The following is a 264,360-nucleotide window of genomic DNA, read 5'->3' on the forward strand; positions in this document are numbered from 1 at the left end:
GTTGAAGTTTATGGAACATATAATAACCCCTTAAAACAGTTTTATCCAATTCTAAACATGTAAGGAGAATCAAATCAACGAAATTCTAAGGTTCTTGGAGATTTATTTTTGAAATTTAAATGTTCTTCGATTCTAGGCTTTGAATTTGACTTAATACTAGTTATGAATGTTGTAGAGCATGTTGTGGAGAAATCTATGGGATAGGTTTGAGAATTTTTTAGAGGTAGTCGGAGTTGCGGACGGTTGCTACTTCCGGCGGCATGTGGGATGGCTGTCGCCGTGCCGGAATAAATTTATATGGTTGTTTGGGTTTAGTTTTGGAGAGGGAAGTGTGGAAATATTTGTGGGACTTTTGGAAGAGTTATAATGTGGTTTATAGCTTCCTAAAATTGAAGTGTTGTGGAGACGAGTTCTTGATTGTTTTGCTTTGGGAAGCTCGATATCCTTGTCAAATAATAATTTGTAGGTGGTGGGGAGATTTTTGGTGAAGTTGGAGAAATTTTTATAGGTTAAGAAAGATTTTAGGCGAGTGACATGTTGTATACTTTTTTCCGTAATTTAAATTCCGAGCTTTAGAATTTTTCTAAAATATCTCTTGTACAAGGCGATATGATGCTTGATTTGAGCTATCAACTACAAACATAGACATATTGAGTGAGTTGAACTTTGTTCTTAAAGTAGTGCATGAAATTAATTATTGGACTTAAAATTTCTTGATTTAACTATTTCATTTGTGAGAGAATTTATTATGCTAAAAGTAAAGTTACTTATGTTTCAAAAGAAAATAACTTTCCCGATGCTTAATGAGTTACTTATTATTTGATCTACCTTACAAGAAGTTTTCTTAAACTTTCTCGTAATTAAATTAATGTTCCGGGATATTATGGTTCTATCCTCACATGTGTCTTAGCCTATGTAAGTTTCCTTATTAGAGTAGGTTATGCCTTAATGTGATACATATGAATCCTTGATTCTTTAGGATACTCCGTATGTAATGCCTATATATAGGCCCTATTATCCATCAATAAAGAGATACAAAACTATCCATTATGTTGTTATTGTTCTCGTTCGTTCCTCCTCAAACACGTTATCATGCACTTTGTTTTAAAGTGTCTGAGCGACGAGGCCACCACCAGAAAAATAAACCACTAGCCCTGAAATTTTTCCTCAACAACCACTTTTTATTGGCATCGTCGGAAATATTGATCAGATACCAACAAATAGTTGTCGGGAAAGAATAGGAAAAATCAGCAAATTGTCTTCTTCTCTGTGCACCGAGAAATTCGCTCTGGGCACCCACGCTTCTTCTTCTCTAATCGATCTGCTAGCCTTCACAGCCGTAACTCTGACTTGATTGCATGACGTTGCTATCATCCTACCAGTCCCAAGCCTCGCCCTGCTCCTTGTCGAATAAACGACTGCCTTTTTAAGCCTCCCCGACGCCACCAACGTCGTCCTCTATCGCATCACTACAGATGGTAACCCATCACCGAAGACCCTGTTTTGCTCAACCCGGCGCCGCCCAGCTTCGATGATGATAGTCCTGAGGTCATGATTAACCATTGTCAACCCCGGTTCAGCCTCCCTTGCACTCCGATATGTGTTCGATCCCCAGGAGACGTCGACCCGATTCTACATATCTCGACCCGTTTCTCATAAAGTTCCCCCTTCCCCGCTCTGCTCATGTTGAGTTAGCTTGGCATGAGTGCATGACCAGTTGTCTGCCATGCTCTGCCTATTTTGTCTTAGTTATTGTAGGTTTAGTGATAGGAGCACAAAGTGTGACGTTCTTAATGTGATTATGCCCTATTCTTACTCTTTGTTACCTCTTATTTAGTATGTTTTAGTTTCTTTTGTAAGAATAAGTGTCTAGGTAGAGCTTATATCAATTATGAGTGAATTGATGATGAAATCGTGCTAAGTGTTAATAATCCTTGTTGAGATATGATTCCTTGTTCGAGTAGGATTCATCCTTTCGTATTTCTTTGTTTCTAACATACTTATTCTTATTAGGAAATACAAATCCATGTTGGAGAAGGAAAGCAATCCTAGTTCCACAAGGAAAGAGAAATACACTTAAAAGCCCAATCCATTCAAGAATCAAAATGCTGTCAATATTCATAATCCAACTTCGACGGGCTCCCCTGGATAGCTCCGATCGAGTTAGAAGACCTACTTTATATGGAAATAAAGGTATTTGAGTCTAGTTTCTGTAGGATTTGGAATCAAATCAATATCTTATTCCTACAGAGAGATATGACTGAATCATTGATCGGAGGTCCAATGAACTCGGCGGAATTATCTCAGCCATTGATTTGCTTTTGATCCAAGGGCTATGAGGGAAACTTGGGACTTTGTTCCTCCTGCAAATAGAGCACAAATATGTATCAGAATGTCCATAAATCCCAGCACCAAAGAATGTCAAAGAAGGCATGCAGCAAATTAAATGAGAAGAGGCAAGAAAGTCAAAGAAGGCATGCAGCAAATTTAATGAGGAGAGGTAAGAAAAATCAAACATGGCTGCAACAATTAAGACTTTTGCTGCCTCCCTAATTCAAAGGAAGAAATTTGTGCAAAAGAAATCAGCAATAAAGGAGGAAGAAGATATGTAATTAATGCAAAAGATATGCAATCCTTATAGAAATCAGAATTCTGACAGTGCAGATCATCCATCTTTGACGGGCTCCCCTGGACAGCTCAAAATGATTGAGAAAATGTACCTTATATGGATGAAAAGCCACGGAAGTCTAGGTGAAATTGCCAGTTGGAATCATCTCAATATCGATTTTCTAGAGAAAGTTATGGCCACAACAAGGGACAAAGGTCAAATCTGCCGAATCTAGGAAACCTCAACCAATTTGGTTTCAACTTTGTGGACTTTGTGGCCATCCTCCCTTGGGTTTCTTCCTCTATATATAGCACCTCAATTCCACAGAAACATATCATCAACCTTGCTCACAAGATTAGCCAAAGCTCTGCCTTAAACACTACTCATCATCCTCAAAGCCATTCAAGGCGAAAACACCATCTTCCCTTCATTCCATTCGATCCAAAGCGCTACGCCTCGGATTGCCATTCAAGTTGAAGCCGTGCTGCCTTGTTTTGATACCGCTAAGGAGATTTACAAAGTGTAACTCGTTACTTCTTCACTTATGTTTTCGGTTTGGATTCTTTGTGTGATGTTGTGTTTATGTTTTTGGCTAGTTCCGAATTTGTGGAATACTCTCATGTAGTTTACGATTTTGCAAGATGTTATAAAGTAGTTCTGATTTTGTTGTCTATGATTTCTATGTAGATATCGTGAGTTTATAATTCAATGATTTAATGATTCTCTTTCTTGGGCGTTAACTATATGTGATTCAAGGCGCTAAGTTAGTTTTGCATATAGGATTCTTAAGTGTTTTTGATAACTTGTTAAAGTAAGTGACATGCTTGACTTGTTAGTAATCACTAGGAATTAACCATGATCCGTTTGTTATCTAAGATGCGCTAAGTAATTAGATAAGAGATGAATCAATGAAGTGGTAAGATTGAGAATGACATGTTACCTTGTAATTTCTAAGCGCTAAGATAGGATTACCAGGCCATGTTTCGAGTTAGGGATGCGCTAAGTAACCTAGTTCGGTATTAGGTTGTTGTTTGTTCACTCAATACTTATCCGCTAAGGCTCGGTGTTTGCATAGGATGAGATTATGATTTTGAAGCTACTTGTGACGATTTGTTTGGTGATGTTTATGTGTTGGTTGGTTGATCACATGTATATATTAGTTTAGGTTTTATTTCTGTTTTTATCTTTCAACCCGATTCTATATATCAAACTCTTTTTAACTCGTATGAATTCGTTGTTAAATGTTTGTGATTCTATGCCCTGGTTGGATCCCCGGTTTGTGAACGATACCCTCTTGCTTTATATTACTAACGATGCTTACAGGGTTAATATTGATCTCGAGTAATCGAGCCGATCATTTAGATCACCCAGCCTCTTATCAATCCTTTATTGGACGGGCCTCCCCCGGTGCCGCAGTACGTAGACCTGGGCGCAAAAAACCCTGAGATGGATCAGGACGACACAGAGATCCCAGTGGACCCACCCACACATGATCTCCAGGCACGTCTAGGTCATTGCACAGGGGATATGGGGAACAAGCCAGCCTGTTCACTCAGCTGGTGCAAGCCGAGCAACGCCCGTCAAGGGATAGACGGCTCAAGTTCACTATATATAATGGCGCTCTGACCGGTACACCCATTTGGAGAACTTCCGCTTTTCCATGGCTAGCGTGTGGTACACGGACGCCCAATCGGCCACGCATTCTAGGAAACGCTCACTGATGAGACTTGGGCTTCTTCCTCAGTCTCCCCTCGAACTCGATGGATAGCTTTGGTAAGCTTGCGGGCAAATTCCTCAACTGTTCCATCTTGCAGGTCGATGTCCACCATGACACCAGCTCCCTGTTTCAGATAAAGGAGAGGAACGATTAGGGGTGGACAAAAACTGAATTAAACAAGAAAAACTTATCGAACCGAACTGAAAATATGGTCCGGATAACCGAACCGAATAGATGTAGTTTAGAAAATTAAGAAAAACGAACTGAAACCAGTTTAAATAGTTTGAAAATGGTTTACGTGATGAAACCAACCGATTTAAAACCGAACCGACCGAATTTAATTTAATAATTTAAGGGGGTTTGATAATTAAGGGAATTTAAAGACCCAAAATGTTAATTTGGGCTCCTAGTTTGGGCTTCTGATAAATAAGGGTATGTGAAAAATCTCTACCCTTTAAAGTTTAAATTATTACAAACATGCCACTCAAAACCTAACCGGCTAAACTGTCTCTCTCTCTCAGACTCCATTTCTCTTTCCCTCTTTCTTTTTCACACTTTTCCTCTCTCTTTCTCTCTGCAACTGCGCCAACCTCACAAAATTTTTTTGTTGAAAATCGCTCAACCCCCTCTCTCTCTCTCTCTCTCTTCCAAACCGAGAGAAACACCGGCGCCCAGATCGGATTTGCCGACGAAGTTCATCTCTCTCTCTCTCTCCCCTCGTCCGCTGCCGTGCCTATCCTCCGCTCTCAAAGGTGAGATAAACTTGAATCTGAATGCTTAAACACACTACAATCTCTATTTGGGTAACTATTTATCTGGGTAACACAACCTTGAATCTCTATTCCGGACGGATTTTTCTGCTTCATTTGAATATGAACTTATCTTCCTCCTATGGATTTGAATCTCTATGTTTGATATCAGTTAGTTAGGCTTGGGAAAGCTGTTGTTACATGAAATTGTGATTATACTCGATTGATTACCCTATGCTTGCGTTGAATTCAATTTTTATGTGAGTATGTTGAATGGGCATGCTATAATGCTATAGTCTCCTTTTGGTGTGTTTTGAACATCTGAATTTATTTTTAGGTAACTAATTTTTCATATACCTAACTGTGTAAGTAACTATCCAAATAATTGAATTTATTGTTATATAGTATCGATTTGATTTCATAATTGTTCATGCACATTACTGTGTAAGGAAATGTGGAAGTGGATTTAGGGCCTTGCTTTGTGTAGTAGGAATCCAAGAATGGTGAAAAGCTCTGATAGCTCACGCCAAGAAACAACATCCGAATGATCAAAATCAGACGCCTTGAGGTCAGAATCAGATATAAACTATGAGCTACATATGGATTTTGTGACTAATGAAGGTGATTCAGAGTATAATCCTTCAGAAGAGGCAAACGACGATTCTGAGGATTTTGGTTCAAAGAAGACAAAGGTGAGAATGTTACTAGTTGTAGTTTTTAGTATGATTTTTCTCTGTGTACATATGAATGGAACCATTATTAGGTAACTATCTTAGTATTTGTACTTGTATCTTTGAGCTAACTATTTCGTGTTGGGTAACTCTCTAAGTAACTGTGTGATTACTATTTCATAACTGTTCACTTAGCCTTGTGTATGTCTGTGTACATATCAGGTTACATCAATCTCTCTTTTTCTTATATATGCAGAAAAACATGGCCCCAAAAGTAGGCAATAGAAAAAGAAAAGAAGTTAGTAGCGATGACGATGACGATGCCAATGATGATAGGGATCACAATGTAGTAGTGAAGAGGCAAAAAAAAGACACAAGAAAAGAAAAACAGAAGGGAGTAAATCAAGTAACAGTCATTGTACCTTCATTTTACACTTATAAACTGTTAGCATAAGTACTAGGCTTGGGTAATGTAATTGTTAGTGTACTTATCATCCAACTATGATTCACTTTAAACATTTACAGGCAACAAAGAAAGCAAGGGCAACAACAAAGAAGACTATTGCTCATCCAAAGCCAACTGATGGAATAACTTGATAGGTAACTATGAGTGTAAAATAATTGTGTTAGTGTATTTATCATCTAACTATAATCTGGTTTTGAGTTTTATAGGAAACAAAGAAAGCAAGGAAGGCTAGTAGCAGTAGAGCTGAGAAAGGAAAAGATAAAAAAGTTAGTGCTCAACCTTGTAACTGCTTGTAATAATGTAATGAGTAACTATATGAATGCAAAGTAACTGTGCATGTAACTTGATGTCAGTGTATCATGTAACTTGTTAAGAAACTATGTGATTGACCCTAAATAGTTCATTTTAGAAAATATGTAAAGTAACTATGTGAGTAACTGGATATGTAACTGTGTGAGTAACTGCATTTGCGTATCATGTAACTGTTTGAGTAACTGTATGAGTGTAAAGTAACTAGATTAGTAACTGTGTGAGTAACTGTGTTTGCATATCATGTGACTTATTAAGTAACTGTGTGACAGTAAAGCAACTAGATTAGTAACAGTGTCAATAATTGTGTCTGCGTATCATGTAACTGATTGAGTAACTGTTTGAGTATGATTTGTTTTTGTCATTTACAAGAACCAATTTACCAATTCAGAGCTCTCTCCCTTCCTTAAATGAATACGGCTCTTACCCGAAGGCGCAATGAAGCTGCTGGATGATACTCCATTTGGGAGGCTTTTTCGAGCAATAGATCATGGGTTTGTGAAGGGGAGCAGCAACTCAAATCTACAAGTCGAAATGCTGACAGAATGCTATGATGAAAAGAAGGAAGGTTTTGTATGTAGAGGAAAGACCTACCGTCTTACTGATGCAGACACAACAAATATATTAGGACTCAACCTAGATGGGTCCTATGTTGTCGCAAAAGTGAGTGAAGAATCTGACTTTACAAAGACTTTTTTTGATGAAAAAAAGGATGTGTGCAAGGGCTTGGTGCTTAAAACAATACCAGAGGAGTGTAAAAAAATCCGAAAACTGAAGAAGAGGTTGAGAGAAGGGACGAAAACGTAGCATGCCTCATGATCCTAGACATGTTGATTAAGTTCTTAAGGCCCAATGTCAAAGGAGACATTCCATGGGACTATGTAAGGGCTGTGGAGAACTTGGATGAGTTGAAGAACATATGTTGGGCAAGGGAAGTTACTCATTATTTGAAAGGACGTATGACACAACTCAAACGATCCACAGCTGAAATTAAAAACATTGGTGGTTGTATTCAACTCTTCTTGGTAAGCTCTCTTTATCTCAAGAACCATTACTGATTTTAAGAATTACGACCAATCTCTTTGAGTAAGTTGATGGGTAACTGAGTAAGTGTATCATGTAACTTGTTCCGTAATTGTTTGAGTGTACTTGATTTTCCATACCAGTACTGGTTTTGCATGAAGAGCGGTAAGGTGCCAACAATGCCTGGTATGGATGTTGAGAAGCTACTGATCAAGAGATGGGACTTAAAGAGCTCCGGAAAAAGCTGAAAAATTGCAACTTGAAAGATGTGGCGGTAAGTGTGCTCTCATATCCTTCACATTTGGTAACTGCATAAGTAACTGGTTGTGTAACTGTCTGTATGTAATATAATTGTGCATGTAGCTTGATGGTTAACTGTGTTGATAGCATGTAGCTAGTTGAGTAAATGTGTGATTGACTTTGAAAATAGTCATTTCAGATGATATATTTGCTTAACTAGGTGAATAATTGGATAGGTAACTATGTGAGTAACTGGATAGGTATATGTGTGCGCAATTGGATAAGTAACTATGTGAGTAACTGGATAGGTAACTATATGAGTTTAAAGTAACTGTGTATGTAACTGTGAAACTAACGGTATTGATATTTTGTAACTTGTTCAGTAACTATGTGATTTAATCTTTTCAGAAAATGTTTCTCGATGTGGCGGAAGATCGCTTGGATGAGGATGATAATGCGGAGAAGTCATAGACAGCAGATCCATTGGATAAGGATGATGAGATGGAGAAGTCAAAGACAATAGATTCGCATGAAGAGGAATTTGTGGCATGAAGAGGAATTTGTGAAGATTAAATATTCACATGCAGAAGAACTTAGAAAGATGAATGAAAACCACAACACAGAGAAGGAGGAGCTGCAAGCGAAGTTGCTGAAACTAGAGGGTGATTGGGAAATGGTGTATATCGCACAGAAGATAATTGTTGAAATAAAAAAAAACTCGAAAAAGAAAATGCGGATCTCAAAATCTATATCCGGAAGCTTGAGGAAAGGGATGGATTGTCAAACGAGCAAGACAAACAAGTTTAAAAAGATGAGAATCAAGGTGCAAAAGGATTAGAATAATCTTCTGCTTTTTTTTAATTGCATTTAAACATTTTGTTGGTATATGGAACAATTTATGTGACTTGTTACTTATAAAATATTTAAATCCCAGATTTTTAGTTGCATTTCGACTAGTATTATAGTTACATATTTCATTTTTACTATTGTAAATGTAACTGTGTATGTAACTACCATTTGCACAGGTGATTTTTGCACACAAAAGATTTGAGGTTTTCGAACAGGCATCGTCCCAAGACACCGACATCTTAGAAGAAATAAACATGATTGAAACAGAGGCAAGAATGAAGTGGCAACATGAGTCTGATCAAAAATCCGAAGGTAACTATAGTAACTATAAGAATAACTTGTAGTTACACATTTCATTTTTGCTATTGCAAATGTAACTGTGTATGTAACTACCATTTGTACATGTGATTTTGCTAACAAAAAAGCTAAGGTGATTGAACTGGGCTCGTCTCAAGATACAGACAATTTAGAAGAGGTAGAAAGCCAAAAACTTCATCTGTTGCCGTGCCATCCTCTTGCCTCTTCCACCACCGAATTCATCTTGCTCCATCCTTCAAAGTTTCTAATGTGTGATTCATCTATGGCTTGTAATTTTTATTTAGGTTTTCTGCAATTTTCGATTTTATTGTATGATTACTTGGATGATCTTTTCGGTTTCATATATGAAGAATATAAATTCAGACTTATTGGTTTTATGTTTTGATTGAATGAACTCTTAAATATGTATGTATGTATGCCGTGTGTAATAGCTTAGGGAAGTAGGATTTTCAAATTAATTTAGGTTTTATTTCAATTAATTCCATGAATTTGTACATCTAAATCAATGCTTGAGGAACCCAAGGCCATGGTTCTCCTAGGGTTGCGATTTCATTCACCAAAGTGTTCTTCAATTGAGTTATGCGCTTCGTGTTTCAATTATGGATACTTGTATAGAGTTGTGATAGTTTTAGGAATTTGCATGCTTAATCAAGATGAGTGACGCCATGCTTTCTTACATGTCTCTAATTCGACTTAATGTGCTTATGTGCTACTTTGTTGTTTAACTAGAACGCTTCGTTATGTTAAACTCTTTTTAGTATATGTTTAGGATTGCACGCTTCGTTGATTCTAAATAATTAAAAAGTCTTAACGATTAGATGAACCGCTTCGGGCTCTAATTAGAATTGGAATTGAAGTTGACTAAGATGAATCGAAAAATACTTGCTGCTTATTTGTTGTTCTATGCGTGTCATACATGTTTCTTGAGTAGAATTCATGTTTTGGTTATGTGATGAGTGATTGATCAATTGTATATAAGTAATTTAGGATTTATTTTGAGTAGTAGTTTTAGAATCCAAATCAAATCTCCCAATAACATGATGAGTTTTGAGGCCATTTTGATTCCCCAGAATGAACGATCCCTACTTATTCTATACTAACGATGATGTTTTTTAGGGTATTTTATAGACGTTCTAACCAACGATCTATCAGTAACTTGATAGGTAACTGTGTTAGTATATTTATCATCTAACTATGATTTGTTTTTTGACATTTCTAGGAAACAAAAAAAAAAGCAAATGCAATAACAAAGAAGGCTAGTAGCAGTAGATGCAGCAAAGGAAAAGACAACAAGATTAGTGCTAATCTTTGTAACTGCTTAAGTAACTTGATAGGTAACTGTGTGAGTGAAAGTTACTGTGTATGTAACTTGATGGGTAACTGTGATTGATCATGAATAGTTCATTTTAGAAAAATGTAAAATAACTACGTGAGTAATTAGATAGGTAATTGTGCGAGTCTAAAGTAACTAGATATGTAAATGTGTCTGTAGATCATGTAACTGGTTGAGTAATTGTTTGATTATGATTTGTTTTTGTCATTTCCAGGAACCAGTTTACTAATTTAGAAGCTCTCTTCCTTGCTTCAAAAAATATGGTTCTATACCCGAAGGCGCACTAAAGCGGCTGGATGAGACTCTATTTGGGAGGCTTTTTTAAGCGATAGAGTAAGTCAGAACGCTATAGAACGCTACGATGATGAGAAGGGACGTTTTGTGTATGGTGGAAGGATCTACTATTTGATGTTATAAGAACTAGTTTATGAACTCAATTGCAAATTGTAGAAGCATCATTAGCATGGGCATTTGTACCTCAGTCTACCATGATTGATGAATGCACATATAATGACCATCAATATCATATAACTATTAATATTGAGTAACTGTTTTGGTAACTGTATTGACTATTGAGTTTTAGTGTATCTAACTGTCATGATAATTGTATTGACATGAGTAACTATCTTAGTAACTATTTATGTAATGAATAACTATATTAGGGAACTTTATTGACATAAAGTACCTGTTTGTGTAACATTAACTGTGCTAGTAACTACTCATGACCTCATGTAACTATTTAAGTAACTAATTAGTCTTGTAACTATTCAAGTAACTACTAAAGTAACTTATTAGTTTTATAACTAATCAAGCACCGTGACAACCATGTCAATAGGTTATGTAACTGACTAAGTAACTGTTTATGTAACTAGCCATGTAACTACTCAAGTACTAAATATGTAACTACTCAACTATCTAGTCAGGTAACAACTCATGTAAATGAACCACGCACTCATGTAAATTCGCAATGTAACTACTCAATTATTTAGTAAGTACACATGTAACTGTTTTTGTAACTAATCAAGTAATTGAGCACTGATTTAACTTGACTATTCTGGTAACTACTTATGTAATTACTCAGGTAACTACTCATGTAACTGGTCATGCAACTATCTAAGTAACTATTGATGTAATTTAAGGTTACTATTCAAGTAACTGGTCATGTAACTACCAACTATCCAATTATGTTATCAGAACATGCTCCTATTATGGTCTAACGGCACACTGCAAATAATAGGTTACATGAGTAGTTACGTGGTAGTTACTTTAGTAGGTATACATGCTCAGTTTTCAAGATGCTCAAGTAGTCACTTGGCCTAATGACATGGTTGAGAAACATTTTTATCACAGCGCTTAAGTAGTAACATGACTAGTCATTATATCATGCAATTTATCAATTACATGATCATTAACTTTAACAATTACAAAACCAGTAATGTAAGCATTGCCCAGTTACTTGAGCAGTTACAAGAGAAGTTTTGAGTAGTCTAGTTATATTGGTAGTTATTTGATTCATTTGATAGTTACATGGTCAGTTACGTGAGAAATCACTACGAAATGGTTGCCTTGGGCATACTATGACATTTTCTCCACTATATTGTATCTCCCAACTTCGCACATACGCAAAATTACTATACTCACGGTTATCAAATAGTTACTCAATAGCTACATAGTACTAACATAGTTAGCTAGAAAGTTTCCTGTATAAAGTTTGCCTCTACATCCAAACTCTTTTATTATGAGAAGCCTGCAAATTTGACGAGCATGACAAAACTGGTTCATAAGGATTAGTTTTGGGTTATACCATACAATTATTAGTTACATATTGCAGTTACAAGACTAATTACATACTTAGTGGCTAGTTACTTAAATAGTTACATGAGAAGTTATTAGAGTACTCTAGTTACATTAGTAGTTACATTGTCAGTTACATGATTATTTAACACTGTTTATACTGCACCACAGTCACATTTCGAAATCAACATAAAGAACAAGTAGATGTTGATGGAACTTTCAAATTGACTATTCCATTAACTAATTGACATATTTACAAGTACAGTCACACCACCAAATAACTATAATGATTGGCATATAATACTGGTAACATAACATAATAGTTATAATGATAGTGAGATTGTTGATGTAATAGTTTCTGTAATTATATTGACATTAAGTAATTATCTTCGTAACAGTATTTGAAACTGTCAACACATGAAACAAAATGCTTTTCAACATTCATAACGTCATTGAGGACTTTTATCAAACACCTTCTATGCATTACTTCTGAACGCAAGATATAATAACAATGGAGCAAGGCAACAATCAAAGCATTATATATATAAAAATTCATAACTAAACAACCTTGGTTCAATCATGGCCGTGAATTGAAGGAATTTGATGGTTGATGTGTTGCCAAAGCCTCACCTCACCTCTAGTGTCACCGATTTTGAGGAGATAACCCTGGAATACTCTAGGTCGATGCCACATTTTCGATCTAGTTTCTAGAGATTTAGATTGCTGAGTTGTTGTCGTTCCCGAAAGCTCAAACCGTAGCCTCATCCTCCTCCTCCTCCTATTCCATAGCAAGCAAAGCCATTAGAGTCGGCGACTCCGACGAGGATGAGAGAGGAGAGAGATCGGAGGAGATCTCATTCCTCGGGGAGTTTGGCGACTCGGGTGGTGATTTAGTTTTGGCGTTCATCCTTCCTTGAGAGAGAGAGAGAGAGAGAGAGAGAGATGACTTAGGAGTGAAATTAGATAAAAATAGTATGAAGGGGTATAATGGTCTAAACAAATAATGAAAACAACCCCATTTTATCATTTCTTAAACAGGAAATATACTTTTTTTTATCATGTACATACTATAACAATGCCTCTTTTTGTCAAGTGATAAACAAAGGTATTTTTTTTATCATTTCTACCTTGAAATGACCATTTTCAATAATTTCTTCATAATTTGACAAATAATAAATAATGGCTATTAGTACAAAAAATAATAAAACATAACATATAAGGTTGTCTAGTGTAGTTGGTAGAGCGCATGGTTGTTATATTCTAGGTCAGGAGTTTAAATCCCAACATTGATATTTGATCTTTTATTGAAAATATCTATCAAAATGAGCATAAATATAATCTTCACATAGTTATTAATGAGAAGTTCGTGTGATGTAGTGATTTGTGGCATCATCTTTGGGTAGGAGTTCGAGTCCCACCACTTGAAAAATTATAAAAATTTACATATGAGGTGTGAAACCGAAACCGAACTGAATTTTGGTTAAACCGATTGTTTCAGTTCAGACTAATTTGATTCGGTGAATAATTTGAGTTTCTAGAAAACCGATCATAGTTGTTCGGTTTCAGTTTGGGCTAAAAACCGAACCGAACCGATACATGCCCAGCCCTTGGAACGATGAGAAACTCCAAGACTTTGTGTCCCGATGGCAGACCGCCACGGCACGGCGCCATGATCTAGATTTTATTCTTGTCGTGGTGGCATTCTGGCAAGAGCTTAGGCCGGGATATTTCCTCCACAAGAACAATGAGAATCCTCCCAAAACATATGAAGAGCTAATAAAGGCGGAGGCCTGTATTGCACTTAAGGAAACCCCAATGGAGCAGGCTCCTCCATACAGACCAATGCTTGGGACGGTGGTCGCCTTTCTGCGTGGGATAGGTTAGACCAACCCCAGGGGGCTAACAAGTAGGACAACCGAGATGGGGGTAAAGACGACAGACGCCAAGACCTCCAGGAAGACGAAGTCGGACCGACCCTTACCCCGCCCAGGGTTGTAATACCCTAGCGGGGTATAGACAATAGGGGGCCTCCCCATAATGAGGTCTTCACAAGCCTCACCATGTCCTACGCCGACATACGAGCGTCACAAAAATCTCTTGCCAAGGCCTCCCAGGTGAAGGTATGACACAGGGAAGCAGTTTTGTCCTCTCACATAGTTTATCTCACGTTTTCCATGTGTTTCTTCGGGCTCTTTGGTATTTTGTTTTCCCCAGGTTAGTGTAGCTGACGTCGGTATAGTACTCACGTCAACGCATATCCACTCAATCATCGGCATGCTTATATATCACTTAGTTGAATTATAGATATGCAGATAGGAGAGGTTTCTAATGCTATTAGCTATATTGATGTTGCATTGAAATATTGGAGATGAGATACTTGATATATATTGTATTCATTGATGGATGTTAGAGTGTGGTTTTAGTGGAGGACAGATGGTCCTACTTTAGAGAAGTAGGAGACTTGTGTTTTTTTAGAAGTGCATTATTTGATATACATGTTTTGGGGTAGTTTTAGGAGAGGTTATACTGAATTTTCGACTTAATCGTTTCTCTAATTTTGTCTACACTGGTCCATCTCGAATTTCAATGAGAAATCCAGAAGCAGGTCTGTCAGCTAATCACACCTATTCTAGATTCAGTTCCTTGAATTAGTGATTCTATCATTTTTCCTTCTGTACTGTTACATGTGTTTTAATTTCCTAGATTATTGAAAATCAAATGATCGAGTCTTTTAAAGAGAGTATAGAAACACAATCCTTATTTGTTGTTTTTGGGATTTGTAGTGCTACTACAACAAGAAGAAGGACGTTGTATCCTGGAATTGAAGCACCAATGAGGAGAAAATCTCGTCTTTAGAACATAAAACCAAGTTTTAGACTCGACTATAATTTTAAAGTTATCTAACTTTTATTAGTTTTAGTTTTATATTGTTTACATTTATACATTGTTGTTTGCATAAATGATTTCTTAATTCTTGATATCTATAGCAATTTAACCATATAGTATATCAACATATCAGACTTAATCTTCTTATTAGCAGGCCCGGTCATTCATTCCCTAAGGGTGGTGGCCGCACCAAGTGTTGGACTGGTTGTATTCACTGCAAAGTTTCCACTTAGTTTCTTAACAACATTGACCATTACCCCTTGCACTGCTAGCTTTCTCAACGTAGTGGTTTAAATCTCAGAGCTTCTTAAACAATCAATGCATGCATCTGCTATTGCAATGCTTAAACAGGTCTAATCATGCGTTGTGTAACTTGCAACACAGAAGAATAATGCAAATGATCAAATCCATGGACATTATATCTATTAACTCTTAGCTCAGTTAACCAAATCAATCATGTGAGTACTCTTTTTCAAAGGATTTTTTAAGACAAATCCAATCGTGAGTTGAAAAACAAACTTCAGATAACATAAAAAACGAAATTGGCCATTCCAATTACCACTAGAACTCACCACAAACTTTGCAAGCCCATAATTTTGCGTCCAGGTATCCGTTTGGGGTAATTTTTTTTTTGAAATGATGTAGCTCGTCGAGATCTATAGGGTGGCGGAAGGTTCCGAAGGAGCCTTGTCATTATTTTTCTCAGAAATGGCCGTTTTTCAACATCTAAATGATACTTTTCTGTTTCCACACCACAACATGCAAATTTTCACCGACATTATGTTACTCATTCGGAGGAGGAACTTAGTTTCGACTAGAAGGCGTTGCTACAGCTAGAAAGATCCCAGGGTTGAGTGAAATTACACAGCAACAATAAAGCCGGCGGGTGGTAAAAGATCTATAATTCCGTGCGTGTGGAACACCTTATGGAGCCGGGCGAACATGGTTAAAGTAGATTCATTGTGCATAACCTTGCGGGTGCGATCATACCAGCAATAATGCACCGGATCCCATCAGAACTCCGAAGTTAAGCTTGCTTGGGCGAGAGTAGTACTAGGATGGGTGACCTCCTGGGAAGGCCTCGTGTTGCACCCCTTTTTTTTTATTTTCTCTCCGATTTCCGATGTTAGACTTTAGTATTATTTTTCATATACTTTTTAGATATTTAGTCTACCGCATTCGTTTCGACTTGAAGGCGTTGCTACAGCCAGAGAGGTCCGGGGGTGGAGCGAAATCGGGCGGCAACAGTAAAACCCGTAGTGCGGGTTTCGCCTTGGTAGAGGGGCGATCGGGGCGTTGTTCGGCCAGTGGAATGGTTTTTGCGGTTAATATTGTTAAATCATCTCGCGTCCCGGCCTAGGCTCTTTTATGAGTGCGGCGGAAGCGGGGGAGATGCGGCGGAGAAGCCGGCGGGTGGTAAAAGATCTATAATTCCGTGCGTGTGGCACACCTTATGGAGCCGGGCGAACATGGTTAAAGTAGATTCATTGTGCATAACCTTGCGGGTGCGATCATACCAGCAATAATGCACCGGATCCCATCAGAACTCCGAAGTTAAGCTTGCTTGGGCGAGAGTAGTACTAGGATGGGTGACCTCCTGGGAAGGTCTCGTGTTGCACCCCTCTTTTTTTATTTTCTCTCCGATTTCCGATGTTAGACTTTAGTATTATTTTTCATATACTTTTTAGATATTTAGTCTACCGCATTCGTTTCGACTTGAAGGCGTTGCTACAGCCAGAGAGGTCCGGGGGTGGAGCGAAATCGGGGGGCAACAGTAAAACCCGTAGTGCGGGTTTCGCCTTGGTAGAGGGGCGATCGGGGCGTTGTTCGGCCAGTGGAATGGTTTTTGCGGTTAATATTGTTAAATCATCTCGCGTCCCGGCCTAGGCTCTTTTATGAGTGCGGCGGAAGCGGGGGAGATGCGGCGGAGAAGCCGGCGGGTGGTAAAAGATCTATAATTCCGTGCGTGTGGAACACCTTATGGAGCCGGGCGAACATGGTTAAAGTAGATTCATTGTGCATAACCTTGCGGGTGCGATCATACCAGCAATAATGCACCGGATCCCATCAGAACTCCGAAGTTAAGCTTGCTTGGGCGAGAGTAGTACTAGGATGGGTGACCTCCTGGGAAGGCCTCGTGTTGCACCCCTTTTTTTTTATTTTCTCTCCGATTTCCGATGTTAGACTTTAGTATTATTTTTCATATACTTTTTAGATATTTAGTCTACCGCATTCGTTTCGACTTGAAGGCGTTGCTACAGCCAGAGAGGTCCGGGGGTGGAGCGAAATCGGGCGGCAACAGTAAAACCCGTAGTGCGGGTTTCGCCTTGGTAGAGGGGCGATCGGGGCGTTGTTCGGCCAGTGGAATGGTTTTTGCGGTTAATATTGTTAAATCATCTCGCGTCCCGGCCTAGGCTCTTTTATGAGTGCGGCGGAAGCGGGGGAGATGCGGCGGAGAAGCCGGCGGGTGGTAAAAGATCTATAATTCCGTGCGTGTGGCACACCTTATGGAGCCGGGCGAACATGGTTAAAGTAGATTCATTGTGCATAACCTTGCGGGTGCGATCATACCAGCAATAATGCACCGGATCCCATCAGAACTCCGAAGTTAAGCTTGCTTGGGCGAGAGTAGTACTAGGATGGGTGACCTCCTGGGAAGGTCTCGTGTTGCACCCCTCTTTTTTTATTTTCTCTCCGATTTCCGATGTTAGACTTTAGTATTATTTTTCATATACTTTTTAGATATTTAGTCTACCGCATTCGTTTCGACTTGAAGGCGTTGCTACAGCCAGAGAGGTCCGGGGGTGGAGCGAAATCGGGGAGCAACAGTAAAACCCGTAGTGCGGGTTTCGCCTTGGTAGAGGGGCGATCGGGGCGTTGTTCGGCCAGTGGAATGGTTTTTGCGGTTAATATTGTTAAATCATCTCGCGTCCCGGCCTAGGCTCTTTTATGAGTGCGGCGGAAGCGGGGGAGATGCGGCGGAGAAGCCGGCGGGTGGTAAAAGATCTATAATTCCGTGCGTGTGGAACACCTTATGGAGCCGGGCGAACATGGTTAAAGTAGATTCATTGTGCATAACCTTGCGGGTGCGATCATACCAGCAATAATGCACCGGATCCCATCAGAACTCCGAAGTTAAGCTTGCTTGGGCGAGAGTAGTACTAGGATGGGTGACCTCCTGGGAAGGCCTCGTGTTGCACCCCTTTTTTTTTATTTTCTCTCCGATTTCCGATGTTAGACTTTAGTATTATTTTTCATATACTTTTTAGATATTTAGTCTACCGCATTCGTTTCGACTTGAAGGCGTTGCTACAGCCAGAGAGGTCCGGGGGTGGAGCGAAATCGGGCGGCAACAGTAAAACCCGTAGTGCGGGTTTCGCCTTGGTAGAGGGGCGATCGGGGCGTTGTTCGGCCAGTGGAATGGTTTTTGCGGTTAATATTGTTAAATCATCTCGCGTCCCGGCCTAGGCTCTTTTATGAGTGCGGCGGAAGCGGGGGAGATGCGGCGGAGAAGCCGGCGGGTGGTAAAAGATCTATAATTCCGTGCGTGTGGCACACCTTATGGAGCCGGGCGAACATGGTTAAAGTAGATTCATTGTGCATAACCTTGCGGGTGCGATCATACCAGCAATAATGCACCGGATCCCATCAGAACTCCGAAGTTAAGCTTGCTTGGGCGAAAGTAGTACTAGGATGGGTGACCTCCTGGGAAGGTCTCGTGTTGCACCCCTCTTTTTTTATTTTCTCTCCGATTTCCGATGTTAGACTTTAGTATTATTTTTCATATACTTTTTAGATATTTAGTCTACCGCATTCGTTTCGACTTGAAGGCGTTGCTACAGCCAGAGAGGTCCGGGGGTGGAGCGAAATCGGGGGGCAACAGTAAAACCCGTAGTGCGGGTTTCGCCTTGGTAGAGGGGCGATCGGGGCGTTGTTCGGCCAGTGGAATGGTTTTTGCGGTTAATATTGTTAAATCATCTCGCGTCCCGGCCTAGGCTCTTTTATGAGTGCGGCGGAAGCGGGGGAGATGCGGCGGAGAAGCCGGCGGGTGGTAAAAGATCTATAATTCCGTGCGTGTGGAACACCTTATGGAGCCGGGCGAACATGGTTAAAGTAGATTCATTGTGCATAACCTTGCGGGTGCGATCATACCAGCAATAATGCACCGGATCCCATCAGAACTCCGAAGTTAAGCTTGCTTGGGCGAGAGTAGTACTAGGATGGGTGACCTCCTGGGAAGGCCTCGTGTTGCACCCCTTTTTTTTTATTTTCTCTCCGATTTCCGATGTTAGACTTTAGTATTATTTTTCATATACTTTTTAGATATTTAGTCTACCGCATTCGTTTCGACTTGAAGGCGTTGCTACAGCCAGAGAGGTCCGGGGGTGGAGCGAAATCGGGCGGCAACAGTAAAACCCGTAGTGCGGGTTTCGCCTTGGTAGAGGGGCGATCGGGGCGTTGTTCGGCCAGTGGAATGGTTTTTGCGGTTAATATTGTTAAATCATCTCGCGTCCCGGCCTAGGCTCTTTTATGAGTGCGGCGGAAGCGGGGGAGATGCGGCGGAGAAGCCGGCGGGTGGTAAAAGATCTATAATTCCGTGCGTGTGGCACACCTTATGGAGCCGGGCGAACATGGTTAAAGTAGATTCATTGTGCATAACCTTGCGGGTGCGATCATACCAGCAATAATGCACCGGATCCCATCAGAACTCCGAAGTTAAGCTTGCTTGGGCGAGAGTAGTACTAGGATGGGTGACCTCCTGGGAAGGTCTCGTGTTGCACCCCTCTTTTTTTATTTTCTCTCCGATTTCCGATGTTAGACTTTAGTATTATTTTTCATATACTTTTTAGATATTTAGTCTACCGCATTCGTTTCGACTTGAAGGCGTTGCTACAGCCAGAGAGGTCCGGGGGTGGAGCGAAATCGGGGGGCAACAGTAAAACCCGTAGTGCGGGTTTCGCCTTGGTAGAGGGGCGATCGGGGCGTTGTTCGGCCAGTGGAATGGTTTTTGCGGTTAATATTGTTAAATCATCTCGCGTCCCGGCCTAGGCTCTTTTATGAGTGCGGCGGAAGCGGGGGAGATGCGGCGGAGAAGCCGGCGGGTGGTAAAAGATCTATAATTCCGTGCGTGTGGAACACCTTATGGAGCCGGGCGAACATGGTTAAAGTAGATTCATTGTGCATAACCTTGCGGGTGCGATCATACCAGCAATAATGCACCGGATCCCATCAGAACTCCGAAGTTAAGCTTGCTTGGGCGAGAGTAGTACTAGGATGGGTGACCTCCTGGGAAGGCCTCGTGTTGCACCCCTTTTTTTTTATTTTCTCTCCGATTTCCGATGTTAGACTTTAGTATTATTTTTCATATACTTTTTAGATATTTAGTCTACCGCATTCGTTTCGACTTGAAGGCGTTGCTACAGCCAGAGAGGTCCGGGGGTGGAGCGAAATCGGGCGGCAACAGTAAAACCCGTAGTGCGGGTTTCGCCTTGGTAGAGGGGCGATCGGGGCGTTGTTCGGCCAGTGGAATGGTTTTTGCGGTTAATATTGTTAAATCATCTCGCGTCCCGGCCTAGGCTCTTTTATGAGTGCGGCGGAAGCGGGGGAGATGCGGCGGAGAAGCCGGCGGGTGGTAAAAGATCTATAATTCCGTGCGTGTGGCACACCTTATGGAGCCGGGCGAACATGGTTAAAGTAGATTCATTGTGCATAACCTTGCGGGTGCGATCATACCAGCAATAATGCACCGGATCCCATCAGAACTCCGAAGTTAAGCTTGCTTGGGCGAGAGTAGTACTAGGATGGGTGACCTCCTGGGAAGGTCTCGTGTTGCACCCCTCTTTTTTTATTTTCTCTCCGATTTCCGATGTTAGACTTTAGTATTATTTTTCATATACTTTTTAGATATTTAGTCTACCGCATTCGTTTCGACTTGAAGGCGTTGCTACAGCCAGAGAGGTCCGGGGGTGGAGCGAAATCGGGGAGCAACAGTAAAACCCGTAGTGCGGGTTTCGCCTTGGTAGAGGGGCGATCGGGGCGTTGTTCGGCCAGTGGAATGGTTTTTGCGGTTAATATTGTTAAATCATCTCGCGTCCCGGCCTAGGCTCTTTTATGAGTGCGGCGGAAGCGGGGGAGATGCGGCGGAGAAGCCGGCGGGTGGTAAAAGATCTATAATTCCGTGCGTGTGGAACACCTTATGGAGCCGGGCGAACATGGTTAAAGTAGATTCATTGTGCATAACCTTGCGGGTGCGATCATACCAGCAATAATGCACCGGATCCCATCAGAACTCCGAAGTTAAGCTTGCTTGGGCGAGAGTAGTACTAGGATGGGTGACCTCCTGGGAAGGCCTCGTGTTGCACCCCTTTTTTTTTATTTTCTCTCCGATTTCCGATGTTAGACTTTAGTATTATTTTTCATATACTTTTTAGATATTTAGTCTACCGCATTCGTTTCGACTTGAAGGCGTTGCTACAGCCAGAGAGGTCCGGGGGTGGAGCGAAATCGGGCGGCAACAGTAAAACCCGTAGTGCGGGTTTCGCCTTGGTAGAGGGGCGATCGGGGCGTTGTTCGGCCAGTGGAATGGTTTTTGCGGTTAATATTGTTAAATCATCTCGCGTCCCGGCCTAGGCTCTTTTATGAGTGCGGCGGAAGCGGGGGAGATGCGGCGGAGAAGCCGGCGGGTGGTAAAAGATCTATAATTCCGTGCGTGTGGCACACCTTATGGAGCCGGGCGAACATGGTTAAAGTAGATTCATTGTGCATAACCTTGCGGGTGCGATCATACCAGCAATAATGCACCGGATCCCATCAGAACTCCGAAGTTAAGCTTGCTTGGGCGAGAGTAGTACTAGGATGGGTGACCTCCTGGGAAGGTCTCGTGTTGCACCCCTCTCTTTTTATTTTCTCTCCGATTTCCGATGTTAGACTTTAGTATTATTTTTCATATACTTTTTAGATATTTAGTCTACCGCATTCGTTTCGACTTGAAGGCGTTGCTACAGCCAGAGAGGTCCGGGGGTGGAGCGAAATCGGGGGGCAACAGTAAAACCCGTAGTGCGGGTTTCGCCTTGGTAGAGGGGCGATCGGGGCGTTGTTCGGCCAGTGGAATGGTTTTTGCGGTTAATATTGTTAAATCATCTCGCGTCCCGGCCTAGGCTCTTTTATGAGTGCGGCGGAAGCGGGGGAGATGCGGCGGAGAAGCCGGCGGGTGGTAAAAGATCTATAATTCCGTGCGTGTGGAACACCTTATGGAGCCGGGCGAACATGGTTAAAGTAGATTCATTGTGCATAACCTTGCGGGTGCGATCATACCAGCAATAATGCACCGGATCCCATCAGAACTCCGAAGTTAAGTTTGCTTGGGCGAGAGTAGTACTAGGATGGGTGACCTCCTGGGAAGGCCTCGTGTTGCACCCCTTTTTTTTTATTTTCTCTCCGATTTCCGATGTTAGACTTTAGTATTATTTTTCATATACTTTTTAGATATTTAGTCTACCGCATTCGTTTCGACTTGAAGGCGTTGCTACAGCCAGAGAGGTCCGGGGGTGGAGCGAAATCGGGCGGCAACAGTAAAACCCGTAGTGCGGGTTTCGCCTTGGTAGAGGGGCGATCGGGGCGTTGTTCGGCCAGTGGAATGGTTTTTGCGGTTAATATTGTTAAATCATCTCGCGTCCCGGCCTAGGCTCTTTTATGAGTGCGGCGGAAGCGGGGGAGATGCGGCGGAGAAGCCGGCGGGTGGTAAAAGATCTATAATTCCGTGCGTGTGGAACACCTTATGGAGCCGGGCGAACATGGTTAAAGTAGATTCATTGTGCATAACCTTGCGGGTGCGATCATACCAGCAATAATGCACCGGATCCCATCAGAACTCCGAAGTTAAGCTTGCTTGGGCGAGAGTAGTACTAGGATGGGTGACCTCCTGGGAAGGTCTCGTGTTGCACCCCTCTTTTTTTATTTTCTCTCCGATTTCCGATGTTAGACTTTAGTATTATTTTTCATATACTTTTTAGATATTTAGTCTACCGCATTCGTTTCGACTTGAAGGCGTTGCTACAGCCAGAGAGGTCCGGGGGTGGAGCGAAATCGGGCGGCAACAGTAAAACCCGTAGTGCGGGTTTCGCCTTGGTAGAGGGGCGATCGGGGCGTTGTTCGGCCAGTGGAATGGTTTTTGCGGTTAATATTGTTAAATCATCTCGCGTCCCGGCCTAGGCTCTTTTATGAGTGCGGCGGAAGCGGGGGAGATGCGGCGGAGAAGCCGGCGGGTGGTAAAAGATCTATAATTCCGTGCGTGTGGCACACCTTATGGAGCCGGGCGAACATGGTTAAAGTAGATTCATTGTGCATAACCTTGCGGGTGCGATCATACCAGCAATAATGCACCGGATCCCATCAGAACTCCGAAGTTAAGCTTGCTTGGGCGAGAGTAGTACTAGGATGGGTGACCTCCTGGGAAGGTCTCGTGTTGCACCCCTCTTTTTTTATTTTCTCTCCGATTTCCGATGTTAGACTTTAGTATTATTTTTCATATACTTTTTAGATATTTAGTCTACCGCATTCGTTTCGACTTGAAGGCGTTGCTACAGCCAGAGAGGTCCGGGGGTGGAGCGAAATCGGGCGGCAACAGTAAAACCCGTAGTGCGGGTTTCGCCTTGGTAGAGGGGCGATCGGGGCGTTGTTCGGCCAGTGGAATGGTTTTTGCGGTTAATATTGTTAAATCATCTCGCGTCCCGGCCTAGGCTCTTTTATGAGTGCGGCGGAAGCGGGGGAGATGCGGCGGAGAAGCCGGCGGGTGGTAAAAGATCTATAATTCCGTGCGTGTGGAACACCTTATGGAGCCGGGCGAACATGGTTAAAGTAGATTCATTGTGCATAACCTTGCGGGTGCGATCATACCAGCAATAATGCACCGGATCCCATCAGAACTCCGAAGTTAAGCTTGCTTGGGCGAGAGTAGTACTAGGATGGGTGACCTCCTGGGAAGGTCTCGTGTTGCACCCCTCTTTTTTTATTTTCTCTCCGATTTCCGATGTTAGACTTTAGTATTATTTTTCATATACTTTTTAGATATTTAGTCTACCGCATTCGTTTCGACTTGAAGGCGTTGCTACAGCCAGAGAGGTCCGGGGGTGGAGCGAAATCGGGCGGCAACAGTAAAACCCGTAGTGCGGGTTTCGCCTTGGTAGAGGGGCGATCGGGGCGTTGTTCGGCCAGTGGAATGGTTTTTGCGGTTAATATTGTTAAATCATCTCGCGTCCCGGCCTAGGCTCTTTTATGAGTGCGGCGGAAGCGGGGGAGATGCGGCGGAGAAGCCGGCGGGTGGTAAAAGATCTATAATTCCGTGCGTGTGGAACACCTTATGGAGCCGGGCGAACATGGTTAAAGTAGATTCATTGTGCATAACCTTGCGGGTGCGATCATACCAGCAATAATGCACCGGATCCCATCAGAACTCCGAAGTTAAGCTTGCTTGGGCGAGAGTAGTACTAGGATGGGTGACCTCCTGGGAAGGCCTCGTGTTGCACCCCTCTTTTTTTATTTTCTCTCCGATTTCCGATGTTAGACTTTATTATTATTTTTCATATACTTTTTAGATATTTAGTCTACCGCATTCGTTTCGACTTGAAGGCGTTGCTACAGCCAGAGAGGTCCGGGGGTGGAGCGAAATCGGGCGGCAACAGTAAAACCCGTAGTGCGGGTTTCGCCTTGGTAGAGGGGCGATCGGGGCGTTGTTCGGCCAGTGGAATGGTTTTTGCGGTTAATATTGTTAAATCATCTCGCGTCCCGGCCTAGGCTCTTTTATGAGTGCGGCGGAAGCGGGGGAGATGCGGCGGAGAAGCCGGCGGGTGGTAAAAGATCTATAATTCCGTGCGTGTGGCACACCTTATGGAGCCGGGCGAACATGGTTAAAGTAGATTCATTGTGCATAACCTTGCGGGTGCGATCATACCAGCAATAATGCACCGGATCCCATCAGAACTCCGAAGTTAAGCTTGCTTGGGCGAGAGTAGTACTAGGATGGGTGACCTCCTGGGAAGGTCTCGTTTTGCACCCCTCTTTTTTTATTTTCTCTCCGATTTCCGATGTTAGACTTTAGTATTATTTTTCATATACTTTTTAGATATTTAGTCTACCGCATTCGTTTCGACTTGAAGGCGTTGCTACAGCCAGAGAGGTCCGGGGGTGGAGCGAAATCGGGCGGCAACAGTAAAACCCGTAGTGCGGGTTTCGCCTTGGTAGAGGGGCGATCGGGGCGTTGTTCGGCCAGTGGAATGGTTTTTGCGGTTAATATTGTTAAATCATCTCGCGTCCCGGCCTAGGCTCTTATATGAGTGCGGCGGAAGCGGGGGAGATGCGGCGGAGAAGCCGGCGGGTGGTAAAAGATCTATAATTCCGTGCGTGTGGAACACCTTATGGAGCCGGGCGAACATGGTTAAAGTAGATTCATTGTGCATAACCTTGCGGGTGCGATCATACCAGCAATAATGCACCGGATCCCATCAGAACTCCGAAGTTAAGCTTGCTTGGGCGAGAGTAGTACTAGGATGGGTGACCTCCTGGGAAGGCCTCGTGTTGCACCCCTCTTTTTTTATTTTCTCTCCGATTTCCGATGTTAGACTTTAGTATTATTTTTCATATACTTTTTAGATATTTAATCTACCGCATTCGTTTCGACTTGAAGGCGTTGCTACAGCCAGAGAGGTCCGGGGGTGGAGCGAAATCGGGCGGCAACAGTAAAACCCGTAGTGCGGGTTTCGCCTTGGTAGAGGGGCGATCGGGGCGTTGTTCGGCCAGTGGAATGGTTTTTGCGGTTAATATTGTTAAATCATCTCGCGTCCCGGCCTAGGCTCTTTTATGAGTGCGGCGGAAGCGGGGGAGATGCGGCGGAGAAGCCGGCGGGTGGTAAAAGATCTATAATTCCGTGCGTGTGGAACACCTTATGGAGCCGGGCGAACATGGTTAAAGTAGATTCATTGTGCATAACCTTGCGGGTGCGATCATACCAGCAATAATGCACCGGATCCCATCAGAACTCCGAAGTTAAGCTTGCTTGGGCGAGAGTAGTACTAGGATGGGTGACCTCCTGGGAAGGCCTCGTGTTGCACCCCTCTTTTTTTATTTTCTCTCCGATTTTCGATGTTAGACTTTAGTTTTATTTTTCATATACTTTTTAGATATTTAGTCTACCGCATTCGTTTCGACTTGAAGGCGTTGCTACAGCCAGAGAGGTCCGGGGGTGGAGCGAAATCGGGCGGCAACAGTAAAACCCGTAGTGCGGGTTTCGCCTTGGTAGAGGGGCGATCGGGGCGTTGTTCGGCCAGTGGAATGGTTTTTGCGGTTAATATTGTTAAATCATCTCGCGTCCCGGCCTAGGCTCTTTTATGAGTGCGGCGGAAGCGGGGGAGATGCGGCGGAGAAGCCGGCGGGTGGTAAAAGATCTATAATTCCGTGCGTGTGGCACACCTTATGGAGCCGGGCGAACATGGTTAAAGTAGATTCATTGTGCATAACCTTGCGGGTGCGATCATACCAGCAATAATGCACCGGATCCCATCAGAACTCCGAAGTTAAGCTTGCTTGGGCGAGAGTAGTACTAGGATGGGTGACCTCCTGGGAAGGTCTCGTGTTGCACCCCTCTTTTTTTATTTTCTCTCCGATTTCCGATGTTAGACTTTAGTATTATTTTTCATATACTTTTTAGATATTTAGTCTACCGCATTCGTTTCGACTTGAAGGCGTTGCTACAGCCAGAGAGGTCCGGGGGTGGAGCGAAATCGGGCGGCAACAGTAAAACCCGTAGTGCGGGTTTCGCCTTGGTAGAGGGGCGATCGGGGCGTTGTTCGGCCAGTGGAATGGTTTTTGCAGTTAATATTGTTAAATCATCTCGCGTCCCGGCCTAGGCTCTTTTATGAGTGCGGCGGAAGCGGGGGAGATGCGGCGGAGAAGCCGGCGGGTGGTAAAAGATCTATAATTCCGTGCGTGTGGCACACCTTATGGAGCCGGGCGAACATGGTTAAAGTAGATTCATTGTGCATAACCTTGCGGGTGCGATCATACCAGCAATAATGCACCGGATCCCATCAGAACTCCGAAGTTAAGCTTGCTTGGGCGAGAGTAGTACTAGGATGGGTGACCTCCTGGGAAGGTCTCGTGTTGCACCCCTCTTTTTTTATTTTCTCTCCGATTTCCGATGTTAGACTTTAGTATTATTTTTCATATACTTTTTAGATATTTAGTCTACCGCATTCGTTTCGACTTGAAGGCGTTGCTACAGCCAGAGAGGTCCGGGGGTGGAGCGAAATCGGGCGGCAACAGTAAAACCCGTAGTGCGGGTTTCGCCTTGGTAGAGGGGCGATCGGGGCGTTGTTCGGCCAGTGGAATGGTTTTTGCGGTTAATATTGTTAAATCATCTCGCGTCCCGGCCTAGGCTCTTTTATGAGTGCGGCGGAAGCGGGGGAGATGCGGCGGAGAAGCCGGCGGGTGGTAAAAGATCTATAATTCCGTGCGTGTGGAACACCTTATGGAGCCGGGCGAACATGGTTAAAGTAGATTCATTGTGCATAACCTTGCGGGTGCGATCATACCAGCAATAATGCACCGGATCCCATCAGAACTCCGAAGTTAAGCTTGCTTGGGCGAGAGTAGTACTAGGATGGGTGACCTCCTGGGAAGGCCTCGTGTTGCACCCCTCTTTTTTTATTTTCTCTCCGATTTCCGATGTTAGACTTTAGTATTATTTTTCATATACTTTTTAGATATTTAGTCTACCGCATTCGTTTCGACTTGAAGGCGTTGCTACAGCCAGAGAGGTCCGGGGGTGGAGCGAAATCGGGCGGCAACAGTAAAACCCGTAGTGCGGGTTTCGCCTTGGTAGAGGGGCGATCGGGGCGTTGTTCGGCCAGTGGAATGGTTTTTGCGGTTAATATTGTTAAATCATCTCGCGTCCCGGCCTAGGCTCTTTTATGAGTGCGGCGGAAGCGGGGGAGATGCGGCGGAGAAGCCGGCGGGTGGTAAAAGATCTATAATTCCGTGCGTGTGGCACACCTTATGGAGCCGGGCGAACATGGTTAAAGTAGATTCATTGTGCATAACCTTGCGGGTGCGATCATACCAGCAATAATGCACCGGATCCCATCAGAACTCCGAAGTTAAGCTTGCTTGGGCGAGAGTAGTACTAGGATGGGTGACCTCCTGGGAAGGTCTCGTGTTGCACCCCTCTTTTTTTATTTTCTCTCCGATTTCCGATGTTAGACTTTAGTATTATTTTTCATATACTTTTTAGATATTTAGTCTACCGCATTCGTTTCGACTTGAAGGCGTTGCTACAGCCAGAGAGGTCCGGGGGTGGAGCGAAATCGGGCGGCAACAGTAAAACCCGTAGTGCGGGTTTCGCCTTGGTAGAGGGGCGATCGGGGCGTTGTTCGGCCAGTGGAATGGTTTTTGCGGTTAATATTGTTAAATCATCTCGCGTCCCGGCCTAGGCTCTTTTATGAGTGCGGCGGAAGCGGGGGAGATGCGGCGGAGAAGCCGGCGGGTGGTAAAAGATCTATAATTCCGTGCGTGTGGAACACCTTATGGAGCCGGGCGAACATGGTTAAAGTAGATTCATTGTGCATAACCTTGCGGGTGCGATCATACCAGCAATAATGCACCGGATCCCATCAGAACTCCGAAGTTAAGCTTGCTTGGGCGAGAGTAGTACTAGGATGGGTTTCCTCCTGGGAAGGTCTCGTGTTGCACCCCTCTTTTTTTATTTTCTCTCCGATTTCCGATGTTAGACTTTAGTATTATTTTTCATATACTTTTTAGATATTTAGTCTACCGCATTCGTTTCGACTTGAAGGCGTTGCTACAGCCAGAGAGGTCCGGGGGTGGAGCGAAATCGGGCGGCAACAGTAAAACCCGTAGTGCGGGTTTCGCCTTGGTAGAGGGGCGATCGGGGCGTTGTTCGGCCAGTGGAATGGTTTTTGCGGTTAATATTGTTAAATCATCTCGCGTCCCGGCCTAGGCTCTTTTATGAGTGCGGCGGAAGCGGGGGAGATGCGGCGGAGAAGCCGGCGGGTGGTAAAAGATCTATAATTCCGTGCGTGTGGCACACCTTATGGAGCCGGGCGAACATGGTTAAAGTAGATTCATTGTGCATAACCTTGCGGGTGCGATCATACCAGCAATAATGCACCGGATCCCATCAGAACTCCGAAGTTAAGCTTGCTTGGGCGAGAGTAGTACTAGGATGGGTGACCTCCTGGGAAGGTCTCGTGTTGCACCCCTCTTTTTTTATTTTCTCTCCGATTTCCGATGTTAGACTTTAGTATTATTTTTCATATACTTTTTAGATATTTAGTCTACCGCATTCGTTTCGACTTGAAGGCGTTGCTACAGCCAGAGAGGTCCGGGGGTGGAGCGAAATCGGGCGGCAACAGTAAAACCCGTAGTGCGGGTTTCGCCTTGGTAGAGGGGCGATCGGGGCGTTGTTCGGCCAGTGGAATGGTTTTTGCGGTTAATATTGTTAAATCATCTCGCGTCCCGGCCTAGGCTCTTTTATGAGTGCGGCGGAAGCGGGGGAGATGCGGCGGAGAAGCCGGCGGGTGGTAAAAGATCTATAATTCCGTGCGTGTGGAACACCTTATGGAGCCGGGCGAACATGGTTAAAGTAGATTCATTGTGCATAACCTTGCGGGTGCGATCATACCAGCAATAATGCACCGGATCCCATCAGAACTCCGAAGTTAAGCTTGCTTGGGCGAGAGTAGTACTAGGATGGGTGACCTCCTGGGAAGGTCTCGTGTTGCACCCCTCTTTTTTTATTTTCTCTCCGATTTCCGATGTTAGACTTTAGTATTATTTTTCATATACTTTTTAGATATTTAGTCTACCGCATTCGTTTCGACTTGAAGGCGTTGCTACAGCCAGAGAGGTCCGGGGGTGGAGCGAAATCGGGCGGCAACAGTAAAACCCGTAGTGCGGGTTTCGCCTTGGTAGAGGGGCGATCGGGGCGTTGTTCGGCCAGTGGAATGGTTTTTGCGGTTAATATTGTTAAATCATCTCGCGTCCCGGCCTAGGCTCTTTTATGAGTGCGGCGGAAGCGGGGGAGATGCGGCGGAGAAGCCGGCGGGTGGTAAAAGATCTATAATTCCGTGCGTGTGGCACACCTTATGGAGCCGGGCGAACATGGTTAAAGTAGATTCATTGTGCATAACCTTGCGGGTGCGATCATACCAGCAATAATGCACCGGATCCCATCAGAACTCCGAAGTTAAGCTTGCTTGGGCGAGAGTAGTACTAGGATGGGTGACCTCCTGGGAAGGTCTCGTTTTGCACCCCTCTTTTTTTATTTTCTCTCCGATTTCCGATGTTAGACTTTAGTATTATTTTTCATATACTTTTTAGATATTTAGTCTACCGCATTCGTTTCGACTTGAAGGCGTTGCTACAGCCAGAGAGGTCCGGGGGTGGAGCGAAATCGGGCGGCAACAGTAAAACCCGTAGTGCGGGTTTCGCCTTGGTAGAGGGGCGATCGGGGCGTTGTTCGGCCAGTGGAATGGTTTTTGCGGTTAATATTGTTAAATCATCTCGCGTCCCGGCCTAGGCTCTTTTATGAGTGCGGCGGAAGCGGGGGAGATGCGGCGGAGAAGCCGGCGGGTGGTAAAAGATCTATAATTCCGTGCGTGTGGCACACCTTATGGAGCCGGGCGAACATGGTTAAAGTAGATTCATTGTGCATAACCTTGCGGGTGCGATCATACCAGCAATAATGCACCGGATCCCATCAGAACTCCGAAGTTAAGCTTGCTTGGGCGAGAGTAGTACTAGGATGGGTGACCTCCTGGGAAGGTCTCGTTTTGCACCCCTCTTTTTTTATTTTCTCTCCGATTTCCGATGTTAGACTTTAGTATTATTTTTCATATACTTTTTAGATATTTAGTCTACCGCATTCGTTTCGACTTGAAGGCGTTGCTACAGCCAGAGAGGTCCGGGGGTGGAGCGAAATCGGGCGGCAACAGTAAAACCCGTAGTGCGGGTTTCGCCTTGGTAGAGGGGCGATCGGGGCGTTGTTCGGCCAGTGGAATGGTTTTTGCGGTTAATATTGTTAAATCATCTCGCGTCCCGGCCTAGGCTCTTTTATGAGTGCGGCGGAAGCGGGGGAGATGCGGCGGAGAAGCCGGCGGGTGGTAAAAGATCTATAATTCCGTGCGTGTGGAACACCTTATGGAGCCGGGCGAACATGGTTAAAGTAGATTCATTGTGCATAACCTTGCGGGTGCGATCATACCAGCAATAATGCACCGGATCCCATCAGAACTCCGAAGTTAAGCTTGCTTGGGCGAGAGTAGTACTAGGATGGGTGACCTCCTGGGAAGGCCTCGTGTTGCACCCCTCTTTTTTTATTTTCTCTCCGATTTCCGATGTTAGACTTTAGTATTATTTTTCATATACTTTTTAGATATTTAGTCTACCGCATTCGTTTCGACTTGAAGGCGTTGCTACAGCCAGAGAGGTCCGGGGGTGGAGCGAAATCGGGCGGCAACAGTAAAACCCGTAGTGCGGGTTTCGCCTTGGTAGAGGGGCGATCGGGGCGTTGTTCGGCCAGTGGAATGGTTTTTGCGGTTAATATTGTTAAATCATCTCGCGTCCCGGCCTAGGCTCTTTTATGAGTGCGGCGGAAGCGGGGGAGATGCGGCGGAGAAGCCGGCGGGTGGTAAAAGATCTATAATTCCGTGCGTGTGGAACACCTTATGGAGCCGGGCGAACATGGTTAAAGTACATTCATTGTGCATAACCTTGCGGGTGCGATCATACCAGCAATAATGCACCGGATCCCATCAGAACTCCGAAGTTAAGCTTGCTTGGGCGAGAGTAGTACTAGGATGGGTGACCTCCTGGGAAGGCCTCGTGTTGCACCCCTCTTTTTTTATTTTCTCTCCGATTTCCGATGTTAGACTTTAGTTTTATTTTTCATATACTTTTTAGATATTTAGTCTACCGCATTCGTTTCGACTTGAAGGCGTTGCTACAGCCAGAGAGGTCCGGGGGTGGAGCGAAATCGGGCGGCAACAGTAAAACCCGTAGTGCGGGTTTCGCCTTGGTAGAGGGGCGATCGGGGCGTTGTTCGGCCAGTGGAATGGTTTTTGCGGTTAATATTGTTAAATTATCTCGCGTCCCGGCCTAGGCTCTTTTATGAGTGCGGCGGAAGCGGGGGAGATGCGGCGGAGAAGCCGGCGGGTGGTAAAAGATCTATAATTCCGTGCGTGTGGCACACCTTATGGAGCCGGGCGAACATGGTTAAAGTAGATTCATTGTGCATAACCTTGCGGGTGCGATCATACCAGCAATAATGCACAGGATCCCATCAGAACTCCGAAGTTAAGCTTGCTTGGGCGAGAGTAGTACTAGGATGGGTGACCTCCTGGGAAGGTCTCGTGTTGCACCCCTCTTTTTTTATTTTCTCTCCGATTTCCGATGTTAGACTTTAGTATTATTTTTCATATACTTTTTAGATATTTAGTCTACCGCATTCGTTTCGACTTGAAGGCGTTGCTACAGCCAGAGAGGTCCGGGGGTGGAGCGAAATCGGGCGGCAACAGTAAAACCCGTAGTGCGGGTTTCGCCTTGGTAGAGGGGCGATCGGGGCGTTGTTCGGCCAGTGGAATGGTTTTTGCGGTTAATATTGTTAAATCATCTCGCGTCCCGGCCTAGGCTCTTTTATGAGTGCGGCGGAAGCGGGGGAGATGCGGCGGAGAAGCCGGCGGGTGGTAAAAGATCTATAATTCCGTGCGTGTGGAACACCTTATGGAGCCGGGCGAACATGGTTAAAGTAGATTCATTGTGCATAACCTTGCGGGTGCGATCATACCAGCAATAATGCACCGGATCCCATCAGAACTCCGAAGTTAAGCTTGCTTGGGCGAGAGTAGTACTAGGATGGGTGACCTCCTGGGAAGGTCTCGTGTTGCACCCCTCTTTTTTTATTTTCTCTCCGATTTCCGATGTTAGACTTTAGTATTATTTTTCATATACTTTTTAGATATTTAGTCTACCGCATTCGTTTCGACTTGAAGGCGTTGCTACAGCCAGAGAGGTCCGGGGGTGGAGCGAAATCGGGCGGCAACAGTAAAACCCGTAGTGCGGGTTTCGCCTTGGTAGAGGGGCGATCGGGGCGTTGTTCGGCCAGTGGAATGGTTTTTGCGGTTAATATTGTTAAATCATCTCGCGTCCCGGCCTAGGCTCTTTTATGAGTGCGGCGGAAGCGGGGGAGATGCGGCGGAGAAGCCGGCGGGTGGTAAAAGATCTATAATTCCGTGCGTGTGGAACACCTTATGGAGCCGGGCGAACATGGTTAAAGTAGATTCATTGTGCATAACCTTGCGGGTGCGATCATACCAGCAATAATGCACCGGATCCCATCAGAACTCCGAAGTTAAGCTTGCTTGGGCGAGAGTAGTACTAGGATGGGTGACCTCCTGGGAAGGCCTCGTGTTGCACCCCTCTTTTTTTATTTTCTCTCCGATTTCCGATGTTAGACTTTAGTATTATTTTTCATATACTTTTTAGATATTTAGTCTACCGCATTCGTTTCGACTTGAAGGCGTTGCTACAGCCAGAGAGGTCCGGGGGTGGAGCGAAATCGGGCGGCAACAGTAAAACCCGTAGTGCGGGTTTCGCCTTGGTAGAGGGGCGATCGGGGCGTTGTTCGGCCAGTGGAATGGTTTTTGCGGTTAATATTGTTAAATCATCTCGCGTCCCGGCCTAGGCTCTTTTATGAGTGCGGCGGAAGCGGGGGAGATGCGGCGGAGAAGCCGGCGGGTGGTAAAAGATCTATAATTCCGTGCGTGTGGCACACCTTATGGAGCCGGGCGAACATGGTTAAAGTAGATTCATTGTGCATAACCTTGCGGGTGCGATCATACCAGCAATAATGCACCGGATCCCATCAGAACTCCGAAGTTAAGCTTGCTTGGGCGAGAGTAGTACTAGGATGGGTGACCTCCTGGGAAGGTCTCGTGTTGCACCCCTCTTTTTTTATTTTCTCTCCGATTTCCGATGTTAGACTTTAGTATTATTTTTCATATACTTTTTAGATATTTAGTCTACCGCATTCGTTTCGACTTGAAGGCGTTGCTACAGCCAGAGAGGTCCGGGGGTGGAGCGAAATCGGGCGGCAACAGTAAAACCCGTAGTGCGGGTTTCGCCTTGGTAGAGGGGCGATCGGGGCGTTGTTCGGCCAGTGGAATGGTTTTTGCGGTTAATATTGTTAAATCATCTCGCGTCCCGGCCTAGGCTCTTTTATGAGTGCGGCGGAAGCGGGGGAGATGCGGCGGAGAAGCCGGCGGGTGGTAAAAGATCTATAATTCCGTGCGTGTGGAACACCTTATGGAGCCGGGCGAACATGGTTAAAGTAGATTCATTGTGCATAACCTTGCGGGTGCGATCATACCAGCAATAATGCACCGGATCCCATCAGAACTCCGAAGTTAAGCTTGCTTGGGCGAGAGTAGTACTAGGATGGGTGACCTCCTGGGAAGGCCTCGTGTTGCACCCCTTTTTTTTTATTTTCTCTCCGATTTCCGATGTTAGACTTTAGTATTATTTTTCATATACTTTTTAGATATTTAGTCTACCGCATTCGTTTCGACTTGAAGGCGTTGCTACAGCCAGAGAGGTCCGGGGGTGGAGCGAAATCGGGCGGCAACAGTAAAACCCGTAGTGCGGGTTTCGCCTTGGTAGAGGGGCGATCGGGGCGTTGTTCGGCCAGTGGAATGGTTTTTGCGGTTAATATTGTTAAATCATCTCGCGTCCCGGCCTAGGCTCTTTTATGAGTGCGGCGGAAGCGGGGGAGATGCGGCGGAGAAGCCGGCGGGTGGTAAAAGATCTATAATTCCGTGCGTGTGGCACACCTTATGGAGCCGGGCGAACATGGTTAAAGTAGATTCATTGTGCATAACCTTGCGGGTGCGATCATACCAGCAATAATGCACCGGATCCCATCAGAACTCCGAAGTTAAGCTTGCTTGGGCGAGAGTAGTACTAGGATGGGTGACCTCCTGGGAAGGTCTCGTGTTGCACCCCTCTTTTTTTATTTTCTCTCCGATTTCCGATGTTAGACTTTAGTATTATTTTTCATATACTTTTTAGATATTTAGTCTACCGCATTCGTTTCGACTTGAAGGCGTTGCTACAGCCAGAGAGGTCCGGGGGTGGAGCGAAATCGGGCGGCAACAGTAAAACCCGTAGTGCGGGTTTCGCCTTGGTAGAGGGGCGATCGGGGCGTTGTTCGGCCAGTGGAATGGTTTTTGCGGTTAATATTGTTAAATCATCTCGCGTCCCGGCCTAGGCTCTTTTATGAGTGCGGCGGGACGCGGGGGAGATGCGGCGGAGAAGCCGGCGGGTGGTAAAAGATCTATAATTCCGTGCGTGTGGAACACCTTATGGAGCCGGGCGAACATGGTTAAAGTAGATTCATTGTGCATAACCTTGCGGGTGCGATCATACCAGCAATAATGCACCGGATCCCATCAGAACTCCGAAGTTAAGCTTGCTTGGGCGAGAGTAGTACTAGGATGGGTGACCTCCTGGGAAGGTCTCGTGTTGCACCCCTCTTTTTTTATTTTCTCTCCGATTTCCGATGTTAGACTTTAGTATTATTTTTCATATACTTTTTAGATATTTAGTCTACCGCATTCGTTTCGACTTGAAGGCGTTGCTACAGCCAGAGAGGTCCGGGGGTGGAGCGAAATCGGGCGGCAACAGTAAAACCCGTAGTGCGGGTTTCGCCTTGGTAGAGGGGCGATCGGGGCGTTGTTCGGCCAGTGGAATGGTTTTTGCGGTTAATATTGTTAAATCATCTCGCGTCCCGGCCTAGGCTCTTTTATGAGTGCGGCGGAAGCGGGGGAGATGCGGCGGAGAAGCCGGCGGGTGGTAAAAGATCTATAATTCCGTGCGTGTGGAACACCTTATGGAGCCGGGCGAACATGGTTAAAGTAGATTCATTGTGCATAACCTTGCGGGTGCGATCATACCAGCAATAATGCACCGGATCCCATCAGAACTCCGAAGTTAAGCTTGCTTGGGCGAGAGTAGTACTAGGATGGGTGACCTCCTGGGAAGGCCTCGTGTTGCACCCCTCTTTTTTTATTTTCTCTCCGATTTCCGATGTTAGACTTTATTATTATTTTTCATATACTTTTTAGATATTTAGTCTACCGCATTCGTTTCGACTTGAAGGCGTTGCTACAGCCAGAGAGGTCCGGGGGTGGAGCGAAATCGGGCGGCAACAGTAAAACCCGTAGTGCGGGTTTCGCCTTGGTAGAGGGGCGATCGGGGCGTTGTTCGGCCAGTGGAATGGTTTTTGCGGTTAATATTGTTAAATCATCTCGCGTCCCGGCCTAGGCTCTTTTATGAGTGCGGCGGAAGCGGGGGAGATGCGGCGGAGAAGCCGGCGGGTGGTAAAAGATCTATAATTCCGTGCGTGTGGCACACCTTATGGAGCCGGGCGAACATGGTTAAAGTAGATTCATTGTGCATAACCTTGCGGGTGCGATCATACCAGCAATAATGCACCGGATCCCATCAGAACTCCGAAGTTAAGCTTGCTTGGGCGAGAGTAGTACTAGGATGGGTGACCTCCTGGGAAGGTCTCGTTTTGCACCCCTCTTTTTTTATTTTCTCTCCGATTTCCGATGTTAGACTTTAGTATTATTTTTCATATACTTTTTAGATATTTAGTCTACCGCATTCGTTTCGACTTGAAGGCGTTGCTACAGCCAGAGAGGTCCGGGGGTGGAGCGAAATCGGGCGGCAACAGTAAAACCCGTAGTGCGGGTTTCGCCTTGGTAGAGGGGCGATCGGGGCGTTGTTCGGCCAGTGGAATGGTTTTTGCGGTTAATATTGTTAAATCATCTCGCGTCCCGGCCTAGGCTCTTTTATGAGTGCGGCGGAAGCGGGGGAGATGCGGCGGAGAAGCCGGCGGGTGGTAAAAGATCTATAATTCCGTGCGTGTGGAACACCTTATGGAGCCGGGCGAACATGGTTAAAGTAGATTCATTGTGCATAACCTTGCGGGTGCGATCATACCAGCAATAATGCACCGGATCCCATCAGAACTCCGAAGTTAAGCTTGCTTGGGCGAGAGTAGTACTAGGATGGGTGACCTCCTGGGAAGGCCTCGTGTTGCACCCCTCTTTTTTTATTTTCTCTCCGATTTCCGATGTTAGACTTTAGTATTATTTTTCATATACTTTTTAGATATTTAGTCTACCGCATTCGTTTCGACTTGAAGGCGTTGCTACAGCCAGAGAGGTCCGGGGGTGGAGCGAAATCGGGCGGCAACAGTAAAACCCGTAGTGCGGGTTTCGCCTTGGTAGAGGGGCGATCGGGGCGTTGTTCGGCCAGTGGAATGGTTTTTGCGGTTAATATTGTTAAATCATCTCGCGTCCCGGCCTAGGCTCTTTTATGAGTGCGGCGGAAGCGGGGGAGATGCGGCGGAGAAGCCGGCGGGTGGTAAAAGATCTATAATTCCGTGCGTGTGGAACACCTTATGGAGCCGGGCGAACATGGTTAAAGTAGATTCATTGTGCATAACCTTGCGGGTGCGATCATACCAGCAATAATGCACCGGATCCCATCAGAACTCCGAAGTTAAGCTTGCTTGGGCGAGAGTAGTACTAGGATGGGTGACCTCCTGGGAAGGCCTCGTGTTGCACCCCTCTTTTTTTATTTTCTCTCCGATTTCCGATGTTAGACTTTAGTTTTATTTTTCATATACTTTTTAGATATTTAGTCTACCGCATTCGTTTCGACTTGAAGGCGTTGCTACAGCCAGAGAGGTCCGGGGGTGGAGCGAAATCGGGCGGCAACAGTAAAACCCGTAGTGCGGGTTTCGCCTTGGTAGAGGGGCGATCGGGGCGTTGTTCGGCCAGTGGAATGGTTTTTGCGGTTAATATTGTTAAATCATCTCGCGTCCCGGCCTAGGCTCTTTTATGAGTGCGGCGGAAGCGGGGGAGATGCGGCGGAGAAGCCGGCGGGTGGTAAAAGATCTATAATTCCGTGCGTGTGGCACACCTTATGGAGCCGGGCGAACATGGTTAAAGTAGATTCATTGTGCATAACCTTGCGGGTGCGATCATACCAGCAATAATGCACCGGATCCCATCAGAACTCCGAAGTTAAGCTTGCTTGGGCGAGAGTAGTACTAGGATGGGTGACCTCCTGGGAAGGTCTCGTGTTGCACCCCTCTTTTTTTATTTTCTCTCCGATTTCCGATGTTAGACTTTAGTATTATTTTTCATATACTTTTTAGATATTTAGTCTACCGCATTCGTTTCGACTTGAAGGCGTTGCTACAGCCAGAGAGGTCCGGGGGTGGAGCGAAATCGGGCGGCAACAGTAAAACCCGTAGTGCGGGTTTCGCCTTGGTAGAGGGGCGATCGGGGCGTTGTTCGGCCAGTGGAATGGTTTTTGCGGTTAATATTGTTAAATCATCTCGCGTCCCGGCCTAGGCTCTTTTATGAGTGCGGCGGAAGCGGGGGAGATGCGGCGGAGAAGCCGGCGGGTGGTAAAAGATCTATAATTCCGTGCGTGTGGAACACCTTATGGAGCCGGGCGAACATGGTTAAAGTAGATTCATTGTGCATAACCTTGCGGGTGCGATCATACCAGCAATAATGCACCGGATCCCATCAGAACTCCGAAGTTAAGCTTGCTTGGGCGAGAGTAGTACTAGGATGGGTGACCTCCTGGGAAGGTCTCGTGTTGCACCCCTCTTTTTTTATTTTCTCTCCGATTTCCGATGTTAGACTTTAGTATTATTTTTCATATACTTTTTAGATATTTAGTCTACCGCATTCGTTTCGACTTGAAGGCGTTGCTACAGCCAGAGAGGTCCGGGGGTGGAGCGAAATCGGGCGGCAACAGTAAAACCCGTAGTGCGGGTTTCGCCTTGGTAGAGGGGCGATCGGGGCGTTGTTCGGCCAGTGGAATGGTTTTTGCGGTTAATATTGTTAAATCATCTCGCGTCCCGGCCTAGGCTCTTTTATGAGTGCGGCGGAAGCGGGGGAGATGCGGCGGAGAAGCCGGCGGGTGGTAAAAGATCTATAATTCCGTGCGTGTGGAACACCTTATGGAGCCGGGCGAACATGGTTAAAGTAGATTCATTGTGCATAACCTTGCGGGTGCGATCATACCAGCAATAATGCACCGGATCCCATCAGAACTCCGAAGTTAAGCTTGCTTGGGCGAGAGTAGTACTAGGATGGGTGACCTCCTGGGAAGGCCTCGTGTTGCACCCCTCTTTTTTTATTTTCTCTCCGATTTCCGATGTTAGACTTTAGTATTATTTTTCATATACTTTTTAGATATTTAGTCTACCGCATTCGTTTCGACTTGAAGGCGTTGCTACAGCCAGAGAGGTCCGGGGGTGGAGCGAAATCGGGCGGCAACAGTAAAACCCGTAGTGCGGGTTTCGCCTTGGTAGAGGGGCGATCGGGGCGTTGTTCGGCCAGTGGAATGGTTTTTGCGGTTAATATTGTTAAATCATCTCGCGTCCCGGCCTAGGCTCTTTTATGAGTGCGGCGGAAGCGGGGGAGATGCGGCGGAGAAGCCGGCGGGTGGTAAAAGATCTATAATTCCGTGCGTGTGGCACACCTTATGGAGCCGGGCGAACATGGTTAAAGTAGATTCATTGTGCATAACCTTGCAGGTGCGATCATACCAGCAATAATGCACCGGATCCCATCAGAACTCCGAAGTTAAGCTTGCTTGGGCGAGAGTAGTACTAGGATGGGTGACCTCTTGGGAAGGTCTCGTGTTGCACCCCTCTTTTTTTATTTTCTCTCCGATTTCCGATGTTAGACTTTAGTATTATTTTTCATATACTTTTTAGATATTTAGTCTACCGCATTCGTTTCGACTTGAAGGCGTTGCTACAGCCAGAGAGGTCCGGGGGTGGAGCGAAATCGGGCGGCAACAGTAAAACCCGTAGTGCGGGTTTCGCCTTGGTAGAGGGGCGATCGGGGCGTTGTTCGGCCAGTGGAATGGTTTTTGCGGTTAATATTGTTAAATCATCTCGCGTCCCGGCCTAGGCTCTTTTATGAGTGCGGCGGAAGCGGGGGAGATGCGGCGGAGAAGCCGGCGGGTGGTAAAAGATCTATAATTCCGTGCGTGTGGAACACCTTATGGAGCCGGGCGAACATGGTTAAAGTAGATTCATTGTGCATAACCTTGCGGGTGCGATCATACCAGCAATAAAGCACCGGATCCCATCAGAACTCCGAAGTTAAGCTTGCTTGGGCGAGAGTAGTACTAGGATGGGTGACCTCCTGGGAAGGCCTCGTGTTGCACCCCTCTTTTTTTATTTTCTCTCCGATTTCCGATGTTAGACTTTAGTATTATTTTTCATATACTTTTTAGATATTTAGTCTACCGCATTCGTTTCGACTTGAAGGCGTTGCTACAGCCAGAGAGGTCCGGGGGTGGAGCGAAATCGGGCGGCAACAGTAAAACCCGTAGTGCGGGTTTCGCCTTGGTAGAGGGGCGATCGGGGCGTTGTTCGGCCAGTGGAATGGTTTTTGCGGTTAATATTGTTAAATCATCTCGCGTCCCGGCCTAGGCTCTTTTATGAGTGCGGCGGAAGCGGGGGAGATGCGGCGGAGAAGCCGGCGGGTGGTAAAAGATCTATAATTCCGTGCGTGTGGCACACCTTATGGAGCCGGGCGAACATGGTTAAAGTAGATTCATTGTGCATAACCTTGCGGGTGCGATCATACCAGCAATAATGCACCGGATCCCATCAGAACTCCGAAGTTAAGCTTGCTTGGGCGAGAGTAGTACTAGGATGGGTGACCTCCTGGGAAGGTCTCGTGTTGCACCCCTCTTTTTTTATTTTCTCTCCGATTTCCGATGTTAGACTTTAGTATTATTTTTCATATACTTTTTAGATATTTAGTCTACCGCATTCGTTTCGACTTGAAGGCATTGCTACAGCCAGAGAGGTCCGGGGGTGGAGCGAAATCGGGCGGCAACAGTAAAACCCGTAGTGCGGGTTTCGCCTTGGTAGAGGGGCGATCGGGGCGTTGTTCGGCCAGTGGAATGGTTTTTGCGGTTAATATTGTTAAATCATCTCGCGTCCCGGCCTAGGCTCTTTTATGAGTGCGGCGGAAGCGGGGGAGATGCGGCGGAAAAGCCGGCGGGTGGTAAAAGATCTATAATTCCGTGCGTGTGGAACACCTTATGGAGCCGGGCGAACATGGTTAAAGTAGATTCATTGTGCATAACCTTGCGGGTGCGATCATACCAGCAATAATGCACCGGATCCCATCAGAACTCCGAAGTTAAGCTTGCTAGGGCGAGAGTAGTACTAGGATGGGTGACCTCCTGGGAAGGTCTCGTGTTGCACCCCTCTTTTTTTATTTTCTCTCCGATTTCCGATGTTAGACTTTAGTATTATTTTTCATATACTTTTTAGATATTTAGTCTACCGCATTCGTTTCGACTTGAAGGCGTTGCTACAGCCAGAGAGGTCCGGGGGTGGAGCGAAATCGGGCGGCAACAGTAAAACCCGTAGTGCGGGTTTCGCCTTGGTAGAGGGGCGATCGGGGCGTTGTTCGGCCAGTGGAATGGTTTTTGCGGTTAATATTGTTAAATCATCTCGCGTCCCGGCCTAGGCTCTTTTATGAGTGCGGCGGAAGCGGGGGAGATGCGGCGGAGAAGCCGGCGGGTGGTAAAAGATCTATAATTCCGTGCGTGTGGAACACCTTATGGAGCCGGGCGAACATGGTTAAAGTAGATTCATTGTGCATAACCTTGCGGGTGCGATCATACCAGCAATAATGCACCGGATCCCATCAGAACTCCGAAGTTAAGCTTGCTTGGGCGAGAGTAGTACTAGGATGGGTGACCTCTTGGGAAGGCCTCGTGTTGCACCCCTCTTTTTTTATTTTCTCTCCGATTTCCGATGTTAGACTTTAGTATTATTTTTCATATACTTTTTAGATATTTAGTCTACCGCATTCGTTTCGACTTGAAGGCGTTGCTACAGCCAGAGAGGTCCGGGGGTGGAGCGAAATCGGGCGGCAACAGTAAAACCCGTAGTGCGGGTTTCGCCTTGGTAGAGGGGCGATCGGGGCGTTGTTCGGCCAGTGGAATGGTTTTTGCGGTTAATATTGTTAAATCATCTCGCGTCCCGGCCTAGGCTCTTTTATGAGTGCGGCGGAAGCGGGGGAGATGCGGCGGAGAAGCCGGCGGGTGGTAAAAGATCTATAATTCCGTGCGTGTGGCACACCTTATGGAGCCGGGCGAACATGGTTAAAGTAGATTCATTGTGCATAACCTTGCGGGTGCGATCATACCAGCAATAATGCACCGGATCCCATCAGAACTCCGAAGTTAAGCTTGCTTGGGCGAGAGTAGTACTAGGATGGGTGACCTCTTGGGAAGGTCTCGTGTTGCACCCCTCTTTTTTTATTTTCTCTCCGATTTCCGATGTTAGACTTTAGTATTATTTTTCATTTACTTTTTAGATATTTAGTCTACCGCATTCGTTTCGACTTCAAGGCGTTGCTACAGCCAGAGAGGTCCGGGGTTGGAGCGAAATCGGGCGGCAACAGTAAAACCCGTAGTGCGGGTTTCGCCTTGGTAGAGGGGCGATCGGGGCGTTGTTCGGCCAGTGGAATGGTTTTTGCGGTTAATATTGTTAAATCATCTCGCGTCCCGGCCTAGGCTCTTTTATGAGTGCGGCGGAAGCGGGGGAGATGCGGCGGAGAAGCCGGCGGGTGGTAAAAGATCTATAATTCCGTGCGTATGGAACACCTTATGGAGCCGGGCGAACATGGTTAAAGTAGATTCATTTTGCATAACCTTGCGGGTGCGATCATACCAGCAATAATGCACCGGATCCCATCAGAACTCCGAAGTTAAGCTTGCTTGGGCGAGAGTAGTACTAGGATGGGTGACCTCCTGGGAAGGCCTCGTGTTGCACCCCTCTTTTTTTATTTTCTCTCCGATTTCCGATGTTAGACTTTAGTATTATTTTTCATATACTTTTTAGATATTTAGTCTACCGCATTCGTTTCGACTTGAAGGCGTTGCTACAGCCAGAGAGGTCCGGGGGTGGAGCGAAATCGGGCGGCAACAGTAAAACCCGTAGTGCGGGTTTCGCCTTGGTAGAGGGGCGATCGGGGCGTTGTTCGGCCAGTGGAATGGTTTTTGCGGTTAATATTGTTAAATCATCTCGCGTCCCGGCCTAGGCTCTTTTATGAGTGCGGCGGAAGCGGGGGAGATGCGGCGGAGAAGCCGGCGGGTGGTAAAAGATCTATAATTCCGTGCGTGTGGAACACCTTATGGAGCCGGGCGAACATGGTTAAAGTAGATTCATTGTGCATAACCTTGCGGGTGCGATCATACCAGCAATAATGCACCGGATCCCATCAGAACTCCGAAGTTAAGCTTGCTTGGGCGAGAGTAGTACTAGGATGGGTGACCTCCTGGGAAGGCCTCGTGTTGCACCCCTCTTTTTTTATTTTCTCTCCGATTTCCGATGTTAGACTTTAGTATTATTTTTCATATACTTTTTAGATATTTAGTCTACCGCATTCGTTTCGACTTGAAGGCGTTGCTACAGCCAGAGAGGTCCGGGGGTGGAGCGAAATCGGGCGGCAACAGTAAAACCCGTAGTGCGGGTTTCGCCTTGGTAGAGGGGCGATCGGGGCGTTGTTCGGCCAGTGGAATGGTTTTTGCGGTTAATATTGTTAAATCATCTCGCGTCCCGGCCTAGGCTCTTTTATGAGTGCGGCGGAAGCGGGGGAGATGCGGCGGAGAAGCCGGCGGGTGGTAAAAGATCTATAATTCCGTGCGTGTGGCACACCTTATGGAGCCGGGCGAACATGGTTAAAGTAGATTCATTGTGCATAACCTTGCGGGTGCGATCATACCAGCAATAATGCACCGGATCCCATCAGAACTCCGAAGTTAAGCTTGCTTGGGCGAGAGTAGTACTAGGATGGGTGACCTCCTGGGAAGGCCTCGTGTTGCACCCCTCTTTTTTTATTTTCTCTCCGATTTCCGATGTTAGACTTTAGTATTATTTTTCATATACTTTTTAGATATTTAGTCTACCGCATTCGTTTCGACTTGAAGGCGTTGCTACAGCCAGAGAGGTCCGGGGGTGGAGCGAAATCGGGCGGCAACAGTAAAACCCGTAGTGCGGGTTTCGCCTTGGTAGAGGGGCGATCGGGGCGTTGTTCGGCCAGTGGAATGGTTTTTGCGGTTAATATTGTTAAATCATCTCGCGTCCCGGCCTAGGCTCTTTTATGAGTGCGGCGGAAGCGGGGGAGATGCGGCGGAGAAGCCGGCGGGTGGTAAAAGATCTATAATTCCGTGCGTGTGGAACACCTTATGGAGCCGGGCGAACATGGTTAAAGTAGATTCATTGTGCATAACCTTGCGGGTGCGATCATACCAGCAATAATGCACCGGATCCCATCAGAACTCCGAAGTTAAGCTTGCTTGGGCGAGAGTAGTACTAGGATGGGTGACCTCCTGGGAAGGCCTCGTGTTGCACCCCTCTTTTTTTATTTTCTCTCCGATTTCCGATGTTAGACTTTAGTATTATTTTTCATATACTTTTTAGATATTTAGTCTACCGCATTCGTTTCGACTTGAAGGCGTTGCTACAGCCAGAGAGGTCCGGGGGTGGAGCGAAATCGGGCGGCAACAGTAAAACCCGTAGTGCGGGTTTCGCCTTGGTAGAGGGGCGATCGGGGCGTTGTTCGGCCAGTGGAATGGTTTTTGCGGTTAATATTGTTAAATCATCTCGCGTCCCGGCCTAGGCTCTTTTATGAGTGCGGCGGAAGCGGGGGAGATGCGGCGGAGAAGCCGGCGGGTGGTAAAAGATCTATAATTCCGTGCGTGTGGCACACCTTATGGAGCCGGGCGAACATGGTTAAAGTAGATTCATTGTGCATAACCTTGCGGGTGCGATCATACCAGCAATAATGCACCGGATCCCATCAGAACTCCGAAGTTAAGCTTGCTTGGGCGAGAGTAGTACTAGGATGGGTGACCTCCTGGGAAGGCCTCGTGTTGCACCCCTCTTTTTTTATTTTCTCTCCGATTTCCGATGTTAGACTTTAGTATTATTTTTCATATACTTTTTAGATATTTAGTCTACCGCATTCGTTTCGACTTGAAGGCGTTGCTACAGCCAGAGAGGTCCGGGGGTGGAGCGAAATCGGGCGGCAACAGTAAAACCCGTAGTGCGGGTTTCGCCTTGGTAGAGGGGCGATCGGGGCGTTGTTCGGCCAGTGGAATGGTTTTTGCGGTTAATATTGTTAAATCATCTCGCGTCCCGGCCTAGGCTCTTTTATGAGTGCGGCGGAAGCGGGGGAGATGCGGCGGAGAAGCCGGCGGGTGGTAAAAGATCTATAATTCCGTGCGTGTGGAACACCTTATGGAGCCGGGCGAACATGGTTAAAGTAGATTCATTGTGCATAACCTTGCGGGTGCGATCATACCAGCAATAATGCACCGGATCCCATCAGAACTCCGAAGTTAAGCTTGCTTGGGCGAGAGTAGTACTAGGATGGGTGACCTCCTGGGAAGGCCTCGTGTTGCACCCCTCTTTTTTTATTTTCTCTCCGATTTCCGATGTTAGACTTTAGTATTATTTTTCATATACTTTTTAGATATTTAGTCTACCGCATTCGTTTCGACTTGAAGGCGTTGCTACAGCCAGAGAGGTCTGGGGGTGGAGCGAAATCGGGCGGCAACAGTAAAACCCGTAGTGCGGGTTTCGCCTTGGTAGAGGGGCGATCGGGGCGTTGTTCGGCCAGTGGAATGGTTTTTGCGGTTAATATTGTTAAATCATCTCGCGTCCCGGCCTAGGCTCTTTTATGAGTGCGGCGGAAGCGGGGGAGATGCGGCGGAGAAGCCGGCGGGTGGTAAAAGATCTATAATTCCGTGCGTGTGGCACACCTTATGGAGCCGGGCGAACATGGTTAAAGTAGATTCATTGTGCATAACCTTGCGGGTGCGATCATACCAGCAATAATGCACCGGATCCCATCAGAACTCCGAAGTTAAGCTTGCTTGGGCGAGAGTAGTACTAGGATGGGTGACCTCCTGGGAAGGCCTCGTGTTGCACCCCTCTTTTTTTATTTTCTCTCCGATTTCCGATGTTAGACTTTAGTATTATTTTTCATATACTTTTTAGATATTTAGTCTACCGCATTCGTTTCGACTTGAAGGCGTTGCTACAGCCAGAGAGGTCCGGGGGTGGAGCGAAATCGGGCGGCAACAGTAAAACCCGTAGTGCGGGTTTCGCCTTGGTAGAGGGGCGATCGGGGCGTTGTTCGGCCAGTGGAATGGTTTTTGCGGTTAATATTGTTAAATCATCTCGCGTCCCGGCCTAGGCTCTTTTATGAGTGCGGCGGAAGCGGGGGAGATGCGGCGGAGAAGCCGGCGGGTGGTAAAAGATCTATAATTCCGTGCGTGTGGCACACCTTATGGAGCCGGGCGAACATGGTTAAAGTAGATTCATTGTGCATAACCTTGCGGGTGCGATCATACCAGCAATAATGCACCGGATCCCATCAGAACTCCGAAGTTAAGCTTGCTTGGGCGAGAGTAGTACTAGGATGGGTGACCTCCTGGGAAGGTCTCGTGTTGCACCCCTCTTTTTTTATTTTCTCTCCGATTTCCGATGTTAGACTTTAGTATTATTTTTCATATACTTTTTAGATATTTAGTCTACCGCATTCGTTTCGACTTGAAGGCGTTGCTACAGCCAGAGAGGTCCGGGGGTGGAGCGAAATCGGGCGGCAACAGTAAAACCCGTAGTGCGGGTTTCGCCTTGGTAGAGGGGCGATCGGGGCGTTGTTCGGCCAGTGGAATGGTTTTTGCGGTTAATATTGTTAAATCATCTCGCGTCCCGGCCTAGGCTCTTTTATGAGTGCGGCGGAAGCGGGGGAGATGCGGCGGAGAAGCCGGCGGGTGGTAAAAGATCTATAATTCCGTGCGTGTGGAACACCTTATGGAGCCGGGCGAACATGGTTAAAGTAGATTCATTGTGCATAACCTTGCGGGTGCGATCATACCAGCAATAATGCACCGGATCCCATCAGAACTCCGAAGTTAAGCTTGCTTGGGCGAGAGTAGTACTAGGATGGGTGACCTCCTGGGAAGGCCTCGTGTTGCACCCCTCTTTTTTTATTTTCTCTCCGATTTCCGATGTTAGACTTTAGTATTATTTTTCATATACTTTTTAGATATTTAGTCTACCGCATTCGTTTCGACTTGAAGGCGTTGCTACAGCCAGAGAGGTCCGGGGGTGGAGCGAAATCGGGCAGCAACAGTAAAACCCGTAGTGCGGGTTTCGCCTTGGTAGAGGGGCGATCGGGGCGTTGTTCGGCCAGTGGAATGGTTTTTGCGGTTAATATTGTTAAATCATCTCGCGTCCCGGCCTAGGCTCTTTTATGAGTGCGGCGGAAGCGGGGGAGATGCGGCGGAGAAGCCGGCGGGTGGTAAAAGATCTATAATTCCGTGCGTGTGGAACACCTTATGGAGCCGGGCGAACATGGTTAAAGTAGGTTCATTGTGCATAACCTTGCGGGTGCGATCATACCAGCAATAATGCACCGGATCCCATCAGAACTCCGAAGTTAAGCTTGCTTGGGCGAGAGTAGTACTAGGATGGGTGACCTCCTGGGAAGGCCTCGTGTTGCACCCCTCTTTTTTTATTTTCTCTCCGATTTCCGATGTTAGACTTTAGTTTTATTTTTCATATACTTTTTAGATATTTAGTCTACCGCATTCGTTTCGACTTGAAGGCGTTGCTACAGCCAGAGAGGTCCGGGGGTGGAGCGAAATCGGGCGGCAACAGTAAAACCCGTAGTGCGGGTTTCGCCTTGGTAGAGGGGCGATCGGGGCGTTGTTCGGCCAGTGGAATGGTTTTTGCGGTTAATATTGTTAAATCATCTCGCGTCCCGGCCTAGGCTCTTTTATGAGTGCGGCGGAAGCGGGGGAGATGCGGCGGAGAAGCCGGCGGGTGGTAAAAGATCTATAATTCCGTGCGTGTGGCACACCTTATGGAGCCGGGCGAACATGGTTAAAGTAGATTCATTGTGCATAACCTTGCGGGTGCGATCATACCAGCAATAATGCACCGGATCCCATCAGAACTCCGAAGTTAAGCTTGCTTGGGCGAGAGTAGTACTAGGATGGGTGACCTCCTGGGAAGGTCTCGTGTTGCACCCCTCTTTTTTTATTTTCTCTCCGATTTCCGATGTTAGACTTTAGTATTATTTTTCATATACTTTTTAGATATTTAGTCTACCGCATTCGTTTCGACTTGAAGGCGTTGCTACAGCCAGAGAGGTCCGGGGGTGGAGCGAAATCGGGCGGCAACAGTAAAACCCGTAGTGCGGGTTTCGCCTTGGTAGAGCGGCGATCGGGGCGTTGTTCGGCCAGTGGAATGGTTTTTGCGGTTAATATTGTTAAATCATCTCGCGTCCCGGCCTAGGCTCTTTTATGAGTGCGGCGGAAGCGGGGGAGATGCGGCGGAGAAGCCGGCGGGTGGTAAAAGATCTATAATTCCGTGCGTGTGGAACACCTTATGGAGCCGGGCGAACATGGTTAAAGTAGATTCATTGTGCATAACCTTGCGGGTGCGATCATACCAGCAATAATGCACCGGATCCCATCAGAACTCCGAAGTTAAGCTTGCTTGGGCGAGAGTAGTACTAGGATGGGTGACCTCCTGGGAAGGTCTCGTGTTGCACCCCTCTTTTTTTATTTTCTCTCCGATTTCCGATGTTAGACTTTAGTATTATTTTTCATATACTTTTTAGATATTTAGTCTACCGCATTCGTTTCGACTTGAAGGCGTTGCTACAGCCAGAGAGGTCCGGGGGTGGAGCGAAATCGGGCGGCAACAGTAAAACCCGTAGTGCGGGTTTCGCCTTGGTAGAGGGGCGATCGGGGCGTTGTTCGGCCAGTGGAATGGTTTTTGCGGTTAATATTGTTAAATCATCTCGCGTCCCGGCCTAGGCTCTTTTATGAGTGCGGCGGAAGCGGGGGAGATGCGGCGGAGAAGCCGGCGGGTGGTAAAAGATCTATAATTCCGTGCGTGTGGAACACCTTATGGAGCCGGGCGAACATGGTTAAAGTAGATTCATTGTGCATAACCTTGCGGGTGCGATCATACCAGCAATAATGCACCGGATCCCATCAGAACTCCGAAGTTAAGCTTGCTTGGGCGAGAGTAGTACTAGGATGGGTGACCTCCTGGGAAGGCCTCGTGTTGCACCCCTCTTTTTTTATTTTCTCTCCGATTTCCGATGTTAGACTTTAGTATTATTTTTCATATACTTTTTAGATATTTAGTCTACCGCATTCGTTTCGACTTGAAGGCGTTGCTACAGCCAGAGAGGTCCGGGGGTGGAGCGAAATCGGGCGGCAACAGTAAAACCCGTAGTGCGGGTTTCGCCTTGGTAGAGGGGCGATCGGGGCGTTGTTCGGCCAGTGGAATGGTTTTTGCGGTTAATATTGTTAAATCATCTCGCGTCCCGGCCTAGGCTCTTTTATGAGTGCGGCGGAAGCGGGGGAGATGCGGCGGAGAAGCCGGCGGGTGGTAAAAGATCTATAATTCCGTGCGTGTGGCACACCTTATGGAGCCGGGCGAACATGGTTAAAGTAGATTCATTGTGCATAACCTTGCGGGTGCGATCATACCAGCAATAATGCACCGGATCCCATCAGAACTCCGAAGTTAAGCTTGCTTGGGCGAGAGTAGTACTAGGATGGGTGACCTCTTGGGAAGGTCTCGTGTTGCACCCCTCTTTTTTTATTTTCTCTCCGATTTCCGATGTTAGACTTTAGTATTATTTTTCATATACTTTTTAGATATTTAGTCTACCGCATTCGTTTCGACTTGAAGGCGTTGCTACAGCCAGAGAGGTCCGGGGGTGGAGCGAAATCGGGCGGCAACAGTAAAACCCGTAGTGCGGGTTTCGCCTTGGTAGAGGGGCGATCGGGGCGTTGTTCGGCCAGTGGAATGGTTTTTGCGGTTAATATTGTTAAATCATCTCGCGTCCCGGCCTAGGCTCTTTTATGAGTGCGGCGGAAGCGGGGGAGATGCGGCGGAGAAGCCGGCGGGTGGTAAAAGATCTATAATTCCGTGCGTGTGGAACACCTTATGGAGCCGGGCGAACATGGTTAAAGTAGATTCATTGTGCATAACCCTGCGGGTGCGATCATACCAGCAATAATGCACCGGATCCCATCAGAACTCCGAAGTTAAGCTTGCTTGGGCGAGAGTAGTACTAGGATGGGTGACCTCCTGGGAAGGCCTCGTGTTGCACCCCTCTTTTTTTATTTTCTCTCCGATTTCCGATGTTAGACTTTAGTATTATTTTTCATATACTTTTTAGATATTTAGTCTACCGCATTCGTTTCGACTTGAAGGCGTTGCTACAGCCAGAGAGGTCCGGGGGTGGAGCGAAATCGGGCGGCAACAGTAAAACCCGTAGTGCGGGTTTCGCCTTGGTAGAGGGGCGATCGGGGCGTTGTTCGGCCAGTGGAATGGTTTTTGCGGTTAATATTGTTAAATCATCTCGCGTCCCGGCCTAGGCTCTTTTATGAGTGCGGCGGAAGCGGGGGAGATGCGGCGGAGAAGCCGGCGGGTGGTAAAAGATCTATAATTCCGTGCGTGTGGCACACCTTATGGAGCCGGGCGAACATGGTTAAAGTAGATTCATTGTGCATAACCTTGCGGGTGCGATCATACCAGCAATAATGCACCGGATCCCATCAGAACTCCGAAGTTAAGCTTGCTTGGGCGAGAGTAGTACTAGGATGGGTTACCTCCTGGGAAGGTCTCGTGTTGCACCCCTCTTTTTTTATTTTCTCTCCGATTTCCGATGTTAGACTTTAGTATTATTTTTCATATACTTTTTAGATATTTAGTCTACCGCATTCGTTTCGACTTGAAGGCGTTGCTACAGCCAGAGAGGTCCGGGGGTGGAGCGAAATCGGGCGGCAACAGTAAAACCCGTAGTGCGGGTTTCGCCTTGGTAGAGGGGCGATCGGGGCGTTGTTCGGCCAGTGGAATGGTTTTTGCGGTTAATATTGTTAAATCATCTCGCGTCCCGGCCTAGGCTCTTTTATGAGTGCGGCGGAAGCGGGGGAGATGCGGCGGAGAAGCCGGCGGGTGGTAAAAGATCTATAATTCCGTGCGTGTGGAACACCTTATGGAGCCGGGCGAACATGGTTAAAGTAGATTCATTGTGCATAACCTTGCGGGTGCGATCATACCAGCAATAATGCACCGGATCCCATCAGAACTCCGAAGTTAAGCTTGCTTGGGCGAGAGTAGTACTAGGATGGGTGACCTCCTGGGAAGGTCTCGTGTTGCACCCCTCTTTTTTTATTTTCTCTCCGATTTCCGATGTTAGACTTTAGTATTATTTTTCATATACTTTTTAGATATTTAGTCTACCGCATTCGTTTCGACTTGAAGGCGTTGCTACAGCCAGAGAGGTCCGGGGGTGGAGCGAAATCGGGCGGCAACAGTAAAACCCGTAGTGCGGGTTTCGCCTTGGTAGAGGGGCGATCGGGGCGTTGTTCGGCCAGTGGAATGGTTTTTGCGGTTAATATTGTTAAATCATCTCGCGTCCCGGCCTAGGCTCTTTTATGAGTGCGGCGGAAGCGGGGGAGATGCGGCGGAGAAGCCGGCGGGTGGTAAAAGATCTATAATTCCGTGCGTGTGGAACACCTTATGGAGCCGGGCGAACATGGTTAAAGTAGATTCATTGTGCATAACCTTGCGGGTGCGATCATACCAGCAATAATGCACCGGATCCCATCAGAACTCCGAAGTTAAGCTTGCTTGGGCGAGAGTAGTACTAGGATGGGTGACCTCCTGGGAAGGCCTCGTGTTGCACCCCTCTTTTTTTATTTTCTCTCCGATTTCCGATGTTAGACTTTAGTATTATTTTTCATATACTTTTTAGATATTTAGTCTACCGCATTCGTTTCGACTTGAAGGCGTTGCTACAGCCAGAGAGGTCCGGGGGTGGAGCGAAATCGGGCGGCAACAGTAAAACCCGTAGTGCGGGTTTCGCCTTGGTAGAGGGGCGATCGGGGCGTTGTTCGGCCAGTGGAATGGTTTTTGCGGTTAATATTGTTAAATCATCTCGCGTCCCGGCCTAGGCTCTTTTATGAGTGCGGCGGAAGCGGGGGAGATGCGGCGGAGAAGCCGGCGGGTGGTAAAAGATCTATAATTCCGTGCGTGTGGCACACCTTATGGAGCCGGGCGAACATGGTTAAAGTAGATTCATTGTGCATAACCTTGCGGGTGCGATCATACCAGCAATAATGCACCGGATCCCATCAGAACTCCGAAGTTAAGCTTGCTTGGGCGAGAGTAGTACTAGGATGGGTGACCTCTTGGGAAGGTCTCGTGTTGCACCCCTCTTTTTTTATTTTCTCTCCGATTTCCGATGTTAGACTTTAGTATTATTTTTCATTTACTTTTTAGATATTTAGTCTACCGCATTCGTTTCGACTTGAAGGCGTTGCTACAGCCAGAGAGGTCCGGGGGTGGAGCGAAATCGGGCGGCAACAGTAAAACCCGTAGTGCGGGTTTCGCCTTGGTAGAGGGGCGATCGGGGCGTTGTTCGGCCAGTGGAATGGTTTTTGCGGTTAATATTGTTAAATCATCTCGCGTCCCGGCCTAGGCTCTTTTATGAGTGCGGCGGAAGCGGGGGAGATGCGGCGGAGAAGCCGGCGGGTGGTAAAAGATCTATAATTCCGTGCGTGTGGAACACCTTATGGAGCCGGGCGAACATGGTTAAAGTAGATTCATTGTGCATAACCTTGCGGGTGCGATCATACCAGCAATAATGCACCGGATCCCATCAGAACTCCGAAGTTAAGCTTGCTTGGGCGAGAGTAGTACTAGGATGGGTGACCTCCTGGGAAGGCCTCGTGTTGCACCCCTCTTTTTTTATTTTCTCTCCGATTTCCGATGTTAGACTTTAGTATTATTTTTCATATACTTTTTAGATATTTAGTCTACCGCATTCGTTTCGACTTGAAGGCGTTGCTACAGCCAGAGAGGTCCGGGGGTGGAGCGAAATCGGGCGGCAACAGTAAAACCCGTAGTGCGGGTTTCGCCTTGGTAGAGGGGCGATCGGGGCGTTGTTCGGCCAGTGGAATGGTTTTTGCGGTTAATATTGTTAAATCATCTCGCGTCCCGGCCTAGGCTCTTTTATGAGTGCGGCGGAAGCGGGGGAGATGCGGCGGAGAAGCCGGCGGGTGGTAAAAGATCTATAATTCCGTGCGTGTGGAACACCTTATGGAGCCGGGCGAACATGGTTAAAGTAGATTCATTGTGCATAACCTTGCGGGTGCGATCATACCAGCAATAATGCACCGGATCCCATCAGAACTCCGAAGTTAAGCTTGCTTGGGCGAGAGTAGTACTAGGATGGGTGACCTCCTGGGAAGGCCTCGTGTTGCACCCCTCTTTTTTTATTTTCTCTCCGATTTCCGATGTTAGACTTTAGTATTATTTTTCATATACTTTTTAGATATTTAGTCTACCGCATTCGTTTCGACTTGAAGGCGTTGCTACAGCCAGAGAGGTCCGGGGGTGGAGCGAAATCGGGCGGCAACAGTAAAACCCGTAGTGCGGGTTTCGCCTTGGTAGAGGGGCGATCGGGGCGTTGTTCGGCCAGTGGAATGGTTTTTGCGGTTAATATTGTTAAATCATCTCGCGTCCCGGCCTAGGCTCTTTTATGAGTGCGGCGGAAGCGGGGGAGATGCGGCGGAGAAGCCGGCGGGTGGTAAAAGATCTATAATTCCGTGCGTGTGGCACACCTTATGGAGCCGGGCGAACATGGTTAAAGTAGATTCATTGTGCATAACCTTGCGGGTGCGATCATACCAGCAATAATGCACCGGATCCCATCAGAACTCCGAAGTTAAGCTTGCTTGGGCGAGAGTAGTACTAGGATGGGTGACCTCCTGGGAAGGCCTCGTGTTGCACCCCTCTTTTTTTATTTTCTCTCCGATTTCCGATGTTAGACTTTAGTATTATTTTTCATATACTTTTTAGATATTTAGTCTACCGCATTCGTTTCGACTTGAAGGCGTTGCTACAGCCAGAGAGGTCCGGGGGTGGAGCGAAATCGGGCGGCAACAGTAAAACCCGTAGTGCGGGTTTCGCCTTGGTAGAGGGGCGATCGGGGCGTTGTTCGGCCAGTGGAATGGTTTTTGCGGTTAATATTGTTAAATCATCTCGCGTCCCGGCCTAGGCTCTTTTATGAGTGCGGCGGAAGCGGGGGAGATGCGGCGGAGAAGCCGGCGGGTGGTAAAAGATCTATAATTCCGTGCGTGTGGCACACCTTATGGAGCCGGGCGAACATGGTTAAAGTAGATTCATTGTGCATAACCTTGCGGGTGCGATCATACCAGCAATAATGCACCGGATCCCATCAGAACTCCGAAGTTAAGCTTGCTTGGGCGAGAGTAGTACTAGGATGGGTGACCTCCTGGGAAGGCCTCGTGTTGCACCCCTCTTTTTTTATTTTCTCTCCGATTTCCGATGTTAGACTTTAGTATTATTTTTCATATACTTTTTAGATATTTAGTCTACCGCATTCGTTTCGACTTGAAGGCGTTGCTACAGCCAGAGAGGTCCGGGGGTGGAGCGAAATCGGGGGGGCAACAGTAAAACCCGTAGTGCGGGTTTCGCCTTGGTAGAGGGGCGATCGGGGCGTTGTTCGGCCAGTGGAATGGTTTTTGCGGTTAATATTGTTAAATCATCTCGCGTCCCGGCCTAGGCTCTTTTATGAGTGCGGCGGAAGCGGGGGAGATGCGGCGGAGAAGCCGGCGGGTGGTAAAAGATCTATAATTCCGTGCGTGTGGAACACCTTATGGAGCCGGGCGAACATGGTTAAAGTAGATTCATTGTGCATAACCTTGCGGGTGCGATCATACCAGCAATAATGCACCGGATCCCATCAGAACTCCGAAGTTAAGCTTGCTTGGGCGAGAGTAGTACTAGGATGGGTGACCTCCTGGGAAGGCCTCGTGTTGCACCCCTCTTTTTTTATTTTCTCTCCGATTTCCGATGTTAGACTTTAGTATTATTTTTCATATACTTTTTAGATATTTAGTCTACCGCATTCGTTTCGACTTGAAGGCGTTGCTACAGCCAGAGAGGTCCGGGGGGTGGAGCGAAATCGGGCGGCAACAGTAAAACCCGTAGTGCGGGTTTCGCCTTGGTAGAGGGGCGATCGGGGCGTTGTTCGGCCAGTGGAATGGTTTTTGCGGTTAATATTGTTAAATCATCTCGCGTCCCGGCCTAGGCTCTTTTATGAGTGCGGCGGAAGCGGGGGAGATGCGGCGGAGAAGCCGGCGGGTGGTAAAAGATCTATAATTCCGTGCGTGTGGAACACCTTATGGAGCCGGGCGAACATGGTTAAAGTAGATTCATTGTGCATAACCTTGCGGGTGCGATCATACCAGCAATAATGCACCGGATCCCATCAGAACTCCGAAGTTAAGCTTGCTTGGGCGAGAGTAGTACTAGGATGGGTGACCTCCTGGGAAGGCCTCGTGTTGCACCCCTCTTTTTTTATTTTCTCTCCGATTTCCGATGTTAGACTTTAGTATTATTTTTCATATACTTTTTAGATATTTAGTCTACCGCATTCGTTTCGACTTGAAGGCGTTGCTACAGCCAGAGAGGTCCGGGGGTGGAGCGAAATCGGGCTTGGCAACAGTAAAACCCGTAGTGCGGGTTTCGCCTTGGTAGAGGGGCGATCGGGGCGTTGTTCGGCCAGTGGAATGGTTTTTGCGGTTAATATTGTTAAATCATCTCGCGTCCCGGCCTAGGCTCTTTTATGAGTGCGGCGGAAGCGGGGGGAGATGCGGCGGAGAAGCCGGCGGGTGGTAAAAGATCTATAATTCCGTGCGTGTGGAACACCTTATGGAGCCGGGCGAACATGGTTAAAGTAGATTCATTGTGCATAACCTTGCGGGTGCGATCATACCAGCAATAATGCACCGGATCCCATCAGAACTCCGAAGTTAAGCTTGCTTGGGCTAGAGTAGTACTAGGATGGGTGACCTCCTGGGAAGGCCTCGTGTTGCACCCCCTCTTTTTTTATTTTCTCTCCGATTTCCGATGTTAGACTTTAGTATTATTTTTCATATACTTTTTAGATATTTAGTCTACCGCATTCGTTTCGAGTTGAAGGCGTTGCTACAGCCAGAGAGGTCCGGGGGTGGAGCGAAATCGGGCGGCAACAGTAAAACCCGTAGTGCGGGTTTCGCCTTGGTAGAGGGGCGATCGGGGCGTTGTTCGGCCAGTGGAATGGTTTTTGCGGTTAATATTGTTAAATCATCTCGCGTCCCGGCCTAGGCTTTTTTATGAGTGCGGCGGAAGCGGGGGGAGATGCGGCGGAGAAGCCGGCGGGTGGTAAAAGATCTATAATTCCGTGCGTGTGGAACACCTTATGGAGCCGGGCGAACATGGTTAAAGTAGATTCATTGTGCATAACCTTGCGGGTGCGATCATACCAGCAATAATGCACCGGATCCCATCAGAACTCCGAAGTTAAGCTTGCTTGGGCGAGAGTAGTACTAGGATGGGTGACCTCCTGGGAAGGCCTCGTGTTGCACCCCTCTTTTTTTATTTTCTCTCCGATTTCCGATGTTAGACTTTAGTATTATTTTTCATATACTTTTTAGATATTTAGTCTACCGCATTCGTTTCGACTTGAAGGCGTTGCTACAGCCAGAGAGGTCCGGGGGTGGAGCGAAATCGGGCGGCAACAGTAAAACCCGTAGTGCGGGTTTCGCCTTGGTAGAGGGGCGATCGGGGCGTTGTTCGGCCAGTGGAATGGTTTTTGCGGTTAATATTGTTAAATCATCTCGCGTCCCGGCCTAGGCTCTTTTATGAGTGCGGCGGAAGCGGGGGAGATGCGGCGGAGAAGCCGGCGGGGTGGTAAAAGATCTATAATTCCGTGCGTGTGGAACACCTTATGGAGCCGGGCGAACATGGTTAAAGTAGATTCATTGTGCATAACCTTGCGGGTGCGATCATACCAGCAATAATGCACCGGATCCCATCAAAACTCCGAAGTTAAGCTTGCTTGGGCGAGAGTAGTACTAGGATGGGTGACCTCCTGGGAAGGCCTCGTGTTGCACCCCTCTTTTTTTATTTTCTCTCCGATTTCCGATGTTAGACTTTAGTATTATTTTTCATATACTTTTTAGATATTTAGTCTACCGCATTCGTTTCGACTTGAAGGCGTTGCTACAGCCAGAGAGGTCCGGGGGTGGAGCGAAATCGGGCGGCAACAGTAAAACCCGTAGTGCGGGTTTCGCCTTGGTAGAGGGGCGATCGGGGCGTTGTTCGGCCAGTGGAATGGTTTTTGCGGTTAATATTGTTAAATCATCTCGCGTCCCGGCCTAGGCTCTTTTATGAGTGCGGCGGAAGCGGGGGAGATGCGGCGGAGAAGCCGGCGGGTGGTAAAAGATCTATAATTCCGTGCGTGTGGAACACCTTATGGAGCCGGGCGAACATGGTTAAAGTAGATTCATTGTGCATAACCTTGCGGGTGCGATCATACCAGCAATAATGCACCGGATCCCATCAGAACTCCGAAGTTAAGCTTGCTTGGGCGAGAGTAGTACTAGGATGGGTGACCTCCTGGGAAGGCCTCGTGTTGCACCCCTCTTTTTTTATTTTCTCTCCGATTTCCGATGTTAGACTTTAGTATTATTTTTCATATACTTTTTAGATATTTAGTCTACCGCATTCGTTTCGACTTGAAGGCGTTGCTACAGCCAGAGAGGTCCGGGGGGTGGAGCGAAATCGGGCTGGCAACAGTAAAACCCGTAGTGCGGGTTTCGCCTTGGTAGAGGGGCGATCGGGGCGTTGTTCGGCCAGTGGAATGGTTTTTGCGGTTAATATTGTTAAATCATCTCGCGTCCCGGCCTAGGCTCTTTTATGAGTGCGGCGGAAGCGGGGGAGATGCGGCGGAGAAGCCGGCGGGTGGTAAAAGATCTATAATTCCGTGCGTGTGGAACACCTTATGGAGCCGGGCGAACATGGTTAAAGTAGATTCATTGTGCATAACCTTGCGGGTGCGATCATACCAGCAATAATGCACCGGATCCCATCAGAACTCCGAAGTTAAGCTTGCTTGGGCGAGAGTAGTACTAGGATGGGTGACCTCCTGGGAAGGCCTCGTGTTGCACCCCTCTTTTTTTATTTTCTCTCCGATTTCCGATGTTAGACTTTAGTATTATTTTTCATATACTTTTTAGATATTTAGTCTACCGCATTCGTTTCGACTTGAAGGCGTTGCTACAGCCAGAGAGGTCCGGGGGTGGAGCGAAATCGGGCGGCAACAGTAAAACCCGTAGTGCGGGTTTCGCCTTGGTAGAGGGGCGATCGGGGCGTTGTTCGGCCAGTGGAATGGTTTTTGCGGTTAATATTGTTAAATCATCTCGCGTCCCGGCCTAGGCTCTTTTATGAGTGCGGCGGAAGCGGGGGAGATGCGGCGGAGAAGCCGGCGGGTGGTAAAAGATCTATAATTCCGTGCGTGTGGCACACCTTATGGAGCCGGGCGAACATGGTTAAAGTAGATTCATTGTGCATAACCTTGCGGGTGCGATCATACCAGCAATAATGCACCGGATCCCATCAGAACTCCGAAGTTAAGCTTGCTTGGGCGAGAGTAGTACTAGGATGGGTGACCTCCTGGGAAGGCCTCGTGTTGCACCCCTCTTTTTTTATTTTCTCTCCGATTTCCGATGTTAGACTTTAGTATTATTTTTCATATACTTTTTAGATATTTAGTCTACCGCATTCGTTTCGACTTGAAGGCGTTGCTACAGCCAGAGAGGTCCGGGGGTGGAGCGAAATCGGGCGGCAACAGTAAAACCCGTAGTGCGGGTTTCGCCTTGGTAGAGGGGCGATCGGGGCGTTGTTCGGCCAGTGGAATGGTTTTTGCGGTTAATATTGTTAAATCATCTCGCGTCCCGGCCTAGGCTCTTTTATGAGTGCGGCGGAAGCGGGGGAGATGCGGCGGAGAAGCCGGCGGGTGGTAAAAGATCTATAATTCCGTGCGTGTGGCACACCTTATGGAGCCGGGCGAACATGGTTAAAGTAGATTCATTGTGCATAACCTTGCGGGTGCGATCATACCAGCAATAATGCACCGGATCCCATCAGAACTCCGAAGTTAAGCTTGCTTGGGCGAGAGTAGTACTAGGATGGGTGACCTCCTGGGAAGGCCTCGTGTTGCACCCCTCTTTTTTTATTTTCTCTCCGATTTCCGATGTTAGACTTTAGTATTATTTTTCATATACTTTTTAGATATTTAGTCTACCGCATTCGTTTCGACTTGAAGGCGTTGCTACAGCCAGAGAGGTCCGGGGGTGGAGCGAAATCGGGCGGCAACAGTAAAACCCGTAGTGCGGGTTTCGCCTTGGTAGAGGGGCGATCGGGGCGTTGTTCGGCCAGTGGAATGGTTTTTGCGGTTAATATTGTTAAATCATCTCGCGTCCCGGCCTAGGCTCTTTTATGAGTGCGGCGGAAGCGGGGGAGATGCGGCGGAGAAGCCGGCGGGTGGTAAAAGATCTATAATTCCGTGCGTGTGGCACACCTTATGGAGCCGGGCGAACATGGTTAAAGTAGATTCATTGTGCATAACCTTGCGGGTGTGATCATACCAGCAATAATGCACCGGATCCCATCAGAACTCCGAAGTTAAGCTTGCTTGGGCGAGAGTAGTACTAGGATGGGTGACCTCCTGGGAAGGCCTCGTGTTGCACCCCTCTTTTTTTATTTTCTCTCCGATTTCCGATGTTAGACTTTAGTATTATTTTTCATATACTTTTTAGATATTTAGTCTACCGCATTCGTTTCGACTTGAAGGCGTTGCTACAGCCAGAGAGGTCCGGGGGTGGAGCGAAATCGGGCGGCAACAGTAAAACCCGTAGTGCGGGTTTCGCCTTGGTAGAGGGGCGATCGGGGCGTTGTTCGGCCAGTGGAATGGTTTTTGCGGTTAATATTGTTAAATCATCTCGCGTCCCGGCCTAGGCTCTTTTATGAGTGCGGCGGAAGCGGGGGAGATGCGGCGGAGAAGCCGGCGGGTGGTAAAAGATCTATAATTCCGTGCGTGTGGCACACCTTATGGAGCCGGGCGAACATGGTTAAAGTAGATTCATTGTGCATAACCTTGCGGGTGTGATCATACCAGCAATAATGCACCGGATCCCATCAGAACTCCGAAGTTAAGCTTGCTTGGGCGAGAGTAGTACTAGGATGGGTGACCTCCTGGGAAGGCCTCGTGTTGCACCCCTCTTTTTTTATTTTCTCTCCGATTTCCGATGTTAGACTTTAGTATTATTTTTCATATACTTTTTAGATATTTAGTCTACCGCATTCGTTTCGACTTGAAGGCGTTGCTACAGCCAGAGAGGTCCGGGGGTGGAGCGAAATCGGGCGGCAACAGTAAAACCCGTAGTGCGGGTTTCGCCTTGGTAGAGGGGCGATCGGGGCGTTGTTCGGCCAGTGGAATGGTTTTTGCGGTTAATATTGTTAAATCATCTCGCGTCCCGGCCTAGGCTCTTTTATGAGTGCGGCGGAAGCGGGGGAGATGCGGCGGAGAAGCCGGCGGGTGGTAAAAGATCTATAATTCCGTGCGTGTGGAACACCTTATGGAGCCGGGCGAACATGGTTAAAGTAGATTCATTGTGCATAACCTTGCGGGTGCGATCATACCAGCAATAATGCACCGGATCCCATCAGAACTCCGAAGTTAAGCTTGCTTGGGCGAGAGTAGTACTAGGATGGGTGACCTCCTGGGAAGGCCTCGTGTTGCACCCCTCTTTTTTTATTTTCTCTCCGATTTCCGATGTTAGACTTTAGTATTATTTTTCATATACTTTTTAGATATTTAGTCTACCGCATTCGTTTCGACTTGAAGGCGTTGCTACAGCCAGAGAGGTCCGGGGGTGGAGCGAAATCGGGCGGCAACAGTAAAACCCGTAGTGCGGGTTTCGCCTTGGTAGAGGGGCGATCGGGGCGTTGTTCGGCCAGTGGACTGGTTTTTGCGGTTAATATTGTTAAATCATCTCGCGTCCCGGCCTAGGCTCTTTTATGAGTGCGGCGGAAGCGGGGGAGATGCGGCGGAGAAGCCGGCGGGTGGTAAAAGATCTATAATTCCGTGCGTGTGGAACACCTTATGGAGCCGGGCGAACATGGTTAAAGTAGATTCATTGTGCATAACCTTGCGGGTGCGATCATACCAGCAATAATGCACCGGATCCCATCAGAACTCCGAAGTTAAGCTTGCTTGGGCGAGAGTAGTTCTAGGATGGGTGACCTCCTGGGAAGGCCTCGTGTTGCACCCCTCTTTTTTTATTTTCTCTCCGATTTCCGGTGTTAGACTTTAGTATTATTTTTCATATACTTTTTAGATATTTAGTCTACCGCATTCGTTTCGACTTGAAGGCGTTGCTACAGCCAGAGAGGTCCGGGGGTGGAGCGAAATCGGGGGGGCAACAGTAAAACCCGTAGTGCGGGTTTCGCCTTGGTAGAGGGGCGATCGGGGCGTTGTTCGGCCAGTGGAATGGTTTTTGCGGTTAATATTGTTAAATCATCTCGCGTCCCGGCCTAGGCTCTTTTATGAGTGCGGCGGAAGCGGGGGAGATGCGGCGGAGAAGCCGGCGGGTGGTAAAAGATCTATAATTCCGTGCGTGTGGAACACCTTATGGAGCCGGGCGAACATGGTTAAAGTAGATTCATTGTGCATAACCTTGCGGGTGCGATCATACCAGCAATAATGCACCGGATCCCATCAAAACTCCGAAGTTAAGCTTGCTTGGGCGAGAGTAGTACTAGGATGGGTGACCTCCTGGGAAGGCCTCGTGTTGCACCCCTCTTTTTTTATTTTCTCTCCGATTTCCGATGTTAGACTTTAGTATTATTTTTCATATACTTTTTAGATATTTAGTCTACCGCATTCGTTTCGACTTGAAGGCGTTGCTACAGCCAGAGAGGTCCGGGGGTGGAGCGAAATCGGGCGGCAACAGTAAAACCCGTAGTGCGGGTTTCGCCTTGGTAGAGGGGCGATCGGGGCGTTGTTCGGCCAGTGGAATGGTTTTTGCGGTTAATATTGTTAAATCATCTCGCGTCCCGGCCTAGGCTCTTTTATGAGTGCGGCGGAAGCGGGGGAGATGCGGCGGAGAAGCCGGCGGGTGGTAAAAGATCTATAATTCCGTGCGTGTGGAACAACTTATGGAGCCGGGCGAACATGGTTAAAGTAGATTCATTGTGCATAACCCTGCGGGTGCGATCATACCAGCAATAATGCACCGGATCCCATCAGAACTCCGAAGTTAAGCTTGCTTGGGCGAGAGTAGTACTAGGATGGGTGACCTCCTGGGAAGGCCTCGTGTTGCACCCCTCTTTTTTTATTTTCTCTCCGATTTCCGATGTTAGACTTTAGTATTATTTTTCATATACTTTTTAGATATTTAGTCTACCGCATTCGTTTCGACTTGAAGGCGTTGCTACAGCCAGAGAGGTCCGGGGGTGGAGCGAAATCGGGCGGCAACAGTAAAACCCGTAGTGCGGGTTTCGCCTTGGTAGAGGGGCGATCGGGGCGTTGTTCGGCCAGTGGAATGGTTTTTGCGGTTAATATTGTTAAATCATCTCGCGTCCCGGCCTAGGCTCTTTTATGAGTGCGGCGGAAGCGGGGGAGATGCGGCGGAGAAGCCGGCGGGTGGTAAAAGATCTATAATTCCGTGCGTGTGGAACACCTTATGGAGCCGGGCGAACATGGTTAAAGTAGATTCATTGTGCATAACCCTGCGGGTGCGATCATACCAGCAATAATGCACCGGATCCCATCAGAACTCCGAAGTTAAGCTTGCTTGGGCGAGAGTAGTACTAGGATGGGTGACCTCCTGGGAAGGCCTCGTGTTGCACTCCTCTTTTTTTATTTTCTCTCTGATTTCCGATGTTAGACTTTAGTATTATTTTTCATATACTTTTTAGATATTTAGTCTACCGCATTCGTTTCGACTTGAAGGCGTTGCTACAGCCAGAGAGGTCCGGGTGTGGAGCGAAATCGGGCGGCAACAGTAAAACCCGTAGTGCGGGTTTCGCCTTGGTAGAGGGGCGATCGGGGCGTTGTTCGGCCAGTGGAATGGTTTTTGCGGTTAATATTGTTAAATCATCTCGCGTCCCGGCCTAGGCTCTTTTATGAGTGCGGCGGAAGCGGGGGAGATGCGGCGGAGAAGCCGGCGGGTGGTAAAAGATCTATAATTCCGTGCGTGTGGAACACCTTATGGAGCCGGGCGAACATGGTTAAAGTAGATTCATTGTGCATAACCTTGCGGGTGCGATCATACCAGCAATAATGCACCGGATCCCATCAGAACTCTGAAGTTAAGCTTGCTTGGGCGAGAGTAGTACTAGGATGGGTGACCTCCTGGGAAGGCCTCGTGTTGCACCCCTCTTTTTTTATTTTCTCTCCGATTTCCGATGTTAGACTTTAGTATTATTTTTCATATACTTTTTAGATATTTAGTCTACCGCATTCCTTTCGACTTGAAGGCGTTGCTACAGCCAGAGAGGTCCGGGGGTGGAGCGAAATCGGGCGGCAACAGTAAAACCCGTAGTGCGGGTTTCGCCTTGGTAGAGGGGCGATCGGGGCGTTGTTCGGCCAGTGGAATGGTTTTTGCGGTTAATATTGTTAAATCATCTCGCGTCCCGGCCTAGGCTCTTTTATGAGTGCGGCGGAAGCGGGGGAGATGCGGCGGAGAAGCCGGCGGGTGGTAAAAGATCTATAATTCCGTGCGTGTGGAACACCTTATGGAGCCGGGCGAACATGGTTAAAGTAGATTCATTGTGCATAACCTTGCGGGTGCGATCATACCAGCAATAATGCACCGGATCCCATCAGAACTCCGAAGTTAAGCTTGCTTGGGCGAGAGTAGTACTAGGATGGGTGACCTCCTGGGAAGGCCTCGTGTTGCACCCCTCTTTTTTTATTTTCTCTCCGATTTCCGATGTTAGACTTTAGTATTATTTTTCATATACTTTTTAGATATTTAGTCTACCGCATTCGTTTCGACTTGAAGGCGTTGCTACAGCCAGAGAGGTCCGGGGGTGGAGCGAAATCGGGCGGCAACAGTAAAACCCGTAGTGCGGGTTTCGCCTTGCTAGAGGGGCGATCGGGGCGTTGTTCGGCCAGTGTAATGGTTTTTGCGGTTAATATTGTTAAATCATCTCGCGTCCCGGCCTAGGCTCTTTTATGAGTGTGGCGGAAGCGGGGGAGATGCGGCGGAGAAGCCGGCGGGTGGTAAAAGATCTATAATTCCGTGCGTGTGGAACACCTTATGGAGCCGGGCGAACATGGTTAAAGTAGATTCATTGTGCATAACCTTGCGGGTGCGATCATACCAGCAATAATGCACCGGATCCCATCAGAACTCCGAAGTTAAGCTTGCTTGGGCGAGAGTAGTACTAGGATGGGTGACCTCCTGGGAAGGCCTCGTGTTAAACCCCTCTTTTTTTATTTTCTCTCCGATTTCCGATGTTAGACTTTAGTATTATTTTTCATATACTTTTTAGATATTTAGTCTACCGCATTCGTTTCGACTTGAAGGCGTTGCTACAGCCAGAGAGGTCCGGGGGTGGAGCGAAATCGGGCGGCAACAGTAAAACCCGTAGTGCGGGTTTCGCCTTGGTAGAGGGGCGATCGGGGCGTTGTTCGGCCAGTGGAATGGTTTTTGCGGTTAATATTGTTAAATCATCTCGCGTCCCGGCCTAGGCTCTTTTATGAGTGCGGCGGAAGCGGGGGAGATGCGGCGGGTGGTAAAAGATCTATAATTCCGTGCGTGTGGAACACCTTATGGAGCCGGGCGAACATGGTTAAAGTAGATTCATTGTGCATAACCTTGCGGGTGCGATCATACCAGCAATAATGCACCGGATCCCATCAGAACTCCGAAGTTAAGCTTGCTTGGGCGAGAGTAGTACTAGGATGGGTGACCTCCTGGGAAGGCCTCGTGTTGCACCCCTCTTTTTTTATTTTCTCTCCGATTTCCGATGTTAGACTTTAGTATTATTTTTCATATACTTTTTAGATATTTAGTCTACCGCATTCGTTTCGACTTGAAGGCGTTGCTACAGCCAGAGATGTCCGGGTGTGGAGCGAAATCGGGCGGCAACAGTAAAACCCGTAGTGCGGGTTTCGCCTTGGTAGAGGGGCGATCGGGGCGTTGTTCGGCCAGTGGAATGGTTTTTGCGGTTAATATTGTTAAATCATCTCGCGTCCCGGCCTAGGCTCTTTTATGAGTGCGGCGGAAGCGGGGGAGATGCGGCGGAGAAGCCGGCGGGTGGTAAAAGATCTATAATTCCGTGCGTGTGGAACACCTTATGGAGCCGGGCGAACATGGTTAAAGTAGATTCATTGTGCATAACCTTGCGGGTGCGATCATACCAGCAATAATGCACCGGATCCCATCAGAACTCTGAAGTTAAGCTTGCTTGGGCGAGAGTAGTACTAGGATGGGTGACCTCCTGGGAAGGCCTCGTGTTGCACCCCTCTTTTTTTATTTTCTCTCCGATTTCCGATGTTAGACTTTAGTATTATTTTTCATATACTTTTTAGATATTTAGTCTACCGCATTCCTTTCGACTTGAAGGCGTTGCTACAGCCAGAGAGGTCCGGGGGTGGAGCGAAATCGGGCGGCAACAGTAAAACCCGTAGTGCGGGTTTCGCCTTGGTAGAGGGGCGATCGGGGCGTTGTTCGGCCAGTGGAATGGTTTTTGCGGTTAATATTGTTAAATCATCTCGCGTCCCGGCCTAGGCTCTTTTATGAGTGCGGCGGAAGCGGGGGAGATGCGGCGGAGAAGCCGGCGGGTGGTAAAAGATCTATAATTCCGTGCGTGTGGAACACCTTATGGAGCCGGGCGAACATGGTTAAAGTAGATTCATTGTGCATAACCTTGCGGGTGCGATCATACCAGCAATAATGCACCGGATCCCATCAGAACTCCGAAGTTAAGCTTGCTTGGGCGAGAGTAGTACTAGGATGGGTGACCTCCTGGGAAAGCCTCGTGTTGCACCCCTCTTTTTTTATTTTCTCTCCGATTTCCGATGTTAGACTTTAGTATTATTTTTCATATACTTTTTAGATATTTAGTCTACCGCATTCGTTTCGACTTGAAGGCGTTGCTACAGCCAGAGAGGTCCGGGGGTGGAGCGAAATCGGGCGGCAACAGTAAAACCCGTAGTGCGGGTTTCGCCTTGGTAGAGGGGCGATCGGGGCGTTGTTTGGCCAGTGGAATGGTTTTTGCGGTTAATATTGTTAAATCATCTCGCGTCCCGGCCTAGGCTCTTTTATGAGTGCGGCGGAAGCGGGGGAGATGCGGCGGAGAAGCCGGCGGGTGGTAAAAGATCTATAATTCCGTGCGTGTGGAACACCTTATGGAGCCGGGCGAACATGGTTAAAGTAGATTCATTGTGCATAACCTTGCGGGTGCGATCATACCAGCAATAATGCACCGGATCCCATCAGAACTCCGAAGTTAAGCTTGCTTGGGCGAGAGTAGTACTAGGATGGGTGACCTCTTGGGAAGGCCTCGTGTTGCACCCCTCTTTTTTTATTTTCTCTCCGATTTCCGATGTTAGACTTTAGTATTATTTTTCATATACTTTTTAGATATTTAGTCTACCGCATTCGTTTCGACTTGAAGGCGTTGCTACAGCCAGAGAGGTCCGGGGGTGGAGCGAAATCGGGCGGCAACAGTAAAACCCGTAGTGCGGGTTTCGCCTTGCTAGAGGGGCGATCGGGGCGTTGTTCGGCCAGTGTAATGGTTTTTGCGGTTAATATTGTTAAATCATCTCGCGTCCCGGCCTAGGCTCTTTTATGAGTGTGGCGGAAGCGGGGGAGATGCGGCGGAGAAGCCGGCGGGTGGTAAAAGATCTATAATTCCGTGCGTGTGGAACACCTTATGGAGCCGGGCGAACATGGTTAAAGTAGATTCATTGTGCATAACCTTGCGGGTGCGATCATACCAGCAATAATGCACCGGATCCCATCAGAACTCCGAAGTTAAGCTTGCTTGGGCGAGAGTAGTACTAGGATGGGTGACCTCCTGGGAAGGCCTCGTGTTAAACCCCTCTTTTTTTATTTTCTCTCCGATTTCCGATGTTAGACTTTAGTATTATTTTTCATATACTTTTTAGATATTTAGTCTACCGCATTCGTTTCGACTTGAAGGCGTTGCTACAGCCAGAGAGGTCCGGGGGTGGAGCGAAATCGGGCGGCAACAGTAAAACCCGTAGTGCGGGTTTCGCCTTGGTAGAGGGGCGATCGGGGCGTTGTTCGGCCAGTGGAATGGTTTTTGCGGTTAATATTGTTAAATCATCTCGCGTCCCGGCCTAGGCTCTTTTATGAGTGCGGCGGAAGCGGGGGAGATGCGGCGGGTGGTAAAAGATCTATAATTCCGTGCGTGTGGAACACCTTATGGAGCCGGGCGAACATGGTTAAAGTAGATTCATTGTGCATAACCTTGCGGGTGCGATCATACCAGCAATAATGCACCGGATCCCATCAGAACTCCGAAGTTAAGCTTGCTTGGGCGAGAGTAGTACTAGGATGGGTGACCTCCTGGGAAGGCCTCGTGTTAAACCCCTCTTTTTTTATTTTCTCTCCGATTTCCGATGTTAGACTTTAGTATTATTTTTCATATACTTTTTAGATATTTAGTCTACCGCATTCGTTTCGACTTGAAGGCGTTGCTACAGCCAGAGAGGTCCGGGGGTGGAGCGAAATCGGGCGGCAACAGTAAAACCCGTAGTGCGGGTTTCGCCTTGGTAGAGGGGCGATCGGGGCGTTGTTCGGCCAGTGGAATGGTTTTTGCGGTTAATATTGTTAAATCATCTCGCGTCCCGGCCTAGGCTCTTTTATGAGTGCGGCGGAAGCGGGGGAGATGCGGCGGGTGGTAAAAGATCTATAATTCCGTGCGTGTGGAACACCTTATGGAGCCGGGCGAACATGGTTAAAGTAGATTCATTGTGCATAACCTTGCGGGTGCGATCATACCAGCAATAATGCACCGGATCCCATCAGAACTCCGAAGTTAAGCTTGCTTGGGCGAGAGTAGTACTAGGATGGGTGACCTCCTGGGAAGGCCTCGTGTTGCACCCCTCTTTTTTTATTTTCTCTCCGATTTCCGATGTTAGACTTTAGTATTATTTTTCATATACTTTTTAGATATTTAGTCTACCGCATTCGTTTCGACTTGAAGGCGTTGCTACAGCCAGAGAGGTCCGGGTGTGGAGCGAAATCGGGCGGCAACAGTAAAACCCGTAGTGCGGGTTTCGCCTTGGTAGAGGGGCGATCGGGGCGTTGTTCGGCCAGTGGAATGGTTTTTGCGGTTAATATTGTTAAATCATCTCGCGTCCCGGCCTAGGCTCTTTTATGAGTGCGGCGGAAGCGGGGGAGATGCGGCGGAGAAGCCGGCGGGTGGTAAAAGATCTATAATTCCGTGCGTGTGGAACACCTTATGGAGCCGGGCGAACATGGTTAAAGTAGATTCATTGTGCATAACCTTGCGGGTGCGATCATACCAGCAATAATGCACCGGATCCCATCAGAACTCTGAAGTTAAGCTTGCTTGGGCGAGAGTAGTACTAGGATGGGTGACCTCCTGGGAAGGCCTCGTGTTGCACCCCTCTTTTTTTATTTTCTCTCCGATTTCCGATGTTAGACTTTAGTATTATTTTTCATATACTTTTTAGATATTTAGTCTACCGCATTCCTTTCGACTTGAAGGCGTTGCTACAGCCAGAGAGGTCCGGGGGTGGAGCGAAATCGGGCGGCAACAGTAAAACCCGTAGTGCGGGTTTCGCCTTGGTAGAGGGGCGATCGGGGCGTTGTTCGGCCAGTGGAATGGTTTTTGCGGTTAATATTGTTAAATCATCTCGCGTCCCGGCCTAGGCTCTTTTATGAGTGCGGCGGAAGCGGGGGAGATGCGGCGGAGAAGCCGGCGGGTGGTAAAAGATCTATAATTCCGTGCGTGTGGAACACCTTATGGAGCCGGGCGAACATGGTTAAAGTAGATTCATTGTGCATAACCTTGCGGGTGCGATCATACCAGCAATAATGCACCGGATCCCATCAGAACTCCGAAGTTAAGCTTGCTTGGGCGAGAGTAGTACTAGGATGGGTGACCTCCTGGGAAAGCCTCGTGTTGCACCCCTCTTTTTTTATTTTCTCTCCGATTTCCGATGTTAGACTTTAGTATTATTTTTCATATACTTTTTAGATATTTAGTCTACCGCATTCGTTTCGACTTGAAGGCGTTGCTACAGCCAGAGAGGTCCGGGGGTGGAGCGAAATCGGGCGGCAACAGTAAAACCCGTAGTGCGGGTTTCGCCTTGGTAGAGGGGCGATCGGGGCGTTGTTTGGCCAGTGGAATGGTTTTTGCGGTTAATATTGTTAAATCATCTCGCGTCCCGGCCTAGGCTCTTTTATGAGTGCGGCGGAAGCGGGGGAGATGCGGCGGAGAAGCCGGCGGGTGGTAAAAGATCTATAATTCCGTGCGTGTGGAACACCTTATGGAGCCGGGCGAACATGGTTAAAGTAGATTCATTGTGCATAACCTTGCGGGTGCGATCATACCAGCAATAATGCACCGGATCCCATCAGAACTCCGAAGTTAAGCTTGCTTGGGCGAGAGTAGTACTAGGATGGGTGACCTCTTGGGAAGGCCTCGTGTTGCACCCCTCTTTTTTTATTTTCTCTCCGATTTCCGATGTTAGACTTTAGTATTATTTTTCATATACTTTTTAGATATTTAGTCTACCGCATTCGTTTCGACTTGAAGGCGTTGCTACAGCCAGAGAGGTCCGGGGGTGGAGCGAAATCGGGCGGCAACAGTAAAACCCGTAGTGCGGGTTTCGCCTTGCTAGAGGGGCGATCGGGGCGTTGTTCGGCCAGTGTAATGGTTTTTGCGGTTAATATTGTTAAATCATCTCGCGTCCCGGCCTAGGCTCTTTTATGAGTGTGGCGGAAGCGGGGGAGATGCGGCGGAGAAGCCGGCGGGTGGTAAAAGATCTATAATTCCGTGCGTGTGGAACACCTTATGGAGCCGGGCGAACATGGTTAAAGTAGATTCATTGTGCATAACCTTGCGGGTGCGATCATACCAGCAATAATGCACCGGATCCCATCAGAACTCCGAAGTTAAGCTTGCTTGGGCGAGAGTAGTACTAGGATGGGTGACCTCCTGGGAAGGCCTCGTGTTAAACCCCTCTTTTTTTATTTTCTCTCCGATTTCCGATGTTAGACTTTAGTATTATTTTTCATATACTTTTTAGATATTTAGTCTACCGCATTCGTTTCGACTTGAAGGCGTTGCTACAGCCAGAGAGGTCCGGGGGTGGAGCGAAATCGGGCGGCAACAGTAAAACCCGTAGTGCGGGTTTCGCCTTGGTAGAGGGGCGATCGGGGCGTTGTTCGGCCAGTGGAATGGTTTTTGCGGTTAATATTGTTAAATCATCTCGCGTCCCGGCCTAGGCTCTTTTATGAGTGCGGCGGAAGCGGGGGAGATGCGGCGGGTGGTAAAAGATCTATAATTCCGTGCGTGTGGAACACCTTATGGAGCCGGGCGAACATGGTTAAAGTAGATTCATTGTGCATAACCTTGCGGGTGCGATCATACCAGCAATAATGCACCGGATCCCATCAGAACTCCGAAGTTAAGCTTGCTTGGGCGAGAGTAGTACTAGGATGGGTGACCTCCTGGGAAGGCCTCGTGTTGCACCCCTCTTTTTTTATTTTCTCTCCGATTTCCGATGTTAGACTTTAGTATTATTTTTCATATACTTTTTAGATATTTAGTCTACCGCATTCGTTTCGACTTGAAGGCGTTGCTACAGCCAGAGAGGTCCGGGGGTGGAGCGAAATCGGGCGGCAACAGTAAAACCCGTAGTGCGGGTTTCGCCTTGGTAGAGGGGCGATCGGGGCGTTGTTCGGCCAGTGGAATGGTTTTTGCGGTTAATATTGTTAAATCATCTCGCGTCCCGGCCTAGGCTCTTTTATGAGTGCGGCGGAAGCGGGGGAGATGCGGCGGAGAAGCCGGCGATCTATAATTCCGTGCGTGTGGAACACCTTATGGAGCCGGGCGAACATGGTTAAAGTAGATTCATTGTGCATAACCTTGCGGGTGCGATCATACCAGCAATAATGCACCGGATCCCATCAGAACTCCGAAGTTAAGCTTGCTTGGGCGAGAGTAGTACTAGGATGGGTGACCTCCTAGGAAGGCCTCGTGTTGCACCCCTCTTTTTTTATTTTCTCTCCGATTTCCGATGTTAGACTTTAGTATTATTTTTCATATACTTTTTAGATATTTAGTCTACCGCATTCGTTTCGACTTGAAGGCGTTGCTACAGCCAGAGAGGTCCGGGGGTGGAGCGAAATCGGGCGGCAACAGTAAAACCCGTAGTGCGGGTTTCGCCTTGGTAGAGGGGCGATCGGGGCGTTGTTCGGCCAGTGGAATGGTTTTTGCGGTTAATATTGTTAAATCATCTCGCGTCCCGGCCTAGGCTCTTTTATGAGTGCGGCGGAAGCGGGGGAGATGCGGCGGAGAAGCCGGCGGGTGGTAAAAGATCTATAATTCCGTGCGTGTGGAACACCTTATGGAGCCGGGCGAACATGGTTAAAGTAGATTCATTGTGCATAACCTTGCGGGTGCGATCATACCAGCAATAATGCACCGGATCCCATCAGAACTCCGAAGTTAAGCTTGCTTGGGCGAGAGTAGTACTAGGATGGGTGACCTCCTGGGAAGGCCTCGTGTTGCACCCCTCTTTTTTTATTTTCTCTCCGATTTCCGATGTTAGACTTTATTATTATTTTTCATATACTTTTTAGATATTTAGTCTACCGCATTCGTTTCGACTTGAAGGCGTTGCTACAGCCAGAGAGGTCCGGGGGTGGAGCGAAATCGGGCGGCAACAGTAAAACCCGTAGTGCGGGTTTCGCCTTGGTAGAGGGGCGATCGGGGCGTTGTTCGGCCAGTGGAATGGTTTTTGCGGTTAATATTGTTAAATCATCTCGCGTCCCGGCCTAGGCTCTTTTATGAGTGCGGCGGAAGCGGGGGAGATGCGGCGGAGAAGCCGGCGGGTGGTAAAAGATCTATAATTCCGTGCGTGTGGAACACCTTATGGAGCCGGGCGAACATGGTTAAAGTAGATTCATTGTGCATAACCTTGCGGGTGCGATCATACCAGCAATAATGCACCGGATCCCATCAGAACTCCGAAGTTAAGCTTGCTTGGGCGAGAGTAGTACTAGGATGGGTGACCTCCTGGGAAGGCCTCGTGTTGCACCCCTCTTTTTTTATTTTCTCTCCGATTTCCGATGTTAGACTTTAGTATTATTTTTCATATACTTTTTAGATATTTAGTCTACCGCATTCGTTTCGACTTGAAGGCGTTGCTACAGCCAGAGAGGTCCGGGGGTGGAGCGAAATCGGGCGGCAACAGTAAAACCCGTAGTGCGGGTTTCGCCTTGGTAGAGGGGCGATCGGGGCGTTGTTCGGCCAGTGGAATGGTTTTTGCGGTTAATATTGTTAAATCATCTCGCGTCCCGGCCTAGGCTCTTTTATGAGTGCGGCGGAAGCGGGGGAGATGCGGCGGAGAAGCCCGCGGGTGGTAAAAGATCTATAATTCCGTGCGTGTGGAACACCTTATGGAGCCGGGCGAACATGGTTAAAGTAGATTCATTGTGCATAACCTTGCGGGTGCGATCATACCAGCAATAATGCACCGGATCCCATCAGAACTCCGAAGATAAGCTTGCTTGGGCGAGAGTAGTACTAGGATGGGTGACCTCCTGGGAAGGCCTCGTGTTGCACCCCTCTTTTTTTATTTTCTCTCCGATTTCCGATGTTAGACTTTAGTATTATTTTTCATATACTTTTTAGATATTTAGTCTACCGCATTCGTTTCGACTTGAAGGCGTTGCTACAGCCAGAGAGGTCCGGGGGTGGAGCGAAATCGGGCGGCAACAGTAAAACCCGTAGTGCGGGTTTCGCCTTGGTAGAGGGGCGATCGGGGCGTTGTTCGGCCAGTGGAATGGTTTTTGCGGTTAATATTGTTAAATCATCTCGCGTCCCGGCCTAGGCTCTTTTATGAGTGCGGCGGAAGCGGGGGAGATGCGGCGGAGAAGCCCGCGGGTGGTAAAAGATCTATAATTCCGTGCGTGTGGAACACCTTATGGAGCCGGGCGAACATGGTTAAAGTAGATTCATTGTGCATAACCTTGCGGGTGCGATTATACCAGCAATAATGCACCGGATCCCATCAGAACTCCGAAGTTAAGCTTGCTTGGGCGAGAGTAGTACTAGGATGGGTGACCTCCTGGGAAGGCCTCGTGTTGCACCCCTCTTTTTTTATTTTCTCTCCGATTTCCGATGTTAGACTTTAGTATTATTTTTCATATACTTTTTAGATATTTAGTCTACCGCATTCGTTTCGACTTGAAGGCGTTGCTACAGCCAGAGAGGTCCGGGGGTGGAGCGAAATCGGGCGGCAACAGTAAAACCCGTAGTGCGGGTTTCGCCTTGGTAGAGGGGCGATCGGGGCGTTGTTCGGCCAGTGGAATGGTTTTTGCGGTTAATATTGTTAAATCATCTCGCGTCCCGGCCTAGGCTCTTTTATGAGTGCGGCGGAAGCGGGGGAGATGCGGCGGAGAAGCCGGCGGGTGGTAAAAGATCTATAATTCCGTGCGTGTGGAACACCTTATGGAGCCGGGCGAACATGGTTAAAGTAGATTCATTGTGCATAACCTTGCGGGTGCGATCATACCAGCAATAATGCACCGGATCCCATCAGAACTCCGAAGTTAAGCTTGCTTGGGCGAGAGTAGTACTAGGATGGGTGACCTCCTGGGAAGGCCTCGTGTTGCACCCCTCTTTTTTTATTTTCTCTCCGATTTCCGATGTTAGACTTTAGTATTATTTTTCATATACTTTTTAGATATTTAGTCTACCGCATTCGTTTCGACTTGAAGGCGTTGCTACAGCCAAAGAGGTCCGGGGGTGGAGCGAAATCGGGCGGCAACAGTAAAACCCGTAGTGCGGGTTTCGCCTTGGTAGAGGGGCGATCGGGGCGTTGTTCGGCCAGTGGAATGGTTTTTGCGGTTAATATTGTTAAATCATCTCGCGTCCCGGCCTAGGCTCTTTTATGAGTGCGGCGGAAGCGGGGGAGATGCGGCGGAGAAGCCGGCGGGTGGTAAAAGATCTATAATTCCGTGCGTGTGGAACACCTTATGGAGCCGGGCGAACATGGTTAAAGTAGATTCATTGTGCATAACCTTGCGGGTGCGATCATACCAGCAATAATGCACCGGATCCCATCAGAACTCTGAAGTTAAGCTTGCTTGGGCGAGAGTAGTACTAGGATGGGTGACCTCCTGGGAAGGCCTCGTGTTGCACCCCTCTTTTTTTATTTTCTCTCCGATTTCCGATGTTAGACTTTAGTATTATTTTTCATATACTTTTTAGATATTTAGTCTACCGCATTCGTTTCGACTTGAAGGCGTTGCTACAGCCAGAGAGGTCCGGGGGTGGAGCGAAATCGGGCGGCAACAGTAAAACCCGTAGTGCGGGTTTCGCCTTGGTAGAGGGGCGATCGGGGCGTTGTTCGGCCAGTGGAATGGTTTTTGCGGTTAATATTGTTAAATCATCTCGCGTCCCGGCCTAGGCTCTTTTATGAGTGCGGCGGAAGCGGGGGAGATGCGGCGGAGAAGCCGGCGGGTGGTAAAAGATCTATAATTCCGTGCGTGTGGAACACCTTATGGAGCCGGGCGAACATGGTTAAAGTAGATTCATTGTGCATAACCTTGCGGGTGCGATCATACCAGCAATAATGCACCGGATCCCATCAGAACTCCGAAGTTAAGCTTGCTTGGGCGAGAGTAGTACTAGGATGGGTGACCTCCTGGGAAGGCCTCGTGTTGCACCCCTCTTTTTTTATTTTCTCTCCGATTTCCGATGTTAGACTTTAGTATTATTTTTCATATACTTTTTAGATATTTAGTCTACCGCATTCGTTTCGACTTGAAGGCGTTGCTACAGCCAGAGAGGTCCGGGGGTGGAGCGAAATCGGGCGGCAACAGTAAAACCCGTAGTGCGGGTTTCGCCTTGGTAGAGGGGCGATCGGGGCGTTGTTCGGCCAGTGGAATGGTTTTTGCGGTTAATATTGTTAAATCATCTCGCGTCCCGGCCTAGGCTCTTTTATGAGTGCGGCGGAAGCGGGGGAGATGCGGCGGAGAAGCCGGCGGGTGGTAAAAGATCTATAATTCCGTGCGTGTGGAACACCTTATGGAGCCGGGCGAACATGGTTAAAGTAGATTCATTGTGCATAACCTTGCGGGTGCGATCATACCAGCAATAATGCACCGGATCCCATCAGAACTCCGAAGTTAAGCTTGCTTGGGCGAGAGTAGTACTAGGATGGGTGACCTCCTGGGAAGGCCTCGTGTTGCACCCCTCTTTTTTTATTTTCTCTCCGATTTCCGATGTTAGACTTTAGTATTATTTTTCATATACTTTTTAGATATTTAGTCTACCGCATTCGTTTCGACTTGAAGGCGTTGCTACAGCCAAAGAGGTCCGGGGGTGGAGCGAAATCGGGCGGCAACAGTAAAACCCGTAGTGCGGGTTTCGCCTTGGTAGAGGGGCGATCGGGGCGTTGTTCGGCCAGTGGAATGGTTTTTGCGGTTAATATTGTTAAATCATCTCGCGTCCCGGCCTAGGCTCTTTTATGAGTGCGGCGGAAGCGGGGGAGATGCGGCGGAGAAGCCGGCGGGTGGTAAAAGATCTATAATTCCGTGCGTGTGGAACACCTTATGGAGCCGGGCGAAAATGGTTAAAGTAGATTCATTGTGCATAACCTTGCGGGTGCGATCATACCAGCAATAATGCACCGGATCCCATCAGAACTCTGAAGTTAAGCTTGCTTGGGCGAGAGTAGTACTAGGATGGGTGACCTCCTGGGAAGGCCTCGTGTTGCACCCCTCTTTTTTTATTTTCTCTCCGATTTCCGATGTTAGACTTTAGTATTATTTTTCATATACTTTTTAGATATTTAGTCTACCGCATTCGTTTCGACTTGAAGGCGTTGCTACAGCCAGAGAGGTCCGGGGGTGGAGCGAAATCGGGCGGCAACAGTAAAACCCGTAGTGCGGGTTTCGCCTTGGTAGAGGGGCGATCGGGGCGTTGTTCGGCCAGTGGAATGGTTTTTGCGGTTAATATTGTTAAATCATCTCGCGTCCCGGCCTAGGCTCTTTTATGAGTGCGGCGGAAGCGGGGGAGATGCGGCGGAGAAGCCCGCGGGTGGTAAAAGATCTATAATTCCGTGCGTGTGGAACACCTTATGGAGCCGGGCGAACATGGTTAAAGTAGATTCATTGTGCATAACCTTGCGGGTGCGATCATACCAGCAATAATGCACCGGATCCCATCAGAACTCCGAAGTTAAGCTTGCTTGGGCGAGAGTAGTACTAGGATGGGTGACCTCCTGGGAAGGCCTCGTGTTGCACCCCTCTTTTTTTATTTTCTCTCCGATTTCCGATGTTAGACTTTAGTATTATTTTTCATATACTTTTTAGATATTTAGTCTACCGCATTCGTTTCGACTTGAAGGCGTTGCTACAGCCAGAGAGGTCCGGGGGTGGAGCGAAATCGGGCGGCAACAGTAAAACCCGTAGTGCGGGTTTCGCCTTGGTAGAGGGGCGATCGGGGCGTTGTTCGGCCAGTGGAATGGTTTTTGCGGTTAATATTGTTAAATCATCTCGCGTCCCGGCCTAGGCTCTTTTATGAGTGCGGCGGAAGCGGGGGAGATGCGGCGGAGAAGCCCGCGGGTGGTAAAAGATCTATAATTCCGTGCGTGTGGAACACCTTATGGAGCCGGGCGAACATGGTTAAAGTAGATTCATTGTGCATAACCTTGCGGGTGCGATTATACCAGCAATAATGCACCGGATCCCATCAGAACTCCGAAGTTAAGCTTGCTTGGGCGAGAGTAGTACTAGGATGGGTGACCTCCTGGGAAGGCCTCGTGTTGCACCCCTCTTTTTTTATTTTCTCTCCGATTTCCGATGTTAGACTTTAGTATTATTTTTCATATACTTTTTAGATATTTAGTCTACCGCATTCGTTTCGACTTGAAGGCGTTGCTACAGCCAGAGAGGTCCGGGGGTGGAGCGAAATCGGGCGGCAACAGTAAAACCCGTAGTGCGGGTTTCGCCTTGGTAGAGGGGCGATCGGGGCGTTGTTCGGCCAGTGGAATGGTTTTTGCGGTTAATATTGTTAAATCATCTCGCGTCCCGGCCTAGGCTCTTTTATGAGTGCGGCGGAAGCGGGGGAGATGCGGCGGAGAAGCCGGCGGGTGGTAAAAGATCTATAATTCCGTGCGTGTGGAACACCTTATGGAGCCGGGCGAAAATGGTTAAAGTAGATTCATTGTGCATAACCTTGCGGGTGCGATCATACCAGCAATAATGCACCGGATCCCATCAGAACTCTGAAGTTAAGCTTGCTTGGGCGAGAGTAGTACTAGGATGGGTGACCTCCTGGGAAGGCCTCGTGTTGCACCCCTCTTTTTTTATTTTCTCTCCGATTTCCGATGTTAGACTTTAGTATTATTTTTCATATACTTTTTAGATATTTAGTCTACCGCATTCGTTTCGACTTGAAGGCGTTGCTACAGCCAGAGAGGTCCGGGGGTGGAGCGAAATCGGGCGGCAACAGTAAAACCCGTAGTGCGGGTTTCGCCTTGGTAGAGGGGCGATCGGGGCGTTGTTCGGCCAGTGGAATGGTTTTTGCGGTTAATATTGTTAAATCATCTCGCGTCCCGGCCTAGGCTCTTTTATGAGTGCGGCGGAAGCGGGGGAGATGCGGCGGAGAAGCCGGCGGGTGGTAAAAGATCTATAATTCCGTGCGTGTGGAACACCTTATGGAGCCGGGCGAACATGGTTAAAGTAGATTCATTGTGCATAACCTTGCGGGTGCGATCATACCAGCAATAATGCACCGGATCCCATCAGAACTCCGAAGTTAAGCTTGCTTGGGCGAGAGTAGTACTAGGATGGGTGACCTCCTGGGAAGGCCTCGTGTTGCACCCCTCTTTTTTTATTTTCTCTCCGATTTCCGATGTTAGACTTTAGTATTATTTTTCATATACTTTTTAGATATTTAGTCTACCGCATTCGTTTCGACTTGAAGGCGTTGCTACAGCCAGAGAGGTCCGGGGGTGGAGCGAAATCGGGCGGCAACAGTAAAACCCGTAGTGCGGGTTTCGCCTTGGTAGAGGGGCGATCGGGGCGTTGTTCGGCCAGTGGAATGGTTTTTGCGGTTAATATTGTTAAATCATCTCGCGTCCCGGCCTAGGCTCTTTTATGAGTGCGGCGGAAGCGGGGGAGATGCGGCGGGTGGTAAAAGATCTATAATTCCGTGCGTGTGGAACACCTTATGGAGCCGGGCGAACATGGTTAAAGTAGATTCATTGTGCATAACCTTGCGGGTGCGATCATACCAGCAATAATGCACCGGATCCCATCAGAACTCCGAAGATAAGCTTGCTTGGGCGAGAGTAGTACTAGGATGGGTGACCTCCTGGGAAGGCCTCGTGTTGCACCCCTCTTTTTTTATTTTCTCTCCGATTTCCGATGTTAGACTTTAGTATTATTTTTCATATACTTTTTAGATATTTAGTCTACCGCATTCGTTTCGACTTGAAGGCGTTGCTACAGCCAGAGAGGTCCGGGGGTGGAGCGAAATCGGGCGGCAACAGTAAAACCCGTAGTGCGGGTTTCGCCTTGGTAGAGGGGCGATCGGGGCGTTGTTCGGCCAGTGGAATGGTTTTTGCGGTTAATATTGTTAAATCATCTCGCGTCCCGGCCTAGGCTCTTTTATGAGTGCGGCGGAAGCGGGGGAGATGCGGCGGAGAAGCCCGCGGGTGGTAAAAGATCTATAATTCCGTGCGTGTGGAACACCTTATGGAGCCGGGCGAACATGGTTAAAGTAGATTCATTGTGCATAACCTTGCGGGTGCGATTATACCAGCAATAATGCACCGGATCCCATCAGAACTCCGAAGTTAAGCTTGCTTGGGCGAGAGTAGTACTAGGATGGGTGACCTCCTGGGAAGGCCTCGTGTTGCACCCCTCTTTTTTTATTTTCTCTCCGATTTCCGATGTTAGACTTTAGTATTATTTTTCATATACTTTTTAGATATTTAGTCTACCGCATTCGTTTCGACTTGAAGGCGTTGCTACAGCCAGAGAGGTCCGGGGGTGGAGCGAAATCGGGCGGCAACAGTAAAACCCGTAGTGCGGGTTTCGCCTTGGTAGAGGGGCGATCGGGGCGTTGTTCGGCCAGTGGAATGGTTTTTGCGGTTAATATTGTTAAATCATCTCGCGTCCCGGCCTAGGCTCTTTTATGAGTGCGGCGGAAGCGGGGGAGATGCGGCGGAGAAGCCGGCGGGTGGTAAAAGATCTATAATTCCGTGCGTGTGGAACACCTTATGGAGCCGGGCGAACATGGTTAAAGTAGATTCATTGTGCATAACCTTGCGGGTGCGATCATACCAGCAATAATGCACCGGATCCCATCAGAACTCCGAAGTTAAGCTTGCTTGGGCGAGAGTAGTACTAGGATGGGTGACCTCCTGGGAAGGCCTCGTGTTGCACCCCTCTTTTTTTATTTTCTCTCCGATTTCCGATGTTAGACTTTAGTATTATTTTTCATATACTTTTTAGATATTTAGTCTACCGCATTCGTTTCGACTTGAAGGCGTTGCTACAGCCAAAGAGGTCCGGGGGTGGAGCGAAATCGGGCGGCAACAGTAAAACCCGTAGTGCGGGTTTCGCCTTGGTAGAGGGGCGATCGGGGCGTTGTTCGGCCAGTGGAATGGTTTTTGCGGTTAATATTGTTAAATCATCTCGCGTCCCGGCCTAGGCTCTTTTATGAGTGCGGCGGAAGCGGGGGAGATGCGGCGGAGAAGCCGGCGGGTGGTAAAAGATCTATAATTCCGTGCGTGTGGAACACCTTATGGAGCCGGGCGAACATGGTTAAAGTAGATTCATTGTGCATAACCTTGCGGGTGCGATCATACCAGCAATAATGCACCGGATCCCATCAGAACTCTGAAGTTAAGCTTGCTTGGGCGAGAGTAGTACTAGGATGGGTGACCTCCTGGGAAGGCCTCGTGTTGCACCCCTCTTTTTTTATTTTCTCTCCGATTTCCGATGTTAGACTTTAGTATTATTTTTCATATACTTTTTAGATATTTAGTCTACCGCATTCGTTTCGACTTGAAGGCGTTGCTACAGCCAGAGAGGTCCGGGGGTGGAGCGAAATCGGGCGGCAACAGTAAAACCCGTAGTGCGGGTTTCGCCTTGGTAGAGGGGCGATCGGGGCGTTGTTCGGCCAGTGGAATGGTTTTTGCGGTTAATATTGTTAAATCATCTCGCGTCCCGGCCTAGGCTCTTTTATGAGTGCGGCGGAAGCGGGGGAGATGCGGCGGAGAAGCCCGCGGGTGGTAAAAGATCTATAATTCCGTGCGTGTGGAACACCTTATGGAGCCGGGCGAACATGGTTAAAGTAGATTCATTGTGCATAACCTTGCGGGTGCGATCATACCAGCAATAATGCACCGGATCCCATCAGAACTCCGAAGTTAAGCTTGCTTGGTCGAGAGTAGTACTAGGATGGGTGACCTCCTGGGAAGGCCTCGTGTTGCACCCCTCTTTTTTTATTTTCTCTCCGATTTCCGATGTTAGACTTTAGTATTATTTTTCATATACTTTTTAGATATTTAGTCTACCGCATTCGTTTCGACTTGAAGGCGTTGCTACAGCCAGAGAGGTCCGGGGGTGGAGCGAAATCGGGCGGCAACAGTAAAACCCGTAGTGCGGGTTTCGCCTTGGTAGAGGGGCGATCGGGGCGTTGTTCGGCCAGTGGAATGGTTTTTGCGGTTAATATTGTTAAATCATCTCGCGTCCCGGCCTAGGCTCTTTTATGAGTGCGGCGGAAGCGGGGGAGATGCGGCGGAGAAGCCCGCGGGTGGTAAAAGATCTATAATTCCGTGCGTGTGGAACACCTTATGGAGCCGGGCGAACATGGTTAAAGTAGATTCATTGTGCATAACCTTGCGGGTGCGATTATACCAGCAATAATGCACCGGATCCCATCAGAACTCCGAAGTTAAGCTTGCTTGGGCGAGAGTAGTACTAGGATGGGTGACCTCCTGGGAAGGCCTCGTGTTGCACCCCTCTTTTTTTATTTTCTCTCCGATTTCCGATGTTAGACTTTAGTATTATTTTTCATATACTTTTTAGATATTTAGTCTACCGCATTCGTTTCGACTTGAAGGCGTTGCTACAGCCAGAGAGGTCCGGGGGTGGAGCGAAATCGGGCGGCAACAGTAAAACCCGTAGTGCGGGTTTCGCCTTGGTAGAGGGGCGATCGGGGCGTTGTTCGGCCAGTGGAATGGTTTTTGCGGTTAATATTGTTAAATCATCTCGCGTCCCGGCCTAGGCTCTTTTATGAGTGCGGCGGAAGCGGGGGAGATGCGGCGGAGAAGCCGGCGGGTGGTAAAAGATCTATAATTCCGTGCGTGTGGAACACCTTATGGAGCCGGGCGAAAATGGTTAAAGTAGATTCATTGTGCATAACCTTGCGGGTGCGATCATACCAGCAATAATGCACCGGATCCCATCAGAACTCTGAAGTTAAGCTTGCTTGGGCGAGAGTAGTACTAGGATGGGTGACCTCCTGGGAAGGCCTCGTGTTGCACCCCTCTTTTTTTATTTTCTCTCCTATTTCCGATGTTAGACTTTAGTATTATTTTTCATATACTTTTTAGATATTTAGTCTACCGCATTCGTTTCGACTTGAAGGCGTTGCTACAGCCAGAGAGGTCCGGGGGTGGAGCGAAATCGGGCGGCAACAGTAAAACCCGTAGTGCGGGTTTCGCCTTGGTAGAGGGGCGATCGGGGCGTTGTTCGGCCAGTGGAATGGTTTTTGCGGTTAATATTGTTAAATCATCTCGCGTCCCGGCCTAGGCTCTTTTATGAGTGCGGCGGAAGCGGGGGAGATGCGGCGGAGAAGCCGGCGGGTGGTAAAAGATCTATAATTCCGTGCGTGTGGAACACCTTATGGAGCCGGGCGAACATGGTTAAAGTAGATTCATTGTGCATAACCTTGCGGGTGCGATCATACCAGCAATAATGCACCGGATCCCATCAGAACTCCGAAGTTAAGCTTGCTTGGGCGAGAGTAGTACTAGGATGGGTGACCTCCTGGGAAGGCCTCGTGTTGCACCCCTCTTTTTTTATTTTCTCTCCGATTTCCGATGTTAGACTTTAGTATTATTTTTCATATACTTTTTAGATATTTAGTCTACCGCATTCGTTTCGACTTGAAGGCGTTGCTACAGCCAGAGAGGTCCGGGGGTGGAGCGAAATCGGGCGGCAACAGTAAAACCCGTAGTGCGGGTTTCGCCTTGGTAGAGGGGCGATCGGGGCGTTGTTCGGCCAGTGGAATGGTTTTTGCGGTTAATATTGTTAAATCATCTCGCGTCCCGGCCTAGGCTCTTTTATGAGTGCGGCGGAAGCGGGGGAGATGCGGCGGAGAAGCCGGCGGGTGGTAAAAGATCTATAATTCCGTGCGTGTGGAACACCTTATGGAGCCGGGTGAACATGGTTAAAGTAGATTCATTGTGCATAACCTTGCGGGTGCGATCATACCAGCAATAATGCACCGGATCCCATCAGAACTCCGAAGTTAAGCTTGCTTGGGCGAGAGTAGTACTAGGATGGGTGACCTCCTGGGAAGGCCTCGTGTTGCACCCCTCTTTTTTTATTTTCTCTCCGATTTCCGATGTTAGACTTTAGTATTATTTTTCATATACTTTTTAGATATTTAGTCTACCGCATTCGTTTCGACTTGAAGGCGTTGCTACAGCCAGAGAGGTCCGGGGGTGGAGCGAAATCGGGCGGCAACAGTAAAACCCGTAGTGCGGGTTTCGCCTTGGTAGAGGGACGATCGGGGCGTTGTTCGGCCAGTGGAATGGTTTTTGCGGTTAATATTGTTAAATCATCTCGCGTCCCGGCCTAGGCTCTTTTATGAGTGCGGCGGAAGCCGGGGAGATGCGGCGGAGAAGCCGGCGGGTGGTAAAAGATCTATAATTCCGTGCGTGTGGAACACCTTATGGAGCCGGGCGAACATGGTTAAAGTAGATTCATTGTGCATAACCTTGCGGGTGCGATCATACCAGCAATAATGCACCGGATCCCATCAGAACTCCGAAGTTAAGCTTGCTTGGGCGAGAGTAGTACTAGGATGGGTGACCTCCTGGGAAGGCCTCGTGTTGCACCCCTCTTTTTTTATTTTCTCTCCGATTTCCGATGTTAGACTTTAGTATTATTTTTCATATACTTTTTAGATATTTAGTCTACCGCATTCGTTTCGACTTGAAGGCGTTGCTACAGCCAGAGAGGTCCGGGGGTGGAGCGAAATCGGGCGGCAACAGTAAAACCCGTAGTGCGGGTTTCGCCTTGGTAGAGGGGCGATCGGGGCGTTGTTCGGCCAGTGGAATGGTTTTTGCGGTTAATATTGTTAAATCATCTCGCGTCCCGGCCTAGGCTCTTTTATGAGTGCGGCGGAAGCGGGGGAGATGCGGCGGAGAAGCCGGCGGGTGGTAAAAGATCTATAATTCCGTGCGTGTGGAACACCTTATGGAGCCGGGCGAACATGGTTAAAGTAGATTCATTGTGCATAACCTTGCGGGTGCGATCATACCAGCAATAATGCACCGGATCCCATCAGAACTCCGAAGTTAAGCTTGCTTGGGCGAGAGTAGTACTAGGATGGGTGACCTCCTGGGAAGGCCTCGTGTTGCACCCCTCTTTTTTTATTTTCTCTCCGATTTCCGATGTTAGACTTTAGTATTATTTTTCATATACTTTTTAGATATTTAGTCTACCGCATTCGTTTCGACTTGAAGGCGTTGCTACAGCCAGAGAGGTCCGGGGGTGGAGCGAAATCGGGCGGCAACAGTAAAACCCGTAGTGCGGGTTTCGCCTTGGTAGAGGGGCGATCGGGGCGTTGTTCGGCCAGTGGAATGGTTTTTGCGGTTAATATTGTTAAATCATCTCGCGTCCCGGCCTAGGCTCTTTTATGAGTGCGGCGGAAGCGGGGGAGATGCGGCGGAGAAGCCGGCGGGTGGTAAAAGATCTATAATTCCGTGCGTGTGGAACACCTTATGGAGCCGGGCGAACATGGTTAAAGTAGATTCATTTTGCATAACCTTGCGGGTGCGATCATACCAGCAATAATGCACCGGATCCCATCAGAACTCCGAAGTTAAGCTTGCTTGGGCGAGAGTAGTACTAGGATGGGTGACCTCCTGGGAAGGCCTCGTGTTGCACCCCTCTTTTTTTATTTTCTCTCTGATTTCCGATGTTAGACTTTAGTATTATTTTTCATATACTTTTTAGATATTTAGTCTACCGCATTCGTTTCGACTTGAAGGCGTTGCTACAGCCAGAGAGGTCCGGGGGTGGAGCGAAATCGGGCGGCAACAGTAAAACCCGTAGTGCGGGTTTCGCCTTGGTAGAGGGGCGATCGGGGCGTTGTTCGGCCAGTGGAATGGTTTTTGCGGTTAATATTGTTAAATCATCTCGCGTCCCGGCCTAGGCTCTTTTATGAGTGCGGCGGAAGCGGGGGAGATGCGGCGGAGAAGCCGGCGGGTGGTAAAAGATCTATAATTCCGTGCGTGTGGAACACCTTATGGAGCCGGGCGAACATGGTTAAAGTAGATTCATTGTGCATAACCTTGCGGGTGCGATCATACCAGCAATAATGCACCGGATCCCATCAGAACTCTGAAGTTAAGCTTGCTTGGGCGAGAGTAGTACTAGGATGGGTGACCTCCTGGGAAGGCCTCGTGTTGCACCCCTCTTTTTTTATTTTCTCTCCGATTTCCGATGTTAGACTTTAGTATTATTTTTCATATACTTTTTAGATATTTAGTCTACCGCATTCGTTTCGACTTGAAGGCGTTGCTACAGCCAGAGAGGTCCGGGTGGAGCGAAATCGGGCGGCAACAGTAAAACCCGTAGTGCGGGTTTCGCCTTGGTAGAGGGGCGATCGGGGCGTTGTTCGGCCAGTGGAATGGTTTTTGCGGTTAATATTGTTAAATCATCTCGCGTCCCGGCCTAGGCTCTTTTATGAGTGCGGCGGAAGCGGGGGAGATGCGGCGGAGAAGCCGGCGGGTGGTAAAAGATCTATAATTCCGTGCGTGTGGAACACCTTATGGAGCCGGGCGAACATGGTTAAAGTAGATTCATTGTGCATAACCTTGCGGGTGCGATCATACCAGCAATAATGCACCGGATCCCATCAGAACTCTGAAGTTAAGCTTGCTTGGGCGAGAGTAGTACTAGGATGGGTGACCTCCTGGGAAGGCCTCGTGTTGCACCCCTCTTTTTTTATTTTCTCTCCGATTTCCGATGTTAGACTTTAGTATTATTTTTCATATACTTTTTAGATATTTAGTCTACCGCATTCGTTTCGACTTGAAGGCGTTGCTACAGCCAGAGAGGTCCGGGGGTGGAGCGAAATCGGGCGGCAACAGTAAAACCCGTAGTGCGGGTTTCGCCTTGGTAGAGGGGCGATCGGGGCGTTGTTCGGCCAGTGGAATGGTTTTTGCGGTTAATATTGTTAAATCATCTCGCGTCCCGGCCTAGGCTCTTTTATGAGTGCGGCGGAAGCGGGGGAGATGCGGCGGAGAAGCCGGCGGGTGGTAAAAGATCTATAATTCCGTGCGTGTGGAACACCTTATGGAGCCGGGCGAACATGGTTAAAGTAGATTCATTGTGCATAACCTTGCGGGTGCGATCATACCAGCAATAATGCACCGGATCCCATCAGAACTCCGAAGTTAAGCTTGCTTGGGCGAGAGTAGTACTAGGATGGGTGACCTCCTGGGAAGGCCTCGTGTTAAACCCCTCTTTTTTTATTTTCTCTCCGATTTCCGATGTTAGACTTTAGTATTATTTTTCATATACTTTTTAGATATTTAGTCTACCGCATTCGTTTCGACTTGAAGGCGTTGCTACAGCCAGAGAGGTCCGGGGGTGGAGCGAAATCGGGCGGCAACAGTAAAACCCGTAGTGCGGGTTTCGCCTTGGTAGAGGGGCGATCGGGGCGTTGTTCGGCCAGTGGAATGGTTTTTGCGGTTAATATTGTTAAATCATCTCGCGTCCCGGCCTAGGCTCTTTTATGAGTGCGGCGGAAGCGGGGGAGATGCGGCGGAGAAGCCGGCGGGTGGTAAAAGATCTATAATTCCGTGCGTGTGGAACACCTTATGGAGCCGGGCGAACATGGTTAAAGTAGATTCATTGTGCATAACCTTGCGGGTGCGATCATACCAGCAATAATGCACCGGATCCCATCAGAACTCTGAAGTTAAGCTTGCTTGGGCGAGAGTAGTACTAGGATGGGTGACCTCCTGGGAAGGCCTCGTGTTGCACCCCTCTTTTTTTATTTTCTCTCCGATTTCCGATGTTAGACTTTAGTATTATTTTTCATATACTTTTTAGATATTTAGTCTACCGCATTCGTTTCGACTTGAAGGCGTTGCTACAGCCAGAGAGGTCCGGGGGTGGAGCGAAATCGGGCGGCAACAGTAAAACCCGTAGTGCGGGTTTCGCCTTGGTAGAGGGGCGATCGGGGCGTTGTTCGGCCAGTGGAATGGTTTTTGCGGTTAATATTGTTAAATCATCTCGCGTCCCGGCCTAGGCTCTTTTATGAGTGCGGCGGAAGCGGGGGAGATGCGGCGGAGAAGCCGGCGGGTGGTAAAAGATCTATAATTCCGTGCGTGTGGAACACCTTATGGAGCCGGGCGAACATGGTTAAAGTAGATTCATTGTGCATAACCTTGCGGGTGCGATCATACCAGCAATAATGCACCGGATCCCATCAGAACTCCGAAGTTAAGCTTGCTTGGGCGAGAGTAGTACTAGGATGGGTGACCTCCTGGGAAGGCCTCGTGTTAAACCCCTTTTTTTTTATTTTCTCTCCGATTTCCGATGTTAGACTTTAGTATTATTTTTCATATACTTTTTAGATATTTAGTCTACCGCATTCGTTTCGACTTGAAGGCGTTGCTACAGCCAGAGAGGTCCGGGGGTGGAGCGAAATCGGGCGGCAACAGTAAAACCCGTAGTGCGGGTTTCGCCTTGGTAGAGGGGCGATCGGGGCGTTGTTCGGCCAGTGGAATGGTTTTTGCGGTTAATATTGTTAAATCATCTCGCGTCCCGGCCTAGGCTCTTTTATGAGTGCGGCGGAAGCGGGGGAGATGCGGCGGAGAAGCCGGCGGGTGGTAAAAGATCTATAATTCCGTGCGTGTGGAACACCTTATGGAGCCGGGCGAACATGGTTAAAGTAGATTCATTGTGCATAACCTTGCGGGTGCGATCATACCAGCAATAATGCACCGGATCCCATCAGAACTCCGAAGTTAAGCTTGCTTGGGCGAGAGTAGTACTAGGATGGGTGACCTCCTGGGAAGGCCTCGTATTGCACCCCTCTTTTTTTATTTTCTCTCCGATTTCCGATGTTAGACTTTAGTATTATTTTTCATATACTTTTTAGATATTTAGTCTACCGCATTCGTTTCGACTTGAAGGCGTTGCTACAGCCAGAGAGGTCCGGGGGTGGAGCGAAATCGGGCGGCAACAGTAAAACCCGTAGTGCGGGTTTCGCCTTGGTAGAGGGGCGATCGGGGCGTTGTTCGGCCAGTGGAATGGTTTTTGCGGTTAATATTGTTAAATCATCTCGCGTCCCGGCCTAGGCTCTTTTATGAGTGCGGCGGAAGCGGGGGAGATGCGGCGGAGAAGCCGGCGGGTGGTAAAAGATCTATAATTCCGTGCGTGTGGAACACCTTATGGAGCCGGGCGAACATGGTTAAAGTAGATTCATTGTGCATAACCTTGCGGGTGCGATCATACCAGCAATAATGCACCGGATCCCATCAGAACTCCGAAGTTAAGCTTGCTTGGGCGAGAGTAGTACTAGGATGGGTGACCTCCTGGGAAGGCCTCGTGTTGCACCCCTCTTTTTTTATTTTCTCTCCGATTTCCGATGTTAGACTTTAGTATTATTTTTCATATACTTTTTAGATATTTAGTCTACCGCATTCGTTTCGACTTGAAGGCGTTGCTACAGCCAGAGAGGTCCGGGGGTGGAGCGAAATCGGGCGGCAACAGTAAAACCCGTAGTGCGGGTTTCGCCTTGGTAGAGGGGCGATCGGGGCGTTGTTCGGCCAGTGGAATGGTTTTTGCGGTTAATATTGTTAAATCATCTCGCGTCCCGGCCTAGGCTCTTTTATGAGTGCGGCGGAAGCGGGGGAGATGCGGCGGAGAAGCCGGCGGGTGGTAAAAGATCTATAATTCCGTGCGTGTGGAACACCTTATGGAGCCGGGCGAACATGGTTAAAGTAGATTCATTGTGCATAACCTTGCGGGTGCGATCATACCAGCAATAATGCACCGGATCCCATCAGAACTCCGAAGTTAAGCTTGCTTGGGCGAGAGTAGTACTAGGATGGGTGACCTCCTGGGAAGGCCTCGTGTTGCACCCCTCTTTTTTTATTTTCTCTCCGATTTCCGATGTTAGACTTTAGTATTATTTTTCATATACTTTTTAGATATTTAGTCTACCGCATTCGTTTCGAGTTGAAGGCGTTGCTACAGCCAGAGAGGTCCGGGGGTGGAGCGAAATCGGGCGGCAACAGTAAAACCCGTAGTGCGGGTTTCGCCTTGGTAGAGGGGCGATCGGGGCGTTGTTCGGCCAGTGGAATGGTTTTTGCGGTTAATATTGTTAAATCATCTCGCGTCCCGGCCTAGGCTCTTTTATGAGTGCGGCGGAAGCGGGGGAGATGCGGCGGAGAAGCCGGCGGGTGGTAAAAGATCTATAATTCCGTGCGTGTGGCACACCTTATGGAGCCGGGCGAACATGGTTAAAGTAGATTCATTGTGCATAACCTTGCGGGTGCGATCATACCAGCAATAATGCACCGGATCCCATCAGAACTCCGAAGTTAAGCTTGCTTGGGCGAGAGTAGTACTAGGATGGGTGACCTCCTGGGAAGGCCTCGTGTTGCACCCCTCTTTTTTTATTTTCTCTCCGATTTCCGATGTTAGACTTTAGTATTATTTTTCATATACTTTTTAGATATTTAGTCTACCGCATTCGTTTCGACTTGAAGGCGTTGCTACAGCCAGAGAGGTCCGGGGGGTGGAGCGAAATCGGGCGGCAACAGTAAAACCCGTAGTGCGGGTTTCGCCTTGGTAGAGGGGCGATCGGGGCGTTGTTCGGCCAGTGGAATGGTTTTTGCGGTTAATATTGTTAAATCATCTCGCGTCCCGGCTTAGGCTCTTTTATGAGTGCGGCGGAAGCGGGGGAGATGCGGCGGAGAAGCCGGCGGGTGGTAAAAGATCTATAATTCCGTGCGTGTGGCACACCTTATGGAGCCGGGCGAAAATGGTTAAAGTAGATTCATTGTGCATAACCTTGCGGGTGCGATCATACCAGCAATAATGCACCGGATCCCATCAGAACTCCGAAGTTAAGCTTGCTTGGGCGAGAGTAGTACTAGGATGGGTGACCTCCTGGGAAGGCCTCGTGTTGCACCCCTCTTTTTTTATTTTCTCTCCGATTTCCGATGTTAGACTTTAGTATTATTTTTCATATACTTTTTAGATATTTAGTCTACCGCATTCGTTTCGAGTTGAAGGCGTTGCTACAGCCAGAGAGGTCCGGGGGTGGAGCGAAATCGGGCGGCAACAGTAAAACCCGTAGTGCGGGTTTCGCCTTGGTAGAGGGGCGATCGGGGCGTTGTTCGGCCAGTGGAATGGTTTTTGCGGTTAATATTGTTAAATCATCTCGCGTCCCGGCCTAGGCTCTTTTATGAGTGCGGCGGAAGCGGGGGAGATGCGGCGGAGAAGCCGGCGGGTGGTAAAAGATCTATAATTCCGTGCGTGTGGCACACCTTATGGAGCCGGGCGAACATGGTTAAAGTAGATTCATTGTGCATAACCTTGCGGGTGCGATCATACCAGCAATAATGCACCGGATCCCATCAGAACTCCGAAGTTAAGCTTGCTTGGGCGAGAGTAGTACTAGGATGGGTGACCTCCTGGGAAGGCCTCGTGTTGCACCCCTCTTTTTTTATTTTCTCTCCGATTTCCGATGTTAGACTTTAGTATTATTTTTCATATACTTTTTAGATATTTAGTCTACCGCATTCGTTTCGACTTGAAGGCGTTGCTACAGCCAGAGAGGTCCGGGGGTGGAGCGAAATCGGGCGGCAACAGTAAAACTCGTAGTGCGGGTTTCGCCTTGGTAGAGGGGCGATCGGGGCGTTGTTCGGCCAGTGGAATGGTTTTTGCGGTTAATATTGTTAAATCATCTCGCGTCCCGGCTTAGGCTCTTTTATGAGTGCGGCGGAAGCGGGGGAGATGCGGCGGAGAAGCCGGCGGGTGGTAAAAGATCTATAATTCCGTGCGTGTGGCACACCTTATGGAGCCGGGCGAAAATGGTTAAAGTAGATTCATTGTGCATAACCTTGCGGGTGCGATCATACCAGCAATAATGCACCGGATCCCATCAGAACTCCGAAGTTAAGCTTGCTTGGGCGAGAGTAGTACTAGGATGGGTGACCTCCTGGGAAGGCCTCGTGTTGCACCCCTCTTTTTTTATTTTCTCTCCCATTTCCGATGTTAGACTTTAGTATTATTTTTCATATACTTTTTAGATATTTAGTCTACCGCATTCGTTTCGAGTTGAAGGCGTTGCTACAGCCAGAGAGGTCCGGGGGTGGAGCGAAATCGGGCGGCAACAGTAAAACCCGTAGTGCGGGTTTCGCCTTGGTAGAGGGGCGATCGGGGCGTTGTTCGGCCAGTGGAATGGTTTTTGCGGTTAATATTGTTAAATCATCTCGCGTCCCGGCCTAGGCTCTTTTATGAGTGCGGCGGAAGCGGGGGAGATGCGGCGGAGAAGCCGGCGGGTGGTAAAAGATCTATAATTCCGTGCGTATGGCACACCTTATGGAGCCGGGCGAACATGGTTAAAGTAGATTCATTGTGCATAACCTTGCGGGTGCGATCATACCAGCAATAATGCACCGGATCCCATCAGAACTCCGAAGTTAAGCTTGCTTGGGCGAGAGTAGTACTAGGATGGGTGACCTCCTGGGAAGGCCTCGTGTTGCACCCCTCTTTTTTTATTTTCTCTCCGATTTCCGATGTTAGACTTTAGTATTATTTTTCATATACTTTTTAGATATTTAGTCTACCGCATTCGTTTCGACTTGAAGGCGTTGCTACAGCCAGAGAGGTCCGGGGGTGGAGCGAAATCGGGCGGCAACAGTAAAACCCGTAGTGCGGGTTTCGCCTTGGTAGAGGGGCGATCGGGGCGTTGTTCGGCCAGTGGAATGGTTTTTGCGGTTAATATTGTTAAATCATCTCGCGTCCCGGCCTAGGCTCTTTTATGAGTGCGGCGGAAGCGGGGGAGATGCGGCGGAGAAGCCGGCGGGTGGTAAAAGATCTATAATTCCGTGCGTGTGGAACACCTTTTGGAGCCGGGCGAACATGGTTAAAGTAGATTCATTGTGCATAACCTTGCGGGTGCGATCATACCAGCAATAATGCACCGGATCCCATCAGAACTCCGAAGTTAAGCTTGCTTGGGCGAGAGTAGTACTAGGATGGGTGACCTCCTGGGAAGGCCTCGTGTTGCACCCCTCTTTTTTTATTTTCTCTCCGATTTCCGATGTTAGACTTTAGTATTATTTTTCATATACTTTTTAGATATTTAGTCTACCGCATTCGTTTCGAGTTGAAGGCGTTGCTACAGCCAGAGAGGTCCGGGGGTGGAGCGAAATCGGGCGGCAACAGTAAAACCCGTAGTGCGGGTTTCGCCTTGGTAGAGGGGCGATCGGGGCGTTGTTCGGCCAGTGGAATGGTTTTTGCGGTTAATATTGTTAAATCATCTCGCGTCCCGGCCTAGGCTCTTTTATGAGTGCGGCGGAAGCGGGGGAGATGCGGCGGAGAAGCCGGCGGGTGGTAAAAGATCTATAATTCCGTGCGTGTGGCACACCTTATGGAGCCGGGCGAACATGGTTAAAGTAGATTCATTGTGCATAACCTTGCGGGTGCGATCATACCAGCAATAATGCACCGGATCCCATCAGAACTCCGAAGTTAAGCTTGCTTGGGCGAGAGTAGTACTAGGATGGGTGACCTCCTGGGAAGGCCTCGTGTTGCACCCCTCTTTTTTTATTTTCTCTCCGATTTCCGATGTTAGACTTTAGTATTATTTTTCATATACTTTTTAGATATTTAGTCTACCGCATTCGTTTCGACTTGAAGGCGTTGCTACAGCCAGAGAGGTCCGGGGGTGGAGCGAAATCGGGCGGCAACAGTAAAACCCGTAGTGCGGGTTTCGCCTTGGTAGAGGGGCGATCGGGGCGTTGTTCGGCCAGTGGAATGGTTTTTGCGGTTAATATTGTTAAATCATCTCGCGTCCCGGCCTAGGCTCTTTTATGAGTGCGGCGGAAGCGGGGGAGATGCGGCGGAGAAGCCGGCGGGTGGTAAAAGATCTATAATTCCGTGCGTGTGGAACACCTTATGGAGCCGGGCGAACATGGTTAAAGTAGATTCATTGTGCATAACCTTGCGGGTGCGATCATACCAGCAATAATGCACCGGATCCCATCAGAACTCCGAAGTTAAGCTTGCTTGGGCGAGAGTAGTACTAGGATGGGTGACCTCCCTGGGAAGGCCTCGTTTGCACCCCTCTTTTTTTATTTTCTCTCCGATTTCCGATGTTAGACTTTAGTATTATTTTTCATATACTTTTTAGATATTTAGTCTACCGCATTCGTTTCGACTTGAAGGCGTTGCTACAGCCAGAGAGGTCCGGGGGTGGAGCGAAATCGGGCGGCAACAGTAAAACCCGTAGTGCGGGTTTCGCCTTGGTAGAGGGGCGATCGGGGCGTTGTTCGGCCAGTGGAATGGTTTTTGCGGTTAATATTGTTAAATCATCTCGCGTCCCGGCCTAGGCTCTTTTATGAGTGCGGCGGAAGCGGGGGAGATGCGGCGGAGAAGCCGGCGGGTGGTAAAAGATCTATAATTCCGTGCGTGTGGAACACCTTATGGAGCCGGGCGAACATGGTTAAAGTAGATTCATTGTGCATAACCTTGCGGGTGCGATCATACCAGCAATAATGCACCGGATCCCATCAGAACTCCGAAGTTAAGCTTGCTTGGGCGAGAGTAGTACTAGGATGGGTGACCTCCTGGGAAGGCCTCGTGTTGCACCCCTCTTTTTTTATTTTCTCTCCGATTTCCGATGTTAGACTTTAGTATTATTTTTCATATACTTTTTAGATATTTAGTCTACCGCATTCGTTTCGACTTGAAGGCGTTGCTACAGCCAGAGAGGTCCGGGGGTGGAGCGAAATCGGGCGGCAACAGTAAAACCCGTAGTGCGGGTTTCGCCTTGGTAGAGGGGCGATCGGGGCGTTTTTCGGCCAGTGGAATGGTTTTTGCGGTTAATATTGTTAAATCATCTCGCGTCCCGGCCTAGGCTCTTTTATGAGTGCGGCGGAAGCGGGGGAGATGCGGCGGAGAAGCCGGCGGGTGGTAAAAGATCTATAATTCCGTGCGTGTGGAACACCTTATGGAGCCGGGCGAACATGGTTAAAGTAGATTCATTGTGCATAACCTTGCGGGTGCGATCATACCAGCAATAATGCACCGGATCCCATCAGAACTCCGAAGTTAAGCTTGCTTGGGCGAGAGTAGTACTAGGATGGGTGACCTCCTGGGAAGGCCTCGTGTTGCACCCCTCTTTTTTTATTTTCTCTCCGATTTCCGATGTTAGACTTTAGTATTATTTTTCATATACTTTTTAGATATTTAGTCTACCGCATTCGTTTCGACTTGAAGGCGTTGCTACAGCCAGAGAGGTCCGGGGGTGGAGCGAAATCGGGCGGCAACAGTAAAAACGTAGTGCGGGTTTCGCCTTGGTAGAGGGGCGATCGGGGCGTTGTTCGGCCAGTGGAATGGTTTTTGCGGTTAATATTGTTAAATCATCTCGCGTCCCGGCCTAGGCTCTTTTATGAGTGCGGCGGAAGCGGGGGAGATGCGGCGGAGAAGCCGGCGGGTGGTAAAAGATCTATAATTCCGTGCGTGTGGAACACCTTATGGAGCCGGGCGAACATGGTTAAAGTAGATTCATTGTGCATAACCTTGCGGGTGCGATCATACCAGCAATAATGCACCGGATCCCATCAGAACTCTGATGTTAAGCTTGCTTGGGCGAGAGTAGTACTAGGATGGGTGACCTCCTGGGAAGGCCTCGTGTTGCACCCCTCTTTTTTTATTTTCTCTCCGATTTCCGATGTTAGACTTTAGTATTATTTTTCATATACTTTTTAGATATTTAGTCTACCGCATTCGTTTCGACTTGAAGGCGTTGCTACAGCCAGAGAGGTCCGGGGGTGGAGCGAAATCGGGCGGCAACAGTAAAACCCGTAGTGCGGGTTTCGCCTTGGTAGAGGGGCGATCGGGGCGTTGTTCGGCCAGTGGAATGGTTTTTGCGGTTAATATTGTTAAATCATCTCGCGTCCCGGCCTAGGCTCTTTTATGAGTGCGGCGGAAGCGGGGGAGATGCGGCGGAGAAGCCGGCGGGTGGTAAAAGATCTATAATTCCGTGCGTGTGGAACACCTTATGGAGCCGGGCGAACATGGTTAAAGTAGATTCATTGTGCATAACCTTGCGGGTGCGATCATACCAGCAATAATGCACCGGATCCCATCAGAACTCCGAAGTTAAGCTTGCTTGGGCGAGAGTAGTACTAGGATGGGTGACCTCCCTGGGAAGGCCTCGTGTTGCACCCCTCTTTTTTTATTTTCTCTCCGATTTCCGATGTTAGACTTTAGTATTATTTTTCATATACTTTTTAGATATTTAGTCTACCGCATTCGTTTCGACTTGAAGGCGTTGCTACAGCCAGAGAGGTCCGGGGGTGGAGCGAAATCGGGCGGCAACAGTAAAACCCGTAGTGCGGGTTTCGCCTTGGTAGAGGGGCGATCGGGGCGTTGTTCGGCCAGTGGAATGGTTTTTGCGGTTAATATTGTTAAATCATCTCGCGTCCCGGCCTAGGCTCTTTTATGAGTGCGGCGGAAGCGGGGGAGATGCGGCGGAGAAGCCGGCGGGTGGTAAAAGATCTATAATTCCGTGCGTGTGGAACACCTTATGGAGCCGGGCGAACATGGTTAAAGTAGATTCATTGTGCATAACCTTGCGGGTGCGATCATACCAGCAATAATGCACCGGATCCCATCAGAACTCCGAAGTTAAGCTTGCTTGGGCGAGAGTAGTACTAGGATGGGTGACCTCCTGGGAAGGCCTCGTGTTGCACCCCTCTTTTTTTATTTTCTCTCCGATTTCCGATGTTAGACTTTAGTATTATTTTTCATATACTTTTTAGATATTTAGTCTACCGCATTCGTTTCGACTTGAAGGCGTTGCTACAGCCAGAGAGGTCCGGGGGTGGAGCGAAATCGGGCGGCAACAGTAAAACCCGTAGTGCGGGTTTCGCCTTGGTAGAGGGGCGATCGGGGCGTTTTTCGGCCAGTGGAATGGTTTTTGCGGTTAATATTGTTAAATCATCTCGCGTCCCGGCCTAGGCTCTTTTATGAGTGCGGCGGAAGCGGGGGAGATGCGGCGGAGAAGCCGGCGGGTGGTAAAAGATCTATAATTCCGTGCGTGTGGAACACCTTATGGAGCCGGGCGAACATGGTTAAAGTAGATTCATTGTGCATAACCCTGCGGGTGCGATCATACCAGCAATAATGCACCGGATCCCATCAGAACTCCGAAGTTAAGCTTGCTTGGGCGAGAGTAGTACTAGGATGGGTGACCTCCTGGGAAGGCCTCGTGTTGCACCCCTCTTTTTTTATTTTCTCTCCGATTTCCGATGTTAGACTTTAGTATTATTTTTCATATACTTTTTAGATATTTAGTCTACCGCATTCGTTTCGACTTGAAGGCGTTGCTACAGCCAGAGAGGTCCGGGGGTGGAGCGAAATCGGGCGGCAACAGTAAAAACGTAGTGCGGGTTTCGCCTTGGTAGAGGGGCGATCGGGGCGTTGTTCGGCCAGTGGAATGGTTTTTGCGGTTAATATTGTTAAATCATCTCGCGTCCCGGCCTAGGCTCTTTTATGAGTGCGGCGGAAGCGGGGGAGATGCGGCGGAGAAGCCGGCGGGTGGTAAAAGATCTATAATTCCGTGCGTGTGGAACACCTTATGGAGCCGGGCGAACATGGTTAAAGTAGATTCATTGTGCATAACCTTGCGGGTGCGATCATAGCAGCAATAATGCACCGGATCCCATCAGAACTCCGAAGTTAAGCTTGCTTGGGCGAGAGTAGTACTAGGATGGGTGACCTCCTGGGAAGGCCTCGTGTTGCACCCCTCTTTTTTTATTTTCTCTCCGATTTCCGATGTTAGACTTTAGTATTATTTTTCATATACTTTTTAGATATTTAGTCTACCGCATTCGTTTCGACTTGAAGGCGTTGCTACAGCCAGAGAGGTCCGGGGGTGGAGCGAAATCGGGCGGCAACAGTAAAACCCGTAGTGCGGGTTTCGCCTTGGTAGAGGGGCGATCGGGGCGTTGTTCGGCCAGTGGAATGGTTTTTGCGGTTAATATTGTTAAATCATCTCGCGTCCCGGCCTAGGCTCTTTTATGAGTGCGGCGGAAGCGGGGGAGATGCGGCGGAGAAGCCGGCGGGTGGTAAAAGATCTATAATTCCGTGCGTGTGGAACACCTTATGGAGCCGGGCGAACATGGTTAAAGTAGATTCATTGTGCATAACCTTGCGGGTGCGATCATAGCAGCAATAATGCACCGGATCCCATCAGAACTCCGAAGTTAAGCTTGCTTGGGCGAGAGTAGTACTAGGATGGGTGACCTCCTGGGAAGGCCTCGTTTTGCACCCCTCTTTTTTTATTTTCTCTCCGATTTCCGATGTTAGACTTTAGTATTATTTTTCATATACTTTTTAGATATTTAGTCTACCGCATTCGTTTCAACTTGAAGGCGTTGCTACAGCCAGAGAGGTCCGGGGGTGGAGCGAAATCGGGCGGCAACAGTAAAACCCGTATTGCGGGTTTCGCCTTGGTAGAGGGGCGATCGGGGCGTTGTTCGGCCAGTGGAATGGTTTTTGCGGTTAATATTGTTAAATCATCTCGCGTCCCGGCCTAGGCTCTTTTATGAGTGCGGCGGAAGCGGGGGAGATGCGGCGGAGAAGCCGGCGGGTGGTAAAAGATCTATAATTCCGTGCGTGTGGAACACCTTATGGAGCCGGGCGAACATGGTTAAAGTAGATTCATTGTGCATAACCTTGCGGGTGCGATCATAGCAGCAATAATGCACCGGATCCCATCAGAACTCCGAAGTTAAGCTTGCTTGGGCGAGAGTAGAACTAGGATGGGTGACCTCCTGGGAAGGCCTCGTGTTGCACCCCTCTTTTTTTATTTTCTCTCCGATTTCCGATGTTAGACTTTAGTATTATTTTTCATATACTTTTTAGATATTTAGTCTACCGCATTCGTTTCGACTTGAAGGCGTTGCTACAGCCAGAGAGGTCCGGGGGTGGAGTGAAATCGGGCGGCAACAGTAAAACCCGTAGTGCGGGTTTCGCCTTGGTAGAGGGGCGATCGGGGCGTTGTTCGGCCAGTGGAATGGTTTTTGCGGTTAATATTGTTAAATCATCTCGCGTCCCGGCCTAGGCTCTTTTATGAGTGCGGCGGAAGCGGGGGAGATGCGGCGGAGAAGCCGGCGGGTGGTAAAAGATCTATAATTCCGTGCGTGTGGAACACCTTATGGAGCCGGGCGAACATGGTTAAAGTAGATTCATTGTGCATAACCTTGCGGGTGCGATCATACCAGCAATAATGCACCGGATCCCATCAGAACTCCGAAGTTAAGCTTGCTTGGGCGAGAGTAGTACTAGGATGGGTGACCTCCTGGGAAGGCCTCGTGTTGCACCCCTCTTTTTTTATTTTCTCTCCGATTTCCGATGTTAGACTTTAGTATTATTTTTCATATACTTTTTAGATATTTAGTCTACCGCATTCGTTTCGACTTGAAGGCGTTGCTACAGCCAGAGAGGTCCGGGGGTGGAGCGAAATCGGGCGGCAACAGTAAAACCCGTAGTGCGGGTTTCGCCTTGGTAGAGGGGCGATCGGGGCGTTGTTCGGCCAGTGGAATGGTTTTTGCGGTTAATATTGTTAAATCATCTCGCGTCCCGGCCTAGGCTCTTTTATGAGTGCGGCGGAAGCGGGGGAGATGCGGCGGAGAAGCCGGCGGGTGGTAAAAGATCTATAATTCCGTGCGTGTGGAACACCTAATAGAGCCGGGCGAACATGGTTAAAGTAGATTCATTGTGCATAACCTTGCGGGTGCGATCATACCAGCAATAATGCACCGGATCCCATCAGAACTCCGAAGTTAAGCTTGCTTGGGCGAGAGTAGTACTAGGATGGGTGACCTCCTGGGAAGGCCTCGTGTTGCACCCCTCTTTTTTTATTTTCTCTCCGATTTCCGATGTTAGACTTTAGTATTATTTTTCATATACTTTTTAGATATTTAGTCTACCGCATTCGTTTCGACTTGAAGGCGTTGCTACAGCCAGAGAGGTCCGGGGGTGGAGCGAAATCGGGCGGCAACAGTAAAACCCGTAGTGCGGGTTTCGCCTTGGTAGAGGGGCGATCGGGGCGTTGTTCGGCCAGTGGAATGGTTTTTGCGGTTAATATTGTTAAATCATCTCGCGTCCCGGCCTAGGCTCTTTTATGAGTGCGGCGGAAGCGGGGGAGATGCGGCGGAGAAGCCGGCGGGTGGTAAAAGATTTATAATTCCGTGCGTGTGGAACACCTTATGGAGCCGGGCGAACATGGTTAAAGTAGATTCATTGTGCCTAACCTTGCGGGTGCGATCATACCAGCAATAATGCACCGGATCCCATCAGAACTCCGAAGTTAAGCTTGCTTGGGCGAGAGTAGTACTAGGATGGGTGACCTCCTGGGAAGGCCTCGTGTTGCACCCCTCTTTTTTTATTTTCTCTCCGATTTCCGATGTTAGACTTTAGTATTATTTTTCATATACTTTTTAGATATTTAGTCTACCGCATTCGTTTCGACTTGAAGGCGTTGCTACAGCCAGAGAGGTCCGGGGGTGGAGCGAAATCGGGCGGCAACAGTAAAACCCGTAGTGCGGGTTTCGCCTTGGTAGAGGGGCGATCGGGGCGTTGTTCGGCCAGTGGAATGGTTTTTGCGGTTAATATTGTTAAATCATCTCGCGTCCCGGCCTAGGCTCTTTTATGAGTGCGGCGGAAGCGGGGGAGATGCGGCGGAGAAGCCGGCGGGTGGTAAAAGATCTATAATTCCGTGCGTGTGGAACACCTTATGGAGCCGGGCGAACATGGTTAAAGTAGATTCATTGTGCATAACCTTGCGGGTGCGATTATACCAGCAATAATGCACCGGATCCCATCAGAACTGCGAAGTTAAGCTTGCTTGGGCGAGAGTAGTACTAGGATGGGTGACCTCCTGGGAAGCTCGTGTTGCACCCTTCTTTTTTTATTTTCTCTCCGATTTCCGAATTAGACTTTAGTATTGTTTTTCATATACTTTTTAGATATTTAGTCTACCGCATTCGTTTCGACTTGAAGGCGTTGCTACAGCCAGAGAGATCCGGGGGTGGAGCGAAATCGGGCGGCAACAGTAAAACCCGTAGTGCGGGTTTCGCCTTGGTAGAGGGGCGATCGGGGCGTTGTTCGGCCAGTGGAATGGTTTTTGCGGTTAATATTGTTAAATCATCTCGCGTCCCGGCCTAGGCTCTTTTATGAGTGCGGCGGTAGCGGGGGATATGCGGCGGAGAAGCCGGCGGGTGGTAAAAGATCTATAATTCCGTGCGTGTGGAATACCTTACGAAGTCGGGCGAACATAGTTAAAGTAGATCATTGTGCAAAACCTTGCGGGTGTGATCATACCAGCAATAATGCACCGGATCCCATCAGAACTCTGAAGTTAAGCTTTTTTGGAAGAGAGTAGTACTAGGATGGGTGACCTCCTCGGAAGGCCTCGTGTTACACCCCTCTTTTTTTATTTTCTCTTCGATTTCTGATGTTAGACTTTATTATTATTTTTCATATACTTTTTAGATATTTAGTCTACCGCATTCGTTTCGACTTGAAGGCGTTGCTACAGACAGACAGGTCCGGGGGTGGAGCGAAATCAGGCGGCAACAGCAAAACCCGTAGTGCGGGTTTCGCCTTGGTAGAGGGGCGATCGGGGCGTTGTTCGGCCAGTGGAATGGTTTTTGCGGTTAATATTGTTAAATCATCTCGCGTCCCGGCCTAGGCTCTTTTATGAGTGCGGCGGAAGCGGGGGAGATGCTGCGGAGAAGCCGGCGGGTGGTAAAAGATCTATAATTCCGTGCGTGTGGAACACCTTATGGAGCCGGGCGAACATGGTTAAAGTAGATTCATTGTGCATAACCTTGCGGGTGCGATCATACCTGCAATAATGCACCGGATCCCAACAGAACTCCGAAGTTAAGCTTGCTTGGGCGAGAGTAGTACTAGGATGGGTGATCCCTGGGAAGGCCTCGTGTTGCACCCCTCTTTTTTTATTTTCTCTCCGATTTCCGAATTAGACTTTAGTATTGTTTTTCATATACTTTTTACATATTTAGTCTACCGCATTCATTTCGACTTGAAGGCGTTGCTACAGCCAGAGAGATCCGGGGGTGGAGCGAAATCGGGCGGCAACAGTAAAACCCGTAGTGCGGGTTTCGCCTTGGTAGAGGGGCGATCGGGGCGTTGTTCGGCCAGTGGAATGGTTTTTGCGGTTAATATTGTTAAATCATCTCGCGTCCCGGCCTAGGCTCTTTTATGAGTGCGGCGGAAGCGTGGGAGATGCGACGGAGAAGCCGGCGGGTGGTAAAAGATCTATAATTCCGTGCGTGTGGAACACCTTATGGAGCCCGGCGAACATGGTTAAAGTAGATTCATTGTGCATAACCTTGCGGGTGCGATCATACCAGTAATAATGCACCGGATCCCATCAGAACTCTGAAGTGAAGCTTGGTTGGGCGAGAGTAGTACTAGGATGGGTGACCTCCTGGGTGATCTCCTGGGTGGCCTCGTGTTGCACCCCTCTTTTTTTATTTTCTCTCCGATTTCCGATGTTAGACTTTAGTATTATTTTTCATATACTTTTTACATATTTAGTCTACCGTATTCGTTTCGACTTGAAGGCGTTGGTACAGCTAGAGAGGTCCGGGGGTGGAGCGAAATCGGGCGGGAACAGTAAAACCCGTAGTGCGGGTTTCGCCTTGGTAGAGGGGTGATCGGGGCGTTGTTCGGCCAGTGGAATGGTTTTTGCGGTTAATATTGTTAAATCATCTCGCGTCCCGGCCTAGGCTCTTTTATGAGTGCGGCGGAAGCGGGGTAGATGCGGCGGAGAAGCCGGCGGGTGGTAAAATATCTATAATTCCGTGCGTGTGGAACACCTTATGGAGCCGGGCGAACATGGTTAAAGTAGATTCATTGTGCATAACCTTGCGGGTGCGATCATACCAGCATAATGCACCTGATCCTATTAGAACTCCAAAGTTAAGCTTGTTTGGGCGAGAGTAGTACTAGGATGGGTGACCTCCTGGGAAGGCCTTGTTTGCACTCCTTTTTTTTTATTTTCTCTCCGATTTCCGATGTTAGACTTTAGTATTATTTTTCATATACTTTTTACATATTTAGTCTACCGCATTCGTTTCGACTTGAAGGCGTTGCTACAGCCAGAGAGGTCCGGGGGTGGAGCGAAATCGGGCGGCAACAGTAAAATCCATAGTGCGGGTTTCGCCTTGGTAGAGGGGCGATCGGGGCGTTGTTCGGCCAGTGGAATGATTTTTGCGGTTAAAGTATGTAAGGAATGATAACCATCCTCACAAAGAATTTCGAAAATCTTGGGCTCACGATCAGCCCACTCCTCTCTTGGGACACGGTTCCCATGCTTGTCAAATCCGGCCCCTTGCTCCATAGCTAATTGCTATGCTTCCAACATTTCTGACATAACCTGTGCAATAGATTCAACAGCATTAATAACAAAGCACGAGTTAAGGTCAGAAACTGGGTATTTCATAGCCTCAAAAACATTGAAACTGATTACATCTCCATCAAATTCCATTGATAAACTCCCATTGGCCACATCGATGCATGTCCTAGCAGTCCTCATGAACGGTCTCCCCAAAAGCAATGGAGTTGTCTCCAAGGGTGATACCTCCATGTCAAGCACATAAAAATCTGCAGGGAAAATAAGGTGACTGACCTGCACAAGGACATCCTCAACATACCCCTTAGGGTACTTGTTAGATCGATCAGCTAATTGAATAATCACGTTATCATTCTTTAAACGCCCTAATCCTAGTGATGATAAACATTATAAGGCATAACATTTAATGAAGCACCTAGATCAAGCATAACATTTTCAAATAACGTGTTACCGATTTTGCATGGGACAGAGAAACTTCCCGGGTCCTTCATCTTAGGGGGTAGCTTCCTTTGGATGACAGCTGAAACTGTCTCATTCATCTTCACTACCTTCTCCTCCCTAGTCTTTCTTCTTGAAGTGCAAAGCTCCTTTAGAAATTTCGCATACTTGGGGATTTTGTGGTGAATCTTCAATGTGACTAGTCAACGCATGCTCACTGTGTAAGCTCTTATTTCGTCTCGAGCAGTATTGACAACACCTTAACCATTGTGGCTACCAGTCTTACACATGATTCTAGCCCCACAAAATGCTGGCCAACGGCTCATTTCATGTTACTGGCTGCATGTCCGTTCATTACGTTATCATTCAGGTTGCCATCCTGACTCATGATTCTCGTCACATGTGCAATTGGCCACCGGCGCCGTACATGCTCCCAGCTACATGAACCGTTTACAACGTATTCATTCAAACGACCATCATGATACATGATTCTCGCCATATGAATTGTTGGCCACCGGCTTAGTACATGTTTTTGGCTACATGTGTAATAATGGTAGCGCACAAGGGCATAACAGTATGTCAAATATCATTCTCATTGTCAACTCGCACTAGAAGCTTGTGATTCTCTTCAAAAAATATTTATCCATGTAAAATTCTACTCGAAGTTACAATCGCTAATATCTCTCTTACCTGTTTATGTCAGTCATACTTTCCACAATTATAAAACTCATGCCCGCTTGTCTCATTAATAACATAATATGAAACATCTCACCGTCAATAACTTTTTCCTCACTCGAGTAAAAATTATTTCGTCACTCTCAATCATAAGTGATAAAAAATGGATTCCATTAGGTGCAGCTCTCGCCATCACTTTTTAGAGAAAAGTGTTTCCCACAAACAATGCCAATTTTTTGAGAGTAAAATCTCATCGTTGACTTCGACCTCCATTTTAATGGGATTTGGAGCGGAAACAGATCAAGAATCGTCTAGGACCTTTGAATGTCCGTTAACTTGATCTGGCGTTGACCTCACTTTCTTCGTCGCCACTTAATTGATGGTTGAACCTTTGGTATCGATTGAGAAATTGTCGAGGGTGAAAATGATGGGGAGGGGGTACATGCATAAAACTCTCTGACGCTCAGGTTAGTATTGTGCTTATGACTATTTGGAATAACTCAGATTGAATGATTACATTGGCATCTCCATCTCCCTTTTATAAGTGTTGCTTGGTCAGTGAGCATTTCCTCTTCGACAGTTTCAGACTCATTAACTTTCGTCGGTTACACTCAATTAATCATTGATAAGCATTTACCCATCGATAAATATGTTGTATTTACTTGCCGATCGTTACGTAACATTTATTGTCGACCGTTTCGATTCCGTATTAACTTCCCATTGAGCATTCATGTCAGCTCTCATTAATTCTTCTTTGACCATCATTAATTCGGGAGTCATCATTTTTATAACCCCCACAAGGGTGTAAAGCTTCTTATTCTCTCTTCTTATTGATTTGTATGTAGGTTAATATAAACTCTATCCTTTCTTCATGTTTTTTACAATATTTTATGTTTAAAGTTTAGTTTCCAATGGATGTTCATTGTTGAAATTTGTGTTAATTTACTAAATTCGTGTTAGAAATTAGTGCTTTTTTCCTCACTTAATATATGTGGAATTTAGTGTTGATATTGGTTTTGTAGCACCAAAATTTGAGAAGAATTAAGTTATAGAGTAATTTAGGGAAAAGTCTATGGTACCACTGGTACAAATACCACCCAATGTGGTAGCCTTTGATTGGTTCGGGGGGCGTGGGCAACCTACATAGCATGTCAAATTTAAAAATGAGGTGGTCTCCTCTCTCTCTCTCTCTCTCGCATTTATTTATGTCGCTCTTTGATACACTCTCATTCTCTTTCTTACATATGTTCAGGCGTGGATTATTTTAGTGACTCCATGATCTCAAACTATGTGTTTGGGTTTGTTTTTGTATCGTCACTAGCTCTGATTTGGACTTTTGCGACACCATGAAGAAACAAATAGTGGCCTAGAAAATTGAGTAACACAATTCAATTACATTCTCCAGAAAGTCTATAACTCGAAACAACATTGAATTGTTTTTTATGTAAACTACGCATATGAAAATAGTAGACTGTATATATGACATCCAACTTGAAGTTATGTTTTTAGTCTGCTAATTTCATTAAGAATTAATTTCAATTTACCCCCTTAAACTTTAGACGTAAAATCAGTTTACTCATTCAATTTTTATTTTAATCAGTTTTCCCCTTATACTTTGAATGGACATCAGATTAGGACAAAATTTAGAGTAATACAATAACCTAATTTTTCAACTAAACTCCTATACCAAGAAATTTTCATCTTTAAATGGTATAGGTTTGTTTTTGGGTTTTTCACTCTTTCTCAATGAGATTTGTTATAGGTTTTGTTGTGGAAGAAAAACGAGAGAGAGAGAGAGAGAGAGAGAGAGAGAGAGAGAGAGAGAGAGAGAGAGAGAGAGAGAGAGAGAGAGAGAGAGAGAGAGAGAGAGAGAGAGAGAGAATACAAAAACTTTGACAATTCACATTTTCTATGTCAAATTTGACAATATCTTCTCATATGTCAATTATACGTGGTAACACATGGAAATAGCTAATTTGTTAGAGTGGGCTGAAACTATCAAAATAGAGACATTGGGCTGACAAGGCAAAATAACATACGGGTTGAAGATGCTCTAAGCTCATCAACGCTCAACCATCATTGAATGTAAATCTAATGGTTGAAAACAAAATAACTCAATTTAAAAAAAAATTCTTCACCTTTGGATTTACATCCAATGGTGGTTGAGCATAAATTTCATGGTCAGCTACTGACCATGTAAATGGGACTGCTAAGCTCATAATTAATAATCCTAGAATAGCGAAACAAAATACTCATGCCCAATGGTCTAAATATCGTTTTCAGTATCGTATCGGTCGAGAGGTAAAACGATATATCGGAGATATATCGGGGATATATCGGTTTTATCAGATTTGCTTATTTTCAATAAAATTTATAAAATTATACTTCAATATGTACCAAATAAACTAAAAAACGGTACTAAGTAAACTAAAGAAAATAAATACTTGATTTTGTGACAATTAAAGTATACGAACGAACGACATCTAATAATAAAAATAGGTATTTAAGAATGATTATTTAGATTTGAAATTCATCATATATATTTAAAATATATATAAATTAAAAATATATATGAAAAAAAATATAAGTTTTTTTTTAAAAGTGGAAATAAATATTAAAAAATTAAACAAAAATTGAAAAAAAAAATCAAAGTTTGACCGATATTTGACCGTTGACTATCAACCGATATATCCGATATTTCAAACACTGCTCATGCCTAATTCTTTGGAAAAACGCTTTCTTGTTTTAATTATCTTGTTATGTAATTTCTCTTAAAAAGATATTGATAAAAAAACAAACTTTCAATAAAAGAGTAATTCTAAATTATATACAATAAAAAATAGTGGCCACAAAAAACAGACCATGTGCACAAGTTCTGGTTTGTTCGTTTCCACAATTGTGGCCCTCAACATGTGCAGTTCAATTTCTTCACTCTCTCCATTATATATTTTTAAGCAAACCCAATATTTCTTCTTCCTTTCGGCAAAAGCTTTAGTTCTAGGGGACATGCAACTATGCTTCAGCAGAAACCAAAAGCTAAACACAAAATATTGAAAATAATACGGACATAAAGATGATGCTTCAAAATACTAAAAACCTAAAACCATCTCCCACCATAAGGTAAAATTCTCAATATAGCTTACCATCAACTCCCACCATAAGCCATCTCCCACTTCCCGAAATATTTTTTTCCTTATGTGAACAGTTGAAGGCCATAGATAGCATACTATTTGGTAAGGTAAATGAGATTTTTATTTTATTATTTTATTATTTTCTTTTTAATTTATCCTCCTTACATTTTTAATATTCATATTATATCCCTTTTAGTTATAGTTACATTTTAATTTTCTCCATAAACATCGTGTTTATATTTTTTTTTACAAATAACGACTATACCATCACGAACCTCACAATGAGATTTTTCATATGAGCCTAATATTGAATATGATCAGGGCTAAATTATTTTAATGCATAATAATTACTATGATTTATTACGATAATTAACGGTCTGTTTAAAATCTTGAAGATGACCTCCAAACTCGGAAAAAGTATCATGCACATTGATACATAAAAGTAAAATAATTAAATAATGCATAAATATTAAGATAAGTCACTAATCACCGAATTCAGTATTCTAGAAGATCATCGTCACCTCTTACATAAATAATAGCCGTTGTAAACCCAAAACTCTATGTATACCTTACCATTTATACCTTATGGTGGGAACTCATAAACTAAAGGTATAAAATATACTAAGGAATATGTCAAAATGGTAAGCTATATATCTCTTATACCTTACCAATTTTGTTTTATGGTGGGAGATGCTCTAAGACCATCTCCCGCCATAAGCTAAAATCATCAATATACCTTACCACCACCTCCCACCATAAGGTATTCCCCATTTCCCCAAAATTTTTTTTACCTTACGTGAACAGTGGAATGCTATCTATGACATTCCATTCCGTAAGGTAAATGAGTTATATTTTTTATTATTTTTTCATTTTCTCCCTAATCTATCCTCATACTTTTTCTAATATTCCAATTATATCCATTTTAATTTTAGTTACATATTAATTTTCTCCATAAATATCATGCTTATTTTTATTTTTTACAAATAACTATTGTACCATTACAAACCTCACAGTGAGCTCTTTCATATGAGCCCAATATTGAATATGATCGAGTTAAATTATTTTAATGTATAATAATTACTTATGTTTATAAACAATAATTAACGGTCTCTTCAAAACCTTCTCGGTGATGATCTCCGAGCTAGGAAAAAGTACCATACACACTGATGCATAAAAGTAAAATAACTAAATAATGCATAAATATTAAAAGAAATCACTAATTACCGAATTTAGTACTCCTGAAGATCATCATCACCTCTTAATGTGATGAATATGTGTTTATATAGAATTTTCAAAAATGTCCGTTAACTAGCCGTTATAGATGTTGACAAAAAAAATAGTAGCCGTTTTTTCAATCAAGATTCAAATAATAACTGTTGTCATCCAAAAACCTTATGTATACCTTACTATTTATACCTTATGGTGGGAGCTTAAAAACAAAAGGCAAAAAAGATGCTAAGGAATTTACTAAAATGGTAAGCCATATATCACTTATACCTTACTAATTTTAACGTATGATGGGAGATGTTCTAATAGAGTTGGTGTAAATATGACAACTTGGAGAGTGATGGACCAAGAATCAAAAACCAGTCCTGACTCATTTCCAGCCTTTTTAGCACTGTCAAACACAGATCTGTGGCCCTCTCTTCCACACCACCCCCATGTGCTGCAGCCTATCTCACTTCCCAATATCTCCTCCCTATTCCCCAATTAAGCAAAGCGACTCTTCTTCTTCTCTCCTCTCTCTCTCTCTCTCTTCTGTGAGAGTTGGAGTTAGTACCCTTTTCTCTCCTCTGCTCCATTTTCCCCTAAAGCTTCCACCTTTCTTCAATGTGGTCACTGATTGCATGCACTATGCCACCAACTTCCCTCTAAACTAAGCTGTGAGCTTTCTAGTTTGTAGAAAAACACAAACCCAATACAACATTTGTGTGTTCTTCAATCATGGAGAAGTTCTTTAAACCCCAACAACATGTTGTTGGTTTCTACAAGGTCTTCTTGGTTCTTCTTCTTTCCGGGTTTTCTTCCCTGTTCCTCTCTGCCACCTCTCAACCAAGCTCAACCAACGACGCCGCAGTAATGCTAGCCCTCAAGAAGAGCCTCAACCCTCCTGGTTCATTCGGATGGTCCGACCCGGACTCGTGCAAGTGGAGCTACGTAGGCTGCGCAGATGGAAGGGTGACCCGGATCCAGATTGGTCACCAGGACATTCAAGGTACGCTCCCTCCAAGCCTCAACAACCTGACTCAGCTAGAGAGGTTAGAGCTTCAGTGGAACAAGATTTCGGGTCCTCTTCCGAGCCTAAGTGGGTTAACTTCGTTGCGTGTCTTGTTACTTAGTAACAACTTGTTCACTTCAATTCCTAGTGATTTCTTCACTGGCATGACTTCACTTCAGTCTGTTGAGATTGACAACAACCCATTTACTGCTTGGGAGATCCCCCAAACCCTCCAGAACGCATCTTCACTTCAAAACTTCTCTGCCAACTCTGCCAACATTACCGGGAAAGTACCGGACTTTTTCAACGCCGATGCGTTTCCGAGCCTGGTTAACTTGCACTTGGCTTTCAACAGCCTCGAGGGCCAGTTGCCGGAGAGCTTTTCGGGTTCGGAGATGCAGTCGCTTTGGCTTAATGGGCAGCAGAGTGTAGGTAAGCTTGTTGGCAGCATTCATGTTTTGAGCAACATGACTACGCTGACTGAGGTTTGGTTGCATTCCAATGCGTTTTCGGGTCCATTGCCCGATTTTTCGGGGTTGACGGATTTGAGGAGCTTGAGTTTGAGAGATAATTTGTTCACCGGACCGGTTCCAGTGTCGTTGTTGAACCTCAAGTCATTAAAGTCTGTGAATTTGACAAACAACTTGCTCCAAGGACCAATGCCAGAGTTTCCCAAGGGGGTTTCAGTGGATATGACTAAGGATTCAAATGATTTCTGCCTGCCAACTCCTGGTCAATGCGATCCTCGAGTGGATACTCTGCTTTTGATTGTTAGTTCAATGTCTTATCCTCAAAAGTTTGCAGAGAATTGGAAGGGGAATGATCCCTGTGCAGATTGGATTGGAGTCACTTGTATAAATGGCAACATTACAGTCATCAATTTTCAGAAAATGGGTCTCACTGGAACCGTTTCTCCGGCTTTTGCCTCGATCAAGTCGCTCCAAAGACTGGTTCTTGCTGATAACAATTTGACAGGAACTATTCCGGAGGAGCTAGCCACTCTGCCTGCACTTAATCAATTAGATGTGTCAAACAATCTGCTTTATGGCAAGGTCCCAGCTTTTACCAAGGCTAATGTGATTGTAAAAACTAATGGCAACCCTGATATAGGGAAGGAAAAGAGTACCAATGGGCCGTCTGAGAATTCAACTAACTCTTCTACGAGTACTTCTGGAAATGGTAACAATGGACCTCATGGGAAGAAATCTTTAGTAGGAGTTATTGTGTTCTCTGTTATCAGTGCTGTTTTTGTGTTGTTCTTAATTGCATTGTTAGTTATCTGTCTGTATAGAACAAAACAAAAGCGATTAAGCAGAGTTCAGAGCCCGAATGCAATGGTAATCCATCCTCGCCATTCGGGGTCTGATAATGAGAGCATGAAAATAACCGTTGCAGGCTCTAGTGTCAGCGTCGGTACAATTAGTGAAGCTCAGACGCTTCCTAGTAGTGAGCCAAGTGACATCCAAATGGTTGAAGCAGGAAACATGGTGATATCTATACAAGTGCTACGGAATGTGACCAACAATTTCAGTGAAGAAAATATATTGGGAAGAGGAGGTTTTGGCACGGTGTATAAAGGAGAGCTGCATGATGGAACAAAGATTGCTGTGAAGAGAATGGAGGCTGGGGTAATAGCCGGAAAGGGGCTTGCAGAATTTAAGTCTGAGATTGCAGTTTTGACCAAGGTTCGGCACAGGCATCTAGTTGCTCTTCTGGGGTATTGTTTGGATGGCAATGAAAGGCTTCTTGTTTATGAATATATGCCTCAAGGGACACTCAGTAGGTACATCTTTAACTGGCCTGAAGAAGGACTGAAGCCACTTGAATGGACTAAAAGGTTGAGCATTGCGTTAGATGTAGCAAGGGGAGTTGAGTATCTTCATAGTTTAGCCCATCAGAGTTTTATTCATAGAGACCTAAAGCCTTCTAACATTCTTCTTGGAGATGATATGAAGGCTAAGGTTGCAGATTTTGGTCTTGTGCGGCTTGCACCAGAGGGTAAAGGTTCAATCGAAACCAGAATTGCAGGGACTTTTGGATACTTGGCACCAGAATATGCAGGTAATTCTTATTCTTTTTTTTTATCTATCACTTCGATTGTTAGAAGTTTCAAATAACTGTATATACTTAAAAGTAAGTTATAGTAAGGTAAAAAAAAACGGAAATACAAAAGCCATTGGACTGCTAAACCAGCTATTTGAAGTAACTAAAGCTGAGACATCATTTCTAGGTTGTTCAGTGGCGGTGCTTTCATAGTAGACAAAAACTGCAATGAAATTTCAGTTCTTTGACTCCATTTTCTGAATATCTCACCAAAAGAAATACCAGATCAATCTTTTGTATTGTTCGGCTGTTTCTTAATTTTCAATTCTTTTATGGTTTGAAAGTGATCTCAATTTCTCTCATCCCCTTTCATGCCACTAGCTTGCTCTGAATGAGGATAGTTCTTTATCTAGGCCACAGAAGCATATTGTCGACAAAGAAAAATACAGAACTGAATTTTCAACTTGTTTGGCTTGGATATATTTTTGTGAACTAATTCATAATTTAGAAACTCGTGAAATCTGCCTGTTAATTTTCTGAAATGTTACAACTCTGGAGCTGTCAATTGCAATCTGTTGTGGTTCGGTTGGTTGGTAATGGCATTCTTAAGAAAGCAAATTGGAAACTTTAAGTTATCACTTTCGTTATCTAATCTGTGTGTTAGGTACAGAGATAAGAATCCCATGAATGATGATTGGCATAAACTAAAGTTCACCAAATTGCTTGTTTCAATAATGCCTTAAAGTGCTAAATTCAGTTCTCTGCCAGCGATGATTGTGACCTTTTGGGTCATCATTGAGAATCCCATGAATGATGATTGCTTCTTTACTTTTTAATATGATACAATGGTACAATATTTTTCATATGTTGGACTTGTTCTCATTGAGAGTGGCCCATATATCAGTTGCTGCCAGCTCTTTTCAGCCTTTTGCAACTTTGAATTAAGATTCTCTAAACCCACTTAAGGAAATTGAGGACTTAGCTATTTATGCTTTGTTTTCTATGGGGTCCTGCTGTTTCTGTTCCTTCTGCCCATATATAACCCTGCAACAGAATATGCCTGCTTACATGTTCTTTCAGATAGTATATATAGTCCATTTGATCTTGTTAAATGATATTGATATTCACATCTTGCTTTACAGTTACTGGTCGTGTGACAACTAAAGTAGATGTATTCAGCTTCGGGGTGATCTTGATGGAGCTGATCACAGGGAGAAAAGCACTTGACGAGAGCCAGCCTGAGGAGAGCATGCACCTTGTCACATGGTTTCGGAGGATTTTTATTAAAAAGGACTCTTTCCGCAAGGCCATTGATCCAACTATTGATCTTGATGAAGGAACACTTGCCAGTGTAAGCACTGTTGCAGAGCTAGCAGGACACTGCTCCGCACGGGAACCCTATCAAAGGCCTGACATGAGCCACGCTGTTAATGTTCTGTCTTCTCTGGTGGAGCTTTGGAAACCTAGTGATCAAGGTTCTGAAGACATATATGGTATCGATCTTGAAATGTCATTGCCACAAGCACTTAAGAAATGGCAAGCGTATGAAGGTAGGAGCAATATGGAATCCTCTTCATCATCGCTTCTTCCAAGCTTGGATAATACCCAGACTAGCATCCCCACACGCCCATATGGCTTTGCCGAGTCTTTCACATCTGCGGATGGGAGGTAGATAAGAATTAGCTGTAAATGATTGTAATGCTGATTTGCTTTGTTCATTCTGGTTGCTTTTACTGTTTCCATGTACAATTTGTTGAAACTATGTGTTTTACACTTTTAGCCTTAACAGTCTCTTGCTGTTTTCGGATGCTTGCCAACTTGACTGGTGTTTTATGCATTTCCTGGATGCAAAGTTCTTTGTAGCTTACAAGCTGAGTAGCAAGGAAACATTTGGAAGTCACCTTAACTGGAATTCTTTTGACATTTCCTTGCAAATGTCTTCAATCTATTGGTGACGCTAAAGAATATTTGCAAAGGCTTTTGAGTTGCAAATACCTACAATGCACGGTCCCTTTGAGGAACTACCCACATGAGAAAACACGACACAACTTGTGTCTCTTTTGCTAAATATAAGAACTACCAGCTCTTAAATCGTTCACATTTAGCAACTTGGGGAAGACAATGATGACTTATTCAGTTTATGACCCTTTATGAATCACAAAAACATTTTGTAGATATGTATCTCACTATTTTGACAGCATAAGTTTGAAAGAAGTTTGAAAAATTGTCTAGATTGATTAAATTTCAAAAGTTTAAGGGCACACATGATTGAAATAAAAAAATAATGGCACAACTGAACACACATAAAATTTAAGATAATAAATTGAAATTAATTCTTAAAAAAAACTTGTATTACAAATCATGTTGTACGCGATAACAAATCAAGATATGAATATATAGTCATTACTTTGCTTGTATAAACAAATTACTTAACATGTTAAGGAAAATCCTACAATGTGTTAATATATGACATGCATTAATTTTATACTAAAGTTAAAATTGACTAAATTTTCGCATCAAGTCCTTAAAATAGTAATATGAGTTTGAGAACTTAATTACAACTTTTTTTAAGGGGAACATAATAAGTCAACTGATGAAAATCATACAACTATAAAGGGTCAAGCAATGATAACATGTCATCTCGATGCAAGTTACGCTAATACAATCAAAAGGAAAAATAAATGTGCCCGAAAGCACTTGTTCGAAACAACTACGAATTAAAAAACAACCTCAAAAGTTAAAGCTTAAGTAAAAAAAAAAAAATTGACACTACAAGAGTACAAGTCTAGAAACTAGCAATAAATTCATCTCTCTTTCGATACTGTGGTAATAAAGGCTGTTATTTTGACAAGCTTGGACGCCTAAGACCCTCGATTGGTGTACGTTTTCCCTTACAAACAACTTCATCCAGATAACAGCATAGGCCATCAAGGTGCTACCCCTCAAGCCCCAGAAATAGACCCAAAACAGAAACATTCAAATGTGGTGGTCTAATTGTAGAAACAAACTTGAGAAATGCAGCCTATATTTGAATCTGGTAATATGAATCTAATTAAGCTGCCAAAGTTTAAGATTACTCAATACATCTCCAGCGCAAATTCATTGAAGTTAACTCCAGGTGACCAGTCAACTTCGTATGAATATGCCATCACCATCACCACGATAGGAGAAAGCAGAAACGCAATCAGTGCAAGAATCGAGTATTGTGCCACTGTCATGTTAAACACTCAGGCTACCAGATAAGTCTAAATGTTTCTGAACGTGGTTAATTAAGCAATAACAAGCATGCATCTATGTTATATATATAGAGGTCTGCATGTCCTTTCTAGGTCGAAAGCATTAGTGAAGCTTTGGTCTGGTCGTTGTGAAGTTAATATTTATCGATCTGTACGTTGATACCTTCAGGCTGTGTTCTTGTTATAATGATCGGATCAAAGTGGTTTACATATATACATGTCATAGAAAGTACCCTGGTTTTCTTCGCGTCCGGCCGAGTCTGGTCAAAAACTGTTGTTGTTTAATGCCGTTAATACAGATTTTTTTCTGTCTGTTTCCTCAGTTGTTTATAGTTTATGTAAGTTTCACTAGAGTTTCGGCTGACAAAATGGTTTCTATTGAGTAATCTCCGACCTGTAGTAAACAAATTGATACCTTACTTCTTTTTTTTTTTTGAGAAGTACCTTAACAACCAAAACAAAATTCCTTTAAACCTCCAAATATTGATACCAAATATTGACGTGGTTATAGACTCAAATTTGAAATTTTGTCCAGTTAATTGTGATGGATTTTGAGATTTTAGGGGCACACGTGATTAAAATAAAAGAAAATAGGCACAATTGATAACATACCAACATTTTAGGGAAGTAAACTAAAATTAATATTTTATATATATTTAATTTCAAGTATTTTAATTTTTATTCATATGTTAATCTATGTTTTTCTTTTCTTTTTAATAATGCAATAACACTGATCATAACTCACTGGTTTTGCTTTTCAAATTTTCACTACAATAACAATAATCACAATTTGATTATAGCAACCGACGGTGATGCATTTGATCAATGCCAAATGACACCAAACTAGCTTCTATGAAGGTGGCGATGATGCATTGGCCTTGGTTGAACCCGGAATCTATTATTTCATGTGTGAATATAACTGCAAATCAAATGGCATGAAGATGTCATTATATGTGAACAATATGTAACAATTTGTGCCTTTATGGGGAGGCATAGTAACAGGTTGCTTCTGAGTTTTGATTATAATACATTTCTCGACAAAATGTATATTATGTGATCTATAGCATGTATAAAAGGAGAATTATCCTCTCTCTCTCTCTCTCTCTCTCTCTCTCTCTCTCTCACCAAATATGTGCTCGATCCCGCAGTCCCATTAGTTTCAATGGATTCGAGAGCTCGAGCTCCTTTTGTGGATCGGAGACCCAAACCCAGGTCGGCTTTGCCACTAAGTCGTCACCCACAACTTCATCTTCCAGATTTACCTCGATTGTCGTAAGCCCAACACTACAAGCCAGACCCTTGCCGATGACCTACCACCTTTATTGTTCAATTCGATCTTCGACGAAAATCAGAAGGAGGGCAGAGTCTAGGGTGAAGGAGGAGAGAGTTCAATATAATCAGAGCTTTGATTTCAACTTTTGTTTACTTCGTTTGAATTAGATGCATATAATTTTTGATCTCCGAGCTCGATATCGATCTGGATTTTAAATTTGTATCAAACTCTTGCAATTTTCATATTCAAAAAGGACCTAGAAGAATCCGAAACTAGGTCGATGAGGGTGATGGAGAAGAAGGAGAAGAGTAGTGGATTTGGATTAGACTTTACTTTCGAAGGATATGGAAATGGGTGTTATTACCTATTACACTACCCATTACATTACATGTTACAAAACAACATTAGTGTGACTTGTAGTGTAGCTGACTAGTTTTCTAGTTACAAAAATAGTGTGACTACTAGCTAACGTGACTACAGTGTGGCTACTACTGTGACAATGTAAGATACAATATTTGGATCATATTAGTTGATTTGAGAAGTATAAGTCACAAGATAGCTAACACAAGTTCGTTATTTTCGATCATTCTTTTCTTCTTCTTGTTTTTTTTTTACACTTTCTCCTTATCACAAAAACAGTCACAAGTGTGGTCACACTATCGGTCACAATGACAGTCATAATAGCAGTCACAATGTCGATATTGTAACTAGCATTGTGACCTAAAGTTTGGCATGCAGTGTGACCTACAATGCGACAACACTGTAGCTACCAGTGTGACTCCTAGTGTGACAATATCGCTGGGTGCCAGGAGAAAAGTCTAAATCTGCGAAATTATGTTAAAATTTGAAGGATGTTCGTATGAATGTACTAAGAATGAAGAGCATAACCAAATTTATGGAGTCTTGAGCTCCAGGTTCCGCGGGAATAGTTTAAAACTCCACTATGGACGGGCAGTCCCTTGCGAGGGTTGTTTGCGCCTTGTATAATGGTTCGTTCAGAATGAGTATGGTATCAAATGAAAGAGGGGAGATATATCTTTCCAATAGTACCAACCACACCCAAATCTGTCGCCAAACAACAAAATTGCAATTGAAATTTGAAAAAGAAGAAGAGAAGAAGAAAATAAGGGGAAAAGAAGGGTAAAATAGTCATAAAAAGTAAATAATGTGACTGTTTTATAATTTTAAATAAAAAATTAATTGACTTTTTTATAATTATTATTAAAATAAAGTGATCATTTAATAATTGAAAAATAAGTGATAGTTTTTTTTGTTACAGAAGAATGTAAGATGCATATAGGGAGAAGTATCAATCTTTATTCATTGATACGTATGTTTTTATATAGGCATTACATCAAGTATCCCATAAAATCAGGGATTACATATACTTCCTTATCTAGACTAACCTATACTAATTAGGACAAGATACACCGGAAGGTTACGGAGAGTAATTCTTCTACAACACTCCCATTTTTATCGTGATCTTAATGTGTCATGGTGCATAAACCGTTGCCTCGCTAAAACCTTGCCAAGTAAAATAAAAACCTCTTGGGTAAAATAAAAAACTTGGGGAAAGGGAAAAAGAGCACAACACACCAACTACAATTGAAGATAACATGTGAAATAGACTCCCCCTGAAGTCTACAAAATAACTCTCCCTGATGAGTAACTCAATCTCAGAGTTTAGATAAATAGCGTATACAAATGTTCTTCACATTATTCAAAGTAGTAGCAATAGGTCAATGATTTGAATATCAAATATCGCCAAACATTCTTAAATCAAAAATGTACACTTATCCGTATCTGGATCAAAAGAAAGAGAATTGCATAATAACTCAAAACAAGAGTTTGCAAAGAAAATCAGATTCACATGTGGTATGACCTACCTGCACTTAAACAGTTATAACTTCTTCGATACAATAAATATAAATGAATTGTTAAAACTTCTGGAAAGTAGACACATGTGGCTCTCCAGTGATATATGGCTCACAACCTAGTTCATTCAAAGCTGATCACAAAGTTCAGTCGAAGTTGACTCAGCTACAGGTTCTAGATAGATCCGTCCTATTTTACTAAAACAGCTATAACTCACTCAAAATAATAGATCAAATGGTTGGTGTCTCTGTAAAGTAGACACAGATCTTTCCAATGGTATAAAATTCACCATTTTACAACGAGTGAGCTGCTATGTAGGTTCCGTGGAAATTGACCTACGAATTTGGACATATTCTGACATATCAAGCACTAACATTATGTAGGTGCACTTAGCCATCATCTTGGCTTTACGAGTTTAAACCGAATGAGATGTCGAGTCAAGTATAATACAACAAGTACATGCATACACATATCGTACTTCAATATGGAGGGTTTCATCTCTTAAGACTTATCGTCGCTCATAACGGCGAAACACATATGCTCATGACTTCGACTAATTCATAGGATACGTGTAAGCATTAGTTTAACGTCCTTTTTACCTTTAGCTATCCGATGAATAACATCATCAATAATGGTCATCAATTTCGAGACCTAGTAATCCCAAGATCTTTTCATTCTTAAGTTTGTATCAGTGATATCTTTGAGTTCATCAAGAGTCCATCACATTTCACCTTAATATCCCTACTTTAATCAAGTTAACGCGCTCCGTGATCTAAAGGCACTTGAATTAGGTTAAAACCAATTCATTCAGGATCTTTATTTACATTTCTTAACTTAGTCTCGATAGAGATAATTTGTGACCACAAGCTGCAAGTTCAGTTGTTTTAGAAACCATCTAACTAACAAGGTAGTAGAGTGCAATGACATCCATTACGAGAGAAAACCTTCTCATATTTGATTCCAGAGCGTTTTGTCAAAGAGTTTGCGTCATAAGGTGAGTCTAAACTTCTCTCTTTCTCACTACGCCTAACAAAGGTATAACCGATAGGATTTACATGTGTGGTATTGGTATTACCTGACCAATGACCTATCTTTTTGTTAAAACTGGATTCTACGACTTTCCAAGCAGCAGACAGAGGCGACCAGTCACTTACAATCTTATGAAACACTCCACCTAATCCGGCCGAATAGCACTTTCAACATTGTTGGAATTTTGTTTCAACAAAGTTTGTATGATTCGACATCAAAATCATTCAACATTGTCATTCTACGAGATCTCTCATTTAGATTGATATTGACATTGAGGCGTTCCCAATGATAACCATCATCCAAGAAAACAGACGAGTGAGTATCATAAATAAAGTTGTGTCATAACTCGCATGTAGCAAGTATTATCGAACATAGTGGTCTCTCCACACTTTCGTGAGAGACAAGGTGTAGTGACACCATCTACCACATCACCAACAAAGAGTGACTGCATATCCATTTATCGGACATCAATCATTATAGGCATAGTTGATACTTGAGCTTATTCCGCTCAATGCAACATGTATATCCAATCTCGTCACTTCAATTTATGGGATATTAGAAACATGATGAAGCACAGTGGGATAAACCACAATAAAATCAAGTCGTTTAACTTGAAAAAACTTGTTCTTTTCTCCCCTTAACAATGGGGAGACTAGCTCATCAAAAGTGACTAAACGAGATCCACTGTTAAGGTCTTTATATACGCGAATTGAGGTGGAAGTTCATGTCTTATGCAAAGACAAAATTCAACATCAAATAACTCATCAGTATGTGCTTGTGGATGCGTAATTTGGCACATAAATTATGTGGACGATCGTTAACATAATCCGTTAACAACCATGCATATCGTTAGACTTGAAACACTAACATGCGAACCGTTACAACCGTAAAGTCAATGATAATGGTATAAATCGATACCGTAAAACAAACATGCTACAAGACGTAGCTTATGGTTCCAATTATTGGTTTATCGTTGGAAACATGTTTTCGTCAACAACCAATACCGAACCTTTGTCCTACACTTCTTTGAATGGTTCACTAACTTTCCGAACCCCAAATGTTATCAAATTTTAGGAGCAAGTAAACATGGGTGTTAGGAATCCAATGCCCCTCACTACTGGAACTGGTTGGAAAAACATTGAACCAGCCGGAATACTCGCCGGTGGTCAGTGACCACGTGTGTCGAGCGGTATCCATGTTCCAGGTGTCCAAATGCCGCCAAATTTTATAAGTAGGTAGCCTTCGATGTTAGGAATTAGTGGCCGCAAGTAGAACCCCAATAGCTCACCTAAAAGTAGGCGAACCGGTCGTTACAATGACTAGTCTGCAATCTAGAAATCCTGAAATTTTAGGTTTTTCCAACTTTTTGTCATTGTTTAGGTGCTCCATAGCATCTAAGTCTTAGGGTTTGAGTTTAATCATGATATATATATATATATATATATATATATATCACCACAATATATTTTAGTCTCAAACTGATTCATGATAAGTCAATTTAGGCTTCAATCTTATGTCTCATTGTCTTTAGCTTAAGAGGGTGTTACTCTTAAATTTTGCTAAGGAGGCTTGGAGATTAAGCATAGTCAATAAAGGATCGTAGGGGGGCTTATGCACTTGCTAATGAAAAGATTACATCTCCATTATGTTTGAGGAATTATATTGATTTGTATAACATCTTTACTCATAAAAATAGCCTATATGAGTCATCAATTCATTAAACTGAATCATAGTAACATGAAATAATACAATTCACACTATATCGACTCATGAGATGTGCTCCTCATTAGAAGCGATCGATACATAAGAAATTCAATTTTCACAATGAGTTTCGAGGTGATAAATGTTGGCACTAATATTGCCTTCAAGTAGCCTATCGTCTCACCAAATTTAATTATGGTACGTTGTTAAATCATCAACGTAGACAATTTCTATGGCAAAACCAATTCTTAAGTTCAATTTTTCTCTTGATGCATAAAAACATGCGACTTGAATCATAACGCCATAAGACATTTAAACTTGAGCATTAAATAACTTTTTGATTCTTTTGTGATGATCTTGTCATCGTTGTCACAATGGATTAAAAACTAAATCCATTAATAGCTTTAAGTTCTTTTAGTGATGATCTTGTCATCGTTGTCACAATGCACTCAATATCTCTTGAACATATTCATAAACAAGAATATAAAGACAAGTAGTCTTAGATCAAGACATATAAACATCACAATATAAAGCTCAGCAAGTGCAATTATGTAGTCCTGAATGGCCGCCTAACGTTATTTTAAGGGTTTTGGACCCTCAAACATCATTTTTACGAGTGATTTTGACATGCTAATTTCATGCATATACACCATAAATCCAAATACAAGGGTTGGTGTTGCCTAGACATACCCAAAAAGGGTTGCTGGAGTCAAGAAAATAGAGCCAAAAAAGCTAGGAGTTTGTGAGGAGGCCGTGTGGGGGGCCGTGCAGGAACCTGTTGGGGTCTAGGGGCCGAACTCTACTTTTTAATGCCATTAGGGGTGAAACTGGGTATCAGACAAAACATCTTAATGAAACTGCCAAGGCCATGCACGCAAATCCATAATAACTTTGCCACTCCTCCTAATCTTTACGAGCGTTAGTTCAATTTGAGTTTTGTGAAAACATCACCAAATTTTAAATTGTGGAATATAAAGTGCATTACATGGCGTGTAACACTACAAGTCATCACCAAAACAAGGTGGAAACATGTCATAACAAGACATAAATCAAGGCTTAAAGATCATGTCAGTTTTACTAATGCCACAATTAAAACCGTGGTCTTATGTAAGTAGTGTCATGTAGTATGTAATGTATTACATTGCATTAACATATTGTTTTTTGAACCATATTTACATCAAAATATTCTCGTATGTTCGTTTACTTGAACTACATGAGAATTTGAGACTAATGCCAACAAATTACAAATGCATTGAGATTGTGACCATGAACCAATTCAAATTGTATCGACTAAGTAACATTAGTCACAAAAACCTAGTAATATACAGATTTGTAGTCATTCAGACTATTAACCGAAGCCTTATGCTTCATTATTTTCTTTTCATAACCGCAATATATAATTGCTTTTGTAATCAGTAATAGTGAGAAGATATTCTCATGTTCTTCAATTTAATGAGTGTCTTGTTTGTTTCAAGAACTTCTTATATCTCGCTCTTGTATATTTTTACCATAATGTTTATGTCTTTCAATGGAACGATGTTGCACCAAAAAAAAAATTAATCTGGACTAGGTGCATAAACACATCTAACATGAATAGGCCTAATTTCAGGTGCATGTTGCGGTCAATAAGAGCGAAGATTCATTAGTATCAATATCTGATACAACTTCCAAGTACTGAATTGTCGATGAAGTCCCAAAATATGGTAACTCAATTCAATAAACAGTGAAAAAATCCGTCACAATGGTATAAGTGATAATTTTCGTCACAAACCGATGATATAAGCGACAATTTATGTCGCAAACCAATGTTGTCCCATTTGTTTTTCAAACTTGTAGCTACACATAACGGCTATGGATGGTAACAGCGGCACTCCCAACCACTCCCAAAACTCGGTACCAGGGGAATTATATCTTTTATACCTCTTGAGAAGCGAAAAAATCGGGTTGAAAAGGAAATAGAGGTTGAAAGTCCCCGATAAAAAACAAAATTCCGAGGAATTTAAATTGCATGAAAGCAACATATAAGTGGCTCTTGCTTGATTCCATGATCATGCTTGAATCCATGAATATACGTTGCGAAGTAACTCTCGTCATTCGTCATTCAATTTTGTATTGTCGCGCGCGATTAGTTCCATCAAAATGAAAACATATGGTTAGTATCATAAACCATATAGATAAAAACAGTAAAAGAAATATACAACTACTATAGTAAATGAATGATTTCACCCATAAGGTAAAAATACTTTTAACCTGGAGGCAAAATCACCATGCCCCTTTTACCAATTCACGGATTTACCAGGAGAGGTAAAAACTTCTTCCTGTCGTGGTTAGGTCAGAGAAGATCGACCGGGTTAGACCCTAAAAAATCTGGGTCGAGCTCAAGTTGCAGCGTCGTGAGGCTCGATGAAGGTCGTCGGTTCCTGGGAAGCAAGGAGTTGTTGAGTTGGGTCGATCTATCCAGGCGCGGGTCGCCATCGTCAAGTGGCGGAGGGCTGCGTTAACGAGGTCCTCTTGCGACGAGCTTCTGGGCATCGACATTGGGTTGTGGAGACGTTGGAGCTTCAGGCTGCAAGGTGGAGGCCTCGAGTCTAGGAGGCGTCGCGTCGTTGTGCAGCCAGGTCTAGGTCGGCAATGAGAAAATCCCGATCTGGGCAGATCATAGAAGAGGGTGGGGTGCCCAGATCAAAATTCTGGGTGCCCACTGGTCAAACTGATTTCTATTTGTTTTCTTTTCTGCAATTGTTTTTCAACAGAAGGATTTCTAATGATTTTTCATCTTCTTTTGCCGAATTTTTTTTCATGGCAGAATGAATTTTTTTCTTCAGAAATTAGGGTTCTTGGCTATTAAGCACATGACTAGAATTATGTACTGATAATGTATTACAGAAGAATGTAATACACATCAAAATATAAAGAATCATCAATATGTATTCATCGATAAAGAAGTCTTTATATAGACATTACATCAAGTATGCCGTAGAATCAAAGATTACACATACTTCCTTATCTAAACTAACTTATACTAATTAAGACAAGATTCACCAGAAGATTACAGAGAGTAATTCTCATACAACACTATTTTATAATTTGCCTTTTTAATTAAGTGGGAAAATTTAAGTGCGTTTTTTAGGAATAAAACTGCTGAGTTAAAGAAAATAGAAAAACAAATAAAAATTTGTAAGCGGGGAGGAACGGCGCGCCTCCCTCTCCCTCACTGAGACATCAAAATCGCTTCTCTGTGTTTTGCTTCATCCTCAGTTTCTGCTCCCTTGCCCGCCGTAAGCCGCAATGACGCCGCCTCCGCTGCCGCTGCCGCCTCTTTCGCGTGGAGCAATGGGGAAAGCGAAGAAGAAACAAATTCAGCAGCAACACGCAGAGCTGGAACGTTTGGATTCTCTGCCGTGGAACCCCTCATCAGTCCCTCTCCCTAATGACAATGACGACGACGATCCTTTCTCTCGTGTCAACGCCCTCGAAGGAGGTTCCCCCTAACTCTTATCCCTATCTGATTCTTATAGCAGATTCCGCTTTTTTCATTTTTACTACCAATACTTGACTACATGCTTATTCTTTAGAAATGCTTTAGTTCTTAGGGTTTTAATTAGGGTTTGAATTTGGTGTGTTTCGATTGGATGTAGGTTTTCTTATGCTTGAGGAGATTGATGAGGCTGCTTATGGCTTAGATATTCCTGCTCTAAAAGTAGAAAATAGAGATAGGAAAGATAGGTCTAAGCCAACTAAAAGGTCGAAGAAGCGAAAGCGTGACCAAGTTGATGCAAGTGATGCCTTGGTTGAGGAGGTTATAGGTGGGGAAGATAGATTGGACAAGGATGAGAAAGCCACAGCTAAGAAGACCAATAAGAAGAAGATGAAGAAGAAGAAGGCCAAGGTGGAGGGACCTCAAAAAATTGAGGATTCTGATGATACTGAAGTTGAGGACAAAGACAATGATGGGGGTGTGGATTCAAAGAAGAAGGTGACGGCCAAGGAGGCCCAGAAAACTGAGGAATCCACTGCTGGTTAGTCTTTTAATTTATCTAAATTCTTAGTTTTGTCTGCACGGAGAATTCTATGAATCATATTCTTTGGGTTTGTCCAAGAGTTAATGTCACATTGTTATTATAGAGGAAAAGGATGAAGTAGAAGAGCAAGTTGATGAGAATGAATACTGTGCTTGGAATGAGTTGAGACTTCATCCCCTGATTATAAGATCGATATATAGACTTGGCTTCAAAGAACCAACGGCCATTCAGAAAGCTTGTATTCCTGCTGCTGCTCATCAAGGGAAGGTTGGTCAAGGTTGTTGTATTAAGTATTGGACAGGTGACAAATATTCTGTTTGAATGTCAATTAATTTGTTTATACGACAGGATGTTGTTGGTGCTGCGGAAACAGGATCTGGGAAGACGTTAGCTTTTGGTCTGCCGATTTTGCAACGCCTTTTGGATGAAAGAGAAAAGGTTGTGAAAGTGTTTGAGGAAAAGGGAGAAGAAGCAGAAAAAGTCACTGCAAAAGGCTTTTTACGAGCCCTTGTTATAACCCCTACAAGAGAACTTTCACTTCAGGTAATATAATTGGCATTGTGGGTTTCTGTTCATGCACTTCTAAGTTGCATATGTTTGTGCATGTGTACACATATTATATCAGCTTGAACATAATGTAATCAATACTCCCCTAAAAAAATGTAATCAATACTGTGCATAGCTAGGACAGTATTATCAGGTTGTAAGGAGGTTCTAAACTATCCTAGAAATATCTCATCTAAAATTGCAATAGTATAGTTAAATCAACAGTTTACGTAAAATTGCAATAGTATAAACTGTTGATTCATGATAACTTGCAACAAAGAATCAACAGTTTTCTGATTTCTTGCCATGTATCTCAACATAAATGGCAGAGCTTCTGATTAAAAATATGTGAACATGTGGATTGTAGACTTCTTTTCTAACACTCGTCTGATTCCAAATCGTGTTTGGATTTCTTCATCTTCCCTTTTCAGGTCTCTGATCATCTCAAGGCAGTTGCCAAGGATACTGATATTAGAGTGGTTCCAATAGTTGGAGGTATGTCAACGGATAAGCAGGAGAGACTTCTTAGATCAAGACCTGAGATTGTTGTTGGAACTCCAGGGAGATTGTGGGAACTTATGTCTGGAGGAGAAAAGCATCTAGTGGAGGTTAGTGTTCGGTACTAGTAGATGGAGATTGGATAACCCGAGACTAGTATGATCAGTATAGTTGGCTTTTCGTTTTCTCTCCATTTCTGTATGCATCATTAGGTTTGCTTTGATCTTTATTCTTCAATAAGAAGCTGTTTTTTTTTTCAAATTAAAAAAACGTAGGTTTTGTGCATTGCAGTTTATATTCATCTTCCCCGTTGTTGGATAATGATGCCATTGGAGTAGCTGCTCTTTTTTATACCAGATTAGAAGTAGAATTTTATTATGAGTTGGACATAGTAGTTGCTGGTTAGCTACCTGTGTTCACATGTGCATGCTGATTGTATTCTGCATATGATAAGGTCTAGACCAGTGTTGTAAATGTGCTTATAAATTTGTGACTACCAAAGATTTGATGAAAAGCTACTTAGAGAACCAATTATCTGAAGGATATCAACTGATCAGAGCCTGCACAACTTGAACTGTCATTTGTTTCACTTTGCTATCGTTTTGCTATGCTAAAAATGTATGCTATATATGTATGAATGTAGTTGTCTTCATAGGCAGAGGGTGTCCCTGTTATGCGCGTGTAAGTAGGCCAAAAATATAAGAAATATGGTGATTTTGGTCTCAAGTGTGAGAGTTTAAGCTTCTTCTTTTTTTTGCATGCAGAAAATAATATGCTGGGTGTAATGCTTGACCTTGGGATCCTACTCTTTGCTTTTGCAGTTGCATTCATTGTCTTCCTTTGTGCTGGATGAGGCAGATCGAATGATAGAAAATGGCCATTTTCATGAATTGCAGTCTATTATTGACATGCTTCCTTTAAGAAATAGTCCTCCCGTACATTCCGGAAATGAACAAGATTCTGGTACCATACCCAATGTCCAGAGGAAGAAGAGACAAACATTTGTTTTATCTGCAACAATAGCACTTTCTGCTGATTTCCGTAAAAAGCTGAAGCGGAGTTCTTTCAAACCAAAGCAATCAACGTCTGATGGGGTAAATTCTATAGAAGCTCTCTCTGAGAGAGCTGGGATGAGAGACAATGCTGCCATCATTGATCTGACAAATACATCCATTATGGCGAATAAGCTTGAAGAGTCATTTATTGAGTATGTGTTTCTCTATTCATCTATTATCTGGAATCTAAAACAAAATTTTATGTGAATTCTGTTCACTTATTTGTCATCTCATGAGGTTTAAATTTCCTAGTTCGGTTGCAAGTATCAACTCTTTGTGGGTGGGAGACATAAATACGTTAATAGCTATTTAATGAGAAACTAAAGTGATAGTGTCTACTTAGAATTAGAACACGCCTAATAACCTGACATATGTTGAGATAAGCTGTTTGAATTTATGCAGGAATAACCTGTCATACATGTAGATGCAGTATGGATGCAAGATACCTATGCTACTGCACATCTTAGACCTTTGAGTTATCTGGATGTCTGATACTTTTATCAGGCTTTTGTCGTTATAAGCGCCTTTAGATCTTAATAGTTATTTGCGATATAAGCAAAGGAAAGTAAACAGAAACACCCCAAAGTTATAGTGGTTCAGCTGAAGCCTACCTCCACTGTGATCTCTCTTAAGAGATTTACTAGTACTGAAGAATTTAGGTACAAGTACTTATTGCAGACCTTAACCTCTCCATGTCTAGCTCCTATCTCTCTATCACCCTTAGCTCTCTCTTTAGGATTTCTGTCTCTCTATCTAAAAACCTCCCTGCAGCCCTATTTATATCAATAGGGGCTGCTTGATACAATATGGACTAGGATTACTAAACCTAACACAAATCCTAATAGAATATTGGAAGATATACTCTCCTAAAACATATAGAAAAGCTGTGCTAACTTATTTCCTTTCTAAACCTGGATTTGATTACTGAATCCTAACTCCAACATGCATCAACGAGCCAAAAACACAACAATCTCCACCTTGGTGAGTTGATACCAAATGATTGTTGCAACCTTCAGGATGTCTTGTATCTCTTGAAGTAACCCTGAACAAACCTCCAAGATCATTCACCTTGGCAATACTCCTCTTGCCTCATCGCACCTCAAGTGAGGAGGTGCTCCACCACAACTCAGCATGTTGTGACACTAAGCAAGTTCAAGCAGTGCTTGAACTTCTCCACAGAAACTGGCTTTGTTAGATAATCTGCTGCATTGTCATTTGTGTGAACTTTCTCCACAATAATATATCCAGCTTCTATCCAATCTCTGATCCGGTGATAGCGAACATCAATGTGCTTTGTCCTTGCATGAAACACTTGATTCTTCGCCAAATGTATGGCACTTTGGCTGTCACACTTCACTACCACACCTTCCTGGTGAATACCAAACTGTCCTGCCAGTCCATTCAACCAAATAGCTTCCTTAGAAGCTTCTGTCAACGCCATATACTCTGCCTCAGTAGTAGATAGAGCTGTAACCTCTTGAAGATTTGCTTTCCAGCTCACAGGCCCTCCACCACAAGTGAAAACATAACCTGTTGTAGACCTTCTTCTATCTAAGTCTCCTGCAAAATCAGAGTCAACAAAACCAGCCACACAAGCTTCTTCTTGTTTTCTTTCAAACTTGATTCCAAACTGCCTAGTTCTCTTTAAGTACCTCAGAATCCACTTCATTGCTTCCCAATGACGCTTTCCCGGATTTGACATATACTTAGAGACAACACTCAATGCTTGAGCTAAATCTGGTCTTGTGCATATCATTGCATACATGAGACACCCTACTGCATTAGCATATGGAACATTCTTCATCGCATCAATCTCCTTTTGATTTGATGGCTTATGCTCTGCACTCAGCCGAAATTGTGCAGCTAATGGGGTAGAAACAACCTTAGCTTCATCCATGTTGAACCGTTCAAGTACCTTCATAATGTACTTCTCTTGTGACAGCCATATTTCACTTGTGTTTCTATCCCTTCTTATTTCAATTCCAAGGATCTTTTGTGCAGCTCCTAGATCCTTCATGTCGAATTCAGCCCCCAATTTTTCCTTAAGTTTCTGAATTTTCAACATATCTTTGCATGCAATCAGCATGTCATCTACATACAGAAGTAGTAGAATTACCTCCTCATCTTTGAATACATGGTAGTAAACGCAGCAGTCATATCGACACCTTGTGTAGCCTATCTTCAACATGTATGTGTCGAAACGCTTGTAGCACTGCTTTGGCGATTGCTTGAGTCCATATAGAGACTTCTTTAGTCGACAAACCAGATTCTCTTTCCCTGTTTCGACAAAACCCTCCGGCTGCGACATGTAAATGTCTTCTTCGAGGTCCCCATGAAGAAACGCAGTTTTAACATCCATCTGCTCAATCTCCATATCATACTGAGCTGCTATAGACAACAACAACCGTATTGAAGTATGTTTGACCACGCGAGAGAAAATCTCGTCATAGTCCACTCCCTCTTTCTGCGAATACCCTTTTGCCACCAGACGTGCTTTGTACTTTATGGCATCATCATTATGTATTCCTTCTTTCTTCTTAAACACACACTTACAGCCAACAAGTTTTCTTTCTTTGGGTTTAGGAACCAGCTCCCACACTGAATTATTATGCAGAGATTCCATCTCTTCTGCCATAGCACCAATCCAACCTTCCCTTTCTATAGCTTCTTGATAAGTAGTTGGATCACCTTGACTTATGGTCAGAGCATGACTCACATCTTCTTCGGTTTCAAATCCGTACCGTTGTACCTTCTTTAAATTCCTCTTTGGTTTGTCAAGTGCTATGACTCGCCTCACTGGCTCAGGTTCTTGTGGGATGGGAGGATTTTGACCCCTACGTGGGGACTGCTCCTCCTGAGCCCTAACTGGTGACTGTTGTTGCTGCTCTGGTTCCTCAATGGCTACTTGATCATTCCCTACTTGCTCCACCTGAGCTTGAGAATCTTCAACTGATCGTTTAGCTAATGATATCTCGATTGCTTCTTCATCTTTTTCAGCAACAGTCATCTTCTCCTCCTTACTATTAGCTTCTATTTTAACGACATAGTCTTCTCATCAAAAGCAACGTCCCTGCTGAGCACTCTTTTCTCGTTGATTATATCCCACAACTAATAACCTTTTACTCCTCTTTGAAAACCAATAAACACACATTCAAGTGACTTTGGTTCCAGCTTGGTTCTTTCATCCTTGGGAATATGCGCAAAGGCGCTGCATCCAAACACTCTTAAGTTGGAATAATCAACTGGTTTTCCAGACCATACCTCCTCTGCACACTTGAAGTTAATAGCCTTTGAAGGTGATCGATTAATCAAGTAACAAGCATGATTAAGCGATTCTGCCCAAAACTCTTCAGGCAACCCTGCATGAAGCCTCATGCTTTCTTTCTCCAAGAAAGTTTTGTTCATCCTCTCTGCAACACCGTTTTGCTGGGGAGTTTTCTTAACAGTAAAGTGTCTTGTAATGCCTTCATCTTTGCAGAATTGTAAGAACTGATTACTTCTATATTCACCTCCATTGTCGCTTCTCAACACTTTGATTTTCCTGCCCGTTTGGTTCTCGATTTCAGCCTTCCACTCCTTGAACTTTGGAAAGACCTCATCTTTTGTCCTCATATGTGTCAAACCAATCTCTGTGTGCACACATGTGAAATGTGCAGGCTGTGTCCAAGGTCCAATGTCTAGGCGCGCCGAAGCTGGCTGAGATTGCAAGGAGTTCTCCATTATCGCTATCATTCCCAATAACGACATTGGCTGACTGGGAGCTTCCTCTAAGCATTTGCGCCTCTTCTCCTTCCATTGTTTGCAATTTATTTTCCAGTGGTCGGGTGAACCACATACGAAGCAACCATCCTTCTTCTTTTCTTTGCCTTTTCCCTTGGATTTAGACCTGCCCTTGTCTTCAAATCCACCACCTTTACTCTTAGACCTTCCTGTCTCATTCCCTCTGACACTCAGTCCTCGTGTTTGGGAATTATCTTCTTCCCTCTGCATCCTGACATATTGTTCCAGGTTCTCACACACTCCTGCAAGTGTGATGGTCTCTTTGTTGAATATCATGGTGGTCTTGAAGTGTTTGAATGATGATGGCAAAGACTGTAGTAACATCATAGCCGAGTCCTCATCTCTCATCTTTGCCCCAACCTTCTCCAAGTTAATTATGCAGTTCTGAAACTTGGATATATGATCAGTAAGATCATCCCCTTCCTCCATCTTGAGGCCAAAGAGTTGTTCCTTCAAAAGTAGCTTGTTGCTGATGGTTGTACCCATATAAACGCTTTGCAGCTTGTCCCATGCCTACTTTGCAGTCAGCTCCTATCCGATCTGAAGCACAACATTATCAGCAAGATGCAACTCAATGCAACTCTTTGCTATCTTACACTTTTCTGCCCAATCTGCATCAGACATTGATGTAGGCTTTGATGCTTCAAGAGCTACATCAACCTTATGCTGGATCAAAACGTTCCTCATCTTCCTCTGCCAAAGCGTGAAGTTGTCCTTGTCATTGAATAGCTTTATGGACGCTCTCACCTCTCCTGCCTCAGCCATTCCTTTGCCAATTGACATCGCAAAATAAACCAGCTCTTGATACCACGTGTTGTTATAAGCGCCTTTAGATCTTAATAGTTATTTGCGATATAAGCAAAAGAAAGTAAACAGAAACACACCAAAGTTATAGTGGTTCAGCTGAAGCCTACCTCCACTGTGATCTCTCTTGAGAGATTTACTAGTACTGAAGAATTTAGGTACAAGTACTTATTGCAGACCTTAACCTCTCTCTGTCTAGCTCTTATCTCTCTATCACCCTTAGCTCTCTCTTTAGGATTTCTGTCTCTCTATCTAAAAACCTCCCTGCAGCCCTATTTATATCAATAGTGGCTGCTTGATACAATATGGACTAGGATTACTAAACCTAACACAAATCCTAATAGAATATTGGAAGATATACTCTCCTAAAACATATAGAAAAGTTATGCTAACTTATTTCTTTTCTAAACCTGGATTTGATTTTGTCCTTTTTCTGTTAGGGTAAAAATAACTTGTACCTAAATTATGTATGTAATTGATGGTGTACTTGTCGCAACATCGTATTGTTATAGATTTGTCAAAATGACCTAATCACTTTTGGTCACTATGGTTAAATAATAAGACTAGTCTTATTTCGAAACAGTTTCTTTTCATTGTTATTTATAAGTAGAATGTGTATAGATACTGGTAAGTTACTATCTATGTGGTTTTGTAGATAGTGTAATGGTAGTTATCTAACAGATTTCTTTCATGCCATTTTCTGATTTTTATTATTCATTTATCATTTTTCAGTTTATACTAATATATTTTTCATATATTAAAAGCGGTTCAAAATTAAAGGATAATCAGAGCTATTTATAGTATTTTACTCACTTTAGTTGACAAAGTGGGTTCTCTTTATCTCTTTATAATAATATGAGAAGTTTTAAATACACTTTCATACTGTATTGAGATCTCAAATCAATTTTTATAAGTATGCAAATGACCGAAACAGACATGTGTAATAAATATCATCTGTAATAAATTTAGAATGATTTTTTTTAAACTAATAAAGTGAGAAAATGAATTTAGATGGAAAGATGATAATGGAATAAGAAGTGTAAATTTTCAATTATCTATATCTATCCATAAAAGGTTCATAGTTTCCGAATTTAGAATACGTCAAATAAAATTATTTTCCATATTAAAATCTTTTTCCCTTCATCCAAACACGCAGTTGAGATATGTATTCTTCATCTTGTTGATCATTTTTCATCTTTAAATAGTTGAAGAACAAGACTATGTAGATCTGTAAGTATTTGCCAATAATCAATTAGAACATGGGTTAATTCCTCCTATGGTACATAAAGTATGGCTACTTGGATAATTTGGTACCTGATGCATGAAAACGGACAATTTGGTACCTGAAGTTCTCATTTGTAAGCCATTTTGGTACCTCTATCAAATTTGATCAATGTTTAAGGTTATTTTCGTCATTCTAGTCCTAAACTCATTAAATTCACATTTTTCTTCATTTATTCCTATAATTGCCTCTCTTTAGAGATAATTAAATTGATATATCTACTCTACTTAGCATTTACTTCACATATATCGAAAATAATTTTTTTTCTTAATATACTTATTGTATCCTAATTATTTTCTGCAAAGGAAATAAATTGCCTTTATGCAATTGTAATTTTTTATTAAAATATATTTTTAAATTATTTATAATTAAAATTAATTTAGATTGATAGCTACATTATGAAAAATTATATACGTAAATCATCACAGATACTAAGTGGATGAGTTATCAAATTTTTAGTGATAATTTAGAGGCAATTTAGAGGTATTATGAAAAAATGAAGTAAAGTAGATATAGGATGACAGAAATAACCCTGAAAATATGGTCAAAATTGACACAAGTACCAAATTGTCCGTTTTCATACATCAGATACCAAATTGTCCAAGTAGCCAAATATCATGTATCATAGGAGGAATTTACCCATTAGAACATTTGGTCGTTATATATTAAAGGCAAAAAGACCGATTTGCACCCCAAATTTGGTCATAATTGTCAATTTGCACCCTGAAGTTGCATTTGAGTCAACTTACCTCATAAACTTGGTAAAAATGCCGATTTGCACCATATCCGTTAAATTTAATGTTTTCCATCGAATTTTAAGTCACATGTCATGCATTTGAGGGGTAATATTGTCATTATATATTTATTCATATTTAATAATGAAATAAATTAATAAAATTACTTAAGATGAACACTTGTTACAATGTTTTTTTTCGAAACATGTTATTGATTTATATATTTATTATTTTACGTAATATGATATGTTAAAAGATATTAGAAATAAATAAATAAATACATTGAAAATTAAAAATAAATGTGTGTTCTGTGAGAATTACTATTCTACCATTGTGTGTGTCTTAGTCTTATTAGGTTTCCTGTTAGAGATAGATTCACATCTCTGTAATAGATTAGGACTCTGAATCCTACAAGATTGTAGTTATGTAATGCCTATATATAGGCCTCATTATCAATATTAAACGGTTACGTTTTGTTCCATTACATCATTATTATTTTTGTTTCATTCCTCCTCCAACAATGTGTGTATATATATATATATACACACAACACACTATATTTGAATGAGTGGGTATGTTGAATATATAATTCGAAGTAGGGTTAAGTATATTGAAAAAAGATGTAAATAAATAATTTGATTAAAAAATAATCCTCCTTTTAAAGAATATTTTTATTTATTTTTAAGAAAAATATAAATAAAAAATGACAACATTACCCCTCATGTGCATGATATTTGACGCAAAATTGGATAGAAACAGTTAAATTTAATAGATATGGTGCAAATCGGCAATTTTTACCAAGTTTAGGAGGTAAATTGACTCAAATACAAGTTCGGGGTGCAAATTGATAATTTTAGCCAAGTTTGGGGTGTATTTTGGCAATTTTACCTATATTAAAACATGCTAATTATACGAAATTATAAGTTATTTTTGGTTAATGGTATTGTGGGTGCTTTGTGGTGTGTCTTTAGTGAAATACATAATGAAAAAATAAATGTGTGGTGTATTAAGTAGTGGGTGTGTATTAAGTAATACATGGTGTGTATTTAAAATTTATGTAATAGTATAGATATTTCTTTGTAACAGTATAGATGACAAGCAAGGGAAAACCTGTGTTCGTCAAAGTTGAAGTGAAATTTGTACTAGTCATTCAAGGCTCTCGTAGTTTTCCTACTCATGAATTTTTGAAATCAAGGGCATGCCCTGCAAATTGAGTCGTAACACATTTAAGTACCACTTAAAAAATAAATTAGAACTGTGTAAAGCCGGACGCGAGCCCTTCTGGCGCGTGCCTTGGCCTGATTACTCTCGGGTTTGCTGCCAGACGGGTAGTTTGATGTCTTTCTTGTGTTTTTCCGGCAGCATGATCTTGCGGTCCCTGACGGTGATGGGGTGTCGGGCCTTATACAGCTTTAAGGAACTGTTTGGTGCGACTTGGGACAGGGGAAGAAGGTTGTGGCGGCAGCAGCTGGGCTTGGGTTGCAGTTGGAGCAGGTCGGCAGCAAGCAAAGTCAGACGGCGGTGAAATTTGGATTTCTTCGACATGTCGTTTGAGGCATGTGGCAGGAATTGAGCCACCATCTTTGGGCCGTAGTAAGGAGTCTTTGGGCTCTTTTTTGGGCAATTTATTTCCGTATTTAAGTTTCTACACGTCGGGCTTGTCGTGATAGTTGTATGTTGGGCTTGTCTGACTTCTATTCTTAGGTTTTTTTTTCTTTTGTTCTTTGCTTTTTCCCTAGTTGTTAGCTTCGTTTCTTTAGGTTTTAGGTCTTGTTCTTCCATCGTTGAAATTTCTTTTATAGTTGGTCTATCATACATATTACTATGGTGTATGCACCATAAAGCCTTATTTTATTATGAAATAGATAATAGCGGGTGGATATATAATGAGCACTTTGGCATGCGCGTGATTTTCATGAATGATTTCATCTTCATCAAAAAAATATATATAGAAGTATTGAGACACCATTGATACGTAATTTCTTTTCAAAAATCTTACCCGTAGGAACAAGAGCCCCAAAATTTGGGCCGACGGTCGTCAAGGACGGAGGAAATAATCGCTCGACAATGAAATAATTATTTATACCCTTATTTGTACTCTTATAACCCAAACCGAGTTTCTCAACCAAATAGCATGTGAAATTACGCATTTATCCTTTTACTAGATGCTAATATTTAATGATTAAGGGATAAAAAAATGAGTTTTTTTCACCAACAGTCCCTCAACTCTGGTGTACCTACCAATGTGATACCTCAACTCTTAATCGTACCAATGTGATACCCAGACTCTAGTATTGCTATCATTGAAGTACTTCCGTTAGTTTTTTTTAACTTTTCTGTTATCTTGGTGACGTGGCAGTTACGTGAGGCCCACAAAGAGGGTTAAAAGACAAAATTAACCTCATCTGAGAGGAGCAATGTTTTTCCCGCCCTTTACCTTGAGAAAGACACCCAACAATTCCAATTTTGGCGCCAATTTTCCCTCCCTACTCCTTAATTTGTGTCTCTTATCTAAACTAAAGAACTACCGCCAACCAGTCGACCACAATCTGATAAAACCTAGATCAATCTCATTTTCTATTTTTACCCTAGCACTTGTTAAACTAACAGAATAAATATAAAAATTTATATGGAACATCTCATTTCCACAATCTCATAAGAATATAAAAACACATAACTTAACGAAATTCAAATACATGTTTAAGTACCATTAGTTGCCACATTTTATGTTGATCTGCCATGATTTTTGCTTGTAAGAACTTTTAAGTACCATTAGTACAATGCTTTATCTGCTGGTATTATTCCCTCTGGCTTAACGAAATTCAACTACATGTACCATTAGTTCTTACAAGTAAAAATCATGGCAGATCAACATAAAAGGTGGCAACAAATGGTACTTAAACATGTATTTGAATTTCGTTAAGTTATGTGTTTTTATTCTTATGAGATTGTGGAAATGAGATGTTCCATATAAATTTCTATATTTATTCTGTTAGTTTAACAAGTGCTAGGGTAAAAATAGAAAATGAGATTGATCTAGGTTTTATCAGATTGTGGTCGACTGGTTGGCGGTAGTTCTTTAGTTTAGATAAGAGACACAAATTAAGGAGTAGGGAGGGAAAATTGGCGCCAAAATTGGAATTGTTGGGTGTCTTTCTCAAGGTAAAGGGCGGGAAAAACATTGCTCCTCTCAGATGAGGTTAATTTTGTCTTTTAACCCTCTTTGTGGGCCTCACGTAACTGCCACGTCACCAAGATAACGGAAAAGTTAAAAAAAACTAACGGAAGTACTTCAATGATAGCAATACTAGAGTCTGGGTATCACATTGGTACGATTAAGAGTTGAGGTATCACATTGGTAGGTACACCAGAGTTGAGGGACTGTTGGTAAAAAAACTCTAAAAAAATAAATAACAAAATTAGACTATAAAAAAATAGAAAAATTATCTTCTATTCACAAGTCACTTCACAAGTCACTGCGTTGGAAGTTATTCACTCCCATATAACTTAGATGATCACTAGTATTTATAAAAAAATGACGAACCCCAATTAGCAAAAAACGAAGCGAATAGAGAAACGACGAGTATTCAATTAAAAAAAAAACAGAGAAACAAAAAACGACGAGTCACCGCCACCAGGGATCCAAGTCTATAAAACTAATAAAAGGGGCAATGCTTCCCTCTTGTTATCGTAATAATTCGCTCTCCAGAAATCAAAAGACTCTTCTTCTTCAATCTTCACAACCCCAAATCCGAACACCATGGCCGTTTTAGGTATGCTTTGATTTCTCAATTCAAATCTAAACTTCAAGCTGCTTATTCAATTAGTCAGTTTCTTACTCGCTAGGGCTTTACTTTTTGGCAGATGAAGAGGGAGAACAACGATACGAGGAAGCCGATGACGACGACGAGGAGGAGCAGGAAGAGGAGGAGGAGGAGGAGGAGGCCCCCGGTAGTGGCGGCCGACTTCTCGGTTTTATGTTTGGCAATGTCAATGACTCCGGTGATCTTGATGTTGATTATCTCGATGAGGTATTTGTTTCTAATGATTCTTCTGCAGCTTCAGTTGAAACACTGTAATCGTCTAGTTTGATCATCTCGATGAATTATGTCAGCAATTTGCAAAATCAGTCAAATTTGTTCCATTTTTGTTGCTACTTATTGAGTATTCAGTTTTTATTTTTGTTTTTTTTAATGTAATTTATATTGTAAAACACAATTATATGTTTTTTTCAGGATGCAAAGGAACATCTTTCTGCGCTTGCCGACAAGCTCGGTCCTTCTCTAACAGATATACGTGTATGGAATTCATGCTTTCTTTACTTTTCTTTCTTTATCAGATTGTTTCCCTATGTCTGTTTTTTTTTTTATCACTGACCCCAAATTTTTGTTTTTTTTAGTTGTCAGTACTATCACAGCGGACATCTACTGATGCTGCCGAACAAGGTTGTAAGCTGGGGGAGTGATCTCATGTATTGTTGTGATGTTTTTTTCGTACTCCATCCCATCTCCCTGGGTTGAACTTGGTCTAACTTTATCTTTTAAAATTTTATGTTTATAAGAACATCTTCGAGTTGCGGCTATATCACTTCAACTTGTAATGCGGTATGATGTTAGGTGATGATTCATTAGCTGGAGATGACTATGACCATAGCTACCTCGTCTTTGTTCTTTAAGTTTATTTTCTTCATAGCTACATAATCACTAGGACTTGAGGATAATTTGATTGCTCAGTTGGGAAGGAGCATCTGTCCTGAAAATGCATATTCACCTTTCATTTTGTGCTTTTCTTGTGTGCAAAGCTTTTCTCATTTGCTTGTATGGTGGGTTTCGGAAAGTTGTCCAACCTTATCTTGAAGCAATAAGAAATAAAGATATAGTTTTCTGAATTATGTCATTCAAATGTTCTGATTCTGCTTTCATTATTCTGTCAGACTACGATGAGAAGGCTGAGAATGCAGTCAATTATTTTGATATCGATGAGGATTTTGAGGGACCAGAGACTTTAGCTGTTACTGAGGAGGACCATCTCTTGCCCAAAAAGGAATATCTTTCTGCAGAAGTTTCATGGTCAAAATTACGTGAAGCAGAAGATGAGGTGGAGGAAAATTATGATGAGGAAAGTGAACAGGAAGAGGAACACGAGGTGGTTGAAAATGATGTTGATGTTCAGTCTACTTCTGTGTTTGGTATGTATGCGGTTGAATAAAGTTTTATACTAAGCATTCTTGATGGAGTTATCATTCTTTCACCTTGATCACTTATAGGTTTTAAAATTTAATGATTATATACGACATGGAAAAAATTGTCTAAAATGTATGAGCCACTAGATATATTTTAAGTAAATGTGTAATGATAATTATACTTGTTATTACTGATGTCGTGGTACAACAAGGTACTTGTCTATTGATATTTTGTGTCTGTTGATATTTTGTACTAGATGCAATTTCTATACAAATTAAAAGTACACAGAAGATGTGAGAATTTTATAAGCAATCTAGTGGTAGGTATTATATGCTCTTATAAAAGCTTAGTATTCTTGTCAAATTGTGTGTGCAGTTGCATGCTGACTTAAAAAAATTATACTATCACAAAGCTTATAAATGCATATCAAAGATCGAAATGGATTACAATCTCGGATTTTTCTGTATTCTATTAATTTATTCTGGATTGTTTTATGTTCTGAAATATGACGTGCTTTTGCATTACACTCAGCAGATGAGGGTATGCATATTGCAGCAGATCGTGAAGGACAAACATCTGATGATAATGGTTGTGATATTGGTGCGCTGGATTCTGAAAATTTGGTTGATCATGCAGAAGAAGTTCAGGTCAGATTCTGGTGATATCTGAAAGATTCACATCTTTTCATACTTTGATACTTATGTCATTGGAAATGAAGTTGTGAAGATATATAAGGTGGCTGTGTTTTGCACTTACATCTACTGAGTGTTATAACTACACTCAAGAACACCACAGAATAATAACCAACTTATGTTAAAAGATACAGGATTTGCACAGTGCTGTGAAACTAAGAAATAACTGCTTTCTCAGCTGAAATTCCTACAAAAGAAATTTTTTCCGTATGTCTTTCCATGGACTTTAGGTTGAGTCTAAAACTTGTATGGAATCCCAGCCAGTTGCACACAGTTAATATCTATATTTCAGATGATAGGATACCATAAAGAAATATATTCCCGAGTAATGTCTCTTTCCTCTCCACACGTTAAATTAGCAACCAATAACTGATGGCTCAAAGATTTTATGGATTGAAGATATTTGATTTTTCAAGTTGCCTGCTAGGTTGATGTAGGTGCTGGCCTGTACATATAACTCCTATATAATTTATATAGTTTATGTATGAGGAGAAGTTAGTGATCCTTTGGTAGAGTGGACTTGTTGGACCTTCCTATTTCCCTAAACTGTCCCAGACTTGCCCCTAGACTTGCTTAGACCGAACTAATTGTGTAAATGGTGTTATATATTTGACAGTGTTGGGACTAAGAAGGTGGATGAAATTGAATTATTCTTTTTTTTTTCTTTCTCCAAAATACAAATTGTGGTATCTTCTCGCAGCAATACTCCAAACCAAGATATATCCTATGAGCTGGAATGCTGGATTATGTCTTTTGTGCTTTTTGGACACGTTGGGGACATTATTGTGGAAAGGATGATATTTCGTCTCTACCGAAGTTGTGCAATGACATTACACTGCCTTTGGTGATTTCTTTAAGATGCTATACAAAATGGAGTAGTGGGAAACATATTATTTGTGTGATTATTTTCTCTGTACAAGGGTAAATGCATTCTTTGTGAGTGTGATTATTTTCTTTGTACGGGGGTAAATGCATTCCTGATCATGGTAGTGCCTGTCACTTTTTTGTAACTTTTCATTGTGGCTTACATCTCTCTCTCTCTCTCTCTCTCTCTCTCTCTCTCTCTCTCTTCTGTCTCTCTCTCTCTCTACCCTACAGGAATCACTTTCAGACAGAAGTTCCACACCCCTGCCTGTTCTATGCATAGAAGATGGATTGGTAATCTTACGGTTCTCAGAGATCTTTGGCATTCATGTACCTTTGAAGAAGGCAGAAAGAAGAGAGCATAGGTACTCTGTTGCTAAAGGTAGTCTTTAATGTTGTTTGGCTCCATGATTATACCCAACATGTGAAAAATTACATCTTTTGCTGGCCATAAAATCCTTGATAAAGGAATGCTGTCATGATATATCTTTTTTTAGTTTTATTTTCTAAAACTTCCGTAGCATCTTACTTTTTATTTTTATTTTTTATTATAGCTTATAGTTTTCCTTTGAAAAACCGTTCTATGTTTCTTTTTTGGTCTGAACAACAGGGCATAAGTTCTACTATTATTTTCTGCAGAATGTTTAACTTTAAGTGTTTAATACATGGACATCCTTCCAGATAGGTATGAAGTGATGAATATCTCTGATATTGTTGAAGATGATGAAGAGGCATTTCTAAAAGGAACTGGTGATGGAGTTCCATCTTTAAAACAGGCAGGTGCAGTGAATCTTGGTATCTCAGAATTCAATAATGATGACCTCGTTGCAAAATTTGACTTCGTAAAAGAGGATACCCCTTTGGATTTGCAGGATGGTCCAAGAAAGGGCTTGTGCCTCATCGCGGAACCAATGAAAGAGGATACCACCGTGGATCCTTCTTTTGAAACAAAATCACCTTTGTGCTCTACATTTTATCCACTTGATCAGCAAGACTGGGAAGAGGAAATTTTTTGGGGCAACTCTCCTGTAACGAGTGACAAGTCTGTTGAAAGGTGTGAAATTTCTGGACCTGATGAAGTATCAATTAATAGTGAAGCCGAATCTGATCCTGAGTTACAAAAGATTCACACACATTCTGAGAAAGAATTTAATGAGATAGATCACAGTCTTATGCTGCACAGGCACTCCACTCTATTGGAGCCTTTCGGCTCGAGAAATTCTTCAGGCGCGCCGTGTCTCAAAATATTAGAAAGCAGGTATCATCCCCAACTTTTAAGGTTAGAATCTCGATGTGAAGCGGAAGACCATGCGGATGGTAGAGTTGAGAATTCAGGTGAGAAGTTTCATAAGGGACATGCTGTCAGGAATTTCAGCAAATTCAGTTCAAACAACAGAGACATAGTGGAAGGATCTTGGTTAGATCAAATAATATGGGACCCAGATATACCTATTAGGAGGCCAAAGCTTATCCTTGATCTTGAAGATGAGCAAATGCTTTTTGAGATTTTGGATAACGAAGACTCTGAACATCTTAAGCTTCATTCAGGGGCCATGATTGTAGGCCGTCCTTTAAAGTCAGGCAATGGGGACTCTCCGGAGCTGCCAAATCATGGAAGTCAATTTGGTTGGCGACATGTTGCTAATGACAAACACTATTCAAATAGGAAAACTTCTCAGCAACTAAAATCAAATTTCAAAAAGCGCACTGCTCAAGGCATAAAGATTTATCACTCACAACCTGCACTGATGCTACAGACAATGAAGTTGAAGTTAAACAAGTAAGATGAATGCAATTTTTTTAATATAATGTGTTGTTTAGTCGATTTATCATGTTTTATCAGTTAAATGTTGTACTTATTTTTTATTCTTTTTTCTGTGCTTCTTAATCTCAATTTTCAAGAAGGTTATAATATTTCAAAAGATTTGAAGGTTTTAATATATTTAATCCATGGAAAGATTACCATATTAAATGCCAGTCAAATGGATTAAGAAATCTGAAGTATATGTGTATGTTAATCTTATCGCTGACAAGGTGAAATTGTCATAATAATGAAAAAGGGCAAGGACGCCTGACACTATCATTTTTTTTCAACTCCTGTTGGGTTTCCAGCCCATGTGTTTTTCCTAAGATGGTTTCTTAGAGTATGGTGTTCCGATAAGGATAGAGAATCCTTATTGATGATGGTTTACTTGTAGAAGGAGAAGGCTTTATAGCCTACCACTATTAGGAATAGGATTCCTATTTGGTGAGGAAATATGTTTGTTGTCCTTATGGCTATATAAGGAGGGGTTATGCTCTAGGTTTAGGCATCACAGAGACAAAGAGCATAGTGTGTTCCATTCTCGGTTAGAGGGTGAGAGATGGCAGAGAGGAGAAAGATAGGAAGAGGAGAGTCCTTGTTTTCTTAGTCTTTCTTGTGTACCCATTATTATCATAGTGGAAGTGTGTTTCTGTCCGGTGGATGTAGGCAAAGCTATTTGCTGAACCACCTTAAATCTGTGTTCCTGTGTTCTTTTCTTTGTGGTTGTTTCTCTTGGTTTGCTGTGCTTGTTCTGTTTCTCTGACTAACTTGTTGACCGATTCACTACAACTCCTACAGTCAGATTTTAGTCAGTCACCAGAAAACTGTTTGTATTTAAAAATTTGGCTGTTCTATGCTGGCACTTGTTATCACACATACAGATGCTGCTTTTAGCATTTGATTGTCAACTTGCTGTGTGCCAACACTTTATTTGTGGTCTATATCTACCCACTCCGCGACCAACCAAATTTGATAAAACGAAAGGAGTACCACATCCTCGTACCGAAAACAAACAAAAACCCAAATTAAAACACACTAAGAAAAACAAAGACACACCACCATGTCTTGCAATTGCTGTGGAAATTGTTGAAACTGAAACATCCCTAAATCTGCTGTTAATGAAGTCTATCCGACCAATTTATGAATAGATTCCAAAGCAGTTCCAGACCACCCCTGTTGTGCCTATCAGTGAAAGAATGGTCAGTAGCCTGCTACATGTCTATCTATTGAGATAGGGTTGTCTTTTTGATAGCTAGTGTCATTTTGCTGGGTATGATGGCAAAAATACTTGAGTCTGTCCCCGAGCTAGAGCATCATGCACATCAAAAGTAGGTTTAAGATAATCAATGGCCAGAAATTTATTGTATGTTTCCAAAGCAGGAAAAAAGCTCTTGTATTAGATGCTTTTGTTGCTCAAGTGTATTTAAGCCATGTGCCTTCCAATACATTTTTAATTACTAAATCTTAGTAATGTAAGCAATTTCTTTGAATTGATGAGTGCATTTAGATCCTGTTAGCTTCATTTTATGCATACCCGTTCAGTTCATAGTGACAGTAATAGTTTTAGTTCATACTTTGAATCTTCCATGCAATGGCACCCGTGTCCTACTCTCTAGACTTATTCTTACGTGCTGGTGGTTTTTTTCTTTGCAGCAAGGATGTTGCTAATTTTCATCGACCAAAAGCTTTGTGGTATCCCCATGACATTCATATTGCTGTAAAAGAACAAGGGAAGCTGTCCACTCAAGGACCAATGAGGATCATTATTAAGAGCTTGGGTGGCAGAGGCAGTAAGGTTCATGTAAATGCTGAGGAAACTGTTGCTTATGTTACAGCAAAAGCTTCAAAAAAGCTAGGTTTGTAACTTCTACGTTCGATATGTTTCTTCCATTAATATATATATTTTCTATTTTAAAATATATGCTTAATTTTAATGTGCATAGTAGTTATGTATATTTTTGAGAAGTATAAAAGCTTATTCACTACAATTGCTTTTATAGATTTTAAGCCGTCCGAAACAGTGAAGATGTTTTACTTAGGGAGGGAACTTGAAGATGATAAAACACTTGCTGCTCAAAATGTTCAATCAAACTCTTTGATTCATCTTGTCCGTACAAAGATATCTTTGTTGCCAAGGGCACAAAAGCTTCCTGGTGAGAATAAATCTTTGCGGCCTCCTGGAGCATTTAAGAAGAAATCTGACCTTTCAGTGAAAGATGGGCATGTCTTTCTTGTTGAGTAAGCTATTAATCCTCACCATCTATATGAGATTGTTACTTCTTTATTCTTCCAACCAATGCTTTTAGATTTTTACCATATCTTGGATTTTGCCATCAAAATTTCTATTGAAGGGTCTAGTCTGAATATTTTGAGAAGAATTGCGCAATCATAGGGAGTTTTGAGAGAAACCCTCCCCTGCTTCCTGTTTGCTGGTTGAAACTCTATATAAACGTTGGCTGTAGACATATACTTGCTACTTTCCGCAGTACTTCTATTGCCTTGGAGGTTATATATGAAGGACCATTCAAATTGACATACTTAAACTGCTGGAACCTTCCTATGGAAAATAATATAGGAAATAAAAATCAAGCAAAATACCTTTTCGAAGCCATACATTCTGGATGACAAGTAGATTCACGGATAGGATTAAGAAAGCATTATGAACAGCCCCAGATTTGACGAGTGGAGTTGTCTGTTCCTATGCTGAACTCCTCGTAAAAATGCTTTGATTGTTCACCTTTAGTGTTTCTTAGAAGTGCGACTTTTTTGTAGTTTAATCTTAGAATGTTTTCTTTTACTGGCTCCTTTAATGGGTCCTTGTAATATGAAGCCATTAATTTTGTACGTATTAAAGTAACCTGTCATTTAAATGACTTTTTTCAAACTATTTTATATATTACTTTTAATGCAAGTTTCTCAACCATTGCTTTGGGGTGTCAATGTGCAATCTTCTTACTAAATAGAAACTCAGAATGAGAAGCACCTTTTTCTTTTCTTTTTTCTCCCAGCAAAGGGCTTCTTCCTGAACTACTATCAGAATATTTTTTATTTAATGCTTTTAACTTTGGTTCCTTGCTAGATTGGTTCCTACCAGGCTAACTTGATTTTTCATCTTAAAAGGTATTGCGAGGAAAGACCTTTGCTTTTGAGCAATGTTGGTATGGGGGCAAGATTATGCACATATTATCACAAATCAGCCCCGGATGATCAAACTGGTTCATTGTTGCGGAATGAAGACAGCAGCTTGGGACATGTGATTTCGCTAAACCCTGCTGATAAATCACCTTTCCTGGGAGATACAAAAGCTGGATGTAACCAGTCATCTCTGGAAACAAACATGTACAGAGCCCCTATATTTTCTCATAAGGTGCCCTCAACTGATTATCTTTTAGTTCGCTCTGCAAAGGGAAAGCTTTCAATTAGACGCATAGACAGGCTAAATGTAGTCGGACAGCAGGTATGCATTTCAATAACCTCCACTTCTACTAAAGTTATCGGTAGTTTAATTTCATTTCTTTGTTTTTTTTTTGGTTAATCGTTTAATTTCATTTCCTTCACCATTGTTTACAATGTTTTGTGTACTTATTTTTTTTCTTCTTCTTTTCTAGTGATCAAAAAAGTGATGTATGCAATCATTGTTTGTTAATGATGGACATAAGTCTCATGCATTAACAAGTACTGTCCTTTTGTTGTTTTATTCAACTTTTTATTTGGTGTGAAAGTTTATTTGTTGTAATGTGGTTTTAGAATTTAATATTTAAACCTCAGCTAGAATACTATTATATTTCTGCCTGTAGTTTCTTTGTTCGTAGATGATAAATTTGTGGTTCTTACGCAAAACATTGGTACATTTTATTAACCTTAAATCACACTAACTCTTAAGTGACGTGGGATTTGCCAAGCCAGCCAATTATCAATTAGTCTTAGTTTTTTTTTATATTTTATTTTGCATATCATTATTATCATTGCTGTTGTTGTCTTCAGTAATATAGTATTCTATTACTTAAGAAGAACCAAGGTTTGATTGTCATATTGCAAAGTGTAAATTAAAAGAGATCCAAATGCTAAGTTGGTTTCTGTAATCCTAGATGGCCGTGACGGTGGTAATTTTTTTATCATATGGTTAAGAGCACAACATATATCATAGGCAGTGATAATGTAGTGGTATGCATCTGTGTGCACTGTTCCGTCTATATCTCCCTCCTTCCCTCTATATCTGTGTGCACAGTGACATGTGTTTAGTATATGTCACTGTGTAGTCATTGTATACTTGATTAGAACATCCTCATATTGGCATAGTCATTATATCCTTACAAAATTATGCAGATTTTGTGATATTTATTAGCTGTTTAAGTATATATTATTTTATTTTATTAACTGTTTAGTATCAGTGTTTGTTTCCATTCTGAGTAGAATCAGATGATTAGGATATCTACAACTACAAGGGGAAATTAAGCAGTCTGATATAAATGTTTTATGCAGGAACCTCTCATGGAGGTAATGTCTCCTGGAACTAAGAATCTTCAAAATTACATGATCAACAGGCTCTTAGTCTACATTTGCCGTGAGTTCCGTGCTGCCGAAAAGCGCAATACTCTTCCTTGTATCCGTGCAGACGAGTTACCTTCCCAATTTCCTTACCTAACTGATGCTTTTATTAAAAAGAAGCTGAAGGAACTTGCGAATTTGCAGGTACTTGTCTATATGATAAATTATTCCATGGCACATGTTATCTTAACTCTTAAGAGCCCTAGTGCTATAAGTCTGTTAACTCCATTCAACTGAGCATCATAGTATGATATTTGGCAATTCAGAGGGGATCAAATGGGAGATGGATTTGGGTTAAGAAGCGCAATTTCCGAATTTTCTCAGAGGATGAATTACGGAATATAGTGAAGCCAGAAGAGGTTAGTTGTACTTGGAGGCTTTTATTTCTTTGTCTCTGCTAAAATTTAAATGATGAGTTGACAAGCTATAAGTAAGCTTAGATCGCTACATCTGAAGATACCAGTCAAAACCATGATGAACCACATATAAACAACATAATATGGCAAATGATGCGGTAGTTGGGGATTAGATTGCATTGAATTATTTTGTAGCGGTATCCAATGTTTAGCTGCCACATTAGGTGGTTCAAATGAGGTGTGCTGAGCAATATGCTAGAAACAATGACAATACCAATATACTTGATAGTTTTGTAGGAAATTTTCCCTTTATGTTTAATTAATTTCCGCTAGCTGCACAGCATTTACTCTCGTGTGTGTGTGTGTCATTCTTTTTGCATTTCAAAATATAAGAAAGTAGAAAGAACTTTCCCTATAAGAGTTCAAAGGTAAAAAAAACTCGAGGAAGCTAATACAGAAAGAGGAGCGTAATAGTGATAGCTGCCATATAGAATAAGTTTGAGTTAGAACTCTTTCCAGCTTACTAATATTTAGAACTCTTTAGTGTTAGTCATATGCTAATATTTATAATTTGGATGATTTCCTCACCAGTAGTAGTAACAACTTCCAACTTTACCATTTTTTTCTTTGGGTTTATGGTTTTAATACAAACAGAGCTACAGTTTCCATAGTACTAGTTTTTTGTCCATCATATGACTTGTCTTGCATATGTTCATTACACTAATGATGTCTTATCTTGAACAATCAACAAATATTTATTAGATTTTGTCTGCACTCAGTAATGATATTGGAAGTTATGATTGCATGGCACCCTAAATTTGTTGGCAAGCCTTTGCTGGTAGTGATAGTATGAGGGAAATAGCTAATGTGTCTTGTCCATCACACTTACTTAAGTCTGAACACTTAGCATCTCTTTTTGTTTTTCATCTCTGGGTTTTAGGTATGTGTCTATGAAAGTGTGCAAACGGATCTTAATAGGTTTAAATAACAAAAAATATGTATTATCATGCCCAGTAATGATGTTGTTATCAGTTATCACTGATTGCCTGGCACCGTAATTTTGCTGTCAAGCCTAGTGTTTGTAGCCATTGAATGAGAGAAGTAGCTATGCTAGCTTATCCATCACACTTAATTATGTCAGTCTATAGTATTTATTTGCAACGACTTGTGGTGTTTACATATCTTCTCTTACCTTTTGAATTTAGGTATGTGCCTATGAAAGCATGCAAGCCGGTCTATACAGGCTCAAACATTTAGGAATTACTGAAACACATCCTTCAGCCATATCATCTGCAATGAGTCGTCTCCCTGATGAAGCAATTACTCTTGCTGCTGCATCCCACATTGAAAGGGAACTACAGATTACTCCATGGAACTTGAGTAGCAATTTTGTATCTTGTACACTGGTAAATGATCTCTTGGATATGATATATTTTCTTTTTTCTATTCTTCTTTTTTCTGAAGCACACTTTTTCATATTAGTTACAACTTGCAAGGTTCAGATTATTCTTTTTCATCTCAATATCTCTGTATTCTTTTAATGATCTATTTATTACTGTTCTCTTTTAGGGAAAAGAAACTATTGAGCGTTTGGAAATATCTGGTGTGGGTGATCCATCTGGTAGGGGCCTGGGGTTTAGTTATGTTCGCTCTACTCCGAAAGCATCAATGTCGAGCGCAGTTGTGAAGAAAAAATCAGCTGCTGGTCGTGGAGGTTCCACTGTTACCGGAACAGATTCTGATTTACGCAGGCTAAGCATGGAAGCTGCACGAGAGGTGAATCTATCTGCCCTAAAATCATACATTCTCAGTAATGATTGTCAATATTGTATCTTTTTTAGTACAATATCATTATTTCACTGCTTTTATGCATACCTCCCATTTTGTTTGTGAATCCCCATTAATTTTTGTGAACCGTCAATTCCCATACTGCCTTTCAAATCACCTGGAAAGAAAAAATATGGCAGTCATGCAGGTCGTCTTCTTGCTATCACTATCTTTTCAAGATTCTTGTCTCTTGCTCTCACTCACTCATTATCAAATCTGATCGCTAAACACCTAAAACTTCACAAAGATAATTCTACATAAAGGTATTCTAATTAGGTGATCATTGTAGAATGTGGAATCTAGGTTATAGTAGTGTGTGTTGAAAACTATTTTATTCATGCTAATCATTACAACAAGTACTGATGAAGGCAAATCACACTCAATTTGTTATGGTCCTCCGTAAGGTCTCTATTGATCAAACATTTGTTCGAATTACAATTTGGGATTGTCTCTGTAAACTTTGTACAGAAGTCACTGGTTAATTTATTCTTCAGAATTCATCAGGACAAAATTGGAATTAATTGGTTACAAAAATGTGAAGATCTAAATAGAAGCGTCTTATTTTTTTGTACAATCCTGTAACCTTTTTGTGTGTGTGTGTGTGTGTGTGTGTGTGTGTGACGGCTTGAAGCAGAGCCAGCACGACACACATGATGGTTGGCATTATAGATTGTATGCTAAACATTAAGTTTTAAAATTTTTGCTGTCACCATCTATAAAGAGTGGTATTAAAAAAACAAAGTGTGGTCTAGTGTGTGAAAAGGTCTAATCAGTACTTTAATTGCCTCAATCAAAAAGATGGTGGCCGAATTTCTGTAGGAGTATTTTCCTAAAGGTAAGCAAAAGAAGAAATGGATAAACTGAGACATAAATCCAGGTTCATTAAATAACCAATGAGTGACCATAAATCACCAAAACAACTCCGCCCCATAAAAGTTTATTGTGGGCCTCAGAATTCATTGTCCTGTATTTAAGAGGTGAGCTTCAGAGGCTAATCATAATTTGTACAGAATTCTAGAGTGAGTATGTATGTATACAAAGTCGATAAAACCGACATCTATGACCTTCTACCCTGATTCAAACTCATTGTTTAAATCTATAGTGATGATATCATTGGAGTTCTTTATCTGGACAGTTAAACATGTAGCGCTAATAGGCCACACCCCTGGCATGCATACGAATACTTCAGAAAAACTTAAAATTATCTTTGTTCTGGGGCAATAGCATTGCATTGAGGGCTCGTGAACGTGTTTGATAATTTGTACTGTTTTGTTCCCATTTTTCTAATTTTGCTGAACTTCTCTTCTAATATTCTGTAGGTTCTACTAAAGTTTGGTGTTTCCGATGAACTGGTTGCGAAGCAGACTAGATGGCATCGAATCGCAATGATACGTAAGCTATCAAGTGAGCAAGCTGCATCTGGGGTCAAAGTCGATGAAAATACGATCAGCAAATATGCACGGGGACAGCGTATGTCCTTTCTTCAGTTGCAGCAGCAGAACCGTGAGAAATGTCAGGAAATTTGGGAGCGACAAGTTCAGAGTCTTTCAGCCGTAGATGGTGATGAAAATGAAAGCGATTCTGAAGGAAATAATAGTGACCTAGATTCCTTTGCTGGGGATTTAGAAAATCTGCTTGATGCAGAAGAATGCGAAGAAGGGCTAGGAGGTAAACATGAATCCAACCTTGATAAGACAGATGGTGTTAAAGGGCTCAAAATGAGGAGGCGGTCCTCTTTGGCTCAGGCAGAAGAGGAAAATGAAGATGAGGCAGCCGAAGCAGCTGAATTATGCAGGTTGCTTATGGATGGTAAGCATACAGAGAATTTTTTTTCAAATGAAGTGCTTTGGTTTGATGTTAGGTAGGCATACTGTACGTATGTCCTGTTGTTCTCAGCACTTGCTGTTCATTTTTTTATGCTGTGGTTACAAGTTTCGATCGTGGATATTCATTTTCTTTTTACTATATGTAGGTAGTGTTAAATGAACAATGGCCAAAAGTTGAGCAGCACTTCTTAAGATGCTATTTTTTTTTTCTGTTATTATGTATATTTTCTGAGTTTATCAACAGATACATTGGTCATTGTGCTCTGGGTACTTTTTTAGTGTTATCTGATGACAATATATATAGTTGACCAATATAGTTTTTACACAGATGATGAAACTGAGAGGAAGAAGAAAAAGAAAGCAAGAGTTGCGGGGGACGAAGCTCGATTGGGTCCAGGCTCCGGAACAGGTTATGGTGTTGAGAATGCAGATAGGGTCAGGCAAATCATTGATGTGGCACAGGCTGATGGTTCCTATACTTCAAAAGAGAATCCAATTGGAGATGTGAAAGTGGTAAAAAGATAAAGTTTTGCCTCTACTTAATTCCAGTTTATTGCTCCTTAGTTCAGCTATTTTTTTTCAATTTGCAGTCCAGTGATGAATATGTTCTTTATTTAAATACTTTGATACAGATGGAAAATCCTCTTAAAAAAAAGATCGGAAAACCCAAAGGAATGAAACAGAATGATGCCACGCCTATGGGTTTAACGAATAAAAAACTGAAAATATCAGGAGATGGGTCCAAACAGGCAAGCATATCCCTTCTTGCTCATTTCTTAGCCTCTTATTTTTTACTTTCATTTCTACTAATTTCTGCTTTGTATTTTGTAATTGAAGGCAATTTTCCTTTTCTTTTGTTGTGGTCAAAGAGAAAGTTTTATAGAGATGTGTAACATAAATGGCTTATGTTGTAAGTTGCTGTTAGTGGCATCAAACGTTTTTGAGATGAGTCTTTAATATAAAATATTTATTTATTTTTTATTTGCTTTTTAGGGTGGTTTAAAATATATTAAAATTCTGTACCAAAAAATTATATATGTTAAAATTGAAAACCTGTAATGAATTTATATTCTACTGCTTATTTTCCTGAATTTATTATGTATCGTAGATTCCTTTTTAACTTAAAATAACTGTTTATCCAACATGCTCTTTGGAATTAGATTCCCTTTGTTAAGGAGAAGAAATCGGCACGAGATAATTTCGTTTGTGGAGCATGTCATCAGGTACATATATAACTGAGATCAAAATCTGGTAATATTCTGTATATACGGTAAGATAGTCATTTATCTTTTGATTTGCGCAGCTTGGACACATGAGGACAAACAAGAACTGCCCCAGGTATCGAGAAGATCAGGAAACACACCTCGAAACTCCAGATCTGGAGAAAACATCTGGGAAGTCCACTACTGTGAATTCATCTAGTCAGTGTCAGAAAACTACTACAAAGAAGCTGAATAAAGGTGCAACTAAACTTTCCGGGATTGAAGCTTCTGAAGTTGATAACCCAAAGGTTCTCCCATTGATATTCAAATATGGGTCAACAGAAAAGGTCTCTGATAAACAGGTTGCTGGAGAGATCGAGAGTTCTGAACGGCCAGCAATATCTGATCCTGAAATTGTGAAGTCTACTCCTAAGGTTAATAAAATAATCATCTCAAACAAAATGAAACCTGAAAATGTACCAGTTGAATCTCATAAGCTCCCTATTGTTATACGGCCTCCAACCGATGTAGGTAGGGGTCATGCTGAACCACAGAAGCCAAACATTGTTATACGACCGCCAGCAATTACAGACAGAGATATGGTGGAAGCTCGCAAGTCCTCTACTGGTAAACAGCCATCAATGGAGTCAAATAAAGAGCAACAGCATAAGAAAATCATAATTAAGCGTCCCAAAGAAGTTATTGATCTAGATCAAGTCAGTCAGGATGGGAGCACCCGTGATGAGCACAGGAAAACTAAAAGAATTGTTGAATTGACAAGTTCTGGAAAGCACAGGAAGCAGGATGATGCATATTTTGCAAAGGAAACAGCAAAAAAGAAAGCCCGAGATGATAGGAGATTGTGGGAGGAGCAGGAGAAACGAAGAAATGAAGACAGATTGAGAGAGGAGAGGGCAAGAAGCCTTTATGAAGAGGAAATGAGGATGGCAGAGGAGAAAGAAAGACTAGAGGAGCTCAGACGATATGAAGCAGACATCAGACAGGAAAGGGAGGAAGAAGAACGTCAGAAAGCAAGGAATAAGAAGATGAAGAAACGGCCTGCAGTAAAAGATGACTATCTGGAAGACTCGCAAACAAGAAGGTTTGATAATAGAATGCCAGAAAGAGATCGGGGTTCCAAAAGGAAGCAAGTAGTTGAGTTGGGAAAGTATGGTGGAGAACCTGCCCCAAGTACAAAGCGTCGTAGAGGAGGAGAGGTAGGTATCTACCAATATCTGCAATATTACTACTATATCTACAGAATCTGTACGAGCATTCCAATCGTTGTCAAGGTCACTCTTATATAGATTAAATGAATAAACGTACAAAATTGTAAGTAACTGTTGTTTGATTTCAGGTTGGTTTGGCAAACATCTTGGAGCATATTGTAGAGACCCTCAAAGAACGACGTGAAGTTTCGTATCTTTTTCTTAAACCTGTGTCCAAAAAGGATGCCCCAGATTACCTGAACTTCGTAAAGCGCCCCATGGATCTATCAACAATTCGGGAGAAGGTAAGGAAATTGGAGTACAAGTCCCGAGAGAAATTTAGGCATGATGTTGCCCAGATCACCATCAATGCCCACTTATATAATGACGGTCGTAATCCAGGTATCCCTCCCCTTGCAGATCAACTTTTAGAGATCTGTGATTATATGTTGATTGAGAATGACGAAAGCTTGACTGAAGCTGAAGCAGGCATTGAATTTTCAGATTACTAATTTTGTTTTTTCAAGAGCACTGTGTTTTTCCTCTTGTATCTTCAAATCGTTGAAGCTTCTTTTCTGCTCTGATCAAGATGGTTTGACATCATCTACCATGTAGATTTAAATGAGGAATATTTGCATCAGTCATAATGTGCAGATCTACGTCAAATTTTTATTGGCAATTTGGCATTGTCACGAACTTTTTTTTTTTTTTTGTAATCAAGAAAAGAAAATGTTGAGTAGAATACTCAATACTCTGCTCATGGACTCAACCACAGGCAATCCTATCCACGCCCTGATGCAACTCATGGACTCTTTTGATTCTAAAGATTCTGGTAGGACATTAAGACCAAAAAGTGTATGGTTGTCTGTAGGAATGGTAGAAGTCGTATATCCTACGTGCCGTCTATCTTGATACAACACAAATTTAACACAGGTGACTTTATGTTTAGACAGTCCATAATGTTGTCATAATTTTACTATGTCACACAGGCCTTGAAAACTCGAACTCATAAGACACATAGCCTTGAAAACCCTGAAGCCCTGAAGTCTACTCCTCCCCTTCATCCTTACATCAATCAAGGGAGCTTGGAAATCCTTCATGTTTTCATAAATTTCTCACATGTGATCTTAGGCAATGATGTGGTAAACAAATGTCTCATTCTCCTCGATCTTACTTAAATCTTGACGAACGCCTATTGTTGTACTATAGAGGTTGGCACATTCGCCATTAACTTTTTCCTACAGTTTCATTTGTTGTCCATCTTCTATAGGGAAAGAATAGTCCTAAGTCAATGGTTCCCTTTAGTATCAAAATACATTCATGATATTATTCCAATGACATTGCATTAGCGCTTGAGCTAACAAGTTCAATGAGAATGCGATATTTGGTTGAATACATTGAGTTAAGTACAATAATGCACCTATTACACATAAGTAGGGGATTTCAGTTCCCAATACCTCTTCCTTTGGGCTAAATGGATCCTTCTTGACATCCAATTTTCGATCGATCATGGGAGTGCTAAAAGAATGCATTTTGTCCGTATTAATTCACCTAACCATCTTTTTGATACATGTAGACTAGTGGATTAGAATTCCACAAACTCAATGCTCTAGTTCAAGGCCTAGAAGAAATCAAGTTTTCCCAAACCCTTTATCTCAGATTTGGATTTCATGTACCTCGTGGTTTCTCTTATTTCCTCAAGAGTATTTATTATGTTTATACCATCAAGATATACAACGTGCAAATTCAGAACTCGTTTCTTTGTGAATACGCAGAGGTTGTTAATCATTCTTATATTTCATCCCAACCAAGGGGCCACTTAGGGATGCATTTTCATTTCAGGAACTAAGTAATTCCAGAGCGTTTGTGAGAAACCTTGCACCACAAGGCGAACCTCATACTTCAAGACTGCATTCTTCTCATTACACTTTTTGACAAAATCGTTTATGTCCTTACAAGCTTTACACTTGGTGAGGTTAGCACTACCTAACCAAATACATGTTCTTTGTCATTTATGTCTGGATTGTATTTCTATTTAAGCCAATATGCTCGTTGTTGACAATTCACAATAGAGCGTGTTTCGATATCATTGTGCTCTATGATTCCTAGAGCATTAATTGTTTATATCATCAATGTATATGCACTCTCATAATCTATTGAGAGTTCATGTTCTCTGGAATCATTTCAAACATCGGAGCATCCTCCAATATTGATTCATGGACATAACTTCAATTAGAGACAATCTCAAGAGTGATTGTTTACATTAATGATTTGGTGTGCCTTACCCGCCCTCTTCTTCATTGGGCAAATGTTAATCAAATCAGGTTATCTCCCTTTCTTCCTTTTAGAGAGCCACGGCCTCAACCACACCTTCGGTAAGTGTAGTTGTGGTGCCTCTATCTTCAGCACTATGCCCCTTATTGGGGACTTTTAACCTTGTTGGCATGTTTGTAGCTGGTATGTGTGATCTCATCACTAAGCGAAATCAGTAAACGTATCAGGCCTCGAAACTACTATGCATGTAGGTTAAAGAATCAGAATGAGACATAGTGGAGACAATTCATGTCGTTCCCTTAGAAAATCCATTTACTTATGTCCCCCTAACGACGAGAAGATTGTCTCATCAAAGTGACTCCGCAAATTTAGCAGTTGAAATATCGCCTGTCAAGGGTTCTGTGTAACGGATGATTATTGTTGGTGAATCATATCCAACATAAAACACCTAATCATCTCTAAAGACCAATTTTAATGCGTTGAGGAGGCGCAATACGCACATGTATTGTACAACCAACTATGTGTAAGTTTGAATGTCAGGCTTATATCGAGGAACCAACTGGTACGCAATAGAAATGGTTAGCTAGCTAGTAGTAGGTCTGAAACAAATAAAGTAAGGTTGCATGCAATATTGCATAACTCCATGTAGAGATAGGCATGCTGGATGCATAACCATTGCTTAAGATGATTAGGGTTGTGAGAGTTTTGCATATATAACATTGCATGTGGACATTAATTCAATATGTGACCAGTTTGTCGAAGCATACTCCAAAACCATAGTACCTGAATGATCCGTTTTTCTAGATGGATTAGTCCTCAAAAAATCACATCATATTCTTTGTAAGAGTGAGAATTTAACATTTTATTTTGTACCCTTAATGTCATACATATAGTGATGACATAGGATCCAATGATCCAAATAGTAGCCAGGTACATTTCACTAAACTAGCACGTCAATTTTTCTAAAATGTGTTTCCAATCACATTTATTAGAGGTAATATACGTGTTTTTATTCCATTCTCACAAATACTTTTCAAAAAAAATTTGAATAAATTCTTTGCTTCAGAATAAAATCCAAAATTTATTATAAGCCAACAATAATAAGATTAAGGTCTCATAAGAAAAATCTAAACCAACAAACCATTATTAAAAAAAGATAGACTTTAAGACCAAGCAATAATCTAATTACCTCCATGGCTCATACCACAACCTCCAAGTCCCTTTCCACGTGGTGCATTGTCTCCTCGTGGGTAAGGGCCAACATGTTCAGTCCCCTTTTCTTTGGGGTTCTTTCCATCATTTACCTTGCCATAGTTAGCTTCGAAATTTTCTTTGTCCCAAAAAGTCAGGTATAATTGTTTAGAAGAACCTAATCATGTTGTTCAACTACTTGCAGTGTGGTGATTAGCTTATGGAATGTAGTGGTTCTTTTGTTGTCATACTTCAGCTTGTACTGGTTCGCTAGTATAAGTGCTATTGTAGGGAAAGTGGAAAGAGTTTTCTAGATCATATCACCTTCTGTGATTTCCTTGCCACATAACGTGAGACCTGCTTTCAAACGCAACATATCATTGTGGAAGTCATTGACCCTTTTCTAGTTAAGCAAGCAGATTTCATTCCGAGAGTTTCTATTCATACCTCTTAAAATGGCACTTGGACCTTCATCTTTTTCCTATATCGTTTTGATTTAGTCAATGATATGAAATTACCAAAAAACATATAACAATAAAAATACAAGAAGGGAAATAATTCCTTACTTATCTATTATAAAGTACTAATGTAGATAATTATCCTTTATATTTATTGCTAGACAATTCAAAATGGGATATCAAATTGCATTAAATAATTTAATTGATTACCTTCTTTTTTTTATAAACATCATTAGTAAAAAAATTAATGTAGTTGATAAACATCAAGTTGAATGTGGACGATTTAATGTATAAACTATATAACTATATAGAATTTCTCATAAACTTCGATTTGAGCTAAAAAAATAAAACTCGTTTATTAGAGGTTATAATATTTCATATACGTTGATGAACAAAACTCGTTAATTAGAGGTTAAAATATTTCATGTATGTTGATGTTACTATCAATGAATGAAAAATATAGTTTACTAATTTATTATGAATTTAGAAAACGAGTGGAAGAGTGATCGAATTAATTCGAGAAGATAATTTGTGTGATTATTATGCATTTTTTGAGTTGTATAGAATTTGAAATAGAGTATGAAAGAAATTAATAGATAGTAGTATGATTTGATATATCAAATTAGATAATGAGCATTTTAGGAAAACTTTATAGGTCTAAATAGTATTTTAGGTATCTATAAAAGCAAATTGGAGGTCTACTGAGTAAAGAGGTCTAAATACCGTTTTTAGAGATATGAATAGAAACTCCTTCATTCCACTATAGCCCTCAATATAAAAGTGTTCTATATATTATGATTTCAATGAGTTGTGAACAAATGTAAATTTATTTTGGTTTTTATTTGATTGAATGTACAAAGCACATGAATTTCCAAATGAGTTCTCTTCACATCTGTCAAATCAGAGAGAAATCATATTAAAATAGAAAAGAGGTCCAGATAAAAATAAAAAAAGAGGTAAAATCAGATTTTGAGAAAAAAAGTTAACTCGAGGTACAATAAGTAATTAGAGAGGTGCAACTAGAATCACCCAATTTTGGATGTATTGTAATAGCTTTTCGGAGCTCAATGGTTGAGTTTTCATTATGAATCTCAGGCATTGACAAAAATTATTGTTATGTTTTTTTTTTCTGAAAGGAAATTATTGTAATTTGTAAACAAACTGAATGCGATTCTAAATAGAGACGTAGAATTATCATGGAAATTAGTTTTTCGATTCTTTCCTTGTACTTTGGGGGATTGATCAGAAACTTTAAGGAAACATAGTCATGTAGTTTTCTTTATTAATTCATGATCATTGTGAAACTAAGAAATATCATCAGTAATTCTTGAAGTTGCGCAACCAAGAGCCGTAATCCTCACACAATGTTCATAGCATTACGAAGGTGTGTCCAAACCCTAAAACATATGACTTCTGATTGTAGACTTGTCTTCTGGATTATACTAGTTCGCTTTATATGATCTTGAATTATCAACTGATTCAAAAGTTTAATGCATATGAAGTTCGAAATCTGAAGAACTGTTTTAAAGTGTATCATAATTGAAAAGCTCCGCTGGTAAATTGATTTTGATTTGAATTTGGTTTCAGCAATCTTGGCATGGATTCATACATGAGACTCAAACAAAGCGATGAAGATAAGAAGAAAGATGATAGCAGCAAGTCAGGGAAAAAAACACGAAAGGATCAATTCCCTGACACCTTTTTCCGTGAAGAGATGCTACAATATCTAAAGAAATTAAGACGAGAGAAGAAAAATGCTCCAAAGACCAAGATATCTAAGTGTAGGTGCAACATTTACTCATATAGAAGTCAACATTTACTCTTTCGTTCTTTATTTATTTATTTTTCAGTGTAGAAGTCATCAATAAATGAAACTATAGTAAAAGAAGATTTATATCTGCTTATTGATTGTACTAGAGGAACATCAAGATTTAACGATCTTCAAGAATCTAATGTATGATGTTGAGCATGTAGTTACCAGAACATGAGGTAATCAAAAGCCATCAGAATCCCACCCTTACAAGTTCAAAGCCAAGATCAATGGATTTCTTCACTGCATCCAATACTAGTTGTGTATTTCTGCTAATTTGTGGCCATTTTTTGTCCGGTGAAAACCCAAATTCCCTGATGCCCTCGGCAAGCCTTGTGAGTTCTTGAACCATCAAGGCCTCTTGTGGCAGCTGAGAAACCACTCTAACTTCTTTAGGTACTACAGTCCACCCAATGTGGAGTTCTGCAAATTTTGCACCTGATGTGAATTCAAATGCAGAATAATTCTCCGCATACGGAATTATGTAGTCGTTGCAACGGATAGTACCATTAGAGGCAGATATAGACAAGTCCATGGACGTGTGGGAGAGGAAAGAACAGTGAATTGTCGCAACGGTTTGGTCCAGTGGTTCCCATTGTATTGATGCGGTGAAAGACAAGATGACCCCTGCAGAGTTTCTTGTGACATCTGGTAGAGCAGTGACTGTAGTAGGTAGTTGGTAGTCCTTAGCCCACAAAATGGCTTCAATGCAGTACCAGCCTAAGTCCCCAAGCGCTCCAAGAGCATCTAAATCCGGTTTCACTCTTATGTTGTTCTCCAAAAATTCTTTGGTTCCTGAAAGTGTCGACGAGCTATGAATCTGAAAAGTGGAAAAGGATATGATGGATGGTACAAGTTAGGTTGAAGGCTTGAAGCACATATGATATAATCAACTGATTCAAACTACATTAAACAAATTACTGCTGCAACAATCAAGAATCAACCTTTATAACTTCTTAAACTATGAGCAAAATTTTATTTCTCCGTATACAGGATCAAATTAAGACAACTTCCTCAAAATTCATCTTTCTTTGGTCATAAGGCACTAGTCTAATAACTAAACACGCACAGCCATTTGAAGTCTACACTGCATGATTGAGTTAGAGACCAAAATCAAATAAGAATGAATTAACTGATCAAGTAATAATATAGTTGGTAACTCACGTAGTTGATTCGGCCAAAGAGCTTGGAATCAGAGATAAAGTCCTTCAACTTGGCAGTCCTAGGGTGATGCAGCCACATACTGCCAGTCATGAACTGCACACCGTTGGATTGGCAAGCTTGGAGAATCTGATCAAGCTCACCCACATCAAGAGCGGCTGGTTTCTCCAAGAGCAAGTGCTTCTTGTTGTGGGCAGCCAAGACAGCCCAGTGAAGATGAAGACTAGTGGGCAGAGGCATGTACACCACGTCGACACATGGGTCGTCGAGCAGCTGATCATAGCTGCCATAGATTTTCAGGGTCTGAGAGGACAGCCCATTGTTGGCTGCAAAGTTGTGAGCTTTGTCGATGGAGCGACTTGCAATGGCGTACAGGGTTGAGTTGGGTGCCAGGTTTATGGCGCGAGCTACCTTTCTAGCTATGTTTGCACATCCTAATACGCCGAAACGTATTTTTGGATTCTCAGACATTTCTGGGTTCTGCCTGTGTGGCCTTTGTGTGGGTAAGACTCTTTATTCTCTTATCTAGTATCTTATCTACTAGTAACAATCTACCAATTTTTCATGTAACGTTGCCTCTACCAATTTCACATGTTGGGTTTTGATTTTGTGGCTTCTTTCTTTTCCAAAATGGACCCAAATTCTCAACTATTTTCTGTACAATTTACCCATAAAGGGTTAAGGAAATTTGGAACATGGTGAATCAGACTCGTAATTCCAATAGTCACAAACAAGTATCATTTGGGAATTTCTGTAAAGGGTAAATTCCTCCTATGGTACCTGATGTTTGGCTACTTGGACAATTTAGTACCTGATGTATGAAAGCGGACAATTTGGTACCCAAAGTTCTCAAATCTAGGCCATTTTGGTACTTATGTCAATTTTGACCATATTTTCAGGGTTATTTCCGTCATCTTATCTCAACTTTACTTCATTTTTTTATAATACCTCCAAATTGCCTCTAAGTTATCACTAAAAATTTGATAACTCATCCACTTAGTATCTGTGATGATTTACGTATATGAGTTTTCATAATGTAGCTATCAATATAAATTAATTTTAATTATAAGTAATTAAAAAAAATTTGAAAAAAATTACAATTGCATAAAGGCAATTTATTTCCTTTGCATAAAATAATTAGGATACAATGAGTATATTAAGAAAAAAAATTATTTTCGATATATGCAAAGTAGATGTTAAGTGGAGTAGATATATCAATTTAATTATCTCCAAAAAGAGGCAATTATAGGAAGAAATGAAGAAAAATGTGAATTTAATGAATTTAGGACTAGAATGACGGAAATAACCCTGAAAATATGGTCAAAATTGATAGAGGTACCAAAATGGCCTAAATTTGAAAACTTTAGGTACCAAATTGTCCGCTTTCATACATCAGGTACCAAATTGTCCAAGTAGCCAAACATCAGGTACCATAGGAGGAATTTACCCTTCTGTAAACGCAAAATTAGGTAGAGACAGGGAACTAATAAAAGAAAATCAATATGATATTAGAGCTTAAACACAAATGCAATTGAAATCAAAGTCTTCCTTCTCTAGAATGCAATTGAAATAAAATTTACCCTGAAGAAAAAAAGGGTAAGGAAATTTGGACCATGGTAAATCAGAATTGTAATTCCAATAGTTAAGAACAAATAAAAGCATAATTAAGGATTAAAATCCCTAAAAACGCAAATTTAGATATAGACATTGGGAACTAATTAAACATATTCAATTATGAAACCAAAGTCTCTCTTTGAAATCCCTAAAAAGAAAAAAAAAGCGATCTCCCATTGAATGATTGAACAGAACTAGATCATTCCCTAAGCCCTCTCGCCCCTGATTCTCCTGGCAAGTTGAATATCCTTGGGCATAATAGTGACCCTCTTGGCATGAATGGCGCAGAGATTGGTGTCCTCAAACAACCCAACAAGGTAGGCCTCCGCCGCCTCCTGGAGGGCCAAGACGGCGTGGCTCTGGAAGCGGAGATCCGTCTTGAAGTCCTGAGCGATTTCTCGAACAAGCCTCTGGAAGGGGAGCTTTCTTATCAGCAGCTCCGTGCTCTTCTGGTACTTCCGGATCTCACGCAGCGCCACCGTTCCCGGCCTGTACCTGTGCGGCTTCTTCACTCCTCCGGTCGTCGGCGCCGACTTCCGGGCCGCCTTCGTCGCCAGCTGCTTCCTCGGAGCCTTGCCTCCTGTCGATTTCCGAGCAGTCTGCTTCGTACGGGCCATCTAATCTTCTTCTTCCTTGAATCTGAGAATTTGACGAGGTTTTTGTTTTGCGGTGAGAATGAAAAGGCCTCGGCCCCGTTCTCATCGGACGGTTGTGTTGCTCTCCTTTTGTGTTTCTTTGGGCCCTTCCTTAATCAACGGTTCAGATGTTGCGGATTGTAACCATTGAAACTATTTTCACCCAAGACTGGCAATCTGCACATACACGAATATTCTTTGTAATTCTAATTGGCATTCCAGCAGCAGTATGGACTGGTGCCCACAAATCCACATTGATTTCACTTCTTCATTTACATCATGTAAGACAACACTGGTGTCAGCAATAGCCAACCTCTTCCATTGCATCCGTCAATTCCTTCCAATCTCTCTTAAACTCAATCGAATTACGAAATTGAAAATTCCCACCCGCCACAAATGTGTGGAACCTACTCCCTATTTGTAACCAACTGCATCCAGCCTCCTTTTTAAGTCCCTTCTCCTTCGTAAGTTCTCGAACCCTATTGACGCCGTCCCACATCCCTGCATTTGCATAAATATTCGAGAGAACGACATAATTCCCGGGATTGTTAGGTTCAAGCTCAAACAACTCCCTTGCAGCCCGCTCTGCAAGAGAAACTTTTCGCTTGAGTCGGCATGAGTTCAGTAATATATGCTTCCAGACGGCTTCATAGGCATGTTTTCCACTGCAACTAAGGCCTCTTCAATCCTACCAGCTCTTCCCAAGAGATCCACCACAAAGAATCTAAGGTCAATGTCAGTAGTCTTAGATTACTAAAGAATCACTTCACACAAGTACATGCAAAAAACTTGTTATCTCTCATCGAATATGCAACGATATGTCGGTCATATACATATTTAAGATAATAAAACCATAAAACATGTAAAGTATCAACCTAATGAGACATGCAATAGAATTATCAATGAACAATCATTGAAAAAATTCTCATATAAAATTATATAAATCAATTGGAGTTTGAAATCGAAGACATATCTAGAGCTTTGATTAGCCCCTAACTATAAAGGAATTTAGTTACACATAATCTTGAATAAAAACATCAAAGAATACATGAGAGATGAATTAAAGGAGAAGAGACCGAACTTCCTTTTTCTTGTGGAGGCTTAATGAGATTTTAGCACATTGAGGATATGTGAGTTGTAGTTTAAAGAGATTGAAGGTGATTTCGCTTCGGCTCTCCATGTTCGTCTTCTCTCATTTCTCTTCTCTTCTTCTCTCTATTTTTTTCTTCCCCTCTCTCTCTCTCTCTCTTTCTCTTGGTTGGTTGTGGAAAAATAGTGTGTATGAAGATGGTGATGATGGAGGTGTTTATAGAGGAGAATGGTGGTGGAAAAAGTCGAGAAAAGTGGGAGATAATGATGTAGTGAGTGAGATGAGTGATCATGGAATGAAGTGGAAGGAAGTGGGTGATCATGAAAGAAGTGAGTGATCATGGAATGAAGTGGAAGGAAGTGGGTGATCATGAAAGAAGTGAATGATCATGGAGGAAGTGATTGATCATGAAAGGAAGTGGGTGATCGTGGAATTAAGTAAAAGGAAGTGTGTGATCATGGAATGAAGTGGAAAGAAGTGGGTGATCATGAAAGGAAGTGGAATTAAGTGGATGATCATGGAGGAAGTGGATGATAAATAATGAAATTATGGACCTAGAGGTGATGATTACACTCAAAATAAAATCAGATTTTTGCATAATATAAGTGTGAATTTTTGGACAATGGTGTGTCATGATTTTGTGACAAAGAGAGAAAAAATAGTATAGTTAAATCTCAACTAAAAAGATGTGATCTAGTTCTGATAGAACAATGTGTTGCTCCGTCCTTGTTCCTCCATAAAATTAGCCCGAAAATGCATGACACCACCAAAAATGGTGATGCTCGGAAAATTACCGGAATTTCACATTTTTCTCTTCTTGTCAAGATATTCGAATTAGGAATTGGATTTTCCTCTCTTTCTTCTCTCTTCTTCTTTATTCCACTTCAAAATACCTAAAAATAATAAAGTTAATTAAAATATAAAAACATTGCAAAATAGCTAAGTAAAAGGAATAATTAACACAATAAAAGTCATATAAATATGTGACTATCAGGGTCTTGTCACTTTTGAACACTGGATTTTTTATCATGGAGATGAATTTGGGCATGTGAAGTTTATATCTGCTATTCGGATGATTTTATTTGTTATTTATTATTTGTTCACCCTAATTTGTTAGCATGGCCCAACATTTCTTAGGCATGTAGGCTTGAAAATTTGAAGGAAATGTATGCTGAAGATATGTGTTTGCCGTGTAGGTTTCACGACTGATTGAAATGCAGACGCCTCTATACTTGGAGGGAGTTCGTAGTCTTCATCCTTATTTCCAGAGGCAACGTCAAACTATTACTGCAGATAACTTGCAACCTCAGTTATCTTTTTAAGAAGCAGAATTGTGGTACCAACATCAATCCTTCTTGTACATTTATGATTGTTCAATTTTTTAATCCCACAAAGGTTTCAACTTTAATAAGATAGCAATCTGGCATTAAACTGAAAATCAATAACACGTTATAAGATTCCTTATAGTAAAACAAGATGGTATTCTTTAATTCTCTTTTTAGATAGCATTTGTTGATGATTCTAGTTATCTAGGCAGCAGGCACAATCCTTTTTCTGAAGTATAAGTGGTAGATCAGTTTTGGTGAAGCTAAAGTCAGATAAATAACGGATGAGTTTCACTGCAGTAGCTTTTTAAGCAATTAGTGCCATCATATTAGCTAATCAGAAATCCAATAAGCTCAGATACATAAGGATGAAGACTGCTGAACCCAAATATTTGGAGGCATGTGTAAACACAACTGGGTTGAAATACTGTGATTGATTCATCAAAATAACAAGCAAGATACACAATAAGAAAGAGAACGAGGGGACTAACCTCCCTAATACTATTGAATCAATCAAAGCATAAGTGAACAACAAGAGAAGGGGACCAAACCGAAACCTCTCGAAACAAAATAACAATGAAACAACTAGTGATATCATTACCAAAACCGAAGTTGAAGAATACCCGTACCTTAGAAATCACTACTACGATATGCGAAATTAAAGGAGTCACATCCCATCAAATGAGTTATTGACGTACAGTGTGAGGATTGCTCTTTAGCTGAGTAAGCCTATGAAGATAAGAAGACATAGTCTGTATGAAAATGAGTACTAGTAAAACAACAGCCCCAATTGGTTTGGTTGCCCAAGTTGAGTGGAGAAGATGCTTAGGCAAGTATTCCTGCCACTGGTGCCATGGCTTGCTGCAGTGCTCGTTCAAATCATTCAAAATTGTCCCATAAGAGCATCCTTTGGGATCCACAGTCAATCAATCAGCAAGGTTGTTAATCACAGCAGCAGCTTCAGAGCTACTACCAAGCCCATCTTCAAGTATACTATTACCAACAAGCAGCTCCACATCCTTTGAGGTCTTCACAAGACGGTTGATGATAAAAGCATAGTCACCTATGATGGTCTCCATGCAGTCAGTTTGTTCAAAGGCAATGAGATTTTTGATAGTTATCTCTAACTGATCACTTATAGCCAACTTTGGAATTTTGAGCACGCCACTACAGAATTGTATGTCAAACAAGTTACTGCTCGATCCCAACTTGAACTTGACTCCGGCGCGATTTAGCCCTGTGATGCTAAGGGTGGTTTTTGGTATTGGACCTCTTGTAGCTGACGGTTTCAGTGGCAGATATAAGCTTCTACAAAAATCAACAAGATGTGCTACTTTAAAAGATCGTATGATCTCCAAATTGCCTCCGTTATCTGCATTTTGTTTGTGAAGAAAAAAATGAGTTAGATCAATTAGGGAAAGCCTCTCAGAAAGGTTGGAAGATCTTTGAATTTTGTCAGCGTCAAAACAATCCTCAAGAATGAAGAAAGGCAGCTGATTTTCAAGCAAAAGCAAGTCCATCCATAAATCTTCGAACATCCACGGTCTGATGAATAGCCGATCATTCTCCTCCGACAACTGACGAAATCGGAATCTCAGTAAGACTTCGATGAGGAAGGCGACATCCACAAGAATAATTCTTAAGAATTCGTCACTACTAAATGCAATTGTTTCTGCATAACAGCTGCGTAATCCTGCTTCTGCATAACAGAATTGTACTACTAATGCAGGTTATATATATCATGTTAACACAAATTCGTATTAACGATGAAGACCAGGATAGTAGTTGTTAACCTCAGTCATGAAATCATTGAAATGAGCACCATAATACTGTATAATGAAGAATAAAATCGAACACATTCTCCTCAACTCTTGAAGAAAGATGAGAAGAGTAAGTTTTTTTTTTTACCTTCTTTCACCAAGTTGGGTTTTTTTTTAGAAGACTTTCACCAAGTTAGTTTTGCCTTAGTTAGTACAGAACTACAGATCAGTGCTTGTCACTCCTCCAAATTAGTGCATGCAATACGAAGAGTAATGTGAAATAGAAACTTGCTCAGCTTAAGTAACAAATTCTTCACGATATCAACAAGATCGGCATCACAATGTGCCGGAATGTATAGTTAGAAAATCAGTTGTTACCGATATTGAAGATCTGCACTCCAATGCGAAATGACAGATGGTTGATGAATAGCTAATTCAAAAACCAACTTACAGTCACTAATGTTCTAATCACTGGAATACCCATCGTCCTTATCTTCATGTTGTGTCACCACTTTCTCTATGAACCTCTTGTGAACTCCCCAGATCACAGATTCCCTTGAACGATCATTAGCACCCTGCCCATCATTAAGTACATGATCAGATTGGCAGAGAATTAATGCCACACCTATTATTTCAAAAGAACAGAGGAACAGTTCAATAGTGATAAGAATTTTGATAATTTCAATCATAAGCCCAAAGTCCAAAGAGAATGCTAATAACAATCATCAGCTAAAGTATTTGAGCTAAAAAACTAAATTGATCTTAATTTTACATTTTGAGCAAGAAACATATGTACTGTGTACATAAAAGCTTGCCATCAATAATAAGAAATTAGCATGGGCTACAATGACAAAATCAAAACAGGCCAAATGATGATAAACAGATGATAACATTGTGAACGGTAATGAACAATTTAATCAAACTATACATTCTAAGGTACTAAAACCAGCAAATATTGTAATACTTCAAACTGTCACATGATCTCTAGTTCATCGAGCAAAACCAAGCTTTCACAGATATGCAAGGTATATACAGTCATCTGGTGAAGCACAACAGAATTGTGTTCACTATCTATGTCCAGCTTCAAGGAGTAGTGAGTAGTTCATCATATATGCTAAAGCATAGACTTCTCCTTAGTTGAAGTCAAATTTTGTGCAATATCTACAGAGTTCTTTCGTAGTCCATAATGTCAACGATCCACCTTCGCTTTTCAAAATAGCAAAAGAAGACAAAAACCGATTCTTTGCACACATCAATAAGAGCCCTTTATTAAAAAGTAAAATAGATCGCTACTCATATCAAATGAAAATCCATTATTTTGAACTGTACAGAAGATAAATATGCTATTCCCTTAAAACGTGTATTTCCCGTAAAAACATAAATGAATGTAATCAAGGAGGAGTTACTGATATTTTTCACAAAAGTTCGTGCGAAGATACTTGATTTAAGAAAACCAAACACTCATATACGAGATGAGTAGATGCGTAGTAGAAAACTAAACACTCATATAGGGTATGCTTGTGCAATATCAAATATTCTGCAAGATGCCAATTATTGCACAAAAGACCCAGCCAACTACAATAACATTCAGCCATCTTCATTTTGAAATTTAAAGCTTGCTACTTTCAACCAGTTGATTTGCAATTTTATATTCCACAGAAGTACATATCAGAACATTGTACTTTTTTCTTCTTTATATTTCTCAAGGAAGAACCTTCCAAACTGTTCAAAAATAAGAAAGTTAGAGCGGTATAAGAAAGGAGAGGGATACCTTCAGGTGTGCATCTCCGACCAAAGCTACGCATCCCAACATGATTAGCATTGACAGCGCCACTGTTGTACACTAAAAGAGTCGGAAGATTACAATCTGAGTAGTTAGGAATGCAGTCTGTGGATATTATTTTCACAAATTTAGTTGCCGGGTACTTAGTCGCCAAATCTGCTAAACACTGCATCAACAATCCATATTCTGGAATTCCTTCTTTATAGAGAATCACCACCACCCAAACGTCAGGTAGAGCTTGAGAAACCTCGCGCACAAAATCCGATCCCGAAATCAGAACCACTGATCCAAGCCTTGCAACCTTAGTCGCTTCTCTCAATTCAGACAGCCTCTTCCTCCTATCAAACAAAACCACACCAAAACATTTAGCTCTCATATACAGTACTCGATATAAACACAGCAACAATTTGAGCATTCTAGTGGTGTTAACCGAACCGATAGAGCTTGCCTTGACGCTCAACTCGATCAACCTCGCTTCACCACTTTTCCTACTGATTCCAAATATGGTTGCTTCTTTCCCAATCTCTTTTATACTTAAAGCTTAACATCTGAACAGCCAGATGTCATTTCTGTAACTATATTTGATTGAATTCACTAGTTTACTCCTCGAAATTTGATGTTTGTGAATTGAGTCTTGAATCTTATGGATTTAAGCTCAAAGTTTCAATCTCAGCTAACAAGTATGAGTTTCTTTAGTTTGTCAACAAGAATTGTTGAAGAAGACGAAGATGGAATTATAGTTACCTATATTCCTCAAGGAAGCGATCGTCGTCGAGATCTTCAAGGTCCTGCTCAATCTTGTTATCGATCCAAGACTTGTCTTTAAGAGCGGAGGCTTCGTCCTCGGCAGGAGTGAATGGTGGGGGCTTAAAAGGCAGCTTCTTTGGCGGAAGATTGCCGAGCTTTGCCTGAATATCATCCCACTGGGTGGATACTCCGTCCAAGTCCTTGTTGATCTCCCCCATCCTCTCTCTCTCTCTCTCTCTCTCTCTCTCTCTAAATAGTGACTAGAATAGATAATAACTGATAAGATGACAGGTCAATAACAACATTTGGTCATGGCAAACGGGCAAACATTCGAAATGGAACACAAAATACAAAAACCAAACACAGATTGCTAAAATAGTTAATTTCACACCTTAGAGAATTTGAGAGACTGATAGCAAATGGCGAAGAGTGAATTTACTTGTTATGAAACAGTTATCAAATAAGGGTTGGGAAAATGTTTGAGACTAATTAATTCAAACTTCCTGTCTAGAGAGGAAAAACTCTTGGTCGGCTCATATATCCACACTATTAACCAAGTTTGATTATAATTGTATGGTACCTCCTACAACTAATTTCATAATTTGCTTAAGTTGATGGAAACAGAAGAATCTGGCTGATAATTGAATCGCCACACAGTACATATTGTTATAAAAACAGTGATATATTGCATATATAATTTAATAAGTCGAATTATAAATAATTATAAATCAGAAACGAAGAACACGAAAAGAAATTTAACCAAAATACCGAACGATTGGTGATGGAAGAACTAGTCGAGACGTGTGTGATACCACACTGTCCTTAAGACGTTTACGCCTCCTCTACCGGTGCAAGGATGTTTGGCGCTTGTCTCCCAGGATATAACGACTAAACGATTCTAGGAAGTTGCACTACTAACTAGAACCTTCAACGAACTCGAAAGGTATCTCTTTCTATCACCAGAGAAAAGCTAAGAATTTTGAGAGTGAGAGAGGATTGTGTTTCGAATGGAATGATTTTACAATGAAATGATGGTGGCTATTTATACTGTGAGGATTTGCAATCAGCAATTAATAAGATGGCTGTTATAGAAATCAAAAGATCATAACATATATGAGTTACATATGTTACAAACATTGATTTCAATTCTGTTATAACTCTCCATAACACACAATAACTCAATTGTTACAAAAGAAGAATTTGAAAAGTCAAAACTAAATTTTTAGAAATGCAAAAAAAATCTGCGTTCCGACCCTCAATTCGGTGTTGCATTCGTGTCCGCAGGTCGCACGGGCATACACGAGTTTCCCTTGTGACCTAGGATTTGCACCCCCTCTACGCGTGCGCGAGAAGGTATAAAGGGGCTTACACACTTTACAATCCATACACAATGGATTCTATATAAAGTTTTTTCAACATTTCTCTTTTCTAATGTGGGACAAATACATTTCCCTCATTCTAAGTAGCCATCTTTGAGTGACAATTTCTTATTCACCCACAAACCAAATTACACAAACAAACATATGATCTTGTAGCCCTCATTATGGAGAACTCAAATCTATGTTCATCTTTGATTAATTATAAGTTTAACTTAATTTAATTAATCAATTAAAATTTAGTTTTAAATGATTTTTCCAACCATTTTCCAACACATCTCCTACCATTAAAGAGCTCAAATCATATCAGAGCTAAAAAACAAAGAAGTAAAACTATGAAAACACTCAGATCATATCAGAGCTTAAGAACAAAGAAGTAAACCTATGAAAGAGCTCAACAAAAATTGTAAGACACATAAGGGCATTGCAAAGACACCTACTAGTATCAACTTTTTGCTCAAAGATTCGAATGTTCCATCTTGTTTGATTACCCAAACCAAATAACGAAGATGCATCAGAATTATAATAATAATAATAAGATACAAAGAGCTCATATCAGGCTCATTTAAAGCCAAACCAAATAGTCTCAACTCAATATCCCTTCTGAATAAAATGTACAACTATTAAAGAGAAAAAGCAGCAGTGCCTAATTGAAACCAACATTGGAACTCAAGTGTAAATTCCAATCCAATTATAGAAATAAATGAGGACAATCAATGAATACTTACGAATGTAGGGGTTTCTCCGGTGAAGAGCTTGTAGCTGAGGTCTAAACAAAGTTCAGCAACCCAGTAGAAGAATTGAGAGAACGATCACGCAGAACAAAGAACTCACTCTCAATCTGGGTTCAATAGAAGCAAAAACAATCACTTCAAACCTAATAAAAACAAAAAACAAAACAAACAAAATCTCTTTGTTTATCGATTAACTAGGCAATTTGCCCGCGCTCTGCTACCAGGCTAATACCGCTAACAAAATAAGTAAATAGAGCAAAACATGATGATATAAATTTGATAGAAAAAGTGAAACCTTTAGTATATATACACAAGGGATTAGTGAGCCATTACATATTAGAGTAACATCTAAAACTTTGCATTTGAAATGCTTCTAGAGTTTCATCTGGCATTTTAAGGATTCATAAACAGCTTCCTCCTCTTAATTTAATTACAAAAATAGCTCCAGTTCTTAATATCTTATTTTCTTTTATTTAGGTTCTAACCCCTTCAATAAAACTTCTCACTTTTGGTTGTTTTCGACATAAGGGAAAGAAGCTTATCGAACGCATATCATTAAATCTAGGCAAAAATGCCGATTTACACCATAAATTTGATCATAATTGTCAATTTGCACCCTGAACTTGCATTTGAGTCAATTTACCTCCTAAAGTTGGTAAAAATTGCCGATTTGCACCCTATCTGTTAAATTTAATGTTTTCCATCCATTTTTAAGTCATATGTCATGCATTTGAGAGGCAGTATTGTTATTATATATTTATTCATATTTAATAATAAAATAAATTAATTTTACGTGATATGATATGTTAAAAGATATTAGAAAAAATATAAATAAATACATTGAAAATTAAAAATATAAATATTTGTTCCGGGAGAATAACTATCTACCATTGTGTGTGTATTAGTCTTATTAGGTTTCATGTTAGAGATTGATTCACATATCTGTAATAGATTAGGATTCTGAATCCTACGGAATTGTGGTTATGTAATGCTTATATATAGGTCACATTATCAATCAATAAACAGTTACGTTGTGTTCCATTACGTCGTTATTATTCTCGTTTCGTTCCTCCAACAATGTGTACATATAAATATATATATATATATATATGTATATACACAACACACTATATTTGAATGGGTGGGTATGTTGAATATATAATTTGAAGTAGGATTAAGTATGTAGAAAAAAGATGTAAATGATGCAGGATGAAATAACTGTATCTTTATTGAATGATATGGGGTCTATATATATGCATTACAAAATTATAATCCCGTAGGATTCTGAGTCTTAATCTATTATATAAATGCTAATTTATCTCTTAACATGAAACCTATTAGGCTAACACACATACAATGGTAGAATAGAATACTCCCGGAACAGTAAATAACTAATTTGATTAAAAAAATAATCCTCATTTTAAAGAATATTTTTATTTGTTTTTAAGAAAAATATAAATAGAAAATGACAACATTACCCCTCATGTGCATGATATGTGACGCAAAATTGGATAGAAACAGTTAAATTTAACGAATCAGGTGCAAATTGGCAATTTTTACCAAATTTAAGAGGTAAATTGACTCATAAAAACAAATTCGAGGTGCAAATTGACAATTTCAGCCAAATTTGGGGTGTATTTTGACAATTTTAGCTTAAATCTATAAACGATTACATTATTTCATTTGTAGCTATGATAAACAAAAGTGCACCACACACACACAGATCCCTGTATCTTTGTTTGTGACCTGATCTGTCTAATTCCCCGTATCTTAATTTACAGATAGACACATTATTTCCCTATTCTGCTGTAGAACAATAATCTGAAAATAAAAAAGATTGCAGACACGTGTACAAATAAAATGTGATTTATTGAATATCAAGCGCGGGGTTATAATCTTTGTGAACTCCTCTGATTCTATCTCCATATATGACTTGTTTCAAGGGTGACGTGCACTTGATTTTGAGAATTTGAGTTTGATTTGGATTTGATGAAAAATAAGCGATTTGGCCGCTTGATGATTCTTCGTGGACTTGAGTTTAGATTTGGATTTGATGAAGAACGAGCGATTTGGCCGCTTGATGATTCTTCGTGGACTTGAGTTTGGATTTGGATTTGATGAAGAACGAGCGATTCGGTGGCTTGACGATTCTTAGTGGATTTGATGATCTTCATGGACTTGAGAGACTTCGGGATTTGTTGAGAGTGATCTTGCTCAAGTGATTTTCTCCATTCTTCTCAAGTCTAAAATCCTCCTTCTCCAAGTCTAAAAATATCCCCCCTCTCTTTATGTTGAAGGAGGTATTTATAGTGTCAAGGTTTCTATTTTGTAGAATATTTTAATGACACTAAAAATAATAAATTTATTTAATTGTATAATTAAATCAATATGTATTTTCCGATTAATTTTAAATTAGTTATTCTCATAACTAAATTAAACAGAAAATAATAATTGATTTAATTATAACCGTTAAGAAACTTATTAATTCAATCAAATGTCTGGTTACCATTTTGAATCGTCAAACACATTCAATTTTCGATTTACGTCGGAATTACGTAACATCAATTACGATCATCCATTTATGTGCTGACACAAGTTTTATTCAGATTAACACCAACTTTTTTTACTTTTGGGTCACGTGTGCAATTTTGTCGGGTTCTTAGTCGATGTAATTATTTAACGAAGATAATTTACTTCATTAAATTTCATGTGTCTACAAATGCCCCCACTTCAAGTCATGCTGCAGACATACATGTCGTCACGTGGCGAAAGCGCAGCTTGAAGTATGCACTTTGATTTGGAGAATTTGTGGAGCTAGCTTCCGAGGCTCCGCAGATTTTGTGGTAATTTTTCCATCATATTTTAGTCAGGTGAATTTAATTTTGAAAATCTTTCCATCCACCACCGAAAACGTCTATGCCCTCGCGACAGTAATACTGAAAAGTACCGAAATTCATGATACACAGTAATACTCATCTTGTTCATGATGGTATATAGAATTAGGCAAATCTTATCATTGATGCCCATGAACAAAATCACATGCCCATCATCATTTTTAGTGTCTATTTTGGCCAAACACAAACAAATGCATATCACATCCACATCATTTTTTTAATTTTTTTATTTTGGCCGAGCATCTCACCAAACAACAGTCTAGTCTGGCAGCATAAATACTCCTTTCTGGCAAAGACCACTCATAAGTGGGAGCAGCAGGGCCATTTTTCATCATTTTGTCCCATAAGTCTCTTTGTAATTCTCTATTTAATCTCCTACAATCTTCTTGATTCAACACACAGAATAAAGAAAGGTAGTCTCCCGTGAATTGAAACTTCTATTCTTTAGCCCCTTACAGACGTCTCTGGTGTTGCCTTTTTTTTCTTTCTTCAAGTAGCTTCTCGGCCAAATAAGGGAGTAAAATTCATTTCAACAAACCAATATGCAGCCATTTGGAATTCTGACCCATTCAATCCATGGAAGTGTTAAAGAGGACATGGAAGCTCTTGTCGTCAAGCAAAATCATGACCTGGGATTTGTGGTGATGAAGAGACCATAATCCTCCACTAGATCCTGCCAACGAAACCGCACCAGTAAGTCCACTCATACTGACACTTTGGCCATAATTGATTCTTGTGATGACAGTGTCAAGATCTTTGATCAACAAGGGAGCCGGTCCAGCATCAGCCAACTCCTCAGCCAAAGTCTTCGTAGTCAGATTGTACAATCCAGACCATCTAAGCATCTCATCCACCGCCTCGAAAACCGGCCTAGTCTCCAAGCTCTCATAATACCTCAAGAAGTTATTCAACATAGTCTCTACGAATTTGTTCATTCTGACGAGCGAGTAGCCGTACCGAACGAACAATAGCAGGTGCTTCTTCAGCTTTCTTAGAGACAAATTCCTTGGAAACATCATATGGGGTCTCAACCACTTTTACTTCAACAGGCTTGCTTACCACATCTGGTTTCTCCAATGAGTATTGCTCAGCTAGGGTTGGGGGCTCCGGCTCCATCATGAGTGGAAGAGGAGGAGGCGAGCGATCTAGCTCTGCCGGGTTTTATCTGATTGGATACCAAAAGCAGGAAGAGAGCAAATAGAGAGAAAGAGAGGTGGGATAAAAGAGACAAATGGGATGATATTTAAATGGGGTGAGAGAGAAAGGGGACCGGTTTTCTCTTTTTTGTTGCTTTACTTGCGCCGATTGCGGAGTTAAAGGCATTAAGCAAACATGCACATGCTGTCATGATGCCTTTATGGCGGCTCGGCTCAGCTCAAGGACGGCTCGGCTCAAGAATGGCTCGGCTCGGGCATTTGATCTCATTTTTTTTTGTTTAGTCATGGACCGATATTTGACTTTTTTTTTTACAATGGTCTGATTTTTTTACTTTTTTTTTGTCATACCTTTGACCTTTTTTGTCTGACTTTGACTTCATTTTTTTTTGTAGGATTTTGACAACAATCTGAGAGTCGCGGTCAATCTAGCCATTCGACTACTACGCGTTGATTTCTGGCGGATTTGAAGAACGTAAACGACCTAATCGCTTGACTATTTTCATTTCATACACTTGAAGCAGTCAATAAAAGCTTTTAGGCTTTACGCATCACATTCATCATGGAGGCTTTCAAGAGTTTAAAGAACGTAAACGACCTAATCGTTTGACTGCTCTTATTTCATAGACTTGACAACAGTCAATAAAAGCGTGTTAGGCTTTACGCATCACATTCACCATGGCGGCTTTCAAGAATTTGAAGAACGTAAATGACCTAATCGCTTGACTGCTCTCATTTCATAGACTTGACATCAAAAAAAAAGTGTGTTAGGCTTTACGCATCACATTCACCATGGCGGCTTTCAAGAGTTTGAAGAACGTAAATGACCTAATCGCTTGACTGCTCTCATTTCATAGACTTGACATCAACAAAAAAAAAGTGTATTAGGCTTTACACATCACATTCACCATGCGGCTTTCAAGAGTTTTCTTCATGATGCAAGACTTGTTGATCCAAAACATAAGAAGTACCAAATCCGAGAGATTCCAGAACTGAGAGCTAGTTTTGAAGAACGTCGGAGCAGCTTCAAGGGTTTGACCTGGATGTGACAGACTTGAATGATCAAGACTTGAATGAGCTTTTCAACCATCTCCATCAGATTGGAGAGTTGCTCCTCGATTGTGGATGCCCCTGTCACCAAGACCTGCGCATTGTCAGAAAAGGATTTGTGTGCCATAGAATGAAGTTATCGCCATCTTCTTTGGGACTTCCATGGTATGACGCCGTGCTTGATTCGTCATCAGAGAAGACGTCTTCCAGGATATGACCATCACCATGAACAGATAGAGGATATTGCTCTTTTGGCTCATTGTCTTTAAATACTTGCTTCTTCCCACTCTGAGAGGCATGCTCCCAAGCTCTCCAAGGTGATGACTGGTTGACGAGGCTTGCTAGCATGTGCCAAAAATGTCGTGAGTTGAGTCCTAGCCACGCTACAGGTGACAAGGGCAATCGATTCAGTCTTTGATTTGGAGAATGCTCGTTTGGATTTCTTGACCGGCTCGACCTCTCCGCTTAACCTCCCGGTTGTGGACTTGGATTTCTTCAATGGAACGGCTTGGTTGTTCTTGGAAGCCATCGCACAAACGAAAGATTTCTTCAGAGAAGGAGATGAGAGGCCAAAAATGTCCCACTAGACGTGCCAATTTGTAGAATGATAATCTGAAAACAAAGAAGATTGTAGACACGTGTACAAATAAAATGTGATTTATTGAATATCAAGCGCGGGGTTACAATCTTTGTGAACTCCTCTGATTCTATCTCCGTATATGACTTGGCTCAAGGGTGACGTGCACTTGATCTTGAGAATTTGAGTTTGATTTGGATTTGATAAAGAACGAGCGATTTGGCCGCTTGATAATTCTTCATGGACTTGAGTTTAGATTTGGATTTGATGAAGAACGAGCGATTTGGTGGCTTGACGATTCTTCGTGGATTTGATGATCTTCGTGGACTTGAGAGACTTCGGGATTTGTTGAGAGTGATCTTGCTCAAGTGATTTTCTCCATTTTTCTCAAGTCTAAAATCCTCCTTCTCCAAGTCTAAAAATATCCCCCCTCTCTTTATGTTGAAGGGGGTATTTATAGTGTACAGGTTTCTATTTTGTAGAATATTTTAATGATACTAAAAATAATAAATTTCTTTAATTGTATAATTAAATCAATATGTATTTTCCGATTAATTTTAAATTAGTTATTCTCATAACTAAATTAAACAGAAAATAATAATTGATTTAATTATAACCACTAAGAAATTTATTAATTCAATCAAATGTCTGATTACCATTTCGAATCGTCAAACACATTCAATTTTCGATTTACGTCGGAATTACGTAGCATCAATTACGATCATCCATTTATGTGCTGACACAAGTTTTATTCAGATCAACACCAACTTTTTTTACTTTTGGGTCACGTGTGCAATTTTGTCGGGTCCTTAGTCGATGTAATTATTTAACAAAGATAATTTACTTTATTAAATTTCATGTGTCTACATCTGCATATTGCTTGAAGGCACTATTCTAGAAAAATGGGAATCTTCTCACCTTCCCTAGTATATTATATCATACACAAAGAGAACATGGATTCCAATTCAGGCTACTATGATTCAAGTGACAAAAATATATAACTCACAACAATCATCCCTCTGAAATTTAGTGTTTATCGTAATCAACAATTCATGACACCTACTTGAATGGTTTTTTTATCTAAATAAGAAAGAAAAGTGACAATGTTACCAATTCGGTATAAGTGTATATATTAATTTGATATGCTTGTATCTAACTTCAATGTACAAAATTGATCTAAGGGAAAAAATCTAATGGTGATAATCGTTGATAACATAGAATCACTTACAAAGACTCGCAAATTTCACCAAATTGTTCTTCTCTATTATGTCACCAACTTTGATATCTGCAAATACAGAAACATGTGCTATTAGGTATTATTAGCAATTGAAAATCAAAAATCCAATCAGTAATATTAACAATTTAGGTAACCTTGGCATTAAGACATGGAATCGTATATGTCTATCACTATTTAGGAAAATCATTCACATAGCAAGTATGTTTACTAGCCATCTCCATTCTGATTTTTGAATGGTTGAATAAACTTGTAATTGTTCCATATATATTAGTATATAACAGTATGCTTGAGCTCATACAATCTCTTTAATTCGAAAAAAAAAAATCTATAGAGACAGGCATGAGCTTTGTTCAAAAGAGCACTAATGGATTTTCAAATGAAATAATGGTATCCAATTTTAAATGGCATGTGTTCGCAGCTGATGTCATGAAAAAATGGTTGGTATTTAGCACATGTTAATACTGATACCAACTAAGTAGAGAAGTACAAAACGATATATTTTGGTAGAGAAGTAGAGGCTTTAGGTAGTTAGGTGTTGATTTGTTGGGTTAACAAACTAAGTCATTTGGATTGTATTATGTCTCTAAGTCTAACGCTAATTTCATCTCCTTATCTTTATTTATTATAGGCCTTTATTATATGCTCATTATGTATGGAACTTTATTTTCTAATTAACCAATAATGATGGAAATACAAATAAGCGCATAAATCGATGAACTAACTTGCTACTCAACAGTTACAATCAATGTCTGAGTGAATCCCAAAATCATTCCAAGATTGATAAAAATGAAAGGCAATGCATGGGGATTACATATGATGCGGGAAGCGTGGACACGATAGTAGGGGCTCCTTTAAGCGTCGAAAGCCATGTGAGATAAGCTAGAATCCATTAGCCATTATGGTAAACCCGTAAGAAATATTGAGAAACTTCTTTAATACTAGGGTTTTTATTGATATGAGAGATGATTAATACATAGGATGATGATGCTTATATAGACATCAAAGCCTAAACATAATCAAAAACCTAATTGAATACAAAATACTAAGAATCCAAATTAAAAAGGAAACAAATAACCCTAGATAAAAGAATCCCAAAATGAAAATAATACTATTCTAGATAAAATCAAAACTCAAATCAAATAATTAAGACGATATATTATGGACATATTCTGACATCAAATCTCATCCTACATCAGACTCCTCCACTTGAAAAGAACTCGACCTCGAGTTCATCTTGATTGCAGCATGATCATAGGAATAAAACTTGATAGCCATAAAACCATTGTCTTGAGAAAACCAATGCTCCATTTTTTTTTCTTATGATAGGATTGATGAGGTTAACCGAGGGCGAATTCCCTTGACATGTTCCTCGTCAATTTGGAATTTATGAGATTAATCAAGGGCGAAATCCCTTGATATGTTTCTTGTCAATTTGGATAGATACTCTACAACCAACGTCGTTGAGGTTGGCGGGGTCAACTACTCCCATGGATCTGCTACAAAGCGGCGAACCCGCTCTGATACCAAATGATGCGGGAAGCGTGGACACGATAGTAGGGGGCTCCATCAAGCGTCGAAAGCCATGTGAGATAAGCTAGAATCCACTAGCCATTACGGTAAACCCGTAAGAAATATAGAGAACCTTCTATAATAATAGGGTTTTTATTGATATGAGAGATGATTAATACATAGGATGATGATGCTTATATAGGCATCAAAACCTAAACAGAATCAAAAACCTAATTGAATACAAAATACTAAGAATCTAAATTAAAAAGGAAACAAATAACCCTAGATAAAAAAAATCCTAAAACGAAAATAATACTATTCTAGATAAAATTGTAGACACATGAAATTTAATGAAGTGAATTATCTTCGTTAAAAAATTAAATCGACCAAGAGCCCGACAAAATTGCACACGTGGCTCAAAAGTCAACAAAGTTGGTGCGGATCCGAATAAAACTCGTGTCAGCACATAAATGGATGATCGTAATTAAAGCTACGTGATTCCGACGTAAATCGGAAATTGAATGTCATTGACGATTCAAAATGGTAATCGGATATTCGATTAAATTAATAAATTTTTAACGGTTATAATTAAGTCAATTATTTTCTGTTTGATTTAATTATGAGAATAACTAATTTTAAATTAATCGGAAAATACATATTGATTTAATTATACAATTAAAGAAATTTATTATTTTAATGTCATTAAAATACTCTACAAAATAGAAACCTTAACACTATAAATACCCCCTTCAAGATGAAGAGGGGGACTTGAGAAGAAGAGAGAAAATCACTTGAGCAAGATCACTCTCAACAAATCCCGAAGTCTCTCAAGTCCACGAAGATCATCAAATCCACGAAGATCATCAAATCCACGAAGAATCATCAAGCCACCAAATCGCTCGTTCTTCATCAAATCCAAATCTAAACTCAAGTCCACGAAGAATCGTCAAGCCACCAAATCGCTCGTTCTTCATCAAATCCAAATCCAAACTCAAGTCCACGAAGAATCATCAAGCAGCCAAATCGCTCATTCTTCAACAAATCCAAATCCAAACTCAAGTCCACGAAGAATCATCAAGCGGCCAAATCGCTCGTTCTTCATCAAATCTAAATCCGAATCAAACTCAAATTCTCAAGATCAAGTGCACGTCACCCTTGAGCCTAGTCATATACGAAGATAAAATCAGAGGAGTTCACAAAGATTGTAACCCCGAGCTTGATATTCAATAAATTACATTTTATTTGTACACGTGTCTGCATTCTCGTTTATTTTCAGATTATCGTTCTACAAAAATCAAAACTCAAATCTAATAATTAAGACGATATATTATGGACATATTATGACATCAAATCTCGTCTTACATCAACATAAGAGACAAATTTAGCATGTGTGATCACTAAAAGATTGTGGGAATCAAGAGTTAACTAGCCGATAGCTTTTTTAAAACTCGAATTATCTCTATTATATATGAAGAACACCATATTTTTGCTCCAACATCTAAAGTAAAGCATCCTCTATTATAGAGAAGAGAGAGAATGAAAATCTCTACATTTGTAGAATTTCAAAACTTGTATAATTCAATAAAAAATCTCTAAACTTTATTAATTGCCTTTATAATTCACTCTCTCTACCTAAAAAAGGAAAAGTTAATAAAGTCAAGATTTTAATTTTCTTTAATTTGAATAAATATATCATATTTCCATATATTCACCAAATTATACAGAAATGCATTTAAGTTTCTCAAGTAAAATAGAAGAGCTATTGGAGATGATGACATTTTTTTTATTAAGATTTTGTGATTTTCTTCTTTACAATAGAGAATTTATACAAAAGTTGTTGGAGATACTCTTAGAGCTCATCTAAAACTTCATGTGACCTATGTTCAAAACCTGCCCACCTCCTTTTCCATATCTTTTTAGTTTCTCCTTTTTGAAATTTCTTCTTTGTTTTCTCCCTTTTTGTTTTTATCTTCCCTTTTTACTTTTTATTCTCCCTAATTTTTGAGTATCCACCAGCTCTTGTAAAACTATAACAATGTCTATTTTAAAACAAGTGTTTTACGTGAATTGTTTAAGCATCATCTATTCTAGAGAAAGCGGAAAGAGAGAGAATGAAAATCTCTATATTTATAGAAATCTCAAAACTTTCCCTTCAAAAAAAAATCTCAAAAGTTGTGTAATTCATTAAAAACTCTCTAAACAATATTACTTGCCTCTAGAACTCACTCTCTTGAGTCTCTTCCTAGAAAATGATAGACTTAACAGAGTCACACATGTGGACCGAGAACATTTGCTAGGTCTAGAAGCTTATCTTCCACGCCCGTGTTTCAGGACATCCAACCGTGTCGGTACATTTGCAGCGGGTATGTTTGATGTCGTCACTTTAGCAATATCTACAAAGTCGTCGGGCATCGAATCCGTGACTTTCTGGAGGTCGATAATGTGTTGCACTTCTAATTCACTTTGAGCAGTACAGGGATCATAATGAGACATAGTGGGGACACACCACGTCAATTCCTGACATTCATTTGGAATGATAACATTCCCATCTCCCCCCTAACGACGGGAAGCATTTCTCATCAAAGTGACAATCTATAAATCTTGCAATAACGAGATCTCTGGTGGTTGGTTCTAAGTAGCAGACAATCGTGGAAAATTATAACCAACATAGATACCTTATCGTCTCTGAGGACCCATCTTAGTACGCAGAGAAGGCGTAATAGGCACATAGACGGCACAATCAAAAATGCGTAAGTGTGAAATATTGGGTTTGTAACCAGTTACCATATGTACGCACAAAACGCTTGGTTAGCCGCGGGTCTGAAACGAATAAGTGTCACTGCATGCAACATTACATATCCCCACGCAGAGACCGGCAGGTTAGTACCCATAACCATTGCCCGAGCAACAAGCTGAATACGCTTGATGGTAGCCTCTGCTAAACCATTCTGTGAATGAACATGAGGAACGAGATGTTCAACTTCGATCCCAATAGACATGCAGTAATCATCAAAAGTTTTGGAGGTGAATTCTCCAGCATTATCCAAACAAATAGATTTAATAGGATAGTCAAGGTGGTAAGCCCGAAGTTTGATAATCTCAGCTAATAACTTAGCAAATGCAGCATTCCTTGTGGATATCAAAGCGACGTGTGACCAACGCGTCGATGCATTAACCAATACCATAAAATATCTAAAAGGTATACATTCTAGTTGAATAGGTCCACATGTCACCTTGGATACGTTGTAAGAATGAAATGTTCTCGGTTGAAGCCTTAGAACTTGACTCATTAGTGAAGAGAGAAGTTTTCGGAAAGGTTGAATTGACTCCAAGAGATGTCAAACCAGTTGGACATGAATGGGTATTCGTTCGTAAGCGTAATGAGATGAACGAGATCGTGCGTTATAAGGCAAAACTCGTGGTGCAAGGATTCTCACAACAACCTGACATTGACTATGAAGAGACTTATTCTCCTGTGATGGACATTATTACCTTCCGCTACCTCATTAGTCTGGTAGTGTTCGAAAGACTAAATATGCAGCTTATGGATGTGGTCACACCTTATCTCTATGGGGATCTTGACACAGAGATATACATGAAAGCTCCTAATGGACTACCTTTACCTCCATCAAGTGCCTCCAGACCACGGAGTGCTCATGCAGTCAGATTACGTCATTCGTTGTACGGGTTGAAGCAATCCAGAAGAATGTGGTACAATCGATTGCACAAGTACTTGAAAGATAGAGGATATAAGAATGATGAACTATGCCCATGCATGTTCACACGAAATAAAAATTCCGAATTCGTCATCGTTGCGGTCTACGTTGATGACATGAATATAATTGGTACTCTTTATGAGATTGAAGAGACCGTGTCTTATTTGAGGTCGGAATTTGAGATGAAGGACCTAGGGAGGACGAACTTTTGTCTCGGCCTTGAGCTTGTGCATAAGGCTGACGACATCTTAGTCCACCAATCGAACTACACGCAGAAGATGCTTCGACGTTTTAATATGGATCTATGCAGTTCATTGTCTACTCCCATGGTCGTCCGAAGTCTAGATATCAAGAAGGATCAATTCCGTCCTAAAGAGGATGATGAAGAAGTGCTTGAACCTGAAGTTCCATACCTTAGTGCAATTGGGGCACTATTGTATCTTGCTCAATGCACTAGACCCAACATATCTTTCGCAGTGAACCTATTAGCTAGATATAGCTCCGCGTGTACGCTACGTCATTGGAATGAAATCAAGCATTTGTTTCGGTACTTGAAAGGTTCCCTTGACATGGGATTGTTCTATCCTTACAACAGAGAAAACACAATGGCCATGTCACTTCACACCGACGCCGCATGAAGCCCCAGCAGCACCGCCGTACGTGGCAGAGCCGCCGCCGGCAGCCACGGTGCCGAGAGCAGCAACCGGTTCCGTGCAGCTCCTTCCCCCGATGCAAAGACTCCAAACAACTTGTTAGTTGGTTATGCCGATACAGGGTACCTCTCTGACCCTCATAAGGCTCGTTCTCAAACCGGTTATGTGTTTACCATTGGGAATACGGCGATATCTTGCAAATCCACGAAGCAAACTCTTGTTGCTACTTCTTCGAATCACGCGAAGATCATCGCTCTCCATGAAGCAGTTAAAGAATGTGTTTGGCTATGATCACTCATTCGTCATATTCGTGATTCTTGTGGATTAGTCTCTACAACTAATCAACCTACGTGCATTTATGAAGATAATGTTGCTTGCATAGAGCAAACAAAGTTAGGTTTCATCAAGAGAGACAACACCAAGCATATTTTGCCCAAGTTCTTCTACCACGTTCAACAACAGAAGTTCTTGAATGTTCAAATCAATCAAGTGAGTTCAGAATCTAATGTTACGGATTTGTTCACCAAGTCTTTGCCTAAATCTACTTTTGTGAAACATGTGAAGAGCATTGGCATGCGTCGTTTATCAGAATTTTAGAGTTTGCTAGACTTCAGGGGGAGTCTACATCAGATGTTATGATCTTTGAGTAGTTGCTGCGTTGTGCTCTTTTTCCCTTCGATCAAGCTTTTGTTTTACCCAAGAGGTTTTTGTTTTGATTGACAAGGTTTTTACCGAGTTAACGTTGTGCACCATGCAACTAGACATGCGATACAAGGAGGAGTGTTTCGGGAGAATTACTATTCTACCCTTGTGTGTGTCTTAGCCTAATAGGTTTCCTGTTAGGAGATAGATTAGTATCTCTGTAATAGATTATGACTCCGAATCCTATGAGATTATAGTTTTGTAATGCCTATATATAGGCCCCCATATCATTCAATAATATATAGTTATTTCATCATGCATCAGCTATAAAGTCAAGTTTGTAGAGAATTTGGGGTGGGTTGTAGCCCACCCTAACCTGTGTGTAGCTACATCCTTAGATGGTACGCAATTGATGATAATGAGCCTTATGTGTTTGGGAACATTGATGCATATGACTATATGAGTTTCAGAGTTTGGGAGGGTGATATTATATATAGAGGTAGGAGACTAGGAGGAAGGGAGTGGGAGTAAATAAATAAAAAATATAATAGCGAGGTAGGCAATTGTCAAAGGGTCGACGACAGACATGTACAATATGTCACTTTTGGAGCAGTAGTTCGAATGAGTTAAAAGCATGGTTGAATTATGCTTCTGCAAAGATCGGCCGAAGTATCTTTTCTCCATGCAAAGGACAAACTAGGGCTCGTCAACGGGCTGGACTCAGCCCATTAGTGGCGAGCGTGGGCCAGGTCTTAGTAAATTTAAATAAATGACGGACCATGTATTTTCATAAATATGAAGATCCAAGCCCGCCCACCTAAAGCGGGTATTGCGGGCTTTTGCGTGCTGAACTAGGCCTTGCGAGATTGTATTAGAAAAAAAAAACATAATACTTTTATTTAAGGGTTTGCAACAATAAAAGAATTATTATAAAACATTCTAAAAAAATGGCAAATATATTTTAGTTTCGAAATATTGTTGATTGACATCGATAGCTGTGATTGATATATATATATATATATATATATATATTTAGGGACACTGTAAAAATTTCTTCTATTTTGAAAATGGTTTGACCGTCCATACCTATGATCAACAAAAAAAAAGACGTTTTGACATAATAAAACCTCATTGACCGGGGCTTTGCCAAATTGTTTCTTTGTTGCGACCATGCACGATTAGGTGATTTCAAATTTGTAAATAGCTTTCGGCATTCGCATCTTGTTAATTGGTCATCACTTAGGACATATTAGTGGTGTTTTTGGTTTACCGGAAATTTTGACTGTCAAACGAGGTCCGAATTGGATGAAATTTAAAAATGGTCACTAAATATATATACCGATCACATCAGATGGTGTCAATTGATTCCAAGAAGTTTCCTTCATATAGTCGATTCATAATGTGATTGTTTTATTATAAACCTAATATAATGGTTATAATATATTAGTGGATACTTCGACGATCGACAACTCCAGTTTGAAATATGGTCGATCGACACCAGCAGATGTAATCGGTATATAAATTTAGAGAACCTGTAAAAATTTCATCCGTTTTGGACATAGTTGACCGTCCATACTTAGGGTCAACAAAAAAAGAGACGTTTTGACATATTAAAACTCTCATTGACTGGGGCTTTGCCAAATGAGTTTCCTTGGTGCGACTGCGCACAATCGGTGACAAAAAATAGGTCTTCTATTAGGGCATATTAGTGGTGTTTTTGGTTTACCGAAAATTTTGACGGTCAAACGAGGTCCAAATTGGATGAATTTTTTACAGGGTCACTAAATATATATACTGATCACATCGGCTGGTGTCGATTGATCATGAGAAGTTTCCTTCATATAGTCACTTCATAATGCGATAGTTTTATTATAAACATAATATAAAAGGTTATGGATACATTGGTAGACACTTAGGCGATCAACAACTCCAGTTCGAAATATGGTCGATCGACACCAGCAGATGTGATCAGTATATATATTTAGGGACCACGTAAAAATTTCGTCTGTTTTGGATATGGTTTGAATGTTCGTACCTACGGTTAACTAAAAAATAGGCGTTTTAACATATTGAAACTTCATTGACCGTGGCTTTGCCAAATGGGTTTCCTCAGTAAAACCACACACAATAGATAACAAAAATTATGTAATTTTCAGATATGCAAACGGCTTTCAACGTAGCATCTTTGTAATTGGTCCTCCCTTACCGGCATATTAATTATGTTTTCAGTCAAACGAGGTCCGAATTGAATGAATTTTTTACAGGGTCACTAAATATAAGTACCGATCACATCGGCTGGTGTCGAATAATCCCGAGAAGTTTCCTTCATATAGTTACTTCATAATGTGATAGTTTTATTTTAAACCTAGTATAAAAGTTATGATACATTAGTAGACACTTCGGCGATCGACAACTTTGGTTCTGCATACGGCTGATCGACACCAGCAAATGTGATCGATATATATATTTAGGGATCCGTAAAACGTTCATCCGTTTTGGACATAGTTTGACTGTCCGTACCTACGGTCAACGAAATGTTTTGACAAATCAAAACACTATTGACCGGGGCTTTGCCAAATGAGTTTCCTCGGTGCGACCGTGCATGATCGGTGACAAAAATTAGATGATTTCATATACGAAAACAGCTTTCAACGTTCGCATCCTGGTAATGGGTCATCCCTTAGGGTATATTTGTGGTTTTTTCGGTTTATCCGAAATTCTTACGGTCGGACCTCGTGAAGCTTTAACATGGTCCATAAATATTAGTACCGATAACATCAGCTGATGTCGATTAATCCCGAGAAGTTTTCTTCATATACTTCATATAGTTGTTTCATAATACTACAATTTTATTTTAAATCTAGTATAAAGTTATAATATAAAGAAATATAAAATTTTAAATCTAGTATTATTAACATATATAATATTTTATGTGTAATTATTACCAAAAAAGACATATAATTGATATATGTATAATATCTTATATGCATGTATAATATTTTATTTTTTGGCGGGCTTTTACGGGCCGGGACTTGCAGGATTTTGGTGCGGCGGGCCGGGTTTCACATATCTAAACTAAGCTCAACTCTCTACCCACAAAAACGGGCTTTGGCGAAATTTCTCGCGAGCCAGGTCGGGTAAAAGCCCATCGGGTTTGCGGGCTTTCGGGGGTTTTTTGGATCCGCGGGCTAAATGATTAGGGTCATGAGGCCTAGGACAAACAAAGATGATAGAGCCTCTTATGAGCTGCCAAAAATATGTGTGGTGATCTACATGACAAACTTCTGAAAAGAAAAAAAAAAGGTCAGACTAGAATGTGTTGGGGTGTATTATTATTAGTATGCATTTTTTTTAAAAATATTGTAAAATAGTCATGATTAAGTACGATGATAATATTTGTATATTATTGAATGATATGAGGGTTTATATATATGTATTACATAAACAGAATCCCGAATGATCTGGAATCATAATCTAATACAGATTTAGAAATCTATCTCTAATAGGAAACCTAATTAGGCTAATACACACACAGAGATATAATAATAATTATCCTAGAACATCATCAAATTAGTACTATTATTCTCAAGGTTTGTAATTGAGTTAATAAAGTGGTAAATTTTTGGGCATTTACCGCTTACATTGTTAAAATAATGATTGATATTAGTACTTTAAACAACTCTAGTTGTAAGTGAAACTTTATAACATTATCAATTCATTAGTAAAGGAAAGATTACGGGAAACTTTTGAGGGTCTTTCAATCATGTCATCGTTAGTCTTCTCCTTGCCACATACGCTTAAGTCTGCCTGAAAGTTCAACATTACCTGGTGATAATCATGAACCTTAGCAAAATCTAGTAAATGTATAGATGTCCATTCTACCAAAAGAGTTGGTTGTTGTGCATCATGCGCATTGTCAAACCGTTCTTGGCGAGCATCCCAAAGAACTTTCGAATCTGTGAACTTAAGACACTGTTTGTTGAGAACCTTTATCCATATGGCGTCTGAGAAACATTAGGACTTGAGCTTTCACCTCTTCGAACACTTTCTCTTTATCTTTTGGAGGCTTGACGGTAGCAGAACACTTTTTTCTGACGAATGTGATTTCCACGTCGGATACCTATCGATGATACTCAGTACCATGAGAATCTAGAATGTCAAACTTTGTTCGTGTATTTACAGGCATCTCCAAGAAAAATATTGAAGATGTTAGTTTGGATTAATAAAACAAATTATATTTAATAACTATTTCAGAACAATTTTATATTAGTTGAGTGGCGATTTTCCCTGATATTTACCCTAGAAGTGAAAGAATCGGGTTGAAGAAATAAGGAGTTTGAAAGTCCCCGATGCAAGACGAAATTCCCATCAAAGTAAATTTCATTAAAATAGGAATTCTAACATATAAATTTACCTTGAATTAGCAAAAATGTTGAATCTTCTTTTTCTTTTTCTTTTCCTTTGCTCCGCCACCTTGAAGCTTGATGTAGCGACAAAGTAGGTTAGACCACCGAGGAGTGGCGGCCGGAGAGGGTTAGAAAAGGAGGCCGGCAGTGGTAGGGGAGAGGTGTGGCCGGCAGGGGAAATTCCTAGGTCTAGGATTTTTTTCTTTGGATCTATGCCTAGAGAACTCAGGATTAGAGCTACGTGGTTGATAACGTGAAACAGTCGAATGAATTCGAGAAAATGAACGTAATTTTGATAATAGATATGGAGCCTTATATATAGACATTACATCAAAGATCTTGATGAATTTGAGATAAGATATTATTCCTTAACTAGCTATGCTATACTAATTAGGTCAAGTACACCAAGAATATCTAAGAGATGATTCTCCTACAATAGTTATCTCATTTTAACTGAAATTATGAAATAGTCAAAAAGGTTTAAACAAAATTAGAAAACAGTCACTTTTTAAATATTTTTTTCGGATTGTTTTGTCGTTTCTTGCACTCATTTTCTTCTTATTTTTCCTTTCTACTCTAATTATGGTCATAAATTTACTGTCCGACAATGGATTTGAGCGTAGTTGGTACCGTTGAAAAGATCTTTCTCCCCTATTTCATTTGATACCATACCCACTCCGAACCGACCACCGTACAAGGCGCAGCAACCCTCGTAAGGGGATATCGTCGTCCATGGTCGTGCTCCAAGCTATTCTGACGGAGCTCAAGGTGTCTAATTCTAGTTATTTTCTTCATTTTGAGCATACTCATACCATATTCTTTGAAGTTTAACATAATTTCGCTTATTTAGACATTTCTCTTAGCATGTCACACTAACTGTCACACTACCAGGTGCTGAACAATGTTTAACATTTAGGATTTAAGGTCTAAATCCTAAATCCTAAAGGGTTTAACATTTTGGGTTTAGCATCACACTAATTGTCACACTACCTATCACACTAATTTTCACACTACAACATGTCACACTACTTTCTATGACTATATTGCGAGAAGAAGAAATGAGAGAAGAAGAAGAAGAATGACAAGATATAACGAATCTTTGCTACTATTATGTGATCTTGAACTTCTCAAATCAATTCATACGATCCAAATCGACATTAATGTTGTCATAGAGAACACCTTTAGTCACGTTACCAGTCACACAAACATTGCTCTGTGACATGTAGTGTGACATGTAAATTACACTTGTATATGTGAAAAGTAATGTGACGGGTAAACTAATAGTCACACTACCTGTCACACTACCGGTCACATAAAATTCGTCAGCTACACTACGAGTCACACTATCTGTCACACTAACTTTGTTATGTGACAAGTAATGTGACAGGTAGTATGAGGGGATTAAAGTGACTACACTCCACAATAATGTGACTTCTCATCCATTGGCAACAGTAATTCATAATAATAATGGTATGAGGGGATTTTGGTCCTCATGACCTCAGAGTAGTCTTTCAAAAAAGTCTTCGGAAAAACCAGAATTTTTCATGAACACCCAAAAACTGCTATGGGCACCCATCATCATCATCTACTCTGATCTATACATTTCTGGCGAGCCCTACTTCAATAGCAGCCCTTGTTCCTCCACCAGCCTCATCTCAGCAACGTCCTCATCTTCAATTCGTTGTCGTTGTTGTTACCACATCCTGATTGTTACCATCGTTTCTGATCTAGGTTCCTCCCATCAATCCATGCATCAATAGTAACAACAGAAATCGATGTTGAGCTTCGCTGCTTAAAGACTCCGACTAAGAGATAGGTCTTGGGCTTTAGCTTTGATTTGAAAAGCGAGGGTTGGATTAAATTGGAGGTCGAGATCCACGTGCTGAAGGTGGTGAGTCCGACGAGGTCTGATGGGGGAGATCAGAGAAGGATGAGAGAGAAAGACATAGCAGTGACACATTGTAATTATTTATAGTTATAAGGGCAACATCTAAAAAATTTAAAAGATTTACTTTCTTCTAATTTTGAAAACTTCGGTGATATTCTTCTAATTCAGGGTGTCAAAATGAATTCTTATAAATAAGAAACCCCAAAATAAATGTTGTTAACGAAAGAGTGGAAAATAAAAATGAAATTGGAAGAGTATCGGGTCGGGTGCAGCCCATAACCCATGAAAAGGGTGCGCGTACATAAGAAAAGAAACCCTAAACACATTCACCCTATTCGACTCGTTTTCCTCTCTGCGCCTCCTTGTCTCTGCTTCTTCATCTTCCCCCGTTCCCAACAGTAAGTTATCTTCAGACTTCTCTCACTTGTTCTCCCTCTACTTGTAAGAAACTTTTAATAGCTATTCCATTATCTATTGTCGTCATTGTTCAAAATCAATACTGGGTTCTGTTCTGGTTTATTTTGTACTTTAAAGCATCGTGTTCTGAATAATTTGTAGTCGGTAATAGGCACCCTTGTTAAATTCTAGGCTAAATTACATATGCTAGATAGTTGCTGCTTAGTTTTTGAACATGTTGGTTGAAGAAGCTGTGTTCAATTAGTTACATCAGCTGAACGTTTGTTTTAGCTTGGAATTGATTACTAGTTTGCTATCATTGTAAGGGAGAGGTTTAAGGATTCAAGATGGGTCGTGTTCGCACCAAGACAGTGAAGAAGTCTTCACGCCAGGTGATTGAGAGGTACTACTCCAAGATGACCTTGGACTTCCACACCAACAAGAAGATCCTGGAAGAGGTTGCCATCATTCCCTCAAAGAGGCTCCGCAACAAGATTGCTGGCTTCTCCACTCACCTGATGAAGCGTATTCAGAAGGGCCCTGTTAGGGGAATCTCACTCAAACTGCAGGAGGAAGAGCGCGAGCGTCGCATGGACTTTGTACCTGAAGAGTCTGCCATCAGGATCGATGACATCAAGGTCGATAAAGAGACCCTGGACATGCTTTCTTCTCTTGGCATGTCTGAAATTCCCGGGGTTTCTGAAGCTGAGCCGCAGGTTGTGGTGCCTAGCCAAGGATATGGCCGGGGTGCACAAGGAAAGAGGTACTAAGGTAATGGAAGCTTTCTGCTTGTGAGTTGAGGAACTACAAATTTACTTAATTCAAGTTTGCATTCAAGTATGTGGTAAATGGATCTTGTTTTGTATTTTATCTGAACGTTCACTTTATATTGCGTTTGCAAGATGGTACACTAGTTTGTGAAATGGAGTCAACATGTTTGTTGTTTTGCAAATTCTGCTGGCTTTGCTTTTGATACGGATCATATGGAGTTTATGAATGCCGCCCATGGCTTTTTAATTCAGATGTATCTAGGGCATGATTGGTTTCTTTCTATAATAACAAATATCAAATGATCTGCTTGACCAATCATATAAGCTAGATAACTTACAGAAAAGAAAAAAAAGTCTTTTGAGGCCAAATCTAGTTGTGTGGCCTGGATGTGTTGAATTATCTATGATAATGTTGACACTACTAATACAGTTATAAATACTAATGTATTATCTCAAGTTCACTGACCCTTCTCTTTACATGATTCCATTAACCTTCATCACGTTACTCTGGCATCATGCATGGTGTATCTTCCTTGTTTTTAAGGTACCTCATACTAGGCCACATCTTTTTTTGCATATATATATCTTTGGTCACAATTTATCCCTACAGAAATCAAATCATCTCATTGCTCCTATGACATGACAGCTGCCTCCTACGGTTCTGTTGGTGAGACATTATGGTCTTTATGTTTTGGAGTATTAGGTTTTAGCATTTGGTATTGTGCAGTGTAGGTTTAATAGGTTATAAATACAACTAGTGTTCATTGTAAAGTCTTTCTCCATGTTGAAGCGGCATAGTGTGATGGCATGTGCTGAGGGTAAACAATATAGTGTTGGTATGTTTTCGTTAACAGTCTCAGCTATGTTGCACGGACACGGCGATGCGACACGGTAAATTTGAAAAACTCCTCTTTCGACACGGCAAATAAAAAATATATATATATATATATGTTTAATACATAAAATAAATTAACAATACTAACACATTGTCCAAAAATATGAAAGCAAGAGACCCTTGCACATAATTTGATGCAGAAAATCAAGTAGTCCTATACCTTGTTGCCTACACAGTTTCAGTCCTATATCACTGTACAACATTGCCTTTTTACTCTCTCAGTCCAAATCTAAACAAGCCAAGTGAAGTAAAGTTTAAAACAAAAAGTAAGAACAGTGGAAAATAAACTCCACAAATTATCAAATTAATTCACCACTATAACTGACTGACATCATTCAATAAGAGTATGAATTTCTTAGAGATATACTCACACTGAAACAATGACCTTGGTATTTCCAAATTCTGCATATGCAGATCCTGCAGCAGCATTGACAGCACCAGTCTTGAAAACTGTAAATTACGAACACACTTCAGTTTCTTTATGCGCATACTAATGCAATCGTACAGCGACATAGAAACAGATGTCACAGTCAGACCATTTATAAAAGAAAAACATTATAATCAGAAACCCTATGAGATCTGTTGATACTTGACTATTTCACGTTTGCCTACTAATGTCTCCTCAATTTGACTTAAAGCCATGGTGGTTACTCTATAGCAGAGACTAACATTTGAGTTTTGACATAAAAGGTGATAGCTGAGATGACCAATGGTGGAGTTGATAGGAGTGTTGAGTGCACTGGAAGCGTTCAAGCTATGATCTCTGCATTTGAATGTGTTCATAATGTAAGCTTCTGTCTAACGCTTATGTGTTCTTGTTGGTAGTTGCTTTTGAAGTTTTAACAAGTAACTTAGCTTCTTTTGTCCGAATTCAGGGTTGGGGGGTTGCTGTACTTGTTGGAGTGCCAAACAAAGATGATGCGTTCAAAACCCATCCAATGAACTTCTTAAACGAGAGGACTCTTAAGGGTACTTTCTATGGTAACTACAAGCCTCGCACTGACCTTCCTCGTGTTGTGGAGATGTACATGAACAAGGTAATCACATGTTTACAATCCATTCTAGCAACCAGCTTTGGATGCTCTGATATTGTAGCAAACACTAATTTGACGTGAGAAATTATTTTGGTATGCAGGAGCTGGAAGTGGACAAATTTATCACTCACTATGTTCCTTTCTCTGAGATCAACAAGGCTTTCGATTACATGTTCGCATGACAGGGAATCCGGTGCATCATCCGCATGGAGCATTAGATCACCTGAACTCTCCTCGTTTTGATTTTAATCAACGGTTTTACTTGATGTGTTCAACTATAGACTATCCAATGATTCTATCAAACTGGGTTCAGCTACAATTGCTATTTTCCAGGTAACCTTCATATAACTAGTATAAAGTTGAAGACTTTGAGCACAAATTGAAAGACCCAGATACAAACATGAAATGAAGAATGGGATTTGATGCCAAGGTTATCAAAACACATTGTTTGAATCTGAAAACCATATTACCCGTCAAGATATACATAAGAACATTTGAAGTATATATGATAGAACCTCAATGATTAGGAAAGATCATATACCTGTGCCTTTGCTGAAAGATCATATACTTGTTCCTTTGCTTGAGAGATCCCGATCAAGAGCAGTATTGCCTAGAGATTTGAGGCTTGCGACTGAGTGAGAGGCAGAAAATGGTGTTTCTGAAATGAGATTTCGGTTTTAGGTTTTAGTTTTATTTTTTTAATTGTCAAATTGCTGACGTGGCGTATCTATTGCTGATGTGGCGTGTCGGTCAACGTATCCGGAAGTCAACATTTTGCGATACTCCACGTGGCGTGCCCGATACGTAAAAAATACGTATCGTGTCGTATCGGCGTGTCGGAGCGTGTCGGACACGGCGACATGCCTCCTCTTGCCGTATCCATGCAACATAGAGTCTCAGACTAGTGTTTCAGTACTGCTGCATTGACCTTGCATCTAGAGTATCTACGTTTCTTTTTTTCTATTCTTTTTTGGTGAGTATAGAGGGCTTAGCAGGACTACTCTTTGCTAATAGATCGTCCTTCTCAAATTAATTTTTGATATTGGTTTATCTACCATTGATAGCAAAATGCTGGTCGTGGTTTTTCCTCTTTTTACCTTTTTATTTCTATAATAAACTTGGCAGTTATCAGTAAGCAGTTAAATATCAGTAACCAAGAAGACAGGAGTAATAAGGAACAGACTGCTACACACTTGTCCTTTCAGTATCACAAATTTTAGCAACTCCGGCAAGGAGCCAATAAGTAGGGCAGGGAGGATCCTTCATTTCCTAGTCGTGTTTGCTACTTAACTAGACTGAGGTGAACCTATGCTTGTTTGCAGGATCATTTCCCCCAGATTTTTTTATCTAAAAATTGAAAGCAGTGTCAATTACAAGTTTCACTAATGTGAGTACAGTAAAGAAACACAGGTTGAATACAGTACAATGTATTACTGAAGTAAAAGTCAGTTTTTTATTTTTAAATCATATGTTGGAAGGAAAGAACAAAAGATATGCTGGTTTAAGATTGCCTTGCTCGTTGTATCATAAGTTATAAATCTCTGTTTTTTTTTATTACTGAGGCAAAAATTTCATTCTATAGCTGTAAGATAAATTGCTCGCCTCTATTGCCTACATAAATGGCGGCTCACTAGAAGGACTTAGCTAATGCCACTTAATTAGGACATAACGACCTTTCTTATTGGTGAAACGAAATTGTACGTGAGCTTTTCGAGAGAAAAATTCCAGGGTCTATATATGCATGATTTTATATTTAAAGGGTGGAAGCTATATTAAACTTTCATATCATTCGATGGGATAATACCTGTGTATTTATAATAATCTCTTGAATTTTAGACTTCAAATAAACGTTAGCTACACTTCCATTAACTCGATATATCCACACGACTCCGAACATTCGGCCAGTGCAACACAAATAACGTAGTAAATTTTCATTCAAACTGATGAAATTTTGAAATGGACTAATTCTCCAACGCAATGAATAACAATTACGAGTGATTTTGTTTCTTTCAACTCAAAAGAGATTGATACTAAAGGACTGTATCAGTTGACAATCAATCGAGTCAATTCAGCACTTTCAACCTAATGACAAATCATAACAAAACAAGGAAACCCATTTGAACCTCACTCTACAATATTATTTCGAGTATCATAACAAAGACGACAATGCAAATAGACTTGTTAGTGTCCTCAGAATAGCATAAACCATCTAGAGAACAGCAGAGTTATCAGACTATGGTCTTGAATCCACAAGGTTTGACAAAGATCAGGAGCTACCATTGGGCGTTATCTTTTTCTTAGATGATCTTATTTCGAATTTCCTCAAGTTTCTTCAGTATCTCTCCAGGAGTTCTGTCCAACTCGTCTGCAATTTTCCTCTGTAGATCCATAGGCAAAGTTGGGTACTGCTCACATAGATCTCCATCGATAACATCCTGCATAATTAATCATTAGCAAATTGAAACATGTACATAAATCCATGTGAGATTGTAAGATAAGACATTTGAAATACTTGAAGAGTCCAAGTAACCCCAGACGCATCAAGGTAATAAACGGCAGCTGAATTACCTTAACCGGGAAATAAGCTGATCTGTAAGCCATGTGATCTCTTCCACACAAGGGGGGATGTTCTTGTCTCATATACATCTCCAGGTGAGAGAAGAAGTCAACATCATCACGAGAGGTGAATGCAAGCAATGCACCCAAACTACCCATCACTGTCCCATAAATGATACACTCACCACCACCTGGAATGAGAGATGCCTTCTGCAAGCAGCTGACCACATCACCAACATGAAATTGCACTATCTCCTCGACTTTGTTGGGAGCACCATTCAACTTTCCTTGCTCCCATTTTATCCTCCCACCTGTTGGATCTTCTTCTATCTCATCTGAAACATCCTGTGGCAACCTCACAAAATACACATTTCCAAACTTGTCTGCACCCGCCATGGTGTCAAAGTCTATATGAAATGATGCTGTAAGCCATCTTGGAACACAATCATCGGCAAATATGTATAGCTGATTCTCATCCCGCCTATACTTGCAGTAGTGGAATGACTGCAAAATAAATTCAAACACCAGAAGAAATAGCTCGTAAGCAACAGTTTGACAGAACAGCAAGCAAAACAAAATTTTTGTATCTTTAGTATGAAAAGGGCCGATATAATGATATATTGATACATAATAGAGATTAAAGCTAATCTGAAGGCAACACAGTTGACCGACTCTTCACACATTTTGTATCTTTGACATGGTACAATATTTAAGTCCAACATATATGAGAGAACTTGCACCAAAATTTTCAGCTATTCCACATGGTATCTTACCTATACATTATATACTCATTGATGCGAACATTACTAACGGTTGAACGATGTGACAATTTCGCTAACCAATATGCAAGAAATTATGACACAAAGTTTATAGGGATCCACACCAACTTGTATCTATAAACAAAATGTAGATTCCATCCCTGCGAACAACAATGGATATTGCATGCAAACAACATTGGATAAAATTATATATCTGCAAATTGGAAGAAGATCATACCTCTTGAATGTCACCAACGTAAATTCGATCACGATAGGTTTGAATGGATACGATATTGTTCGGAAACAGCTTATTCTCACATTTTCTAAGCAATCTTTTCTTTCCCAAATCATATAGCCTGAGCACTGATCCTATCCCAGCGAGTAACCTTCCTTGAAACTGACACAAAGCAAGAGGGACACCATCCACTTGTGTCTTGTGCAAAAGTTCAAGGGACTTCCCATCATCTAGAAACCGATATATGTGAATATATCCAGCAGTAATACTTTTTTTGGGCCAGAACTGAAGTCCCTTAGCAGTACCAACGGCCAAAAGTGTACCATACTCCTTATCATGAAAATTCACAGTGCACACACTGAAGGCGGCCTCGTTATCCAGAAGCTCGAGCAAACAAGTCGTGGTTGCTGTCTTTGGGTCAAGAACTCGAATGCAAGAAGCCCATTTGCCAGACTCTGCCTTGGGATAGCCATAGTGCTCATCGGAGAGGGGATCATCCTCATTATCACCATTTTCCATATGCTCAACATTACCATTACCGTTTTCACCTAGTTCTGCAGCCTCAAAGCACTCCTTTTTATCAGCTTCACGCTCTTCTGCTGTGAATGCTCCTTGATCACTTTCAATAATAACCAAAAGCTTTCGTTTCACTTGAACCACAAACTTTCTAGGGGTGTACCTCAGAGGAATCACAGTTTCATTAAATGTTTCTCCCAGTCTTTCAATGGTAAAAACCCTTAAAGCACTGCCAGCAACAGCGACTACACCTTCCGCGCATTGATCAGATGCAAATGAAGCCGCATATTCAAGAGTCTCATATGATAGGGGAGTTAACAGGAAATGTCCTTGATGGATATAACCAAGCCAGGGGCGACTTGACAAACAAAGCATGGCATGCTTGCCTCTTATGCTAATAGAAAATAGCTTTGGAGCTCTCAGTCCTAAGAATCGAGAGCGGGAATCAGAAAGCTGACCTGTCACCATATCCACGACTGTTCTGAACAAAATTCCAGTTTGTAAACCGGCATTAAGGAAAAGGTTGGCTGGATGATCAGCACCATCCTCACCACCAACTGATGCCTGAACCTCAAGAAACAGGAGAGATTCTGGAATTGAAGAAACACTTTGGACACTCAGAATCTGCATACAGTCATCAGGATCCAATGACAAGATACGAATTGTGTTGTCATATGAGCCAACCGCAAGGAAACGAGATCTCTGTCTCCCTTCAGGTACTGGGGCAATGTCCAGACAAGCTACATCTCCAGACATTTCATGCTTCTCAACCTCCATTAATTGACCAGTCATATCGACCTCAAAGTATATAAGTTCCCCTCCACTCAGAGCAATTACAACCTGAAGTCTGTTAGAACCGACCTTGACAATGGTTTTCCTTCCAGGAGTTCTCCATTCATTGATACGCCCGTCTTCCCTAATATGCCTAATGCCATTTGGGTGAACTTGCATGAGAGAATCATCACCTATCAAAGACACTGCAAGTGACGGGGTAGTATCAAGAAACCCACTGTCATTAACTTCCTCGACTGTCTCACCAATGGAAAGCACAAGAGTAGCATTAGCGAATGACACCACAATGTATGCATCAAACTCATCACTCACATTCTTTTTCACCGTCCAAACTGCACTCGGCACGCCAGGAAGCTCGGACACAGCCATTTCACTAATAGCCAAACCAGGTCTTAGTATCCTGAGGGATGAACGAGGACCACGCCCACAAAGTGTAAATATTTGAGGTGTTTCTTCTTCGAAGAGATTAGAAACCTTCATATCCATTATCGGCATCAAGCTCTCAACCTGATCAATCCTCACGAGGTTCTTCAGCTTTCTAGGCTTGAAATAGACCGGCTGGAAACCCTCTTCAGTCTCCATCAAAGTAGCCGAGGAAGACTCAACATCAGGATCTTCACCTATTGCCTGGAATTGGTACAAAGAGTGGTTCCCAAACTCCGAAGCAGCAAACAAAAATCCCGATTTCAACACACAGATTGAAGTTGTAACCGGAATCGTATCAAAGTACTTGATCTTCAACTCGGAGACGATATCATTGTTATGCTCCAAAGTGACCTTGAACATGTCTCCATACTCGGTCTGCAAAAGAAAGAAGAACATGGACTTCTGCTTGTGAGTGGCTGCCGAGACTACAAGAACCCCACGCTCCGCAGGCAAATCGTCACGCCTCGGAATCACAGCCCTCACGTCCGGCTGCCCCTGGTTCTTATAAATCACAAAATTCTCCGCACAGACCAACACACCGCTCGGCCCATCCCCACCTCCAGGAACAGTCACCAGCAGATTGGCACCATTATCGACCTGGTCAGACCACTTCCTTGACACATGGTTAAGCCCCAAATCCAGCTCGTACAAGGTCAAATGCTTCTGCGCCTCCCTCTGGGCGGTCCCACTCGAATCTTGATCCACCTCTGAGTAATCCAACTCAATGGCAGCGAAGATCGGATTGTCAAACCCACAGTCGACTCCGCAGATGGAATACACTATCGTATGCGACTTATGAGCCTCCAGCGGCGACGATATGGTCAACCTGGCAGCGGTGTCCCTGTTCAAAACATAAACTAGCTTCTGCTTCTCACAGGCACCGACCATAACGGCCCGCCCTTTCGGGTCGATAGCCAAGTACTGACCCGGCACTATCCTCCTGCATCCGGATTTACCAAACGTCTCCTGGTGGATCTTGTCAAAGACGTTTTTCTCCTTGTTGTACTCGAGAATTACAATGCGGCCCGAATCGGAGCCGACTACGATGTAGTCTTTCTGGGAGCCGGTGAGCCTAAACTGAGCCAGGGACCTAATGGCGCCGAAGGCTTCGACGGAGAGGAGGGTTTGGATCTTCCCGTTGTCGTCGGGGCGGATGAGGTCGAGCACCTTGCCTCTGGCCACCACGATTTCTTGCGTCTTTCCGCCGGAGAAGTTGCCGTTGATGGCGCAGACTATGCCGGTCGCGCGCTGGAGAGTGAGGCTGTAGAGGTACATGGCATATGGAGATTTCGGGGTCGACGGGTTTTGGAGGTTTCGAACCCTTTTTAGGGTTTTGGAGAATGGAGTGAGACCGACTGTGAGAGAGAGAGAGAGAGAGAGAGGGACGGACCTTCGAGATTTCTATGGAATAGCGGGTTAGATGTTTCTTTTTGGTCCCTGTGTTTAGACCATATTACATTTGCAAATTCACCCCATTTTAGTCTATGTGATATTTCCCGAGGTTATAAATCATAATCGACAGATTTACCGGAGAAAAAGGAAAATCAATAGCTTTTATTTTGTCCGAGGAAATCCCCAATAGCTTATGAAGGTTTCAAGGAGTAAAAGAAAAGGTCGTCGATCCGCTCAGAGCCACAGTTGAAGGAAGAAGATTAGGTCCGGGAAGCCTCAAGATGGCTACGTAAAGCGATCACAACGTAACTCCGTACCAGAGGTAAATACAACATATTCATTCGTTCGTGCTGTTTTAACATTCTAGAGGTACATGGACAAGGAAATATATACAATAACGTCGAAAGTCCTATGTGACCCATCATGCTTCCTACGTAGCATAGGAAAAGAAAAAAGCGTGATCCTCTCAGAATATAAAACCGTAACCGTCTGGAGATAACATCTGCATAGATATCAGCTGCTTCCACATACAGAGGCTTTATTCACAATATATACATTCCACTTCAACCTGAAGCCTTGTGAGCATGCCTTCCATAAGAGTAGGCTGAAATGGTCGAACCAGTCACGCTAAGTGAGCGCTGAGCAAGGCTTAGACATTTCTTACTTGCCAACCACACGCACCAAAAGAACCCGATCCAACCTAGTAAGGGAACAAAAATTATCGATTAAGAGCCTCATTTGATGAGAACTTGCATCGTATTATAATTGAAGTATGATCTACCAAGCAATTATCAGGATAATGCAGGACATGGATTAAATCTCAAAGCCGCATACCCAGCTGCAACTATATACAAACAATGTAGCATAAAGAGAATCAAGCGGGACTAAGCTTTGTATCTTTTATTGCTCAAGGAGATTCACTAAACATGTAACCACACCATGATGGGCAAATATGTATCTATATTTGATAAAACAGAGACCAATAGGACCCCTAAAGAATCAGACAATCAAGCTAATCAGCTTTGACCCAAAACTTGAAATTCAAATTAGACTAAATTAGTGTTTCTAGTCGTGCCCAACAATTGTAACTGCTTGAAAAATTAAAAAAGAATTATAAAAAAAACAATCGGTAGATTAGAGTGATAGGTGCTATGGTTTCTGCCAACTAACTTTCTGGAAAATATGATTTGATCTTAGATAAGTACTACTGATGAACTAATTTTGTACCTGTGGTAATCAGAACAGCTACAATTGCAGAAATTGTTGTAGCAGAAACAACAAAAATGGCAACTGATAGTGCCCCAATGTATATAGCTGCTATAAAGGTAAAGAAGAGGGCCAAGAATCCTCCTGCAGCTGCCAAAGATAACAAAAGCGAGAGAACAATGGCATTGAAAGTTGCTGCCAGGAAAAAAAGCATAAAGACAAGCAATCCTGTCAAACCCAGAAGAGTGATTGTGCCAACCTGCAGCAAAAGATTCAATTGTTAACCAAATTATGTATCTGAGTTTATATACATCAATATAAGGGTATCAGAAGTGTAACTTGAAAGTTAGATGGATCCAAATTGGTTTTTTTTTTTTTTCAAAAAGCCCAAAACAATAGGAAAATGAAGTTTCAAAAGGCATGCGTTAGTCCTTTACCATTTGTCCATGCATATTAAAAGTAACCATATCGAGAAGACAATTATTAGTGGTACTAAAGTATATCAAAACGAACTATGAAATATAGTACACTTTCCATGAAAAGTAGACATATCGATGGATAAAATGCTATCAGAAAAAAGAATAATAATAATAATAACTCAGAAGCCTGAATAGTAAATAGTCAGAGTTGATGAATGAAAGAGATTTCTTGTTTACAAGCACAGAAGCTCCGCAGCCTAGAACGAAATTTTAATTAAGTGCAAGCTTGAGTAACAAATAAAAAAATCTTTATAACTTGAACCAGGACTATTACAATTAATCTTGTTAAGCTTTGGTTATGAGTCACAACTCACTAATGTTCCATGTATTCTGTGATTTATCAGATCCCCCAACTAATGGAAAGGGAATTTAACCAAAGTTAGTTAACCTCAGAAAGACTGGATACATCTTCTAGAAGAGACCCCTACAGAATCCATCAACACAGATAACCTTTTCCTTGCGAAGTGGTAATCTATCACAATATTTTTTTGTGGCAGCATGCAACAGAAGATTCGGTGACCTAGAAATAGTTAATATAGTATCAAATGAGCACTAGACAGCTGAAAACGCTAGATGCCATTTTGCAGCAGATAAAAGCCGCATCAACTTGGTGGTACTACCCTTCACTGGATACATTTTTTGAAGTATTCTGTAGTTACCCTTAGAAACTATCAGGCCTGCTAAACTTTAGCCAAAAGAGGTCCTTTCAGACAAAAAATGAACTACATGCTTCTTAAGAGAAGCTTCTCAGGACATCTGTGAACGTCTGAACTCCTGGATCTTTATTTTGTGAAAATATTGGGTACATTTCTCTTGATTGAAGAAGACAGCATTTCACCTGCTCACTAAGTGAGCGATAAACTCATGCATAGTCAAACAGCTGTTCAATTGCTAAACTACAGGAATGTGTCACTTACACAAAGGGTTCACTCAAATTTTGCAACAAGATGGGCCTTTAATCGGTATAATTCAGTAAAGCAGCATATCCAGGGTTTCTAAGAAATCATATGGAACTGGCATACTAGCAAAGGGCATATAAATCCCTAATGTTGACACATATGTACATCTTCTAGAGCTGAAGAATAAGCAGCTAGATATTAATACTTTAGGAAAATTTCCCTTTTTCAAAAGAGAAGAAACTTTAGCTGTCAGGTGACTATTTGTCAGCCCATCACTGTTAGATTAAGACTATAAAAGAGATTCTCAGACGAAAATTTCAAGCAGCGTTAGAAAAGGTAAGCTTTGTTAGTTCGTTACAATAGGGCATGAAGCTGTAATATCATGACATACGTAGGATGAAAGTACATACTAAGGACAAGATGTCCACTATCAACTAACAATTTTAACTAAAAGTCTAAAACTAAGGAGTACATTGAAATACTAAAAACATAAGAACAATAAAATGAAGACATAAGAGACATGATCAAAACACAACAGCCTTCGAATCCATAAATATAGTATACAAAAAACTACATCCAAACTCAGGAGAAACAGATTCCCAGAGCGAAGACAAGTAGTGAACTTATGTCCCACACAAGTGATCTATCTCCTCTCCCTAGCTCTCAGAGAGACTTACTTATTCCATCCCATCTACACCACTCCAAAACTGCCATCACAGCACTTAACCTCCAAAAAACATTCCTTTTATTCTTTCCTCCAAACAATTTATACCTCACACAATAAGGTCCCCATAAATTTATTTCTGCCATAAGCGCGTATTAGAGAGGGCCAACAAAGGAGCCCCCATGATCTGTAAATCAAGCAGCATTTATACTAATTATACACAAACATCACTCCAAATGTGGGGAGAGAGGCACAAGGATGTGCGACTGTCTGAACCCAACTGGCCGGAAAAATTCATCCTCCCAACAACAATTCTCTCAATTCGCGCTTGTGTGACTTCAAGAGAAGACACATGTGTATGATCCAACTTCAACACAGTGACATTTGGCCTAGTAAGAACCAGAACTAGTGTTTCTAAGGCAACTAGCATAACAGTTCAACTCCAACCTTAAAGCTACAGTGTAACCAGAAGGATGTGCATATACACACATACATACCCAAGCTTATGAAAACCCCAGAGAAAAACATCACAGATTTAGAAATGCGAAATAATAGGAGGAAACAAGAAGCCAGAAACAACAACAGCAACAACAGCAACGACAACGTTGTTAGTTGAGAAGTGAGTAAAAACCACTCACAGAGATGACGAGGAGTGGTCGGAGAGGACTGCCCTGACGAGTCCAGACAAGCACGCTCCGACCAGTGTTTCTAGAAGCTTCCCGGAAGCGCGGAGCATTCTCGGCGACGGAGGTCTTGATCCGGCGAAACAGCGGAGCGCCACTGTCGTCGGGGCCCGGAAACAGAATGGCACAGAGAAGACGGTTGACGACACCGAAGAGAGTGTCGTCGTCGTCCCGGCGGTGGATTGGCTTGGTCTCCTCGCCTTCGCTGACCTCCACGTCGACTCCACCGTTGTGCTCCGCCATTGGTTTTTTTTCGTTTTCAGACTCAGATTTTCAGGATATGTTTGTTTCTTTTTTTGGTTTTGTTTGTTTGTTAATTTGTTGTATTAATGGTGTGTTGTATTTAAGATGGAGGAAAATGACAGGAGAAACGCAAAAGATGATAAAGATTAGTGCAATCACTGCAAAGGTGAACTTTTGGGTACATGCGACTCTTTTTTCACTGTGTTTGGCACTACGTACCGACATCCAAATTTGGGTTTGAACTTTGAAGGAACGAGGAGTTTGAGGTGAGTTAAACGAAACTTCATAGTCATGTCATATGGTTTCTCTCTTTGATCATTGTGTCGATTAATTGTGGTATTGGTGAAATTATAATGTCTATTAAGTTTTTAAACCTTGAAATGATTGCACAAACTTGATGGGCATTTTGAGTAGCATATAATTGATATACTATTTGCTTATTTTGGTTGAGAATTGAGAAAGTTATGGTGTTTTAGACTAGCGTTATTTGTTGATTCTTAACAATAACGATTTGGTTAGATTCAGGGACTTACCAGGCTCTTTGAGACCTCAATTATATACAAAACACACGGCAATGTAGAGGGTTTCATCCCCTTTCCGTAGGATCAAGAATCATATAATATGTTAATAATTGTGTCTTGTAGGGAACTTTAATGTTGGAGAGTTGTATCTGATTTTTCTGGTACAAAATATGGGTTCAAATGAGAGGTGTAACATGATAAAACGATGGCTACTACTGCCACATAATCTGTCAATATCACAATTGAGGTTAGGATTGAGTTTAGGCCTTACTTGCCTTATGATCATTCGTGTATTTTATTTCTATTCATAATTTGTTTTTGTTATTCACTAGTTTGGGAGCCCATGCTTTCCAGCGGGTCATCTAATTGTGCATTCCACAACATATACCTTAGTGGGATTTTCTTATTTTCTTTTGTTTTGATGAAATCTTGTTTAGTGTGAAGAAAATGTTAAACAACGACAAGTGTGGTCCGTGGACCAACTGTACCGATATTGTCCCAACTTAGCCACCTCACAAGTGTTGGGTTTTAATCACAAAAGGTCTCAGTACAATTAGTTATTATTCACCCACTTATAAACTTTATTTTCTTTGTCCCTTCTTAAATATGGGATATCTCCTCTCCAACACGCCCCCTCACATGCAACCTAATTTTTAGGTCTGCACGTGACAGATTAACATCCCACATACTGGGACGAAATAAACCAAGGTCCAGTAACCAACGACACTTGATGACCATCCAATCGGAAACTCTCCAATGGCACCCATCTTGTGCCCATGACAAAGTGGCACCAAACTCGGGCCCACGACAAAGTGGCACCAAACTCGGGCCCACGACAGATTGGAGGTGCGACTGGAGAGGGACCTGCTCTGATATCATGTTAAACAGCGACAAGCGTGGCCCGTGGACCAACTGTGCCGATATTGTCTCAATTTAGTCACCTCACACGTGTTGGGTTTTAATCACAAAAGGCCTCGGTACAATTGTGTATTATCCACCTACTTATAATCTCTATTTTATTTGTCACTTCTTAGATGTTGGATCTCTCTTCTCCAACACGCTCCTCACGTGCAACCTAATTTTTAGGTCTGGACGTGACAGATTAACATCCCACATACTGGGACGAAAGAAACTAAGGTCCAGTAACCAACGACACTTAGTGGTCATCCAATCGAAAACCCTCTGATAGCATGACAAAGTGACACTCAACTTGGGTCCACGAAAGATTGGAGGCGCGACTTGAGAGGGATCTGCTCTGATACCATGTTAAACAGTGACAAGCGTGTCCCGTGGACCAATTGTACCGATATTGTCTCAACTTAGCCACCTCACAGGTGTTGGGTTTTAATCACAAAAGACATCAGTACAATTGGTTATTATCCACCCACTTATAAGCTTTATTTTCTTTGTCACTTCTTAGATGTGGGATCTCTCATCTCAAACAGAAAAATCTTAATTAGAAATTGCAGTAGTTAGGGTACCTGTCAAACATAGAACAGAACAAAGAACATATCTTGACCCATCCAAACTTTCTATATTGAATTCACAGGACATAATTTCTGTGCCTATAGTCTAAAATATAAAAATTGAACTATATACAAAAGTAGAACCAAATAAACAAAAAAACATAAAGTTCACTTCCACCTAGCCCTTTAAATGAACACTATACTAATACAATTTTCACTTTCAATGTCCTTGACAAGTTGTGTTCATTATTTCATATATGTTTCTATGTTCTACATTTGGGTTCATCTGATCTTAAAGCATTCATCTACTTTTGCTTTCTTTCTTTTTTAGTACTAGCAAGTTACTGCAATTATATTGATTATCCACGTCCATAGTTGTCAGCCTCCTTTGGAACAGAATATTGTCATTACTTGGGGAAGACATCTGACCATTATGTATCCTGCATTTATTGAAGTTTGCTCTGCCTTGCCGTAAAAATATATATCCCATTATGTCTACAACATTTTATGCTCCTCTTTTTAAGTCTGAAACTGTAGCCATCTAGTATGTACCAAAGACAGCAATCAACATTATAGATGCTAATTTATACATTCTGTGTCCCAATATAAACAATAGTTATCTTGGACTAGGAGCTGTTGTTTTCTTGTACAGGGATGTGCAGCTAGCAACTCATGGCCACAAAATATATATCTATCTTTATGTGGACAAAATAGGAGTTGTAGCTAGTAACTTATTGCTTAGAATAGCATTGCTTGTGAACATAGAACTTCATTGTTTGATGTGTTAAAAAAAAACAATATCTAGTAACCCATGCATACCGATTACTTATGATATTGAAGAATTCCTCATCTGTATAAAATTTTCTAACACATTCAACTAGACACAGATCATCGTCTTCATCAGACAATTCTCCTTGATTTTTATCCGCGACTCGGATTTGCATACTAATTTAAGGTCGTTATAGCATTTTCATACTAGTACATTGATTTGGCTTCAATTTCATTAATATGAAAATTCCAGATCTTTATTTGCTCTAGTGATTAATAGCGTTTGAACTCTCTTATCCTTTCCCAATCAATGCAAGGGTGATGTGTGGTTACGGAACAATTGAAATCAACTATACCATGATAAAGTCCTGCTATAAATCCTAGACTATTTTATTAGAACCATGTTTTCCGTTAACATGTATTTAACTAGAAGTACTTGGATTATCATAAGGAAGGAAAATGCCTTAGAATAACTGATCACTCTACTTTTAAATAGACAAATACAATGTATATGGCTAGTTGATTTAGACAGTGATAAGTAAGCGAAGAACAATGCATCACTGGAAATGATCATTTTACTTATCATGTACAGGACCCTGGTCATGTGTCTCAAAGTTAAAATTTGAATGAATACATGTTGATATTATATGCTATTTTCCTATTCTATTGCCTACTTGATTAAAGCAGATTTTGGTTATCTTTATTTTATGTGATATCATTTTCTTTCTCGTATAAGAAATTCTAGTTTTGTTTTTCATTTTATTTTATTTTTTGTCGACAGTAGGTGATATCAAGTCTGGTTAGTGCACACCTGCAGCATATATGGATTCTAATAGTGACCACATGTCTAGAACTGAAGACTGATGATGATATTGAAGAATCCAAGGAGGTGTCAGAATCTGTTCAAATGCAAGTTTGCGCATTTTTCAGAGGGAAGCCCTATAAGAATCTGACATTTGAGGATATGAAGGATGTTGAGTTTGAAACAATTGACGAAGTGGAAAACTTGTACTCTTACTATTCATTTGCGAAGGGGTTTAGCATGAGGAAGAGTAGAATGAACAAGAACCGTGCAGGTATTGTAGTTCTTAGAAGAGACCTCGTTTGCTCCAAGCAAGGTGTGAGAGAAGAGAGTGGCAAGAGTGACAAGAAATATACTACTGATTTTGACGATGCCAGTTTGAAGGGGGTTCCTGATGGTAGACCGGTGAATATGAAGAGGAAGTGTGACATGACCAATTCATTTGTGCATAACTCTAACAAGAAATGTGTTAGAAGCACCCGCAAAGAATCAAGAGAAAATTGTCTAGCAAGATTAATCCTTCGGCGTTGTAAGTTAAGGGGGTGTACTATGCAGATGAATTCATCACCGAACACAACCATCCTTTGGTTAAACCTCAGCACCGTCAGTTTGTAAGATCACACCGGCATGTAAGTGATATGTTCACAATGTGTTATACTTTTAGGCCTCGTAATTGTGATATCCATGTCTAGTTCTTCATGTTTTTAGTTCTTTTACTTAATTTGATGTCATGTAGGTGTGAAGAGCAAATATGAGGAAAAAGTAGCAAAACAAGAGGAAAGACATTAAAGAGGAATTCATGATGCTGAAACAGTAGAAGCCCCTGCAGAACTGTCAACTTTGAGGATTAAACTGTACCGATCCAGAAGGAACTAGAGGATGTGTCCTATATCAAAAGAAAGCCCTGGATGTCTACTTTACGGAGGATTTTACGGCTCGTGATTCCGATATTCCTAGAGGAAGATATGGCAATTTGAGTACGAGCAGTTCAGATTACGCGCAAATCTGCTATGTGTTATATTAGCTCGAGTTTTGAAGGCCTGAATGACTCGGCAAAATTCCAGGATAATTAATACATTATTAAGGACTGTCTAAGAGCCCAATCCATATTCTCTTAGAGTTTGACCCGTACTACAATACCCTATTGGAGTCAAAATCATAAAAGCCTTGTGCAAGAAGGAAAAGATATGCTTATATATATATAAGATTGTGACAACCAGGGGGGATTATTCTGGACAGACGAAGACCATTCCATACAAGAGGGAGAAAAAGTGCTGCTGCCATCACAACCATTCCTTACTCATTCATTCAGTTTTCTTAAGTTTTTAATATATTTGCTATGTTTTCTAAAAGCATGAGTAGCTAAACTCCTTTTCTAGGGCTAGGATGAGGCCCTAGCATGACTGTCTACATGTTTTGATATTCAATTGATGGATTACTAGTTTCTTTTAGATAAATTCTTAATCTCTACATGATTTGTTGCTTATGTTAAAGTTCTATTGATTCACGACCTTTAAGCTTTGCATCTAGCTATTAGAAGAAGAATTTGAGGCGTACCTGCGATATAATTCTATTTAGCTTCTTGAGATTAAGTATTGTGAATTACATTATTGCCGTAACTGGAGTAGTGGGTTGCATGATTCCCTTGTTTTCTAAACTTAATGAGTCCTATGTGTTAAATTTATGCCGTACCTGGATAGATTGCATGTTAGGATATACGACCTCTGCCGTACCTGGAGAGTATCATACGTAAGGAAAACTTGGTCTAAGTGTCGTACCTGGACTTAGATACGTGAATTGTTATCTTTAGAATCAAAAGAATCCGTTAGTTATGTCAAACAGTAGATAGGATTGTTTGTGGTTGATTCCGACACCCTAGGCTCATCGTCATCATATAATCACTTCTAATCTTTAGACTTATTGTGTTTTCACACTTGGTAACTTTGTTTTTTTTAGTTAGTTTCTTGTTATATTAAAGTCTCTCAAAACCCAAAAATCATAAGAACAATTTTATTTAAAGTCGCTTTGTTTGTTTTAGTTCATGTGTGTTTCTGGTTTTTAGTATTTTTAGTAGTGAGTAATTTAGGTTTTCATACTTTGAATTAAGCTAATATCCTCGTGGGAACGACAACCCCTCTCTTCCATATACTATATTACATCCACCCTGTATACTTGCGGGAATCACAACAGTAAGGCACAACGACCTTGCTCAGGTTAATGCATTAAGGAAGGTTTCAGTGAGAATATGTCGTGCTTATGAGTACTTGGTGCACCAGGCAGGAGGGTACGAGTTTGTTGGATTTACGCTGAAAATTTTATATAATGCTTTGCAAGGAGAAAGGATGGAAATTTTGATGGATGGGGATGCACAGTCTTCTATTACTTGGATGAATATGAAAGCACTGCAAGACCCTCAATTTTCTTGCATATTAAATGTGGACGAGGAGGGAAGAGTTGCCAACATGTTTTGGAGGGATGGGTAGTCATTGACTGATTACGATGCCTTTGGTGATGTTTTGATTTTCGATGCCACCTACAATAGCAACATATATGAAAAGCCCTTGGCAGTATTTGTCGGTTGTAACAACCACCGAGCCACAGTCCTCTTTGGCTACGCTTTATTAGATGATGAAACAGAGGAAACTTACAAGTGGGTGATAACAGCTTTTCTGAGTTCAATGAACAAGAAAAAACTTGTTTGTGTGATCACAGATGGTGCAGATTGTTTGGGCCTAATATAATACTCCAGTATTATCTATATTCTTTATGCTGGTGGATCGGTTATTTAGGGAAAATCTATCGAAGATCAAGATTACATTCCATATTGGAATAGATTTCGGGACTGATGCTGTATAGAATCTGAGTTGAGTAAGGAAGGTGAATCCAAATCAACTAAGAGGTTCTCAAGACTTGATCCGCAAGAAAGAACAATTTGTGTTCTCTATATAAAAGGTTCGAATGTGCAAAATAACACACACACAACGTCAAACAAACTATCACGCAACCGCATAGTCAAGTCTCCTCACGGAGCAAAAGTCCGATTAGCTTCGGCAACCAAGTCTCCCATCGGAGCGGAGCTACCCAGATGTACGCCTCGCACTGCATGTAGCAACAAGTCCGATTAGTTTCTGCAACCAGAGTCAAGTCCATCGAGTCGCTAGCCTAGCTTCTAGCAAACACAAAAGTCTGCACTAGTCAGCAATTCCCTACAACAAGAGAGTCCCGTTATCAACGACACATTATAAGCTTTGCTTTTTCCCAAGCGGTCTAAAGTAAGATCGACCATCTACTTGAGGTGGAGTGAAAGGTACCTAGCAACTCCGGTTGTGTATAGGTCATTCGAACTTCAGCGGTTTATCAGCAACTGCGGAACAATCGTTCGAGAAGAAGACAATACGTGAGCGCAATCATCATCAAAAAGCAAGAGTTGTACCTAACTCAAAGGTACTGGCACGCCAAGCAACAACAGAGAACGAAGGTTAGAACCATCTAGGGTTCAAAACCTGGTCTTGTTGATTGTTCCCTGAGGAAATATTTTTCCCATCTCGAATATTTGGCACGCCCAGTGGGACAGTGTCAAGATAGCAAGCCGGAATCCTTACTCGAGAGGATATCCTCCTTGCTCGAAACCAGAGCACTCACATTGTGTTCCTCACAACACAACGACTTGCAGAGGTTTAACAGCGGTTGAGGCATTACTAAAATTTAGAGTGATGGCGACACCGGAAGACATGCAAACAACTTTCAAGGAGTTGACAAAGGTAGTCAAGTCATTGGAGGAGTCATTCGGCGAGAGAATGACTGCGGTCGAGAGAACGTTGGATAATGTGTCGTAACTACAGTCGACACAGGGTCAGCATCTGGTTGAGACCAGCGACATATTGAAGAAGCTGGTTCTGAGTGCTAACGAGCACGCGAACAATGCTCGTTTAGAGTTTGAAGGCCAGGACGAGCGGTTTAAGCAAATCGAAGAAGCGTTGGGAATACAACGGACTGTCACCGGGCTTTACGAGAAACAGAATCATGACAAGCCTAAGGCCACCAAAAAGGCTAAGTCCAACAAGAAGGTTAACGCCGGTGACAACAACGCCGGTGAAGAGGATGAAGCCGGCGACAAAGATGATGAGGCTGACAAATTAGATGCAGAGCCTATCAAACCCGCAAGGAAAAAGAAGACGAAGGCTAAAAAGGGAAAGTTCACGTTTGGAAGTTCAAGACATTCAAATACACCCGAGTTTGAGGCAATTCAGAGGGCAGTGGCACTTCTTCAACCAAGCGGGAGACAAGAGCGTCAGCACCAGTTCCGTCGCGAGCATCAAGATGAGCATCGAGAAGAGCCTGAGAAAGAAGTAGAAGAGGGTCAGACCCTTACCAAAGAGCAGGTTCAGAAGATGATCCAAGAGAGTGTGAGGACCATTCATGGTCATGTTGCCGCGAACATATCCTATACAAGCTCATTCCCAGAATGGGTGATAGCATGTCCTTGGCCCTCGGGTTATCAACCAATCAAGTTCCAGACTTTCTCAGGACAGGGGTCCGAGAATGCAGCTGAGCACATCTCTCGTTTTCACAGTGATTGCAGGCCATATGCATCTGATCCAGTCTTCAAGATGAGGGCTTTCGGTTCATCTCTGTCGGGACCGGCGCTATCTTGGTTCTCTAAGTTAGCACCAAGATCCATTTCAGATTGGTCCATTCTCGAGACGATGGTTAAAACAACTTTTGGAAGTGTTGAGCCTGAGGTGGATTTGTCATCTTTGACTTCCATGTATCAACAACCAATGGAGTCGGCAGTGGAGTTCCTGAAGAGGTTCAAGGTTCAGCAAGCAAAGTGCAGAACACCACTCGCGGAACAAGATGCCATTCGAATTGCTATAAAGGGTTTGGAAACCCGTCAGCGGGCCAAACATCATGATGCCTACTTTTCTAGCATGGCAGACTTAATGAACAAGGTAGGAAGCTACCAAGTGTTCCTCAGGTAGATGGAGGATAGTGCCACAGTTCCAAAAGGTCCACCTGTGTCTTATCACCCTGGTACGTTGAAACCACGCTATGCAGTTCCATCTGGAACTAAGAGGGTTTCCACTATCTACTCGCATGTAGATCCTTTCTACACACCATATCCATATGAAGAGCAGTGGGTCGAGGAGGTAGATGATGAAGTAGCTGCAGCGGAGATAGCCGGAAGACAGGCATTGAAGTCCAAGGCTTTGAAGATGTCTAGAGACCCTGTCAAGATTGCTACAACAGCATTCACCAAGCCTGAGTATGAGTCGTATACCTACAATTCTCACAAGACTCCAGAGATTTTAGATGAATTGTTCGTGAGTGGAAGAGTGAAGCATGATACTGCAATGCCTACTGCAACACATATAGAAGGGAAGAAGTACTGCAAGTTCCACAACTTGTTCAATAACCAAACAGCCGACTGTGTTAAGCTCAAGGATCAGCTACAAACCTGGATTAGTAGAGGCATGCTTAGGGTAGATACTGAAAGAGCTGCAGCATGGGTTGATATTGATTCCTTCCCTACAGTGTCAGTGGTGGAAGTTACACCATTGACAACATCTTTGAAGGCTCACCGCCCTTCCAAGTTTGCTGGATACACTTATGATGCTTCCTTGGCTCATGAGATCTTGGACAAGCTTATTGCTGAGGGTGAAACCATTGTACCATGGACTGAGTTCCCGACTGTGGAAGAAGTTAAAGGTAAATGGTATTGTAAGTTTCACAACGTTTGGACTCACGATACTTGTATTTGTATACAGCTCAAGGACCAGGTACATCAATGGTTAGATGAGGGAGTGTTGTCTTTTGCCTCAGAGCCCGAGCCGGGTATCAAGACAACAGCGAAAGAAGTGCCCATGGCAAAAGAGGTTGCAGGAGCCGAGCAATCTGAGCAGGGTAAACATAAAGGTGTAGTCCAGAGCAAGGAACAGGAAGTAGCAAAGGCAAGAACTTATGTCCTTTGCAATAGATGCAAGAAAGAATGTTCCATAAACTGTGACAATTCTGGTAGACACGAGGAAGCAAGAAGACATCGAAGGCCTCGCTCGCCAACGAATGGATACGAGAGGGAGAACCCTAAGAAAGCTAGAGTTCAGACAGACACTTATGCTCAAGCGCTAAAGAGGCCAAGCTCAGGTCTTGGTGGGGTCACGAACGTCCCTGGAGAGCAGAAAGTTGGGGCAAATGCGCCAAAAACTCAAACTACGCGCGAGGCGCTGCAGCGGCCATACATACTGCCTGCACCGAGGTTGTTAAAACCAGATGTTTGGTACGTTCAAGAGCATGGAAGAGCTATTGAAGCTACAAAGACTGAGAAGAGGAATGTGCAGAAGAGATGGGGAAGGGCCAAAAGAATGTTAGAGACGTATAACAGAGGAGAACTCTCTCGCGACCAGCTGGAACAGCCACCTTGGCTGCTGCAAGAGACAGTTGAAAAGCTTAGTATAAGGCCATACGTTCACATTCATCGGAATGATAATTACAAGAAGGAGCCATACCCCAGGAAAAGCGTTCATGATCGAATTGAACGATCAATTGAAACTGCTCCTAAGCAAAGAGTTTCAATCCATGATAGGTTGTCTTACGCATCTATTGATAGCAGGGCAGCAAATAGATAGCACAGACAGAGTGTTTCTATTCAGCAGAAACAACATCAAAGTAGTGTTGCACAACCTGCGCAATCTAAATGGGTTCCAAAGAGTTATGTAAGTAGGCCAAGCCACCAGGAACCAGTTCCAAAGAAGATAAAGCCAAAGTTTGAATGGAAGCTGAAGATTAAAGAACCAACACCAGTGGTTCTAACAATCAAGAACCAACACCAATGGTTCCAATAGTAAAAGAATCAACACTTGAGGTTCCAGAGATAGGCGAGGCTGTGGTAGTAGTTATTCCTCCAGAGGCCCATCAGGAATAATCGCTAACGGAGTATCTCAGAAGCAAGTTCCCCTCGGGAACGCCAACGGGGTTAATTCCGGACGACGATATGGAAGAGCCAGGCTATAATGAGCGAGGGGTAGAACTTTCTGATCAAGAGGAAGAGCTTGAGGACATTTATGATGAAGCAATAGCAGTTACCTTAGACTGCAACATGTTTAACCTTTGTCATGAAGATAGCATGGAGGAAGGAATACCAGGGCCAAATGCTGTTCCTAGTTGCAACATGATATTCACTTTGTCCTCGAAGTACACTCTTCTAAGGCCAATGCCATCTCATCTATTCATTGGAGGTGAGACACATGCCTAGGAGGTGGGTACAGTCGCAGAGTTGTCATCTACAGAGGTGCCAACTGTTGAGAAAGACACGAGGAAAGAGGGAGCTGATAAATCTCATACGATGACAGAGCTCCAAAGATTCTTTATGATGTTCACAAAGCCTACATCGACCATGACTCAGCACATTAAACCTTTATACATATCAGCTGAGATGGAAGGTAAGAGAGTGAACAAAATTCTCGTCGATGGCGGTGCAGCAGTTAGCATTATTACAGTGAAGACAGTCGAATCACTTGGAATTGCGAAGGAAAAGGTTCTCAGTAGCAATCTTAAGGTCAGGAGTTTTGCTGGCAACTTAACTAAAACCTTGGGAGTTTTGATCCTCAAAGTCAAGATAGGACCTTCCGAGCTGTTCCAGACGTTATTTGTTACAGACAGCACAGCTCCATACAACATCATACTTGGAAGGGATTGGATACACATAGCTTATTGTGTCCCTTCTATTTTACACCAAGAAATGCTGATGTGGAATCCCGCAACTGATAAGGCAGAGCTAGTGAAAGCAGATGATAGACCATACTCAGTCGCTTTATGCATTTTGGATGCTGAGTACTATTATGGGGACATGAGGCCTTTAGGGGTTCCTGGAATCGACACCAAGGGTCGTCCAGTTGGGGGTGACTTCTACAGAACTGACACGATAGGGTTTAGTACAGGTCCAAGCAGATATAAACAGACCTGGCTTCATCGTGAAAACAAAAAATAATCATCCATGAGTACATCACTTGCCAAAGAGTGAGAACAAGCCTATCTGTCCTTTCTCCAACGCTTATCTATTTACAGAGAGGAACATGAGGCTTGGGGGGCAGTCGCGCTAGTAGAATGCATTGAGGATGATTTAACTAAGATTCAAGGGGAGGAGGAGTTTATTCAACCAGCACCTGCAGCTTTGGATGACACCCCACCTAAAGTGAAAGATCCAGTGGAGAAGATTAATCTTGGGACTACAGAAGAGTCCATGGAAGTTGGAATAAGTAAACACTTGGATGAGGAACTGAGACAATGTTTGATAGAGTTGTTGCAAGAGTTCCGCGATTGTTTTGCTGAGAAGTTTGAGGACATGCCACGCTTGTCTCCAGATTTGGTTTGCCATCGATTGCCCATAATGGAAGGTTACAGGCCTGTACAACAAAGTCCACGACGAATGAGTGCAGACACAGCAGCAGTAGTCAAGAAAGAGGTTCAAAACATGTTTCAAGCCGGTATTATTCGACCAGCTAAATATTCTAAGTGGTTGTCTAACATAGTACCAGTGCGGAAGAAGAATGGCAAAATTCGCGTTTGTGTAGACTACATGAATCTCAATGCTGCAACACCAAAAGTTGTTTATCCCATGCCCGTGGCAGATATGTTAGTAGATGCAGTCGCGGGATACGAGCTACTATCCTTTTTGGATGGCACAGCTGGTTATCATCAGATTCCTGTTTATGAACCAGACAGACACAAAACAGCTTTTCGATGTCCAGAGTTCACTGGAGTGTTTGAGTATAACAATATGCCATTTGGTCTGACCAATGCAGGGGCTACGTACCAACGAGAAATGAACCTAATTTTCCATGATGTGCTGGGGGGCATTCTCAAAGTTTATATTGATGATGTGGTTGTCAAGTCTAAGAAGAAAAAAGACCACATCGAGAATTTAAGGACAGTGTTCACCAGGATGAGAAAGCACTATCTCAGGATGAACCCAGCTAAATGCATTTTTGGGGTTCGAGCAGGAGACTTCTTGGGTTTCATAGTGCATGAAAGAGGTATTGAAGTTGCGGAGGATAAGGCAAAAGCGGTTCTAGATGCTCTGGCACCTAGGAACAAGAAGGAACTTCAGAGTTTGCTTGGGAAAATAAACTTCCTGCGACGCTTTATTTCTAATCAGCTGGCAAAACCGCAGTTTTTTCTCCTTTGCTAAAACTTAAAGCAGATCACGAATTTCAGTGGGGACCTGAGCAACAGGCAGCTTTTGATAAAATCAAGGAATACCTTACTCATCCACCTGTTCTTAGACCTCCACAGCCTGGAATACCGTTGAAGCTATACATCTCAGCTTCCCCCTACTCAATAGCAGGACTCTTATTAGAGGGGCAAGAAGATTGAACATGCAGTTTACTACCTGAGCCAGACCTTATTAGAGGCTAAAACTAGATACTCGCCAATTGAGAGGTTGTGTTTAGCTTTGTACTTTGTTGGTACTAAGCTTCGCCATTACATGTTGTCCTTTACCACGGTGGTGGTGGCACAAACTGATTTAGTGAAGTATATGCTTACCAGACCTATGCTTAGGGGTCGAATTGGCAAGTGGATCTTGGCGTTATCAGAGTTTTCTTTACAATATACACCTTTAAAAGCGTTTACAGGACAGGCAGTGTCCGACTTTTTGTTGCATCATCCTATTATTGAGGATATAGAAGACCAGAACTTGGTTGTTTCCTTTGTCCACACTCAGCCTTAGGTTATGTATTTTGATGGCAGCAACACTGATCATTTATCCGGAGCAGGTGTTGCATTGGTTAGCCCCTCTGGAGCAAGACATTGTTATTCCTTTCAACTAGAATGGAAGTGCACTAACAATCAAGCAGAATATGAAGCAGTCATCATTGGACTGGAACTTTTGCTTGATCTAGAAGTAACAGAGGTGGAAGTATTAGGTGACTCACTCTTAGTCATTAACCAGCTCAAGGGTGTCTATAAGTGCAACAGTTTTATATTACTCCCCTTTTGAGAGCGAGCATCAGAGTTGTTAGACCAATTTGCAGACGTGGTGCTTGATTATATTCCTAGGGAACAAAACATTGCTGCCAATGAAGGAGCACATTTGGCTACTGGTATCCGCTTAGCAGATGGCATTCGCGAGAGGATTTTAAAGGTTCAAAGACGCACATTACCTTCCTTTATGGCAAGGAAAGAAGTTAAAGATGAATGGTTGGTGGCTGTTATTGACTCTATTGATGTAGATTGGCGACAACCAATTATCCAGTACCTTACTGATCCTTCTGCACCTGTGGACAAGAGGGTTAGATATTTTGCTACTAACTATGTTCTTCGAGGTGATGAACTCTTGCGCAGAGCAGAAGACAGCTTGTACCTGAGATGCATCTATGGAGCTGAGACTAAGAGGTGCTTACGAGAGGTTCATTGTGGCAATTGTGGTTCTTACCAAGCTGGTTCTAAGATGAGATGGCTTATTCGATGATATGGTTTCTATTGGCCTACCATGCTTAAGGACTGCATCAGCTTTGCACAGGGTTGATCGAGTGTCAAATGCATGGACCAGTCCAGCATATGCCAGACGTTTCTCTGCAACCAATATTAAACCTTGGCCAGGTCGCGGCTGGGCTTTAGACTTCATTGGGGAGATTCATCCAAATTCTTCCTTACAGCACAAGCACATTCTACTTGCTACAGATTTCTTCACCAACTGGGTAGAGGCTATACCAGTCAAGACAACATCTTCAGAGGTGATAACTGACTTTATCTTCAAATATATTATCACCAGATATGGCATCCCAGAGTGTTTGGTAGCAGACAGGGGGGCAAGTTTCATGGCTGAAAAGACTCAGAAGTTCTTAGCTGATTATGGAATCAAGTTTCTCCATTCTAGTCCTTATTATGCTCAATCGAATGGCCAAGCAGAAGCTAGCAACTGGGTCATTATGTCTATACTCAAACGAATATTGGATGCAAATCCTCGATCTTGGCACACAGAGTTGGATCACACGTTATGGGCTTATAGAACTTCCAAACAAACTCCAACTGGTACTACACCTTATACCTTGATGTATGGACATGATGCAGTGCTTCCTATTGAGATTAATGTTCAGTCACTGAGGGTTCGCGAGCAGCACCAGTTGATTGGTGAAGACTATGTCCAGGATATGTATCAAGAACATGAAAACTTGGATTCTCGATGGATGGAAGCTTTAAACAGTCTTATTACATAAAAGAAGAAGATAGCACGACTATATGACAAACGAACGAGAGGACGCGGAGTTGGGGACTTAGTTTGGAAAGCTTGTTTGCCTTACGGTGAACGAGTTGGTGGTCGTGGTAAATGGTCTGCTAAATGGAAAGGTCCTTTTGTGATTGATCGAGTGATGGGAAAATGAGCTTACTACCTTCGCGATACTGATGGGAATGTTCACAGAAATCCTATGAATGGTCGCCATCTTAAGAAGTACTTCCCTAGTGTTTGGGAATATGAAGATCCACCGGCAGCGGTGCAGGCAAAGTAACTGGTGTTCTGACTTAGTGTTTCCTTGGTCTTCATCCTTTCAACCAAGTAAATAGGGGGCAACACCATGGATAATCAGTACTTGATGGTCGCGAGACCATAATTTTTTTTTTTGAAACTTTCGAGTTTCTGAAACTTTCGAGTTTCTGAAACTTTCTGAGTTTCTTAATCATGCTCAGGCATTTTTTGTAAAAATATTGGACCAATACCTGTGGTCAAGAATTTGTTGTAACCTTTGTATGCAGCAATGAAACAATACAAGTGTTTTATGAAACACGTTGTGTTTTATTCATATGGCTTTGTGGCCAGAAACTTTACAGAAGACCTATAATATTACATATGAGCCTTAACAAGCTCTGATACCATCTATGCTAGGTGTAAAGGTCTTTGCGGTTCCTCCTGTTCATCCCACCACCTCCATAAACTTGCAATTAAGCTACACCAATTAAAGGCCAACTAGAACAAGCTTGTTGCCAAACATAGGTTCTAATTGGAAGACTGGTGGTAGCATGAGGGATCCAGAGCCTTGATTTGTACACTTCTCTCAGCACTCTTTTGGGCAGGGAGATTGGAGGATATTGCCCATAGAGGATATAAAGAAGTACGCAGAGGATGCAGCTGCTCGCGTCGAGTATCAAAAGAGGTACGAGACGAACATGAAGCACTAATTGGCTCTGGTCCTAAATTTGGCTACTTGCTTCCTGATGCATGTCGATTAAAGAGTATTGAGCGGGGCTCAGGAAGGGCTGCCAGTTCTGCCCTCACTTGCAATCCTTCACTAGAAACACCTCATAGTGCAAGGCAGTTCCCTAGTTCTGAACTACAAAGAAGGGAGGATGTGAGGGGGGAATAAGACTCCCACATCACATTTGAGGGTAGAATAAGACTCTCAAAGGTTGTTACAGAGTTTGTAAATCTGGGGATGAAACTTAAGAAAGCTAAGGGGTTTTCAATGAAGAAATGGAACCGACATTTTTGGAGGCTACAAAGGAAGTGTTTTGTGTTCTTGCCTTAGGGTTTCGTTTTATAGCAGAAGAAACTTGGATTCAAGGGCTGAGATTAGAGATACAGATTTGGAGATCGCGCCAGAGAATTATTGCAGCAATAATGGTCAAACTGAAACGATTTGTGCATTTCCTGAGATTGATTGCCCTTATTTTCGAGAGTTTGCATGCAAACTTGGACAGTTGCGAGTTAGGTTGGGCTCTGGCCTTGGGCCTTTGCTTGGATTTTTGTTGGTTCAGGGAGACTCAAATAGAGTGATCAGATAGAGATAAACTATAATTACCATTGCTAAGTTACTTCGTTGTTTAAGTTACATTCTATGTCTGACAAGGCAGATATCTAAAAGTAGTTTGCCAGTGTCACTGGCTTTGTCGCAGATCAGGTTGTTGATCCTCCTTTCCTCAGCCTCAGAAGCTGCTAGTTGCCTTTTACACTCTTGTACTTGGGGGGCAGCACTTCTTATCTCTTCTTCCACAGCCTTAAGCTCTCTAGCTTGCTCAGCTTCAATCTCCGCTACCTTTGCTTCTATCGCAGCCTATTGTTGCCGCAATGCACTAAGTTGCTCCGAACGGCTGGTCTTAGAATGCTGAAGCTTGGTCTTAAGTTGCGCAGGGCCTTGGGCAATGAAGTTTCTAGCAGCGGCATTGTGTTGCGACAGACTCCGAGATTGGTTCTTCAAAATTTGACATTCTGCCAAAAGGCATAGAATGGTTCTCAGTGATTGCTCTGCCTTCATTACTAGGCTGGGGTCAGGTAAGTGTAGTTTGACGCAGCGAAGGGCATTTTGGACTTTAGCCAGGCGCGTCGGATCAGCTAGACCCTCAGCGGATACGTCTACAAGTCATGCTCTGGCCTGGATGAATTCTGGAGACTCTAGAGGTGTCAAGGTGATGACAGAACCCAACATATCATTTAGAAGATCTTCCAGAGATGGACTAGAGTGATTTTCTAATGGATCAACAACTAGTGTTTACCCAGAGGCTCCAACAGTCAGAATGCCTTGGGAGTTGGAAGCGTTCGTGACGTCTGCAACCTGCAGATGGTAAAGAACGGTTAATAAGACAGTTAAGTGTTTACAGAAAGAAAGGAAAAAGAAACATATAAATCAAGAAGTGGTTAAGTGTTTTACCCCATCAGTTTGAGTGGAGGGAACATTGTTTTCTAGAAGGGGGTTTGGTGCAGCATCATTGCTTGCTGAGGACACGTTCGCGAGGGAATCTTCCACATTTGTACCTTCTTGGTGAGAGCTAGTTACATCTTCTTCATCTTCTACCTCACCCTCCAGAATCTGAGTTGAAGAGGGGTGGGAAAGTATAACTGTTGGGTTGATTAAAGTATGTGGCTCCAAGGTCCGACTTCTCGCCACCATGTTGAGGGGAGTAGCTTGAATTGGTTCCCCATGCGTGATCGCAGCCTGTTGAATAGCAGTCGCGATTCCCCTGGATGGTGACTGAGTTTCAGCATGAGCTTGTGTTAAAGACAAATTAGTACATTGCTAATTCACAGATGAACAATATAAGATAGAGGAATTACATCCTAGCAAATAACAAAGTGTTGCTTGGGGGCAACAATGTGTTTAACTACTTACAGAAACGTCTTCCCTCGCGGTTGCAGCAGCTTGAGTGTTGGATAGAGGTGGTGAATTCGGGTTCTCAGGAGCCTACAAATTAAATAAGAATCAGTCAAAGTGGTTCATGAGTGGGCAGTCAATTGGAACGAATAATGTGTTCTTCTTACCTCAATTGCTGTCTCTGGGTTGTTGTTCCCAATTACTGTCTCAGGGTTGACCTGGTCAATTGACGAGTGTGGTTCTGCATCATTCACAACTGGGATAGTGGTGCTTGAGACATCTATTATTCTCTTCTGATTCAACTGATATTCACAGGAGTTGGTTAGTGGAGAATGTTGCAACAGTCTTTAGTGTTGTTAATCAAATATGGATGAAGACTTACATGATTGAAGTCTATAGCGTTAGGATCGTCCTCTTCATTGTTAGAGTAAATTATTCTCCCTCGCTTACGGCCTTGGGAGGAGGAAGAACCAACTGTGTCCTAAAAAACCTGCAACATGAACCCGTTAGTGGTTTTTAATCAGCGTGGGAATAGAACTGTGAGGGTTCTAAGAAAAGCTAGGGCTTTACCATGGAGTGAGCAATTCTGGCGGCGCTTAGAATTGCTGTCAGCAGCAAATCCTCATCATCAGAAACCTCAGGGTCTTCCTGCAAGTATTTTCTAAGCCCGGCCTGGAAGATGCGTTGAAAGACCACTCACGACCGTTGTTCCCACTGGCCATTATCAATCCTTCTCCACCATCTGGGGTAAGACTTGTCAAAGCGGAAACAACGAAGGATACTCCCACTTGCTATCACAGGGAATGGTGTTGGCTGCAGCTGAGATTGATTCTCAGGATTGGTGGCAGTGGTTGGAAATATGGGGCGTCTCCACGATGAAAACAAATTCAGAGTCTCGATGGGAGGGAATGGAACCATCTGAGCCATGCCTAGTTGCCTAGAGAAGAGATGGGGGGCATAGAGTTCCACTCCATTGCAGGGGTGTCGGGGCAGGTCTGTCATTGAAACAACTTGTTCAAATAGATGCCGGCTTTTCCCATCATAGCGTCTAAGGACTAAAAAGCCTCCACGGAGGGCATAAGGGTGAGTGCGGTCTAAGAGCAGCCGAGCTGAGTCAAGAACAGAGGCATCTAGGTTGTAGAAGTACTCAAAGCACGCTGCATAGCGAAGGGAGAAATTGGGCTTCAGACCAACAAATGCTTCTCCCAATACTTGATTCAGTTGGAAGTCTCTTGCACTTTCATTCCGCAATTGCACAAAGTAGACCTGAATCCAGAGGTCTAGCATCCACATGGGCCCCGAGAGCTTGTGATAATCGAGAGGCTCCATGGTGAGTGAATGTATCATTCGATAGAGTTCTGCCATAACTACTTGTGCTAAGCCCACAATGTGGCCATTGTAGAGGAGGGTCGCAAGTTCCAGATGGCGCCCAGTCATCTTCTTTGAGTTGGAGCAGAAAATAAACTTCGATAACCAGAATTCCAAGAAGAAAATTCCAGCATTGGTGGTATGATTGCGATCAAAACTGGAGAGCCAAGAACCATATGATTGGTAAATGCCAGTTGCACGAGTGGCTATGACCGGGCATTCAACAGAAAGATAATCCTAGTCTCTGTAGGGCTTGGTGCCAACTGGTAGACCTAAAATAACATATATATCTAGCAGAGATATACCCATTTGACCAAATTGAAAATCAAAGGTATTACTTGCTGAATTCCAGAAACAAGCAGCGGTCATGATGGCACATCTGTTACCTCCCTCTTGAGTAAGCTTGAAGGAGAGGTCAATACATTCCAAGATTCCTGCTGCTTCCCAGATGGGTCTATCGATCAAGCGCGACCCTCATACCATATTTGCATAGTTGTGGAGACAATGGGCCATGCTCCAACTGGGGACCCGTGATGACCTTGCTGCTACCATCCGTTGAAAGTGGCCGGGGAATTCCTAAATGCAAGCGGAGGAACTCGCGAGCGGTGGTGGTAGTCGTCGCTGATGTGTTATGGGGTTACGGCAAGAGAGGGGCCTAAGAACACGGTGTTGTCGTCATTCACTCCAATGGTGGTGTGATTGGTGGGTTCGTTGTTTGGGTAGCTAAGGAGAGGCCTTGCACCTTCTTGAGCATCATTGTGATTGGGGCTCGGTGCCATTGTTGCTGAAGATTAAAGATTTCGAAAGAGGGCTTTTTCTGGGTTTTCTGATAATGGAAAAAAATGGATTGGATGAACTGATAGAGTTCGAGATCTCGACTTAAATAAAAATTGAAAGGGTTTCTGAGATTGGGACCGATTGGGTTCTGGGAAGAGATGCGTCTGCTCGATTGAAACTAGTTTGAGTTTCTGAAATAGTAGGTGTTTCTCGCGTGCTTCAGGTCGAAGGGTTGTAGTGGTTTGAGGTGAAGTCGCGCGTCGATTGGCAACGAGGGAACGTAAAGCGTTTCGAATTATTTTAAAAGATAACCTTTTGGGTTTTCTTCTAGCCGTTTTCAATTTCGCTGGGTCTTCAATTTCAAGGCCTGAGGGGCAATGTTTAGGCCTCAAAATAATACTCCGGTATTATCTATATTCTTTAGGCTCGTTGGCCGGTTATTTGGGGAAAATCTATCGAAGAGCAAGATTACGTTCCTTATTGGAATAGATTTCGGGACTGATGTTGTATAGAATCTGAGTTGAATAAGGAAGGTGAATCCAAATCAACTAAGAGGTTCTCAAGACTTGATCCGCAAGAAAGAACAATCTGTGTTCTCTATATAAAGGGGTCGAATGTGCAAAATAACACACACACAACGTCAAACAAACTATCGTGCAACCGCATAGTCAAGTCTCCTCACGGAGCAAAAGTCCGATTAGCTTCGGTAACCAAGTCTCCCATCGAAGCGGAGCTACCCAGATGTACGCCTTGCGCTGCATGTAGCAACAAGTCCGATTAGTTTCGGCAACCAGAGTCAAGTCCATCGAGTCGCTAGCCTAGCTTCTAGCAAACACAAAAGTCTACACTAGTCAGCAATTCCCTACAGCAAGAGAGTCTCGTTATCAACGACACATTATAAGCTCTGCTTTTTCCCAAGCGGTCTAAAGTAAGATCGGCCATCTACTTGAGGTGGAGTGAAATGTACCTAGCAACTCCGGTTTTGTATAGGTCATTCGAACTTCAGCGGTTTATCAGCAACTGCGGAATAATCGTTCGAGAAGAAGACAGTACGTGAGCGCAATCATCATCAACAAGCAAGAGTTGTACCTAATTCAAAGGTACTGGCATGCCAAGCAACAACAGAGAACGAAGGTTAGAACCATCTAGGGTTCAAAACCTGGGCTTGCTGATTGTTCCCTGAGGAAATTGTTTTCCCAGCTCGAACACAGATACAATGCAGAATGCAGTAAGTACTTTTATATCGGAGGCTAGACACCGTCTGTGTGCATGGCACATTGGGAAAAATGTGAAACAACATTTGAAAGATGTGGATACACAAAATGACTTCTTCCATTTGACCTTTGCCGGATTGACTATTAGTGAATGGGAGTCGCAATGGAATTATTTTGTGACAATGAACCAGTTGGAAAACAACAGTTGGGTCAATAGTATGTATGACAGACGCCAGAGGTGGGCAGAGGCCTTTTTCCGAGACCAATTCTTTGGGGGAGTATGCAGCACACAACGATGTGAGAGAATGCATCGAAATTTGAGAGGAGGGATTGGACGTTATATGCGGTTGTTTGAGGTGTTGCCTTGCATGGAGAAAAATAAGGACAGAATAAGGAATCGGTGCCTACATGATGACTACCGATCTGAGCAATTTCAACCCGTGTACGGCACACATTTGCGAACCTTGGAAGAGGAGATAGGGAAGAAATTCACTCATGACGTTTTTTTGTTAATAAGGGATCAAATTATGTATGAGAGGAGCTTTGTTGTTAGAGATGATGGTGTTGATAATGAAACCGGTGTATCATCGTTCATGATCTCCCATTGTGAAAAGCGGGAGCGGCAGTGGATTGTGTCATGCAACAACAATGAGAGTAATCTAACCTTTCGCTGTTCATGCCAGTTGTTTGAATCTGATGGCATTCAATGCTGTCACATTTTTTCAGTCTTCAAAATCAGTTCCGGACAAAATTGCCAGATTCCCTTGTGAAAAAGAGGTGGATAAAGGAAGCCACTGCCGAGAGGACTTTATTGAGTTCGGGATTATCCAGTGTTGTTCAGCTTGCTCGATATGGTGATTTGATGTCGGATTGTGCAAAATTTTGTCATCTTGCTTCTTTTAGCGCCGAGGGGTATGAAAAAACCAAGGAAGTCATTAGCCAGTTGGTAATTCGTGGTCAGAAATACCGTGTTGCAAACCAGAATACCTCCCAATTTGATAGTCATAAAGGGCTTCACCCCAACGTCGTCAAGGACCCTATTGTGTTCAAGAGTAAAAGTAATAAATCAAAGACATGTGGAGTTAAAAAGAAAAAAGGATGTAGATGTGGAGCTTGTAAAAAGAGAGGACATGACCGGCGAACTTGTGGGAGAGAGATGGCAAGGGAGAAAAAGGAGGTGGTGACAAAGCTAAGGGCAGCTCAGCGACCGAAAGTGTTACTGAAAAATCCGATACAAATAGCAGTGATGCTGATGCTGCCTCCAGTGAGATGGACCAAAGTAATGCTACCAGTAATGATGACGATGAAGACGACATAGTGACCAAGAACCAGGCCACATATTTGATTCATCACAGAGAAGAATCCCGCCATTTTGAGTTTTTTTTTTCCGGGTATGAGACCAACAACAAGGGTTATCCACATTTGGTTAGTATCTTTTCTTATGTCAGCTTAATTGGTAAATATTGAAGAAAGACACAAGTTCAAGTCTCAAAATTAGAAGGAAATTGGCAAGCTTTCCTAGCTAGATGTTGCTTCATCGATAGTCTGTAAAAGATCTGATCGTACATTGTCCGTTACAGTCAAGCCGTAGAAGGCATATCCGATATTCTTATAAATTGTACTCTCAACTCATCGTAACAGAAAAGATGCCCCCATCCTACCTTCAAACACCAAATTTCCAGAACAACAAGAATACCTTAATACAGAACATAGAATAGTTAATATTTCATTATTATGACAACGTTTTACTTATAAAGAAATTGGAATTCAAAAGACAACCCACGCCGAACACTACCTAGAAGCATGGTGCATGAACTGGAAACAATCAAACACAACGGAAAAAGTCCCTAATATCAGGCTTATTGACAAACATGGAATGAAAACACCAACAGACTAACAATCAGAACAGAAACTCAACGCCTCTTTAGCTACAACAGTCCTACACTTGCTCAAACTGTAGGATCATCTGATAACAGTTCTAACGGCCTACCCTCATGCTTCAAACCCAAAGTTTCTCCCTTTCCCATCTTATACCTTCCATTATCTTCACTTTGCCTCCATTGAAAGCAAGGAGTGGTCCACTTTTAACTGCAGTCACTGACCTCATTCTTCACATTCCTAAGAAAATCGATCACCAAACATGCTCGCTCGGTTTCCGAATCATACTGCAAATAAGAAGAGAGGTGATATTTTAGGTGAAACAATTTAAAAACCAATGAAAATGCATGTAATAATGAAAGACATTACATTGGCAGCCCAATCAGTCCCATATATTTCCATGTTTCTCATGACATATATCCCGCAGTCTGTACTGCCTTTTTGCCTTGGACCAGTATCATGAGGTTCTTTAAAAGGAAGACTTCATACACTTCGTGGTGCATCCTCAACAACAAGGAAATCTTCCCAAAAAATGTCATCGACCATGCGCATCTACATTTGAAATATAAAATTTAAAATGGATCAGTATTTGGCACATAACTACCCACATACTTGAGTTACACACGATATATATGTATTGCTATGGTTTTGGATAATTAACATTCTTACCACTCTACGTGCGTCTAGTTGGCGTTGCTCAACTCTCCATGGAGAACTATCCAATATTTTAGCATAACGGTCCTTCGGATGTATGACCAACAAGTACCAGTGCCCAACATCGTCGTGATCATACTTCTCAAGCATTGGAATGAAAATCTAAATGTTTGATTTCATGCAAAATTGTTAATCCAGTTTATTTCTTCAGTAATTCAGTATACTAACAACCATAAAAGTTGATAACTAATAAAATAGAACCTCCATCTAATTATTTATAATCACATGCACTTTAGCTTATATAATCATAGTGCAATAGCAACTCCAAACCTTTGTGCCTAACCAAAAAGAGTTATGATGAGGAAAAGTCAATTTAACAGAACATATCAGCATAATATAAGAGTTGGATTTGTAAACTGGAAAAAACCATAGTATTTTGCAAAATAATTATTATTTCACTTAGTGTCCATCCACATCCGTAATAGTAAAGCAGACTTCCAAACACAATCAAAAGTACATAACAATTCTAATTGGCGATACCTTTTCACACTTTCCAATTCTGCCTTCAAATTGTCCTAGGTTAGCAACCTTCCTTATATGCTCAAGCTGTTTCTCCAGTGAAACTTTTGGATCTGTTATTCCAAGGCAGCTAACCTGCCAACATATATAATGCTATATCAAACCTCAATTATAGTGGCTCCTTGGACACATACAATTGAACTACGGACTACAATTGAAATGTGGATGCTTACTTAACCCAAAGTTAGTGTTGAAGTACCAATTAACATTCCCAGGATCATTCTGGTAATAGGTGAACATGTTTATAACATGCACCATATATTGTTTGTTTGTTAATTACTTGCAAATATCGGCTGCTCAGTGATGTGCATATATGCATGACTCACCCATGTGCATACCAATCCCTGGGGCTTCAGACATTGTAGATCTGTTCTTGAGGTAACACCAGTCAAAATATCTGATATCAACTTTCGGTAGTACACATACCAGTTGATCTGGCATCAACCTTCTGCGTTTAACCTTTGACTCGACTGAAACCATTTTTTCCTGTGGCAGAAATAGACACACATTGAAAAATAAAGAAAGAGGTATGTCGTGCAATATAGCTCCACAAATTACAACCAGCAAAAGCAACACGAAGGAAAAAAAATCTAATCTCAAGTAATAGATGCCTCTGGATTCAATGATGTACACCATGTGAGTGTTATAATATTTACAGATCTTAATAAATCAAAAATAGATGCACAGAAAAAATGACAAAATTTGGATAATACCTACTCAAACACTAACTCTCTACTGAGCCATTCTACAGTTTTTTTGAACTTTGAAAGCAGTTTTTTGCCTTGGTTCGACAACCTGGAGCAATTCGGCCGCACAGCCAGAATAGACGGAGCTAAAAATCCATTTATCTTTGATAGAATCCTGCAACTTATCTAAAAATCCAAATAAAACCAAAGACCTGGGACATAGAAGACTCACCGAGTTTGAACTCTTATACCAATTTCAACCCTTCAAGAACTGAAAAAGACAGTTGCCAAAAAAAAACTGAAAAAGACAGTTAATTTGAAGTTAAATCTGCAATTTGCATACCTTTGTATTGCTCAAGTTTTATTGCTTGCTGTTTCGTTCATGGCATATGAAACCTGCAAACACAAATGACGAAAATCATGAAATCAATTCTTATTTCTTTTGCATTCGGCCAATCAATTGCACACTAAACCAGATAGTATACGGCTCATCCGAACATCGATTTCAGTTAGAGCATCCACATCTATAAATTGGATTTGCTCAAGCAAATGATAGGGCCATAAGCAAAATTTGCTTCAAGCAAATCGATTTCATATTTTACTCAAGCAAATCGATTTTTTCACACACCTATTTACAATTTGCTTGAGCAATTCAATTTTTTCTTGCTGTGAAATAATTAATTTTTTTACCAGATATATTTACAACCAATAATAATGTGCCACGTGTCATTATCGACTCGATATTATCCAAAATTTCCGATAAGATTTTCGACTAATAGATAATTTACAGGTGTCACTGCCACGTGTCATTGTCAGTAAAATAATTGGAGCAGATTTCCGATAAGATTTTCGACTAGTAGAGAATTGACACGTGTCACTATTGGAAAAATAATTGGACCAAATTTCTGATAAGATTTTCGACCAATTTGCTATAAAAACGTCTAATATCACTCATTCTATACTAACACCATTGTGAAGAATCCGAGCATATAACTCATCCTTCAATCTAAACAATTAGCAACATTTCCTTGTTCATCACTCTGATGAATCCTTTCAGCTTCCACAATTTTTTTCAGGCGGAGACAACGTCAACAAGAAGAGGATGACGATATGGAACAATCATTCGTGAATCATTTGGTCATGGCGGAAGCACAGCAAGATGATGAATCAACACGACCAAGCGGTTCACGTCGCGGTAAAAAACTGAATAAGCCACATCAGAGGCTATCTAGGGGACGCAATCTCATGGAAGATTACTTCATCGAACGTCCAATTTTCGACGCTCAAGACTTTCGTCGGAGGTACATGCTCAGCAGAGACCGATTCAACATTATCATGACGGACCTCTGCAACCACGACATGTCTTGGCATCAAAGAGAAGATGCCACTGGTTTGCTAGGGCTACTTCCCCAACAAAAGATGATCGGGGCTCTACGAATGCTAGCGTACGGGTCAGCCGCAGATCAGTGTACTGAAATTACAAGGATGGGGGAATCGACTACCCTGGAATGTTTGAAGGAGTTTTGCAGCCAAGTGGTTTATCTCTATGGTCCAAGATACCTCCGCAGTCCAATACCGGTAGACCTCACGCGACTATTAGCTAAAGCCGAACGCCGAGGTTTTTCAGGTATGATTGAAAGCATCGACTGCATGCATTGGGAGTGGAAGAACTGCCCAACCGCCTATCAAGGGGCATACTCGGGCCGAAAGGGTCGCCCAACGGTTATCCTAGAGGCAGTGGCCTCGTATGATACGTGGATATGGCACAGTTTTTTTAGGTGTTCTGGAGCTAAAAATGACATTAATGTGCTACACCTATCGAATGTGTTCTCAGAGATCCTTACCAGAAGAGGCCCAACTGTCGTCTACGAAGTCCACAGACAGAGGTACACCACAGCTTATTATCTGGCTGACGGAATATATCCAAGGTACTCTACATTTGTCAAAACAATTTCCAATCCCCAGACGCCGCAAGATAAGCTCTTCGCAAGGAAACAAGAGGCATACCGAAAAGATGTGGAGAGGGCATTTGGCATCTTGCAATCTCGATGGGCAATTATACGTCATAGTTGTACATTGCACCACAAATCGGTAATGACTACCATCATGTTAGCTTGCATTATATTGCATAACATGATTGTTGAGGAAGAGTATGTGGATGATGAGGATGATGATGATGAAGAAGAAGAAGACTTGCAAAACCCATTGAGGGCTTTCCGGGTTTATGATGGGCCGGTGAATGCACAAGGGAATCGAGTTCTTTTTGAGCCAATCAGTAGAGATTGAGCTAATATACAACGGTTTCACGACCGTGTTGCCGATCTCGAATCCGCTTACATCCATCGAGAGCTCTAGAAAGACTTGGTTAAACACATTTGGAGAGTGGAAACCGGTGAAATACTTTAAATATATTTTATTGTGTGTTTTCATGATGTTTGTGTTTAATTATTAAGTTTGTGTTTAATTTCAGTATGTGTTTTAATTTAATGTGTATTTCAATTTCAACTTAATAAATAAATTACATTTTATTTCTTGAAAAATTTAAATTACATAAAATGAAAGGAAAGAGTAAGCTAAAATAGGTGGGGATTTGTTTGAAAACTTTTCCAGTCTCCTCACACATGAAAACTTTTCCAACTTTTATTTTCCTTTTCCTTTAACAAATTTACTTTATTAACCCTGTAGATTACATTGTCTTTAGTCTTTACATCAGATTATCCATTTATATCCTCTCTAGTATGGGAATTATCGGAACTCAAGCATTTTAGTGAAGGTTTTTTTTTCTGATGAATCTTTTTTTTAGTGAATCTTTTTTTTCTTTGATTACAATATTTGAGTGAAGCTTTGACACCCCTCATTCAGATTATAGTATGGGAGCAATAGAAATTTACCTGTTTTTTTTTTACAATAGAAATTTACCTTTTGACCCTCATAGATAATATTATCTACAAATTCTCGAAACTTCAGTTTTTAGTCAAAATTGGAACACTCTAAGATGAAAGCAAAAATATTTGCCCAAAAAAAAGATGACAGTGATACTCAAGGGCATCACTTGTACTAAAAAAATTAACAGGTATCGAAAACCTGAGGGAAATTAATACATACACTTTTAAAGTCAATTGTAATTGATGATTGATTGGTTTTATGTAAGAATATGTTAGAATGTACTTGAGGACCTATAGACTGTTAACACCACCCTCTGTTGTGTTGAACACACCGGCGATATCTAATCGACCTAGAAATAATTAGTCCATATAGTGGAAAAGTCCGACCACAACGCGAAACTCTAGTTGAGGAGAATTAACTCGTCCAGAAAGATATTAACACTTTATTAGAATAACTTGTGAGGTGGAAATATATGGTTGAAGCCTGAGTTACAATTTATTCGAGGCACACCCTTTCAAAAACAATAACATTAATGAGGTGAAATCATTTAATGGGTTATAAGCTATATCAGGTATGTAATTAGGAACAAACACGAGAAAAAAAAAAGGCTTCTTATAAAAAAAATCACTTTTGACATTTGAAATTAGAAAAAAGTCAAGTAAGATTTAAAAATTAGAAAAAAAAATCAGTTTCTTAAATTACTTATACCGTTGCCCCTATTTTTCACCAAAATTACAAAGAATGCCACTGCCATTTTTTTCACAGAAGTCGTAACACCACCTTCGTGTCTGACCCGCACCCTTTGACTAAATCAAGATTGGGGTTGACCTCGTCGGCGTCATTGATGGCAAGGTCGATTCTAGGGTGCTCGTCGAGGATAGAGAGAGAGAGATCTTGAAGTTGCAGGCTTGGTCCTAGGTTTGCTTTGAGGCCAGGACGCCGAGAAGGTTGGTGTTGCTGCAGATGCAGCTAGCCAGAAAAAGAAACCCAGATATGTGTTTAAGGGAGAAGATGATTAAGGGGTGCCCATAGCAGTTCATGGGTGCCCACAACAGTTTATTCTTCTTCTTCTTCTTCTTCTTGTGCTTCTCCTCCTCCTCCTCATCACAACAGTTATATAAAACAATGTGACAATGGGTGGGTGTGACATGTAGTGTGACAGCGGGTGTGACAGCAGTATGCGGGTGTGACAGGTAGTGTGACAGGAGGTGTGACAGCAGCTGTGATAGGTAGTGTGACAGTGGGTGTGACAGCAGCTGTGACAGCATCTGTGACAAGATCTGTGACAGGATCTCTGACAACATCTGTGATAGGTAGTGTGACAGCGGGTGTGATAGGTAGTGTGATAGTATCTGTGACAGCATCTGTGATAGGTAGTGTGACAACATCTGTGATAGGTAGCGTGACAGCGGGTGTGACAACATCTGTGACAGGATATGTGACAGTATCTATGTAAATAAATAGTGTCACAGCTTCTATGACAGTGGGTGTGATAACGGTTGTAACAGTAGGTGTGACAGTTAAGAGATAGTGTGACAGTGTTTGTGACAGTGGTTGTGATAGGAGGTGTGACATGCCTAGAAGAAATGTGGAAATATGCGAAATTTTGTTAAAATTCAAATGAAATTCGTACAAGTATGCTCAGAATGAAGAGAATAACTAGAATTAGGGAACCTTGAGCTTCGGTTTCGCCAGAATTGCTTGGAGCACCTCCATCGATGGCGGCAACCCTTTGCGATGGTTGTTGTGCCTTGTATGGTTGGTTGATTCGGAGTGGGTAGTATATCAAATGAAAGAGGGTAGCGAGATCTTTCTAACGGTACCAATCTCGTCAAATAAAAAAATCACTTTTGACACATGAAATTAGAAAACCATCAAGTAAGATTTCAAAATTAGAATTTAGTCACTCAGTAGGTGTGACAGCGTCTGTGACAGTGTCTGTGCCAGCGTCTGTGACAGGAAGTGTGACATGCCGAGAGGAAATGTGGAAATATGTGAAATTTTGTTAAAATTCAAATGAGATTGGTATAAGTATACTCAGAATGAAGAGAATAGCAGGAATTAGGGAACTTTGAGCTTCGGTTTCGCCGGAATTGCTTCAAGCACCATCATTGATGGCGACAACCCTTTGCGATGGTGATTGCGCCTTGTACGGTTGGTCGATTCTGAGTGGGTAGTATATCAAATGAAAGAGTAGAGCGAGATCTTTCTAACGGTACTAATTTCGTCAAAATCTATCGCCGGACGAGAAAGTTATGGCCGAAATTAGAAAAAGAAGAAAAATAGTAAGAAAGGGTAAATTAGTCTATAAAATATTTTTAAAGTGATTTTTTTTCTAATTTTGTTGACCTTTTTATAATTTCCACTTAAATGTAATGATGTTTTTATAATTAATTTATAAGTAATGACTTTTTTCTAATATAAGTTAGGAGATGGTACATTTTTATAATTTGCCCAAAAAAAACAATCTAGGAAGAAAAACAGTACACAAAAACAGAAATAATCTTTTCCTCCCAAAAAAGAAACTTCCAGAAAAGGTAATTTCTCTGGATGGGAAGTTTCCAAAGTTTTCTGACCAAAACATGTAAGTTCTCTTGATGGAAAGTTTCCAAATTTAGTTTTCTATTTATAGAAACTTTTAAAACTAGTAACGTTCACATTTTCTATAATAATTTTTTCCTACAAACTCCAATTTAAGCATACTATGCGTCCACGAATTCAATTTAAGTCATCAACACCTTTCGCGAGGGAAGTTCATACACATCTAAAAAAAAAGTCAACTTTTCATAAACCACTAGATTACATAAGGTGGATGTATTGATTATTGGCTTTAATTGAATTGGTCTTTGACCCATATTGTTGCAGCCCAATTTGATCACGTGGACTGCATGCTTAGGTTAATTAGGTTGATATATATATGTAACCTAAGGGTTCTAGGGATGAGAGACACACATGCTGCCGCAAGACATAAGAGAAAAGTGAGTTGAATATTTGTAATTAACCTACAGCTGAGTCTTCTTCATTCAGAGAGAAGAGCAGCTATTTGGGGTTTTGGGATTAGAGAGTTTTAGTACAAAGCTCTATTGTATTCTCTCCAATTGATCATAGTGGAATTTCTCGCCGGCTCCGAAAGTGGACGTAGCTCAATCACATTGATTGAGTGAACCACTATAAATCTTGTGTCCTTGTGTTTTCTTTTCTTTATTGTTCCATATCAATATTGCTGTTTGTTTACGCTTCCGCACAACGAACTAGTACCAGAGCTGGTTCCGAATTGGGATTGATATTGATATTGTTTGGAAGTCATGGTTGACGATAATGTTGACGGTGAGAAGAAAAAGAAAGGGACTTCAGGTTCTTCGCGGGCTAGACCATCAATTGGCAATGCCAAATTTGAAGTTGAAAAGTTCGATGGAACAAATAATTTTGGCATGTGGCAGTGTGAGATGATGGATGTCTTGTGTCAACAAGAATTAGATATTGCTCTTGAAGACAAACCAGATGACATGACTGATTCGGAGTGGAAACAGATTAATAAGTGGGCTTGTGGTTCTATTCGATTGTGTCTTGCAAAGGATCAAAAGTTCTCTATTATGAGGGAAACTTCGGCAAAGGAGTTATGGAAGAAACTAGAAGATCAATACATGGTCAAGAGTGCAGAAACTCGGTTTAACCTGAAGAGGAGACTTTTCCGGTTCAACTACAAACAAGGTATTTCTATGACTGAACACATCAGTGATTTCAATGAGATACTTGCAGATTTGGTTAATTTAGAAGTTCAAATTGATGATGAGGATAAAGCTTTGTGTTTGCTGAATTCTCTTCCTGACGAGTATGAGCATTTGATTACAACATTGTTGCCAATGTTCTAAAAATCCCCGCCTAGGACCGCCTAGGCGGCGCCTAGGCGCCCGGAGATCCTTGGCCGCCTAGATTTTGGGCCGATTAATCCCCGATTAATCCCCGATTAATCCCCGATTAATCCTCTGTGCGCTGGTTTTTAGCTGTCCGCCCGATTAGCGCCTAGCGTTTTTTAGAACCTTGATTGTTGCATGGAAAAAATGAGGTGAAATTTGATGATGTGTGCAATTCATTGATTAATAATGAGTGTAGAAAGAAGGAGAAGCAATTAGATAAAGTGTCGAGTGAAACACTTGTAGCAAGAGGTAGATAAGATGATAGAAAGTTTAGTGGAAAGAGAGGTAAATCTCGTTCCAAGTCAAGAAGTAAATTTCCTGCAAAAGATGAGTGTGCCTTCTGTTGTCAAAAGGGGCATTGGAAGAAAGATTGTCCAAAGTTGAAGACTAGAGACAAGAAAGGCCCAAAAGTGAATGTGGCGAAAAGCGAAGATGATGATAACTTCGATTTTGCTTTGAGTGCAGATTACTTCGAAGACATTGAGATTGATTTGGCTTTGGCAAGCTTATTGACACTTGATTATTCTGACAGATGGATAATGGATTCGGGTTGTACCCACCACATGTGTCCTAACAAGGAATGGTTCTCTACTTTGAGAGAATTGGATGGTGGATTAGTTCTTATGGGTAATGATAGTCCTTGCAGAACTAGAGGGCTTGGTACAATTCGTCTCAAAATGCATGATGGGAGTGTTAGAGAATTGACAAACGTTCGGTATGTTCCGAACTTGAAGAAAAATCTGATTTCTTTGGGAACTTTGGAGTCAAAGGGGCACACAATTATATTGAGGAATGGTGTTGCTAAAGTTGTTTCTGGTTCACTTGTGATAATGAAGGGTACTAGAGAAAGAAATTTATATTTTCTACAGGGTAGTACAGTGACAAGTGAAACAGCATTTTTTGAGATTACAGATGATACTGACACTACCAGATTATGGCATATGCGTCTTGGACATGCTGGTGAGAAAGCTATGCAGGGATTGGTGAAGCAAGGCTTGTTGAAAGGTGCAAAGACTTGCAAATTGGAATTCTGTGAACATTGTGTTTTGGGAAAGCAGACTAGAGTGAAATTTGGTACAGCAATTCATCAGACTAAAGGAGCTTTGGACTATGTTCACACAGATGTATGGGGACCTACAAAGACTACATCTTTGGGAGGTAAGCGGTATTATGTTACTTTTGTTGATGACTTCTCTAGAAGAGTATGGGTGTACACCATGAAGCATAAAGATGAAGTCTTAGATATATTTGTGAAGTGGAAGAAGATGATTGAGACATAGACCGGTCGGAAAATTAAGAGGCTCAGGTCAGATAATGGTGGTGAGTACAAGTCTGATCCGTTCTTGAAATTGTGTTAAGATGAGGGCATTGTGAGGCACTTCACAGTTAGAGGAACACCGCAGCAAAATGGAGTAGCAGAACGCATGAATCAGACTTTGTTAGAAAAGGTTCGGTGTATGTTGTCTAATGCTGGATTAGGCAAAGAGTTTTGGGCAGAGGCAGTTACATATGCAGGCCACCTTATTAACAGGTTGCCTACAGCTGCAAATGAGGGAAAAACTCCTATGGAGGTATGGTCTGGAAAACCTGCTACTGATTATCATTACTTACATATTTTTGGATGTCCTGCTTATTATCATGTCAGGGAAAGCAAGCTTGATCCTAGAGCAAAGAAAGCTATTTTCTTTGGCTTTAGTGATGGTGTGAAAGGATTCAGGCTATGGTGTCCAGATACGAGAAAGATTATTGTGAGCAGAGATGTTACATTTGATGAGACTGCTATGATTAATCAGAGTGAGCAGACTAATTCTGAAAATCAGAAGATGACCATAGAGAACTTGAAGCAGGTGGAGCTTGAGAAAAATATTAATGAAGCTCTAGGTGATTCGGAAAAAACATACAGTTGATTATTCAACTAATAGAGATACAGGTACTGAAGTAGAGGCTCAAACCCAAGAGTCTATGCAGCAAGATGAACCTATTGCATTGAGAAAAGGAAAGAGGAATGCTCCAAAGCCAGCTTGGCTTAATGATATGGTGACTTATGCACTTCCGATGACCGAAGAAGAAATTCCTACTACCTATGAAGAAGCTGTAATACATGCAGATAAGGTGGAGTGGGAAAAGGCTATGGATGAGGAGATGAAGTCTCTTCATAAGAACAAGACTTGGGAGTTGGCTCAGTTACCACATGGGAAGAGAGCAGTTGGTTGCAAGTGGGTTTTTGCTAAAAAGGAGGGATCTCGGTACAAGGCTAGATTGGTAGCTAAGGGCTATGCACAAAAGGAAGGAATAGACTACAATGAGGTATTTTCTCCAGTTGTGAAACATTCTTCTATTCGTATTCTTTTAGCCTTAGTTGCACAGTTTGATCTTGAGTTAGTACAACTTGATGTTAAAACTGCTTTTTACATGGTGAATTGAATGAGGAGATCTATATGAGTCAGCCAGATGGTTTCAAAGTTGCTGGTAAGGAAAAATGGGTTTGTAAACTGCAGAAATCATTGTTCGGCCTAAAACAGTCTCCTAGGCAGTGGTACAAGAGATTTGATAAGTTTATGTTTGGTCAGAAGTACACTAGGAGTCTTTATGATCCATGTGTTTATTTTCGCAAGCTACATGATGGAACTTTCATTTATTTGCTCTTATATGTTGATGATATGTTGATTGCATCTAAGAGCAAGGTGGAGATAGATAAATTGAAATCACAGTTGAGTGGTGAATTTGAGATGAAGGATTTAGGAGAAGCAAAAAAGATTTTGGGCATGGAAATTGAACGAGACAGATCAAAAGGCAAGGTATGTTTGTCACAAAAACAGTATTTGAAGAAGGTACTACATCGGTTTAGCATGGTTGATAAAACTAAACATGTAAGTACACCTCTTGCTTCTCATTTCAAGCTTAATTCTTCTATGTCTCCTAGCACTGATGATGATAAGAAATATATGGCTAAAGTTCCGTATGCTAGTGCTGTTGGTAGCTTGATGTATTCTATGGTGTGTACTAGACCAGATATTTCACAGGCCTTAAGTGTGGTGTGTAGATATATGCATAATTCAGGTAAAGGCCATTGGGAAGCAGTAAAATGGATTCTACGGTATATTCTTGAACTGTAGATGTTGGAATAGTGTTTCAGCAGGATATGATGAATCAGTGTGTTGTTGGATATGTAGACTCTGATTACGCATGTGATTTGGATAAGTGCAGATCAACTACAGCTTATGTATTTACTCTTGCTAGTGGAGCAGTGAGTTGGAAGTCGAATTTGCAACATACTATTGCTTTGTCGACTACAGAAGCTGAGTATATGGCTGTAACAGAGGGTGCAAAAGAAGCTCTTTGGCTTCGTGGTTTGCTTGAGGACTTGGGTGTAGTTCAAGACTATGTGGATGTTTATTGTGATAGTCAGAGTGCTATTCATTTAGCAGAGAATCAGGTTACACATAATCGTACTAAGCATATTCATGTCAGATTTCACAAGATTCGTCAATTGGTGGACGATGGTGACATAGAACTCCAAAAGGTTGGAACTGAAGACAACCCTGCTGATATGTTGACAAAGTCGGTTCCATTGAGCAAGTTCAAGCATTGCTTGAACTTGATTGGTGTTTGTAGCATTTGATCCCTACGGGGATGTCGGAGCGGCGATTGTATTGAAGTTCTATTATGAAGAATTAGCATCAAGTAAAGCCAAGGTGGAGATTATTGATTATTGGCTTTAATTGAATTGGTCTTTGACCCATATTGTTGCAGCCCAATTTGATCACGTGGACCGCATGCTTAGGTTAATTAGGTTGATATATATATGTAACCTAAGGGTTCTAGGGGTGAGAGACACACATGCTACCGCAAGACATAAGAGAAAAGTGAGTTGAATATTTGTAATTAACCTACAGCTCAGTCTTCTTCATTCAGAGAGAAGAGCAGCTATTTGGGGTTTTGGGATTAGAGAGTTTTAGTACAAAGCTCTATTGTATTCTCTCCAATTGATCATAGTGGAATTTCTCGCCGGCTCCGAAAGTGGACGTAGCTCAATCACATTGATTGAGTGAACCACTATAAATCTTGTGTCCTTGTGTTTTCTTTTCTTTATTGTTCCATATCAATATTGCTGTTTGTTTACGCTTCCGCACAACAGGATGAACCTCAAAATAGTGTAATTCTCCAAAGGTCACAATTGTTTTCATGACCATAAAAGACTAAAATAAAGTAATTAACCAAAATAAATTGACGATGAGACATTCATATGAAGAATATTACTAGTTGAGATTCGTCAACGAACAACTTACTTTAATACATACAATTTTGGAAAACTGACCCATAATTGAGATGATTGAAATCAAAAATTTCAAAATATAGTTTCTTCTCTCAACTTTGAGATAAGTGGTCATTGGGAAAATTAGAATCTTAGCTCTATTACTAAATTAGTGGTTGCACTACATTTTGTTTTGCGAAATAAACTTTGCAGCTAATTTGATCACCAGTCTAGGTCACGAAGCTAGAAATTTTTTGTACTATCACTCAACGCTTTTAATTTGCTCTATTATGAAAGCGCTATTGTCTGAACACCAAAACAGACAACGATAGCATCAAATAGAACCATTGTTTTATCTATGATGGCACAATAGAGTATTAACTAGAACTATTGTATTTGTATATTTTCTCAATTAGCTTCAATAGTCAATTGGACAATATTTTTCCAATTTCACTTTCTGATATTTACATTGTTTGTATATAGTTGGACGATGGTTGCTACTTGCTACTGAGTTGTCTAATACATAGTGGGAAGACACATACAAATTTATATTTATATTAAAAGAATCTAATTAATTTGCATAAATAGTATACATATATTTGCTTTAATACAAGTGGTGAAGCCTATACAAAAGAAACCAAAACACAAGCCTATCTAAATTCTTGTTCTTGAGTTCATCACTACATTTCAAAGAAGATTCTAAATGGTTGACATCTATGCAAAACCTCAGCCCACTGAAGCTTTCTAACTTCAATGTAGAAATTTCCTTCTCTGCATCTCCACAACTAGATATGCACCAGAATGACAAGGTAAGGCATAATCCAAAATTAAGCCATTACCCCTATGTTTCCCAATCAAAACCCCAGTTATAATCATACGGAACCCACCAAATGGTTTCATTGCTCATAATGTTCGCCAATAGTCAGTTAAAAACTTCCCTGGTGTAAAACTTCAATATCTATGGTAGTCTTTAGCTCCGAAATTTTACCAGCAACCTGAATTTAATAAATTGTGGTTATATCGGATGAAGGTGATAAAGGAAACTCTGAGACGAAATGCACTATTTAAACATAAATGCAACCACAAATTTCAGGCAAACTCAGACAAACAACCAAAACTAACATATAAATTCTTGTTCTAAGATTGAAGAAATAAACTAAACCACATAAGGTTTTATGAAATAATTGGAATTTGAAGAAGAATAAATGACCCTTTCTTTTAAAGATCACTAGCAGAGCCCCATTTATTTATATTGCTTACAGTATTCTTGCTGCATCACGAATAAAGTAATAAATATATTTTAGTCAACTAAAGCAGCAGGTGATGGTACTTCAAAGGACGGTAGATAACTTAATAAGAAAAGAAAACAAGGACTTGAGCCCATCTATTGATGAAAGGAGTATAGGAATTAGGGAATCTACATATACTTGGTTGAATAAAAGGTTCATTTAAATTACTGTATAAGCAACTATGATGCAGACTTAATAGTAAATAAAACTTTTTTTAACCCAAAAACTTAATGCTGGGGAAATGGCATTAACAATGAGAAATGAAACAGAAAGTTAACTGAGACGAGGAAAAAATGTGACAGAACAACATGAGCAGCCACATTCTCAATTGAAATAACAGTAACAATATCCAAGAAGGATCAGTGCATACCTCGTTAATTGTTTGAGTTTGTTTACTTAGATCCTCAGTAAAAGGGTAACGATTGGCTCCAAAAGCATCACAAATTTTAAGAATCTTGCTCTTTGCTATTTCTCCAGAGTAGAATACCACAAAAATTGAGAAAAATGTATGCAGATCATTCATGGTCAGAGACGCAATTTAATTACAAAAAAAAAATGATATCTGAAAAACTGCTTAAGTTTGCAAAGAAGTTCAACTATAAATATCTTTCACTTGCAGAAGCATGATAATTTGACCAAGACTAGCAAAGCTGTAAATGTTTGTATTCGCTCTTGAAGAAGAGTTTTCCACTCAATATCATTCTTGGTTAAGTTGGCCCAACTTGAAAATCAGTATGCACCCTACCAATGATTATATCTGCTAAAAGCCAATAAATCAAACTTGTCCCACTTTTCTACTCCACCACTGACTACAATGTGTGGTTATAGTCCAGCCACAAATTCTCACAGGGTGTACCAAGCAATCAAAACTCTAAATTCTATTAATTTAACTTAGGATCCGACAGAGTTTTGATGACTACATATCCCAGGAAACGTAGTTCATCAAGGCATCCATGGAGTGTGCATTAGATTTACATAGACTAGAACTGGACCAAGTCCAGAAGGTTAATAGAATAGAAGTGATTGGCTTAATATGAAGCAGGACCGGATCTCGGGGAGTCAGGATTCTTGTTCTTAAACCCCCTACCCCTATTCTTGTTTTGAAAAGCTAAATCACATACCCCTACTGATTTTCAAGAACATAGCATAACAAATTAAAAGCTAAAAATGATAAATTTAAAGAAAGAAATCTTAAACCTTAAAGGGTGGAACTTGGAAGTTAAAACAATTTAAAGTAAAAAAGGGGGAAAAAAAAAGAGTGGAGAGAGAGGTGCAAGTGAACTGAGTGCTGCTAATCACTTATAAATGTAAAAGCTTTATATAGACCTCAGAATAATTAAGTTCCATAACTATCTGTTGTTAATTTTGTACTGTATACAGTGATACACATCCTACCAAAAAAAGCCTTGGGTATGATCATGACAATGAATACTTACAGATTTCACATTTTATGTCACACTTACAAATTTTTCTTAGTTCTACCTCAAATATAGGGAGACCAATAATTGTGAAAAATATAATAAATTCGCTTACTACAGCAGCAGGGGAGTGTATGCCAAGAAATGGAACAATGTCAACTTACAGCCAATTCTCTACTACCAAACCAACTACTGCACCAGCTGCAAGTCCCCCTATAGTTATGATAGTAGCCTTCCTTGCAGAGATAACAACACATCACTCCAAAGTACCAGACTAGAAAACACATTGACAAAGGGTTGGGTAAACATGTTTCACAATCCTTTCAAATAGCACTACGCAATCATATTCTTAATATATAACTGTAAAATGTGTTTATTGTCCTCAATCTAATACATGTCAAGTTAATAGCGAGAAAACATTAGATAATTCACATCAGATAACTACTGACACCAAGCACATAATTGGATCCATCATTATTATATTTGAGGTAGAAAACCAACCTAACCAAACAAACCCATGACTTTCATGATCTAGAAACCATACATAACACTAAGAAATGGTTGGAAGTGAGGAGTTCATCACATAGAAACTAATGCCTTGAATAAACATACAATAAATGAGATTTCGTAAGGAAAAAATCCATACCTAACTTAATATTCTTCTTGGTCATGAAGTACAAGGAAGCTCCAAAGTTACCAGCCAGAAGCAGTCCAGGGACTCAGCCCCTCCAAATGGCACAGAAGAAGTCGAAGTTCCATTAACATAAGTCAAGGCCATCAAAGCCCCATACACACCAGCTTGCACACCCAGATCACTTCCTGACGGTGTTTCAACTGCAATAGGTGGGTTCTTAACACTAGCCTGCAACCACTGAGGCATTGCGGAGCATTCACTGGCTTTACATCAGCATATCGAACACTACTATTTACAACTTTGCCAGCTCGCCGCTGAGTCAAGCTTCTCAAAAGTAACATATCATACGCAACCTCAACCTAAATACAGCATCACACTGCTAAGCAAATCATATATAAAGCCAACAAACACTAGCCGTAACTCACAACCGGTCAGTGATTACTTTATTCACAATCTTCACAAACAACCCAGAAGAAAATAAACCCAAAACAAGGAAGCTCAACCTCATAATTGTATGTTCAAAGCTCAAGCTCAATCCAAAATCTAATTATAAACAAGATTTCGAAGCTCAACCTCATAAACCCAAAATCAAGAATCAGTTAATTATGAACAAGGATTGTTAAAAAAAAAAAATAGCAATAGGGATGCAATTAAGATTCCCGTCAAGAAGAAAAAAACATTACATATTGAATTCAATGAAAACTTACTGCGGAGAAGATCAAGAGATGAAGACAAATTTGTAGGTCTCTCCTAATCATGATCTCGCAATCTCGACCCAAAAACGCCCAAGCCCCTCGAAAACGACCCAACCCGTTCAAATTTTTGGCGCCGATCAGGGCCCGTCGCGGAGCTAAGCTTGGAGAGTCGGGGAAGGTACCTTTTTCCTCTCTTTTTTTACCCACTTACAAAGTGACGTTGACTGTTGACAATGTTAGCCTAATCTGACGGCTCACAGAAGCTCCCTTACAAGCCTCACATTAAAGGCCCTGATGTAGACACCTGTCTTTGAAACACGCCGTGTGACTTCACTGCCGTGAAGGGAAGAATTTTCGGGAGCATACTCAGAGACTTGCTACTAAATTATTTTTCAAATTGAGGATCCCATCACCCATTTTTCGATCTCATAACTATATCTTGATAAATTTTTCAATGAGTCTATCATTTCAATCACAATTTGACATGGAAGATTTAATTAGAAAAATTATATTTAATCTATTTTGTTAAAAACTATTTTTAGTTTCTTTCTAAAATTTTATACCCTACACTCTAAACCTTACACCACTAAACTATAAACTTAAAATCCTAGTTTAAAATCATCAATACTCATGAAAGTCATTTCACAAATAATAAAAATATGTTCAATTATGTCGAAATATAACAGGTAAAAATGACCACTAGACATTGTCACATGATGCTATGGTACAAAATGTTTAATTTATATATATCTGAGACATTCATAAATGTGATTTACCTTGAATTATATGTGTTTAACAGTTTTGGGTCGTCTGTTAATTTGATTTACTTTGATACATTAACGATCACTAAATTGGTTAAAAATTTGAAGAAGTATTATAATGATCTAAATGTAATTTGATTCATATAAGCATAAAATATAAACAGTTGAGATGAAAAAAGGTGATTTAAGAGTATGTCTAATCAACAATTAATAAGAAATTCATCAACTCAAAAATGCCTTAAGACAATTTGTGTGGCTATTCATGTTGCACTATTAAGAAGTACTATGTGCAACAATTCCGGACGGTACGTGGTGAATATGAGCTAGCTACAACTACTCTTACGTGGGGTTGTGATGCAACTAGAGCTGTGATACGAAAAGGTACCACAGTATAATCATTGGATTAAGTAAGGATGACGATGATTATGAGTGTTAGAAAATGGTTGGAAAAACCATTTAAAACCAAATTTTAATTGATTAATTAAATTAAGTTAAACTTATAATTAATCAAAGATGAACATAGATTTGAGTTCTCCATAATGAGGGCTACAAGATCATATGTTTGTTTGTGTAATTTGGTTTGTGGGTGAATAAGAAATTGTCACTCAAAGATGGCTACTTAGAATGAGGGAAATGTATTTGTCCCACGTTGGAAAAGAGAAGTGTTGAAAAGACTTTATATAGAATCCATTGTGTATGGATTGTAAAGTGTGTAAGCCCTCTTATACCCTCTTGCGCACACGCAGGGGGGTGCAAATCCTAGGTCACAAGGGAAACTCGTGTATGCCCGTCCGACCTGCGGACACGAATGCAACACCGAATTGAGGGTCGGAACGCGGATTCTTTTTGCATTTCCGAAAATTCGGTTCTGACTATTCAAATTCTCTTCAATGTTCAAATTCTTCTTTTGTAACAATTGAGTTATTGTGTGTTATGGAGAGTTATAACAGAATTGAAATCAATGTTTGTAACATATGTAACTCATATATGTTATGATCTTTTAATTTCTATAGCAGCCATCTTATTAATTGCTGATTGCAAATCCTCACAGTATAAATAGCCATTATCCTTTCATTGTAAAATCATCCCATTCGAAACACAATCCTCTCTCACTCTCAAAATTCTTAGCTTTTCTCTGGTGATAGAAAGAGGTACCTTTCGAGTTCGTTGAGGGTTCTAGTTAGTAGTGCAACTTCCTAGAATCGTTTAGTCGTTATATCCTGGGAGACAAGCGCCAAGCATCCTTGCACCGGTAGAGGAGACGTAAACGTCTTAAGGACAGTGTGGTATCACACACGTCTCGACTAGTTCTTCCATCATCAATCGTTTGGTATTTTGGTTGAATTTATTTTCGTGTTCTTCGTTTCTGATTTATAATTATTTATAATTCAGCCTATTAAAAATTATATATGCAATATAACATTGTTCTTTATAACAATGAGTTGGTTACATCATCACGTCACGCACCGGTCCAGATGGTCGGTGGCTTTTACCACACCTGACGGTCCCGATGTGTGAGTTAAATGTTATAGAGTAGAATGTAAATAAAATAAAAAAATTGTTTCTAGGCTCGTCCAATCCCTTCTTGAATCAACAGATTCTACACTTCTCTGCAAAAAAGTGTATGAATAGGTGGATGACCAAAACTACGCGCTCAGTGAGTGGGTACGTAATGTAATATGCCAACACAGTCATGTTATTTTACTCACGCTATAAAATAATATATCATATACGCACAGTTCAAAACAATATGCCATATCGCACAATACATTCTTATTAGTTATCTTTCAATTTAATGACTCCAAGGGACACCTAAGGGCAACTCCAACAATGGTGCTAAACTTTAGTTTTGGTCTTAAAATAGAACTTTCCATCTCCAACATCCTGTTTTGAGGGGTTCTGGTTTTGGTTTAATAAGACTTGAACCTAAACTAAGTCTTATATCTAGTGATTTTCCAAGACCAACACTTTAATAGTACATTAGGCCTGCATGAATTAAACTATGTCATAACACCTTCATATAACACTCAAAATCATATTTTAATCAATAATTGTATATATAGCACCTAATTGTTGAGATGGAGAAATGAGTCATATATGAATAGTGAAATAAGGGGTGTTAAAATAAAAATAGCACCCCAAATAGAGTTTATGGTTGGAGATGCCCTAATAGCATCTTGCCCTATATCTCCGTGTGCCAAATCTTTATTTCAACACCAAATCAAAAAATTCACGTGTTCCATGACTAGTCAAATAATACGAATAAACTCACAACAATTCACAAATCAACATGCTTCACTTGAAAGTAGACAGATATTTGATAAATAGGTCTAAACATGCTTTTCGACTATTTTAAAAATATATAAGATATATGGTTCACAACCTAGTTTGTTCTAAGATGATCACAAAGCTCTGTCGAAGTTGACTCAGCTGCAAGTTCCGGACAGATCCATCCTATTTTACTAAAACAGGTATAACTCACTCAATAAAATACATATGGTCAAATAGTTAGTATCTCTGGAAAGTAAACACATAGAACGTTCCAATGGTATCAAAGTCACCATTTACCAATAATTGAGCTACCCTATAGGTCCCATGGAAGTTGACCAATGAATCTGGGCAGATTCTGACATCGCTTCTTTAAAGTGTCTTTTATGTTGGGATATATGATTTGATGTCATAACGTGCTGTGATCAAGCATTGACATATGTGTGGGTACATTTAGCCATCATCTTGGCCTTACAAGTTTAAACCGAATGAGATGTCGAGTCAAGTATATTACAACAAGTACGTGCATACACATATTGTACTTGAATATTAGGAGTTTCATCTCTTAAGACTTATCATCGCTCAAACGGCAGAAACACGTCTTCTCCTAACTTCGACTGAATCATGGAATACTTGTAGGCATTAGTTTAACATCCTTATTGCCTTTAGCCACTCGATGAACAACATCATCAATAACGGTCATCACTTTCGAGACCTAGGATTCACAAGATCTTTTCATTCATAAGGTACAGCTGCATGCAATATTGCATATCCCCAGACAGTTATGGGTAAATTACTTACGCGTAACGAGGGCCCTAGCTATAAGCTTTAACTACTTGATTATCGCTCCTGCTCATCCATTCATGCAGAATGAACATGGGGTTACGGGTATGTAATAAAAAGTCTTCGAAGTGAGTTCTCCTGCATTATCCTGTCAAAAATATTTGATTGGATGGTCAAGGTGGTGAGCCCTGAGTTTTAAGCAAGGAGCTTCGGAATTGCAGCATTTGGCTCTTAGTTTATCAAGAGTCCATCACACTTCATTTTAATATCCCTACTTTTATCAAGTTAACGCGCTCTGTGGTCTGGAGGCACTTGAATTAGGTTAAAACCAATCAATTCAGGATGTTAATCTACATCTCTTAACTTAGTACTAACAGAAATGATATGTGACAACAAGCTGCAAATTCAATTGTTTTGGAAACCATCTAACTGACAAGGTAGTATGAGAACAAACCGTCACATATTTGATTCCAAGGCGTTTTGTCAGAGGCTTTGCGCCATAAGGTGAGTCTAAACTCTTCTCTTTCTCACTACGCCTAACAAAGGTATAACCGACATGATTTACAGGTGCGGTGTTGGCATTACTTGAGAAATGACTTATCACTTTGTTAAAACTGGATCATACGGCTTTCTAGGAGGCTGTGGCGGCAACGTAGGTCGATCATCACCATCAATTCTAACCGGATAACACTTTCCATGTAGGCCAATCTACAATGTTGGAATTTTGCTTCAACATAGTATGTATGGTTCGACATCAAACTCATTCAACATCGTCATTCTTCGAGATCTCTCATTTGAATTAATATTGACATTGAGGCGTCCCCCAATGATAACCATCATCCAAGAAAACAGACGATTGAGTATCATTGATCATAGATCAAGTTGTGCCATAACTCGCATTCAACAAGTATTATCGAACCAAGTGGTCTCTCCACACTTACGTGAGAGTCACGGCCTAGTGACACCAACTACCACATTTGTGGAGTCACCACGTCACCAACAAAGAGTAACTACATGTCCATTTGTCAGACATCAATCCTTACAGGCATAGTTACAGCATGTATCTCTAATCTTATCAATTCCATTTGTAAGACTATTAGGAACATGATGAGGCACATTGGGACAAACCACGATAAAATCAAGTCGTTGAACTTGAACAAACTTGTTCTTCTCTCCCCCTAACGACGGGGAGACTGCCTCATCAAAAGTGACTAAATGAGATCGCATGTTAAGGTCTTTATACAAGCAAACATAGATTGGAAGTTCATGTCTTATTCAAAGAAGAAATTCAACATCAAATAACCCATTATTATGCGCTTGTGGAGGCGCAATTTGGCACATAAAATATGTGGACGACAAACCATTAACATAATCCGTTAACAAACATGCATATTGTTTGACTTGAAACACTAACATGCGAATCATTACAACCATAATATCAATAATGGTAGTACAGATGGATACCGTAAAATAAGACACACTACAAGCCGTAGCTTATGGTTCGAATTGTTAGTTCGTTGGAAGCCTAGGCACATCAACAGCCAATACTGAACCTCTGTTTTACACTTCCTTGAATGGTTCACTGACTTTCCGAACCCCGAATGTTATGAAATTTTAGGAGCAAGTAAACATGGGTGATATGAATCCAATGCTACCGGTCTCACTGCTGGAACCGGTCAGAAAATTACCGAGCCGGCCAGAATACTCGCCGGAGGTCACTGACCACTTGTATCGAGCGGTTCACCATATTTCAGGTCTCCAAATGAGCTCAATTTTGTGAGTAGGTAGTCTTGAATGTTAGAAATCAGTGGCCTAAGTAGCACCTCAATAGCCCACCTAAAAGTAGGTGAACCGGTCCTCACAATGACAAGTCTGCAATATGTAAATCCTGAAATTTTAGGTTTTTTCAACTTTTGTCAGTGTTTTGGGTGTTCCATAACATCTAAGTGTTATGGTTTGAGTTTAACCATGATATATGTATCACCATAATTCATTGTATCCTTAAAGTGAATCATGATAAGTCAATTTCAGCTTCCATCTTATGTCACATTCTCTTTACCATAGGAGGGTGTATGCCACTCTTAAACTTTACTAAAGAATAGGTTTGGAGATTGAGCATAGTCAATAAAGGATCATAAAGGGGGCTTATGCACTTGTTAACATATAGATTACATCTCCATTACTTCGGAGGAATTTTATTGATCCGTTTAACTTATTTGCTAAAAAGAATAGCCTATGCGAGTCATCGATTCATTATTCCAAATCATAGTATCGTGAAAAAATACAATTCACACTATTTCGGCTCATGGGATGCGCTACATCATTAGAAGCGATACATAAGAATTCTTTCACAGTGAGTTTTCGAGTGATAATGTTGGCAAAAATATTGTCTTCAAGTAGCTTATCGTCTCACCAATTTAATTTATGGTTTCGTTGTTAATTCAAAAATGTAGACAACTAATATGACAAAACCAATTCTTAGGTTTAATTGTTCTCATGATACATAAAAGCATGTGACTTGAATCATAATGCCATAAGGCATATAAACTTGAGCACTAAACCACTCTTTGATTCTTTTCTGATGATCTAGTCATCGTAGTCACAATTGATTAAAAATTTCATTAGTAGCTTTAAGTTCTTCTAGCTATGCACTTTAAGTCTCTTGAACATATTCAAAAACAAGAATATATAGACAAATAGTCTTAGGTCAAGACATATAAATATCACAATATAAAGCTCGGCAAGTGCACTGATATAGTCCTAAACGGCCGCTTAACGTTACTTAAGGTTTTAGACTCTCAAACGTCATTCACGAGTGATTTTGACATGCAAATATCATGCATATATACCATAGATTCAAATACAAGGATCGGTGTTGCCTAGGCATACCAAAAACTGGTTGCCAGCGTCAACAAAAATATAGCAAAAAAGACTAGGAGTTCGTGAGGAGGCCGTGCGGGGGGCCTGCAGGGGGTCTTCTGGGGGCCTCGGAGGGGGGCTGCGGGGGGATTTGTAGGGGCTGCAGGATGCCTAGGTGAGCCAAGACAAGAGCTCGGCCAATTTTTTATGCCATTAGGGGTAAAACCGGGCGGCGGACAGAATATCTTGGCGATACTACTAAGGCCGTAACTCGCGAACCTGTTATAGTTTACCACTCCCCTAATCTTGTACGAGCTTTAGTTCAATTTGAATTTTGTGAAAACATCACCATATTTTAGAACGATGAAATATAGATTGCATTACATGGCGTGTAACACTACAAATCATCACCAAAACAAGGTGGAAACATGTCATAACAAGACATCAATCAAGGCTTCATCATGCCAACGAGGCATAAATATGCTACAACAAGCATTGTCAATATGTTACATAGTGTTACATAGTCAATATGTTAATGCCATATAACGCATTACATACTATATGTAGGTAGTGTCATGTAGTATATATAATGTGTTATATGACATTAACATATTGACGATGTAACATTAGTCACATTAAACTTGAGAATAAACGGATTTATAGTCATTTAGACTATTAACCGAAGCATTTATGCTTCATTATTTTCATTTTTATAACTAAAATGTATAATTGCTTTAAAAATTCATCATAGTGAGAAGATATTCTCATGTTCTTTCATATAATTGAGTGTCTTGTTTCAAGAACTTCTCATATCTCGCTCTTTTATATTTTGACCATAATGTTTTTTTTCAATGAAAATGATGTTGCACCAAAAGAAATTAATCTGGACTAGGCGCATAAACACATCCAACATGAAAATGCCAAATTTTAGGCACATGTTGCGGTCAACAAGAGAGAATATTCATTAGTTCAATATCTAATACAACTTCCGAGTACTGAATTGTAAGTCAAGTCCAAAAGTATGGTAACTCAATTCAATAAACCGTGACAAATTTTGTCACAATGGTATAAGTGAAAATTGTAGTCACAAACCGGTGGTATAAGCGACAATTTCCATCGCAAACCAATGTTTGTCCCATTTTTTTGAAACTTGTAGCTACAGACAACGGCTACGGATGATAATAGCGGCACTCTTAGTTGCTCCTAATACTCGGTACTAGTGGAATCATATCCCTGTATACCACACCGAGAAGCGAAATAATCGGGTTGAAAAAGAAAGGGATGTTGAAAGACAAAATTCAGAAGAAATTTAAATTGGCATGAAAGCAGCAATGTTAAATAAAACATACTTGGTTGTTTGCCAAATAAACAACGTATAAGTTGCTCTTGCTTAATTCAACGATCATGTTTGAATTCACGATTGTATGTCACGAAGTAACTCTCGCCATTTGATTTCATATCGTCGTATGCAAATTTCACCAAAATGAAAATCATATGGTTAGCTTGAATTCATCACATAAATAAAACAGTAAAATCAATAGAATAAATGAAGTAACAGTGGGATAAAAAAACTTTTTACCGGGGGAAAATTACCATTCCTCATTTACCAATTTACTGATTTACTAGAAGATGTAAAAATCTCTTCAACTAAGTCGGGTCAAGCCGGAGAATGACGACCGGGTCGGACCCTATAATCCGGGTCCGAAGCATGTGCAGCAGCACTGGGTCGGCGATGGAGAAGATCTCCATGGAATCATCGTTGAGCTTAAATATCCGGCCCACCGTTGGGTCTTCGTTGGAGGAAGATAGTGACCAAGGCTGTGCCAGAATTCGGGATGGGCATTGTCGATGCTAGACATCGAGATTTGGGTCTTGAGGGCTGAGACAACAGTGCACGGAGGTTGACGATGGGGTGGCCGGATTTGCTCATAGGGGGACGCGCAAATCAAGGCATGGCCGGGATGTCGGCACTGGTCGACCGCTGCAGGTCGGAGGAAGGCTGGGATGCCCATATCAAATTTCTGGGTGCCCAGTTCAAATGATTTATGGTTTGTTTTTATTTTCTTTTTGTGATTTTTTCATCTTCTTTTGTCGAATTTACTTATTTGTTTTTCATGACAGGAGGAATTTTTTTCAGTCATCTTTTGCCGAATTTATTTCATGTTAGAAGGAATTTTATTTCAGAAATTATGGTTCTTGGCTATCAAGCACAGGGTAGAAGTACGTGTTGATAACATGTTACAGACGAATGTAATACACATCAAATATGGAGAAACATCATATTTATTCATTGATAAGGGGGACCTTTATATAGACATTACATTGAGTATCCCGTAGATTTAGGGTTTATGTATTCTTTCTTATAGACTAACATATACTAATTAAGACATGATATACCAGAAAATTATGGAGAGTAATTCTCATACAACACAAAAAAATTAAATCTAGCAACTTTAACAAAAATATTTGTAGCAATCCATGGACCCTATTCTAACAAAAATATTAAATCTAGCAACTTTATACCAAATTGACAAATTTGTCAATAATTCTCTCTTCTATATTTAACTTAAGTCAATTTTTTTCAACATTCATATTTTTAGCAATACATTTAGCAATCCTGGTTGGATGAGAGCTCTTGTGAGGAATTGCTAAATTTAACTTTCAACTAAATTTAACAAGAACTTTAGCACTCATTGCTGGAGATGCTCTTACTTGGCTACTTGTGGTGTTTCACTCTACGATTTGCGGCATTGAGATTGTTTATTTATTTTGGGTGAATTCACCCAGTTTTATTTTTATGTAGTCCACAAAGGTGTTCCGATTCATGTTGCACTCTTACATTCTACACATTCCTTGTTAACCGCATTTTCGGTTACCGTTAGAGCAAATGCATCAATGAACTAACAACATAGGTTAGATCATTATTTAAACCGAAAACACCATCTACCAATAAGGAATTGGTTTGGATTAGTCATGGATCTTATGTGAAACCTACCTAGCTTGGCCAACATTGATTTTGTCAACTCATAGTTTAGTTTGGAATAATTGGAGACAGGGAGCTCACATTCAAAGCACATGTCTGTGTCATCTACAATAATTGTATATCAATATATAAAATTCATAAATGTAAAATAGTAATTTATCCTAAAATAAGGTCTTGTTAGTGTATAGTGGATCCCATGATCAAGGACTAATACAGATGAAAGTGTACTAACCCAGGTTAAAAGTTGGTCCAACGCACCCAAAATGGGAGCATATACTTCTACGGTTATGATTTTTTACTCAATCCAATGGTTTCAAAGATCCACGCAGATTCAAACACAAAAGTCCAAGTAGAGAATCCGGATCCTTGAATTATGAATTTGGCTTCCCTATTTGGATTTTTTTTTTGTGCTTAGATTTGCTTGAATTCTATATAACCGCTTTACTCAATCCAATGGTTTCAATAATCGAAACAAATCTAACACAAAAGTTCTAGTAGAGAATCCGAGTTCTAAACAAATAAACCGTGCCCATTAAACTTAAACAAATAGATTATAGTCATAATACTCATAAAGTTGCTCGATTAAAACGGCAGTCATTTAGATGCAAATCCAAATCCTGGGAGGGAGACATGGACGTGGCTCGACGTGAATTACAAGTCTCACGATATGACATGGCCGGATAAGAGTGACTTTGATATAATCCCAGTCAGTCACTCTTTCTACCTCTCTCCTTCATCTCTAAGTCCCAACTTCGAATTTACATTAATGGCGACCATGATCATGGACCCCAGTTCAAGATACAAGTTGTGTTCGGGTCAGTCCATTTCAAAACAGCAAGAGTCTCTAGTTCCCACATTAGTGGAGAGTCGGCAGCAGAGTGTGATGGTTAACAGAAGAGAGTTGCTGCTGGGTTTGAGTATGGTTCCGGCTATTGCAATGGAGCCTCTGCTGCCTACTGAAGCGAGGGAGGTCGTTGTGGGCTCCTATCTCCCGCCCTCTACTTCCGACCCTTCATTTGTTGTCTTCAAAGCCTCTGCTAAAGACACTCCCGCTCTTCGCGCAGGTACCTCCTACTACTACTTGTTACTTTGAATGTTTAACTTATGCAATCTAACCAAGATTTTGACATCGGAATTGGTACTTGGTAAGTAAAGATTCATTTTTTTTCTCTGCTTTCTGATTCCGGAAAACCCCATTGTACATTTGTTTAAGAACATCTTGAAAATGTCTGTATCTTGGGAAAAATAAGAGATGATGGTACTAATAATTGATTACTGGGAAGTCGGCTAATTTTTTATGAGACTCAAAGCCTCTAGTGCATTTGATTCATGAGTTTGTAATCTTAATCAGTGATCAGGGAACAGTCAATCCTTAAGTAGCAATGTGCGCACCTATTTCTATATCAATGAAGGAGAGGTTTTCTGCAGTTGATATTCCGGCGAAAGGAAGTTTAGCTTGGATGAATTCGATATAAACTACACTCGGAGAAACCAGGAAAAATGGAATTGATCGACTGACTTCTAAATAGGATAAACAAGTGCAATGGAATATTGGAAGGTACAGGATGAGGATAATTTTCAGGGATAATTTGAGTGGAAGAAAACGAGAGGGCCAAGTGCAGTATGTCTACATTTCCAAATTAGCTAGCTAGTTCCTTTGCATTTGGGATTTGGTATACTTATAAAGCTCTAGATTCTTAAAGCTGGGGTGGGAATATGTTTGGCTTCCATGGGAAATTTTGTGTTGGTAGTCACATCACTCACATGAGCTCTGTTTGCATTTTCATTTTTTTTTCTCTTCAGTGTTTTTTCTAGTATAAATTTGCAGATTTGCAGTTGCGATTGATCTTTCTGCATATTACATATATCTGAATTTACCTATAAGGCTACAAATGTGAAGGACATATATATCCTTTATCTTGTATTCTTTCTGTTTTGTTTTTCGTGACAAACTAACATGAATCTCTCAGTAACTTGAGGTTGCTTACTTTCATTGGAACCAGAATTCTTCATTAGTAGTCGCCAGGGTTTAGGATTCCCCATCCCTATGTCATGGTTGGTAACTTGAACTATTCAATTCGGTTACGCATATATGCAGAACCTTACCTGCATAACTTTTAAATTAAAGAAATAGCAGAATACTAGAAAATCATTGACTGATGCGCTAACATGCAATCATATACTCATAAGGAATGAAATGTCTAGCATTCATTTTATCCATGTTTTTTTTTTAAAATTCTTTCAGATTGCTGAGATACAGCATTCATTTCCTTTTTACAAGTTAATTTTGTTCTTTTGAATGGCACAAATATACAGTAATATACTTAACTGATGATATATATTCGATACTAAGTTGTTTAATTTGCAGGAAACGTGCAGCCTTACCAGTTCATCCTGCCTCCAACATGGAAACAGACACGTGTAGCCAACATATTATCTGGTAACTACTGCCAGCCAAAATGTGCAGAGCCATGGGTGGAGGTGAAATTTGAAGATGAAAAACAAGGAAAGCTTCAGGTTGTGGCTTCACGTTTAATACGCCTGACCAACAAACCTAATGCATCCATTGAAGATATTGGCAACCCTGAGAAGCTAATCGCTTCACTTGGACCTTTTGTAACTGGGAACACCTATGATCCAGATGAGCTCCTTGAGACCAAAGTTGAAAAACGAGGCGATCTTACTGTCTGTATCAGTTCCGACCGTGATACAAGTTGCATTTTCTTTTTCGTTAATGTAAGATGCTCATGTATTTCTTTGCTCTATGATGCAAATGCAATTATGTGTTGCAGTACTACAACTATGTGCTGGAGACCCCATTTGCTCTGACAGGTTCCCACAATATTGCAAAGGCCACAGCTAAGGGAAACACTGTTGTCTTGTTTGTGGTCAGCGCAACTGACAAACAGTGGCAAGCATCTCAAAAAATTCTAAAAGCCATGCTTGACTCCTTTCAGGTGTAGTTTGTTCGTTTGCATTGCAAATTGAAAGCTGAAGTTTGATACTCTGAAAATTACATCTCGTGATTTGCTTGATGCTTGATGCTTCCGACTCATTGTATTCTAAATTAGCTGCGTAATGTTGTTTGTAAAAGTGCCGTATCCATTGGAATTTCTGTTTTGCATAGTTATCACTTACCATATATACTCTTCTTCCCACCTTAAATGAGCACAAATTTGATGTAGAGTTCAGAGCAGAAAGATTCGGCACTAATAACAGCTCATTGTATGTAAAGAAACTATACCGCAACTCAAGTTTGTAATGGTATGAGGAGGCACTATATCATAACTATTTAAGGTGCGCGCCACCGTATTATCTACACACCACTGTGATTCATTGTTGTTGGAATTTATCCATTTCATTTAGCAGTGACTAGTGAGTGAGTTGTAGATATTTTAATAGTACCTGATTCTGAATCTGCTTCCATAAAAAATAAAAATAAATAAAGGGGGTGTCAGCTAGATACAGTTTGTAGTTTATTAGATTCTCACATCCTATTTGTTGATGGAAAATGATAACGTACAATACATGGAGGGATAACATCAATGACTCCTCTAGATCGGACAACCAGAAAATTACAGTGAGATCGATCAGTGCTTATAGACGCTTGGAACTAGGTAGGTCAATCCACTGCAATTGAAGTTCCACTTCCCCACACTCGACATTTCTGAGTCTAAGAACCATGTTCTGCACAAGTTTGCCTTTGGAGTAGAGAATGGAGCTCTCTTCGGCAAGACAGTTTTGCTTGTTTGCCTGCACTTTAGTAATTATGGCTCCATCTTGGAGGCCGTGTAAACCACCCCCCTTCAAGGCTTTAACAAATGGACTGATCTCAAACTCTGCATCTCCCATGGGGTCATCAAAACTAAACGTATCCTTGTCATATACAGAGACCAGGATTGGAAGATTTGGATCAGCAATGGAGAGAGTCAGTTGTTCATTCCACTCAGGATTCACGCTCTTCTTCACCACACGAGTCTTTAGCTTCTGCATTACAAAGGAATCCAGTAAGTTAGCTATGAGTTAAAAGCAACAAGACGAGAATTAAAAAAAGCTTAGAATTTCACTAAGACTGATATTAATGTTTTCAATTCTTATAATTACTATTAGGTCGACATATTTTCGATTGACCTCCATGTCAGGCTCATGAAAAGGTCAAGGGCGAAAGTAAAAAACAGAAATTAGGATCAAATGAGAAGAAGAACACAAAATAGTGATAATACTAATCCAATCTACGTTAGGGAGAAACAATCCAAAGGCCTGATCAACAGTTAAACACAGAATAATAGAGTTCACGGTATCAGTGATCGGTTACTTGGTTGGTTGAAGAGATAAATAAGATTCATATAGTCTTGCACGATTTTGTGGAGGTTCGATCATTAATTTGTTGCAGCCAAAGTTTCAGGAATTCTCAAACCCAGATATAGAAAAAGAGAAGACAAGGAAATGAAAATACCTGCTTGCCCATTTTGACAATAAGATAAGGGTCACTGCTTCTCATGTCTCTGACTGCAAGGTTCACTCCTCTTTGGATATGAATCCTCAACAGACCTAACATGTTCTCCATTGCTAGCTAGCTTCAACAAACAAATTAGTACGAGAAGAATGAAGGGATTTGTAGTAGTATATATGGGAACCTATATATGGAACAATATATAGATGTTGGATGATTCTGATCTGTTTAATCAGACAAAGACTAATAACGTATGTGAACTGTGATTCTGTTGAGAATGGAGGTAGAGCTAGTCTGATATATATACACAGACACTAATCACACTATTGCATTTTTTAATGTCGAAAGCATTTGCGTTAGCTAGAAGAAGCCATTATAATAGCATTTCTCTGAATATTAAACTCTTTTAACGTGACCATTCAACAACAATTTAAGTCACGCGCTCGTTTTTCTTCTAGATTGCATCACTCGTTTTGTGTTATTATATGAGTTAGCTGCAGAGTTGTCTACAAAGTTTGACTGACATAGAGGGACTGATGACCATGAGGCTCCCACAGATACATTACGAGGAATATAAATAATTGTTGCGTGCTGCTGATCCATCTTTTACCACTATTATAGTAATTAGCGAGTAGCCACGTCAAAGCCAGCATGACTTGTCTGACTGGATCCTATCAGATCCAATATACTAACATTAACAAGAAAACGAAGAAGAAGAGGATTATTATAATCTAACTAACGGTATTACAGCTGGTTATAATGGGATTACTGTTAATTAGGTGTTTCTTAATCATGATCTACTCATCAGAGAGCGTGTGCATTGTTACAATTAGGCATTTCTGTAAGAGCATAATCAGACACACAGACTAGACGGCCGTTATTAAGGATTGAGTTTGCGCTGTGCTGCTGTGCATATGCCAACATAGACTAGCATGTCCTGAACTATATTGATTAGCTCAGATTTGGTCTCATCTTTGTTGATACCTTTTTGATTTATCATTGAGTCAATGTGTCTCCATTTGAAAGCTTTGTGATTGTCTTAAGAGAAAATGATGCAGTTGCATGTTATATATGCGTTTTCATTCAGCTAGTTAATCAGTATTATACTTTAATAAATAACAAACTACTAGTAATTTTTTAATAAATTGATTTTGAAAGAAACTTCCATCAATCATTGTAAACAAAAGTATAGAGTAATAATAAACGACTAGACGTCAACACAAAACATTGACATTCTAGTGAGTTCCATACATATCAGGGTTGAAAGGTATGAAATGCATCAAACAAAATGAATAAATTATCATTCCACAAGAATCATAAACACATATGCATATGAATACAAAAGATAGTATTCTTAGAAGAACATCGTACCTAACTCCATACCTTTCCTTTCACATTCTTCAACAGATTCAAACATGTTGAAATAGAACAACTGCATACTAAGTAGAATAATTAATAATAGAGAGAAGGTCTTTTATGCCTCAACACCAAGCAACATAATAAGAAGGTAACTTAATGCTCGGAACAAGAGGTGTCGAGTATAAGAACTTTATCTCCAATTCTGAATGAGAGACTCACCCGGCAGGTCTAGCCCGTCTGCTGTGACAAGTGTGCAGCGGCACAGGGTCAAAAAATTTGGAAGATTAAAATAAAAATTTGTATTAATATGTAACAACTAGTTAAGTTGGTTTGTGTCTTGGATGTGTGTGTGGAATCCCCTTATCCTTGATTCGAAACCTCTTACCTTTTTTTTTTTTGCTAATTTTCCTAAACTTTCATAAGTCATAAACTCATAATGTACCCTCATTCAAGTCAATGACTTCTTCACTTCCCTCACAAACACAAAGTTGGCCAGTCCCCTGACTCAGTGACTCCCCTTATCCGAGTCACCTAGCTCAGTAGCTTGTCTAGACCACTGAGACAATGAGACCAGTCGTCCTCTCCCTTTCTCTGGTCTTTCTTATCCTCTCCTCTCCTCTCCCACTCTCCTGCCTCTCCAAGACTTCGACCTTGACAAGCAATCAAGCATCATTGGAACGACGAGATCGGCTAATTTCTGGCCTTTTGAGAATTTGGGTCGAAGCCGGCAAGCTCCAAGTCTCCAAGGTATGTTAGTTAGTTAGTCCGAATTAAGTGCTTTTTTTAACTTTTTTTCAAACTGAATTGATTGAACCACCAATTGTATTAGATTGAATTTTGATGTTGATGTTTGTCTTGAAAAATGAAAATGTGTGATAGGGGAGTTGAATTTAATGTGATATGGGAAATTACTGTTAAATTTGTATTAGATTGAATTGATAATTAAACTTTGTTTGAATATATTCTGTTTTAAAGTGTGATAGATTAATGGATGATTTTGCATCTAAGAGTGCTAGAAGATCAGTATTCATAAAATAGTATTGCATTGGCTATTTCATCTTGGTAAAGTTCTAATAGTATTGTAGTACTTGGTGTGCCTTTTTAATAGAGCAGCTGAGATGACTTTTGGTCATTCCTTTTAAAATCAATGTAACATGCTTACAGAGCATTTTCTTTTGAAGTCAATCTATTATTCTTTTACAAAAAATTTGCTTTCGGTCTTCAATATTTTTGTTGTTGTGATCTTAATTGTTGGTCTGCTTATATAGATGTCTATTTGTGATATTATGCTTCTAGTTTTAGTGTATCATTTTTTTTCAGGAGCACATAAGGGGGCACATTTGATATTTCACACAAGGCCTCCAAATATGACGGACCGGCCCTGCTCACCCCATTAGGAGTCCTAGATCAGCTGTAATATTAACAGTTTATGAGATTAGACTTATCTTTATACATGTATATTAATCAAATAATGAATTGGCTAAAGTCCTCTGATCTTGTAGAGAGATATAATCTCTACGAGCTACTACAATCCTAGTTAAACTCATCCACTCCAAGTCAATTGGTTTAATGAAATAGCAGTTAAGTCAATAAATTCCCAATAGATAAGGTTGAGTCCAATATTGTTCTTACAAGGGTTCCCACCGGTGTTTTAAATCATGATTTACATGCAACTCCTTTTAGGTATGGAACCAGCAACTCTTGCTATATATAAAAATGCAGTTGAATAACTTCTAGTTACTGACACATTAGGAAGTACAAGTGATAAACCTGAATGATGATCAAGGGATCTCAAGCAAAGAACCCTAGGGAATTTGGAATCCACTAGAAAATAAGAGAAAACTCTTATTTGATTAAATAATGATAAGATAGGTCATCTACACCCATTGGCAGACCGATGAGATTTAGTTCTATGGGGCCTAATGTCATATCATCTTGATTCTAAGTTGTAATGGGTGCATTATATGCTGATGTTTAGGCTAAAAATTAATATAATAACTATTAGATCACCAATTTTCTAAGCTATACACAAAACTTAGTGGGTGCATGAGCCCGCACTCGCCCATAGGCCATGGCAACAATTTAACCTGCTACCCGCTAACCACCCACTAAGACCCATCCATTTCCGCTCTGTTAAAGCTTCATACCAACGGGTTATGAATCCGGTAACAACCTAATTAGTTAGCATACAGACATGGGTTGTCCAATAGGGCCCATTGGAACCCACTAAGAGAAACATGCACTTAATGATTTTTTTAATTAAGAGAAAACCATAATAAGAAACTTTTTATTTCTTTTAATTTAATATATATGTTATGCATCGAGTTTCAATAACAGTGAGCGTTTCTCGATCACCCTCCACCACTGGTATCTAAGCACAACTGCCTTTATTACCTCCACCACGTTCATGCTTAATGGCCTTTGGGAAGTCATTGGAAACCCCTTTGTCTTTCGGCAAAGCTCATGATTCGATCACATCTCGACGTTGTGAGCATGCAGAAATTTATATGTATCAAAACCAAAATAAAGGTTTCCCTCTTCATTTGAATTAGAGTAGTGGTTTGACACGATCTGCCCCAAATATTACCCTAATAGAAGCAAATTTGTCGCTTATCCCATGCCCACCACTATAAATAAATGTCAAATGTCTTTTATAATACTATAGTTATAAATTTGTTGAGAAAAAAAGCACTTGGCATTTACTTAGCGTGGTAGGCATGTGGTGGGCATGATACGGGTGGGCGAAAAATTTGCTTCTTACCCCAATACATGGAGTAAGTCGTGCGGGAACCACTATTCAAGGAGATATACCAAAAATTTCGGCATAGTCTCTTTTGAAAGTGGCCAACCACACCTGCACAAAACGACACTTCTATAAACTCAATACCAACCTCAACACCTAGAGCCTCTGTGCTCCCAATTCATCTACCAACTCCACCACTAACAATTTTCAAAGGGGCCTATTATTCTATCGATTTATTTTATCCCACAAAGTATCAAAAAAATGACTACAAATCACAACCTACTTAGCGAAAGCGGCTTGATTGACTATGCCTCAGCTTCAGGTACCTTTAACCTTCTTTGGCTTTCCCTGCAAATTGGGCGATTGAAACTGAAGGGCCCAGAGGAAAGTATTTAAAACAAAACACTTTAGAGTGAGTGGACGAAAAACAAATATTGAATAAAATAAATATATTAATATACTTTCCCATTTCCATCAATAATAAAAACAATGCAAGGTTATTAAAATCTTTAATAACAATAAAATTTAAATATAAATGGACTAGTCCTCGCTAGTCAAAGTAATATATCAAAAAGAAGATGGACTAGCCTTACTTGTCAAAATAATATATTGATTTGTATAAAAATGGACTAGCCCCACTAGTTAGGATATAATATCAAATAATTAATGAGCCATATAGTATGCCCACTCCCCCCCCCCCACCGGAAAAAATATATAATCTCAGACTCTTAACACTATCACGTCACATTAACGGAGAGGGTATCAGACTATCGTGACATTGCCGACTATGTCACATCACCTCCCAGGCGAAAAGGGTCACCATAAGGTGATATAGTGTGCTAGCATAATCAGTGATCTCAAAATGTATGGCTTCCAAATATAATAGGTGAATTAGGCCCGCTAGTCACAATAAAATAAATAAGAATAATTATAGAAAATGGACTAGCTCCACTAGTTAAAATGTAATCAATAAATACGGTTCGCAACTGTATAAAATAAATAAATAAAATATATCTCAAATTAAGCAAATAAATAATTAGAATCATATACTTTCCTAAAAATCCCATTTTCAGTAATTTCTCAACAAATCATAGTTTTCGGAAATCCCATTTCTGAATAACTAACTAAATAATTATTCGTAAATCAAAATTATAATTCCAAGAAAAATAAATAATTCAGTAATCATGCATGTATCAATTTAAAACAAAAGTCCGCTCACAGTTTGAGGCTTAAGCCTGCTGATGCCCAATTCTAGAGAAATGTTGTTGTTGCAACTCCAGCTGGTACTACGTCGTAGCATCAACTCTCCACAAGTTGAAAACGCAGAGCCGAGGCTAATGCTCCTCTTCCAACCAAGCTGCTGCTACTCTCCCAAGTTACTGCAGCTCAAGAACTCGTTCAATGCGGGAACCATGAAGGTCACCGAGGTGGTGGTTTCACGATACAGGAAAACATAAAAAGAGGAAGAAAGAGGTTAAGCTCTAATTTCAGTAAATCATGAACAGAAAAATCTAGAAAATGAGAGATGGACTGGGCTCACCAAGTCGTTGTCAAGGAAGCTCGCTGAAGCTTCGATTCCTTGCCGGTGAGCTTGGAAATCTCGATCTACCTCTTTTCCAATTCGATGGAAATCGTGCTTGAGTCTCACAAGAAATTGGTGGATTTTGTAGAGGAAGGTGAGAGGAATAATTTGGTGGTGGTGTGCCAACCCAGTTCAGCTGAATGGCGGCAGTAGGCGATAGATAAGCTCGCTGGTTTTTAGGTTTCATAGAGGAGGAGAGAGCGTCGGGGAGAGAGAGAAAAGAGGAAAAAGAAGAATAATCGGGTGCGGTTGAGTGGGAGGAGAGAAAAAAATATGGTGACTGTGAATTACCCTTTTTGCCCTTGCGAATACTTAAATCCAATTATGTTGCCTAAACTTTGATGCAAACAATCTTTACATACGATAATGATTTGAAGTGTGCCGCATGTCTATGAACTCGTATCGTTGAGCTCCACAACTTTCGTGAACGAAGTTCTGTTGAAAAATTTACGCATCGAAAGTCAACTTTTAGAACCGTGACACTTAGAATGACTCTCGTTACGAGTAAAAATTAAAGGTAAAACAGTAAGGAAGGGTACAAGGTTCAGGTCGTATATATCATTGTTGTGATCTCTTATTAGAGAGAGAGAGAGGGAGAGAGAGAGAGTCCATATTAAAGAGGGAAGTGGTTGTGATCTCTTATGGTAAGCTTCTATAAAAATGAAAAACATTTTTTTGTAATTTTAGCGAGTCCTAACGAGTTCTATGTGTAACCCATAAACTTAATAGGCTTAACCCGGTATGACCCACTACCTTAACGAGTCATAGCGGTTGACCCCGTTGTGACTGCCAACCCTTACAACCCGCTCGTTACCACTAAGGTTGGTAATAGTTTGACATTAGACTTATTTTAAGTTGGCATAAATGCCGATTGCACCTCAAACTTGGCTGAAATTGTCAATTTGCACCCTGAACTTGCATTTGAGTCAATTTACC

General features: G+C 41.8%; 15 protein-coding genes, 1 long non-coding RNA gene, 162 other non-coding genes and 3 pseudogenes across 182 annotated transcripts; 172 read left to right on the forward strand and 9 right to left on the reverse strand.

Moving 5' to 3' along the window:
• The first annotated feature begins 15,939 nt into the window (after window positions 1-15,939).
• On the forward strand, window positions 15,940-16,058 carry LOC126805398 (5S ribosomal RNA). The gene has a single exon (XR_007674067.1). It is a non-coding gene; the product is annotated as a 5S ribosomal RNA (ribosomal RNA).
• A 408-nt stretch (window positions 16,059-16,466) lies between these two features.
• Window positions 16,467-16,585, forward strand: LOC126805253 (5S ribosomal RNA). Its single transcript, XR_007673944.1, has one exon. It is a non-coding gene; the product is annotated as a 5S ribosomal RNA (ribosomal RNA).
• Window positions 16,586-16,993: 408 nt separating this feature from the next.
• Window positions 16,994-17,112, forward strand: LOC126805410 (5S ribosomal RNA). The gene has a single exon (XR_007674078.1). It is a non-coding gene; the product is annotated as a 5S ribosomal RNA (ribosomal RNA).
• Window positions 17,113-17,520: 408 nt separating this feature from the next.
• Window positions 17,521-17,639, forward strand: LOC126805368 (5S ribosomal RNA). The gene has a single exon (XR_007674039.1). It is a non-coding gene; the product is annotated as a 5S ribosomal RNA (ribosomal RNA).
• A 408-nt stretch (window positions 17,640-18,047) lies between these two features.
• LOC126805419 (5S ribosomal RNA) lies at window positions 18,048-18,166 on the forward strand. Its single transcript, XR_007674087.1, has one exon. It is a non-coding gene; the product is annotated as a 5S ribosomal RNA (ribosomal RNA).
• A 408-nt stretch (window positions 18,167-18,574) lies between these two features.
• LOC126805240 (5S ribosomal RNA) lies at window positions 18,575-18,693 on the forward strand. Its single transcript, XR_007673932.1, has one exon. It is a non-coding gene; the product is annotated as a 5S ribosomal RNA (ribosomal RNA).
• Window positions 18,694-19,101: 408 nt separating this feature from the next.
• On the forward strand, window positions 19,102-19,220 carry LOC126805431 (5S ribosomal RNA). Its single transcript, XR_007674098.1, has one exon. It is a non-coding gene; the product is annotated as a 5S ribosomal RNA (ribosomal RNA).
• A 408-nt stretch (window positions 19,221-19,628) lies between these two features.
• Window positions 19,629-19,747, forward strand: LOC126805448 (5S ribosomal RNA). Its single transcript, XR_007674114.1, has one exon. It is a non-coding gene; the product is annotated as a 5S ribosomal RNA (ribosomal RNA).
• Window positions 19,748-20,155: 408 nt separating this feature from the next.
• Window positions 20,156-20,274, forward strand: LOC126805443 (5S ribosomal RNA). The gene has a single exon (XR_007674109.1). It is a non-coding gene; the product is annotated as a 5S ribosomal RNA (ribosomal RNA).
• A 408-nt stretch (window positions 20,275-20,682) lies between these two features.
• Window positions 20,683-20,801, forward strand: LOC126805459 (5S ribosomal RNA). Its single transcript, XR_007674125.1, has one exon. It is a non-coding gene; the product is annotated as a 5S ribosomal RNA (ribosomal RNA).
• Window positions 20,802-21,209: 408 nt separating this feature from the next.
• Window positions 21,210-21,328, forward strand: LOC126805445 (5S ribosomal RNA). Its single transcript, XR_007674111.1, has one exon. It is a non-coding gene; the product is annotated as a 5S ribosomal RNA (ribosomal RNA).
• A 408-nt stretch (window positions 21,329-21,736) lies between these two features.
• LOC126805143 (5S ribosomal RNA) lies at window positions 21,737-21,855 on the forward strand. The gene has a single exon (XR_007673839.1). It is a non-coding gene; the product is annotated as a 5S ribosomal RNA (ribosomal RNA).
• Window positions 21,856-22,263: 408 nt separating this feature from the next.
• Window positions 22,264-22,382, forward strand: LOC126805213 (5S ribosomal RNA). The gene has a single exon (XR_007673906.1). It is a non-coding gene; the product is annotated as a 5S ribosomal RNA (ribosomal RNA).
• Window positions 22,383-22,790: 408 nt separating this feature from the next.
• On the forward strand, window positions 22,791-22,909 carry LOC126805154 (5S ribosomal RNA). The gene has a single exon (XR_007673850.1). It is a non-coding gene; the product is annotated as a 5S ribosomal RNA (ribosomal RNA).
• Window positions 22,910-23,317: 408 nt separating this feature from the next.
• On the forward strand, window positions 23,318-23,436 carry LOC126805166 (5S ribosomal RNA). The gene has a single exon (XR_007673861.1). It is a non-coding gene; the product is annotated as a 5S ribosomal RNA (ribosomal RNA).
• Window positions 23,437-23,844: 408 nt separating this feature from the next.
• On the forward strand, window positions 23,845-23,963 carry LOC126805178 (5S ribosomal RNA). Its single transcript, XR_007673872.1, has one exon. It is a non-coding gene; the product is annotated as a 5S ribosomal RNA (ribosomal RNA).
• A 408-nt stretch (window positions 23,964-24,371) lies between these two features.
• Window positions 24,372-24,490, forward strand: LOC126805446 (5S ribosomal RNA). The gene has a single exon (XR_007674112.1). It is a non-coding gene; the product is annotated as a 5S ribosomal RNA (ribosomal RNA).
• Window positions 24,491-24,898: 408 nt separating this feature from the next.
• LOC126805218 (5S ribosomal RNA) lies at window positions 24,899-25,017 on the forward strand. The gene has a single exon (XR_007673911.1). It is a non-coding gene; the product is annotated as a 5S ribosomal RNA (ribosomal RNA).
• A 408-nt stretch (window positions 25,018-25,425) lies between these two features.
• Window positions 25,426-25,544, forward strand: LOC126805447 (5S ribosomal RNA). Its single transcript, XR_007674113.1, has one exon. It is a non-coding gene; the product is annotated as a 5S ribosomal RNA (ribosomal RNA).
• Window positions 25,545-25,952: 408 nt separating this feature from the next.
• On the forward strand, window positions 25,953-26,071 carry LOC126805449 (5S ribosomal RNA). Its single transcript, XR_007674115.1, has one exon. It is a non-coding gene; the product is annotated as a 5S ribosomal RNA (ribosomal RNA).
• A 408-nt stretch (window positions 26,072-26,479) lies between these two features.
• On the forward strand, window positions 26,480-26,598 carry LOC126805189 (5S ribosomal RNA). Its single transcript, XR_007673883.1, has one exon. It is a non-coding gene; the product is annotated as a 5S ribosomal RNA (ribosomal RNA).
• Window positions 26,599-27,006: 408 nt separating this feature from the next.
• On the forward strand, window positions 27,007-27,125 carry LOC126805201 (5S ribosomal RNA). Its single transcript, XR_007673894.1, has one exon. It is a non-coding gene; the product is annotated as a 5S ribosomal RNA (ribosomal RNA).
• Window positions 27,126-27,533: 408 nt separating this feature from the next.
• LOC126805450 (5S ribosomal RNA) lies at window positions 27,534-27,652 on the forward strand. Its single transcript, XR_007674116.1, has one exon. It is a non-coding gene; the product is annotated as a 5S ribosomal RNA (ribosomal RNA).
• A 408-nt stretch (window positions 27,653-28,060) lies between these two features.
• LOC126805212 (5S ribosomal RNA) lies at window positions 28,061-28,179 on the forward strand. Its single transcript, XR_007673905.1, has one exon. It is a non-coding gene; the product is annotated as a 5S ribosomal RNA (ribosomal RNA).
• A 408-nt stretch (window positions 28,180-28,587) lies between these two features.
• LOC126805243 (5S ribosomal RNA) lies at window positions 28,588-28,706 on the forward strand. Its single transcript, XR_007673935.1, has one exon. It is a non-coding gene; the product is annotated as a 5S ribosomal RNA (ribosomal RNA).
• A 408-nt stretch (window positions 28,707-29,114) lies between these two features.
• LOC126805223 (5S ribosomal RNA) lies at window positions 29,115-29,233 on the forward strand. The gene has a single exon (XR_007673916.1). It is a non-coding gene; the product is annotated as a 5S ribosomal RNA (ribosomal RNA).
• A 408-nt stretch (window positions 29,234-29,641) lies between these two features.
• On the forward strand, window positions 29,642-29,760 carry LOC126805235 (5S ribosomal RNA). Its single transcript, XR_007673927.1, has one exon. It is a non-coding gene; the product is annotated as a 5S ribosomal RNA (ribosomal RNA).
• Window positions 29,761-30,168: 408 nt separating this feature from the next.
• LOC126805219 (5S ribosomal RNA) lies at window positions 30,169-30,287 on the forward strand. The gene has a single exon (XR_007673912.1). It is a non-coding gene; the product is annotated as a 5S ribosomal RNA (ribosomal RNA).
• A 408-nt stretch (window positions 30,288-30,695) lies between these two features.
• On the forward strand, window positions 30,696-30,814 carry LOC126805220 (5S ribosomal RNA). The gene has a single exon (XR_007673913.1). It is a non-coding gene; the product is annotated as a 5S ribosomal RNA (ribosomal RNA).
• A 408-nt stretch (window positions 30,815-31,222) lies between these two features.
• On the forward strand, window positions 31,223-31,341 carry LOC126805451 (5S ribosomal RNA). Its single transcript, XR_007674117.1, has one exon. It is a non-coding gene; the product is annotated as a 5S ribosomal RNA (ribosomal RNA).
• Window positions 31,342-31,749: 408 nt separating this feature from the next.
• Window positions 31,750-31,868, forward strand: LOC126805452 (5S ribosomal RNA). Its single transcript, XR_007674118.1, has one exon. It is a non-coding gene; the product is annotated as a 5S ribosomal RNA (ribosomal RNA).
• Window positions 31,869-32,276: 408 nt separating this feature from the next.
• Window positions 32,277-32,395, forward strand: LOC126805241 (5S ribosomal RNA). The gene has a single exon (XR_007673933.1). It is a non-coding gene; the product is annotated as a 5S ribosomal RNA (ribosomal RNA).
• A 408-nt stretch (window positions 32,396-32,803) lies between these two features.
• LOC126805247 (5S ribosomal RNA) lies at window positions 32,804-32,922 on the forward strand. Its single transcript, XR_007673938.1, has one exon. It is a non-coding gene; the product is annotated as a 5S ribosomal RNA (ribosomal RNA).
• Window positions 32,923-33,330: 408 nt separating this feature from the next.
• Window positions 33,331-33,449, forward strand: LOC126805453 (5S ribosomal RNA). The gene has a single exon (XR_007674119.1). It is a non-coding gene; the product is annotated as a 5S ribosomal RNA (ribosomal RNA).
• Window positions 33,450-33,857: 408 nt separating this feature from the next.
• Window positions 33,858-33,976, forward strand: LOC126805259 (5S ribosomal RNA). Its single transcript, XR_007673950.1, has one exon. It is a non-coding gene; the product is annotated as a 5S ribosomal RNA (ribosomal RNA).
• A 408-nt stretch (window positions 33,977-34,384) lies between these two features.
• LOC126805454 (5S ribosomal RNA) lies at window positions 34,385-34,503 on the forward strand. The gene has a single exon (XR_007674120.1). It is a non-coding gene; the product is annotated as a 5S ribosomal RNA (ribosomal RNA).
• A 408-nt stretch (window positions 34,504-34,911) lies between these two features.
• Window positions 34,912-35,030, forward strand: LOC126805271 (5S ribosomal RNA). Its single transcript, XR_007673961.1, has one exon. It is a non-coding gene; the product is annotated as a 5S ribosomal RNA (ribosomal RNA).
• A 409-nt stretch (window positions 35,031-35,439) lies between these two features.
• On the forward strand, window positions 35,440-35,558 carry LOC126805283 (5S ribosomal RNA). Its single transcript, XR_007673970.1, has one exon. It is a non-coding gene; the product is annotated as a 5S ribosomal RNA (ribosomal RNA).
• Window positions 35,559-35,966: 408 nt separating this feature from the next.
• LOC126805455 (5S ribosomal RNA) lies at window positions 35,967-36,085 on the forward strand. The gene has a single exon (XR_007674121.1). It is a non-coding gene; the product is annotated as a 5S ribosomal RNA (ribosomal RNA).
• A 408-nt stretch (window positions 36,086-36,493) lies between these two features.
• Window positions 36,494-36,612, forward strand: LOC126805221 (5S ribosomal RNA). The gene has a single exon (XR_007673914.1). It is a non-coding gene; the product is annotated as a 5S ribosomal RNA (ribosomal RNA).
• Window positions 36,613-37,020: 408 nt separating this feature from the next.
• Window positions 37,021-37,139, forward strand: LOC126805456 (5S ribosomal RNA). Its single transcript, XR_007674122.1, has one exon. It is a non-coding gene; the product is annotated as a 5S ribosomal RNA (ribosomal RNA).
• Window positions 37,140-37,547: 408 nt separating this feature from the next.
• On the forward strand, window positions 37,548-37,666 carry LOC126805457 (5S ribosomal RNA). Its single transcript, XR_007674123.1, has one exon. It is a non-coding gene; the product is annotated as a 5S ribosomal RNA (ribosomal RNA).
• Window positions 37,667-38,074: 408 nt separating this feature from the next.
• Window positions 38,075-38,193, forward strand: LOC126805295 (5S ribosomal RNA). Its single transcript, XR_007673973.1, has one exon. It is a non-coding gene; the product is annotated as a 5S ribosomal RNA (ribosomal RNA).
• Window positions 38,194-38,601: 408 nt separating this feature from the next.
• LOC126805306 (5S ribosomal RNA) lies at window positions 38,602-38,720 on the forward strand. Its single transcript, XR_007673984.1, has one exon. It is a non-coding gene; the product is annotated as a 5S ribosomal RNA (ribosomal RNA).
• Window positions 38,721-39,128: 408 nt separating this feature from the next.
• LOC126805458 (5S ribosomal RNA) lies at window positions 39,129-39,247 on the forward strand. Its single transcript, XR_007674124.1, has one exon. It is a non-coding gene; the product is annotated as a 5S ribosomal RNA (ribosomal RNA).
• Window positions 39,248-39,655: 408 nt separating this feature from the next.
• On the forward strand, window positions 39,656-39,774 carry LOC126805237 (5S ribosomal RNA). The gene has a single exon (XR_007673929.1). It is a non-coding gene; the product is annotated as a 5S ribosomal RNA (ribosomal RNA).
• A 408-nt stretch (window positions 39,775-40,182) lies between these two features.
• On the forward strand, window positions 40,183-40,301 carry LOC126805137 (5S ribosomal RNA). Its single transcript, XR_007673833.1, has one exon. It is a non-coding gene; the product is annotated as a 5S ribosomal RNA (ribosomal RNA).
• Window positions 40,302-40,709: 408 nt separating this feature from the next.
• Window positions 40,710-40,828, forward strand: LOC126805318 (5S ribosomal RNA). The gene has a single exon (XR_007673993.1). It is a non-coding gene; the product is annotated as a 5S ribosomal RNA (ribosomal RNA).
• A 408-nt stretch (window positions 40,829-41,236) lies between these two features.
• LOC126805375 (5S ribosomal RNA) lies at window positions 41,237-41,355 on the forward strand. Its single transcript, XR_007674045.1, has one exon. It is a non-coding gene; the product is annotated as a 5S ribosomal RNA (ribosomal RNA).
• Window positions 41,356-41,763: 408 nt separating this feature from the next.
• On the forward strand, window positions 41,764-41,882 carry LOC126805206 (5S ribosomal RNA). Its single transcript, XR_007673899.1, has one exon. It is a non-coding gene; the product is annotated as a 5S ribosomal RNA (ribosomal RNA).
• A 408-nt stretch (window positions 41,883-42,290) lies between these two features.
• On the forward strand, window positions 42,291-42,409 carry LOC126805199 (5S ribosomal RNA). Its single transcript, XR_007673892.1, has one exon. It is a non-coding gene; the product is annotated as a 5S ribosomal RNA (ribosomal RNA).
• Window positions 42,410-42,817: 408 nt separating this feature from the next.
• On the forward strand, window positions 42,818-42,936 carry LOC126805460 (5S ribosomal RNA). The gene has a single exon (XR_007674126.1). It is a non-coding gene; the product is annotated as a 5S ribosomal RNA (ribosomal RNA).
• Window positions 42,937-43,344: 408 nt separating this feature from the next.
• LOC126805461 (5S ribosomal RNA) lies at window positions 43,345-43,463 on the forward strand. The gene has a single exon (XR_007674127.1). It is a non-coding gene; the product is annotated as a 5S ribosomal RNA (ribosomal RNA).
• Window positions 43,464-43,871: 408 nt separating this feature from the next.
• Window positions 43,872-43,990, forward strand: LOC126805462 (5S ribosomal RNA). The gene has a single exon (XR_007674128.1). It is a non-coding gene; the product is annotated as a 5S ribosomal RNA (ribosomal RNA).
• A 408-nt stretch (window positions 43,991-44,398) lies between these two features.
• On the forward strand, window positions 44,399-44,517 carry LOC126805463 (5S ribosomal RNA). The gene has a single exon (XR_007674129.1). It is a non-coding gene; the product is annotated as a 5S ribosomal RNA (ribosomal RNA).
• Window positions 44,518-44,925: 408 nt separating this feature from the next.
• Window positions 44,926-45,044, forward strand: LOC126805464 (5S ribosomal RNA). The gene has a single exon (XR_007674130.1). It is a non-coding gene; the product is annotated as a 5S ribosomal RNA (ribosomal RNA).
• Window positions 45,045-45,452: 408 nt separating this feature from the next.
• LOC126805138 (5S ribosomal RNA) lies at window positions 45,453-45,571 on the forward strand. Its single transcript, XR_007673834.1, has one exon. It is a non-coding gene; the product is annotated as a 5S ribosomal RNA (ribosomal RNA).
• A 408-nt stretch (window positions 45,572-45,979) lies between these two features.
• On the forward strand, window positions 45,980-46,098 carry LOC126805139 (5S ribosomal RNA). The gene has a single exon (XR_007673835.1). It is a non-coding gene; the product is annotated as a 5S ribosomal RNA (ribosomal RNA).
• Window positions 46,099-46,506: 408 nt separating this feature from the next.
• LOC126805328 (5S ribosomal RNA) lies at window positions 46,507-46,625 on the forward strand. Its single transcript, XR_007674000.1, has one exon. It is a non-coding gene; the product is annotated as a 5S ribosomal RNA (ribosomal RNA).
• Window positions 46,626-47,033: 408 nt separating this feature from the next.
• On the forward strand, window positions 47,034-47,152 carry LOC126805140 (5S ribosomal RNA). Its single transcript, XR_007673836.1, has one exon. It is a non-coding gene; the product is annotated as a 5S ribosomal RNA (ribosomal RNA).
• Window positions 47,153-47,560: 408 nt separating this feature from the next.
• On the forward strand, window positions 47,561-47,679 carry LOC126805141 (5S ribosomal RNA). Its single transcript, XR_007673837.1, has one exon. It is a non-coding gene; the product is annotated as a 5S ribosomal RNA (ribosomal RNA).
• Window positions 47,680-48,087: 408 nt separating this feature from the next.
• Window positions 48,088-48,206, forward strand: LOC126805339 (5S ribosomal RNA). The gene has a single exon (XR_007674011.1). It is a non-coding gene; the product is annotated as a 5S ribosomal RNA (ribosomal RNA).
• Window positions 48,207-48,614: 408 nt separating this feature from the next.
• LOC126805351 (5S ribosomal RNA) lies at window positions 48,615-48,733 on the forward strand. Its single transcript, XR_007674022.1, has one exon. It is a non-coding gene; the product is annotated as a 5S ribosomal RNA (ribosomal RNA).
• Window positions 48,734-49,141: 408 nt separating this feature from the next.
• On the forward strand, window positions 49,142-49,260 carry LOC126805142 (5S ribosomal RNA). The gene has a single exon (XR_007673838.1). It is a non-coding gene; the product is annotated as a 5S ribosomal RNA (ribosomal RNA).
• Window positions 49,261-49,668: 408 nt separating this feature from the next.
• Window positions 49,669-49,787, forward strand: LOC126805200 (5S ribosomal RNA). Its single transcript, XR_007673893.1, has one exon. It is a non-coding gene; the product is annotated as a 5S ribosomal RNA (ribosomal RNA).
• A 408-nt stretch (window positions 49,788-50,195) lies between these two features.
• On the forward strand, window positions 50,196-50,314 carry LOC126805144 (5S ribosomal RNA). The gene has a single exon (XR_007673840.1). It is a non-coding gene; the product is annotated as a 5S ribosomal RNA (ribosomal RNA).
• Window positions 50,315-50,722: 408 nt separating this feature from the next.
• Window positions 50,723-50,841, forward strand: LOC126805209 (5S ribosomal RNA). Its single transcript, XR_007673902.1, has one exon. It is a non-coding gene; the product is annotated as a 5S ribosomal RNA (ribosomal RNA).
• Window positions 50,842-51,249: 408 nt separating this feature from the next.
• LOC126805362 (5S ribosomal RNA) lies at window positions 51,250-51,368 on the forward strand. The gene has a single exon (XR_007674033.1). It is a non-coding gene; the product is annotated as a 5S ribosomal RNA (ribosomal RNA).
• A 408-nt stretch (window positions 51,369-51,776) lies between these two features.
• Window positions 51,777-51,895, forward strand: LOC126805145 (5S ribosomal RNA). The gene has a single exon (XR_007673841.1). It is a non-coding gene; the product is annotated as a 5S ribosomal RNA (ribosomal RNA).
• Window positions 51,896-52,303: 408 nt separating this feature from the next.
• Window positions 52,304-52,422, forward strand: LOC126805202 (5S ribosomal RNA). The gene has a single exon (XR_007673895.1). It is a non-coding gene; the product is annotated as a 5S ribosomal RNA (ribosomal RNA).
• Window positions 52,423-52,830: 408 nt separating this feature from the next.
• Window positions 52,831-52,949, forward strand: LOC126805146 (5S ribosomal RNA). Its single transcript, XR_007673842.1, has one exon. It is a non-coding gene; the product is annotated as a 5S ribosomal RNA (ribosomal RNA).
• Window positions 52,950-53,357: 408 nt separating this feature from the next.
• On the forward strand, window positions 53,358-53,476 carry LOC126805147 (5S ribosomal RNA). The gene has a single exon (XR_007673843.1). It is a non-coding gene; the product is annotated as a 5S ribosomal RNA (ribosomal RNA).
• Window positions 53,477-53,884: 408 nt separating this feature from the next.
• Window positions 53,885-54,003, forward strand: LOC126805148 (5S ribosomal RNA). Its single transcript, XR_007673844.1, has one exon. It is a non-coding gene; the product is annotated as a 5S ribosomal RNA (ribosomal RNA).
• Window positions 54,004-54,411: 408 nt separating this feature from the next.
• Window positions 54,412-54,530, forward strand: LOC126805149 (5S ribosomal RNA). The gene has a single exon (XR_007673845.1). It is a non-coding gene; the product is annotated as a 5S ribosomal RNA (ribosomal RNA).
• A 409-nt stretch (window positions 54,531-54,939) lies between these two features.
• On the forward strand, window positions 54,940-55,058 carry LOC126805150 (5S ribosomal RNA). The gene has a single exon (XR_007673846.1). It is a non-coding gene; the product is annotated as a 5S ribosomal RNA (ribosomal RNA).
• Window positions 55,059-55,467: 409 nt separating this feature from the next.
• LOC126805151 (5S ribosomal RNA) lies at window positions 55,468-55,586 on the forward strand. The gene has a single exon (XR_007673847.1). It is a non-coding gene; the product is annotated as a 5S ribosomal RNA (ribosomal RNA).
• A 411-nt stretch (window positions 55,587-55,997) lies between these two features.
• Window positions 55,998-56,116, forward strand: LOC126805245 (5S ribosomal RNA). The gene has a single exon (XR_007673936.1). It is a non-coding gene; the product is annotated as a 5S ribosomal RNA (ribosomal RNA).
• Window positions 56,117-56,526: 410 nt separating this feature from the next.
• Window positions 56,527-56,645, forward strand: LOC126805152 (5S ribosomal RNA). The gene has a single exon (XR_007673848.1). It is a non-coding gene; the product is annotated as a 5S ribosomal RNA (ribosomal RNA).
• A 409-nt stretch (window positions 56,646-57,054) lies between these two features.
• LOC126805248 (5S ribosomal RNA) lies at window positions 57,055-57,173 on the forward strand. The gene has a single exon (XR_007673939.1). It is a non-coding gene; the product is annotated as a 5S ribosomal RNA (ribosomal RNA).
• Window positions 57,174-57,581: 408 nt separating this feature from the next.
• Window positions 57,582-57,700, forward strand: LOC126805153 (5S ribosomal RNA). The gene has a single exon (XR_007673849.1). It is a non-coding gene; the product is annotated as a 5S ribosomal RNA (ribosomal RNA).
• A 410-nt stretch (window positions 57,701-58,110) lies between these two features.
• Window positions 58,111-58,229, forward strand: LOC126805155 (5S ribosomal RNA). The gene has a single exon (XR_007673851.1). It is a non-coding gene; the product is annotated as a 5S ribosomal RNA (ribosomal RNA).
• A 408-nt stretch (window positions 58,230-58,637) lies between these two features.
• On the forward strand, window positions 58,638-58,756 carry LOC126805156 (5S ribosomal RNA). Its single transcript, XR_007673852.1, has one exon. It is a non-coding gene; the product is annotated as a 5S ribosomal RNA (ribosomal RNA).
• A 408-nt stretch (window positions 58,757-59,164) lies between these two features.
• Window positions 59,165-59,283, forward strand: LOC126805157 (5S ribosomal RNA). Its single transcript, XR_007673853.1, has one exon. It is a non-coding gene; the product is annotated as a 5S ribosomal RNA (ribosomal RNA).
• Window positions 59,284-59,691: 408 nt separating this feature from the next.
• LOC126805210 (5S ribosomal RNA) lies at window positions 59,692-59,810 on the forward strand. Its single transcript, XR_007673903.1, has one exon. It is a non-coding gene; the product is annotated as a 5S ribosomal RNA (ribosomal RNA).
• Window positions 59,811-60,218: 408 nt separating this feature from the next.
• Window positions 60,219-60,337, forward strand: LOC126805211 (5S ribosomal RNA). The gene has a single exon (XR_007673904.1). It is a non-coding gene; the product is annotated as a 5S ribosomal RNA (ribosomal RNA).
• A 408-nt stretch (window positions 60,338-60,745) lies between these two features.
• On the forward strand, window positions 60,746-60,864 carry LOC126805158 (5S ribosomal RNA). The gene has a single exon (XR_007673854.1). It is a non-coding gene; the product is annotated as a 5S ribosomal RNA (ribosomal RNA).
• Window positions 60,865-61,272: 408 nt separating this feature from the next.
• On the forward strand, window positions 61,273-61,391 carry LOC126805246 (5S ribosomal RNA). The gene has a single exon (XR_007673937.1). It is a non-coding gene; the product is annotated as a 5S ribosomal RNA (ribosomal RNA).
• Window positions 61,392-61,800: 409 nt separating this feature from the next.
• LOC126805249 (5S ribosomal RNA) lies at window positions 61,801-61,919 on the forward strand. The gene has a single exon (XR_007673940.1). It is a non-coding gene; the product is annotated as a 5S ribosomal RNA (ribosomal RNA).
• Window positions 61,920-62,327: 408 nt separating this feature from the next.
• Window positions 62,328-62,446, forward strand: LOC126805159 (5S ribosomal RNA). Its single transcript, XR_007673855.1, has one exon. It is a non-coding gene; the product is annotated as a 5S ribosomal RNA (ribosomal RNA).
• Window positions 62,447-62,854: 408 nt separating this feature from the next.
• LOC126805205 (5S ribosomal RNA) lies at window positions 62,855-62,973 on the forward strand. The gene has a single exon (XR_007673898.1). It is a non-coding gene; the product is annotated as a 5S ribosomal RNA (ribosomal RNA).
• A 408-nt stretch (window positions 62,974-63,381) lies between these two features.
• LOC126805224 (5S ribosomal RNA) lies at window positions 63,382-63,500 on the forward strand. The gene has a single exon (XR_007673917.1). It is a non-coding gene; the product is annotated as a 5S ribosomal RNA (ribosomal RNA).
• Window positions 63,501-63,908: 408 nt separating this feature from the next.
• Window positions 63,909-64,027, forward strand: LOC126805161 (5S ribosomal RNA). The gene has a single exon (XR_007673856.1). It is a non-coding gene; the product is annotated as a 5S ribosomal RNA (ribosomal RNA).
• A 408-nt stretch (window positions 64,028-64,435) lies between these two features.
• On the forward strand, window positions 64,436-64,554 carry LOC126805255 (5S ribosomal RNA). Its single transcript, XR_007673946.1, has one exon. It is a non-coding gene; the product is annotated as a 5S ribosomal RNA (ribosomal RNA).
• Window positions 64,555-64,950: 396 nt separating this feature from the next.
• On the forward strand, window positions 64,951-65,069 carry LOC126805162 (5S ribosomal RNA). The gene has a single exon (XR_007673857.1). It is a non-coding gene; the product is annotated as a 5S ribosomal RNA (ribosomal RNA).
• Window positions 65,070-65,477: 408 nt separating this feature from the next.
• LOC126805225 (5S ribosomal RNA) lies at window positions 65,478-65,596 on the forward strand. The gene has a single exon (XR_007673918.1). It is a non-coding gene; the product is annotated as a 5S ribosomal RNA (ribosomal RNA).
• Window positions 65,597-66,004: 408 nt separating this feature from the next.
• LOC126805203 (5S ribosomal RNA) lies at window positions 66,005-66,123 on the forward strand. The gene has a single exon (XR_007673896.1). It is a non-coding gene; the product is annotated as a 5S ribosomal RNA (ribosomal RNA).
• A 408-nt stretch (window positions 66,124-66,531) lies between these two features.
• On the forward strand, window positions 66,532-66,650 carry LOC126805207 (5S ribosomal RNA). The gene has a single exon (XR_007673900.1). It is a non-coding gene; the product is annotated as a 5S ribosomal RNA (ribosomal RNA).
• Window positions 66,651-67,058: 408 nt separating this feature from the next.
• On the forward strand, window positions 67,059-67,177 carry LOC126805256 (5S ribosomal RNA). The gene has a single exon (XR_007673947.1). It is a non-coding gene; the product is annotated as a 5S ribosomal RNA (ribosomal RNA).
• Window positions 67,178-67,573: 396 nt separating this feature from the next.
• LOC126805257 (5S ribosomal RNA) lies at window positions 67,574-67,692 on the forward strand. The gene has a single exon (XR_007673948.1). It is a non-coding gene; the product is annotated as a 5S ribosomal RNA (ribosomal RNA).
• A 396-nt stretch (window positions 67,693-68,088) lies between these two features.
• Window positions 68,089-68,207, forward strand: LOC126805163 (5S ribosomal RNA). The gene has a single exon (XR_007673858.1). It is a non-coding gene; the product is annotated as a 5S ribosomal RNA (ribosomal RNA).
• Window positions 68,208-68,615: 408 nt separating this feature from the next.
• On the forward strand, window positions 68,616-68,734 carry LOC126805226 (5S ribosomal RNA). The gene has a single exon (XR_007673919.1). It is a non-coding gene; the product is annotated as a 5S ribosomal RNA (ribosomal RNA).
• Window positions 68,735-69,142: 408 nt separating this feature from the next.
• Window positions 69,143-69,261, forward strand: LOC126805204 (5S ribosomal RNA). The gene has a single exon (XR_007673897.1). It is a non-coding gene; the product is annotated as a 5S ribosomal RNA (ribosomal RNA).
• Window positions 69,262-69,669: 408 nt separating this feature from the next.
• Window positions 69,670-69,788, forward strand: LOC126805208 (5S ribosomal RNA). Its single transcript, XR_007673901.1, has one exon. It is a non-coding gene; the product is annotated as a 5S ribosomal RNA (ribosomal RNA).
• Window positions 69,789-70,196: 408 nt separating this feature from the next.
• LOC126805258 (5S ribosomal RNA) lies at window positions 70,197-70,315 on the forward strand. The gene has a single exon (XR_007673949.1). It is a non-coding gene; the product is annotated as a 5S ribosomal RNA (ribosomal RNA).
• A 396-nt stretch (window positions 70,316-70,711) lies between these two features.
• Window positions 70,712-70,830, forward strand: LOC126805164 (5S ribosomal RNA). The gene has a single exon (XR_007673859.1). It is a non-coding gene; the product is annotated as a 5S ribosomal RNA (ribosomal RNA).
• A 397-nt stretch (window positions 70,831-71,227) lies between these two features.
• LOC126805222 (5S ribosomal RNA) lies at window positions 71,228-71,346 on the forward strand. Its single transcript, XR_007673915.1, has one exon. It is a non-coding gene; the product is annotated as a 5S ribosomal RNA (ribosomal RNA).
• A 408-nt stretch (window positions 71,347-71,754) lies between these two features.
• Window positions 71,755-71,873, forward strand: LOC126805165 (5S ribosomal RNA). The gene has a single exon (XR_007673860.1). It is a non-coding gene; the product is annotated as a 5S ribosomal RNA (ribosomal RNA).
• Window positions 71,874-72,281: 408 nt separating this feature from the next.
• Window positions 72,282-72,400, forward strand: LOC126805167 (5S ribosomal RNA). Its single transcript, XR_007673862.1, has one exon. It is a non-coding gene; the product is annotated as a 5S ribosomal RNA (ribosomal RNA).
• A 408-nt stretch (window positions 72,401-72,808) lies between these two features.
• LOC126805238 (5S ribosomal RNA) lies at window positions 72,809-72,927 on the forward strand. Its single transcript, XR_007673930.1, has one exon. It is a non-coding gene; the product is annotated as a 5S ribosomal RNA (ribosomal RNA).
• A 408-nt stretch (window positions 72,928-73,335) lies between these two features.
• On the forward strand, window positions 73,336-73,454 carry LOC126805214 (5S ribosomal RNA). The gene has a single exon (XR_007673907.1). It is a non-coding gene; the product is annotated as a 5S ribosomal RNA (ribosomal RNA).
• Window positions 73,455-73,862: 408 nt separating this feature from the next.
• Window positions 73,863-73,981, forward strand: LOC126805168 (5S ribosomal RNA). Its single transcript, XR_007673863.1, has one exon. It is a non-coding gene; the product is annotated as a 5S ribosomal RNA (ribosomal RNA).
• A 408-nt stretch (window positions 73,982-74,389) lies between these two features.
• LOC126805227 (5S ribosomal RNA) lies at window positions 74,390-74,508 on the forward strand. Its single transcript, XR_007673920.1, has one exon. It is a non-coding gene; the product is annotated as a 5S ribosomal RNA (ribosomal RNA).
• A 408-nt stretch (window positions 74,509-74,916) lies between these two features.
• LOC126805169 (5S ribosomal RNA) lies at window positions 74,917-75,035 on the forward strand. The gene has a single exon (XR_007673864.1). It is a non-coding gene; the product is annotated as a 5S ribosomal RNA (ribosomal RNA).
• Window positions 75,036-75,443: 408 nt separating this feature from the next.
• LOC126805170 (5S ribosomal RNA) lies at window positions 75,444-75,562 on the forward strand. Its single transcript, XR_007673865.1, has one exon. It is a non-coding gene; the product is annotated as a 5S ribosomal RNA (ribosomal RNA).
• A 408-nt stretch (window positions 75,563-75,970) lies between these two features.
• On the forward strand, window positions 75,971-76,089 carry LOC126805229 (5S ribosomal RNA). The gene has a single exon (XR_007673921.1). It is a non-coding gene; the product is annotated as a 5S ribosomal RNA (ribosomal RNA).
• A 408-nt stretch (window positions 76,090-76,497) lies between these two features.
• On the forward strand, window positions 76,498-76,616 carry LOC126805171 (5S ribosomal RNA). The gene has a single exon (XR_007673866.1). It is a non-coding gene; the product is annotated as a 5S ribosomal RNA (ribosomal RNA).
• Window positions 76,617-77,024: 408 nt separating this feature from the next.
• LOC126805215 (5S ribosomal RNA) lies at window positions 77,025-77,143 on the forward strand. The gene has a single exon (XR_007673908.1). It is a non-coding gene; the product is annotated as a 5S ribosomal RNA (ribosomal RNA).
• A 408-nt stretch (window positions 77,144-77,551) lies between these two features.
• Window positions 77,552-77,670, forward strand: LOC126805230 (5S ribosomal RNA). The gene has a single exon (XR_007673922.1). It is a non-coding gene; the product is annotated as a 5S ribosomal RNA (ribosomal RNA).
• A 408-nt stretch (window positions 77,671-78,078) lies between these two features.
• Window positions 78,079-78,197, forward strand: LOC126805172 (5S ribosomal RNA). Its single transcript, XR_007673867.1, has one exon. It is a non-coding gene; the product is annotated as a 5S ribosomal RNA (ribosomal RNA).
• Window positions 78,198-78,593: 396 nt separating this feature from the next.
• On the forward strand, window positions 78,594-78,712 carry LOC126805239 (5S ribosomal RNA). Its single transcript, XR_007673931.1, has one exon. It is a non-coding gene; the product is annotated as a 5S ribosomal RNA (ribosomal RNA).
• Window positions 78,713-79,120: 408 nt separating this feature from the next.
• Window positions 79,121-79,239, forward strand: LOC126805216 (5S ribosomal RNA). The gene has a single exon (XR_007673909.1). It is a non-coding gene; the product is annotated as a 5S ribosomal RNA (ribosomal RNA).
• Window positions 79,240-79,647: 408 nt separating this feature from the next.
• Window positions 79,648-79,766, forward strand: LOC126805173 (5S ribosomal RNA). The gene has a single exon (XR_007673868.1). It is a non-coding gene; the product is annotated as a 5S ribosomal RNA (ribosomal RNA).
• A 408-nt stretch (window positions 79,767-80,174) lies between these two features.
• LOC126805231 (5S ribosomal RNA) lies at window positions 80,175-80,293 on the forward strand. The gene has a single exon (XR_007673923.1). It is a non-coding gene; the product is annotated as a 5S ribosomal RNA (ribosomal RNA).
• Window positions 80,294-80,701: 408 nt separating this feature from the next.
• LOC126805242 (5S ribosomal RNA) lies at window positions 80,702-80,820 on the forward strand. Its single transcript, XR_007673934.1, has one exon. It is a non-coding gene; the product is annotated as a 5S ribosomal RNA (ribosomal RNA).
• Window positions 80,821-81,228: 408 nt separating this feature from the next.
• On the forward strand, window positions 81,229-81,347 carry LOC126805217 (5S ribosomal RNA). Its single transcript, XR_007673910.1, has one exon. It is a non-coding gene; the product is annotated as a 5S ribosomal RNA (ribosomal RNA).
• A 408-nt stretch (window positions 81,348-81,755) lies between these two features.
• On the forward strand, window positions 81,756-81,874 carry LOC126805232 (5S ribosomal RNA). Its single transcript, XR_007673924.1, has one exon. It is a non-coding gene; the product is annotated as a 5S ribosomal RNA (ribosomal RNA).
• Window positions 81,875-82,282: 408 nt separating this feature from the next.
• LOC126805174 (5S ribosomal RNA) lies at window positions 82,283-82,401 on the forward strand. Its single transcript, XR_007673869.1, has one exon. It is a non-coding gene; the product is annotated as a 5S ribosomal RNA (ribosomal RNA).
• A 408-nt stretch (window positions 82,402-82,809) lies between these two features.
• LOC126805175 (5S ribosomal RNA) lies at window positions 82,810-82,928 on the forward strand. The gene has a single exon (XR_007673870.1). It is a non-coding gene; the product is annotated as a 5S ribosomal RNA (ribosomal RNA).
• Window positions 82,929-83,336: 408 nt separating this feature from the next.
• LOC126805177 (5S ribosomal RNA) lies at window positions 83,337-83,455 on the forward strand. The gene has a single exon (XR_007673871.1). It is a non-coding gene; the product is annotated as a 5S ribosomal RNA (ribosomal RNA).
• A 408-nt stretch (window positions 83,456-83,863) lies between these two features.
• On the forward strand, window positions 83,864-83,982 carry LOC126805179 (5S ribosomal RNA). Its single transcript, XR_007673873.1, has one exon. It is a non-coding gene; the product is annotated as a 5S ribosomal RNA (ribosomal RNA).
• Window positions 83,983-84,390: 408 nt separating this feature from the next.
• LOC126805180 (5S ribosomal RNA) lies at window positions 84,391-84,509 on the forward strand. The gene has a single exon (XR_007673874.1). It is a non-coding gene; the product is annotated as a 5S ribosomal RNA (ribosomal RNA).
• A 408-nt stretch (window positions 84,510-84,917) lies between these two features.
• LOC126805233 (5S ribosomal RNA) lies at window positions 84,918-85,036 on the forward strand. Its single transcript, XR_007673925.1, has one exon. It is a non-coding gene; the product is annotated as a 5S ribosomal RNA (ribosomal RNA).
• A 406-nt stretch (window positions 85,037-85,442) lies between these two features.
• LOC126805234 (5S ribosomal RNA) lies at window positions 85,443-85,561 on the forward strand. Its single transcript, XR_007673926.1, has one exon. It is a non-coding gene; the product is annotated as a 5S ribosomal RNA (ribosomal RNA).
• A 408-nt stretch (window positions 85,562-85,969) lies between these two features.
• LOC126805261 (5S ribosomal RNA) lies at window positions 85,970-86,088 on the forward strand. The gene has a single exon (XR_007673951.1). It is a non-coding gene; the product is annotated as a 5S ribosomal RNA (ribosomal RNA).
• Window positions 86,089-86,496: 408 nt separating this feature from the next.
• On the forward strand, window positions 86,497-86,615 carry LOC126805236 (5S ribosomal RNA). Its single transcript, XR_007673928.1, has one exon. It is a non-coding gene; the product is annotated as a 5S ribosomal RNA (ribosomal RNA).
• A 408-nt stretch (window positions 86,616-87,023) lies between these two features.
• On the forward strand, window positions 87,024-87,142 carry LOC126805262 (5S ribosomal RNA). The gene has a single exon (XR_007673952.1). It is a non-coding gene; the product is annotated as a 5S ribosomal RNA (ribosomal RNA).
• Window positions 87,143-87,550: 408 nt separating this feature from the next.
• LOC126805386 (5S ribosomal RNA) lies at window positions 87,551-87,669 on the forward strand. The gene has a single exon (XR_007674056.1). It is a non-coding gene; the product is annotated as a 5S ribosomal RNA (ribosomal RNA).
• Window positions 87,670-88,077: 408 nt separating this feature from the next.
• On the forward strand, window positions 88,078-88,196 carry LOC126805181 (5S ribosomal RNA). The gene has a single exon (XR_007673875.1). It is a non-coding gene; the product is annotated as a 5S ribosomal RNA (ribosomal RNA).
• Window positions 88,197-88,604: 408 nt separating this feature from the next.
• LOC126805182 (5S ribosomal RNA) lies at window positions 88,605-88,723 on the forward strand. Its single transcript, XR_007673876.1, has one exon. It is a non-coding gene; the product is annotated as a 5S ribosomal RNA (ribosomal RNA).
• Window positions 88,724-89,131: 408 nt separating this feature from the next.
• LOC126805183 (5S ribosomal RNA) lies at window positions 89,132-89,250 on the forward strand. Its single transcript, XR_007673877.1, has one exon. It is a non-coding gene; the product is annotated as a 5S ribosomal RNA (ribosomal RNA).
• A 409-nt stretch (window positions 89,251-89,659) lies between these two features.
• LOC126805184 (5S ribosomal RNA) lies at window positions 89,660-89,778 on the forward strand. Its single transcript, XR_007673878.1, has one exon. It is a non-coding gene; the product is annotated as a 5S ribosomal RNA (ribosomal RNA).
• Window positions 89,779-90,186: 408 nt separating this feature from the next.
• Window positions 90,187-90,305, forward strand: LOC126805185 (5S ribosomal RNA). Its single transcript, XR_007673879.1, has one exon. It is a non-coding gene; the product is annotated as a 5S ribosomal RNA (ribosomal RNA).
• A 408-nt stretch (window positions 90,306-90,713) lies between these two features.
• LOC126805186 (5S ribosomal RNA) lies at window positions 90,714-90,832 on the forward strand. Its single transcript, XR_007673880.1, has one exon. It is a non-coding gene; the product is annotated as a 5S ribosomal RNA (ribosomal RNA).
• A 408-nt stretch (window positions 90,833-91,240) lies between these two features.
• On the forward strand, window positions 91,241-91,359 carry LOC126805187 (5S ribosomal RNA). The gene has a single exon (XR_007673881.1). It is a non-coding gene; the product is annotated as a 5S ribosomal RNA (ribosomal RNA).
• Window positions 91,360-91,767: 408 nt separating this feature from the next.
• Window positions 91,768-91,886, forward strand: LOC126805188 (5S ribosomal RNA). The gene has a single exon (XR_007673882.1). It is a non-coding gene; the product is annotated as a 5S ribosomal RNA (ribosomal RNA).
• A 408-nt stretch (window positions 91,887-92,294) lies between these two features.
• On the forward strand, window positions 92,295-92,413 carry LOC126805190 (5S ribosomal RNA). Its single transcript, XR_007673884.1, has one exon. It is a non-coding gene; the product is annotated as a 5S ribosomal RNA (ribosomal RNA).
• Window positions 92,414-92,821: 408 nt separating this feature from the next.
• On the forward strand, window positions 92,822-92,940 carry LOC126805265 (5S ribosomal RNA). The gene has a single exon (XR_007673955.1). It is a non-coding gene; the product is annotated as a 5S ribosomal RNA (ribosomal RNA).
• Window positions 92,941-93,348: 408 nt separating this feature from the next.
• On the forward strand, window positions 93,349-93,467 carry LOC126805191 (5S ribosomal RNA). Its single transcript, XR_007673885.1, has one exon. It is a non-coding gene; the product is annotated as a 5S ribosomal RNA (ribosomal RNA).
• Window positions 93,468-93,875: 408 nt separating this feature from the next.
• LOC126805193 (5S ribosomal RNA) lies at window positions 93,876-93,994 on the forward strand. The gene has a single exon (XR_007673886.1). It is a non-coding gene; the product is annotated as a 5S ribosomal RNA (ribosomal RNA).
• Window positions 93,995-94,401: 407 nt separating this feature from the next.
• On the forward strand, window positions 94,402-94,520 carry LOC126805252 (5S ribosomal RNA). The gene has a single exon (XR_007673943.1). It is a non-coding gene; the product is annotated as a 5S ribosomal RNA (ribosomal RNA).
• Window positions 94,521-94,928: 408 nt separating this feature from the next.
• LOC126805251 (5S ribosomal RNA) lies at window positions 94,929-95,048 on the forward strand. Its single transcript, XR_007673942.1, has one exon. It is a non-coding gene; the product is annotated as a 5S ribosomal RNA (ribosomal RNA).
• A 408-nt stretch (window positions 95,049-95,456) lies between these two features.
• Window positions 95,457-95,575, forward strand: LOC126805194 (5S ribosomal RNA). Its single transcript, XR_007673887.1, has one exon. It is a non-coding gene; the product is annotated as a 5S ribosomal RNA (ribosomal RNA).
• A 408-nt stretch (window positions 95,576-95,983) lies between these two features.
• Window positions 95,984-96,102, forward strand: LOC126805195 (5S ribosomal RNA). Its single transcript, XR_007673888.1, has one exon. It is a non-coding gene; the product is annotated as a 5S ribosomal RNA (ribosomal RNA).
• Window positions 96,103-96,509: 407 nt separating this feature from the next.
• Window positions 96,510-96,628, forward strand: LOC126805250 (5S ribosomal RNA). Its single transcript, XR_007673941.1, has one exon. It is a non-coding gene; the product is annotated as a 5S ribosomal RNA (ribosomal RNA).
• A 408-nt stretch (window positions 96,629-97,036) lies between these two features.
• Window positions 97,037-97,155, forward strand: LOC126805254 (5S ribosomal RNA). Its single transcript, XR_007673945.1, has one exon. It is a non-coding gene; the product is annotated as a 5S ribosomal RNA (ribosomal RNA).
• Window positions 97,156-97,563: 408 nt separating this feature from the next.
• On the forward strand, window positions 97,564-97,682 carry LOC126805263 (5S ribosomal RNA). Its single transcript, XR_007673953.1, has one exon. It is a non-coding gene; the product is annotated as a 5S ribosomal RNA (ribosomal RNA).
• Window positions 97,683-98,090: 408 nt separating this feature from the next.
• Window positions 98,091-98,209, forward strand: LOC126805196 (5S ribosomal RNA). Its single transcript, XR_007673889.1, has one exon. It is a non-coding gene; the product is annotated as a 5S ribosomal RNA (ribosomal RNA).
• Window positions 98,210-98,617: 408 nt separating this feature from the next.
• Window positions 98,618-98,736, forward strand: LOC126805197 (5S ribosomal RNA). Its single transcript, XR_007673890.1, has one exon. It is a non-coding gene; the product is annotated as a 5S ribosomal RNA (ribosomal RNA).
• Window positions 98,737-99,144: 408 nt separating this feature from the next.
• On the forward strand, window positions 99,145-99,263 carry LOC126805198 (5S ribosomal RNA). The gene has a single exon (XR_007673891.1). It is a non-coding gene; the product is annotated as a 5S ribosomal RNA (ribosomal RNA).
• A 408-nt stretch (window positions 99,264-99,671) lies between these two features.
• Window positions 99,672-99,788, forward strand: LOC126805266 (5S ribosomal RNA). Its single transcript, XR_007673956.1, has one exon. It is a non-coding gene; the product is annotated as a 5S ribosomal RNA (ribosomal RNA).
• Window positions 99,789-100,194: 406 nt separating this feature from the next.
• On the forward strand, window positions 100,195-100,313 carry LOC126805270 (5S ribosomal RNA). The gene has a single exon (XR_007673960.1). It is a non-coding gene; the product is annotated as a 5S ribosomal RNA (ribosomal RNA).
• Window positions 100,314-100,721: 408 nt separating this feature from the next.
• On the forward strand, window positions 100,722-100,839 carry LOC126805264 (5S ribosomal RNA). Its single transcript, XR_007673954.1, has one exon. It is a non-coding gene; the product is annotated as a 5S ribosomal RNA (ribosomal RNA).
• Window positions 100,840-101,246: 407 nt separating this feature from the next.
• On the forward strand, window positions 101,247-101,376 carry LOC126805287 (uncharacterized; annotated as a pseudogene).
• A 408-nt stretch (window positions 101,377-101,784) lies between these two features.
• On the forward strand, window positions 101,785-101,901 carry LOC126805288 (uncharacterized; annotated as a pseudogene).
• Window positions 101,902-108,083: 6,182 nt separating this feature from the next.
• Window positions 108,084-112,589, forward strand: LOC126791738 (receptor protein kinase TMK1). The gene is made up of 2 exons (XM_050518211.1): window positions 108,084-110,790; window positions 111,915-112,589. Exons 1-2 carry the CDS (start codon window positions 108,456-108,458, stop codon window positions 112,442-112,444), a joined length of 2,865 nt encoding a protein of 954 aa, XP_050374168.1. The 5' UTR covers window positions 108,084-108,455; the 3' UTR covers window positions 112,445-112,589.
• Window positions 112,590-123,080: 10,491 nt separating this feature from the next.
• Window positions 123,081-126,496, forward strand: LOC126791784 (DEAD-box ATP-dependent RNA helicase 13). Of its 2 annotated transcripts, none has more exons than XM_050518267.1 (6): window positions 123,081-123,367; window positions 123,525-123,905; window positions 124,012-124,175; window positions 124,257-124,451; window positions 124,886-125,062; window positions 125,774-126,496. In XM_050518267.1, exons 1-6 carry the CDS (start codon window positions 123,175-123,177, stop codon window positions 126,212-126,214), a joined length of 1,551 nt encoding a protein of 516 aa, XP_050374224.1. In that variant the 5' UTR covers window positions 123,081-123,174; the 3' UTR covers window positions 126,215-126,496. The 2 variants fall into 2 exon arrangements, with proteins under 2 accessions (XP_050374224.1, XP_050374233.1); XM_050518276.1 differs by having other exon boundaries at window positions 125,717-125,865.
• Window positions 126,497-134,811: 8,315 nt separating this feature from the next.
• Window positions 134,812-191,220, forward strand: LOC126791983 (40S ribosomal protein S17-like). Of its 2 annotated transcripts, none has more exons than XM_050518502.1 (2): window positions 134,812-134,824; window positions 190,524-191,220. In XM_050518502.1, the coding sequence occupies exon 2, from the start codon at window positions 190,545-190,547 to the stop codon at window positions 190,965-190,967; it is 423 nt and encodes a 140-aa protein (XP_050374459.1). In that variant the 5' UTR covers window positions 134,812-134,824; window positions 190,524-190,544; the 3' UTR covers window positions 190,968-191,220. The 2 variants fall into 2 exon arrangements, with proteins under 2 accessions (XP_050374459.1, XP_050374452.1); XM_050518495.1 differs by lacking the exon at window positions 134,812-134,824 and adding an exon at window positions 190,063-190,199.
• On the forward strand, window positions 136,537-152,797 carry LOC126791706 (transcription initiation factor TFIID subunit 1). 3 transcript variants are annotated; one of them, XM_050518171.1, is made up of 20 exons: window positions 136,537-136,638; window positions 136,843-136,905; window positions 137,007-137,052; window positions 137,541-137,795; window positions 138,325-138,437; window positions 139,581-139,728; window positions 140,028-141,126; window positions 142,804-143,006; window positions 143,151-143,388; window positions 144,271-144,607; window positions 145,633-145,842; window positions 145,965-146,057; window positions 147,260-147,460; window positions 147,624-147,830; window positions 149,201-149,690; window positions 150,036-150,220; window positions 150,340-150,456; window positions 150,868-150,930; window positions 151,011-152,126; window positions 152,267-152,797. In XM_050518171.1, exons 1-20 carry the CDS (start codon window positions 136,585-136,587, stop codon window positions 152,627-152,629), a joined length of 5,601 nt encoding a protein of 1,866 aa, XP_050374128.1. In that variant the 5' UTR covers window positions 136,537-136,584; the 3' UTR covers window positions 152,630-152,797. The 3 variants fall into 3 exon arrangements, with proteins under 3 accessions (XP_050374128.1, XP_050374144.1, XP_050374136.1); XM_050518187.1 differs by lacking the exon at window positions 152,267-152,797 and having other exon boundaries at window positions 138,322-138,437; window positions 151,011-151,343; window positions 151,441-151,814; XM_050518179.1 differs by lacking the exons at window positions 136,537-136,638; window positions 136,843-136,905; window positions 137,007-137,052; window positions 137,541-137,795; window positions 138,325-138,437 and having other exon boundaries at window positions 139,583-139,711.
• Window positions 157,900-159,492, reverse strand: LOC126791864 (uncharacterized oxidoreductase At4g09670-like). The gene is made up of 2 exons (XM_050518362.1): window positions 159,015-159,492; window positions 157,900-158,670 (listed from the first exon to the last, which is right to left on the reverse strand). The coding sequence occupies exons 1-2, from the start codon at window positions 159,480-159,482 to the stop codon at window positions 158,044-158,046; spliced, it is 1,095 nt and encodes a 364-aa protein (XP_050374319.1). The 5' UTR covers window positions 159,483-159,492; the 3' UTR covers window positions 157,900-158,043.
• LOC126791998 (histone H3.3) lies at window positions 160,576-161,293 on the reverse strand. Its single transcript, XM_050518512.1, has one exon. It carries the CDS (start codon window positions 161,240-161,242, stop codon window positions 160,832-160,834), a length of 411 nt encoding a protein of 136 aa, XP_050374469.1. The 5' UTR covers window positions 161,243-161,293; the 3' UTR covers window positions 160,576-160,831.
• Window positions 164,095-165,405, reverse strand: LOC126803847 (UPF0481 protein At3g47200-like; the record flags this gene model as incomplete). Its single annotated transcript, XM_050531573.1, has 1 exon — window positions 164,095-165,405. A coding segment is annotated over one exon (804 nt), but the record flags the coding sequence as incomplete, so codon positions are not given.
• On the reverse strand, window positions 165,370-168,201 carry LOC126791903 (uncharacterized). The gene is made up of 3 exons (XM_050518399.1): window positions 167,963-168,201; window positions 167,207-167,556; window positions 165,370-166,060 (listed from the first exon to the last, which is right to left on the reverse strand). The coding sequence occupies exons 1-3, from the start codon at window positions 168,181-168,183 to the stop codon at window positions 165,900-165,902; spliced, it is 732 nt and encodes a 243-aa protein (XP_050374356.1). The 5' UTR covers window positions 168,184-168,201; the 3' UTR covers window positions 165,370-165,899.
• A 1,022-nt stretch (window positions 191,221-192,242) lies between the features above and the next one.
• On the forward strand, window positions 192,243-193,501 carry LOC126803858 (alcohol dehydrogenase 1-like). The gene is made up of 4 exons (XM_050531581.1): window positions 192,243-192,314; window positions 192,553-192,648; window positions 192,738-192,899; window positions 192,998-193,501. Exons 1-4 carry the CDS (start codon window positions 192,243-192,245, stop codon window positions 193,076-193,078), a joined length of 411 nt encoding a protein of 136 aa, XP_050387538.1. The 3' UTR covers window positions 193,079-193,501.
• A 1,456-nt stretch (window positions 193,502-194,957) lies between these two features.
• LOC126791728 (spliceosome-associated protein 130 A) lies at window positions 194,958-199,507 on the reverse strand. Its single transcript, XM_050518200.1, has 3 exons — window positions 196,449-199,507; window positions 195,465-195,956; window positions 194,958-195,331 (listed from the first exon to the last, which is right to left on the reverse strand). Exons 1-3 carry the CDS (start codon window positions 199,452-199,454, stop codon window positions 195,194-195,196), a joined length of 3,636 nt encoding a protein of 1,211 aa, XP_050374157.1. The 5' UTR covers window positions 199,455-199,507; the 3' UTR covers window positions 194,958-195,193.
• A 383-nt stretch (window positions 199,508-199,890) lies between these two features.
• Window positions 199,891-203,760, reverse strand: LOC126791920 (uncharacterized). Its single transcript, XM_050518421.1, has 3 exons — window positions 203,458-203,760; window positions 200,799-201,036; window positions 199,891-200,271 (listed from the first exon to the last, which is right to left on the reverse strand). Exons 1-3 carry the CDS (start codon window positions 203,743-203,745, stop codon window positions 200,135-200,137), a joined length of 663 nt encoding a protein of 220 aa, XP_050374378.1. The 5' UTR covers window positions 203,746-203,760; the 3' UTR covers window positions 199,891-200,134.
• Window positions 203,761-217,032: 13,272 nt separating this feature from the next.
• On the forward strand, window positions 217,033-218,518 carry LOC126803868 (uncharacterized). The gene is made up of 3 exons (XM_050531589.1): window positions 217,033-217,225; window positions 217,334-217,694; window positions 217,801-218,518. Exons 1-3 carry the CDS (start codon window positions 217,033-217,035, stop codon window positions 218,516-218,518), a joined length of 1,272 nt encoding a protein of 423 aa, XP_050387546.1.
• A 6,226-nt stretch (window positions 218,519-224,744) lies between these two features.
• Window positions 224,745-226,060, forward strand: LOC126803879 (protein FAR-RED IMPAIRED RESPONSE 1-like). The gene is made up of 2 exons (XM_050531601.1): window positions 224,745-225,396; window positions 225,501-226,060. Exons 1-2 carry the CDS (start codon window positions 224,745-224,747, stop codon window positions 226,058-226,060), a joined length of 1,212 nt encoding a protein of 403 aa, XP_050387558.1.
• A 397-nt stretch (window positions 226,061-226,457) lies between these two features.
• On the reverse strand, window positions 226,458-229,020 carry LOC126792072 (uncharacterized). Its single transcript, XR_007671915.1, has 6 exons — window positions 228,883-229,020; window positions 228,180-228,339; window positions 227,815-227,928; window positions 227,290-227,436; window positions 226,990-227,172; window positions 226,458-226,907 (listed from the first exon to the last, which is right to left on the reverse strand). It is a non-coding gene; the product is annotated as an uncharacterized LOC126792072 (long non-coding RNA).
• Window positions 229,021-240,178: 11,158 nt separating this feature from the next.
• LOC126803896 (uncharacterized) lies at window positions 240,179-243,446 on the reverse strand (annotated as a pseudogene).
• Window positions 243,447-254,053: 10,607 nt separating this feature from the next.
• LOC126803905 (psbP domain-containing protein 6, chloroplastic) lies at window positions 254,054-256,313 on the forward strand. The gene is made up of 3 exons (XM_050531633.1): window positions 254,054-254,351; window positions 255,656-255,972; window positions 256,080-256,313. Exons 1-3 carry the CDS (start codon window positions 254,054-254,056, stop codon window positions 256,248-256,250), a joined length of 786 nt encoding a protein of 261 aa, XP_050387590.1. The 3' UTR covers window positions 256,251-256,313.
• A 465-nt stretch (window positions 256,314-256,778) lies between these two features.
• On the reverse strand, window positions 256,779-258,005 carry LOC126791953 (protein C2-DOMAIN ABA-RELATED 5-like). The gene is made up of 2 exons (XM_050518459.1): window positions 257,744-258,005; window positions 256,779-257,274 (listed from the first exon to the last, which is right to left on the reverse strand). Exons 1-2 carry the CDS (start codon window positions 257,852-257,854, stop codon window positions 256,885-256,887), a joined length of 501 nt encoding a protein of 166 aa, XP_050374416.1. The 5' UTR covers window positions 257,855-258,005; the 3' UTR covers window positions 256,779-256,884.
• Window positions 258,006-264,360: the final 6,355 nt, after the last annotated feature.

This window comes from Argentina anserina, chromosome 1 (assembly GCF_933775445.1).
Source record: "Argentina anserina chromosome 1, drPotAnse1.1, whole genome shotgun sequence".
NCBI classification, from domain to species: Eukaryota; Viridiplantae; Streptophyta; class Magnoliopsida; order Rosales; family Rosaceae; genus Argentina; species Argentina anserina.

Coding starts and splice junctions, on each gene's coding strand:
- LOC126791738 (XM_050518211.1), top strand. CDS start 108,456: ATGGAGAAGTTCTTTAAACCCCAACAACATGTTGTTGGTTTCTACAAG. Junction 110,791..111,914: donor CTTGGCACCAGAATATGCAG/GTAATTCTTATT, acceptor CTTGCTTTACAG/TTACTGGTCGTGTGACAACT.
- LOC126791784 (XM_050518267.1), top strand. CDS start 123,175: ATGACGCCGCCTCCGCTGCCGCTGCCGCCTCTTTCGCGTGGAGCAATG. Junction 124,176..124,256: donor CTGCTGCTCATCAAGGGAAG/GTTGGTCAAGGT, acceptor TTTATACGACAG/GATGTTGTTGGTGCTGCGGA. Junction 124,452..124,885: donor CAAGAGAACTTTCACTTCAG/GTAATATAATTG, acceptor TTCCCTTTTCAG/GTCTCTGATCATCTCAAGGC.
- LOC126791706 (XM_050518171.1), top strand. CDS start 136,585: ATGTTTGGCAATGTCAATGACTCCGGTGATCTTGATGTTGATTATCTC. Junction 147,461..147,623: donor ATTTTGTATCTTGTACACTG/GTAAATGATCTC, acceptor GTTCTCTTTTAG/GGAAAAGAAACTATTGAGCG. Junction 152,127..152,266: donor AGCGTCGTAGAGGAGGAGAG/GTAGGTATCTAC, acceptor GTTTGATTTCAG/GTTGGTTTGGCAAACATCTT.
- LOC126791864 (XM_050518362.1), bottom strand. CDS start 159,482: ATGTCTGAGAATCCAAAAATACGTTTCGGCGTATTAGGATGTGCAAAC. Junction 158,671..159,014: donor TCTTTGGCCGAATCAACTAC/GTGAGTTACCAA, acceptor TCCACTTTTCAG/ATTCATAGCTCGTCGACACT.
- LOC126791998 (XM_050518512.1), bottom strand. CDS start 161,242: ATGGCCCGTACGAAGCAGACTGCTCGGAAATCGACAGGAGGCAAGGCT.
- LOC126791903 (XM_050518399.1), bottom strand. CDS start 168,183: ATGGGGGAGATCAACAAGGACTTGGACGGAGTATCCACCCAGTGGGAT. Junction 167,557..167,962: donor CGCTTCCTTGAGGAATATAG/GTAACTATAATT, acceptor TTTGTTTGATAG/GAGGAAGAGGCTGTCTGAAT. Junction 166,061..167,206: donor TCGGAGATGCACACCTGAAG/GTATCCCTCTCC, acceptor TTGAAATAATAG/GTGTGGCATTAATTCTCTGC.
- LOC126791983 (XM_050518502.1), top strand. CDS start 190,545: ATGGGTCGTGTTCGCACCAAGACAGTGAAGAAGTCTTCACGCCAGGTG.
- LOC126803858 (XM_050531581.1), top strand. CDS start 192,243: ATGACCTTGGTATTTCCAAATTCTGCATATGCAGATCCTGCAGCAGCA. Junction 192,649..192,737: donor CATTTGAATGTGTTCATAAT/GTAAGCTTCTGT, acceptor GTCCGAATTCAG/GGTTGGGGGGTTGCTGTACT. Junction 192,900..192,997: donor TGGAGATGTACATGAACAAG/GTAATCACATGT, acceptor TTTGGTATGCAG/GAGCTGGAAGTGGACAAATT.
- LOC126791728 (XM_050518200.1), bottom strand. CDS start 199,454: ATGTACCTCTACAGCCTCACTCTCCAGCGCGCGACCGGCATAGTCTGC. Junction 195,957..196,448: donor ACGTTGGTGACATTCAAGAG/GTATGATCTTCT, acceptor TTTATTTTGCAG/TCATTCCACTACTGCAAGTA. Junction 195,332..195,464: donor CAGCTTATTTCCCGGTTAAG/GTAATTCAGCTG, acceptor TTAATTATGCAG/GATGTTATCGATGGAGATCT.
- LOC126791920 (XM_050518421.1), bottom strand. CDS start 203,745: ATGGCGGAGCACAACGGTGGAGTCGACGTGGAGGTCAGCGAAGGCGAG. Junction 201,037..203,457: donor GACCACTCCTCGTCATCTCT/GTGAGTGGTTTT, acceptor CTTTTGCTGCAG/GTTGGCACAATCACTCTTCT. Junction 200,272..200,798: donor AGCTGTTCTGATTACCACAG/GTACAAAATTAG, acceptor TTCCCTTACTAG/GTTGGATCGGGTTCTTTTGG.
- LOC126803868 (XM_050531589.1), top strand. CDS start 217,033: ATGTATTTTGATGGCAGCAACACTGATCATTTATCCGGAGCAGGTGTT. Junction 217,226..217,333: donor AACAGAGGTGGAAGTATTAG/GTGACTCACTCT, acceptor ACCAATTTGCAG/ACGTGGTGCTTGATTATATT. Junction 217,695..217,800: donor TATGGAGCTGAGACTAAGAG/GTGCTTACGAGA, acceptor ACCATGCTTAAG/GACTGCATCAGCTTTGCACA.
- LOC126803879 (XM_050531601.1), top strand. CDS start 224,745: ATGCAGAATGCAGTAAGTACTTTTATATCGGAGGCTAGACACCGTCTG. Junction 225,397..225,500: donor GTCATGCAACAACAATGAGA/GTAATCTAACCT, acceptor CAAAATTGCCAG/ATTCCCTTGTGAAAAAGAGG.
- LOC126803905 (XM_050531633.1), top strand. CDS start 254,054: ATGGCGACCATGATCATGGACCCCAGTTCAAGATACAAGTTGTGTTCG. Junction 254,352..255,655: donor CACTCCCGCTCTTCGCGCAG/GTACCTCCTACT, acceptor TTTAATTTGCAG/GAAACGTGCAGCCTTACCAG. Junction 255,973..256,079: donor AAAAACGAGGCGATCTTACT/GTCTGTATCAGT, acceptor TATGTGTTGCAG/TACTACAACTATGTGCTGGA.
- LOC126791953 (XM_050518459.1), bottom strand. CDS start 257,854: ATGGAGAACATGTTAGGTCTGTTGAGGATTCATATCCAAAGAGGAGTG. Junction 257,275..257,743: donor TTGTCAAAATGGGCAAGCAG/GTATTTTCATTT, acceptor TTTGTAATGCAG/AAGCTAAAGACTCGTGTGGT.